This window comes from Magnolia sinica, chromosome 5 (genome assembly GCF_029962835.1).
Source record: "Magnolia sinica isolate HGM2019 chromosome 5, MsV1, whole genome shotgun sequence".
Lineage (NCBI taxonomy): Eukaryota > Viridiplantae > Streptophyta > Magnoliopsida > Magnoliales > Magnoliaceae > Magnolia > Magnolia sinica.
In genome coordinates this window covers 17,117,540-17,341,182 of record NC_080577.1, presented here as the reverse complement: position 1 = coordinate 17,341,182, position 223,643 = coordinate 17,117,540, and the positions used below count along the sequence as shown (strand labels likewise).

The window sequence follows — 223,643 nt, the reverse complement described above, 5'->3', positions numbered from 1 at the left end:
AATGGGTATTTATAAAGAAATATCACACTGATGGGACTATCCAAACCTTTAAAGATCGATTAGTAGCTAAGGGTTTTAGACAAAAAGAAGGGATAAATTACTTTGACGCATACTCTCCTGTAGCTAGGATAACATCCATTAGGATATTATTTACGCTAGCTTCCAGACATCATCTTCACATTCACCAAATGGATGTAAAGACTGCATTCCTGAATGGTGACCTCAATGAGGAGGTATACATAAAACAACCTTAAGAATTCGTTCTAACAGGAAATGAAAATAAAGTATATAGATTAATTAAATCTCTGTATGGATTAAAACAAGCACCAAAACAATGGCATGAGAAGTTTGATTCTAAAATACTATCTCATGGTTTCATGCATAATGTAGCTGATAAATGCATATATTCTAAAGTAGATGGTGGCTGCATGATTATTATTTGTTTGTATGTTAATGACATGTTAATAATAAATAATAAAATAGAAGGTTTGACTGAAACGAAGAGGTTTTTGTCTTCCGTATTCAAAATGAAGGATCTTGGATAAGTTGATACCATCGTAGGTATCAAACTTAAAAAACAAGAAAAACGGGCAAAGGTTACTACAAAAAACCGTAGCAAAAGCCCTTTGCCTATGAATATGATCCGTAGCATGTCCGTCGCTATTGGTGGGGTAGCTAAAGATATAACTACGAATTATATCCGTAGCAATAGATACCAATAGCTATAGATATAATCCGTAGCAATATCTACCAATAGCTATGGATTATACCATAGCAATAGATACCAATAGCTACAGATTATATTCGTAACAATATCTTTACCTACCCCACCAATAGCGACGGACATGCTACGGATCATATCCGTAGCAAAAGAAATTTTATCTGTAGTAATAGATACCAATAACACCAATAATATTCGTAGCCATAGATACCAATAGCTACGGACAAAAGCCGTAGCTATGGCTATGTATTATTTTGTAGCTATTTTTTTTTTAAAAAATTATAATAATACGACCTATTTCCATTGTAAGAACCTGCTGTGATTGATAGCAATTTCAGAAAATCGTAGCCGTCAGTCCCCAACAACGGCGCCAAAAACTTTTTCACTCCCCAAGTATAGGGTTGTGATGTAGTAATAAACTCGGTAAGACCGAGGTCGAATCCACAGGGACTGATACCTATACGTTATCTGAAACCAAGTAGAACTAGAACTAGATTTAAGATGTGATCTAAACCAAATAGAATTTAAGAAATAATTGTGGAATAATTATCTAAAACTTTAAGGAATTCAGAGGAAGAAACTAGGGATTCAGAGGATCCACTTGTAGAGATCAGGGAGATCTTATGCCTGCATTAAGATTTATGGAAATCAAACTGAACCTACTTGATCTGGTTTTTAAGAAATGAAAAGTATATGAATTAGAATGGATTCCATCATCTAACCATGCCCAGGAGACAAAGCAAACAACATGATTAAACTAATTACCAACTAATCAACAATGTATGAAGATCAGGAAGGGTACTGTCATCCTACCATACCCATGGGACAATGATGAACAATAGGGCTTCCTGACTTCATAAACATAAAAAGGGAAAGAAAATACTCAAAGCCATTGCAAACCCATTGTAATTTCAGTCACAACAGGCCATAAAAGATTAAAAAATATTCCTTTAATAATCATCTAAATCAAATTCAGTTTATGAATTAAAGGCACAAAGTAGAATCTCCCATCTCACTACAGGCTTCACCTCTTAGCCCTAGCTAAGAGGTTTAGCCACACATAGGCATGATGCGGCTGAACTTAAAAATAAAAAGAAATATAAAGGAAAAGAAGAAAGGAAACCAAGCTTAGAGCACGTGCCACCTGCCTTTTCCAATCCTCCACATGCTGCCAGCAGCTTGAATCCCTCCCTGACGTGCAGCAGCAACCAAAACCCGTTTCTCTTTCTCTCTCCCTGACGTGCAGCAGCAACCAAAACCGAGCACGCAGAAAAACCTACACCTGTCTCCAGCCACGTCTCCCTGTTTTCCTCCCCTTGCAATCGTCCAAGCCCTGCTCCTCACGTCCCCGTTCCAGCCTCCCTGAATGCCCTTTTCTTCTCCTTCTTTCCTTGCTTATATAGTCAACTAGCAGTCGGAGAGGCCTGGCTGGAGTCGGTGTGCAAGCTCGCATGTGCATGCCCGCTTCTTTTACGCAGCAACCGTAAGAGCGTTGCGTTTGGCCCATGGATGCCTCATACGCTAGATCCAAGCCATCCAGGCTTCTTGAACTTGATCAGTGGTCCCCTGGGTTGGATTTGGACAGTAAAAGTAGTCGGACCAATCCTGTCGATGGTCCTTGAATGGCCCGGATCAACCGGGTCTCGGACTATGTTTACGCAGTTGTTGCCAATTGCTTGTGCTGATGCTTTGTGTGGCCTAGGACCGATCATCAGGCAATGAATCCATTCCGACCATTGGATTGCTCTCGCAAAAATGGTCGGAATTGATGTTGTTCGGGTCGCATTTAGTGTGGCCCATCAGGAATATTGTTCTACCGTCCGAACTGCGTTTGACCATGACTTTTCTGAGTGTGCGTGCATGGGTTTGGAGGAACTCCTTTTGTACGGTCGGTTCGCCCTTATGGAACGAATGGACGGCTTGGATCGTCCTGATCAATTCAGAGGGTGGCCCATTATGATTTTCCGCAAGCTCCGTTGCGAAACAGAGCTTCTGGAACTCTGTTTTGATGATCGGTGGGCCTATGATCAAGGTTTTCAGGACAATCCAATCCATTCATTGGAATGCCCTCGAAAAACCATTCGAAAAGGACTATTTTTGAACTGGAATCGGTGTGGCCCATACGATCTTCTGTGCTACCGTTCATCTTGCGTGCGGTTAAGATCTTCACCCGTATGCTTGCATGAAGGAGAAAGGAAACCTAGGCGGGGGTTTTGGCTAACCCGTGGAACGAATGGACGGCTCTGATCATCACTCCAGGCGTCTGATGAGGCCCACTGGCCAAAACCGCAGCTGCAGTGTGAAGACGCTGGAGCTGTTTTTGAAGTTTTGAGAAGATATCGGTCAGCGTAACGCTGACCGATTGGGACAATCACGGTGCATGGCGAGTTCGTGCACCTTGTGCACATGCACTCTCTTGAGTGGGGTCCACTGGGATTTTTGTGAGAAATCCGTTCCGTCCATCCTTTCCCTCATCCACTTTAAGGCGTCGATAATGAAATTTAAGTATATCCAGATATCAGGCGGGTCCCAAATCCAAATTTTAGGGGCTGATCTGTCCGTTGGGCCACTTCTGGAGGGATCTGAGGGTTGAAATTCGACATGTACGGTTAACTTGTGGGCCCTTGGCCATGTATGAAGTTTTGAGCTGAACGGATGGTGGGAACCTCGTGATCTTGCATTCTAGCTGACTTTCAGGCCGCTTGAGCTTCAGTTTCTCGATTTTCGTGGATCCCTGGCGTGAAATCCCATTGATCTTGGTCCCATGGAGTCCGTCCCTTGCCTTGGTGGATTCTGAGCATTAAATCCATGCTTTTAGTACCCTTTTCAGTCCAGGCTTGTAAATACGCCCTGCAACACAAACACGATTTAAATCGGGCCGTTAAACAGTATCATGTTTGAAAAACCAGGCAATACAGGGTCTGATATGCAATATTTGAACCTCAACACAACCCCCAACCAGCATCTTGCTAGTCCCGAGCAAGGTATGCGAAAAATAAATTGAGAATTACAGGATAATTTCTATAAACTCGAGAGATTTATGAAAAACAATTCAGATATTCGTATTCTAAGATTCATGAATGTTGGCATTACTTTCTCCTAGAATCAAACTCACGGTACTTCATAATCAAGCTTAAATATTAATCCATTAATTAGAACGATTCTAAATATTGAATTCCATGGATGTATAGTCTAATCTCGATTTAAGATTCACCTCGATATTTAAGGATATCATTGGTAACAACTAAGAGAATTCACGATAACCCAACTTGGCTTACACATTATCTTTTTATTCTTTTAATTTTTGATTTTTTCATTAGAAGTAACGCTAAGAAGAGGGATCCGATCCTCACTCATAGGGAGCAAACCTAAGGTAAAGACTGTGCACCCAACTTTTTCACATATCATTCATGGGGAATCGAATCCTCACCTATAAGGAGCAAACCTATGGTAAAGACTATTCGCCCAATCCATTCGATTTCTCAAGTTGGTTCCTTTCATGTTTAGTGATTACCAAGTTAATCCTTTAATATCGAACTGAAACCTTAATATGCAAGCGAGGTGTGTCCTGCGAATTCATGACTCAATCAATGTTTACAAATTCTAATAATGGATTAACAATTCAAACTTAGCTGTGAAATTTAATAGATAACTGAATCCAAGAGTCATGAAGTACCAACATCACGCATCTTGAAATTCTAAGTGCCCTAGATGGCCTGTCAAAATCACTTCGACTTCATTAGAAATCCTGAAAAATTAAAAATTTTCACAACTCTTGCTCAAGACCAAGAACACACTGATTAGGAAACCTAATCTCCCACCCCCAACCAAAAATCTACATTATCCTCAATGTAAAAAGAAATAGACATGCAATGCACATGAGACAACGAAAAAATAGGAGTGATGGAAAGATAATACCTAGATGATGAGTCGAGAGGCACTTTCCAAGAGATCGCAGCATGGGCGTCGGTCAGCACGAGAGAGAAGGCAACACAAAAATAACAAAAATAAAATCTTACCTATACCACTTTTGTAAGTGCTCTCGATTGCATTTAACGTATACAACAAGCCTTTAAACCCCTAGGTTGCCCCTAGTGGACGAGTTGTAGTCTCGTGAGGGTTTGTAGTAATGTTACCCACAAACATTGAACTAACTAATGATATAAACGAAATGAAATGAAGAGCTGGGCTGCCTCCCAGGAGCGCTAAGTTTACTGTCTTCAGCCAGACAAATAAAGCAACTACCCTAGTCCTATGAAAACAGGAAACCTACCTATACCTCCATCAGACTAGGAGATCAATCCTGGTAAACAGGATCAGTCAGAGGTATGGACATGTCCTCTGAATCAAATTTCTCGACAAATGGTTTCAATCGATGTCCATTGACTTTAAACTCCTTGCCATTGTCGGGATCTCTAATTTCAACGGCCCCATGAGGAAAAATAGTAACAACAATGTAAGGGCCGGTCCAACGAGATCGAAGCTTACCCGGAAAGAGATGTAATCGAGAATTGTACAAAAGGACCTTCTGACCAGGTGTGAATGATTTTCACAAAATGTGTTGGTCATGAAATGCTTTCATCTTGTCTTTGTAAATTCTCAAATTATCATACGCATCATTCCGGATTTCCTCCAGTTCATTTAATTGAAGTTTGTGTAGCGAGCCAGTGTTGTCCAGATTGAAATTAAGATTTTTGATCGCCCAGTACACTTTATGTTCCAGCTCCACAGGCAAGTGACAAGCTTTTCCATAGACAAGTCTAAAGGGAGACATTCCAATAGGGGTTTTAAAGGCAGTACGGTATGCCCATAAGGCATCGGTCAATCGGATTGACCAATCCTTACGATCTGGGTTAACCATTTTCTCTAAAATGTGTTTGATCTCCCTATTGGAAATCTCAGCTTGTCCACTTGTCTGTGGATGGTATGGGGTGCTCACCTTATGAGAGATACCGTATTTCTTCATTAAGCTCTCAAATGGTTTATTACAAAAGTGTGAGCCCCCATCACTAATGATGGCTCGAGGCGTTCCGAATCGAGAAAGGATGTTTTCTTTTAGGAATTTAATGACCGTGCGATGGTCATTAGTTCGACACGGAATCGCTTCGACCCATTTAGTGACATAATCCACGGCGAGCAAAATGTACAGATTTTCAAACGATTGGGGGAATGGTCCCATGAAATCGATGCCCCAGCAATTAAATGCTTCAATGATAAGGATGAGATTTAAAGGCATCATATTTCGATGGGACAATGCTCCCAATTTCTGACAACGCTCATAAGCTTTGCAAAACTCATGAGTGTCCCTAAACATAGTGGGCCAGTAAAAGCCACACTGCAGAATCTTGGCCGTGGTCTTTTTAGCAGAAAAGTGACCACCACAGGCCTGTGAGTGACAGAAGGAGATGACGCTCTGATGCTCATCGTCTGGTACACATCTCCTTAGGATTTGGTATGGGCAATATTTAAATAAATAAGGATCATCCCAGAAAAAGTTGCGCACCTCGGTGAAGAATTTCTTCTTATCTTGCGCAGTCCACTGTGTCGGTATGGCACCTGTAGCAAGATAATTAGCAATATCAGCGAACCAAGGTGAATGGGAGACTCTGAACAATTGTTCATCAGGGAACATATCATTGATATGGGTCGCCTCAAGGGAATCAGAGGTATTAAGGCGAGAAAGGTGATCGGCCACTACGTTCTCTACTCCCTTTTTATCTTTAATTTCCAAATCAAATTCTTGGAGTAGAAGGATCCATTGTATCAAACGGGGCTTAGAATCATTCTTAGAAAGAAGATATTTAAGTGCCGCATGATCTGTGTAGATAATGATTTTGGATCCGATCAAGTAGGACCTAAATTTGTCCAAGGCGAACATTACAGCTAAGAGTTCCTTTTCCGTAGTCGAGTAGTTCACCTGGGCAGAATTTAAAGTTCTACTTGTGTAATGAATGACGTAGGGCCTCTTATCTTTTCTCTGGCCTAGGACCGCCCCAAGAGCATAATCAGAAGCGTCGTACATAAGCTCAAAAGGAAGGCTCCAGTCGGGTGGCTGCATGATAGGTGCAGTGGTTAACGTGTCCTTAAGCTTGGTGAAAGCTTCCTGACATTGCTCAGTCCACTCGTACGGAGCATCCTTTTGAAGAAAATTACATAAAGGACGAGAGAGGAGATTAAAGTTCTTTATGAATCGCCTGTAAAATCCTGCGTGTCCTAAGAAGGATCGCACATCTCTGATGTTTTTGGGTGGAGGTAGGTTAGAGATAAGATTGATTTTTGCCTTATTTACCTCGATTCCTTTGGACGAGATGATATGCCCAAGGACAATTTCTTTCTGAACCATGAAATGACACTTCTCCCAATTAAGTACCAAGTTCTTTTCTTCACATCTTTTCAGCACACATTTAAGACTTTCTAAGTACTTGCTGAAAGATGGACCGTAAACAGAGAAATCGTCCATGAAGACCTCTAGATATTGCCCTACCATATCAGAAAAGATACTAAGCATACATCGCTGAAAGGTGGCAGGGGCATTACATAGTCCGAATGGCATCCTTCGATAGGCAAAGGTGCCGTAGGGACATGTAAATGTGGTCTTTTCCTGGTCTTCAGGGGCTATCTCTATCTGGTTGTAGCCCGAATACCCGTCAAGGAAATTGTAATAGGAATGACCAGCTAACCTTTTCAGGATCTGATCAATGAATGGTAAAGGAAAGTAGTCTTTCCTCGTGATGGTATTCAACTTCCTGTAGTCAATGCACATTCTCCAACCAGTAGTGACTCTAGTTGGCACGAGTTCATTATTAGCATTGGCTACGATGGTGATTCCGGACTTCTTAGGGACCACTTGAGTTGGGCTCACCCATTGACTATCAGATATAGGGTATATGATACCTACATCCAATAGTTTAAGAACCTCGGCCTTAACCACCTCCTTTATGTTTGGATTTAGTCTACGTTGTGGTTGCCGAGCGATTTTTACATTATCCTCAAGATATATGTGGTGAGTACAAATTGAGGGATCGATTCCCTTGAGGTCCACTATCATCCATCCCAGGGCTCCTTTATGCTCAATGAGAGTAGATATGAGCATACTCTCCTGTTCTTTCTCTAGGTGGGCAGAGATCACCACCGGGTATGTCTCATATTGACCTAAATAGGCATATTTCAAATCAGAGGACAAAGGTTTTAGGTCAAGCTTCGGCGGCTTGAGGTTAGACGGTAGAGGCACTACATCGGTTTGTGGTAATTCTTCAAATTGTGGCCTCCACCGGTTAACTTCAAGTACTGGTGCAGTATCAAGCACGGCTCATGTCTCCCTAAGCATGTCATCATCAAAATCATGGGAGTGGCCAGGCATGTCTCTAGATGGTCGGAGGATAAGGTCAGAGGTGTCGTATCTTCCACGAAAGAGTCAATCATGTTAATGTCGTGGAAATCGTCATCATCATCTGCGTTGCTGCCGTTATTAAAAAAAATGTTTGACTCCAATGTTAAATTTTTAAAAGACATAGTCATGACACCATTCCTGCAATTGATAATTGCATTTGACGTGGCAAGGAATGAGCGACCAAGAATGACAGGAATCTGAGTGCTCATGTTATTGATGGGTTCGGTGTCCAGGATGATAAAATCTACAGGGTAGTAAAATCTATCAACTTGGACCAACACATCCTCAATTATCCCTCTTGGTACACGAACAGAGCGATCAACAAGTTGTAGTGTGGTTAGGGTGGGTTTTAATTCGCCCAAACCTAACTGTTTGTATACCGAGTATGGAATCAGATTTACGCTCGCTCCTAAGTCAAGAAGTGCGTGATCAATTTGATGGTTCCCGATTACACATGATATGGTTGGGCTACTGGGATCCTTGAATTTCTGCGGCACATCTTGCTTCAGGATGGCACTCACTTTCTCAGTTAAGAAGATTTTCTTTTGAATAATTTTCTGTCTTTTGGTCGTGCATAAGTCTTTCAGGAATTTGGCATATGAAGGTATCTGTTTAACGACATCAAGTAGAGGAATGTTGACTTTCACCTGTTTCAACACCTCTAGGATATCCTGAGAGTTAGAGAGAGGTTTTGGTGAAACTAACCGTTGGGGGAATGGAGCAACTGGCTTCTCTAGAAGTTCCGGTTCTAATTTTTGTGGGGCATCACTAGCTCCATCATTGTTGTCCTCTTCTGGTTCTTGAGGTTTTTCGGGTCTAACCGGAAGAGTTTTATCAATGATCTTCCCACTCTTAAGAGTGGTGATGGATTTAACATGCCCCATCTGATTTGAAGAGCTGGGATCATTAATCTCGTACTGCGGTTTAGGATTGGGGAGAGGTTGTGCAGGAAGCATCCCATTTTCTATAACCGTTATATGAGAATATATCTTTTGTATAAGATCTGTAATTCCCCGCATTGCCTGAGCCAGCTCTTGTATGGGATTTTGAACCGGTTCCTCTTGAGGTTTCACTTGATTTAGATTTTGATTGAAGAAACCTGGAGGAGTCGCCGTTTGTCCATTCCTCCAACTAAAGTTTGGATGATTTTTCCAGCCAGGATTGTATGTATTGGAGTTAGGTCCAGTAAAAGGTCTTTGATAGTTGTTTACGGCATTGGCTTGTTCATTCAACACTCCTCGAAAGGTGGGTATTGTAGGACAGTTTTCAGTTGTGTGAATGTTGCAATCACAGATGCCGCAAACAATTTCATTGACCTTATCCTTCTTTCCTTCCATGGCCTCAACTTTCCTTATGAGCGTAGTCACTTTACACTTGAGATCATCCTCTTCTTTCAAGAGATATAATCCACCTTTCTCCTTTAATTGAGTCGGCCTAGACGTGGTGTTCGACTTTGGGTAATAGTCCCAAGATTGTGTTTTTGCAGCCAGACTGTCGAGGTAGTCCCATACCTCGTCGACATCTTTATTAATGAATTCTCCATTACACATTGTCTCGACCATTTGGCGCATGGAAGATGTCAGTCCATCGTAGAAAAAATTTGTAATGCGCCACGTTTCAAATCCGTGTTGTGGGCATGAACTGACCAAATCTTTGAACCTTTCCCAACATTGGAAGAATGTTTCATCTTCCTTTTGGACAAAGTTCATGATTGCTTTTCTGAGGGTAATCGTTTTATGATGTGGGAAGAATTTTTTTATGAATTTCCTCTGCATGTCGTTCCATGTGCCAATGGATCTAGGACGCAATTAATGTAACCACGTCTTAGCTTTCTCTTTTAAGGAAAAAGGAAAGAGTTTCAGCCTAATTGTATCCTCAGATACATTAGGAAAACATAATGTAGCTATAATCTCATCGAACTCTTTCAAATGTAAATATGGACTCTCTGATTCAAGTCCATGGAATTTGGGAAGGAGTTGGATAACTCCTGGCTTGATGTCCATTTGTCCTGTGTTTTCAGGGAAAATCATGCATGAGGGCGTACTCACTCCCGCCGGTTGTAGATAATCTCGTAGAGTACGAGGCGGGGGTGCCTGTTGCACCTCATTCTCATCTTGGGTATCCTCCACCCTTGGTGGAAGTAGAGGAGGTTGGTCTTCAGCCATAACTTCAGTTAACTCAGGGGATTTCGAGCGGTATCTAGTCCTGCGATGGATAGTCAACCCCTCAACCAATCCTCCTTCAGTCAAGAGACGTCGAGTGTTGTCACGGGCCCACTTGGGCATGAAACACTCGCAGCCCTCAATCAAATTCAAAGCCTAATCCTAAGAAAGGAAAAGAAAATCTAAAAAGAAAGAGAGAGAGAGTTGGAAAGGAATTACCAAATTGAAGCTCCTAAGTTAAGGACCTGCAAAATAAAACAAAATATGTTAGATTTTTTTAAAAAAGAGGAACAATCCTTTTAAACGAAAGGTAGCAGTAAACTGATTTCTAAAAGAAAGTGAAAACTTCTAAAATAAATTAGGAAAGTCCCAAACTAGAACGTAAATTACTAAAAGAGAACTGAAAAATAGAAAGTAGAGAAGGAGTGTACCGAATTAGAGATTTCTATCTTAAAGGCCTACAAAATAGGAAGGTTAGTTTCTAAACAAAAATTCTAAAAATAAATTAGGAAACAAATTAGATTTTAAAAGAGTTAAAATTAGAAAGTTACTAAAATAGAAAGTTAATTTCTAAAAAGGGAAAGAAATAACCTAATTTCTAAAAATAAACTATTTCCTACAGAAGGGAGGATACTAAAATTAGAAAATTTCTAAAGTTTAAACCCTAATTCTAAAAATAGGAAAAAGTAGAGAGATTAGGAAGGAATTACCAATTGAGAAACTTATGTCAAGATCCTATAAAACAGGAAACAAGTTAGTTTTGAACTCAAATAAAAAAAAAAAAAAAAAACTAAGGTTAGTAAAATCCTAATCTTAAACTAATCTTAAAACCAATTAATTTCAGAGAATTGTAACCGTCAGTCCCCGGCAACGGCGCCAAAAACTTGTTCACTCCCCAAGTATAGGGTTGTGATGTAGTAATAAACTCGGTAAGATTGAGGTCGAATCCACAGGGACTGATACCTATACGTTATCTGAAACCAAGTAGAAATAGAACAAGATTTAAGATGTGATCTAAACCAAATAGAATTTAAGGAATAATTGTGGAATAATTATCTAAAACTTTAAGGAATTCAGAGGAAGAAACTAGGGATTCAGAGGATCCACTTGTAGAGATCAGGGAGATCTTATGCCTGCATTAAGATTTATGGAAATCAAACTGAACCTACTTGATCTGGTTTTTAAGAAATGAAAAGTATATGAATTAGAATGGATTCCATCATCTAACCATGCCCAGGAGACAAAGCAAACAACATGATTAAACTAATTACCAACTAATCAACAATGTATGAAGATCAGGAAGGGTACTGTCATCCTACCATGCCCATGGGACAATGATGAACAATAGGGCTTCCTGACTTCATAAACATAAAAAGGGGAAGAAAATACTCAAAGCCATTGCAAACCCATTGTAATTTCAGTCACAACAGGCCATAAAAGATTAAAAAATATTCCTTTAATAATCAACTAAATCAAATTCAGTTTATGAATTAAAGGCACAAAGTAGAATCTCCCATTTCACTACAGGCTTCACCTCTTAGCCCTAACTAAGAGGTTTAGCCACACATAGGCATGATGCGGCTGAACTTAAAAATAAAAAGAAATATAAAGGAAAAGAAGAAAGGAAACCAAGCTTAGAGCACATGCCACCTGCCTTTTCCAATCCTCCACATGCTGCCAGCAGCTTGAATCCCTCCCTGACGTGCAGTAGCAACCAAAACCCGTTTCTCTTTCTCTCTCCCTGACGTGCAGCAGCAACCAAAACCGAGCACGCAGAAAAACCCACACCTGTCTCCAGCCACGTCTCCCTGTTTTCCTCCCCCTGCAATTGTCCAAGCCCTGCTCCTCACGTCCCTGTTCCAGCCTCCCTGAATGCCCTTTTCTTCTCCTTCTTTCCTTGCTTATATAGTCAACTAGCAGTCGGAGAGGCCTGGCTGGAGTTGGTGTGCAAGCTCGCATGTGTATGCCCGCTTCTTTTACGCAGCAACCGTAAGAGCGTTGCGTTTGGCCCATGGATGCCTCATACGCTAGATCCAAGCCATCCAGGCTTCTTGAACTTGATCGGTGGTCCCCTGGGTTGGATTTGGACAGTAAAAGTAGTCGGACCGATCCTGTCGATGGTCCTTGAATGGCCCGGATCAACCGGGTCTCAGACTATGTTTACGCAGTCGTTGCCAATTGCTTGCGCTGATGCTTTGTGTGGCCTAGGACCGATCATCAGGCAATGAATCCATTCCGACCATTGGATTGCTCTCACAAAAACGGTCGGAATTGATGTTGTTCGGGTCGCATTTAGTGTGGCCCATCAGGAATATTGTTCTACCGTCCGAACTGCGTTTGACCATGACTTTTCTGAGTGTGCGTGCATGGGTTTGGAGGAACTCCTTTTGTACGGTCGGTTCGCCCTTATGGAACGAATAGACGGCTTGGATCGTCCTGATCAATTCAGAGGGTGGCCCATCATGATTTTCCGTAAGCTCCGCTGCGAAACAGAGCTTCCGGAACTCTGTTTTGATGATCGGTGGGCCTATGATTAAGGTTTTCAGGACAATCCAATCCATTCATTGGAATGCCCTCGAAAAACCATTCGAAAAGGACTATTTTTGAACTGGAATCGGTGTGGCCCATACGATCTTCTGTGCTACCGTTCATCTTGCGTGCGGTTAAGATCTTCACCCGTATGCTTGCATGAAGGAGAAAGGAAACCTAGGCAGGGGTTTTGGCTAACCCATGGAACGAATGGACGGCTCTGATCATCACTCCAGGCGTCTGATGAGGCCCACTGGCCAAAACCGCAGCTACAGTGTGAAGACGCTGGAGCTGTTTTTGAAGTTTTGAGAAGATATCGGTCAGCGTAACGCTGACCGATTGGGACAATCGCGGTGCATGGTGAGTACGTGCACCTTGTGCACATGCACTCTCTTGAGTGGGGTCCACTGGGATTTTTGTGAGAAATCCGTTCCGTCCATCCTTTCCCTCATCCACTTTAAGGCGTCGATAATGAAATTTAAGTATATCCAGATATCAGGCGGGTCCCAAATCAAAATTTTAGGGGCTGATCTGTCCGTTGGGCCACTTCCGGAGGGATCTGAGGGTTGAAATTCGACATGTACAGTTAACTTGTGGGCCCTTGGCCATGTATGAAGTTTTGAGCTGAACGGATGGTGGGAACCTCGTGATCTTGCATTCTGGCTGACTTTCAGGCCGCTTGAGCTTCAGTTTCTTGATTTTCGTGGATCCCTGGCGTGAAATCCCATTGATCTTGGTCCCATGGAGTCCGTCCCTTGCCTTGGTGGATTCTGAGCATTAAATCCATGCTTTTAGTACCCTTTTCAGTCCAGGCTTGTAAATACGCCCTGCAACACAAACACGATTTAAATCGGGCCGTTAAACAGTATCATGTTTGAAAAACCAGGCAATACATGGTCTGATATGCAATATTTGACCCTCAACAGATGCATTTATTACAAATAGTAATCAAATCATACAATGCATCCTACATTCACATTTCTAAATAAACAATACTTCACTTTACTCAACCTATCATAAGAATTACAACTAAAGCGTGCCCTCATGTACAAGAAACAAATATACTCTAACACAGTAAACACTTTTCATATGCATTCAATAATGCTCACGTTTTTACAGAATTTTCTTCCTTCAGACGGTCAATTTCAGCAAATGCAGAAGATAAAGCTTCTTCTTTCCTTGAAACTGCAGATGTAACTTCTGTGGACTTCGACACAAGATCACTTTCAAGTTCTGAAACCCTTTCCTTGAGAAAATGAATTTCATTCTGCACTGACTTCTTTAGCTTGTCAGCCTATATAAAACAGTATTTGTAGACACAATCAAACAAGCATACCTTTGTACACATCTCAAAAGGAAGAAAGACAAAAAAAATCACTTATATATGAAGAACTAAAAAATGTACCTACAAATCTTCTAAACTATGGCAAAATCCAACATGAGTAATGTGTTCAAACCTAGGATAGAGTTTTAAACTCAAAACCTAGGTTTAGGTTAAGGTTATAGGTTTAGGTTTAGGTTTTAGGTTTATGTTAAGATTATAGGTTTAGATTAGGTTTAGGTTATAGGTTATAGGTTATAGCTTTAGGGAATTGAGAAAAGGTTAAGGTTTAGGTTTAGGAAATCAGGTTTGGGTTTAGGTTTGGGTTTTCAAGTTTAGGTTTAGGTTTAGATTAGGGAGTTGAAATTAGGATTATGTATAGGTTTAGGTTTAAGGATTTGAGAATACATTTAGGTTTTAGGTTTAGGATTAGGTTTTAGGTTATAGGTTTAGTTTATAGGTTTAGGTTAAGGTTAGGTTGTAGGTTATAAGTTTAGGTTATAGGTTATAGGTTTTGGTTTAGGTTAAGGTTATAGGTTTAGGTTTAGGTTAAAGTTTAGGTTTAGGTTTAGGTTATAGGTTATAGGTTATAGGTTAAAGCTTTAGGGAATTGACAATAGGTTAAGGTTTAGGTTTAAGAAATCGAGTTCGGGTTTGAGATTGGGTTTAGTTTGGGTTTTCAAGTTTAGGTTTAGGTTAAGGAGTTGAGATTAGGATTATGTATAAGTTTAGGTTTAAGGATTTGAGAATACATTTAGGTTTTAGGTTTAGGTTTAGATTAAGGTTATAGGTTTAGGTTAGGTATAGGTGTAGGTTATAGGTTATAGCTTTAGGGAATTGAGAATAGGTTAAGGCTTAGGTTTAGAAAATCAGGTTCGGGTTTGGGATTGGGTCTAGGTTTTAGTTTTCAAGTTTAGGTTTAGGTTTAGGTTAGGGAGTTGAGATTAGGATTAGGTGTAAGTTTAGGTTTAGGGATTTGAGAATACATTTAGGTTTTAGGTTTAGGTTTAGGTTATAGGTTATAGGTTTAGGTTTAGGTTAGGTTATCGGTTATAAGTTTAGGTTATAGGTTATAGGTTGTGGGTTAAGGTTTCTTTTATATGTTTTGGTTTATGTTAAGGTTATTGGTTTAGGTTTAGGTTATAGGTTTAGGTTAAGGTTTAGGTTTAGGTTATATGTTATAAGTTATAGCTTTAAAGAATTGAGAATAGGTTAAGGTTTAGGTTTAGGAAATCGGGTTTGGGTTCGGGATCGGGTTTAGGTTTGGGTTTTCAAGTTTAGGTTTAGGTTTAGGTTAGGGAGTTGAGATTAGGATTAGGTGTAGGTTTAGGTTTAGGTTAGGGAGTTGAGATTAGGATTAGGTGTAGGTTTAGGTTTAGGGATTTGAGAATACATTTAGGTTTTAGGTTTAGGTTTAGGTTTTAGCTTATAGGTTTAGGTTATAGGTTAAGGTTTAGGTTTAGGTTAAGGTTTAGGTTTAGGTTATAGGTTTTGGAATTTGAGAATAGGTTTAGGTTAAGGTTATAAGTTTAGGTTTAGGAAATCGTATTTAGGTTCGGGATCGGGTTTAGGTTTGGGTTTTCAAGTTTAGGTTTAGGTTTAGGTTAGGGAGTTGAGATTAGGATTAGGTGTAGTTTTAAGTTTAGGGATTTGAGAATACGTTAAGGTTTAGGTATATGAAATCAGGTTCGGGTTCGAGAACGGGTTTACGTTTGGGTTTTAGGTTTAGGCTAAGGATTTAGGGATTCAGATTCGGGTTCGGGATAGGGTTTAGGTTTAGGTTTAGGTTTTACGTTTAGGTTAAGGTTACAGGTCTAGGTTTAGGTTTAGGTTATAAGTGTAGGTTATAGGTTTAGGTTTGGTTTAGGTTTTAGGTTACAGTTTAGGAAATTGAGAATAGGTTAAGGTTTAGGTTTAGGAAATCGGGTTCGTATTCGGGTTTAGGTTTGGGTTTTCAAGTTTAGGTTCAGGTTAAGGAGTTGAGATTAGGATTAGGTGTAGGTTTAGGTTTAGGGATTTGAGAATACATTTAGGTTTTAGGTTTAGGTTTAGGTTATAGGTTATAGCTTTAGGGAATTGAGAATAGGTTAAGGTTTAGGTTTAGGAAATCGGGATCGGGTTTAGGTTTGGGTTTTCAAGTTTAGGTTTAGGTTAAGGAGTTGAAATTAAGATTAGGTGTAGGTTTAAGTTTAAGGATTTGAGAATACATTTAGGTTTTAGGTTTAAGTTTAGGTTTTAGGTTAGAGGCTTAGGTTTAGGTTATAAGTGTAGGTTATAGGTTTAGGTTTAGGTTAGGTTATAGGTTAAGGTTTAGGGAATTGAGTTTAGGTTATAGGTTTAGGTTATAGATTAAGGTTTAGTTTTAGGTTTAGGTTTAGGTTTAGGTTATAGGTTTTGGGATTTGAGAATAGGTTTAGGTTAAGATTATAAGTTTAGGTTTAGGAAATCGGGTTCGGGTTTAAGTTTGGGTATAGGTTTGGGTTTTCAAGTTTAGGTTTATGTTTAGGTTAGGGAGTTGAGATTATTATTAGGTGTAGGTTTAGGTTTAGGGATTTGAGAATATGTTAAGGTTTATGTTTAGGAAATCGGATTCGGGTTTGAGATCGAGTTTACGTTTGGGTTTTAGGTTAAGAGTGTGGTCCCTGCAAATACAGATATAAACACGGCTTGTCCAAATGGCCAGGCCCCTCCAATGTTTTTCATAGAAAATGGACAGCTTCATCATGGTCATAATAATAATTCCCACGTTCCAGGGACCCTCACTCATCCGGATAGCTCCGACGCACATCTGGGTTTGCTCCATTAATTTTGAGCAAATACATAAACACGGCCTGTCCAAATGGCCAGGTCCCTCTAATGCTGTCCATAGAAAATGGACAGCTTCATTATAGTCATAACAACGGTTCCCACCTTCCAGGGACCCCCGCTCATCCGGATAGCTCCGACGCACATTCGGGTCTGCTCCATTAATTTCTAGCAAATACATAAACACGGCCTGTCCCCGGGATCCACTGAATTCATCTGATCCAGGGATCCAAGGAAGCCAGATACTATAATTTGGGCCATAGTTTTAGCCATCTAAAATGCTGAAATCACGCACATTAACATAATTCGAAAAGGAAATTTCTTTCGCTGAAATATACCAATAAAAGTAAATGGCTTTCTTGATTTTCAACTAGAAAGCACAAAATATGAACTGGAACATGAGAGTAGAGAAGTATTGACTCACTTGTTCACTTTAACCCAAGTAACTTTTAGTGTTTCCTTCTTCTTTTCATCAAGCTCTTCAATCACCTTCTTGATTTTTGACTTATCATTCTAAGCAAGAGAAGAATACAGTAAACAAACAACTTCAGACATAAACAAATTCAATTTAAAAAAATAAAAATAAAAATAAACATGAGATCCTTTACAGTTTGAGAAATACAACAATATACCTCAATGATGTTTTTCTTGGATAATAAGTCATTATATTCATCTTCAGCTTTCTTGAACATTGCCATAACTTTTTTGTTGACCCTCTTCTCAAGGCTGAAAACAATCAATCAGATTAACTGAGATGCATGTCCATTAACCTTCTTCTTTAAAAAAAAAAATGCAAAACCAAACATCAATTAGGTGTCATGGAAAAGAAAACAAAGAAGCACAGGAAACAACACAACAAGTAATCTAATCACACACCCAGATTGTTCAGCTTGAAGTTTCTCAAGCTCCTCCCTTGATTTACGAGGATCACGAGATAAGTCATAATTTGTCCCACTTTTTCCAAATAATTGTTTCTCAGGTGTAATCCAACTATGCCTTCTAGTAGTTTATCTACCTTCAGGGAGCAATCTTTCTGTTCCATCTCCATTCGCTTAATCTGTGTGAATGGGAAAGAGTGGGTTTCTATCAAGAACACATACACAATTTCATAGATCAAGCAAGTTAAATAAAATAGGAACAAAATAACCACTACAAGTACCTCATTTTCCAATTTTTTCCTCTCAACATTTGCATCACTAATTTTATGTTGAAGCTCTTGAATGACTACGTCCTTCTCCATAATGAGCCTCTCTCTTTCATTTTCAAAGTCATAAATCCTTTCACAATTGAATGCATCGAAATTTAAAAATAAAAATGTGCAAGAATGCATCAATTACAATAAGAAGTGTGTGCAAGAATGCACCTTGTTGTCTATTGAAGATGGAATTGAATCAGTCTTGTTTTTGCCTACGTTGATACTCAAATGCGAGACACATCCCATGGAAATATCTGCAGTTCCAGATCAAACCTATAAATTAACAGCAAAATAGAAGTGCAGTTTGGGTAGTATTGCACAAGTGAACAATGTACATACCAGTTGATTTATCGATGAATTCAGGCTCCACTGTAGAAAAACAAGATAAAGCCAAAAAACTACCAACTAATCAATGTACATACCGGCTGATTTATCTAGTTATTCAATGTTTTAAGTGGAAATGAACTAACCATGAGAGCTTTTTACCTCATAAGTTATTCGATGTTTTAAGTGGAAATAAAAACTACCAACTGATCAATGTACATACCGGCTGATATAAATCACCATGACTTGAGGAAATTTAGGGAATGATCGAGAAAAGAAGATAGTATAGTCCTTGAACCATGTAATGCTTATTAAAGAGAAACAGGAAAAGGCTTTCTCACGGCCATATCTCCCAAGGATTTGTTGCATATTCGACAGGTGTAGTGACTACATGTGTGCACCTGAACACAATGCAAAAGGAGAACATGAGTTGAGTTCACGCATCATACTCCACTTCCCAATAAATGGGAAAAAGGAAAGAACAAGGTGGAAACTCACACATAATGCAATTTGAAATCAAAGCAAAGAAGAGATGGGCAAACTTGAAAACAAGTTGAATGCATGAAATGGCCACATGGAAGGGCTCTAACTGATGCACTTGAAGTACTGAACAAGAAATCACAACATATGGGGCAGTTAGTCTCCAGACCTTTCTCCCGGCAAATGTGCTTGACTAACTTCATCTTAGGCAACAATTACATGTCATGCAATGAAAGAAGTCAGCACCAAGTCCCTTTCCAAGGCGACATAAGTTGCAGAATGGGTAATGGTACATTGTCCTGAAGAAATAAAGAAAAAGGAGGGAATGCATTTAGACAACCACTTCAAAATCATTCCATTAAAAAACAAATCACGGCATCAATCTGCCATATTCTTTGCCATAAAATATAACTTAGGTTTATACCATGTTCATAACTAAGAGATATGCTGATATCATTATTTCAAAGTAGCATCAAGTTTTTGAGGGAGGGACCATTATTACCTAAACCATTTACACATGTCAGCAACAAGGGAAATGAAAAGATCAAATAGAATTTCAAGATGATGTAAACAATATTTCATCCCAATTACACAACTAGAATACAAGACCAATAAGCAAACCTTTACAAGCCCATTCTTGTGATAAACATTGAATCCTTGAATGTGAGACCCGTATCCTAAACCGTACCGCTCCATAGGTTTCCACAGTCCTCTCGGTCGAATTCTGACAACCTGCGACCTATAATCGGTATTTGCACATGACCCTGAGTTACATCATGTCAATCTGAGTCGGCTCGACTTAATACTTGTATTATTGCGACCGCGCCGTCACTGCGGTTCTGATGCCGCGTCTCATGCGCCAAGACGATACCAGAGCCAGGAGATGTAGGCCCGCGTTCGGTTTGAGGAAAACGTCGCATGTTGTAAATCCATAGAGAATCCATCACATCAATCACTTCACTTGTCAAAGTAAACCCATCAAGTCAAGTACCTTATCCCATCCCCAAAGTACACTACATCCCCAAAGTCAACCTTTCCATCCCATCTCTTACACACCCCATCACTCCTCTCCCATCATCTCTCTCTCTTTCATTCTCTCTCTCATTTTTTCCTCCCAAGCAACCCACGTCCAAGCTCCCCATGAGAGAGCTAGTGTGGCCCACCTTCCTACCTCCCATCTCCACCATTCAAAGTCCATCTCAAATGTCAGGATCGTTTCCTTGGAGCTCTAAATCGTGTTGGCGGAAGAAGGAAGAGAAGATCCTACGGTGGGTGTTTTTCTAAGGTTGAGTTGTGTGATTATGATGGTTTAAGGACCCATTTGTGGTGGGACCCATCTCGATGTATGCATTGTATAGGGAGGGTGGCGGGGTCCCTCCCTCTACCTCACCAATCTCTCTCTCTCTCTCTCTCTCTCTCTCTATCTCTCTTTTCCATAGTTGCAGCCCACCATGATGGATGTATTTTATCCACGGTCCAGATGGTGGGACGTGGGACCCACCTGGATGGATGTATACCCATCGTCTATTGCTTGGGCGGTGGGAACACCACCCATACATGGAGCCTACCCTGAGGTGGAGGGGATTGGCGAGTGTACATGACACCAACATAACTGATGCAGTGATGTCAGCAAATTTCATGGGACCCATCAGATACGTGGGTTTCATCCACGCCATGCATCTACTTTTGGCAGCGGCAGCAACAGCTGTTACTGACGTCAGCGGTTGGTGGGGACCACCATGATATATGTATTTTGTATCCAAGCCGTCCGTGCTTGCACGATTCTAAGGGTCTCACTGCTGTATACGTCAGCAGCCCTGAGGGTCTGATGTATGTGTTATAACCCAGACCGTCCACTCTCGTGGACCCACGCTGATGTGTGTATCCATGATCCACCTCGTCCAGGCACAGCTATGTGGGACCCACCTTGTGGCTGCCACATGTGGCCTGCCATGATGCATATCCAGCCGTCCATCCTAAGGGGCCCCACGTGATGTACATATTTTGTATCCAGACCGTCCAGCGTCCCTGCTGCTGGACGGTGGCTAGATGATATAATACATATTATATATATATATATATATATATATATATATATATATATAATGTATTAATATTATGTTAATATCATAATACATGATGTGAGGTGGGCCACACGTGTGGACCCACCATGTGAGTGTGTATGAAATCTCCGTCGTCCAGAACATCCAGGGTCTGGACGGTGGCTATTTGTAATTTATATATATATTATATTATATTATAATATGATATATTTTATATATATATATATATATATATATATATATATATATATATATATATATATATATGATATATTTTATATATATATATATATATATGTAAGGTGGGCCATGTGCATGGGACCCACCACTGATGTATGTTTGTATCCACGCGGTCCAGCGATCTAGGCGGGTGGGGCCCACCGTGATGTATGTTTATATCCACTCCATCCATTCATCTGGCGAGCTCGTCTTTGGCTCAAGATGAAAATGAAGCAGATTTAATCCCCTAGCGGGCCACGTACGTGGACCTCACCCCTGATGTTTGTATTACATCCAAACCGTCCATTTATTTTGGGCCACCTCGTCTCACGGCTTGAGACTAAATAAATAAATAAATAAATAAGGTAGATCTAATATCAAGTGGACCACCCTACAGAAAACAGTGGTGTTGAACGCTACCCTTGAAACCCCTTTAGGTTATAGAAGTTTTGATTCAATATAATATTTGTTTCCCTTCCCTATTCAGGTCCTTTTGACCTTATGAATAGTATGAATGGAAAATAAATACTATGGTGGACTCACTAGAAATTTAACTATGGATATCATTACCACGACTGTCATTTGTGGTATGGTCCAGATGATCTTTTGATATGATTCATTGTTTGGATAATGCTCTAAAATGATCTCTAAAAATATATGTATGGTGTAAGTTTCTCACCTAGAATGGTGGGCCCGATTTGACGATAATGAGGCCCACCTCGATGTATTCTATGGCCCATGACCTATGTGATAGGGCCCACTTGCCTTGTATTTAAGGCCCATATGATGGGACCCAATGTGATGTTTATATGGCCCATGGGTTGTGGCCGGTGTGATATATCTGAGGCCTATGTGCAGGGCCCACCTGTTGTGTATATGAGGCCTTAAGATGTGGCCCAATGTGATGCACATGTAGCCCTTGTATGAGGCCCATTGCGATGCATATTAGGCCTTTGTGTGAGGCCACGGGCCCACTGTATGTTCGGTCCTATGTGGGCGACTCCTTGGGAGCGATGTTGGTTGGATGTCCACATTGATGGGCAATGATGGTTTAATGTCCACATTGTGACCTTCCCTTAAGCCTTGATCGATCGATCATACAGGCCGATTCCGATTGTCGTGACCGATTGCCGACTCTGATTGACATGACCGATTTGTCGATTCTGATTATTGATCGATTTCGATTATCGTGACCGATTTGCTGATTTTGACTATCGATCAATCCTGATTGTCGTGACCGATTGCCGACTCTAATTGACGTGATCGATTTGGCGATTCTAATTATCGATCGATTTAGATTGTCATGACCGATTTGCCGATTCTGACTATCGATCGATCCCGATTGTCTTGACCGATTGCCGACTCTGATTGACATGATCGATTTGCCGATTCTGATTATCAATCGATTTTGATAGTCGTGACCGATTTGCCGATTCTGATTATCGATTAATCCCGATTGTCATGACCGATTGCTGACTCTGATTGACATGACCGATTTGCCGATTCTGATCATTGACCGTACCTGATAACTGACAACCCTATTGCTACAGATCCAGTACTACTTTAGTTGTAGGTACTTTTGGCTACAGAAATAGTTGCTACGGATTATATCTGTAGCTATTTCCATCTATGGCTATGGATTTAATCCGTAGCTTTTGCACAATTTTCTGGTATGCTAATGTGTTCATTAATATCTAGCCATTCTGCCATCTTCAGATTATAGAATTATTTTTTATTTTTATTTTTCCAGATACAGACAATTTAATAGGGAATTCATTATGTACAAACTTTCTAACTTCGTCCAAAGCCCTGCGATGATCTTCTGATCAAGGACATTATAAAGGATGTCATCTGCTAAACATAATTTGATTGAGATTTTTGCCCTCTCATCTAGTTCTTCCCACTCTTCATCGCTCATAGTCGCTTAACGCTTCGTTATACCAAGGAGTGTATGTTGCAATCCTTACTGAACTAGACCTCTTATCTTCACTTTTCATAGTTCAAATTTATTTGTTCTAGGTGAACTTTTCTGTCTCATACTTCATGTTAGATCCCTTCATCGTCATGTTTCATATTCAAACTCAAGTCCGAATGTATAGCTTTAGTACCACTTGTTGGGGAATCATGAAAGTAAACCCTAAATTCGAATCACACAATGAGAAATAAACACAAACAAAGTATGCACAGGAATACATGATTTTACGTGGAAAACCCTTAAAAGAAAAAAAAATCATGCCACAAAGTGACAAAAAAATCCACTATGAAAATAAATTACAAGAGATATATCATGTTACAAATGCAAGAACACTTCTCAAAACCCTAATCTCTCTTTAGAATAAGCCCTACGATACCCTAAGCTTGTTTTACACTGATATACATACATACATACTTACATACATACATACACACACACACACACACACACACACACACACACTGATATACATACATACATACTTACACACACACACACACACACACACACACACACACACACACACATATATATGTATATATATGATGTTACACCCGAAATAAGAAATAAAATGCGCAACTATACAAAACTGTGCGCGCCATTGATCTAAGCATCGATCAATCAATATTGATCAAACAACACTCGATCGATCGGCAAACATGCTCAAAAGTGTCTAGAACATGATTTTAAAAAAATAAAAATAAAAATTTTGTCAATCGCTCAAACGTCCAAGGTTAATCGATCAAACTTGTCTAAAACTGTCTAGAGACCAATCTATCTAATTTGGGGTTCACTCAATCAATCAACTCTGTCCATCGATCATTCGAAACCTCTTTTTCTTTATATATTGAAGACATCTAATCAACAATCATGATTTTATTTGTTATTGTGCTAAAGAATTTAGACTTTTTGGGCCCAAAGATGGCAATTATACCAGTATATGAATGATAAAAAGAGCATGCCATGCATGTCGTATTTTGTATTGGAAGTGCTACATTCACATGGCCTTTAAAGAGGTGGTCGTTCTCTCAACTATTAAAGCCAAGTACATTGTAGCTACATCTTATGCAAGTTAAGTAGTTTGATTAAGAAGAATGCTTTAGAGTGATTTATTATCCTTAAGATGGTTCCATGATTATCTATTGTGATAATAATTTGACTCTCTTATAAAGAATGTGATATTCCATAGATGTAGTAAGCACATTAATATTCGTTTCCACTTTATATGAGAATTTGATGTTGGGAATAGCATAAAACAATAAAAAGAAGATCATCATCTTCCTCAAGTGATTAAAACTTTGAATACACAAGGAGAGTTCTTGAGTCTATAAGAAAATAAGAAAGAAAATTTGGGTATTTTATTGAATAATGTGTATGATTTCTGATTATACTTGGTAAAGAAAACCCAAACTCTGATTCGAAATGATTCAAACTAGTAAAACTCTTAGTTACTCGAAATAGAAAAATTCTTTTGAAGCCTAATTTTCTAAAAATAGAAAATCCAAATAAACCTTATCGAAGGATTCCTACTATGGTTACAAGCAATTTCTAAAAAGCCAGAAATCCAAAAACTCTAAAACTAAGGAGAGATGACAAAAAATAGAAATGACTAAAAATAATAAAAAATTTTCAAAATCATAATTTTGAACCAAAAGGGCACGCTTTCTCGCGAAATGTACATATGCGACCTGCATAGTAGGTTGGTTGACCCTGGAACTATCATTACATAAAGATAGATGGGTTGTGTCGTGACGATACCTGGATCAAAAGTTATGTTTGATTTATAGTCTACACTTTGAATGATAATTTCTCCCTATCTAGTGATCCAGGATTGGAATCTTCTCATTTGGAGACCATTTGATATTTTAAAAAGTAGGTCTATAGTCTTCGATGGTATAACTCACGCTGCTTAAACGGTTAGCACCACGCAACTTGTGTCAACAAATCGAATCTTCCTCATTATACCTTAGATTTAAATATTTTTAGGCTTGTTGAAAAGTTAATTTTATAAGCTTTTCAATGAATTATAAAATGCCTCTGTTGAGAACCATTTGGTATGTCATCGTTTGCATTAAAAGTCATGGAGAAGTGAGTTATACCATCAGTGAAATAGGCTTCACTTTTAAAAGGTCAAAAGGTCTCTACATGAGATGATTCTAGTGCTAACCGAAAGCTCGTTGAATTATTTTTCCAGCAAGCTTAAAATCACCTTGATCTAACTTGTAACAAGGGAGAGCATTTTCATAAAATTGCATGATACTGGAAAATATTATAAGGGCTTTATAAAGTACATTGGCATTTTGGTCCTGGGAAAATATAATCCCCTCAATCCTGCACCTGAAAGTTTAGAAAAATAATTTTTGAAAAATGGGATATGTTTTGGAGCTCCAACAATACCCTAGGTATATTTAGAGAAAACTCCCAAAGATTAAACACCAAAAAGAATGAGAATCCCTACAAAAGAGTACAAGACTACAACACCTAAAACACTCGAGCTCTATAGGGCTAACCATGCTATATATGTAAATCGACTATGTCCATCAGTTTCTACCCTGGAGTCTAGGCTTTGCATATAAAAGTCAGCCATATTACAACTTAGGGCCTGTTTGTTAACGCTGATTTTTTGCACTTAATGTGGAATTGGGAAAATATTCCATGTCTAGTGGAGTTTCTTAATGCATTGTTAACGCAGAAAAAGGAAAGCGCCAAGTGGTTTTTCACTAAATTCTTTCTGCGATAGGAGTCTGGCTTAATGGTGAACGCGGAATGCGCTTCATAAGTTTTTCTATTAAAATTTTTTTTTTTTGCCAACCATAAGAACAGGATGCCAACCATAGGTCGGTGTGGGATTACCATGGAGTGCATCATTCATCAAACCCAATAATCAGTTGTGTATGTCATCCAATTCATCAACAAGGTGTGCCCCATCAAGGTGCTGGACACCCCAAGAACCAGCCAGTCTAGCCATCATGTGGGCCAACACAAGAATTTGGAGTTTTTTAGGTGGTTGTCCATTATTTTCTAATAGTATGACCCACCTAATTAATGGATAGACCTGCTTTTAGGGGATGTGGACTAGGTAATTCCCCCATTAGACAGTTCATGCTGCAGTAAAAAATGGAGCCCACGCAAAACACGTTTCTGTCAGCCCATCTATGATAGCAGCCTGTCCTCCATTCAAATCCCACCACATTGGGGGTGAGGAGAGTTCGGTCCAGGCGGGTGCAGTACCCAATTCAGGTATGCTTTCGGGTACTCATCCACCACATATGTAGAGAGTCATGGTCTAATATGGCATCTTGCCAAAATGGCTCATCACTAGTCACGTCTAACCATTTAATAAGTGGGGTCCACGGTTTTATGATTAATATATAACATCCCTATTTGTGTAATCCAAACAATAGAGAGCGCTACATAGGTTAATAACAACAGTAATCACTATAAAATAACCATATCCAGATGACTGTCCACATAGCTCTATGACAAGGACCAGATGGACCTTCAAAGTTTATGTAAGATGAGTTGAGCACCATGCTGAGGACGGAGAGTTATAACAGTGTAAGGAGCATGGACATAGGAAGGTGATAGCTCGAACGAGAAACGTTGTAGGATCATGGCCAAAGCTAACTTAGATTCTACCAAGGCGAAGTTCTGCCCAATGCATATCCGCGGACCCCACCCGAATGGGAAGAACGAGACTTGATTGTTTGTTGCCTTGGAGACTCCTCTGGAAAATCTCTCTGGGTTAAATTCATCTGCATCCTCGCCCCAGAGCTTGGGATCATGATGGATGAGGAGAATCGGTAGCGTAAGTTCCACACCGGCTGGGAGGGTTATTCCACCTAGTTGCATTCTTTTATAAGTTCGCCGAGTAAGGAGAATTGCAGGTGGGTACAGTCGGAGAACCTCATGCAGGATCATGGTTACCTGCCATCGATTTCAACAATTCCAGAGATCATGTGTCTGGCCAATGATTAAATGCAGTACTTTCATGTGAAATCAGTGAAAAATCTAAGAAATAATTCACATATGCATGCAATTCACAAAGAGTTGTGCGGTTCATCAGGACCCTTTGGTGAGTGCAACCACCCCAAAGATCACATCACCCTACCCATTAGATGGGCCACATTGTACGAAAATGGACAGTTAGAAATGACAACCAACTTCCACATTTGATGTAACATGCGTGGCCCACCTGGAGCGCGACCAGTCTGATTTTTGGACTATGATCTGATCACCATTGGCCCTGTGTCATTTGTATATTGGCATTACTTGAAAGGAAAACACTCACAATTTTGAGGTGGCTTAAGCCATCAAAGTCTGGTTTGTTCTTCCCAAAGACTTGCAACACCTCTTCCCTCGCTCGCTCTTGCCAGCTTGGATGCATACTCAACACGATCATTGTCCATGTCAGCAAGCTATATGTGGTCTCCTGCCCTGCAAGGTAGAATAGCCTGCACTCCTCTATCACATCTTCAATACTCATGCTCTTGGAATTCCCTTGATCTTGGGATTCTTTGGAATTGGATTCCATTAGCAAGCTCAACAAATCATCGTTGCTGGCTTCCCCCGTTTTCATAGCCTTCTCCCTCTTTTCAATCATACTCCTCATAATAGCTCGTATTTCTCTATCGATTTCCTTTCTCCTCAGGTTGTCTTTCGTGGGAAAAAACCTGCAATGTGATAGTGCACATGATATGGAATTTATATAAATTATCATTCGGAATTTGTGATAAAATATCATTTGGTTTTCTGATTTCATTTCCTTTATATCACTTCCCTCTTCTCACTTATGGAATTTATTGGAAAATTTTAAAGCTGCGTTTGGATGCACAGTTGAAATGAATTGAAATAATTAGATCAGGACTGAAAGACTGACCAATTTGTAATAATCAGAAGCAGCAGCCAAATTGTGGTTATGTTCTTTTCAAGGCTACCTTCAAAGTAACTAAATTGCACTGTGGAACCCAGTCCATGTGAATACCAAGCAAGATAATTTCATTTTCCACTTTATGGAACTGATCATTGCAATGCAATTCCTTAGTGCATCCAAATGCAGATTTCAATTGATGGTGGAATTAACAATTGGAACCGTACATAGAGTCAGAAGTAGGTTCATGGGCATCACCCAGTCTAATGGGATAAATGGTAACTGAAAAACAACGCTCCTCAGCCATCCCAAATAGGATTTTGAGTTGTACTAATACCTAAATAGCTAGAAATCAAGCAGAAATGTCATTTAAAAAGGCATACAATCTAGATGTTCACTTGCAGATCACTCTTTCAAGAATTGATTTAAGTTCTGTTTGGGTGCACTATTGAATTGAAATGCAATGATTAGTTTAACAAAGAGGAACTGGCCAAATTGAGATGCCCTTCCTCATTTTGCATCTTGAGGTGCTTGGCTCGAAATCACAATCATGTAACATTCAAGTTGGACTTGAAAGGAATGCAATGGCTATTTGAGGGCTACTTCCTCACAATGAGTACTAGGAAACACCGGCTTTTCCACTTGATTGAGCTTAATCATTGTGATTCAATTCAGTTTCCAAACACCTATTTGTTTCATTGTGTTTCAATTTAGTATATAACCTCAATCATGAGATGGCTTCTTCTGTTTGAGTCACCAAAAAAGAGGGGGAAATCGATTTCTTTTTCCTAACTTTTCCTTACAAAATGAGGGAAACCGTTCTGCACTGCCCCAACCGAGAGACAGGTCTCACTGTTCAACTGTTGACCTTTTAACATATACATAGAAAACAACACTCATAACCAAACGACGGAATTCCTGTTGATTGGAATTTGCGGTTTTCCATTCCCTGAGGGTTCTTTAGGGATTTCCCACTTCCATATTTTGGATTCTTCCTAATCAAATACTAAAGAGAAACAATGTAGCGAAAAGAAAAAAAGAAAAAAAGAAATAGAAGAAGAAGAAGAAGAAGGAAATGAATGCAAGCAAGAGGAGACGTGAGAACACACCGATAGCAAGGGATGTATGCCCTTTGAATAGCCTGCATTACAAGCTCTCCCTGTTCTGTTAGGAGTTGGAAAATCCGCCTCCCTTCTTTGTAGCTGCTACCAAACCCTGTCCGTGAGATAACATCTCCCGTTAAAGCTTGGAGTTCTGGCGACAGATCTAATTCACGGGACTCTTCAGAACCAACCCACTGCTCCCATTTGCTGATCAATTCACTGCAACTTGCAGAGAATGCTGGTAACATCCGCTATAGCCAACAAGAAACAGAAAGCAGCTTACAGATAGGCATCACTTTATATAATGATAAATGACCAATATTGTGTCATTTAAAGAGAAAAAAGAGCTGTGCCATGATTAAGTGCGAGATCAGAGCCATCCATCAGGTGTGTATGCTTGTGAAATGAGCCACACTTGTGTTCTGATCATTCACTTCTTTCTTACATGTTCAGTCAATCCATCCAAGATTCAAACCATAGCACAAACATAGTGGGGTCCACTTGATGAACAGCTTAGGTCTCACATTTGCATGTCATGGGTGGGAATTCATGAGTAGCCTTTGATTTTCTGAGAAAGAAGTCAAGGGTGCTTACTTTCAACTTCTCTACATGGAAGGCGGGGTTGATGATTCTCCTATGTTTTGCCCATTTTTCGCCTTCGTGACTCACGAGCCCGGATACTAACTGCTTCCCAAATGCAGTTGGCTTTTGCTTTGCAAAGTGTCCAAACTTATTCGAAAGGACTTCCCTTATCAGTTCTGGATCCATGATGTTCACTCTAGGAGTTGTTCCAAACCATGTGACGGATGTTTTTCCTATGTTTTTCCCACTTTCAATCGTCAGTAATTTCGTTGCTTATAAGGATTGATAGAGAAAATAAACAGCCAAAGTAAAATAAAAGATTTTGACTAAACATATTTGTGCGAGCCTGCCTGTTGTATATAAACAAAATTCAAATATAAAACTTCAACTGAAACGGTTAAATTCTCACCCGCATAACTATAGTGGGGTCCAGTTCCACAATTCAGTGGTACACAAGACTCTGTTTCAAAGACTATGGGATTGAGTGCCCATGTGGTGTATGTGTGGGGTGTGTAAAAAGAAAGAAAAAAAATAAAAAACACTACAGTGGAAGAATGCGAGAGTTATTCGTTTCAGGCCAATGTTGGGTGCCTATGAAGTTTTAAGCTGTAAGTACTTCATACTTGAAAAGAGTTTCATACTGTTTGCAAGTTACTCTATTTGTCTTTAAGTACTAATTTGTTTATAGGCAAATAGATTATGTGTTTGGTTAACTTGTAAAGTATTTTCAATTTATAAAGTAGGTAATCACACCATAGAGCTTAAGGCGGTATATCCCTCCAAAATGGGCCCAAAAAAAGGACTTGCTTTTTTTGGGCCTAAGAAAGCATCAAATCATGCATTTACTGGACGGATCGGATGTCCTCTACCCATCATCGTCGGCCCCAAATGCAATATATATGGAAGTTTTTAATGGTGGACATCCTATCCTTCCCTCTCATGTTGTCCATTCAATAATCAACCAAGCTATTTTCTTGGTACATATACAATGGGCCCTACACATCACAAGTATATATCAACCATTGTGTTCAATAATCTCAAATATTGCTTTTTGCTTAGTTTGATATTATTACAACTAAAAGCTATAATACGTTTAGGCATTAGGCATATAAAGTCTTTACAGGCAAATGTAAGTCTCCAAATTGCCCTGCAATCCAATTACCTATAATCCAAAAAATGAAGCAAATCCTAAGCTCAAGTGGACCACACTACAGGAAATAATGGTGATTGAACACCCATCATTAAAAACTTCTTGGGGGCTATAAAAGTCGTGGATCAAGCTGATATTTTCCGCGACCTTATCAAAGGGTTGGATGGCAAATAAACATCAGAGTCGGTGTCATTATCTCCACTGTTTAATGTGGGGTGGTCCACTTGAGCTTCGGATCCGCTTCCTTTTTGGATTTATGCCCTAAAATGATCTGAAAAAAATGAATGGATGGTGTGGATATAAGAAACATATATCATGGTGCGTCCCATGACGCCCAACGCATCACCACACCACCTATTCCGAGTCCAAATTCTAAGTGGCCATTTCATTCCTAAGAACAGGAATTAGAGGATGTTTTTTTCACCTCCAAATATTCATTTGAAACTTGTAATTGATTGTAGGGCCTCCATGGCCATCATTCCAACAAAGATCACCTGGCACAAAAATGAGAACCGTCTGATCATCAGGTAGGCCATGCTGTTGGAATGGATGGACAACCGGCAATATGACTCAACGTACTGAGGTGGCCAACCTAGGGAGCGGATCGGACTTATTTTTGAGAAGCTGGTTTTCACGTTGGAGACCACCTTTTTCATTGTACGGATGGACTACATAAGTGGCATATGGTCCGAAGCTGTGGTAGCCTGTAGGCCATCAGTTTTCAGTACATGCACCTAATCGGCAGTGGAAGCGGCTGTATGTGACCCCGGTCACAGAGATATACCTGTGCCCGGGGCTGTGTGGGGTCCAAAGATATGTCCTTGACAAATCCACTCCGTCCATCTGTTTTGAAAGACCACAATAATACAATTATATAAAAATAATACAGATCCAACACTCATGTGCGTCACACTAAATCAAACAGGGGGAACGGAACCGTCCACCGTTGAAACCTTCCTGGAAATGAACATGATGTTTATTTGCCATCCAAACCGTTCATATGGTTATTATCACTCAGATAAACAGTATGAACACATATAATCTTGATATAAAACTTCTGTCAACCCCATCCATTCAATCTCCACTGTTTCGTATGGTATGGCCCACAAGAGTTTTGGATCTGCCTTTTTTATATCCGTCATATCGTGTTCTTTCAAAAAGATGGACGGAGTGGATTTGTCACGGACACCTCTGTGGATTCCACACAGCCCCGGACACAGGTATATCTATGCGCGCGAGGTCACAGGCAATGCACTTCTATTGGCAGTGTGCCGCGGGAGACATGTCCTCCATCCATTCGAATCGCTTTACAAAATGAGAACTGATCACATATACGCAAGGCACTACAGCTTGTTGTACCGCACCATCTTTCCCGCTGACATGCCACTTTGTATACATCCGTACCGTGAAAAGGAGATGCTCTGTCGTGAGGATTGCCTGGAACAAAAATCCGGCCGTTGTGATCGTTAGGTGGGCCACGCACCAATGGTCTGACTCAACATACACACTTAGCGGCCCATCTGATTAGCCTAATTAATTTTCAGGGTGATGTCGACCGTTTTAATGGCTCCGATTTCTTACAGAAGTGTCACGTTGGCGGGAATGATGGTACGGCACCACAACTTGTGGGACCGTTTGCATGTACGTGATCGAGGAGCAGGCCCACCTTCACGGAACTGAAACTAATAAACGGGGACGCGGATTGCGTATTGAGTAAACTCTGTGGGGTCCACCATGATTAAAATATTTTATCCACTCCGTCCATCCATTTTAAAAGATAATTTGAGGGGTTTAGACTAAAAACAAAGTATATCCAAATCTCAAGTGGACCTCACCACGGGAAACAGTGTAAATTGAAATTATACCGTTGAAAATTTCTTGGGGGCCACAGAAGTTTTGGGTCAATCTGTTATTTCTGTTTTCCTTTCATCCATGTCTTTGTGATCTTATGAACAGGTTGGATGACAAATAAACATCACTGTGGGGCCTACCAAGGTTTCAGTGGTGGAAGTCATTATTTCCACTGTTTCCTGTGGTGTGGTCCACTTGAGCTTTATGCATGCTTCAATTTTCGGCTCAACCACTAAAATTAGCTGGAAAAACGGATGTACGACGTGGATAACCCACACACATTCATGGTAGGCCCAACTGAGTTTTCTCAGTACGATAAAAGCGTACTGAGTAACTCAGTACGCAATCCGATTTCATAAACGAGGCAGGAAAAAAAGAAAAAAAAAGAAAAAGAAAAGAAAAAGAAACAAATACCGTAATTCTTCACCGTCTGAAGATGGAAGGGGGCGACACGTGGCACGATCTGGTGAGATAGGCTCATGGGCTTAGTGCGTGCTTCCTTCGTTGCCCTGAAGTTTTCGATGATATTCCCAGAGAGGAGTTTGTAGGGTGGGCCATGGATGCCTTGCTTCTTCAGAGCCCTCTCCAACCTTTTGGGTCTCCACCAAACGAAGTTGAATACCTTCCAAACCCATGGTAGGATCAAAACACCAGCTATTACAAGCAAATTCGGCAGATATACTTCCATCTCTCTCTCCCTCTCTCTCTCTCTCTCTCTCTTATAAAGCCCTTCAACCTTCGAATTGCGGAAGACTATCAGATTGGGAGGGAGGGAAAGCGAGTCACAGCTTAAAAAGTTATAGCGTGGGTTCGAGGTAATTTCTTCTGGTCTTCGGTTTGACGCGACTTGTGTGTGACCTCGGGTTACCTGGCTTCCGTGTCCCACAAAGCTTCCCCCACGATGTTTGCGTTGTTTCCACTCGGTCTACCCATCCGATTCATCAGCTCGTCTTAGGACACGAGTCTGAACATGAGGAATATCCAAGACTCAAGTGGCCGAAGATCTCGTTAGGTCGAAGATTATGATGTGAGTGTTTATCGAATGAATTTAATGATCTGATGCTTGTACAGTTGGGCTGACCAAAGTACGATGTTAAGTTTCCTGTCCATCAATGTTTATTCGGTTGATCGATAGGCCCGTTAAAATTTCAGCGGACCGTAAAAATGTACAAGTGCACACAAGTTGCATAACTATAAGGGCCTGTTTAGGAGCGTGGATTTGGAACCCCCAGGATTGGAAACCCCTGGATTGGCAATCCTCTCGGTGTGTTTGGTACCCTTGAGTGTGAATCAACTTTAATTCAAAAATACCTATACATGGTATATTCACGGGGGTTTGAATTTAATTACTAAATCAACTTTAATATCCCCAATTAGTGAGATATATAATTTTTGACACTATGGTTGTGCTAAGCCCGCTAAAATATATGTTTTGCCTAAAAGTGATGAAATTCCAAGTCTCAGATAGACCGCAAGCACAAGATCATATCTGAGTGACTAACCAACGATTTTTAATCGTTGATTGATATAGACAATGTTTGGATGGTGCTGGACAATATTTGGATGGTGCTGATCTACATGAACAATGTTTGGACGGTGCTGATCATCGTTAGTGGGCCATGTGCCAGTAGAATGATAGTGTCTGCAACTATTCAAATGATTTTAGGTGTAATCCAAGCTCCCACCTTGGATTACAAACCCCCTCAAAGAGGGGATTGGAAACCCCCTGGATTGGCAATCCCCAGTTGCTTTATGCTGCCAAACAACCGTGGGGGTTTGAAACCCCCTCTAATCCTCTCCAATCCCCTCCAATCCAAGGTGCCAAACGACCCCTAAGTCTAGTTTTTAATTATCCACGAAACTTGTATAAATTTTTGTAACATGGGATTAGGGTAAAAAAGAAACGTTGTGTAGGGAGAAAATTTTAAGAGGAAAAAAGATAGGGTTTTCAAACTGGTAGTTATTCCATCTCTTATAATTTTTTTGATAATAGTGAATTGTTCATCGCTTTGTACCATGGTTTTTTGCCACAAGAATTTTTCGCTTAAAATTCATGTGTTCTTTGTGGTTGCTTAAATTTTCGTTCTCTATTGCATTGTTTAATTATATTTGAGGTTGCTTTCGCGCCCGACAAGTCATATTAAGGCTTGTTGCGTCCTCAACAAGTGGTATCAGAGTGAACATTGGATTTTCAAATTAATTCTTAGACGTGACATCGAAGGGATTGAATATGAAGTTGGAGATAGAGAAGTTTATAGGTAAAACCAATTTCGAATTATGAAGGTTGAATATGAAAGTCTTCCTAATTCAGAAAGGGCTAAAGTATGCACTCGTTGGGAAAACGAAACGTTATGAATCAATGAAAGAAGATGATTGAGAGGAACTTAATTAGAGAAAAATTAGCACAATCAAATTGTACTTTGGTAATGAAGTCATTTACAATGTCATCAATGAGATGACTACCACGGGCTTATAGGTAAAGTTGGAGAGCATGTACATGATGAAGTCACTCTCCAATCGTTTATATATGAAGAGATAACTTTACAATATAAAAATAACAGAAGTGTCAGATTTCTTTGATCACATTAATGTCTTTAACAAGCTGATTGCAAGTTAACAAGTGTGGAGGCGAAGATTGATTTAGAAGACAAAGCCTTAATTTTATTGACATATCTCTCAGAGTCTTACGATTATTTGGTTAATACTCTTTATCATGGTAAGGATACCTTGAATGTCGATACCGTTATCTCAGTCCTTCAATTGAAGCAGTCGAGAATGAATAACCGAGGGGAAAGTACCTCTACGAGTGCACTGGTTGCTTAGGTAGATCATATGAGCGAGAGAAGGGAAAGTTGCGATTGATGTCCAAGCTGAAGGGCAAAGGAAAGTTAAAGTGTGGTAGAATGTGACATGTGAAAAAGGACTATACAAATCCCAAAATTCAGAAGGAGTAGAAATCGGATGATTCATTGAAGGAGAGCAATTCAACGAAATCCAGCAAAGGGACGAGTGGTTGTGACGTATTGTCTGTGTCCAAGGTTTGACACTTATATAATGAGTGAATTTTGGATAGGGACAAAATACCACATGTGTCCTTACCAGAGTTAGTTCACCACATATAACGAGTATGATGGTGGCCTGGTTCTTATGAGCAATGATATTGTCTGTGAGATTATATATATAAATTGGTTTGGTTCTATGGACACTGGAAATTGGTGCCCACACGGATTTTAAAATGTTTTTGAATTTCGTTTGATAGGTGGGAGTTAGTTGGTTGATTTGTGAATGTTGGAGTCGCCACTAGCTAATTAATCTCAGAATCTCGTAGTCGGCTAGAACCTACGAAATATATATAAGGTTGGAGAAATCCGAAAACTATCCTTTCTTAAATTGACTCCTGGTCTATGATCCGAGATTCTGGGTAAGGGACCTCAGTTACGAAGAGGGAAGGTGTTAGGCACCCTCTTCGCCCGTACAAATGTATGGACTCTACTTGGTGTGGTAAAATAATCTTAAGGGATGATGTATGTGGTGGTTGAGATGGGACTAGGCACACATACAGATTTTTGATGCAGCAAGATCCGAGATTTTGGCAAGTCACAGAGCATACGTCCAACGGTTTGTCTAGAGGGCAGCTGTGATGATACTTATGAAAGGAGATAAAGAAAATCGAACTAGATCGTTAGGAATTTCTAATGTGACAGGTGTGGTACACAACAAGTCACAGAGCATACATTCACTAGAAATCTAGAGGAGCAGGGGGGTTAAGAAGGGAATAAATGTCATGTTGAATGCTTGTGTATAAGATGAATGGATCTTTGGCTTAAACTTGAATTGTTAAGACATGGACCGAGCTATGACCACTTTGGGTTGGGTCTAAGGGTTGAGATGGTTAAGATGAGGCTAGAAGGTGGCTAGAAAAAATCTGGAATTTAAGGCTTGGGAGCTCCTCCTCACCCTCACTCCCACTCTCTTCTCTTCTCTCCCTCTCTTTCTCTCACACTTGAAAAGTGAAGTGGTTTTTATGAAAATGTGAGGAGGAGAGGGCTATTTATAGCCTTCTCCAATGGTCTTTTAGTAAATGTGGGGTTTAGGAAGGGTAAAAGCTGATGTGGCAAGTTATGAGTGGTTGAGGGAGAGAAACGCCACATGGCGCACTCCCATTGGCTCTTGGTGTTGGTAAAAGGGTAAATAGGGTTGGTTTGAGAGGTAATTCTGAAAGAAAGTTGACTTTCGGATGTTATGACAACTGTTGCTTGGAGGACACACGCGCCCCGCGAGCGGAGGTAATCGGAGTACCACTGGTGGTAGTCCAATTATCGCTCAGGTCGGGTCCAAGCATGTGGTCCTCGTGTGGTGCACTAGTTCATCCGATGGTCCCTTTTCGGGTTTTTGGCTCAGCTGGGTGCATTCCCATGCTGACCTAGCTCTGATGGGTTTTAAGTTTGGGGTTCAGGTTGGATTGTAAGGTTTTAAGGGTTCGGATTTGGGTTTTTGGGTTTAGGTTAGAGTTTGGATTAGGGTTTTGGGTTCGGTTTATTGCTCATGGTTTGGATCGTCTTAACTTTCTCAAGATATTAGCCTGGGTGGGGTGTCTACAGATGCCCCTCTTTGGCCGAGGTTGCAAGCAACCGAAGGTCAAAGTGAGTGGACACCCCACCCCACTGGTCAGAAAGGATAATGATTCTAATCTGTTGCCTGCCGTTGTATCAGTGTCAGGTGACTGTTTGGAAAAGAGATGACTTGCACATATCATAAGGGTTGAGGAAAACATTGTGATTGTCCCTATGCATTGGTGAGGCATTACGGGTCACCAATCACAACTTTTTCATGTTAGATTGTTAATAACATTGGAGGGTAAGTTTAAAAGTAGGGCCTCTATGCGTTCCTTGCGGCTTTACGAGGATTCCCGTACTGTTTGATCTGTCATTTCCTTTGCTACGTAATCACCCTAAGAGTATTCGTTCCATTTGATCATCAAAGTGGTTAGCTATCCTACGCATTCGTGTGGCCTTACAGGGAACTCACTACGCCGACTTGGACTCGATCAAATATTTCGAACATCTCGGACTAGGTATGTACAGGTGATCTTTTGCCATGCAGTCCGCTGATTCTGATACTTTGGTTATAATGGATTGTTGTCACTTCGAGTTTGATTATTCTTTCCAGAGATAGATCCACTCATTTCTACTAGCATTCGTACAACTGTCTAGATATAGAGATCGGGCCAATCGTACATGTATCATATACGAATTCGACCATTGTCCAGGGAGACCGGAAGAGATCGAATCTTATTTAGCTGTTTGCACTGACCACAACTGGAGAATATGGAAGATTCCTCAGTATACTACGCACCGCATGCGTTTTTTTTAAAAACTATCCTCCTTAGAACTAGAGTCCTTGGAAATTTTATTTGAAAATATTTTTGAATTTTTTAGAAAATATCCGTTTAATCTCATGGGTGGGCATCATCGTTCCTTTTTTATTGGTCAAAAAGTTAGATGGCCTCCACTAATAAATTAATGGGGCTAATGGTTTGAAATATTTTTTGAATTTTTGAAAGATCCGTTTGATCTTGCCGGTGAGCGCAATCGTCCGGTTTTTATTATATGGTTCAGATTAAATAGTCAGATGGCCTCCACTAATGGAATAATGGGGCATCCAGTAATTATTTATTGGATTTCTTGAAATTTTCCTCTTTTTCCCTTTTTTTCTTTAGATTTTCCAACAATATATCTTTTCATTTTATCAAGATTCCCAATTTCTTACGAGATTTTGAAATGAGAAACCACTTTTCATGGGGAATTTTCTCTTTTCCTCTTTTTTCTTTTCTTAGGTTGTTATCCAATGGACCAAGGAAAGATCCGAACATCCTATCTCATCATGGGGGACAAGCCCGTTGTCCCATGCAATTCTAGTCAGGGGCAACAGTCCAATTACCGCCGGAGCGTTTGTCCGCTGGTTCGAGCTAAACACCGGTCCGATGGGTGTGGCCTCCTTCCCTATTTATTTTCACTTCCTGTACATCTAGGGACACTATTGTTGTCCCTGGAAGCTCTCTTTGGCCTTTAATCTTGGCAATTTTTCTTGATATCTCTCCTTCTTTGTTATACAGGTGGATGATCCATGGATTTTATCATGTTTTGCTTTGGTTGGATCCTATCTATAGGATATTTTTGAAGGAGTTCATCTGTGACCTTGAATCTTCTTTTTGGTCCTAAGTGAACTATGATCGGGACCATTGGATCATTTTGACTAGATCTTAACCATTGGATATTGCTAGATTTTCTGTTTTGCAACCCATTCCACAAGTGATGTTAGAAGAAAGGGAGCCTCACTCTTTTATCTGGTTTTGTCTTTTGTCTTTTTTTTTTGTTTTTTTTTGTGGTGATCTGGACCATAGGATGGATGATTTAGGGCCTACTTGAACACCTTAATGGTATGGATTTTTTACAGCAGGCCACCACTTGTGGAATGGGTTGCACATCTTAGCTTGATTTTTTTTTTCCATGGATGAAGTCTTTCAAATGGGCCTCAAATCATGATCCTGATTTGGTCAAATTGGAATGTACCTTGATTTGGATATGTGGTCTTAGGAGATAATCTTGTGAGAATATAAACTTATGGAAGTGGGCCTGAACTATGGACATGTGGGCTGAGAGAATGGGCCTTTGGAGAAGTAGACTTGAGCCTTAGAAACATGGGCTTTCAAAAAATGGGCCTTGATGGGCTTTGAGCATTTGGGCTTTGATGGGCCTTGAAAGTGGGCTCTGAAAAGTGGGCCTTTGAAAGTGGGCTCTGATGGGCTTTGAACATTTAGGCCTTGACTATTGACTTAAGCTTTGACTTGGTAGCGAGACGGATACTTACCTGTAAATCTTGCTTGTGCAGTATGCCTCGCCGTAGTAGAAATGAGGCTGGCCCTTCCCATCAGTCTGCTGATCCGTGTTACGTTCCTTGTGAGGGCTGTCACTTATTTAATGTGGCTAGGGAAGGCAGTGCTCCTGCGATCTTGAGGGGTCGTGGAGTCAGGACGCATTGACCCGACTAGTTTCATGATCCTCAGCCTCTGTTCTTTGACGTACTGGAGCGTACACCTTTTGCTGGTCTATTCCAGGTTCGTCTTAGCAAGACGAACATGTCCCTCTTGTCCGTTTTGACAGAACGATGGCACGTAGAGAACCACACCTTCCATTTGCCTTTCGGGGAATGGGGGATTACCCCATACGACATTTAGGGCCCGTTTGGACGGGTGGATTGAAAGGGATTCAAATGGCTTTGGATGGATTGCACACCGTCTAAGGCTCTTTAAGGTTGGTCAATGGATTATCCCTAATCCCATCAACTTCCTTGATCCAGCGCCCAATGGCTGTGGGTGTTTGGACGGTTAGGGTAGTCCAGGGATTTCAACAATCCATCCTGTTTGGATAGGCATGGGATTAGGGTTCAATCCCATTCATTCCGTTTGAAGGATAATACATCACGTTTGGAAGTGGCAAACATGCATCCACGTTAAGATTGGGCTCGTGCCTTGTTGTTGCACGAAGGGGATTCCGTACGGCATCATCACTGTGGGGTCCACCACGTTGCATGCATTGTATCCACTCCGTCCATCCTTTGTAGCAGATAATTTCGATTTTTCTGAACCGTCATTTGCAGAAAAACCATTACCTTACAAGGACATCTTTGAAGTTAAGAAATGGAAATGAACGTAGACCATTGAAAATTTGTGTTGGTTCGTAGAAGTATCCGATGAAGTTTGATATTTTTTTCTTTTTCTTTATCCATGGTAATTTTATCCTACGAATAGTTGGCAGACAAATAATTATCAGAATAGTCCTAATTAATGGTTTCAGCGGTGGAGATCATTATTCCGTGTAGTGGACTATGTTATGGTCCACATGATCATAATTCCAGTGGTGTAGATCATTATTCCAGTGGTATGCCTAATTGCTGGTTCCAATCCAAATAATTAGATGCAAAAAATCTGCTAAATAGTCTAAACAGAGTTAACTCAGTAGGGTAGCATACTGAGTAACTCAGTACACTAAAAATAAAAAAGCCGAACCCAAAGAATTCATAAACTGCGATCCTTAATATTACAATACTAATAATTTCTAAAATTTGAAAATTGTAAGTAATGAAAAAAAAACAACCAACATGCCAACCAAAAGGGCCACGAGTCTCTCGCTGTCCGATAGCCCAAGATCGTCAATCGACGTTGCCCTCTCCACCACAACCGTGCTTGGTTGTGTCGTCTGTCAGATAGAGGAGGTGGTAGCATGATGGATGTCCACCTTAGCAGATACAGTAGCAACCTGACGATATGGAGACTCTTTGAGAGGTCTGGACGGTTCCCTGGCCTTTCCGAAATAATTTTCCCAGCATGCCACAGCCTCCTTCCAATTCTCGAAGGCTCTATGTCTGCCCCAACTGAATCCCTCCACTTCTACTTAAGCATCATCCCATGTGACATATATTCCTAGATGACGTCCAACGAGGATAACATAATACTTATCTTTACCCATTTGCATTAACATGCAGGGGTTAGGGATAACATGTATCAATAACGGATTATGGTGGTAACTTGATGCTATGAAGAAACATAAGAAATCTAAGTACCCCTTAATAACCCTGAACAAGAATATAAAAGTTCATTGTACGTACCCTTCCTCCAGTAAATCAAGTGTGTGGTCCGTTCCGGCTTAACGTGCGTAATGCAAGCATGTGAGTACATATACGGAAAGATAAGTAACAAATAATCTGATATAGTTATAATCACAAAAGTCATAGTGGTAATGATGATCCCAGAAAATTAGCACATCAAAGTTCAAAAAAGCAGAAAAAAATTAAAAAACACACCAACAGTAGAAAGTTATTACATGCCCAGTTTAAAAAACAGCTTAAGACAACCATTCATTGATGGACAGACAGATCCAACACCTCCATCCCCAAAGTGATCATGAAGTGTTTTCTTTAACCACTCTACTCGGCATTCTGGTCAGAGATTGACAAAGAACGACGCCAGCGACTTGTCTTTACTCAAGATCTGACCAACTTTGAAAAATTCTGCATTGGTCAGTCCTTTCACCTCTTCTAGCACATCAAGTACCTTGCCAATGCGATTTTGCCGAGCCCAAATTTCATCATTGAGTCCGCAACGGTTTGCAAAGAGGTCCCAAGTACATCACATGGATGAGGAGGGCGCGATCGTTTCCTTGTTACAGTCCCTCCTCGGGTACCATCGGAATTAGGAGTGCGAGTGGGAGTGAATTGTCTGATGGTAAGGGAATGGTCCCTGTGGAGTTTGTTACATAATCCTCTGATAAGTCAATCGTATCATCCATGTCATCCTCAACCTCTCTCCATGCTTCATTAAGATCTCATCGAAGATGAGAAGATGATGCTGATGCGGCCATACTTCGACTACCTTGCACGTAGCGACCTGTGGCCTAGTCGGATCCGCATATGACCGCAAGGTCATCCATTCTTTCGATGCGTTTCCCGCGCAGCCTCTCAGCACGTGGGTGAGACTACCAGAGGAATAACACCGTGGCATTTAAGGGATAAAAATACATAGAATTGTATGATTTGCTAACTGAAAAGCAGTAAAACTTACCCTAAGATATTGATCCCAGACTTCATCAGGAGCAGTGACCACCAGTCTCTCATTGTCCCAACCAAACCCACTTGCCCCCAGTATGTCCTTCACAACATTGTACTCTCTCTTATAATATCTCAACCGATTCGACACGTTTTGCCATCTGACGGCCACGTCAGTATGCTTCGTAACTTCTTCAGTAGCAATTTGGTACGCCTCTCGCTTGAAACTGTTATCAGCTTTATGCCCTAGTGTAACCTGTTCAATAAATGTGTCGAATAGAATCTGATCCATAGTAGGTGTCCATTTGATCTTCGCGGCTCTACATGAAGGCTCCGCTAGAGATTGTACCTTTTTGGCATGTGGAGAACATCGAGTGGGCACCGATGGTGTTTTCACTGGTGATTGGGTCGGTGTCGATGTGTCATTAAAGGCGGAGTTTGTATTTCACCTGAATATGAATTGTAAATGATTTTTTTACCAATATCAACCATAATCGTGAAAATGAAATAAATATTAATATACACAACACAATCTGAAAGCAATTGGTCATTATAGGTTACCAACATACCACCCAGTGTGTAACTAGGTGATTATAAATCTGTCGTATCGAATATAAATAAACTTGATATATAGTATCACCAAGTAATGAAAGGAAAATTAACAAGTAAGTATCGACTATATACTCCTACTATTCTGCAGCGCATCTGCCCACATTCTGTACACTATGTCATCGCGCAATCGATTCTAAGCATCTTTTTCACCCTGAGTTACCTGAAACAACCATTGACGGTTATCATTAGTTGAAACCTCGTTTGGCGTTGGGATACACTCCAAATCAGTAACAGATATATCAGCGAAATCGCTGTCCTGTGGAGACACATTCGTGGTACGTATGTAGTTATGTAGGACACAAAAGGCCATCACGATCTAGACTTGTGTATGAAATTCGTACTGTGAAGCGCTCTTTAAGATGGGAAATCTACCTTTCAAAACACCGAAACAATGCTCGATTGCATTGCGCAATTGTGCATGTCGGTAATTAAACAACTCCTTCAAGTTAGCAGGCGATCTCCCGGTTTGATACTCTTGTAAATGATATTGAACACCCCGGTATGGAGCCATAGAACCAGGTGAATGAGCGTATCCAGCGTCGACAACATAATATTTTCCTACACATTCCAATCATCGTTCTATTTAGTGAGAAAACGAATGGTTATTTCGAGTAGGGAATTGGATCGATAATGTTTTAACAGATTTCCTGCCATTTGGGACAAGCAAGGGATCATCTGATTAGGTCAATGCGTTGTGTAATACCCTCACATCTGAAGCAGAACCCTCCCAATTAGCCAGTACATATGTAAATTTCATATCGAATGAACAAGCTGCCAGTACATTTTGGGAAAGGACCGCTTTGCGGTTACGAAAGCTTGCCTGATCAATTGCCGGAACATGAGTTAGAATGTGAGTACCGTCGATTGCGCCAACGCAATCATAAATTAAAAGAACCAATTATCGTAAGAGGACTGCACATATTGGGGAAGTGAAAATTACAGTTTGGAAAAATACCTATGGGAAAAAATACCTGAAAGTAAGCAGACCAATTTATATTATTTTGAATCTCTGATGGCGTCTCTGTTCTCGCTGGTATAACTAAATCAGGGTACAGTGATGCAATTGCCTTTAGCACACGATAAAAGTGCTGACTGACGGTCTCACCCGATCGAATAAATTTGTGGCCTATGACCCGGTTGCTAACATTGTGCCCCAATGTATGAAGGAAAATAACTACTTGTTCTTCAAGAATAACATTACGAGTATCACGGAGCCACGTCTTCTCGCGTAGCAGCATACATAGTTCGAAGAATGTATGTCGATCCATCCTAAGTTGATCTACACAATCTCCGTCGCAAGCCCGAATGATAGAATTGATGAATCTCACTCGCTCATCATCCCCATGACGCGCCGGTTGTTTGAACATGTATGAGCGACAATATTCCCCCACAGCCTGTACACAAGATGCAACTGTTTGAAAGACAAGTACCCTCTCCATCTCTTCGTCATCTGAAGAATCCATCGCTAGCTGATAACCTACACTCTCATGTGCAGATTTCTCATAAATATAAAATGCAAATATCTGAAGATACGCGCGCGCGCGCGCACACACACACAGATATACAAAAATATGTCTGAGGATATAGATATATATATATATATATAGGCCAACTCGAATGATATATCTGAGGATACAGATATATATAATTGGCCAACTATATAGGCCAACTAAATATCTGACAATACAAAAATATATATTCATGATCAACTATAATGACATTTTGGCCAATGTAGTACAAACACACTCTCTATTTCTCTCTCTATCTCTCTCTTTCTCTCAAAGAAATCTTGTATTTGTAATTGTAACCCTTCCCATCATGTTTATATGTTATCCAACCTATCTATGAGATCAGGTAGAATTGAAAAAATAAATATTAGATTGCTCCAAACCCGTTACCAAATGATGTTATGGAATTGCAATTATTACCAGAGAGCAATCAGACGATCTTAAACATCTGTGAACCAACCTATGCTTATCAATGTCAACATATCCTCTGTTATCAATTTGTAACAAGAAGATGGTTAGGGCGTTACCTGATGTTCAAAGACTATAATCTGCACTGCAACAAATTCCAATAAATACCTGTCATTTGGTGAAAAAAATAAGCAAATTAAATAAATATCAGATCATATATGGAGAACCAAATAAGCAAACAGTTTGATTCTAAATGTTCATCATGTGGGCCCTGCTATATGCATGCCCTGGTCGAAGAGTCAGTTGAGGCTACTCATCTGGTGTGTCCGTGCATGTGCATTGAATGTGACTACATTTTCTCCATTTTGGGCATGTTTGCAGTGTTATTGGTTTTTCAGAATGTATGAGGTCTGTGGTCGAGAGATCTAGACTTCGGGTCTGTTGGGTCCCATCATGGATGGACCATTCCCCAAATTGTCATCGATTTAAGGATCCTAGCAACCAATCTGGGGCCATTTTCAGTTGAATGTGGAGCCACTAATCAGCGTTAAAATTGGTCCATGTAGGAGCCTTTTTTAGTATGGCAGATCCATGGTGGGGCCCAAAAGACCAATCTTTTGAATCACATAAACTAGGGCTGAAATGCTCAAGCCTGAGCTTATGATGCATGACATCCTCGTGATATCGGTTTGTATAAGTGGTTCCATGGTTCAGCGATCCACACTCTTAATCTGATGGGGCCCACCATAGATGCACCATGATCACTAAACACCCTAAGTGAATGGTCCTACCCATTCATTCTCTGTTGTTTATTCAGTTGAGTGTGTGCGTCTCATCCGTCCATTTCCAAATCATTGGTGGAAGTTCTGAACTTTTAAATATCAGTTTCGCACTCTTTCTTCTCCTTCTTGTTTGAATGATATAATGGGGCTACCATAGATGCACCATGACCACTAAACACCCTATGTGAAATAGAATTATCAAGTCATTCCCCTCTTCAAAGCAAACCATCTCCCATCAGTCTGTCCATGCAGATTTCTAAAAGAATCCGATCAATTGCAATACCCATATATACCGTTTGGACTAAATAGTAGCAACTATGCAATCCATGTAAAAATAAACCATTTTAAAGATAGCAGTAGCACCAAAAAACATGAAAGTAAGCGTAAACTAACCAAACCACCTCCCGTCAGTCTGTCCATGTAGATTAATATCAGAATCCGATCAATTGCGACACCCAAATATACCAATCAATCTGAATAGTAGCAACTATGCAATCCATGCCAATATAAACCATTTTAAAGATAGTAATAGCACCCAAAATCATGAAAGTAAATGTAACCTAACCACACCACACATAGAAAATAGAAAAACCAGAAGGACCAAAAAAAAAAAAAACCAAGAACACAATGTGGCTCACTGTCTAAGCCAGGGTAATACAAAAACCTGGTGGCTGAATCAACTTACTTTCAGTACAAGGTAATACATGATTGGGTCCACCTGATCGGGTAGCCTTTATCTTCAACTTACATTGCAGGATGGCATGTGTCTGAAGGGTAGGGTAAACATCAACTAACAGTCCACATTCAAGATATACATGTGGCTCACTGTCTAAACCAAGTTACATAATTATATATTATACATGTGGCTCAAATTGATCGGACCTGCTTTTTTGTAAATTTATCTTAACATCCATATTAAAAAAATTTTGAACAAATGGTTCATATCTGTCAGATCGCTATGATGTTTGCATGGTAGACCATGAGCTGTGTATTAAACCTAATGAACATTCGAGATCAATGGGTTGATTGTCTAAGTGTGCCAAAGCAACTAGGAGCACTATGAGCATTGCAGAAACTCTCTACTATGTTTACCATTCAAAATAAATGAAACATATACTCCACTACTAAATTACAATCAAAGATGATAAAAGAAGTTCAGAGAAAGCATCCAAAATATTACTACAGTACCCCACTACTAACAAACAATCAAAGATGATAAAAGCAACACTTCACAAAAAGAGTTGATTAGACTAAACTAAATATTTTGCAAGGAAAGATACTACTAATCATCATAGTCAGAGAATTACCTAACAATTAGCAGTAGAAGCAGCGGATGTGGTCCCCGAGAAAGAGCCTACAGCTACAGCCTGGTATAGTTATTACATTAAACATGATTTGCTTGAAGTTTCCATTCAAAGCAATCATGGAACAAACACGGTGAAAATGGCCAGACACATCAAATCTCACAGGCAATTCCACTTTTCAACTCTGCCCGAATTTAACACAAACATACAAACAAGAAGTGAATTGAAGTAGATAGGTCTTTTTGTAAGTGCTATAGTTTCTATCCCTCTTTGTTGTCAAATTTGTAGTGCCAAAATCACTATTATACTCTGTTATATATAACTTGCATAAGTGAAGCTCTCTCAAGGATCAACATTCATAAACAAGCTAAGCTCACAACAAACAAAGCTCTCAAGTACAAGACTCAAGATCTTGAATGAAAGAACTGCGCACAAGACAAGACTCTGGAATGAAAGAACTGCTCACAAGACAAGACTCTGGAATGAAAGAACTGCTCACAAGACAAGACTCAAGCTGAACTCAAGACTCAAGCTGAAACTCAAGCCACTTTCAAGATTGAGTTACATGAAGAGTTCAACTACATCAAGACTTCAAGACTGATACTTCAAGGTCACTTGTTCCTAATGCTTCAATGTCCATACTTCATGATTGAGGTTTGTTTAACCATAGGTTGACCTTAGAAGTAGGTCATTTCGGATACATAAGTCGAATGTTATTTTTCATGTGATTGGTCTACTCTTCGACTAGTCCTAGGCCTTCTTCGACTAGTCCTAGACTTGCTTCGACCAGTCTAAGAAATTCCTCGACCAGTCGTAAGTTTGTTACAAATTCCAGATAAAATCTGTTAGCCTTCGACTAGTCCTGGAATCTGTTCGACCAGTCGTAGGAACAGTGTCGACTGATCTTCGACCAGTCGTACATTCTTCGACTCGAAGTCCAGCGAAGATATTCAGGACCTACGACCAGTCGTAGGTGACCTACGACCAGTCGTAGGAAAGCTTCGACCAGTCGTAGAACGGTCAGAGCATATCCCGCCGGATTTTTCAAATATCTGTTGTTGCTTCGACTAGTCGAAGAGCACTCTAGACCAGTCGAAGACCCGATCTTCTCACCTATAAATAGTGCACGAATCTCAGAAGAAATTATCAATTTTATCAATTCATTCAAGCCAATCTTCGTCGAACTTCTGAGAGATAATTCTGTGCTCCATCTAAGCTAAGTGTGCTTATTTAATATTCTCTTTCCTTAGCTTTATTTTAATTGATTTTGTTTCTTATATTCCAATCTGATTTGATAAAGAGGAATTATTATTCCCTTTCTTTGGAATCAAAATCAATTAAGGCAAGCCCTATTTGGTTTAATTTAAAATCTATTAGAATTAGAACCATTGTAATCGAGTACTGGACATTGAACTTGGGACATTCAATCATCTACTTTGATTTGGTTTTAGGCGGCTACAACGAAGGAGATATTCGTATTTTACATATTGTAAATTCCTTTCTATTATTTTGGTTTCTTTCAAGATTTGCGGAAAAATCTTGTTGTATTGGTTATCGAGGAGAGCCAGAAAACTCGATGAGGTTTTTTTTAATTGTGTAAGCCCACGTACAAAGACACAATTGTAAGGGTTTTGGGTGAACCTGGGAAAACCTATTTTTAGTGAACGCTAATATCCCCTGTGTGAGGATATTAGGAGTGGAGTAGCTTTTTGTGTGGCTGTTGTATAACAGTTGGTGAACACACAGGCGAACCACTATAATCCCTTGAGTTGTGGTTGATTGATTTATTCTTTTAATCTTTTAATTAATTTTTGTGGGATGTATGTATGGTGGTGAATGTTGTAATTATTTCAAGCTTTGTGAGAATGTTGTAATAGCTTAGAATTTACTTTCTACTATTCCTTTATAAGCTTGATTTTCAATTTCATTTGAAAGTTGTTCCAGCAAGGTTGCCCTGCCATTTTTATGGTGTATGGCTGTCCCTAGAACAATACATTTTTAATTACAAGTTATTTCATTTTAGTTTGTATTTAATTCTGTATTCCTCTTCGATTTGAGACTTGATACAAAGACCTTTCTAGAAATAAGGTTGTCCTACCATAAACTCTGTTTTTGGTGTAAGGTTGTCCTTAGAACAACGTGTGTATCAACCTCTCAAGATCTGAATTTTGAGGTTATTTTAATTTACTGCATTGCGATTTACTTTGGCTATCATTTTCTTTTATTTCCGCTGTTATTAGTTTTATTTGGCATTGTCCTATTCACCCCCCCTCTAGGACATATAACTTGGCCTTTTCAAGTGGTATCAGAGCCTAATAGCTCGTTTTTTTTTATTTAATTCCTGAGCTAACGATTTAAGCTATTTAAGATGTCAAATTTTGATAGCCTTTCAGTCACTAGGCCTCCACCCTTTGATGGCTCCAACTATGCTTATTGGAAAGCCAGAATGAGGATCTTACTCAAATCAATGGATGAAAATGTGTGGCAAGCCACAGTGACTGAATGGAATCCTCCTATCATGGAAGTTACTAGGGTTGATGGTTCAAAATCTATGAAAACCACACCATATTACCAATGGACCACCCTTCAGAAAAGTGAGAGTAGTGCAAATGCTAAAGCACTAAATGCAATTACTTGCGCACTATCACCGGATGAGTTCAAAAGAATCATCTCTTGTGATACTGCAAAGCAAGCTTGGGATGTATTAGAAATGACACACGAGGGTACTACAATTGTCAAAAAATCTAAAGTCCAATCCTCATAACCAGATTTGAAGAAATTCATATGGAGGAAAATGAAATGTTTATGGACTTCTACACTAGATTGAATGACATTGTAAACTCAATGTGGGGTCTTGGCGATAAAATCCCAGAAAGTAAAGTGTGTGCAAAAATACTACGCTCACTTCCTGAACGGTTCAATTCTAAAGTAACTGCAATTCAGGAACTTCGTGATACGGATAATATGAGGGTTGAAGAACTAGTTGGTTCTCTACAAACCTACGAGTTAAACTTTAAAGCTCCTAAAGGTAAATCTATCGCGCTAAAATCTTCTAAATGTAATTCAGAAGAAAAGATTCAGAAGATGATATGGCTCTTTTAGGTAAAAAATTTTACAAAATTTTCAAAAGCAAGAAAAGAGTTGATTTTCAAAATCAAATGATAAAAAGAAGTTTAGACCCAAATCTAGAAAATCTTTGAAAGATAGTCAATGTTACAATGACAAGAATATGGGCACTTAGCAAATAGATGTCCTAAAAGGGACAAACCCAAGAAGAAGGGTATGTTGGCTACATGGGATGAATCATCTGATTCTGAAGGTTCTTCTGAATCAGAAGATTCTGAAACTGAGTCGGGCAATGAGGTCAAAGCTCTTATGACTCTAGCCAAATTCACATTTTCAGATAATGACTCTACAAGTGAAGAAAATCTGAATAGTGAATGTGAAAATGAAGATGATCTTCAAGACGCTTACAATGCCCTATATAAGGAAAGTTGTAAAATTGCTGTCAAACTTAAACTTCAAAAAGAAAAGTTTTCTAAACTCAAAAATTGTTTTGATTCACTTGTCTTAGAAAAATCACAAATTTCAAATAGTTTTGAAAAATCAAAATGTGATTTGGAATTCAAAAACTCACTAATTGTTGATTTAAAATCTGAAATTGAGAATCTTAAAACTGAAGTATCTTCTCTTCTAAGTTTAAAGGACACATGGAAATATGCCCAAGGTGATCCAAAGTTAGAAAAACTTTTATCCGGATCAAGAAAATGTGGCGATCGATCCGGGTTGGGCTATGATAAAGATCTACCTCCTAAACAAAAGTATACTCCTCCTATGTTTGTTAAAGGAGAGTCCTCAAACTCAAAAGGGAAAAGTACTTATCATGATTTTTTTTAAAATTCAAAAACTTTTCAAAAACCTAGAAACAGCCATGTCAACTTTAATCAGAATCGAAATCCACTAGCTGAAAAGATAGTTGATTTACTCAAGGAGCTATTAAAATCTAACTCTATAGGTCATCCCTACAAGTATACACAAAAGAAGACCAACTATGTTCCTAAACCCAAAACAGTTATGAAATGGGTTCCTAAAGTCACCTGCTTGGTTGCTCACACTGCTTTCAAAGCAACAAGTCATTCAAAGTGGTACCTAGACAGTGGATGCTCCAGGCATATGACAGGTGACAAAGCCTTATTCACCGATCTGAAAGATATGACTGATGGTTCAGTCACATTTGGTGATGGTAGCAACTGCAAGATTATAGGCCAAGGTACGGTTCAACTTTTTAATCTTCCGGTGTTTAAAAATGTTTTATACGTTGAAGGTTTAAAACATAACTTGCTTAGTATATCACAAATATGTGATAATAACCATAATGTTCGGTTTTCTAATCAAAGTTGTGAAATACTAAACAATAAGGGTTCTGTAATATTAACTGGACATAGAACGTCTGAAAATTGCTATATTATTAGTGAATCTAGCTCATCTAATCAAACATGTTACATGGTCCATACAGACGAGACCGACTTATGGCACAAACGTCTTGGACATGTACATTATCGAAATCTATATCGATTGAGCAAACGAGAACTTGTAAGAGGTTTATCCAAACTTAAATTAGATAAAATATGTGGTGAGTGCCGGATAGGCAAACAAACAAAGAACTCACACAAAAAGGTGAATTCAAATACCACATCAAGACCACTCGAACTTCTCCACATGGACTGGATAGGACCTACCAGAACGGAAAGTCGTGGTGGTAAAAAGTATATCTTGGTAATAGTTGATGACTTTACCAGATTCACTTGGGTAGTCTTCTTAAGGGATAAATCAAACCCTTGAAGAAGTAAGAAAAGTTCTCAAAAGGATTCAAACTGAAAAATCTTCTCAAATCAGTAAAATTCGTAGTGATCATGGATCTGAATTTGAGAATAGCAATTTCGAGAAGTTCTGTACCGACCAAGGAATATTACATGAATTCTCTGCTCCCAAAACTCCATAACAAAATGGAATTGTAGAAAGAAAGAATAGGGTGCTTCAAGAAATGGCTAACGTCATGTTGAATAGCATGAAGCTCTCTAAAAATCTTTGGGCTGAAGCAACACAACTTGCTATATTATTAACCGAGTCTACACTAGAAAAGATAATAATAAAATGGCTTACGAATTGTGGTTCAATAAAAAGCCTACTGTTAAATACTTTTGAGTTTTTGGCAGCAAGTGCTATATTTTACGTGATCGTGAAAATTTGGGAAAGTTCGATACGAAGAGTGATGAAGGTATTTTTCTAGGATACTCTTTAAACAGTCGAGCTTATAGAGTTCTGAACAAAAGGACTGGTGTGATTCAAGAATCCATTAATGTTGTCATTGATGATCACTTAAACACACCAATCTCTAATTCAGATAATGATGAAGTACTAATCATTGATAAACCCGATACTTCATCGAATCAGACTGATTCTGAGTTAAGGACTGTTAAAGATCATCCAACCACACAAATTTTTGGAAACCCTCTCACCGATGTTCGCACCCGTAGACAACTTGAGGATATATGTAATTATATATATTTTACATCCCAAATTGAACCATCTAACGTAAAAGAAGCTCTGGCTGATGAAAACTGGATTGTTGCGATGCAAGATGAACTCAACCAATTCGTAAGAAATGATGTTTGGTATCTCGTACCAAGACCTAAAGATAAACACATCATTGGAACAAAATAGATTTTCAAAAATAAGTCTGACGAATGTGGAAATATAATTAGGAACAAGGCTAGACTGGTGGTACAAGGTTATACTCAAATTGAAGGGATTGATTTCGATGAAACCTTTGCACCAGTAGCACGTCTTGAATCTATCAGACTATTTATATCCATTGCATGTTTTAGAAAGATAAAGATCTATCAGATGGATGTGAAAAGTGCTTTTCTAAATGGCGATTTACATGAAGAAGTCTATGTTGAACAGCCAATGGGATTTGAAGATTCCAAAAATATTGATCATGTATATCGGCTTAAAAAGGCACTTTATGGATTAAAACAAGCACCTAGGGCATGGTATGAGAAACTAACAAAATTTCTTTTAACTCATAATTTTCAAATGGGATCTGTTGATAAAACTCTGTTTGTTAAGAAACATAATGATCATATCTTAATGGTACAAATTTATGTTGATGATATCATTTATGGATCAACTTGTACTGACTTGACTACTGAGTTTGCAGATTTGATGAAATCATAGTTCGAAATGAGCATGGTTGGGGAATTGACTTATTTCCTTGGATTGCAAGTAAAGCAACAACCTGAAGGAATATTCATTTCTCAATCTAAGTATGCCTTGAATCTAATCAAAAGATTTGGATTTGGGAATGGCAAGAATTTTGATACTCCTATGAGTACTACCCTGAAACTATCAAAAGACTCTAATGGTAAAAATGTTGACTCAAAACTTTATCGGAGTATGATTGGTAGTTTGTTATATTTAACTGCTAGTAGACCTGATATTTCTCTAAGTGTTGGTATTTGCGCAAGATATCAATCTGATCCAAAAGAATCTCACTTCATTGCTGTCAAGCGAATTATTAGATATGTCACAAGTACTGTAAATCTTGGTCTCTGGTATCCTCATGAAACCAATGTCCAATTAGCTGGGTACTCGGATGCTGACTGGGTTGGTAATCTAGATGATAGAAAATCAACCAGTGGTGGTTGTTTTTTCATTGGAAATTGTCTAGTTTCCTGGTTTAGTAAGAAACAAAATTCTATATCACTTTCAACAGCTGAAGTTGAGTATATTGCAGCTGGTAATGCATGTACACAGCTTGTTTGGATGCAACGAATGCTAAGTGATTATGGAATTAAACAGGATTCTATGTTATTACATTGTGATAATTCCAGTGCGATAAATATTTCAAAAAATCCTATTCAGCATTCTCGTACTAAGCATATTGACATTAGATTTCATTATATAAGGGAATTAGTAGAAGAAAATGTTATATCTCTAGAATATATTCCTACTGAAGATCAACGTGCTGATATTTTCACAAAACCTCTTGATAAAAGCAAGTTCAAAAAGATGAAATTTGATCTTGGCATGTGCATTTTAAATTGATAATTTATGCCTTCTTGTATAATATTGTATATATTTGCTAGATTGTATTTCAATTTTTGTAAAATTTGCAAGTAAATTGAATTTTTGGGGTTTATACGACCAGTCGTGAGTATACACGACCAGTCGTACTACGACCGGTCGTAGATACCCACGACCAGTCGTGGAGCACGGGTTTCACTTCAAATTGGGGATTTTTCACTTTCTTCCTCATTTCTTCTTTCTTCTCCTTGGAGCCGAACTTCGACTCGTCGAACCCATCCTTCAAGTTCTTCAAGGTTAGTGTTCCAAATCCGTTTTTCTTGCATATTTGTGTCAAGATTGCTTCCTTTTCTCTCTTGAAGCTTTCTATCTTGAAAATCATTGAGATTTGGGGTTTGGGTTGTGAAAAATCTGTTTTGAGCAAACCCTCTTCTCAATCCTTTGCAACTTCTTTATTCCTTTAATTCCTTGTTGCAAATGGCTTCTAGAGGAAGAAAAACTACTTCACGTGGTCCTTCTTCTTCCTCCAGATCAACCCCTATCTCTAAACGTCATCTTCTTGTTCCCAATGATGATCCATCATTTGTTAGGGACATTAGATCTCGTAAGGTTATCGTTGAACAGCCTGTTGATGTCAATCACATTGCTCCATTTGACATCCTTCCTATGCTTGAAGCTATAAGTTGGACTAACTTATTGCATTGGGGTGGGCCTGCATACCGGTCCATTGCCCAATCCATGTTTTCATGTATTAGTGCATTTTCACATGATAATTTAACTTTCCAAATTTCTACTAGAGAAGGGCCATTTGACGTTGATCGTCATTTAATTTCAGCCCTTATGGAAATTCCTGTGAATGATGAGGGTATTCCATTTCATAACTTAACTGATAAACTCTCAATGGCTGAAAAACGTATGCTAACTAAAGACTTGTGCAATATGGATGTTCAATAGACTCAAAAAGGGAATGCGCTCCCCGCAAGGTATTTGTTACCCAAATACAGAATTCTTCACAGAATCTTTGTGTCTAATCTGTATCCTCGTTCGAGTAATAAATCTGACCTGACTTCATTTATGGTTCGTGTTATCCATGCTATTTCTAATGGTACTCAGATTTGTTTGCCTTCCTTAATCTGTCATTTCATTCTTCAGTTTCGACTCCATCCTGGTCATAGTGACATTCCATTTGCATACTTTATGACTGTATTGGCTACTCATATGTTAGTCGATATACTTGTTGATGAAGCACTAATCCATCATCTGATCTTCAACAATACAAATATTAATAAGATGAAGTTGGATCTGCTTCCTGAACAAGGTGGTGGTGGTGGTGGTGGTCCTGAAGAAGCTGGTTTTGATATTAATATGGATGACATTTTTGAGGAACTGGATTCTGACTCAGCTAATGATCCAGATTTTGTACCATCTGATGTTGATGCACGTCTGAGTGCATTAGAGGGTAAAGTTGAGGATATAAATGTTAAGTTGGAAAACATGTCTGTTGCTCATGATTTGCAATTCAAGTATATGCGCAAATATCTTAGGCGCTTGAACAAAGGCATGCACCAACTTGATCCTTCTATTCCTGCTCCATCTTCAAGTTCTAGTTCTGACTAGTTTCTATGAGACTTTTTGTATGTAATAACTTTCTTACTTAGCACTTGGTTGATTTTGATTTGGATTCTATCTATGTTTAATGTTGGATATTTGTTCTTGATGTAATATTTATGCTGGATATATGTGATGCTATCTTGAGTATCTCTATGACTCTTTTGCTATACTCTATTTCCTCCTTCTGTTTACTCTCATTCCTTTATTTAGTTCTTCTTTGTCATATTGTGACAAAAAGGGGGAGAATGGTTTGTTGTTAATATGATTGTGAGAGGAGTAGCTTTGGTTATGTTACTCAGGGAGAGTGGGGTGTCAAGGGGAATATATGTTTGATCTTGAATATATGTTTGATCTTGTTGAATGATAATGGTTGAATGTTGAAACTGGTTGAATGTTGAATGTTGAATATTGATTTACAGGTATTAACCAGTTGTTTTACTCTTGTTTATCTTGATTATGTGTTTTGTCACTAATTTGACAAAGGGGGAGATTGTAAGTGTTATAGTTTCTATCCCTCTTTGTTGTCAAATTTGTAGTGCCAAAATCACTATTATACTCTGTTATATATAACTTGTATAAGTGAAGCTCTCTCAAGGATCAACATTTATAAACAAGCTAAGCTCACAACAAGCAAAGCTCTCAAGTACAAGACTCAAGATCTTGAATGAAAGAACTGCGCACAAGACAAGACTCTGGAATGAAAGAACTGCTCACAAGACAAGACTCAAGCTGAACTCAAGACTCAAGCTGAAACTCAAGCCACTTTCAAGATTGAGTTACATGAAGAGTTCAACTACATCAAGACTTCAAGACTGATACTTCAAGGTCACTTGTTCCTAATGCTTCAATGTCCATACTTCATGATTGAGGTTTGTTTGACCATAGGTTGACCTTAGAAGTAGGTCATTTCGGATACATAAGTCGAATGTTATTTTTCATGTGATTGGTCTGTTCTTCGACTAGTCCTAGGCCTTCTTCGACTAGTCCTAGACTTGCTTCGACCGGTCTAAGAAAATCCTCGATCAGTCGTAAGTTTGTTATAAATTCCGGATAAAATCTGTTAGCCTTCGACTAGTCCTGCAATCTGTTCGACCAGTCGTAAGAACAGTGTCGACTGACCTTCGACCGTCGTACATTCTTCGACTCGAAGTCCAGAAGATATTCAGGACCTACGACCGATCGAAGGAAACCTACGACCGATCGTAGGTAGGTGACCTCGTAGAACGGTCTGAACATATCCCGCCGGATTTTTCAAATATTCGTTGTTGCTTCGACTAGTCGAAGAGCACTCTAGACCGATCGAAGACCCGATCTTCTCACCTATAAATAGTGCACGAATCTCGAAGAAATTATCGATTTAATTAAAGTATTCAAGCCAATCTTCGTCGAACTTAGAGATAATTCTATGCTCCATCTAAGCTAAGTGTGCTTATTTAATATTCTCTTTCCTTAGCTTTATTTTAATTGATTTTGTTTCTTATATTCCAATCTGATTTGATAAAGAGGAATTATTATTCCCTTTCTTTGGAATCAAAATCAATTAAGGCAAGCCCTATTTGGTTTAATTTAAAATCTATTAGAATTAGAACCATTGTAATCGAGTACTGGACATTGAACTTGGGACATTCAATCATCTACTTTGATTTGGTTCTACCGGGCTGCTACAACGAAGGAGATATTCAGGTATTTTACATATTGTAAATTCCTTTCTATTATTTTGGTTTCTTTCAAGATTTGCCAGAAAAATCTTGTTGTATTGGTTATCTGAGGAGAGCCAGGAAAACTCAGAAGTGGGGTTTTTTTTAATTGTGTAAGCCCACGTACAAAGACACAATTGTAAGGGTTTTGGGTGAACCTGGGAAAACCTATTTTTAGTGAACGCTAATATCCCCTGTGTGAGAATATTAGGAGTGGAGTAGCTTTTTGTGTGGCTGTTGTATAACAGTTGGTGAACACACAGGCGAACCACTATAATCCCTTGAGTTGTGGTTGATTGATTTATTCTTTTAATCTTTTAATTAATTTTTGTGGGATGTATGTATGGTGGTGAATGTTGTAATTATTTCAAGCTTTGTGAGAATGTTGTAATAGCTTAGAATTTACTTTCTGCTATTCCTTTATAAGCTTGATTTTCAATTTCATTTGAAAGTTGTTCCAGCAAGGTTGCCCTGCCATTTTTATGGTGTATGGCTGTCCCTAGAACAATACATTTTTAATTACAAGTTATTTCATTTCAGTTTGTATTTAATTCTGTATTCCTCTTCGATTTGAGACTTGATACAAAGACCTTTCTAGAAATAAGGTTGTCCTACCATAAACTCTGTTTTTAGTGTAAGGTTGTCCTTAGAACAACGTTTGTATCAACCTCTCAAGATCTGAATTTTGAGGTTATTTTAATTTACTGCATTGTGATTTACTTTGGCTATCATTTCCTTTTATTTCCGCTGTTATTAGTTTTATTTGGCATTGTCCTATTCACCCCCCCCCCCCCGTCTAGGACATATAGCTTGGCCTTTTCACTTTTAACTACTAATTTAATACAATTAGAGAATAGTAAACTGATTCAAGTGTTACTTAGAAAGTAAAAACATATACAGTTGAATCCTTGGTATTTTATAAACCTTTTTAACTTACAAATATGTTGTAATTTATCAGATAGAGTGACAGTTGTTCTTCGGCCAATGTTCAGTAAAAAAAAGACAGTTGAGATATACATGTGGCTCACTGTCTAAACATCAACTGTATACATTCAAGATATACATGAAATATATATATCCTAGATTAGACAATCCTAGCAAGAGAATCTCTAAACAACAACAACAACAACAACAATAGAAAAAAGAAAGCAAGGAAGAACAAGCCAAATAAAGAAGACCCAGTTGAGGAAACAACACATTCTCGCCACCTAGATGCCAGAAACCAACTTCACAGCATTAAATACAACATACAAAGCGATCCAAAATCAAACAAACCAACTAAAAAGAATCTTTAAACAATAAAAAGGGAAGAAAAAAAGCAAAATCAAGAGTTCCACTTAAGGCAAAAAAAAAAGAAGAAGAAAAACCACATTTTTGCAACCCAGATGCTAGAACCCATAACCCATGAAAACCCACTTGAGAACAAAAAAAAAAAACCCACATTCTTGCAACCCAGATGGCAGAAATCAAACACACCCAAATGCATAAATGAAGGGGAAAATAGAAACAACAAGAAGAGAAAATGCACTTGAAAAAACATAGCCTCTGAAACACAAGAAACCTCTGTCTTGGTATCATTCAAAATGTTCATATCAGGCTTTTGGGAGCTAAAAACAATTACACGCCACTGTGTAATGTTCCATAATAAGAAAATGAGAAAAATGTGTCATGTTATGTTTATTCAAACCAGTGAGAAACCAGTGAGTATATCTAAACCAGTGAGGAAACTGTGTCATGTTCCATAGAAATTAAAAACAAATACACGCCACTGTGTCATGTTCCATAACAAGAAGACATTTAAGAAAATGGTGTGAGCCTAATTAACACCAAATTGAAACTTCTAACAGTGAGAAATGGGTGACAGGAAATCCATATGAATGATATTTGCAAAACAGGAAAATGAGAGGACCATACCAGCGATCTTTAACTAATCCATGGCCTGCAGTTCAATGACCTCGCTGCGAGTAACCAATAGTTTTCTCAAAAATTATTTCTACTAATAGTAGACCAATATTAGTGTATAGTTCTGTAGTAATCCACGTATACAACTGTTTATATCTATTGGTTGAACACTCTCAGGTGAACTATATATAGATATTGACATCCAACAATCATAGTGGACCGTATAGTTCGAAATGAGAGCAATATATCAAAGAGAAATGAACAGTGTCAAATTAGAGATTAAATGTAAATACAAGAACATCCAGTTTTAACCCAAGTTGTAACTAACAACTACAATCGGGTGGTGTGATGCCAAAATCGAGCAGGTGATTAAGCCAGAAACGTTGAAAATCTAGAATATTTGGGATTTCCACGGAGAAAATGAACAGTGCGATTGATATTTCGCAAAACCCCCAAAATTCAGATATCATTTCCCAGATTAATTAGGAAAATCGAAACTATCTACTACAACGATGTCTTTGAAGTCCAAACATATTATGAGGATGTCAAAATCCATTTGAAAATTAACAGAGAAGCATAAAAATCCAGAAACCCCCAATTTCTATATTAAAAAATAAGCAGAAATTAGATATCACAAAACCCCCAAAATTCAGTTATCATTTCCCAAATTAATTAGGAAAATCAAAACCATCTTTCCCAACAGCGTCTTTGAAGTCCAAACATATTATAAGAATGTCAAAATCCATTTGTAAATAAACAGAGAAGCATAAAAGTTCACAAACTCCCAGTTTCTGTATTCAACAAAAGCAGAAATTAGAAATGGTAAAAACCCCAAAATCCAAAAACCACCACCTTTGTGACATCCCATAATCGTATTTTTTTCACATCGATTTTGAGCTCAAACAGTGGTAATGGAAGTCATGGCAGAACCGTGTCAAACCGGACATGCATGACGGAAGACTTAGGCCCTGCCACATTTAGGTGAGATGACATGCATGTAGGATTTCATGGCGTCGAAGAGCATTGCATGCCGGAGGAAGGAACAAGTCGTACCTTTGCTACGAGCGTTATCTTCGTTGATGGATGTAATGGCCAGGATGATTCGCGAAGAAGAGATTATATAACAACGAAGAAAGGGTGCAAAAAATACCTCTCGCCACCACTCCCGCGTCAGAACCCTCTTCAATCCCATCTTTATCAGGCCATATGGATGATTGCGGAAGGGATTAGGATTGGGCTCGAGACGCAATCCAGAGAGAGGGAGAGATGAGATGGCAATCCAACTGCCAAATCCAACAGGAGATCTGGTGAATCCCATTGACCTTATCTCCTTGCCAGGCCAAACACCTCAACGGTCGTACAATGTGGGAGTGGACGGGCGAATCCCATCCACTACAATATAATACCCCTCAATCCATCCATCCAAATGACCCCTTATATGCAGTTGGGTCTGAGGTATAAAGGGGGATCTATTCCATTTAAGGATGATCTCCCGATACATTCTCCTGATGATTGGGTGAGCCTGCTGGGGATGATGTCAAATCCTTCTGAATTTTTTGGTCATCGGTTCAAATTATTTTGGTTGTCTGCCAATTTTGCCCAGCACATCCCTGAGACCGAGGCTGCGGCCATTATGAAGGCTCATGCCTTAATACTGTACACCATGGGGTCGATGATTTTCTGTCACGGGAACGAGTTGGTGAGTTCCCGTTTGTTGACGCTTATGGTTGACATCACCTTCCTTACGCTGTACAATTGGAATGCGGCTCTCCTTGCTCATTTGTACAAGGGGTTGGATAAGGCTAGTCGCTGCCTCAGTAGGTCTTTGACTGGTTTTTATCCGGTCATCGAGGTACGATCAATCCCTTTTATCTGTATACTCCCCTTAAGATGATTGTCCATAGTTTCTAATTGAGGCCCCGTGCAGGTCTACTTTTTTGACCATTTTCTGCATCTAGCGCCCACTCTGATCAACCGCTCTCCTCCTTTATGCATGATGTTGTGGTATAAAGATAACTGCCGCCGCATGCGTAGCTTCCCCGACCTTGCATGGAGGTCGAACATTGATGCCCTCATCCCTGATGATGTAAGTGATTGTTCCATCCCCTTATTAGTTGCTCCTGCTTGTTTTGCTTTTTTATTTTTGACTTTTCAGTTTTCTACAGTTTCATACCAGGCCGTACCTTTGGTCAAATGCAACGCTTACTCCTACAGCTTAGGAGGCTTTTCAGGCCTCACGACGGCGTCACATCCTGAAAGATCCTAGCGTGAAAAAATGGTATCTTGGGGAGAGGCTCTTCTAGTAGTTAATAGGAAGTCCCTTAGTTCCGCTTAGCCCTCCGATGGGTACGTTGGATTGGAAAGCGGTGCCTGAACGGGAGTTGACTGCTGCTTTGGAGGGGTTTGATGCTAGTGCCTTTGTCGATCCGATAAGGGAGTACAGCTCATGGTGTGAGCAATACGTTATTGGCTCGATCTTGTAGCCTGCCTATGCTCCGGGCGATGGTGCGCGTTTTATGTTGAGGGTCAAATATTGCATATCAGACCCATTTATTGCATAGATTTACACGCATGATACTGCTTAATGGCCTGATTAATCGTGTTTATAATGCAGAGTGTATGTACGAGCCTGGACCGAAATGGGTGCTTAAAGCATGGACTTAACGCTCTGATGACACCAAAGCGTGGGACGGACTCCAGAGACCCAAGATCAACAGAATTACACATCAGGGACCCAAGAAAATCAAGGAATTGAAGCTCAAGTGGCCTGAAAAGTGTCTAGAATGCAAGATCATAGGGTTCTCACCATCTGATCAGTTCGAAACTTCATACGTGGCCTGAGGACCATAAACTAACCGTACACGTCAAATTTCAGCCATTGGATCGCTGTGGAAGTGGCTCAACGAATAGATCAGTCCATAAAATCCTGATTTGGGGCCCACCCGCTGTCCAGATACGCTTTAACTTTGGTCCCCACGGTTCAAATGAAATGGAGAACAAGATGAATGGTGTGGATTTCTCATAATCATTATACAGTGTATATACTACACTTTTTGCACTAAGAGTGCATGGCAACACAGGGACGTGAACTCTGTTTAGTGAACTCCGTTTCTGTCATGAAACAGAGACTGAAGATGATCTCAGTGGGCCATCATCATGGTCCAAATGCTCAATCTGAGCCGTCCATCATGCAGAGGGGCTCGATTTAGCCAAACCCATGTTGACTTTATGCACTCATGCATGCACACTTGTTGGTTTCAATGGTCACAAATGGACTGCCCTACAACTATTGCAGCTGATTTCTTTCGTGGGTCACGCCGAATCTGATCCAAAACCGTCCCTTCCCAACTGAAATTCCGAGAGGAATTCAATGGACGGCTTGGATCTCTCATTTGAAATAGACAGTGAGCCCCACCATGTCACAGCGAAAGCCTTTCGCAGGCCCTGTTTTAGCGCCGGACGCTGGCCGATTTTTTGCGAGTTGTGGTGTGTGTTCGGCGATGATCATGTGGCTAATCTGAACCGTCCATCATGAAAATGGTTTGCCGAAGATTAAAATCATGAAAGTATCAAAGGTTGGGGTGCACGTACGAACTCACAGTTCTCAGCCAAAGGAGAGCCCCTGCGTTACGAGATTAAAGGACAACATCGGTTTAGAGGGGTTGTGGGCCACTATGAGTGGATGTCCAAACAATCCACAACATCCATCTGTTAGGTCATTCAGAACCGTCCGTAGGGACGTTCCCCTTTTTTTGGAAATACACCGTTGTGCACAAACCAAGCCAACGGGATTCCAGCCGTTCCGGTTACGCAAGACAGCTAAGCTGCGTAATCTTGGCAGCTGCGAAATCTCTGGAGCTGCGCAATCTCTGCAGGTGCATAAACAAGCTTCCCAACCTATTCCTTTTGGGACTCAAGACTACCAGAGGGGTTTTCTATAAAGGAGAATAAAAAAAAGCTGGGAGGATTATTAAAATTTGGAAGGGACGGTGGAGCAGACAGAGGAAGAGAGAGAGTATTATTTTATTTGAATTTGTTTATTTCGGATTACTGTTTTTTTTATTTTAAGATAATGTTTATTCTTGGCTAAACCTCTTAGCTAGGGCTAAGAGGTGAAGCCTGTAGCGAGATGGGAGATTTTACTGTGTGCCTTTAAAAACTAAATTTGATATAGTTGATTATTAAAGGAATATTTTTCTTAGTCTTTAATGGTCTGTTGTGACTGAAATTACAATGGGTTTGCAATGGCTTTGAATATTTCTTTTCTCTTTTGATGTTTATGACGTCAGGAGGCCCTGTTGTTCACCATCGTCTCATGGGCATGGTAGGATGACAGTACCTTCCTGATCTTCATACATTGTTGATTGGTTGGTAATTAGTTTAATTCTATTATTTACTTTGTCTCCTGGGCATGGTTTGGTGATGGAATCCATTCTAATTCATATACCTTTCATCTCTTGAAAATCAAATCAAGTAAGTTCAGTTGAATTCCATAATCCTTGATGCAGGCATAAGATCTCCCTGATCTCTACAAGTGGATCCTCTGAATCCCTAGTTCCTTTCCTCTGAATTCCTTAAAGTTTTAGATAATTCTTCCACAATTATTTCTTAAATTCTATTTGATTTAGATAGCATCTTAGTCTAGTTCTATTTCTACCTAGTTTCAGGACACGTACAAGTTTCAGTCCCTGTGGATTCGACCTCGGTCTTACCGAGTTTATTACTACATCACAACCCTATACTTGGGGAGTGAACATTTTACTGGAGGGAGACTTTTGGGGCCACATGTTCATCGAAAGGATACAGACGACTATGTACCTGATGATGATTAGTTCATTGTATCATGTGTTCACGTATCACCAGCTCTATTATCTTTTGTATATATAAAATCTTGGTCACTTGACGCTGCTTATAGATTGTCCTTAATCATTTTTGTAATCTCGCTTTGCTTTTTGGACAAATGTTTCATAATTTAAGACCCCTGAAGTGGAGCTCACCCTGATTTTGCTGAAAAGTGGGTCCGGGTGGTAGTCGGACTACCACCGCTGACTTTGTTTTTCTCTCCGTTCAGTCTGTCAACAATGCAGAGATGTCAGGGTCCGACGACGGTACACAGATTACTGCCGACGGTAATTGGATTACCGCCTCCTTCTATCTTTTCTTCCAACAAACTCCCTTCTTCTCTGTCTACTTCCAGCCCTTTTCCTGTAATTTATTCTCTCACTGTTTAGACCGTCCGATCATTCTCCCTTTTGTCTCCTTCCCTTCTTTTTGTGTCCTCGTCTTTGTCTTTTACTCTCTTTTATCCTTTATCCATTGTCTTTATTGATGGCTGGTTTAGTAGAGAATGTTGGTGGGTCCACCATTAATGATGGAATGGTGGGTGAAGAGGTTGTTGAAAGATCATTTATGGGAGATGGATTGATGGAGATTGATGGTAGAGTAATGGGTCTCTTGGAAGAAGTTAATGCTATTGATGATCTTGCCTCTACCACCATTAATGGTGGGGATGGAAGATGGATGGGTGGATCGGATGGTTTTAATGGTTTGATTGGTTTTGATGGTGTGGATGGGTTTGATGGCTCCATGCTAGGTGGGTTGTTGGAAGTTGATAGGATGGGCATGGTTGGACCATTGGATGGTATGGATAATGTTAGAAGGATGATAGATGGTCTCGATCTTGGCGGGACGCACTGGAGTGGTAGAGATATTGGATTGATGGGTTTGGATGGTGTGGATGGTGAGGGTCAAGTTTGGATGGGTGGTGGCCCCCATTTTGATGGTTTGGATGAGATTTTTAGCATGAATTTCGAGGCAGTGATGGGACAGGCTGCTGTTGTCCAGGATCAGGGTATCGGTCCAGACAGCTACTGGGGCGCTTTAAGTGTTGCGGTTCCCAGGGCATGTACTTTTTCGACTGCTCCTGATGTGGGTCGTTGGAGGCTTGAGCCCTCTTGTTGCAGCTTTTCAGGATATGTTTCGGGATGCATTGGGCGAGTCAGGCTTCTTTCGGCACCATGAGATAAATTTGCTAGATGAGGGCATGCCCATTTTTGAAGATTCACCTGTGGATCCAGGGTTCTAGATTGTAGAGGGCTTACTCGTTTGGACTTCTCGGTTGTAGCTGCGCAACACTTGTTCTGAGCGGTTGCATATCTAAATTGAGAGTCTGACCGAGTCTGAGATTTTTGAGTTGGGTTCCCTGAGCTTCCAAGAGGTTCTTCATTTCCACCGAGTTCGCCTAAATTGGCGACTGTTAAGTGCGGCTTCGTATGATTGGGTTCCAGCATTGAACCTGTTTTTCTTCAATGACTTGGAGTTGGACCCATCTTTAGATGAGTTCGTGCGCTTGTCTGGTCTTCCTCTTGCCTAGGAGCCTTACATTCCTTTGTCTGAGTTGGTTCATCCAGCTGATCTGATCCCTTGGTTTGAATTTTCAGCCGCTTTTCCTACTGCAGAGGGTAGAGCTGGTGAGCTTTCGCTCGAGCTTCTATATGATCGCTGTTCTATGGCTCGAGGAGGCCCTGGATCTGATCGCTAGCTTCAATGCTTGAGTGCACTGATATTCTATGTCCTGGCTGAGTTGCTCTTCTCAGGCTGGCGGCAGTCCTCATTGGTGGTTTTACTGGACGTGTTCCACCGCATTCTGGGCCGTAGGAGTATCGTTTCAGCAATGCTGGCGGAGCTCTTTTTGGGCCTGACCGAGTGCTCTCTTGGTCAGACTCGTCTCCTCCGGGGTTGCTGCTCATTTCTCTAGGTATTTTACTTTTGCCCTATTTCCTTTCATTTGCTTTGTTATTTACTTGCAACTTGAGCTTAACTCGTACCTTTCTTCAGGTATAGCTGTGGGAGCACCTTTATATAACCCCCCTGCTTATGTGGCCTATCTCCTGTCATGACGACGTGCTATCTCTATTGCTTGATGGCCTTCCTCTTGGTGTGGAGGCCATTGAGTCATTGTACCGTCGTATGCTTTCTCAGCTCCAAGGATGGGAGATTAGCTGGGAGGTTCCATGGCTCTACCGTACTCCTTTAATCTACAGCGCAACTCGCACTCCTCTGTTGTTACTAGACCTTTGAGGGTACTGCTCTTATCATCCCATACGCTTTCTCCGGCAGTTCGGCTTTTGGTAGGATGTTCCTGACTTCGACTTTTCTAGATTTGGACATGCTCCTCTTCCTTCTGGCTTGATCTCTCTATATCAATGAGTCTAAACTTCCTGGCAGGGCTCTTTGGATGTGGTGGCTCTGGAGCTCAACTCTTAGGCTCCACCCTTGGCGATAGTACCGTACCAGCGATGGGTGGCAGAATAATCACTTTATTGTCAGGTCCCCGGTTGGCACTTGGCAGATGAGGCCAATGATCGAGACATGGCTGGCGATACTACTTCATCCTCCTCATGTGTCGATGATTCGTTAGAGGAGTTCGAGGAGCGTCCGTCCATTGATCTATCATTTCTGCTCATGACACATGGCCATCTCATATCTAAGATTATTGTCCTTCACCATTCTTGTGAGGATATGGCCCGTCGGCTGGCAATAGGGAGGCTGTATGATGAGGGTATGCTTGTTGTACATCGTCTGGAGAGGGATGAGGTCTTCTACCTACGCATGGAGGTAGAGCGACTTAGGCGAAGATTGTTGATGTATGAGAGATAGGAGCTTACCTGGAATCCCTGATTTTGACCAGCTGCCTGTCCTGTATGGATGGATACATATTTTATTTTCTTGTTGTTTTTGTAAGTAAAGAAAAGACAAGTGATGTAAAAGGCTTTTTATAAGAAAGAATATTTTTGTGTGTGCCAAAACTTGTGAATGCTGCTCAGGTTTGAATTTGTGCTTTGGATGATTGGGATCAGAATATTGAGATTAGCCCACGTTGTGTTCAGTAGTCTGGGTTGTGTACAAGAGATCTTGGTTCCCTGAGGGTGTGTCCAGGATCATGTCCTTTGGATTTGAGTAGAGTCTGATGAAATATTGATCCGAATTTAGTCCTTTCCTTGTATCTCATTGTTGTGCTTGTTACCTCAGCTTCTTCTGTTCCTGCACTTTTATTTATTTTTTTTTTGTTCTTATTTGTTAGCCATTTTTGCCTGTAGTGCCCTTTCAGGTTTTCGCTATGACTGGCTTTCCCATCATTTTTTCCCGTAGTGTCCTTTTAAATTTTCACCACATCCCAGGTTTTTGATCTTACCTGCCCCTTGGCAACTGTGCTATTCTTACCCTTGGCGCCCTTTCGGGTTTTCACCAAGTCCGCTACACGCCCACTGTTTTTACTCCAGCTGCCCTTTCGGATTTTCAACTCGCCCTTTTGCTTAGGCATGTTTTCTCTCTTTTTTTTTTGAAGTGCCGGAAGAGACGGAGAGGTTTCCCTCATAGTCGACTGAATGGTTACCCTCCTGTCCTTGTCTTTGATCACAATTGTAAGCTGTTTTATATCGGTTGGAGAATTCGAGGATAGGGATGACCTTATTTTCTTCTCTCTTTTGTCTTCTTTTTGGGATTTCCTGTCTTTTCCCTTTTCTTTATTTCCTTCTGTTTTTGTGTTTTTGTGTTTTTTTTTTAAGTACCGGAAGAGACGGAAAGGTTTCCCTCATACCCGACCAAATGGTTACCTTCCTGTCCTTGTCTTTGATCATAATCGTAAGTTGTTTTATGTTGGTTGGAGAATTCGAGGATGGGGATGACATTATTTTCTTCTCCCTTTTTGACTTCTTTTTGGGATTTCCTATCTTTTCCCTTTTCTTTGTTTCCTTTTGTTTTTCTGTTGTTGTATTTTTTTTAGAGAAATGATAGATATATATTTATTTTTTTGGTCTGGGAGAGGTGATGGATACTCTTTAGTAGGAGAGGTAGTGGGTATATATATAATTTTTTGACGGACGAAAGGTGCTTTTCTCTTCTTTTTTTTTTTTTGTTTTGGTTGGGGGAAGTGATGGGTATAGCTTTTCGATTGTAATCATTGACAAGGTTAGGTATGGTTACCCGTAATAGATCTTCACGTTATCGGTGTTGATGGGCTCGGGAAGATCTTCTCCTCTTAGACTGGTGAGCCGAAGAGCGCCTCCTGGAAGTACCTCTCGAATGATCAGCGGTTCATCCCGCGAGGGTTTGAACTTTCCTCTGGGATCTGGCAAGTACGGCGGTAGGATACACTTCATGACCATATCACCGACTTTGAAATTCATTTTCAGACCCTCTTATTGTAGGCCCGGGCGATCCTTCTTTGGTAGCATTGTGAGTGACTTAGCGCACGCATGTGCTTTTCATCTGACAGATGTAGTTGATCGTATCTTGCTTGTTGCCACCCGCCTTCCTCGACATCACTCTCCAGCAATACTCAGAGTGATGGGATTTTGATTTTGACTGGTAACACTGCTTCCATTTCGTATGTGAGTACGTATGGAGTTGCGCCTGTAACAGACCGTATGGACGTCCGATAAGCCCAGAGTGCGTATGGGAGCATTTCCGACTAGTCATGATATGTTTTGACCATTTTCTCCAGTATGCGGATGATAGTTTTGTTTGCAGCTTCGACCCCACCATTCATTTGAGGAAGGTAAGGGCTTGATCGATGACATTGAATTTTGAATTTGTCAAGGAAATCACCCATCATTTTATTGACGAACGAAGTCCCATTGTCTGTAATAATGACATGAGGAATCCCGTATCGGCTAATGATGTTGTTCTTTATAAACTTGATCACATGCAATACTGCGATGATAGTGTAGGACGTTACCTCTATCCATTTCGTGAAGTAATCTACCACCATCAGGATGTATTCATGCCTGTTTGAAGCTTTGGAGTTGACCTTGCCGATGATGTCAAGTCCCCATATAGAGAACGACCATGGTGTCGTCAGGTTGTAGAGTTCAGAAGCAGGCGCATGGATCTGATTCGCATGTTCCTGACACTTGAAGCATTTTCTGACGTGTTTGCAGTAATCTGTCTCCATCGTTAGCCAATAATAACTGAGTCGTAGGATCTTTTTTTCCATCATATGTCCGTTCATGTGTGGGCCGCATAGTCCTTCATGGATTTCTTACATGATCTATGCGGCTTCTGTTTCATGCACGCAACGGAGAAGGACTTAATTGAAGGATCGCTTGTAGAGAATGCCCCCGGTGATCGTGAACTGGGCCGCTAGCCATTAGATAGTGCAACGATCGGTTGACATCGCTCCTTCTGGGTACTTTTGATGCTCGAGATATTTTTTGTATCTATGTACCACAGCTGATCGTTCAGAGAGGTTTCGGCTTCGTCAATCTGTAGGTAGAACGCGGGTTCTTCCTGGAGTTCGACGGTGAGTTCCCATTCAGCTACTCCTTTGGGAACCTCCAGCGTTGAGGCAAGGGTAGCCAGAGCATCCGTAAATTGGTTCTTGGCTCGAGGCATATAAGAGTGTGATCTTTTCAAATTCCTCGGTCAGATTCTCCAGATAGATGTGATATGGGATCAGCTTTTCATCCTTGGTGTTCCAATCGCCATATGTCTAATTGATGATGAGTTGTAAGTCTCCGAAGACTCGCAGCTTCTTCATGTTGAGGACTATGGCTTCTCTTATACCAGCAATACATGCTTCATATTCAGCCAACGTTGTTGGTGCATTGGAACGCCAATCGCCTGGAGATGGGAATTGGAACGTCATCGGGAGAGTAGAGTATTGCTCCTATCCCACTCTCTGTTGAGTTCACAACTCCGTCGAAAAAGAGTGTCCACTCTCCTATCTTTCTTTCTTCTTCTTCCTCAATTAGGAGAATATCCTCGTCGGGGAGGAAGGTCTTTAGAGGTTGGTAATCTAGCAGAGAGTGCGCTACTAAATGGTCAGCCAATGCTTGCCCCTTGATTGCTTTCGGAGTGACATAGGTGATGTCGAACTCGGAAAGCAACAGTTGTCATTTTGCTATCCTGCCTGTTAGTGCCAGTTTTTCGAACAAGTACTTTAATGGGTCCATGCGAGCGAGCAGAAGGATTGGGTGAGCGATCATGTATTGTCGTAACCGTTGCATTGCCCAGGCTAGAGTGAGGCATGTTTTTTCTAAGCTAGAGTATTTGGCTTCATAGCCTGTGAATCGTCGGCTTAGATAGTAGATCGCTTGCTCCTTTCTTCCTGTATCCATCGCAGATCTACTGTAATGTAGTCACAATAAACCATTAAAAACTAAAGCATTCTTTCATCTAATTAGAATCAAATATAGTTCATCACATGCATCCAAGCCGTAGGATCGACCCTATCACGCCACAAGCTTCACCTCTTAGCCCTAGCTAAGAGGTTTTAGCCCAACATGAGTGGGATAATTCTCTCAAAAATCATGAAAGCAAACAAATAACAAAAACTCGTAACAATTCTCTCTCTTTCTCACGTCAAAAGCCTCCTCCGATTCCCTCCCCCACTCTCTCTGTCTTCTTTTTCTTTTATAGCTGTGAAAGACAGTAGAGAAACGCTGGCTAGAGTCGCTTTGCTGAGGTCAGTCATTGCGTAAGGAGTTACGCACTCCTTTCGCAAAACGTGCGTAGCTACACGTGAGAGCCCGGAATTTCTGCCCCTTTGCTGGTATTTGTGACATCCACAAACGACGTAAATGAAGGCGTCCCTACGGACGGTTTTGGCCCCTCTACACGATAGATGGTCTGGATCAAGTACCTGATGTACGATAGTGGCCCACCTGGATCAACCGCAGCTCTGTTGTGAAACAGAGCTTGCGCAGTCTTGCGCTGTGAAAGTCGGTGGGCCCATTATCGGTGTCTTCATGGAAATCCACTCGGTCCATTTGATTCACGTCGAAAAACCAGTCGGACGTGGTCCGTTTTGGATTGGATTCGATGTGACCCACAGAGTTTTTCATACTACTGTCCGTCCCCCGTTTGGATGGCTGAAATTTGATACGAGTTGTCTCTTAAAATTTCGTCAGCTAGGATTTGGTTAGAGGGCCCGTGGAATTCCAATAGACGGTCCAGATCATCCGAATGGATGATAGGTGGGGCCCACAATCAACATCCGGTGGTCCAGCGGTGAAGACGCTGTCTCCTTGCATGAGACGGATCGGGTCAAGGCAGTCAAAGCTGCCTTGATGTTTTGGTGCGGCGCGGGAGTGCACAGCACCGTGCACTTGCAAAAAATAGATGGGGTCCATTATTATGTATATGTAAGATCCGATCCATCCATTTGTTTTGTCAGCTCATTTAATGAGTTGAGCCCAAGATTGTAACATCCTGAATTTTCACTGTTTTGGATTTCCAAAATTCCTTTAATTTTTTTAAAAAAATTAATTAACTTATAATATTACTTATTAACCATTAGCACTCAGTGTTAGTGTATACAGGGGTGGTACCAATAAAGAACCACACCAGTCCGAATAATCAGCCGTAGGAAGCCAATGAATCTGCCCGATCACTTGAACATTAGGTGTAGTGTAACGTCCCGCCCAACCAGAACAGTGTCCTGGGGCGTCCACGTAGGATTTGCCACAAGACCATTCGTTTAAGCTACTCATAGTGAGGTATCACAAATAAATTAGACCAAGATTTGCCCAATTGATTAGGTCAGACAGGTCCTGATAGAACCTGGTGCGGGCCTCCAAGCCAGATGGCCGTTTACACCTAGCGACAGCCCGTGCGGGCTGTACCGCGACGCGGGAAGGTCAGAAAAATTTAAAATTTTAGGGAACCATAGAGCTCACTGGGCTTGTAGACCATCGCGGACCACAGACCTAGTGGACACCCAGAAGTGGGATCTGGCACTGACTAAATGCACCCCACTTATGCTAGGACCGAAATCTGGCGCTCACAAATGAAGTTGAGATACAAGGCTATCTAGCCGTCGGATCTCTTCTACATTTTCAGAGGAGGTCTAATGAATTTTTCTACACCCGTCCACAAACTCTGGGACCCGATCGTGGAACGGTGACCGTTGATCGCAAATCGGGCCAGTGCGACCAAACTCGAGATCCGATCATCCCCAAATTTTACGTGGCCCTTCATCAGGCCATGGAGCAACTATCCTATGAATTTCATAACCAGAGGGCCACTAGAACCACTCCAATCACCAAAATAGACCCCATAGGACCATTTGAAGATCGGAACTGTTTACTCAAACCCCATAACCGTTCATCCGCTTGTTCCCAAATTTTATGTGGCCCCTCATTGGGCCATAAGGCACCTACACACCAAATTTGGTGGCCAAGGGGATGTTGGGTCCGCCCTAAAGCCAATGAGGAATCCTAGAGGGCCATTGTGGGAATTCATTGAAACTTAAGGCCAGAGGGCCCAAATCTAACCGACCCTTCGCTAACTAATCAAGAAAATCATGACTAAATTAAAGATCTAACCGGGGCAAAGTCAGATAAGGCCCGGATCTTGAATAATAGATCAAATCAACTCCATTACTCTTTTAGTCTAAAACCGACCGTTTAGAGTAATCATGACCAAATATCCACTTTCACTAGTTATAAATAGGCCACCCTATAAATATAATTAATCCAAACCCTGATCATTGCCCATGAGAAATCTCAATACCCAATTCATTCTAGAAACGCCCCGATTTTCCGAGCAAGCTCTAGACCGCTCGTTGGTGGGCCATTAGTTCCAAAATTATAGAGTAATGTTCATCTTACTGGGCTCGACGTCCATCACGAGAGTCGGACCTTGGTAGTGTCCATAACCGCTGAACTTGAGCCGAAGGACGAGTGCATGAGAAATGCAAATACCCTAAAAAAAGGAGCTGGAACTTAAGTGAATTGAGTCATCCACTCTTATACAAAGTTGAGGATTGTAGACCGTCAGTTTGTGACCAAACTTCACATGCGGAGTAAGGAGATTTTCCTGCTCATATCCATATAGTCGTGGCCCCGATCGACCATCGGTGACCGTTGAACGGACTTCTAATCGTATCTGTCGATCGGAGCATCCAAATGGCGGGCCGATCATGTTCATACGTAGATCATCATTAGGGCTAACTATCCTACGGTGTATATCAATATGTACACCCTATAGTGGGCCCTAGATCTTGAAAAGACCCTCCCATAGGTCTAGTATAGTAAAAACCCAACACTTGGGGCCATTTCCACCAAATCTGGCATTATAAAAGGGCCTCATTTGGGCACCCTCTCTCCCCATACGATTTTGCCCTAGAGAAGGAAAGAGAGAAGAGAGAAAAAAGAGGAGAAAGGAGGAGAAAGAGAGAGGAAGAAGAGAGTGAAGGAGGGTGTTGTTGATGGTGGGGCCCTAGGAAGCTCAACCTTGCAACTCTCCACATTTCTCCAAGAAAACCCTCCACCACAACCATAAGAACCGCTTCCGTTGATTATGTAGGTAAATCCCTCACCCCTTTTTCCTTAAAACCCTTGTGATGAGGAGGGATTTCATGGATTTCTAACATGCAAATGGTTATTTTAGGGAATCCGGCCGTCCGACCCTAAAAGCCTCATTCCTAGGTCGTTTTTCAAGTCTCCAACAATCCATAGGTGCAGACTATTGTTCTTAGGTGGCCTAGCACCAATTTTAATACAAGATTAATGATTTTGGTTGCTTGGATTTCATATTTGGAGAATCTAGAGAAGCTTAGAAATTTTAGGTTTGTTGAAATAATATGAAATTGTTGGATTGACTCTTGTGATGATTGTTCTTGCCTCTCACATGATTTGGTGTATGGATGATTACATGTTCATGCCTTGTTTAATTTTCCCATGTGATGTTGCTTCATTGGATGCATGATTTATCACTCTTATATATATGATTTCTCAAGATGGAGGAAGTGCTTAGCTTCCTCACAAACCCACACTATCACATGCACTTTGTTCTTGATAATATTCGCTTGCTCATAGGAATATTCATTCTTGTATGGTTGAGATGCTTGTGAATATGATATTATTATGCTTGTTGATAAGTTAGTTAGTTGACATGTTATGGGTCCCCTCACCCTCCTTGGGTTGGTTAGAACTTTGAGAAGTGATGGTAGTCCCATCGGTTGGACTATGCTATGGCTAGACCCATGCGTTTGGGCGAGTGTGTGCGGGTGGCTGTAGTTCGACTACATGAGTCCTTTGTGCCAGATACCACTCGCCTCATGCTCGCCCGACTCGGGTGGTCTAGCCTACTGTCTGACCAACCTTGATTGTTAACCCTGCTTGTTCACACTTGTATGGAACCTGGAATACCCTACAACTGTTGTAGCTCATTAATAACCCACTTAAATTTGGTCCACAGCCTCCTGAGCTGGGCATGGTGGAATGGGACACTGTGTCCGAGCTGTCGGCGTATGCTGGGGTACTGCGCCTCCCCATAGTGACCGCGAGCGATCCCTTTCTCATGACACTCCTCATGTGCTTGAAGTCGGGGATGAGTAACCCGATGGGATCACGGACCGCGGGGTCTCGGCCTCACGCATTGGGGGGTCTTGGCCTCGCAACCCGTTTAGGGCATTGATATGTGGGGTGTATCAGATTCCCAAATCTGCTGGATGAATAGACCTAACTAATCACACGGCTAACACGATCATTGCATCGCACTAGTTAGGGTGGCGACTCGGCAGTCGAGGTCAAACTGAGGGAGTGTTAGCATTGGCGATCGTTAGATAGTGTCGCACGAGGGAGCGTTGTAGTGAGGGCATGCATCATGTCATGCTGCATACATGCGCATTAATAAGATTACTTAGACGTATGTGATTGTCTGCTTTTCATTAAGATCATATTATAATTGATGCCTGTGATAACTTGAGGTTAATAGCACCCACTGAGTTGATCACTCACTCCCACTCTGGGATGGTGTTTTAAAACACCAACCAGACCCGTTCATAGATGCAGGTGACTCAAGGCTTGAAGAGCCGGGTGAGGCGAGCTTCGAGGAGGAGGATGAGCTGTCCTACTTCCAGTTGATGGTCGGTTCTCCGCCAGCTTGAGAGGCGGGATTAGATCACTGAGCAAGGGGGCTCAGTTTTATTCCTTTTTGGACTTACTATTCTTTTGCGATTTTATTGGGTAGCATCTTATGCGACCCATGTATTCTTTTGAACATGTATATATATATATTTGTATTCAGTCTCTTTCATTTTAGTGGACTTGTGTGGATGTACTTCATGTTCCAGGAGATTCCAGGCTGCGCATTTAGAATGGATCGCATATTAATGAAAATTGGCTATAAGTGACCCTGGGAACTCGGGAGTCGAGTATATGCACGACCCCCAATTTCCAGGGCATTACAAAGATTGAGGCATATCCAGATATCAGGTGGGCCCTAAATCAGAGTTTTATGGGCTGATCTGTCCATTGGGCCACTTCCAAAAGGATCCAATGACTGAAATTCGACGTGTACGATTAATTTGGGTTCCTCAGGGCAGATATAAAGTTTCGAGCTAAATGGATGGTGGGAACCCTGTGATCTTTCATTCTGGACCAATTTCGGGCCACTTGAGCTTCAGTTTCTCGATTTCTCGGATCTCTGGCGTGTAAATCCGTTGATCTTGCTCCCATGGGGTCCGTCCCTTGCCTTTAATGCCATCAGAGCATTAAATCCATGCTTTAAGCTTCCTTTTCAGTCCATGCTCGTAAATACACTCTGTATCACAAACATGATTAAAGCGGGCCATTAAACGGTATCATGTTCGTAAATCCAAGCAATAACTGGGGTCTAATATACAATATTTGACCCTCAACAATCATCGTGTTGGCTGAGGACGCATCTGATTGCTTCTGCTGCGACGGAGATGTACAGTAGTAGTGGCCTACCTAGAGTAGGTGGCATGAGCATTGGACGATTTAACAAGTACTTCTTAATCTTCTCGAAAGCCACTTGACAATCGTCATTCCATTCCTTTGGCGAATTCTTCCTTAGAAGCTTGAATATGGGTTCACATATGAGCGTGAGCTGTGTGATGAATCGGCTGATGTACTGGATCCTTCCGAGGAAACCCCGAATCTCTTTTTCGGTACTGGGTGGCGTCATCTCGATGATTGCTTTGGTCTTAGTTTCATCCACTTGAATGCCATCTTCACTGACAATGAAGCCTAATAGCTTGCCTCCGATTGTGTCGAAGACGCATTTTTACGCGTTGAGGCGGAGCTGAACTTTTCTAACCTATTGAAGAGATTTTTGAGGTCTTCAAAATGTCCTTCGATCGTGCGAGATTTGACGATCATGTCCTCCACATAGACTTCCATTGCTTTGTTTATCATGTCGTGGAACAAGGCAGTCATGGCTCGCTGATATGTAGCTCCTGCCTTCTTCAACCCGAAGGGCATAACCCGATAGCAGAAAGTTCCCCATGGTGTGATGAAAGAAGTCTTTTCACGATCTTTAACGGCCATCTTGCTCTGATTGTAGCCGGAGAAGCAGTCCATGAAAGAGAAGATCTTGTGTCCGGTAGTATTATCTACCAGTGTATCGATGTGAGGCAGAGGGAAATCGTCTTTAGAACTTGCTTTGTTGAGGTCCCTATAGTCGATGCACATCCTGACTTTGCCGTCCTTTTTTGGAACTGGTACGATATTTGTGAGTCATTCTGGATAGTTGGAGACTACCAGGAATCCCGCATTGTATTGCTTGATAACTTCATCACGAACTTTTAGGGCCCATTCTGGCTTCATTCTCCGTAGCTTCTGTTTAATAGGCTTCATGTTTGGCTTTGTTGGCAGGTGGTGTACCACCAAATCTTCATCGAGCCCTGGCATATCATCATAGGAGAAGGCAAAGTTGGACAACCTCGGTTTCAAGAATTCCATCATCCTCTGCTTGTATTAAGAAGATAGTGATCTATTGATGCGCACTTCTCTAGCGAGTTCTTCTGATCCCAAGTTCACAACTTTGAAATTGTCTGCCAGAATGTTGGCCTTTATTTTGAACTTTTCGAGGGAATTCTCGAGTTCGAGAGCTGTATCATCACTTTCTTCATCCTGGGCTTTATCCAAACCCATGAGCTCGAAATCTAAATCTAGATCGAAATCATATGAGTCAACCTCGAACTCTAGTGTTACATGTGAAGTGTTTGGCACAGTGATTTTTAAAAATTTTTCCAATGTTTTTTATTTTTGAAGGTTCTCTGATGTTTTGTGATTTTGAGAAATATTTGATGTTTTTGTGGTTTTTGAAATATCTGTTGTTTTTGTGTTTTGATTTTTTTCTTCTTTTTTTTTTGTTGCCAAGGGATCCCGAACAGGATAGTGTTGCAAACCATGATTGATCCTGTCCTGATTCGAGGTACTTACTATTATTTACATTGGCATTTTTTAAGGCCAGCATCCATGGGTGGTTCACTGGCCGATTCGATCGTCAAAGAGATGATTGTCCAGTCTAGTTCTTTCCCCCTTTCGATCCTGTTGCCCTGCTCTGTTTGTATCTGTAGGTCATTCATCTTGATGATCATGATGTCTGCTGGGCTGGGCTCAGAGTCGGAGTCTGATTCAATCTCTTCACTCATAAGTTGGAGCTCCTCAAGTCCACCTTACGATGGGACCTTGATGTCTGTCCAATCAAGGGAAGGCCATTTCCCTTTCTTAATCTAATGAATGGGCTGCTTCTGCCCCTTCTACTGCTGAGTTGTCGGTGGGGGTGTTTCCCCTTGACTGTTGGTGGGGATGGGTGCCTCCCCGCTTTTACCTGGGTGACTTGTGACGGGTGCTCTTGGTCCTGGGTCCTCTGTGGGTGGTCCTGTTTCCATGCCCCTAGCTACATGTGATAGGTCCGGGGGTTCTACCCCTGTCATTGAGTGTGCCTTTGATGCCCTGAGGATCTTATCCCACCGTATTGGCGGCCAAATGGATTCCTGGCTGGAATGTTCTGTTAGTTTGAGCCACTGGAGGTGATCCTCAAGAGAGATCATTGTGTTACCACAGATTGTTCCGGCTTTAACAAACTTGATAGGTGTGCATTCGAATGGTTGCCTCTTTGTCGACCTTGTGGTTTGATCTTCCGGTGTCGGTTGATATCCCAGTCCCTGTCTTTGCACGTTGGCACGAGCTGGCCTTACTACCATACATTTCTCATGTAACTCAGTATGGTAGTTCAGGATTAGCCGTTCAGCAGGAGGGATGACATATTCAACTGCAAGTGGGTAGGGGTTGGCAATGGAATTCACAATTTCAAATTCGAAACTGTGATATGATATGTCACCCTCCATGTGTTGGACGTCAATCACTAGAATGTCAGTTTTGAGGTATTGACCGCCACTAGTAGGGTGATTTCTGGTTCAGCTAGCACTGAGATGATCCAATTTCCTGAAGGGAATTTAAGCCTTTGATGGAGAATAGATGTGATGGCTCCCATAGAGTGGAGCCATGGCCGTCCTAACAGAAGGTTAAATGAGGCAGGAATGTCAATGATCTAAAATGTGACAAGAGTCATGTCTGGTCAGATTTGAAACTCAATGTCTATTTCTACCTCTACTTGCCTTTGGGAGTTATCGAAGGCTCTGACACTCATGATGCTGGGGCTGAAAGAAGATGGTTCAATCTTCAAACGTTCGGCAGTCCTCAGAGGGCAAACGTTAATGCTTGATCCATTATTAATGGTAATGGACAACTATATTTAGTGTGCGCCCATGTTTACGACCTTCAGGTGACAATTCATCATCAGAGAGTGATGGCTCGTGGTGTGAGGAGTTGTCTGATCATATTTGCCACCATTTCAGGAGGTATGTCGAGAGAGATATGGGCATCGTTTAAAGTTTTCGCAAAGATTTCTCGATGCGATCTGTACGTACACAAGAGTTCCCAGATGGAAATTTATGTGGGAATGGATTTGAGTTGAGCTGTTATGTCATAGGCAGCATCAGTTTTGTAAGTTGTTCCCGATAAGGTTCCCTGAATTTCTTTTGAGTTTTGATTGTCTCTCTTGAAATACCTACCATTGTTGCCCACTTCAGTGCACTTTGGATAGTGCCATGGGACTGCTTTCATGTTGTAGGAGGGAATCATCCTCCCTTCCAAGTATATTACTGGATCCTGAGGCTATGGATTTGTTATCGGAACTGTTTGTGGTGGACTCGATGATTTCTCTTGGAGTATGACTGAATCCTTATGGGATTTGGCAGTGGGATTTTCCTTCTCCTCTTGAAGTGTGTTTTGTGAAGGAGGGATCCTCTGGGCATGTGCCAGCTGGTGAGGCATTAGGAAGCTTGGGGATTGGGCTGGGGGTGCCCCTTGCAAGGTTAGCGGAGCTAGATCAGGGAGGCTTATCGAAAGGACGAGGGGTTCAGAATTTGACCTATTTGAATACGCCGGGTATGGGACTGGACATGCCCCGTGGAGAGAGAGAGGCTGATAATGTGATTTGATGGGCATTGTTGATGCTCTTTGGAGGATGAGAAGTGACGCTGTTGGTGCTGCCTCGAGGAATACCTGTGGCTCAGGCGGAGGCGCCTGTCGGTATCCCCTTGTTCGATTTTCTGTATCAGGCATGATTGCATGTATGGAGTGATGTGGGGAGAAGTATGTGGGATGCTCTTTCTCAATGCTGTTGACGGTATCTGTGTTAGATGTTGAAAATGCCAAGCTATATGTCCTAGAGGGGGGGTGAATAGGACAATGTCAAATAAAACTTAAAACAGCGGAATTAAAAAGAATATAATAGCCAAAGTAGATCACAATGCAGGAAAGTAAAACAGCCTCAAAATTCAGATCTTGAGAGGTTGATACAAATGTTGTTCTAAGGACAACCTTACACCAAAAACCAGAGTTTATGGTAGGACAACCTTATTTCTAGAAAGATCTTTGTATCAAATCTCAAATCGAAGAGGAATACAGAAACAAATACAAACTGAATTGAAATAAATTGTAATAAAAAATGTATTGTTCTAGGGACAGCCATACACCATAAAAATGGCAGGGCAACCTTGCTGGAACAACTTTCAAAAGAAATTAAATATCAAGCTGATAAAGGAATAGCAGAAAATAAATTCTAAACTATTACAACATTCTCACAATGCTTGAATTAAATGATTACAACATTCACCACCATACATACATCCCACAAAGGAATAATTAAAGATTAGAAGAATAAATCAATCAACTACAACACAAGGGTTTATAGTGGTTCGCCTGTGTGTTCACCAACTGTTAAACAACAGCCACACAAAATGCTACTCCACTCCTAATATCCTCACACAGGGATATTAGCGTTCACTAAAAATAGGTTTTCCCAGTTCACCCAAAACCTTTACAATTGTGTCTTTGTATGTGGGCTTACACAATTAAAAACCCCACTTCGAGTTTTCCTGGCTCTCCTCGGATAACCAATACAACAAGATTTTTCCGCAAATCTTGAAAGAAACCAAAACAAAAAGGAAGTTACAATTAAATGTAAACGACCTGATTCTCTCCTTCGTTATAGCAGCCGGGTAGAACTAAGTCGAGTAGATGATTGAATGTCCAAGTTCAATGTCCAAGACTCAATTACAATGGTTCTAATTCTAATAGATTTTAAATTAAACCTAATAGGGCTTGCCTTAATTGATTTTGATTCCAAAGAAAGGGAATAATAATTCCTCTTATCAAATCGATTGGAATAGCACGAAACAAAATCAATTAAAATAAAGCTAAGGAAAGAGAATATTAAATAAGCACACTTAGCTTAGATGGAGCACAAAATTATCTCTCGAAGTTCGACGAAGATTGGCTTAAATAGATTAATTAAATCGATGATTTCTTCGAGATTCGTGCACTATTTATAGGTGAGCGGATCGTGTCTTCGACTCTCAGGAGCTCTTCGACTAGTCGAAGCAATAATGATATTTGAAAAATCCGGCGGGATATGCTCGACCGTATCTACGATCGGTCGAAGGTCAATTGGTCGAGTATACTCACCTACGACTGGTCGTAGGTTTCCTTCGACTGGTTGAAGAAACTATTAACCATCGCTGGATTTCGAGTCGAAGATGTTCGACTGGTCGAAGATGCAGTCGACACTGTTCCTACGACTGGTCGAACAAATTCCTGGACTAGTCGAAGCCTAACAGATTTTATCCGGAATTTGTAACAAACTCACGACTGATCGAGGAATTTCTTAGACTGGTCGAAGCAAGTCTAGGACTAGTCAAAGAAGGCCTAGGACTAGTCGAAGAACAGACCAATCACATGTAAAATAAACATTCGGTTTATGTATCCGAAATGACCTACTTCTAAGGTCAACCTATGGTTAGTCAAACCTCAACCATGAAGTAAGGACATTGAAACATTCGGAACTAGTGACCTTGAAGAATGAGCCTTGAAGTCTTGATGTAGATCAATCTTGAAATCCTGATGTAGCTCAATCTTGAAAGGGTCTTGAGTTCTTTACAAACTGCCTTGTACTCTTCTTGAAGTCTTGCAGCTTGAGTCTTATTTTGTGAGCTTTGCTTGTTTATGAATGTTGATCCTTGAGAGAGCTTCACTTATGCAAGTTATATATAACATAACAGTGATTTTGGCACCACAAATTTGACAACAGACAGGGATATAAACTATAGCACTTACAGATGTGCTGGGTCCTGCTTGATGCGCTGGCAAGGGATTTTGAAGAATGTTGTCCTGAGTGGTACTATCAGCCTGTGGGGTGATTGCAATCTTTTGGCTTTCGATCAAATCTTGGATCGCATGTTTCAAGGCAAAATAGCAGTATATTAGATGACCAGGAGCCTGGTGATACGCGCAATATTGGTTTTCATTATAACCTGTTGGCAGGGGATTTGGCGGAATTCGAGGTTGGAGTGGTGTCAGAAGTTGCTTTTGCAACAACATTGTTAAGACTTAACTGTAGCTAACGGGGTGAATTTCTTGCCTAGCATTGCCTGTTTATATGGGTTTTACACATTTTCCCTAGGCTGTTGTTGTTGTTGTTGAGGCGGTTGTGCCTGATATCCCTATTGGGCTTGCTATGGTTGGTATTGTCTATGTGTTTTTGGCTGGTACTGCTTGTCTTGTTGTGGCTCCAGTTGCGGAGCATACTAGTTGCCTTGAGTGCTGGTGACGATGTTGTTGACCTCTATAGTGTGCTGCGCAGGAGCGACGCTGTTTCTATTCCCATATCCGACAAGTTTCCCCTCGACTTTGTTTCTTTTGATTGAGGGGGCCTGATGAGGCCATGAGAAAATGGTCTTGGCTCTGATCCTGACTTCCACCTGTTCTCCAGCTCGAATGAGCTGGGAGAAATTCACATATGGTTACGAGATCAGATATCCTGAAATGTTTGGATTTGCTGAATGGACAATCATGGATATCTGCTCTTCATTGTCGATGGGGTTTCTCATTCGAGCTGTTATAGCCCGCCATCGTCCCACGTATGATGATAATGATTCGTCACTTTTTTGTCTCAAAGCAGCCAGATCTGCTTTTCTTAGAGCCATGTTTAGATTGTAGGAAAATTTGTCGATGAATGCATGGGAGAGTCTCTCCCAGGTCATAATCTGATGGCTATCCAACGATGTATACCAATCCAAAGCATCGCCCTTAAGGGATTTCTGAAAGAGCCGTATCAAAGCTCCATCGTTCCCTGCTATCGCATTGAGTTCCCCACAAAATTCTTTTAGATGTGCTGTGGGGCACCTACTACTGTCATATCTTTTGAATTTAGGTACCTCAAAGTTTGGATGCACCCGAACATCAGGAAAGGGACAGAGGTCCCTGAATTTGGTGGATGGATGATTCACTCCTTGTTGCCTTTGCAATTAATTTTGTACCATCTGCAGCTGTTCTCATAGTTCCTCAATTTCTGACTTGCTATATTACGGATACCTTGCCTCTTGTTGTAAGGCTCGCGCTGCTTCTTCCTCATAAGGATCGACTTCTTCGACCCTTTGGTTTCCAAGAATATGGGGTTCCTGGAAAGAGGATGAACTTCCTGTGGCGGGAGTAGCTGGAATTGAATGTCTCTCCCTTTCGAAGGAGGGTGTGATGTTCGAAAATGGCTCTCGCCTGGCGTATCTTCCAATTCCGGAACGTTGCTCCCGTTAGGGGGAATGAGCTGGACTCAAAACTGACCCCCTTCATAGGCATTCGCCAGTTCTTGTCTGTGACTCCCGTTAAGGGGAGCCTGTGTTGTTAGTTGATTATTGTGATGTGCTGAGTAATGATGTGTGGGAGGGTTGCTCCCGTTTGTTGGTTGCTATTACTCTTGTGCTGACTCTTCTGGGAGAGGGAGGACAGGATTTGCTGGAGGGATGAGGAAGAAAGTGAAAGGCGTTTGAGGGAGTGTTGCATGTGTATTTGGTGTAGCACTTGTCATAAGGCGAAGTAATATCTCTTGCAATGCTTGGAAACTTTGGGCCATCTTGCTCAAGGTTACATTGTCTGGAGGATTTGTTGGAAATGCCGGAGGGGTTGGCACTGGTACTGGAGTTGGTGCTGGTGTTAATGTTTCAGGAGCTGGTTGAGCTGCCGACTCTTCTTCATGGGTGACTTGAGAAGTCATGGCTGCCCGAGATCGAGTGGTCATGATTTGAATTTATGCCTAGACAAGTGTAAGCTAAAGACTGGTGGATTTTTTTCCCTTATATGTGAATGCAGTGATGAATGTCCCTTGAGATTGAAATTCCACACGTTTTTGAGTTGGGTCACTGCAAGTGTGTTCTAGCAAGTCCTCAGTGGAGTCACCATTCTGTGAACATTGGAAATTGGTGCTCACGCGGATTTTAAAATATTTTTGAATTTGGTTTGATAGGTGGGAGTTAGTTGGCTGATTTGTAAATGTTGGAGTCACCACTAGCCAATTAATCTCAGAATCCCACAGTCGGCTAGAACTTGCGAAATATATATAAGGTTGGAGAAATCCGAAGACTCTCCTTACTTGGATTGACTCCTGGTCTGAGATCCGGGATTCTAGGTAAGGGACCTTGGTTACGAAGAGGGAAGGTGTTAGGCACCCTCTTCGCCCGTACAAATGTACGGACTCTACTTAGTGTGGTAAAATAATCTCAAGGGATAATGTATGCAGTGGTTGAGATAAGACTAGGCACACATATAGATTTTTGATGAAGCAAGATCCGAGATTTTAGCAAGCTATAGAGCAAACGTCCAACGGTGTGTCTAGAGGGCGGATGTGATGATACTTATGTAAGGAGATAAAGAAAATCGGACTAGATCGTTAGGAATTTCTGATGTGACAGGATCCGGTACACGGCAAGTCATAGAGCATACGTTCACTAGAAATTTAAAGGAGCAAGAGGGTTGAAAAGGGAATAAATGTCATGATGAATGCTTGTGTATAAGATGAATGGATCTTTGGCTTGAACTTGAATAGGTTAAGACATGGATCGAGTCATGACCACTTTGGGCCAGGTCTAACGGTTGAGATGGTTAAGATGAGGCTAGGAGGTGGCTGGGAAAAATCTGAAATTTAAGGCTTGAGAGCTCCTCCTCACCCTTACTCTCACTCTCTTCTCTTCTCTCCCTCTCTTTCTCTCACAGTTGGAAAGTGAAGTAGTTGTTATGAAATTATGAAGAGGAGATGACTATTTATAGCCTTCTCCAATGATCTTTTGGTAAATGTGGGGTTTATGAAGGGTAAAAGCTGATGTGGCAAGTTATGAGTGGTTGAGGGGAGGGAAATGTCACATAGCGCACTCCCATTGGCTCTTGGTGTTGGTAAAAGGGTAAATAGGGTTGGTTGGAGGGGTAATTATGAAAGAAAATTGACTTTCAGACATAGTGACAGCTGTTGCTCGAAGGACACACACGCCCCGTGCGCGGAAGTAATTGGAGTACCGCTGGCGGTAGTCCCAGGCTGAGCTCGGGCCAGGCCCAAGCGTTTAGTCCTCGTTTGGCGTGTTGGTTCGTCTGATGGTCCTTTTTTTTAGGTTTTTAGCTCAGCTGGGTGCATTTCCCTGTTGACTTAGCTCTAATGGGTTTTAAGTTTGGGCTTTCGGGTTGGATTGTGAGGTTTTAAGGGTTCGGATTTAGGTTTTTGGGTTCGGGTTAAAGTTTGGATTAGGGTTTTGGGTTCGGGTTAGGGTTTGGATTAGGGTTTTGGGTTCGGGCTACTGATCATGGTCTGGATTGTCTTAACTTTCTCACGATATTAGTCTGGGTGAGGTGTCTACAGGTTCACATAATATTGTATGATAGAGTGGTACGTACTTCGACCGATGTGAGGCACGATCCGAATTTAAAAAAGAATCTGATATCTCTAGGAGCTCTTGAGGCATTTAAATGTAAATTCGCCAGTTACAATTATGTCTTGAAAATTTCTAAAGTGACACTCATTGTTATTAAGGCACAATGGAGTAAAAGCCTTTACAGGTTGATCAAGAATACTATATCGAGTGGAGCTATAACATCTATAATGGATTTTACATCGGCACGTTTGTGGCATGTGCACCTAAGCCACATGAGTGAGTGCGTCTGAAGGTACTTCTTGATTGTGGTTTGATTTCTAGTTTTTTTTTTAAAAAATTAATTTAGATATATGTAAGCACTCCATATACAAAAAACAATCAAGGTCTAGCTTTAAAACCAATAAATATGTTAATAAATGATAGCTAAATTATGTGCATTTGGATGTGTGGGAGCCATTACCTGTTATTTATGGAGGAGGGTCATCATTTTTTGTCACATTCATTTATGACTTCTTTAGGAAGGTATGTATTTATTTTATAAAACATAAATCAAATCTTTTCATTACTTTCAAGGCAATGAAGACAATTGTCGAAAAGCAAACATGGTGAAAATTTAAAAGTCTGAGGACAGATAATGACTGAGAGTTTACTTTTAGGGAATTTAATTAGTATTGCAATGGTGAGGGGATCGGGAGGCATGACACATTGAGACATACACCAGAGTAGAATGGTGTGGTTAAACGTATGAATCAGACTATTTTAGAAAGAGCCCAAAGTGAGTAATATTGGGTTGGATAAACAGCTATAAGGTGAGGCCGTAAACACAACTTGCTATTTAGTGAATCAATATGCTTCTATATTGATTGATTGTAAAATTCTAGAGGAAGTATGAAGTAGTTAGGAAATTGATTACTCGGTATTGTTTGTTGACACTCCGTGTTAAGTGTTGTTTGTTGGCACTAAACCTAGAAAGCGTTCTGTAATTTGTCCTAAATTTTTTCAACAAAGGAGGCTTGGCTTAATGGTGAATCCACAATGTGGTTCGCAGACTCTTTTTAAGAAAACCAAAATTTCCCTCCATTGATAGAGATTTTCTCCCTTTACTACACAACCCAACTTTTAATGTGTGGCACTTCTCTTAGCCCACCATGATTTATGTGTTAGATCCACACCATCCATCAACTTTTCTCGATCATTCCAGAGCATGATCCTAAAAAATGAGGCACATCTAAAGCTCAAGTTGACGACACCACAGAAAGTAGAGGTAATGGAATGACTACCGTTTAAACCTTCATGGGTCCACTTTGAAGTTTATTTGCCATCTAACCTCTTCATGAGGTCACAAAAACTTGGATGAAAGGAAAACACAAAAAATCAGCTTGATCAGATCTTTCTGTGGCCCCAAGATGTTTTCAATGGTAAGCATCAAATTCTCGTTGTTTCCCACAGTGTGGCCAACTTGAGCCTTAGATCTGCCTGGTTTTTCGTCTTATTCCTTAGAATGATACGGAAAAGTGGATGGAAGGTATGGAAAAATGGATGAACGGTGTGGATAAAACATATACACCATGGTAGGCCCCACAGAGCCCCTGATAAGGCAGCCCATCTCCATCTAGATCCTAGCGGGGGTAGTACCTAATCCCCGCCTAGATTTACAGGGGAAGCAGATTGCATGGTGTGCCACACGCATCAACGTTCGTTTGGTGTTGACGTCACCAAGTTTTGTGGGCCTCACTATAATGTATGTGTTATATCCACGTCATTTGTCTATTTGGTGAGAACGGTATAGAGCATGAGCCCAAAAATGAGTCATGTTAAAAGCTTAAGTGGACTGTGCCGCAAAAAGTAGTGGGAAAAATGATTCCCACTGTTGAAACATTTATAGGGTCCACCGTGATGTTTATTTGCCATCCAAACTATTCATCAGGTCATATAGACTTGAATGAAGGGAAAAACCAAATATCAGATGGGTCCAAAACTTCTGTGATCCCAAGAAGCTTTCAATGGCAGATGTTGAGTCCCCATTGTTTTCTAAAGTGTGGTCTACTTGAGCTTTGGATTCGTCTCATTTTTGCAAACAAGCCTGAAAACATTCTCACCAAATGGACAAACGGTTTATAACACATACATCATGGTGGGTTCACTGAACTTGGTGTCATCAACACACAATAGGCTTGGATTTCCTACTAATGTTGCCAATAGGGAGGTGGCTATTGGACAAGGCCCCACCATGATATATGTTTTTTTATCCATGTATTTCATCTATTTTTCTAGATCATTTTATGGCATGAAACCAAAAAAGAGACATCCAAATTTCAAGTGGACCACATCACAAGAAAACAGTGGTGATTGAATGCCTACCATTAAAAACTTTCCAGGGTTCACTGTAATGTTTATTTACCATCCAACCTGTTTATTAGGTCACCCAGACATGGATGACGGAAAAATACAAATATCAACTTCATCCAAAACTTTTGCAGTCCCTAAGAAGCTTTTAATGGTGGGCATTCAATCACCACTCCACATGAGATTTGGATCTTCCTCATTTTTAGGACCATTCCTTAAAATGATCCGAAAAAATGAATAGACAACATAGATAAAACACATATATTATAATGGGGGCCGCACAACATCGTCCAATAGCTAGGGGCAACTGATATCGTCTGTACGCAATCTGGATCCACCGAGGTGGGTGGGACCCCTAATTGTGGGGCACACCATGATGTATGTGACTACATCCATGCTATCCATATGTATTGAAAGCTCATTTTTGGGCCTGATCCAAAAATGAAGCATATCCAAATCTCAAATGGACCATAGTACAAGATACAGTGGTAAATGATCATTAAAATCTTGTGGCCACAAAATTCTTTAGATTAAGACGATATTTGTGTGGTCTCTTCATCTAGGTCATTTTGACCTTATCAATAGGTTGGATGGCAAATAAACATTCCCATGGAATCCATGAAGTTTTCAATGGTAAGGATTCAATCATAAGTTTCCTGTGTGGGTGGGCAAATGTGTTAAATTAACATATTTTAGACATTTCAAACATTAGATAACAAACAAATTATTCTAAATTCAATATTTAGTTTTCGGACTTTAGATTCAGATTTTCCATTCAAGCTTCAAACTTTGTATTTAATAAACATGCCCCGTGTGGGTGACTTGACACTTGTCAAGTCACCGGGTTCAAGGCATACATGGCCACAAATTTTTTGATAATTCATGCAGTCCATTCAATTGCACGGATTTATTTGTGACAAGTATAAAAAATTAGAAATATATAATGATCAGGTGGACCGTAACAGCATGATTTAGTATCGTTTCGTTTAATGGTTAAAAAATTATCCACCACTAGGACTAATCTACTACTCATATCAACTCAATTTTGCTCCTGTGACCAAAAATAACATGAATAAACGAATGGATGGTGTTGATCCATGAGGTTGATGAAGGTGGGCCCGTGAAGGTAGTGTCACGAGAGGCTTTTAATGGTCACTAACAACAGTTTCTAACGGTGTGGCCCACCAAATATTTGGATCTACTTAATCTTTGGGATGGGGTTTTAAAATAAGATGGAAAAACGGACTGGCGATTTCGACATACAAAAAATACATCAGGGAGGACCACACAACGGTGAGGGTCACGCCAACTAGGGTGTTACCCGGTAACACTGGACTAAATCCCAAACTTATCAAGTCACTGGGTGTAGGGCATGTATGGCCCACAGTTTTTAATCTGATGATCCGTACAGTCCATTCAACTGCACACATTTATTTGCAACGTGGATAAAAAAATTGGACATATATAATGATCAGGTAGACCACAAAAGCATGATTTCATATCCTTTCGTTTAATGGTAAAAAATTATCCACTGCTGGGCCAACCTACTACTCATATCAACCTCATTTTTTCTTTAATGACAAAAAGGACATGAGATTTAAGATGGACGGTGTTGATCGATGATGTTGTGGAAGGTGGGCCCATGAAGGTGTTGTCAGGAGAAGATTTTAATGGTCACTAACAACTTTTTCCAACGGTGTGGTCCACCAAAAATTTGGATCTACTTAATCTCTGGGATTGGGTTCTAAAATATGACGGAGAAGCGGACGGGAAATTTCGACATACAAAAAATGTATTAGGGAGAACCCCACACAGTGAGGGTCACACCAACTAGAGTGTTACCCGGGTAACACTGGACTAAGTACCTAACTTGTCAAGTTACTGTGCCTAAGGCATGTATGGCTCAGTTTTTTGTTTTTTTCCTGATGATCCGTGCGGTCCATTCAACTACACGGATTTAGCTGTGGTGTGTGTGTATATTTATATCATGATTAGGTGGACCGCAACAGCATGATTTCCTGTCATTTCGTTTAATGGTCCAAAAAGAATCTACTGTTGGGAGTAACCTACTTCTCATTTCTACCTCATTTTTTCTACCGTGGTAAAAAAATAAAAATAAAAATAAATGGATACGAAAATTAGGATGGACAGTTTTCATCGATGAAGTTGATGAAGTTGATGAAGGTGGATCTCATTTCACATGAAAAATCTCAATCTACATCTTTAGTATTTTATTAGATATCGTGATTTTAAAAAATGAAGTTCGAAAAAAAATTGAGATTTGTTAAATAATTGACATTTTGAAAAATAAAATTTAGTTTTTTTAAAAAATTGATTTTGAAAAAGATAGTTGAGAAGTTTAAAGAAACAATTATCAATGTGAGAAAAATTGATATTTTGAAAAAAACTGTTATTTAATAAAACCCTAGATTTTGGAAAACTAATGCAATGTCTCTCAATGTTCAGGACCATGGTAGCATTCACGATGCAATATCAATGGAAGCAACTAATACGTTTATCATCTTTACCATTTCTCTTTTGTTTCAATCGTGTTATGTTTCATTTGGATGTTTGTAGAAATATTGAGAATAAAAGTATCTCCTATATTTGTATTTTAATTGATGGGATATAATTATGATAATTTGTTTAGTTATCAAGGTAGATGATATTATTTACATTACCTTATTTCATTAGTTGCTGACCCAATTTTGGCTATTTATTATATATTTAGTTTAGTTTGCTATTTAGGCTAATTGAGCATCCAAACACACTAAAAAAGATATTTAGCCTAGCTTAATATTTAGTCCAATCTTTTGAATTTTGTGGATGAGATTTTTATTAAACAAATTTGTGAAAATTTTTTAAATGACTCGGGTGTAATAAATTCCAAAATTAAATAATTTATTTATTTATTTATTTATTTACAGAAAATTTAGTGATGGACCAAATACGTCGCTAATTTTTAAAGTCGCAAATCAACAACGGATTGGAGGTGACGAATAATGCAGCTGGGTTTTTCTAGTATAGCAACGGATTTTTAATTTTCTCCGATGGATCCATCGCTAATTTCTGAAGTCGAAAATCCAGGATGGATTTGAGGTGACGAATAATGCACTTGGGCTTTTCCAGTCCAGCAATGGATTTTTAATTCTCTGACAAATAGGATCTGTCGCAAATATGTGACGGATGAAATCCGTCGCACATTGGCGACCAATCTCGTCAGGTTAAATTTTGCGATGCAGCAAACAACGATGGACCATGCGATGGACCAAGTCCGTCATTAATTTCATGATTTTGCTTATAAGGTGTAAATATTAAATAGATTTCACACTAATTCTCATTTGGGCAGTTCTCGTGAGAACTGCAAAACTCATCTCTTGTGATTTGAGTTTAAAATCTGAATTGTTCATGTGATGCGGCATCCTATAAACTTACAGGGCCCAACTTTTATTCTAATCCAAAACTCAATGGATCGTGGTTGACAGGGACAGTCTATGTCCGAAGTGGATGTGAACCACGATCTATTGTATATGACTACACCGATATGTATAGCATGACAATCACGATCGTGGTGAGTTGTGATCGTGGTTAATATGCCCAATGGATCGTGTTGACACGATCGCCGGTGGGTGGTTAGTTTGCCTATTGGATCGTGGTTGACAGCATGGTGGATCGTAGATCACATTGTGGGTGGGTAGTCTTGACCGTCGACCTCGACCCAGAGTAGATGACAACAACGAACTGTGCTGCATGACAACCTCGATCCTTTAAAACACGTGTTGGCACCAATAAAAGCTCAAGGCTACATTATCTGGAGGATTTGTTGGAAATATCGGAGGGGTTGGCACCAGTATCAGTGTTTGTGCTAGTGTTAATGTTTCAGGAGCTGGCTGAGCTGTCGATTCTTCTTCATAGGTAGTTTGAGAAGTCATGGCTACCTGGGATTGAGTGGTCATAATTCGAATTTATGCCTAGACAAGTGTAAGCCAAAGACTGGTGGATTTTTTTTCCATATATGTGAATGCAGTGATGAATGTCCCCTGAGATTGGAATTCCACACGTTTTCAAGTTGGGTCACTACAAGTGTGTTCTAGCAAGTCCCCAATGGAGTCGCCATTATGTGGACACTGGAAATTGGAGCTCACGTGAATTTTAAAATATTTTTGAATTTGATTTGATAGGTGGGAGTTAGTTGGCTGATTTGTGAATGTTGGAGTCGCCACTAGCCAATTAATCTCAGAATCCCGCAGTCAATTAGAACCTATGAAATATATATAAGGTTGGAGAAATCTGAAGACTCTCCTTCCCAAGATTGATTCCTGATATGCTATTTGGGATTCTAGATAAAGGACCTCGGTTACGAAGAGGGAAGGTGTTAGGTACCCACTTCGCCCATACAAATGTATAGACTCTACTTGATGTGGTAAAACAATCTCAAGGGATGATGTATGCGGTGGTTGAGATGGTACTAGGCACACATACCGATTTCTGATGTAGAAAGATCCAAGATTTCGGCAAGCCATAGAGCATACGTCCAATGGTGTGTCTAGAGAGCGGATGTGATGATACTTATGTAAGGAGGTAAAGAAAATCGGACAAATCACTAGAAATTTCTGATGTGACAGGATTCAGTATACGACAAGTCACAGAGTATACGTTCACTAGAAATCTAGAGGAGCAGGAGGGTTAATAAGGGAATAAATGTAATGATGAATGCTTGAGCATAAGATGAATGGATCTTTGGCTTGAACTTGAATAAGCTAACATATGGAACGAGCTATGACCACTTTGGGCTGGGTCTAAGGGTTGAGATGGTTGAGATAAGGCTAGGAGGTGGCTGGGAAAAATCTGGAATTTAAGGCTTGGGAGCTCCTCCTCACCCTCACTCCCACTCTCTTCTCTTCTCTCCCTCTCTTTCTCTCACACTTGGAAAGTGAAGTGGTTGTTATGAAAATGTGAAGAAGAGAGGGCTATTTATAGCCTTCTCCAATGGTCTTTTGGTAAATGTGGGGTTTAGGAAGGGTAAAAGCTGATGTGGCAAGTTATGAGTGGTTGAGGGGAGAGAAACGCCACGTGGCATACTCCCATTAGCTCTTGGTGTTGGTAAAAGGGTAAATAGGGTTGGTTGGAGGGGTAATTCTGAAAGAAAGTTGACTTTCGGACGTTGTAACAGCTGTTGCTCGGAGGACACACGCGCCCCGTGAGTGGAGGTAATCGGAGTACCGTCGGCGATAATCAAACTACCACTAGCAGTAGTCCAACTACCACCTGGGCCGGGCCCAAGCGTGTGGTCCTTGTGTGGCACGTTGGTTCGTCCAATGGTCCTTTTTTTGAGTTTTTGGCTCAGCTGGGTGCATTCCCGTGCTGACCTAGCTCTGATGGGTTTTAAGTTCAGGCTTTTGGGTTGGATTGTGAGATTTTAAGGGTTCGGATTTAGGTTTTTTGGTTCAGGCTAGAGTTTGGATTAAGGTTTTGGGTTCGGGTTAGGGTTTGGATTAGGGTTTTGGGTTCGGGCTATTGATCATGGTCTGGATCGTCTTAACTTTCTCAAGATATTAGCCTGAGTGGGGTGTCTACAGGTTCACATAATAATGAATGATAGGGTGGAACGTGCTCTGACTGATGTAAGGCACGTTCCGAATTTGAAGAAGAATCTGATATCTCTAGGAGCTCTTGAGGTATTTAGATGTAAATTCGCCAGTTACGAATGTATCTTGAAAGTTTATAAAGTGGCACTCATTGTTATTAAAGCACAATGGAGTAAAAGCCTTTACAGGTTGATCAAGAATATTATATCGAGTGGAGCTGTAACGTTTGTAATGGATTCTACATCGGCACGTTTGTGGCATGTGCACCTAGGTCACATGAGTGAAGCGTATGAAGGTACTTCTTGATCGTGGTTTGATTTCTAGTTTTTTTTTTTTTAATAATTTAGATATATGTGAGCACTCCATATACGAAAAATAATCGAGGTCAAGCTTTAAAACCAAGAAATATGTTAGTAAATGATAGCTTGATTATGAGCATTTAGATGTGTGGGAGCCGTTACCTGTTATTTATGGAAGAGGGTCATCATTCTTTGTCACATTTATTTACGACTTCTCTAGAAAGGTATGTATTTATTTTATAAAACATAAATCCAATGTTTTCATCACTTTCAAGGCAATAAAGACAATTGTCGAAAAGCAAACATGGTGAAAGTTTAAAATTCTAAGGACAGATAATGACTGAGAGTTTACTTTTAGAGAATTTAATTAGTATTGTAATGGTGAGGGGATCGAGAGGCATAACACATTGAGACATACACTAGAGTAGAATGGTGTGGTTAAACGTATGAATCAGGCTATTTTAGAAAGAGCCCGAAGTATATTGAGTAATGTTGGGTTGGATAAACAGCTATAGGGTGAGGCCATAAACACAACTTGCTATTTAGTGAATCAATATCCTTCTATACTGATTGATTGTAAAATTATAGAGGAAGTATGGAGTGGTTAGGAAGTTGATTACTCGATGTTGTTTGTTGACACTCCTTGTCAAGTGTTGTTTGTTGGCACGGAACCTAGAAAGCGTTCCGTAATTTCTCCTAAATTTTTTCGACAAAGGAGGCGTGACTTAATGGTGAATCCAGAATGCGGTTCGCAGACTCTTTTTAAGAAAACCAAAATTTCCCTCCATCGATAGAGATTTTCTCCCTTTGCCTACACAACTCAACTTTTAATGTGTGGCATTCTCTAGGCCCACCATGATTTATGTGTTAGATCTACACCGTCCATCAACTTTTCTCGATCATTCCAGAGGCTAATCATAACAAATGAGACACATCTAAAGCTCAAGTTGACAACACTACAGAAAATAGAGGTAATGGAATGACTACCGTTTAAACCTCCTTAGGTCCACTTTGAAGTTTATTTGCCATTTAACCTCTTCATGAGGTCAGACAAACTTAGATGAAAGGAAAACACAAAAATCAGCTTGATCAGATCTTTCTGTGGGCCCAAGAGGTTTTCAATGGTAAGCACCAAATTCTCGTTGTTTTCGACAATGTGGCCAACTTGAGCCTTAGATCTGCCTGGTTTTTGGTCTTATTCCCTAAAATGATATGGAAAAGTGGATGGACGGTATGGAAATTAAAATGGATGGACGGTGTGGATAAAACATATACACCATGGTAGGCCCCACAGAGCCCCTGATAAGACAGTCCATCTCCATCTAGATCCTGGTAGGGGTAGTACCTAATCCCCGCCCAGATTTAAGTGGATTGCGTGGTGTGCCACACACATCGATGTTCATTTTGTGTTGACGTCACCAAGTTTTGTGGGCATCATTATGATGGATGTGTTATATCCACATCATTCATCTATTTGGTGAGAACACTATAGAGCATGATCCCCAAAATGAGTCATATTAAAAGCTTAAGTGGACTGTGCCACAAAAGTAGTGGGGAAAATGATTCCCACTGTTGAAACATTTATTGGGCCCACCATGATGTTTATTTACCATCCAAACTATTCATAAGGTCATATAGACCTGAATGAAGGGAAAAACCAAATATTAGATGGGTCCAAAACTTTTGTGATCCCAAGAAGGTTTCAATGGCAGATGTTCAGTCCCCTTTGTTTTCTAAAGTGTGGTCTACTTGGGCTTTGGATTTGTCTCATTTTTGAGCTCAAGCCTTAAAACGTTCTCACCAAATGGACAAACGGTTTGTATATAACACACACATCATGGTGGGGTCCACTGAACTTGGTGTCATCAACACACACCAGAGGTCACCTAATTGGCTCCCTGCGCAGATTTCCTACTAATGTTGCCAATAGGGAGGTGGCTATTGGACAAGGCCCCACCATGATATGTGTTTTTTTTTTTTTTTTTTAAATCCATGTATTTCATCTATTTTTTTAGATCAATTTATGGCATGAACCCAAAAATGAGACATCCAAATTTCAAGTGCACCACACCACAAGAAAACAGTGGTGATAGAATGCCTGACATTAATAACTTTCGAGGGTTAATGTTTATTTACCATCCAACCTTCACCCAGACATGGATGAAGGGAAAACACAAATATCAACTTCATCCAAAACTTTCGTGGTCCCTAAGAAGCTTTTAATGGTGGGCATTCAATCACCACTCCACATGAGATTTGGATCTTCCTCATTTTTAGGACCATTCCTTAAAATGATCAAAAAAAAATGAATGGGCAACATAGATAAAATACATATATTATAATGAGGGCCACACAACATCGTCCAATAGCTAGGGGCTACTGACATTGTCTGTACGCAATCTGGATCCACCGAGGTGGGTGGGACCCTGTCTGTGGGGCACACCGTGATGTATGTGACTACATCCATGCTATCCATATGTATTGAAAGCTCATTTTTGGGCCTGATCCAAAAAATGAAGCATATCCAAATCTCAAATGGACCATAGTACAAGAAACAGTGGTAAAGGACCATTAAAATTTTCTTGTGGGCCACAAAATTCTTTAGATTAAGACGATATTTGTGTGGTTTCTTCATCTAGGTCATTTTGACCTTATCAATAGGTTGGATGGCAAATAAACATTCCCGTGGAATCCATGAAGTTTTCAAGGGTAGGGATTCAGTCATGAGTTTCCTGTGTGGGCAGGCAAATGTGTTAAATTAACATATTTTAGACATTTCAAACATTAGTTAACAAACAGGTTATTGTAGATTCAATATTTAGTTTTCGGACTTTAGATTCAGATTTCCAATTCAAGCTTCAAACTTCGTATTTAATAAACATGCCCTGAGTGGGTAACTTGTCAAGTCACCGGGTTCAAGGCAAATATGGCCACAAATTTTTTGATAATTCATGCAGTCCATTCAATTGCACGGATTTATTTGTGACAAGTATAAAACATTAGACATACATAATGATCAGGTGGACCGCAACAGCATGATTTCGTATCGTTTCATTCAATGGTTAAAAAATTATCCACCGCTAGGACTAATCTGCTACTCATATCAACCTCAATTTTGCTCCTGTGACCAAAAATAACACGAATAAATGAATGGATGGTGTTGATCGATGAGGTTGATGAAGGTGGGCCCGTGAAGGTAGTGTCACGAGAGAATCTTTTAATGGTCACTAACAACAGTTTCTAACGGTGTGGCCCACCAAATATTTGGATCTACTTAATCTTTGGGATTGGGTTTTAAAATAAGATGGAAAAACGGACGATGATTTCGACATTCAAAAAATACATCAGGGAGGACCACACAACGGTGAGGGTCACGCCAACTTGGGTGTTACCCGGTAACACTGGACTAAGTCCCAAACTTATCAAGTCACTGGGTTTAAGGCATGTATGGCCCACAGTTTTTAATCTGATGATCCGTACAGTCCATTCAACTGCACACATTTAGTTGTGACGTAAATATAAAAAATTAGACATATATAATGATCAGTTAGACCGCAAAAGCATGATTTCATATCCTTTCGTTTAATGGTCCAAAAATTATCCACTGCTGGGGCCAACCTACTACTCATATCAACCTCATTTTTTTTCTCATGAGAAAAAGGACACGAGAATTAAGATGGACGGTGTTGATCGGTGATTTTGAGGAAGGTGGGCCCCATGAAGGTGTTGTCAGGAGAAGATTTTAATGGTCACTAACAACTTTTGCCAACGGTGTGGTCCACCAAAAATTTGGATATACTTAATCTCTGGGATTTGGGTTCTAAAAAATGTATTAGGGAGGACCCACACAGTGAGGGTCACACCAACTAGCGTGTACCCAGGTAACACTGGGCTAAGTACCTAACTTGTCAAGTTACTATGCCTAAGGCATTTATGGCCCAGTTATTATTATTCTATTATTATTATTATTTTATTTTTTTTCTGATGATCCGTGCGGTCCATTCAACTACACGGATTTAGCTGTGGTGTGTATATATATAGAAAAGGTACTATGCGCTCAAGCTGATGGGAACGGCCCATGAGGTCGAGTTGTGTGGGACCCACCGTGATGCGTTTCAAACATCTACCCCATCAGTCAGATGCAACGTTTCATCATGGGCCTAGGTCTCAAAAATCAAGTCAATTCGTGAATTTTTTGGGCCACACCACATACAGAAGTGGGGAGGGGCCATGCACCATTAAAACATTCATAATCATTTTTTGGGCCCTCCGAGATGTGGTTTACAAATCCAGCCCATCCATTATGTGTGTCCCACTTGGATGAGGGTTCAGACCAAGTTTTAGCAGCATTCAAAACTCAGGTGGGCCCCACCAAGTTCTTTTATATGTTTTTGGCATGTCTTCACATGATTTTAGATGGTATGGCCCACCTGAGTTCCGTATACGGTTGATTTTTGGGATATTCCATAATTAAATGGGACCCATCAAATACACGGTGTTGATGGTCGACATGCATCACGGTGGGCCCCACACAGCTCGACCTCACGGGAGCCTACCGTGACGTCAAACGCATAGTACATTTTCCCATATATATATATATATATGGGAGCATGATTTCCTGTCATTTCGTTTAATGGTCTAAGAAGAATCTACGGTTGGGAGTAACCTACTTCTTATCTCTACCTCATTTTTCCCACCGTGATACCAAAAAATAAAATAAAATAAAAAAAGAAAAAAAAGAAAAATGAAATGAAAATTAGGATGGACAGTGTTCATCCATGAAGTTGACGAAGGTGGATCTCATTTCACATGAAAAATATCAATCTACATCTTAAATATTTTATTAGAAATCGTGATTTTAAAAAATGAAGTTCGAAAAAAATTGAGATTAAAAAAATTTAGAATTGTTAAATAATTGACATTTTGAAAAAAAAAAATAGTTTAAATTTTTTTTTAATTTTGAAAGAAATAGTTGAGAAGTTTAAAGAAACAATTAACAATGTTTGAGAAAAATTGGCATTTTGAAAAAAAAAAAAAAAAATACTGTTATTTAATAAAACTCTAGATTTTGGAAAACTAATGTAATGTCTCTTAATGTCCAGGACCAAGCTAACATTTACAATGCAATATTAATGGAAGCAACTGATACTTTTATCATCTTTACCATTTCTCTTTTGTTTCAATTTGTGTTATGTTTCATTTGGATGTTTGTAGAAATATTGAGAATAAAAATATCTCTTAGTTTTATATTTTAATTGATGGGACATAATTATGATAATTTGTTTAGTTATCAAGGTAGATGATATTCTTTACGTTACCTTATTTCATTAGTAACACCCAATTTTGACCATTTCTTATATATTTAGTTCACTTTGCTATTCAGGCTCATTGAGCATCCAAACACACTCAAAAAGATATTTGGGCCAATTTAATATTCAGTCCAATCTTTTGAATTTTGTGAATGAGATTTTTATTAAACAATTTTGTGAAAATTTTTTAAATGACTTAGTGTAAAAAATTTCAAAAAATAAATAAATAAAATAAATTTATTTATTATTATTTTTTTTGTGAAAATTTTAGCGATGGACCAAATATGTCGCTAATTTCTAAAGTAAAAAATCAACGACAGATTGGAGGTGACGAATAATGCAGCTAGGTTTTTTCAGTCCAGCAACAGATTTTTAATTTTCTCGGACAGATAGGATTCTCTGACAGATAGGATCTGTCGCAAATATGTGATGGATGAAATCTGTCGCACATTAGCAACCAATATCATCCGGTTAAATTTTGCGATGCAGCAAACAACAACGGACCATATGATGGACCAAGTCCATCGTTAATATCACGATTTTGCCCTGAAATTTTTTCTTATTTATAAGGTGCAAATTCCTATGAAACTTATAAAGCCCAACTTTTATTCAAATCCGAAACTTCAGTGAGCCGTGTAGAAAAGGAAACAATTTCCTCTCCTTTGCTATGGTCCACCAAAGTTTTAAACAAGGGCTAAAGATAGGCCTTGGGAGTTTCACGGGGTGTTGCATCACTTGGACCGTTCAAAATTTAAAATCATATCATTAGAAACGAGTTGTGAAAAAGTTCTCACAAAAACTGGTGAGGACATACTCATATATATATATATATATATATATATATATATATATATATATATATATATATAGTCCAGATGAGCGTTGGATCTTACTCATTCCTGGGTTATTACTTTAAAATGATCCGAGTAAAGGGATGTACGGCGTGGATAAACAGATACATCACGGTGGGCCATTAGACAGGATGCAATACGCATTCAACACAGGACTTTGAAGATCAAAGCTTATTCACGTGGCCGAGATTCTAGAAAAATATCGGATGAAAATGGGTCGCGGCGTGGGTGGAAAGTTCGAGCAGCTGCAACGAGTCTTCGATCCGCGATCCCTTTCATACTCTGGTAAACCGAAATCCTGCATTCACTCTATTATTTAAACATTAAATATTTGTAACTCATCCCAGCCGTCGATATAGTGAATCTCAATCCGAATGCATCCTAAACCAAGAGATAAACTCAACAGATATCCTCTGTCGCATTATATATCAATTAATGGACAGTTCAGATGAAATTAGATTAATTTCCTTTGATCAAAGGTTAACATCGTCCAATAAATTCGATTTTGGGATGATATCCTTTACAAAACGGATCGGACTATTGTATACTGTTCAAGATGTGATCCATGTGTGCCACCTGTAAATGTACGGTACATGCATTCGGTCAACCAATTCGACCGACTTATAAATAATCCAGTCTTCCACAACGTCCAAAACTCATGACATCAGTGCTAGCGCATGCGGGATGTGAAAGGTGGGCGATGATGATTGATGAGGCAGATGTAGTATAACTAGTCCATGGTTGAATACGGGAGCGGATTAGGTTGAGTCCACGGTAACAGTTTAGTGGGTGACTCCCTCACCGTGGGGCTACCTGGATGTATGTGTTTTATATCCATGCCGTCCATTCGTTTTTTCAGATCATTTTAGATTATGGGACCAAACATGAACTAGATATAAATCTCAGATGGACCACACCATAAGAAAAAGTGGTAATCAAATGGATACCATTAAAAACTTCCTACGGTCTAACATAATGTTTTTTTGCCATCGAACTTGTTGATAAGGTCACACAGACATGGATGAAAGGAAAACACGAATAGTAGCTTGATCCAAAACTTTTGTGGACCCTAAAATGTTTTAATTAGTGGGTGTTCAATCACCAATGTTTCCTGTAGTGTGGTTCATCTGAGAATTGTTTTTATTTCATTTTTGGTTACTGGCCCTAAATTGAGCTGGAAAAAACGGATGGATGGCGTGGATATAGAACAGATACATCAAGGTAGACCCCACAGTCAGGGACTCACACTATTACCCGCACTCACAACGTCTGTGGGACGTATCATGACTGGCAAAATGGTTCAAGTTTCTCACGTATAAGACAATTCCAGCCATCAATTTTCTTTGATTTCTTGGACAGAAAGTCAGTGAATTTTCTTTGATTACGTTACTCCCACTGCCTCAAATAGATCCTGCCATCCTAGCAATCTGATCCGTGCAGTGGACTTGAAAGTGATGGTTGGAAACAAGAACGGGCTACTACGGCTAAATCTTCATAGGCTCTACAGAAGTGCACTCGCATGAGCAAGCTCTATAATGGATGGCTACGGCTCTGCCTGACCTTATAAAGCTTGGGCCCCTAAACTTGGCTATAGAGCAAGGCCCGGGCTTGAAATCCAGGCTCCGTGTGGGCTGATCCTTGGCGAAAGGAATGGCTAGCCCGTTTTATTGACCAGTTCTAATCATCAAGTGGGCCACCATTACTACAACTAAGGATGGACAGTTAAAAGACACTTGTGAACAGTTCCTGGTCACTAGGCATGGCTATTTAATGACATTCCTTTGGATCTAGGTCACTATATACATCCCCTCAAAATCAATGCCCCTTTATGTATCTGAAGCAAGGCATGATGAGGTCGATCACCATCTTCCTCAAGTATTGGACAGGCATGATGAGGTCGATCACCATCTTCCTCAAGTATAGCTACTCCGAATTCATGGAGCTTCTTCGGACTCCCACATCTACTTCTCAAATCCATGAGGAACGAAGCAAGGAAAATAAAAAGTAAATTCTCTAAAATTCATAATTTCTAACTCTAATAAAAATTCTAATTCTATTAAAACTCTTTCAAGCCTAATTTCTAAAAATAAAAATTTCAAATAGGGCTCTACACAAACCAAGTTAGCTCGGTTAGCTTGCTCGACTCGACTCTACTCGAAAAAGCATGAATCGACTCAGTTCGAGTTGAGTTAAGTTGGTTTTTTGAGCTCGAAAAAAATTTTCAAACTGAGTTCAAGCTTGCCCGAGCTTGACTCCACTCAATCGAACCCCTACTCAAATCGAACTCGGATTAAACCAGTTCGGTAACTCAGTTACTTTGATATTGATGTTGCTCACCAAGTGTTCGTTGAAATGACTCAACAAAGTGTCGGCTGGTGGTAAGGAAGGTATGAATATGAAACAAATACCATTTTTTCTTGATTTTGATGTTGCTTACAAGGTGTTTTACACACAGTAAAAAATTGAAAGTGCACTCTAAGTGTTTGTGAAAATGTTGCACCGGCTCGAACTTGGTTCGAACTTGGCTCGAACTTGCCTGAGCTGCTGACCGAACCGAGCTGAGCTGGCCTCTCAGGCTCAAGTACAGAGTCAAGCTGAGTTCGAGCTAGGGTCAACTAGTGGCTAAGTCGAGTCGAGCTTTGCCAAGCTTGAATCCGTTTCGACTCATGTACACCTCTAATTCCAAATAAACTTCGGCTAGAAGAGTCCTAGTATAATTATAAGTTATTTCTAAAAAGGATAAAAAAAAAAAATCTAAAACTCTAAAATTAGAAAAATATTACAAAATTTAGAATAACTAAAAATACTAATATTTTCTAAAAATTCGTTTTTGAACTAAAAGCATGTATTTTTTGACGAAACAGATAGATGTGACCCACTTTGTGGGTCATTTCACCTCGGATGGCCCGTTTCAATAAAGATTGATAGGTTGTGCGCCCCGTAACAATATTCACGGTCAATTTACGGTCTACCTTCTTTTGGCTCAACCATGCTAAGAACGTATCAGTACCCAAACCATACAAATTGATCATTAGTCAAGCCCTGTCTAACTCATGATGATCTAGTGACTCAATCAATGGGTCCAAATCAATGGCGCTCATACATCGGTACCAAACCATCCCAGCTATCACTAGCCCAACCATATCCAGCTCATCGCAATCCAGCCATCTATCATTAGAAAACCATTAACCATTTCTCATAACTTACTGCGCACAGGCACATTTCTGACAATCAATGTACTGCAATGAGGGACACCATCTTGATGTATTGAACTGTTCGTTTGGGCCTATTAGAAAAATCTGCTTTGTGGGCCCAGGCCAATCCCGGCCCATTGACAGCTCTAAGAACCACTGGTTACAGAACATAAGGTTTCATTAGTCTATCAGTCTTATCTCAGTCAGCCATCAAGAAAGCAATATCCACACGTGCGGTAGATGTATACCATAGATCTGAATCTTTCATGGTTAGGAAAAATCCAAACCAACAATCTTAGTTCACTGATTGTAAATGCTTCCCTTGATGGCTAAGATCCTCTGGTGCAATTTTTAGTTTATGGCCAATCAGTGGAGATTTGATAGATGACCCATCTCAATTTCTTAGAGATGCAGTTTCTTGTCGTGAATAATAATAAAAAAAAATGCCTGGTACAAAAATCTGGTTGCCATTTCTAGATACCATGTGGCAAGACAATCCTGTTTTCCTGATTTAGTTTCTTTAACCCTTGCTTGCTTCTCGTAATAATTAGGTGATGTTGTCATTGCTAGTTATGATTAAAACAAAATAATGATAATGATAATTGATTGGACAACTAAGGTTGCATTTAGATGCCATATTGGATTGAATTAGAGGAAATAACCAAATTGCAAATCCATTAGAATTCGAATCAGTAGCAATGAAGCAAGAAATAAGAAGAAAAGCTAGGGTTTAATCAATCTTTTTATAGTAACATATTTTTGTTACTGCTTAAAAGAAAATATTTAGAAAGTCCAAGAGCAAAGCTATCCCAACGTAAAGGATATAAATACTCTTATGGTTTAACAACAATGCAGAATTACCCCCAAGGGCCTATTTGGGAGTTGGAAAGTACTTGTGTGGAAAATACACTGATTGGGAATTCACCTTTTTATGGAAAGCATTTTAAAAAAATGCGCTTTCATGGAAAAGTGATCAAATAAATTTCCTAGCCTTCTCTTGTTCTTTTGTTTTTTCTGCAAATGCTTTCTTGAAAAATAACTTGGAAAGAAAGTTTACTTTCTCTCATTTTATTTTTCAAACCCTGAAAGATGCCCCAAATAGAAAATGCTCGGACAAGATTTCAGAAGGGAGGAGTTCTGCATTCCTAGCTTATTAAAATTTCCATTAACATGTGTTAAGCTATCCTAAAATCATATAAAATTTACATAAATGGGCCCTTGAATGAGATAAAAAATAAATAAATTGCACCATTTTGAAGTTTCACCCTAGCACTGCATCAAGTAGCCTTGAAATTAAAGTTTGATTAGTTCCAAATCCATCTTCCAAAGTAATATACGTGCAATTTGAGGCCTAGTCTTTCAATATGAAAACTATAAGGCAATTGCAATTTGGTCATTTCACTTTACCATATCAATTCAATTTGGAAGTTTATTCAAACTCAATCATCCCTTAACCCATTGGGATAAATCAATACCTCTTCACTTAACAGTAATGGTTCTTCTTTTTAGGTCTAGTTAGTAAGTGTTTGGATCGGAAGTTAATTTTCATTAACTACTTTTACCTCAAGCAGCTTATCTTGGTTTCTAACTGACATACTCATCAACCCAAAAGTTGAAAAGTATGTTTAGTTTTTAGCATCACATAAATACTTATCCCCTAAGCTTGATTGGTCCACCCATAGGATTTACCATCCATTGTGAAGAGCCAACCTTTGATACCCTGTCCCATTTCACACCCATATATATAGTGTTACACCCAAAATAGGAAATAAAATGCACATCTATGCAAAACTGCGTGCACTGTTCATTTAAGCATCGATCAATCGACATCGATCGACCCACCATGTTTGATCAATCGAACATGCTCAAAAGTGTTTAGAGAGTTAACTTGAATTTTTTGAATTTTGTGAATTACTCAAACCTCTAAGGTTAATCGATCAAACCTGTCTAAAACTATCTAAAGACCAATCTGTCTAGAAACCCCTGTTTCTTCATAAATTGAAGACATCTCATCAATAATCATGATTTTATTTATTATCGTGCTAAAGAATTTGGACTTTTTGGGCCCATAGATGGCAATTATGTAAGTATACGGATGATAGAAAGAGCATGCCGGGTTGTATTCTATATTGGAAGTGTTGCATTCACATGGCTTTTAAAGAGTCGGTCGTTCTCTCAACTATTAAACCCAGAGTACATTGTAGCTACATCTTATGCCAGTAAAGTAGTTTGATTAAGAAGAATGCTTTAGAGAGATTTACTATCCTTAAGATGGTTCCATGATGATCTATTGTGATAATAGTTCAACAATCTCTTATAAAGAATATGGTATTCCATAGATGTAGTAAGCACATTGATATTCATTTCCACTTTATATGGAAACTTGATGTATGAAATGACGTAAAACAATAAGAAGAAGATCACTGTCTTCCTCAAGTGATTAAAACCTTAAATCCACAATGAGAGTTCTTAAATCCACAAGAAAATAAGAAAGAAAATTTGGATATTTTATTGAATAATGTGTGTATGATTTCTGATTGCGCCTGGCAAAGAAAACTCAAACCCTGATTCAAAATTATTCAAAATAGTAAAACTCTTACTTACTCGAAATAGTAAAATTCTTCTCAAATCTAATGTTTTAAAAATAAAAAGTCCAAATAAACCTTACCAGAGGATTCCTAGTGTGATTACAAGCAATTTCTAAAAAGACAAAAATCTTAAAAATTTAAAATAAAGGAGATATGACAAAAATAGAAATGACTAAAAATAATAATTTTTTTTTTCTAAATTTGTAATTTTGAACAAAAAGGGTATGTTTTCTCACAAAATGTATGTACACGGTATGCATAGTAGGTCCGTTGACCCTGGAACCATCATTATATAAAGATAGACATATAGGTTATGTTTGATGACAATCCTTGGATTTAAATTAATGACTGATTTACAGTCCACGTTCGAATGATAATTTCTCCCTATCTAGTCATCTAGGACTGGAATCTTCCCATTAATTTGGAGACCATTTGACATTTAAAAAAGTAGGTCGATAGTCTTTGATGGTGTAACTCACATTTCTTACACGGTTACCATTGTGCAACTTGGATAAACAAATTGAATCTTCCTCATTATACCTTAGATTTAAATATTTTTAGGCTTATTGAAAAATTAATTTGACAAGCTTTCCAATGAGCTATAAAATGCCTCTGTCGAGAACCATTTAGTTTGTTATCATTTGAATCAAAAGTCATAGAGAAGTGACTGTCACCATCAGTGAATTATGCCCCACTTTTAAAAGGTCAAAAGGTTTCTACATGAGATGATTCCAGTGATAACTGAAAGCTCATTGAATTATTTTTCCAGCAAGCTTAGTGTTCACTCCCCAAGTATAGGGTTGTGGTGTAGTAATAAACTCGGTAAGACCAAGGTCGAATCCCAAAGGACTGATACCTGTATGTTATCTGAAACTAAGTAGAACTAGAATTGGACTAAGACGTAATCTAAATCAAATAGAATTTAATGAATAATTGTGGAATAATTATCGAAAACTTAAGGAATTCAGAGGAAGGAAACTAGGGATTCAGAGGATCCACTTGTAGAGATCAGGGAGATCTTATGCCTGCATCAAGAATCATGAAAATCGGACTAAACTTCCTTTGATATATTTATCAAGAGATGAAAGGTATATGAATTAGAATGGATTCCATCACCAAACCATACCCAGGAGACAAAGTAAACAACAGAATTAAACTAATTACCAACCAACCAATAATGTATGAAGATCAGGAAGAGTATTGTCATTCGACCATGCCCATGGAACAATGATGAACAACAGGGCTTCCTGACTTCATAATAAAAAGGAGAAAGAAATACTCAAAGCCATTGCAAACCCATTGTAGTTTCAGTCACAACAGACCATTAAAGACTAAGAAAAGTATTCCTTTAATAATCAACTAAAATCAAATTCAGTTCATGAATTTAAATTAAAGGTACAAAATAGAATCTCCCATCTCGCTATAGGCTTCACCTCTTAGCCCTAGCTAAGAGGTTTAGCCACACATGAATGGGCTGAACCTTTTGAACAAAGCAAATAAAAAGAAGAAAAACATATAAAAGAAAAGAAGAAAACACCCTATTATCTCTTCCTCTCTTTCACGTTCCAGCAGCCAAAATCTTCTTTTTTTCCCTTCTTTTTTTTTCTGTTCTCTCTCTCTCTCTCTCTCTCTCTCTCTCTCTCTTATAATAGTGGTGAGGTCGGCTGCAAGTGCATAAGGGTTACTGGAGTCTTGGTGAAAATCGGACGTCGTGCGAAGCTTTTACGCAGACAGGCCGCGCACACAACACCTTTCGCAGCGAAAGGCAGCGCAGAAGACTCCTTTTCCCTGCTTTCTTTCTAAAAGGAGAACGTCCTCTGGGATCTTTTTGGCAAACCTACATGATGGACGGTTCAGATCATCCGTCCGATCGCCTCCAAGAACACACAACACGCCGCAAAAACCAGACAGCATTCGACTGCGAAACAGGGCCTGTTGCATTTGCACAGCGCTGACGGTGGGGCCCACTACATCGTTTTTCTGTAAAATCCACTCCGTCTATTCGTTGCAGTTCGAAAAACCAGGCAGGAATCACTGTTTTTGAATCAAAATCGGTGTGGTCCATGGATGCTTTCATTCAACCGTCCATTCCTGCGTTTGAACGGCTGGATTTCTCTCCTCGCAATCTTTTGCAATTCCGCCACCTAGGCAGTGATAAGAGGCGTCATGGGGATCTGATGGACCGTCCGGATTGGACCGTTGAAACACGGTGGTGGCCCACAAAACCCAACCGCAGATGACAGCATATTTCGCTGTAACGACAGTTGCTGTTTTGGAGAAGGAAGTCGGTCAAAACCGACTTTGACTGGGTTTCTTAATCCGGTGCACGTTGAGTACACATATACTCTGTACACATGTGATGCTCATGGGCCTTCATCATGATGGTCGTGAGAAATCTGTTCCGTCCATCCATTCTGTCATATCATTTAGACCGTCCAGACCAATTTTGAAGCATATCCAGATATCAAGCGAGCCCCACATAATGATTAATGGGGCTGATCTATCCGTTGGGCCCCTTCCAGATGGATCCAATGGCTGAATTTTGACATGTACAGTTGGTTTTTGGTCCTCGAGCCATGTATAAAGTTTTGAACCGAACAGATGATGGAAACCCAGTGATCTTGCATTCTAGCTGACTTTCAGGCCGCTTGAGCTTCAGTTTCTCGATTTTCGTGGATCCCTGGCGTATAATTCCGTCGATCTTGGTCCCCTGGAGTTCGTCCCTTGCCTTGGTGATTCTGGAGCGCCAAATCCATGCATTTAGCACCCCGATCCAGTCCCAGCTCGCAAATCCATTTTGCAACAGAAACATGATTAAAATGGGCTATTAAACGGTACCATGTTCATAAGTCCAGGTAATAACTGGGTCTGATATGCAATATTTGACCCTCAACACAACCCCCAACCAGCATTTTGCTAGTCCCGAGTAAAATATGCGAAAAGTAAGTTGAGAATTACAAAACAATTTTTATAAACTCGAGTGATTTTTGCAGAATAATCCAGATGTGAGAATTCTCATATTCATGAATGCTGGGTATTACTTTCTCCTAGACTCAAACACACGGTAACTTCATAATTAAGTTCAAAATATTAGTCCGTCAATTAGAACAATTCTAAACATTGAATTCCATGGATGTATAGTGTAATCACGTCTTACCATTAAGGTTCATTTCTTAATTTTATGTTATTATCAGTAAACAAGAAGAAAATTCATAATAACCAAAACTTTCCTAACGGATCATCTTTTCATTAATCGACCTTTGATATATTTTTTTCATTAAAATACCGCCAAGGGGAGGAATCAAATCTTCACCTATAGGGAGCAAACCTATGATGAAGACCATTGCCCACCCCTTTCCAATGGCTACTTTGTGAAATTGAACCTTCACCTATAGGGAGCAAACCTAGGGTGAAGATTATTCACCCAATCCTTTCAATTTTCTCAGGCCGGTTCCTTTCATGCTTAGTGAGTACCAAGTAAATCCTTCAATATCACACTGAAACCTTAATGTGAAAGCGAGATGTGACATGTGAGATCATAACTCAATCAATGTTTATAACTTCTAATTCTGGATTAACAATTCAAACTTAACTCTAAAATCTAACAGATACTGAATCCAAGCGTTTTAAATTACCAACATCACGTATCTTGAAGTTCCAAGCCCTAGATGGCTGTCAAAATCACTTCGAATTCATAAGAAAGTCCAGAAAAATTTTAAAAAAATTCACAATTTTTTTTCAAGACCAAGAAAACACTGATTAGGAAACCTAATCTCCCACCCCCAACCTAAAATCTACACTGTCCTCAATGTAAAAGAAATAAGCATGTAATGCACATGGGACAACGAAAATATAAGAGGAGTGATGGAAAGATAGTACCTGGACGAAAGAATCAAGAGGCTTTCCAAAGATATCTACGTAAGAGCGGGTCAGCACAAGAGAGAAACCAACAGAAGTAAAATAAAATAACAAAAATAAAATCCTACCTATACCACTTTCGTAGGTGCTCTCGATTGCATTTAGCATATGCAACAAGCCTTTAAACCCCTAGGTTGCCCCTAGTGGACGAGTTGTAGTCTCGTGAGGGTTTGCAGTAATGCTACCCACAAATATTGAACTAACTAATGATAAAAATGAAATGAAAATGAAGAGCTAGGTTGCCTCCCAGGAGTGCTAAGTTTACCATCTTCAGCCAGACAAATAAAGCAACTACCCTAGTCCTATGAAAGTGATAAACGTACCTATACCTCCATCAGACTAGGAGATCAATCCTGGTAAACAGGAGCAGTCAGGGGCATGGACATGTCCTCTGAATCAAATTTCTCGACAAATGGTTTCAATCGATGTCCATTGACTTTAAACTCCTTGCCATTGTCGGGATCTCTTATCTCAACAGCCCCATGAGGAAAAACAGTAACAACAATGTAAGGTCCGGTCCAATGAGATCGAAGCTTACCCAGAAAGAGATGTAATCGAGAATTGTACAAAAGGACCTTCTGACCAGGTGTGAATGATTTTCGCAAAATGTGTTGGTCATGAAATGCTTTCATCTTGTCCTTGTAAATTCTCGAATTATCGTACGCATCATTCCGGATTTCCTCAAGTTCATTCAATTGAAGTTTGCGTAGCGAGCCAACGTTGTCCAGATTGAAATTAAGATTTTTGATCACCCAGTATGCTTTATGTTCCAGCTCCACAGGCAAGTGACAAGATAGACAAGTCTAAAGGGAGACATTCCAATAGGGGTTTTAAAAGCAGTACGGTATGCCCATAAGGCATCGGTCAATCGGATTGATCAATCCTTACGATCAGGGTTAACCGTTTTCTCCAAGATGTGTTTAATTTTCCTATTAGAAATCTCGGCTTGCCCACTTATCTGTGGGTGGTACGGGGTGCTCACCTTATGATAGATACTGTATTTCTTCATTAAGTTCTCAAATAGTTTATTACAAAAGTGTGAGCCCCCATCACTAATGATGGCTCGAGGCGTTCCGAATCAAGAAAGGATGTTTTCTTTTAGAAATTTAATGACCGTGCGATGGTCATTAGTTCGATACGGAATTACTTCGACCCATTTAGTGACATAATCCATAGCGAGCAAAATATACAGATTTCCAAATGATTAGGGGAATGGTCCCATGAAATCAATGCCCAAGCAATCAAATGCTTCAATGATAAAGATGGGATTCAAAGGCATCATATTTCGATGGGACAATGCTCTCAATTTCTGACAACGCTCACAAGCTTTGCAAAACTCATGAGTGTCCCTAAACATAGTGGGCCAGTAAAAGCCACACTGCAGAATCTTGGCCGTAGTCTTTTTAGCAGAAAAGTGACCACCACAGGCCTGTGAGTGACAGAAGGAGATGACGCTCTGATGCTCATCGTCTGGTACACATCTCCTTAGGATTTGGTCTGGGCAATATTTAAATAAATAAGGATCATCCCAGAAAAAGTTGCGCACCTTGGTGAAGAATTTCTTCTTATCTTGCGCAGTTCACTGTGTCGGTATGGCACCTGTAGCAAGATAATTAACAATATCAGCGAACTAAGGTGAATGGGAGACTCTGAACAGTTGTTCATCAGGGAACATGTCGTTGATATGGGTCATCTCAAGGGAATCAGAGGTATTAAGGCGAGACAGATGATCGGCCACTACGTTCTCTACTCCCTTTTTATCTTTAATTTTCAAATCGTAGAAGGATCCATCGTATCAGACGGGGCTTAGAATCGTTCTTAGAAAGAAGATACTTAAGTGCTGCATGATCTGTGTAAATAATGATCTTGGATCCGATTAAGTAGGACCTAAATTTATCCAAAGCGAACACTACGACTAGGAGTTCCTTTTCCATAGTCGAGTAGTTCACTTGGGCAGAATTTAAAGTTCTACTTACGTAATGAATGACGTAGGGCCTCTTATCTTTTCTCTGGCCTAGAACCGCCCCAAGAGCATAATCAGAAGCGTCGCACATAAGCTCAAAAGGAAGGCTCCAATCGGGTGGCTGCATGATGGGTGCAGTGGTTAACATGCCCTTAAGCTTGGTGAAAGCTTCCTGGCATTGCTCAGTCCACTCGTATGGTGCATCCTTTTGCAAAAGATTACATAAGGGACGAGAGAGGAGACTAAAGTCCTTTATGAATCGTCTATAAAATCCTGTGTGTCCTAAGAAGGATCGCACATCTCTGATGTTCTTGCGCGGAGGTAGGTTAGAGATAAGATCGATTTTTGCCTTATCCACCTCGATTCCTTTGGACGAGATAATATGTCCAAGGACAATTCCCTTCTGAACCATGAAATGACACTTCTCCCAATTAAGTACCAAGTTCTTTTCTTCACATCTTTTCAGCACACATTTAAGATTTTTCAAGCACTTGCTGAAAGATGGACCGTAAATAGAGAAATCGTCCATGAAGACCTCTAGATATTGTCCCACCATATCAGAAAAGATACTAAGCATACATCGCTGAAAGGTGGCAGGGGCATTACATAGTCCGAATGGCATCCTTTGATAGGCAAAGGTGCCGTAAGGACATGTAAATGTGATCTTTTCCTGGTCTTCAGGAGCTATCTCTATCTGGTTGTAGCCTGAATACCCGTCAAGAAAACTGTAATAGGAATGACCAGCTAATTTTTCCAGGATCTGATCAATAAATGGTAAAGGAAAGTGGTCTTTTCTCGTGATAGTATTCAACTTCCTTTAGTCAATGCACATTCTCCAACTAGTAGTGACTCTAATTGGCACGAGTTCATTATTAGCATTGGCTACGATGGTGATTCTGGACTTCTTAGGGACCACTTGAGTTGGACTCACCCATTGACTATCAGATATAGGGTATATAATACCCACATCCAATAGTTTAAGAACCTCGGCCTTAACCACTTCCTTCATGTTTGGATTTAGTCTATGTTGTGGTTGCCGAGCGGTTTTTGCATTATCCTCAAGATATATGCGGTGAGTACAAATCGAGGGATCGATTCCCTTGAAGTCCGCTATCATCCATCCCAGGGCTCCTTTATGCTCAATGAGAGTAGATATAAGCATACTCTCCTGTTCTTTCTCCAGGTGGGCAGAGATCACCACCGGGTATGTCTCATCTTGACCTAAATAGAAATATTTCAAATCAGAGGGCAAAGGTTTTAAGTCAAGCTTCGGCGGCTTGAGGTTAGACGGTAGAGGCACTACATCGGTTTGTGGCAATTCTTCAAATTGTGGCCTCCACCGTTAACTTCAAGTACCGGTGCAGTATTAAGCAAGGCGCACGTCTCCCTAATCATGTCATCATCAAAATCATGGGAGTGGACCAGGCACGTCTCTAGATGGTCGGAGGATAAGGTTAGAGGTGTCGTATCTTCCACTAAAGAGTCAATCATGTTAATGTCGTGAAAATCGTCATTCTCCTCTAAGTTTCTGTCGTTATTGAAAAAGATGTTTAACTCCAATGTCATATTCCCAAAAGACATAGTCATGACACCATTCTTGCAATTGATAATTGCATTTGAAGTGGCAAGGAATGGGCGGCCAAGAATGACGGGGAACTAAGTGCTTATGTTATTGATGGGTTCGGTGTCCAGGATGATAAAATCTATAGGGTAGTAAAATCTATCAACTTGGACCAACACATCCTCAATTATCTCTTTTGGTACATGAACAGAGCGATCAGCAAGTTGTAGTGTGGTTAGGGTGGGTTTTAATTCACCTAAACCTAACTGTTTGTATACCGCGTAGGGAATCAGATTGACGCTCGCTCCTAAGTCAAGAAGTGCATGATCAATTCGATGGTCCCCGATTACACATGATATGGTTGGGCTACCGGGATCCTTAAATTTTTGTGGCACGTCTTGGTTTAGGATGGCACTCACTTTCTCGGTCAAGAAGATCTTCTTTTGAATACTCTGCTGTCATTTGGTCGTGCATAAGTCTTTCAGGAATTTGGCATATGAAGGTATTTGTTTCACGACATCAAGTAGAGGAATGTTGACTTTCACTTGTTTCAACACCTCTAGGATATCCTGAGAGTTAGAGAGAGGTTTTGGTGAAACCAATCGTTGGGGGAACAGAGCAACTGGCTTCTCTAGAAGTTCCAGTTCTAATTTTTGTGGGGCATCACTAGATCCATCATTGTTGTCCTCTTCTGGTTCTTGAGGCTTTTCCGGTCTAACCGGAAGAGTTTTATTAATGATCTTTCCACTTCTAAGAGTGGTGATGGATTTAGCGTGCCCCATCTGATTTGAAGAGCTGGGATCATTAATCTCGTACTGCAGTTTAGGATTGGGGAGATGTTGTGCAGGAAGCATCCCCTTTTCTATAACCGTCATACGAGAATCTATCTTTTGCATAAAATTTGTAATTCCCCGCATTGCCTGAGCCAGCTCTTATATGGAATTTTGAACCGGTTCCTCTTGAGGTTTCACTTGATTTGGATTTTGATTGAAGAAACCTTGAGGAGTAGCTGTTTGTCCATTCCTCCAACTGAAGTTTGGATGATTTTTCCATCCAGGATTATACGTATTGGAGTTAGGTCTAGTAAAAGGTCTTTGATAGTTGTTTATGGCATTAGCTTGTTCATTCAACACTCCTCGAAAGACGGGTATTGTAGGACAATTTTCAGTTGTATGAATGTTGCAATCACAGATGCCGCAAACAATTTCATTAACCTTATCCTTCTTTCCTTCCATGGCCTCAACTTTCCTTATGAGCGTAGTCACTTTACACTTGAGATTATCCTCTTCTTTCAAGAGATATAATCCACCTTTCTCCTTTAATTGAGTCGGCCTAGACGTGGTGTTCGACTTTGGGTAATAGTCCCATGATTGTGTTTTTTCAGCAAGACTATCGAGGTAATCCCATACCTCGTCAACATTTTTATTAATGAATTCTCCATTACACATTGTCTCGACCATTTGGCGCATGGAAGATGTCAGTCCATCATAGAAAAAATTTGTAATGCGTCCCGTTTCAAATCCGTGTTGTGGGCATGAACTGACCAAATCTTTGAACATTTCCCAACATTGGAAGAATGTTTCATCTTTCTTTTGGGCAAAGTTCATGATCACTTTTCTGAGAGTAATCGTTTTATGATGTGAGAAGAATTTTTTTATGAATTCGCTCTACATGTCGTTCCATGTGCCAATGGATCTAGGACGTAGTGAATGTAACCACGTCTTAGCTTTCTCTTTTAAGGAAAAAGGAAAGAGTTTCAGCCTGATTGTATCCTCAAATATATTAGGAAAATATAATGTAGTTATAATCTCATCGAACTCTTTCAAATGTAAATATGGACTTTCTGATTCAAGTCCATGAAATTTGGGAAGGAGTTCGATAACTCCTGGCTTGATGTCCATTTGTTTTGTGTTTTCAGGAAAAATCATGCATGAGGGCGTACTCACTCCCGCCGGTTGTAGATAATCTCGTAAAGTACGAGGCGGGGGTGCCTGATGCACCTCATTCTCATCTTGGGTATCCTCCACCCTGGGTGGAAGTAGAGGAGGTTGGTCTTCAGCCATAACTTCAATTAACTCAAGGGATTTCGAGTGGTGTCTAGTCCTGCGATGGATAGTCAACCCCTCAACCAATCCTCCTTCAGTCAAGAGACGTCGAGTGTTGTCACGAGTCCACTTGGGCATGAAACACTCGGAGCCCTCAATCAAATTCGAACGAAAAGAAAATCTAGAAAGAAAGAGAGAGTTGGAAAGAAATTACCAACTTGAAGTCCCTAAATTAAAGACCTGCAAAAGAAAATAAACAAGTCAGTTTCTAAAAAAAGAAGAAAAGTCTAAACTAGAAAGTAAATTACTAAAAGAGAACTAAAAAATAGAAAGTAGAGAGAAAGCTTACCGAATTAGAAATTTCTACCTTAAAAGCCTACACAGTAAGAAAGTTAGTTTCTAAAAAGGAAAGAATCTCTAAAGAGGGAAATAACTAACCTAGTTTCTAGAAACAAAAGAGGAAAGTTTCTAAAAATAAACTAGTTCCTAAAAATAGAGAAAATACTAAAAAATAGAAATTTTCCAAAATTAAAAGAAAGTTTAGAATAAGAAAATTTCTAAAACTCAAACAATAGTTCTAAAAATAGAAAAAGTAGAGGATTTAGAAAGGAGTTACCAATTTAGAGACTTATGTCAGAATCCTACAAAACAGGAAACACGTTAGTTTCTAAAAATAAAATAAAATAAAAACCTTTAACCTAAAGTTAGTGAAATCCTAATCTTAACCTAATTCTAAAACTAATTAATTTCAAAAAAACGTAGCCGTCAGTCCCCGGCAACGGCGCCAAAAACTTGTTCACTCCCCAAGTATAGGGTTGTGGTGTAGTAATAAACTCGGTAAGACCGAGGTCGAATCCCAAAGGACTGATACTTGTACGTTATCTGAAACTAAGTAGAACTAGAATTGGACTAAGACGTAATCTAAATTAAATATAATTTAATGAATAATTGTGGAATAATTATCGAAAACTTAAGGAATTCAGAGGAAGAAAACTAGGGATTCAGAGGATCCACTTGTAGAGATCAGGGAGATCTTATGCCTGCATCAAGAATCATGGAAATCGGACTGAACTTCCTTTGATATAGTTTTCAAAAGATGAAAGGTATATGAATTAGAATGGATTCCATCACCAAACCATGCCCAGGAGACAAAGTAAACAACAGAATTAAACTAATTACCAACCAACCAATAATGTATGAAGATCAGGAAGGGTACTGTCATCCGACCATGCCCATGGAACAATGATGAACAACAGGGCTTCCTGACTTCATAATAAAAAAGAGAAAGAAATACTCAAAGCCATTGCAAACCCATTGTAGTTTCAGTCACAACAGACCATTAAATCAACTAAAATCAAATTCAGTTCATGAATTTAAATTAAAGGCACAAAATAGAATCTCCCATCTCGCTACAGGCTTCACCTCTTAGCCCTAGCTAAGAGGTTTAGCCACACATGAATGGGCTGAACCTTTTGAACAAAGCAAATAAAAAGAAGAAAAACATATAAAAGAAAAGAAGAAAACACCCTATTATCTCTTCCTCTCTTTCACGTTCCAGCAGCCAAAATCTTCTTTTTTTCCCTTCTTTTTTTTCTGTTCTCTCTCTCTCTCTCTCTCTCTCTCTCTCTCTCTCTCTCTCTCTCTCTCTCTCTCTCTCTCTTATAATAGTGGTGAGGTCGGTTGCAAGTGCATAAGGGTTACTGGAGTCCTGGTGAAAATCGGACGTCGTGCGAAGCTTTTACGCAGACAGGCCGCGCACACAACACCTTTCGCAGCGAAAGGCAGCGCAGAAGACTCCTTTTCCCTGCTTTCTTTCTAAAAGGAGAACGTCCTCTGGGATCTTTTTGGCAAACCTACATGATGGACGGTTCAGATCATCCGTTCGATCGCCTCCAAGAACACACAACACGCCGCAAAAACCGGACAGCATTCGACTGCGAAACAGGGCCTGTTGCATTTGCACAGTGCTGACGGTGGGGCCCACGACATCATTTTTCTGTAAAATCCACTCGGTCTATTCGTTGCAGCTCGAAAAGTCAGGCGGGAATCACTGTTTTTGGATCAAAATCAATGTGGTTCATGGATGCTTTCATTCAACCGTCTATTCCTGCGTTTGAACGGCTAGATTTCTCTCCTCGCGATCTTTTGCAATTCCGCCACCTAGGCAGTGATAAGAGGTGTCATGGGGATCTGATGGACCGTCCGAATTGGACCGTTGAAACACAGTGGTGGCCCACAAAACCCAACCGCAGATGATAGCGTATTTCGCTGTAACGGCAGTTGCCGTTTTGGAGAACGAAGTCGGTCAAAACCGACTTTGACCGGGTTTCTTAATCCGGTGCACGTTGAGTGCACATATACTCTGTACACATGTGATGCTCATGGGCCTTCATCATGATGGTCGTGAGAAATCCGTTCCGTCCATCCATTCTGTCATATCATTTAGACCGTCCAGACCAATTTTGAAGCATATCCAGATATCAGGCGGGCCCCACATAATGATTAACGGGGCTGATCTGTCCGTTGGGCCACTTCTAGAGGGATCCAATGGCTGAATTTTGATGTGTACGATTGGTTTTTGGTCCTCGAGCCATGTATAAAGTTTTGAGCCGAACAGATGATGGAAACCCAGTGATCTTGCATTCTGGCTGACTTTCAGGCGGCTTGAGCTTCAGTTTCTCGATTTTCGCAGATCTCTGGCGTATAATTCTGTCGATCTTGGTCCCCTGGAGTTCGTCCCTTGCCTTGGTGATTCTGGAGCGCCAAATCCATGCATTTAGCACCCCGATCCAGTCCCAGCTCGCAAATCCACCTTGCAACAGAAACATGATTAAAATGGGCTATTAAACGGTACCATGTTCATAAGTCCAGGCAATAACTGGGTCTGATATGCAATATTTGACCCTCAACACTTAGAATCACCCTGATCTAACTTGTAACAAGGGAATTACGAGTGTTTTCATAAAATCACGTGATACTGAAAAATATTTTAAGAGCTTTATAGAGTACAATGGCATTTTGGTATGGGGAAAATATATATAATCCCCTCAATCCTGAAAATTTAGAAAAGTAAGTTTTAAAGAATGGGATGTTTTGGAGCTCCAACAATACCCCAGGTATATTTAGACAAAACTCCCAAAGATTAAACACCAAAAAGGATGAGAATCGCTGCAAAAGAGTACAAGACTACAGCACCTAAAACACCCTAGCTCGATGGTGCTCACCATGCTATATATGTGAATCCACCGTGTCCATCAGGTTCTACCCTGGAATCTAGGCTTTGCATATAAAAATCAGCCATATCACAACTTAGGTGGAACTCAGGTGAGCTCCACCCAGGGGACAATAGGAATCCGATGCCAACCATGGGCTTGTGTGGGATCACCATGGAGCGCATCATTCATCAAACCCAATAATTAGGTTGTGTATGTCATCCAATTCATCCACAAGGTTTGCCCCATCAAGGAGCTGGACACCCCAAGAATCAGCCAGTCTAGCCATCATGTGGGCCAACATAAGAATTTGGAGTTTTTTGGGTGGTTGTCCATTATTTCCTATAGTATGACCCACCTAATTATTGGATAGACCTGCTTTTAGGGGATGCGGACTAGGTAATTGCCCCATTAGACATAGCTCATGCTGCAGTAAAAAATGGAGCCCAAGCAAAACATGTTTAAAAGTTATTTAGTCAAATAGGTACTTGATCGGCCCATCTAGGATTGCAGCCTGTCCTCCAATCAAATCCCACCACATTGGGAGTGAAGAGAGTTCGGTCCAGGCGGGTTCAGTACCCAATTCATGTATGCTTTTGGGGCATCCCATCAGCAGTGTGGGCCGGGGCTCACTTTATACACAGGTCCGATGGCAAATATACAACATAATGAGCCCTACAAAGTAGATACTCAGATGAACAGGTGAACAAACAAGGTAAATAAACATGCATAGCTTTCATAAGGAGGTGAACATGTTTTTACACAGAATTTCTGCATTTGTTGTCACTTATGGCTACTCATCCACGACATATGTAGCGAGTCATGGTCTTATATGGCATCTTGCCAAAACGACTCATCACTAGTCACGTCTAACCATTTAATAAGTGGGGTTCATAGTTTTATGATTAATATATAACATCCCTATTTGTTTTATCCAAATAATAGAGAGCGCTACATAGGTTAATGACAACAGTAATCACTATAAAATAACCATATCTAGATGACTCTATCCACATAGTTCTATGACAAGGCCCAGATGAACGCTTAAAGTTTATGTAGGATGAGTTGAGCACCATGCTGAGGACGGAGAGTTATAACAGTGTAAGGAGCATGGACATAGGACGGCGATAGCTCGAACGAGAAATGCTGTAGGATCATGGCCAAAGCTAACTTATATTCTATCATGGCGAAGTTCTGCCCAATGCATATCCGAGGGCCCCATCCAAATGGAAAGAATGATACTTGATTGTTCGTCGCCTTGGAGACTCCCCCGGAGAATCTCTCTGGCTTGAATTCATCTGCATCTTCACCCCAGAGCTCGGGATCATGATGGATGAGGAGAATTGGCAGCGAAAGTTCTACACCAGCTGGGAGGGTTATTCCTCCTAGTTGCATTCTTTTGTAAGTGCGTCGAATGAGGAGAATCGCAGGCGGGTACAGTCGGAGAATCTCATACAGGATCATGGTTACCTATCATTGATTTCAACAATTTCAGAGATCATGTGTCGCACCAAAGATTAAATGCAGTACTTTCTTATCAAATCAGTGAAAAATCTAAGAAATAATTCACATATGCATGTAATTCACAAAGAGTTGTGCTGCTCATCAGAAGAGCCCTTTAGTGAGTGCACCCGTGCCAAAGATCATGTCCCCCTACCCATTAGATGGGTCACATTGTACTAAAATGGACAGAAATGAAAGCCAACTTCTACCTTCTATGTAACATGTGTGGCCCACCTGGAGTGAGACCAGTCCAATTTTTGGACTATGACCTCCTCACCACCTGCTCTATGTAGCCTATGTAGTGGCATTACTTGAAAGGAAAACACTCACAATTTTGAGGTGGGTTAAGCCATCAATGTCTGGTTTGTTCTTCCCAAAGACTTGCAACACCTCTTCCCTCGCTCGCTCTTGCCAACTCGGATGCATACTCAACACGATCATTGTCCATGTCAGCAAGCTTGATGTGGTCTCCTGCCCTCCAAGGTAGAATAGCCTGCACTCCCCTATCACATCTTCAATACTTATGCTCTTGGAATTCCCTTGTTCTTGGGATCCTTTGGAATTGGATTCCATTAGCAAGCTCAATAAATCATCGTTGCTGGCTTCCCCTGTTTTCATAGCCTTCTCCCTCTTTTCAATCATACTCCTCATAATAGCTCGTATTTCTCTATCGATTTCCTTTCTCCTCAGGTTGTCTTTCGTGGGAAAAAACCTGCAATGTGATAGTGCACATGATGTGGAATTTATATAAATTATCATTTGGAATTCGTGGTAAAATATCATTTGGGTTTCTGATTTCATTTCCTTTATATCACTTCCCTCTTCTCACTCATGGAATTTATTGGAAAATTTTAAAGCTGCGTTTGGATGCACAGTTGAAATGAATTGAAATAATTAGTTCAGGACTGAAAGACTGACCAATTTGTAATAATCAGAAGCAGCAGCCAAATTGTAGTTATGTTCTTTTCAAGGCTACCTTCAAAGTAACTAAATTGACTGTGGAGCCCAGTCCATGTGAATACCAAGCATGATAATTTCATTTTCCACTTTATGGAACTGATCATTGCAATGCAATTCCTTAGTGCATCCAAACACAGGTTTCAATTGATGGTGGAATTAACAATTGGAACCCTACATAGAGTCAGAAGTAGGTTCATGGGCATCACCCAGTCTAATGGGATAAATGGTAACTGAAAAACAACGCTCCTCAGCCATCCCAAATAGGATTTTGAGTTGTACTAATACCTAAATATCTAGAAATCAAGCAGAAATGTCGTTTTAAAAAGGCATACAATCTAGATGTTGACTTGCAGATCGCTCTTTCAAGAATTGATTTAAGTTCTGTTTGGGTGCACTATTGAATTGAAATGCAATGATTAGTTTAGCAAAGAGGAACTGGCCAAATTGAGATGCCCTTCCTCATTTTGCATCTTGAGGTGCTTGGCTTGAAATCACAATCATGTAACATTCAAGTTGGACTTGAAAGGAATGCAATGGCTATTTGAGGGCTACTTCCTCACAATGAGTACTAGGAAACACGAGCTTTTCCACTTGATTGAGCTTAATCATTGTGATTCAATTCAGTTTCCAAACACCTATTTGTTTCATTGTGTTTCAATTTAGTATATGACCTCAATCATGAGATGGCTTCTTCTGTTTGAGTCACCAAAAAAGATGGGAAAATCGATTTCCTTTTCCTAACTTTTCCTTACAAAATGAGGGAAACCGTTCTGCATGCCCCAAGCGAGAGACAGGTCTCACTGTTCAACTCTTGACCTTTTAACATTTACATAGAAAACAACACTCATAACCAAGCAACGGAATTCCTGTTGATTGGATTTTGTGGTTTTCTATTCCCTGAGGGTTCTTTAGGGATTTCCCACTTCCATATTTTGGATTCTTCCTATTCAAATACTAAAGAGAAACAATGCAGCAAAAAGAAAAAAGAAATAGAAGAAGAAGCAGAAGAAGGAAATGAATGCAAGCAAGAGGAGAAGTGAGAACACACCGATAGCAAGGGATGTATGCCCTTTGAATAGCCTGCATTACAAGCTCTCCCTGTTCTGTTAGGAGTTGGAAAATCCGCCTCCCTTCTTTGTAGCTGCTACCAAACCCTGTCCGTGAGATAACATCTCCTGTTAAAGCCTCGAGGTCGGGACACACATCTAATTCACGGGACTCTTCAGAACCAACCCACTGCTCCCATTTGCTGGTCAATTCACTGCAACTTGCAGAGAATGCTGGTAACATCCTCTATAGCCAACAAGAAACAGAAAGCAGCTTACAGATAGGCATCACATTATATAATGATAAATGACCAGCATTGTGTCATTTAAAGAGAGAAAAAAAAAGAGCTGTGCCATGATTAAGTGCGAGATCAGAGCCATCCATCAGGTGTGTATGCATGTGAAATGAGCCACCCTAGTCTTCCAGTCATCCACTTATTTCTTACATGTTCAGTCAATCCATCCAAGATTCAAACCATAGCACAAGCATAGTGAGGTCCACTTGATGAACAGCTTAGGTCTCACATTTGCACGTCATGGGTGGGAATTCATGAGTAGCCTTTGATTTTCTGAGAAAGAAGTCAAGGGTGCTTACTTTCAACTTCTCTACATGGAAGGCGGGGTTGATGATTCTCCTATGTTTTGCCCATTTTTCGCCTTCGTGAGTCAGAAGCCCAGATGCTAACTGCTTCTCAAATGCAGTTAGCTTTTGCTTTGCAAAGTGTCCAAACTTATTCGAAAGGACTTCCCTTATCAGTTCTGGATCCATGATGTTCACTCTAGGAGTTGTTCCAAACCATGTGACAGATGTTTTTCCTATGTTTTTCCCATTCAATCATCAGTAATTTCATTGCTTATAAGGATTGATAGAGAAAATAAACAGCTGAAGTAAAATAAAAGATTTTGACTAAACATATTTGTGCGAGCATGCCTGTTATATATAAATAAGATTCAAATATAAAACTTCAACTGAAACGGTTAAATTCTCACCCGCATAACTATAGTGGGGTCCAGTTCTATAATTCAGTGGTACACAAGACTGTTTCGAAGATTATGGGATCGAGTGCCCATGTGGTGTGTGTAAAAAGATTTTTTTTATTTTTTTTAAAAAAAAACACTACAGTGGAAGAATGTAAGAGTTATTCGTTTCAGGCCATTCATAGATTACAGAGTTAGGTGTTGTTGGGTGCCTATGAAGTTTTAAGTTTAGCAAGTACTTTATATTTGAAAAGAGTTTCATACTATTTGCAAGCTACTCTATTTGTCTTTTAAGTAGTAATTTGTTTATATGTAAATAGATTATGTGTTTGGTTAGCTTGTTAAGTGTTTTCAATGAATAAAGTAGGTAATCACACCACATAGAGATTAAGGCGGTAAATCCCTCCAAAATGGGCCCAAAAAAAGGAGTTGATTTTTTTGGGCCTTAGAAAGCATCAAATGATGCATTTACTGGACAGATTAGATGTCCTCTACCCATCACCCATCATTGTGGGCCCCAAATGCAATATATATGGAAGTTTTTAATGGTGGGCATCCCATCCTTCCCTCTCATGTGGTCCATTTAATAATCAACTAAGCTATTTTTTCACAATTATATAAGAGCATCAAGGATAGCACATGATGGACAGATTGGATGTACCATACACATACAATGGGCCCCACACATCACAAGTATATATCAACCATTGTGTTCTATTGTATATCATGTTTTTTGTCTTTAGCTAAAAGACTTAATCTCAAATATTGCTCGAGAATATTACAACTAAAAGATATAATGCGTTTACCGCCTGTAAAGTCTTTACAGGCAAATGTAAGTACCTAAATTACCCTGCAATCCAATTACCCGTAATCCAAAAAATGAAGCAAATCCTAAACCCAAGTGGACCACAGTATTACAGGAAATAATGGTGATTGAACACCCATCATTAAAAACTTCTTAGGGGCTATAAAAGTCTACATCGTGTGACGTTATCAACAGATGGCAAATAAACATCACAGTCGGCGTCATTATCCCCACTGTTTAATGTAGGGTGGTCCACTTGAGCTTCGGATCTGCTTCCTTTTTGGGTTTATGCCCTAAAATGATCTGAATAAAAATGGATGGATGGTGTGGGTATAAGAAACATCTACCACGGTGGGCCCCATAACGTCCAACGCATCAACACACCACCTAATCCGAGTCCAAATTCTAACTGGCCATTACATTCTTTCAATAGGAATTAGAGGATGTTTATTTCACCTCCAAGTATTCATTTGAAACTTGCAATTGATTGTAGGGCCTTCATTCCAACAAAGATCACCAGGCACAAAAATGAGTACCGTCTGATCATCAGGTGAGCCATGCTGTTGGAATGGATGGACAACCGGCGATATGACTCAACGTACTGATGTGGCCAACCTAGGGAGCGGATCAGATTTATTTGTGAGAAGCTGGTTTTCATGTTGGAGCCCACCTTTTTCATGGTACGGATGGACTGCATAAGTGGCACATGGTCCGAAGCTGTGGTAGCTTGTAGGCCATCAGTTTTAAGTACATGCACCTAATCGGCAGTGTAAGCGGTTCTGTGACCCCGGGCACAGAGATATACCTGTGCCAGGGGCTGTGTGGGGTCTGAAGATATGTACTTGACAAATCTACTCCGTCCATCTGTTTTTAAATACCACAATAGGACAATGGTGTAAAAATAATATAGATCCAACACTCATGTGGGTCAAACTAAACGAAACAAGGGGAACGGAACCGTCCACTGTTGAAACCTTCCTGGAGATGAAAATGATGTTTATATTCCATCCAAACCGTTCATAGGGATATTATCACTCAGATAAACAGTAGGAACACATATCATCCTGATATAAAACTTCTGTCAACCCCATCCATTCAATCTCCACTGTTTCGTGTGGTATATGGTCCACAAGAGTTTTTGATCTGGATATTTTTATATCCGTCATATTTTGTTCTTTCAAAACAGATGGACGGAGTGGATTTGTCACGGACACCTCTGTGGATTCCACACAGCCCCGGGCTCAGGTATATCTATGTGCGCGGGGTAACAGGCAATCCTCTTCCATCGGCAGTGTGCCGCGGGTGACATGTCTTCCATCCATTCGAATCGCCTTTACCATTGAGAACTGATCACATATACGCATAGCACTACAGCTTACCGCACCATCTTTCCAGCTAACATGCCACTTTGTAGAGATCCGTACCGTGAAAAGGATAGGCTCTGTCGTAAGGTTTGCCTGGAAAAAAAATCAGGCCGTTTTGCTGGTTAGGTGGGCCACGCTGTTGGAATCAGTGAAAAACCAATGGTCTGACTCAACATACATTTTTGTCCCACCTAGCGGCCCATCTGATCAGCCTAATTATTTTTCAGGGTATGCCTACCGTTTTAATGGCTCTGATTTCTTACAAAAGTGTCACGTTGGCGGGAATGATGGTACATTACCACAACTTGTGGGACCGTTTGCATGTACGTGATCGAAGAGCAGGCCCACCTTCACAGAACTGAAACAAATAAACCAAGCCAGGAAGAAAAGAAAAAAAGAAGAAGAAACAAATACCGTAATTCTTCACCGTCTGAAAATGGAAGGGGACGACACGTGGTAGGATCTGGTGAGACAGGTCCATGGGCTTAGAGCGTGCTTCCTTCAACGCCCTGGAGTTATCGATCACATTCCCGGAGAGGAGTTTGTAGGGTGGGCCATGGATGCCTTGCTTCTTCAGAGTCCTCTCCAGCATTTTGGGTCTCCACCAAACGTAGTTGAATGCCTTCCAAACCCATGGTAGGATCAAAACACCAGCTATTACAAGCAAATTCGACAGATATACTTCCATCTCTCTCTCTCTCTCTCTCTCTCTCTCTCTCTCTCTCTCTCTTAAAGCCCTTCAACCTTCGAATTGTGGAAGACTATCAGATTGGGAGGGAGGGAAAGAGAGTCACAACTTAAAAAGATTTAGCGTGGGTTCGAGGTAATTTCTTGTGGTCTTCGGTTTGGCGCGACTTGTGTGTATCAATGTTTGTTCTGTTGACCAATATCCCTCTTAATATTTCGGTCCACCGACAAAATGTACAGGTGCACACAAGTTTTGCGTAAATATTAGCCTTGTTTTTAATTAGATATGAAACTATATATAAGTTTTTGTAATATGAGATTGGGGTTAAAAAAGAATTTGATATAGAGCGGGTTGTGAACAATTTCATGGCCAAGATGGATCAGAAAAGGTCTGGTCAACAAGAGAAGTGCTCCGGACTTATCTTAGATCAAGTTTATCTCACAATCCGAAATGAGTTATCGGGCATAAAATATATAATTTTGGGGTAGAACGAGCTACTTTAGCCACCCAATCCTGCTATATCAGATTGCGCAAGCCGGATTTGCAAAATACCCTTAGATCGACGGTCGTTTCCCTATTTTAATTCCATTTTTATTATAAATAGTAAGTTTTAGTTTGATTATAACTCTTCATCCATTAGGCTTTAGGAGTTGCGACCAACGTGAAAAGAGCTTAGAATAATTAGGAGACCAACTTGATAAAGCCAAATATGACACTTATTATTTTTGGCCAAAAACCTTGCGCACTAGTAGACATCACAACCGTATATAAATAGTAAGTTTACTATTTATAGTAAGTTGCGAATTGTAAGAGTTTTAGTTGTAGTTTGCTTCTAATTTCTCTCTCATTACTTGGTATGCCTATTTAAAGGGTTGTGAACTCGTTTATTTCATTCATTAATCAATTTCAAATTTTATATAATTTATTTTCTATTTTACTTGCTTTTTTTCTCATGGATTCTAGAGGCCTCTGTGAGGAGTCCAGAGAAGTTCCGTGGATTCGGAACAATTATCCTCTTGAGGAAGACGATGCTTAATCTCATCATGTTCATCTTTATATCAATTGATATCAAAGCGAGGATTCCCCTCGTGCCGATGACAAACAACGAAGGTATGAGCCAAAATCTTGTGGTCGACAATTTAGGAAATCGTGATCTTGAGGAAAGAATGAAAGCTTTCCACCAAGAGAGTCAGTTGACTATGTAAGGGTTGTAGAAAACTCTCGACCGTCTTGCAGATGCGTTACTTTCACCCCGAGTCCTACGCGATGCTCCACCGCATATGGTTGCTCCATCGCCCATGGTTGTTATATGGCACAACCCCGATTTCCGTAGAACACCACTAGTAAAAATCGTAAGGCTACATAGTTGATTTAAGTTCTAGCGGCGATGACCTTAATAAATGTTTTGCCCGATGACCAATCCATGGAGGCAATCATCTAGATCATGCTGAAAGAGACTATCGAGGTAAGGCTGAATTTTCTAGTTTTAATGGTTTATTATGCATAGAAATCGATTGACTAGCCGAAGTAGAGAGATATTTTGATTATATGGGTGTGTCAGATCATAAAAAGGTAAAATTGATAGCATTTAAATTAAAATCTGGTACTTTTGCATGGTGGGAGCAATTACAACTCTCACGAGCCTACCAGAACAAGGCGCATTTCTCATCATGGCCATGGATGAGATGGTTTATTCGATCACGATTTCTCCCTAGTCATTATGAGCAGATATTATTCCAGCAATACCAAAATTACCGATAAGAAAATCAAACTGTCACAGATTACAATGAAGAATTCCAGTGGTTGGTAACACGAAACGACTTGTCAGAATCTGAGTCACAAAAGATGTCACGATTTATAGGAGGGTTACAATCGACAATTCAAGATCGAGTTCAGATGCACCCAGTTAGGACAGTGGATTAAGCAGTTTAGTTGGTAGGTAGGGCAGAAATGCAGCTTGCAAGAGTTTCGAATCAACCTTATCCTTCAATTCAACCCCTCATAATAGCCCCTATGTTGGATCCAATGCTGGCACGAGAAAAAAAAACCAATAGGAGAACGTCTTCAACCTCCTACAACCGTAAACTGTGATAAGGATAGCGGCTCATTTAGGCCTCAACATGTAGCACCTGCAACAGCAGGCCCGAGTAGAATTCCAAATCCTTACGTTTGACTAAGGTCGAACAATTGTTACCACTCTAGCCAACCGGGTCACTTATTAAACACATGTCCTCAACGTCCCGCAGCACACTTGAACATAAATGAATAAGACAGTGAATGTGAGGCTGTAGAAGAAGACCCTGACTTTGATGAATATGAACATGCCACTAAGCAAATAACAGATGACGATGAATTGACGGGCAAGGATTGTCACGCCCCAAACTCGGAAACCGGGCTCACAAAATTCCCGATCGCCGAATCTGACGCCGACAGCCTCCGTAGAACCCCATTCTCGGCTCCCAGCGCCCATTCGCCAGGTTCCGATCCTGGGATGCTACAAGGAGGATTTTCAACATCAGTTTGATTCGTAATAAGCATAACCAAAGGCATAACCCACAAACAACAACCAAAAACTCCATCACATTTCCACTATAATCAAAAACTTTACAAGTACAATGAGCATAAGGGAAATACAATGAAGATAGACCAAAACTCCAAAAGAAGATCAGCCACGCGTCCAAGCCTCAGCGCTGCTGCGATCCAACGTCACCTGCACGCAACGGTCGTGCATAAGCTTATAGAAAGCTTAGAGGGTGGTGAAAGTGTATGCTCAAGGTGATAATGTAGTCATGCAGTATCAGAGTAATGCGGAACATGCTGATGAATGCTAAGAATCCCATTAGCCGTATTCAAGGCCATGCGGTGCAAAGAATGATGTCGGCCATACCAAGGCCATGCAATGCAAAATGCAAGTCAAGCATACAAATCCTCATCTAAGTCCACATGTCAATACGGCTCAAATCGGGAATATCACCGGGTCTAGTACACTCCAAGCCGATTGCCGCCCCATCGCGCGCAATAAGGTGAGTGGAAAAGACCTCACTATCCGCCCGCCAATATCGGGCTCGGCTCGTCAATAGCGGACCCATTCCTCGAGCCGGTCGAACTACACTAGCATTGCCCCCTACTCTCAAGGGGTGTAAGGCCACACCCCCTTCCAACCGACCACGACACGTGGAAAGCGCAACCGTCCGGTAATCGACACCCGGCGCTCATGCACCCACTCGGCCTAGACGTTGGAGCAACCTCCGGTACCATAAGGGTTTAGGGACTTTCACCCGGGATATCTATCGCACCCCATGTAGAACAAGATTTCGGTATCCAATCCTGCCAACTACGATACGTCTGTGGAGGCTATGGCCCCGATGTCGCTAGGGCGTACAAGAACTATACCACACAATGCGAATGCATGAATCACACTATTCACCATGCAAATGCAATCTCGCGCATATCGTGCGCTCATGTAGGGCAACACTGCACGGAGCCCCTAAACAATCCGCCCAAAAGCATATCGAAGGCACATCATTTCTCATATCAAGCATACGTATGATGCATATGATCATGAATCATGGAATTAAATATGTTATATGGGGTGGATGATGTTCATAATGAAGATGGGCCTAGACGGCCTACACACTACACATATGGGCCTAACAGTGGGCCCAAGGGAAAGTCATAATGCGGACATTTAACCACACTACACTTACAATGTGGACGTCAAACCGACATTGCTCCCAAGGCACGACTGCCACAAATCTCATATCATAAGTTATTTTGGGATCACACATTGCAATGGACCTTAGGTACATCCATTGGGCCCTTAAATACATCAAATTAGCCAAGTCACATGGGCCTTATATTCATTAAGTGAGCCACACCAATGGGCCTTATGTACATTGTAATGGGCTATAACCCGGGGGCTTCAGAACATATCAAATAGGCCTAAGCTTATGGGCCTTACACGTGTCAAATGGGCCTCGACAGTTGGGCTCCATATGTACATCAAATGGGTCTACTCACCTGGGCCTTATATGTATCAAATGGGCCTCACCAATTGGGCCCCATGTGCACATCAAATGGGCCTCAACTCATTGGCCCCATTACATCAAATGGGCCTCGACCCATGGGCCTTTATATACATCAGAGTGGGCCTCAACCATGGGTCACAAGTACTGAGGTGGGCCTCAATCACGGGCCTCAACATTAGTAAAAATATATACATATAATATAGTATATAATATGTATATAGTATATAATATATATACATAATACATATATATAATATTATATGAAATATAATATTATATATATATATATATATATATACACACACACGCACACATCACAGTGGGCCCACACACTCATCACAGTGGGCCCACACACTCATCACAGTGGCTCCACGTCCACCGTCCAGGCGGACGGTGAGACTAAAACACTTACATCACTGTGGGCTCCATGTGGGGCCCACCATAATGTTTATATTCCATCCAGGCCGTTGATAAGGTCACCTGGGCCCAGGTGAAGGGTGGAAACAAATTTCACCTTGATCCCAAACTTCTGTGGGCCCAGAAAAGGCTTCTAGGGTGGAGTTCAATTCACACTGTTTCCTACGGTGTGGGCCACCTGAGTCTTGGATCGAGCTGATTTTTGGGGTGGGCCCACGTCAGGTAGGGGCCCACCATATGAACGGTTTAGAAAGCATATAGACATCAAGGTGGGGCCCTACGTCCAAGATCTGGACAAACAGATGGACGGCGGTCCGCCGGGACGCGGCAGCGCTGCTGCACCACTGACGCAGCAGCAGCAGCAGCTGCTGCGGTTTTGTGTTTTTTTTTTTTTTATTGTCGTTTTTCCATGGATGTTGCAGGTGGGGTGCACAGCTTTCAGAACTGCACCGTCCAATGGCTCCCCATGCCTCGCATACAAAACAAGCCCAATATTGGGCCTGCTTTCGTATAAAAGGGTTAGGAAAGGTTTCAATGGTGCAAACCTCCATTTGCCATGGTATGGCCCGCCTGAAGGTCTGATGGATCCCATCTTTTAGGTCAACGCCTAAAAAGGGCTTAGGGAAGGAATGGATGGTGTGGATTTAATACATACATCAAGGTGGGGCCTACATGAGTGGACAACCCCATTGGCAAGCTGTTTTTCCCAAAACGTCTAGCGTCCCTGGACGCTGGACCCTTGTAAATATATTAGGGGTGGGCCCTGCTTAGGTGGGCCACCTCATGGAAAATGGTGTGGATACTACACACAAAGTGGGCCCCACTTGTAGGTGATTTGGATGGAATACATACCCTATGGTGGGGTCCATTTAAGTGGGCCACACAACCTCATCATCATACAACAAAATAAAATAAAATGAAATAAAAATAAAATAAAAATGGAGAGAGATAGAGAGTGAGACCGTGTGATGGAGGGACCCCGGCACTATGGTCCCTCCCTTGCACTAAATCATACATCAAGTGGGTCCCATTACACGTGGGCCCAATAAATTAAAATTCAACGGTAGAGATCCCTTCTCCACTAAATCGGACGGTCTAGATGACCCTAAATATGCAAGAAGGTAAACATCATGATGGGGTCCATGGGGAATGGCCCCATCATAGAATGATCATGATGATCCAAGTGGGCCTTTGGCCACATCATAGGGTCCAAAGTGAGATCCGAACCATTGATCGGTTGGCCTCACTTGGCCCATCTTAAAAACATCAAAAACTATCCTATCCAAACACCCACCGCTAGATCTTCTTGCTCCCTTGGCTTCCTTAGCTCCTTGTGCTACCCTTTGATGGAGGAAGATGAAAAATGGATGGTTGAGATGAGAGATGAAGGGGTGGGAAAGGTGGACCTCACAAATGAAGTTTTCTCACCATGGGGGACTCATACGTATGGTGCTCTCTCTTGGATTGGATTTTTAAAAAAATGAATAAGAGAAATAGTTGTAAAGGGAGAGAGAGAGAGAGAGAAAGAGATGGGTGATGGAGTGATGGGGGATGGTTTGGGTTGAAAATTGTAAAAGGAGGTATGGTTGATGTTGAAAATGGGAAAAAGAGGAGTGGTGAGGTGGAAAGAGGGTAGACTTTTGTAAAAGGTGGAGATGGGTTGTTGTACTTGAGGTATGGGATGCTTTAATGGTTGATTGATGGGACTAATTGTAGAGATTCTCTCGAAATCCGCAACGCGCGGTGTTTCTTCGGAATAAACGCTGATCGGCATCTTCTTGCCTGGGTATCGGTTCGGTGCGCAAGTCACGGCGTTGGAACCGCGGCGACGACGCGGTCGCTATGATATAACTTTCGGACCAAGCCGACGTCGGTGCGCGGGACCTGGCTTAGGATCGTGCGCAAACACCGAATACGGTGCGAAGGTTGCCGAAATTTGACCGGAAGGACCGCGGAAGCTAACGGAACAGTACGGATTAGGACACGGGTCTTACAAGGATCATGGGGAATCTCTAGTCGTGAGACGATTATGGTATACCCCAGGGAAGGAATTACATCCACAACGACACAATATATTCCGTATGCGGTGTACTGTTAACGAAAATATCTGTAATATGATCATAGACAGTGGTAGTAGTAGAACATTGTCTCAAGAGTGATGGTGGACAAGTTCCAGCTACCAACGACAAAACATCCTTCCCCGTACTCAATTGGCTGGATAAAAAAAGGTGAACGAGACCAAGGTAACTGAATAATGCATATCTTATTTTCAATTGGTAAAAATTATAAGGATCAAATACTTTTTAACGTGGTTGACATGTAAGCATGTCATATGTTATATATATATATATATATATATATATATATATAACTAGTCATGTCATCACTTACTGACCCTTGACGCTTGAAGTGAGCTTATACGCGGCTGGTACCAATAAAGATCATACAAATAAAATTAATCAACTGTAGAAAACCAATGAATCCAACTGATCACTTAAACATCGAGTTTAGCCCCATGATTTATTCACATAAGGCCTAAATCTAATCAACCTACTACTGACTAATCAAACAACCGTAACTAAATTGAAGATCTACCCAAAGCCGAGTCAGCTATGACCCAGATCTTGACTAATAAATCAAATCAACCCAGTTACTTTTTTAGCATAAAATCGATGGTTTAAAGTGATCATGACCGAATCACCTTATGCTCACAAAATAAATAGGTTATTTGGATATCTCAGCTTCTCGTACCCCAAAATCATATATTACATGTCGAATAACTCATTTCGGTTTGCAAGATACACTCATTTTAAGAATCGAGTTGCAGAATTAGTACCAGATATCACAGCGAGCAGGTGGCGCGCCGCTGGTGCACCGAAATGCGGTGGACCCTCGCTGCAATTTTTTTTACTTTTCAACTGACTTCAAAAAGTCATATCTCCCTCGTTATAACTCCGAATTAGGTGATTCAAAAGTCAGATTGAAGCTTTATAAGTCTAGTTTCATATAAAAATAAGTGAAAATATAATAAAAATTTTAATATATATAAATCTAAGTTGATATGACAGCTATCCAAAAATTATTAGTTCGGACAACTGCTACTTCTAGAATTTTTAGAATTTTTCTATAACACGAAATATAATGAAATTTGGTAGACATAAAGTAGACTTGATGATAAACTACTAAAAAAATAATTAAAATAATATACTAACTAAAAGTGCCAAAAAGGGGCATAGAACTACCCTAAGACCTTATTCTGTCGTAATTAGGGCAAAATTTAACTAAGTACTAAACTAAACAATCGATGGATTTAGCTTGAACCACTTTTTATACAAACTATAAGACCTAAAATCATTAATACTATTGACTCAACGTCTCTTACAAACCTAGGAGAAATTCCAAAACCCAGTTACTCTCGGGAGCACATTGAAACTCCGTATTGGACCTGGACTGTGTGTCGAAAGTCCGATTACCGCGAAACTATAAGGTTATGACCGCGTTATTGGGCTTCACAACCATTGCGAGAATCGAGCCCAAATAGTATCCAGAAACGTACAACTTGAGCCTTGAGCGGAGTGTGTAAGAAACGCGAATATCTTTAGAAAATGAGCTAAAACTTAAGTGAATTGGGTCGTTCGCTTGCAGGCTAAATTTAAGGTTTCAAATCATCAGATTCTAACCCAACTATGGATCAGGAAAATTTCCATGTACCCATTAGTATACTTGTGGCCTTGATCAAGTAACAATGACCGTTAAACTATACGGGTCCTTTACAATCGATCCATTTGTCAGATCACATTATAAACACAGCTCTAGCGTAGATCCATCATCAGGGAACTTACTCCATAACTTAGGTGAGAAATGGACATTCCTAGGGGTCCTGTTTGCCCGAAACGGGCACCCTTTGGCTATAACCTAAGTATGTCATGGCATTGGGGCCATTGACATCAGTTCTGGGCCTATATAAGGACCTTAAACCCACCTCTCTCTCTCTCTCCCATACAAATTTCTCCAAACCCTAAGAGAGAGGAGAGAAAATGAGAGAAAAGAGTGAGGAGAAGAGAGTGAGATTGGGAGATCGTTGCTGGGATTCACTCCCACGCCTCCATACGCCGAATTGCCACCTCACCATCGCTACACTGTCAATTCCAACTTCGATTTGGGTAAGAAATCCTAACCCTAATCTTGATTTAGGAATCCAAATAGAGTAATCGACGTAATAGCTAACTTGTTTCTTTTGGTACTCGTTGTTTTGTATACGAGAACGTAGGATTCGAACCACGTTCCAAACGTGTTAACCGATGAAAGGTGCGGACTATAAACATTAAGGTTATGATTTTCAAGGCTTTCAATGTCAGCTAATGATTTATGTCTGACTTGTTTGCCACCATATGATCTTAGTTACGATGTATTCGATAAATAATACATGTGTGTGAACTATGTGAATAAATAACGCATTGCATGTGTTTGTTGAAATGTTTGAATGAAATTGCTATCATGATTTGTGCTTGCCATGACTATTAACTTAGAATATATGATTGTTGTATGTATGACAACTCCTTTATAAAAGGATTTGCCATAATATGTGCCGTAACTAATTTAATTTATATATAAAGTAATGTGTAGTCTAAGTGTTCGTTAAAATGTCTGAATGAGATTTTGTTGATGGATTGTACTTATTAAGTGTATTAAGACAGAATTCTTAGTCTTCTTGGTTATATGAGTAGTTTTCTTCGTATAGTGTAAATTACTACTATATGATTTATGGGTGAAATGCATATGTATAACAACATGTTCCGTGATTTTGATAAAGTGGTCAAATGAGATTTAATTTTGAATTGATTGTTAAATGATTTTATGAATATTATATGTATCCACATGCTGCATTTGAGTATGATTGGGACTATAATGTAGTCCAGGCAATCAGTAACAGTTTCCGTTTGAGTGGCCAAACTAGTTTCACCACATTTGATGCGTTCGATGAATCCGAGTCATATGATCATCGTCGACAGTGGTACCATGTCAATTAATTCAGCGTACGCTCATACCAGTCGAACTTGTCTAATAAACCAATTGGTCTATTGTGTGTTTACTATGTATGAACGCTACTACTTAAATTTAAGGTACCACTTACCAATGTAAAAGCCCGTTTCAACCATGGTACCACGATCTGCTAAGACTCATGAGCTGGGCATGGTGGTATGGGACACCGTGGTCCAGCTGCCGGCCTACGTTGGGGTGACGAGCCTCCTTGTAGTGACCAGTGAGCAACCAAACTCATGAGCCGAATACAGTGGTATGGGACACTGTATTCGAGCTGTTGCCTACCCTGGTGCAGCCTGGCTGCGGTCCCAATGTGGGTTGGGGTGAACCATCTAATCCAGACCCCCTTCGAAAATAGTGATACGGTTGGTAGTGCGTTGGTGGGGTAACCTCGAGTATAAACTCATGAAATTGCCTATCCACTGCTTTTAAATCAGGAGTGATGTTGCCTAATAACTTTCCTATCGTAGGTGATTAACTAGGATTGACGACCCTAGATGGATCATCGTTTGGGTAAATGATATAAAGCGAGGTACCTTAGCTTCCCGAATCTGTTGTATCAATAAACCTAATTAAGAACTTGGCTGACACGACCATGCACCGCATTGCATGTGTCTTTGGCGAGGAAGAACACAGTGGGAGTAGCATGTACGACCGTGAGATGGTGTCGTTGAGGGAGTGCAGGCGAGGGCATGCATCATTATAGCATATCATTCCTGCATTAACAAGAGTACTTAGGACATGAGTGTTGTACTACTTTATCATTACCGCTTGACTGAATTGATAACATGTTAACCTTTGCGTTATAGTTCCACTGAATTAGCTACTCATTCCCACTTGGAATGGTATTTTAAAACACCAATCAGACTCTGATTTAGATGTAAGTCCTGGCGAGGCTTACGTGATGGAGCGAAATTTCATAGACGAGGAGGAGGAGTTCTCCTAATTTCAATTATCAAGCGGGTCGATGTAGACCTTGTGTTGCTTCAACGGGACCACAAGGATATATGATTTAGTTGAACAATTTACATTTTGACCTTTTGTATAATTTGGAACAAATTATGTATATATTCAACCCGGTAGCATGATCATACTCTGGAGATTGTGAAACACGTATATACTCTATATATTCACCTCAGTCTTCTGCTTGCTTAATTACATTAACTTTAGAGTATGATATGCTGATTTGATATAATCTCACTCATGTTTAAATGCACTAATATGGACAACATTTAATCATTAATTATTATCTATATTACATAAGTGATGCATTGGAACTCGGGAGTTGAGCTTTGCTCAACTCCCGATTTTCAGGGTGTTACATCGAGTGTTACCAGGATGACTAAATAAGTCATTTTAAATGGGATATTACTCTGTGTGTGTGTGTGTGTGTGTATTATAATACAAAATAATTTTATAATTATTAGTAACAATACATATGTTACTTAAATTATTTAAATTATGTATATTATTTAAGCTATATATAAAACAAATTGTATACCAACACATTATTATATAATCAATGTATATTAATTAACATTTACATTTTATAATATACTATATTATATATAAAATATATATCACTACAACAAAAGTTGGCTTAGCCGACGATGTGCGTCACTGGTTTACCAGTGCTAATTAAAATTAGGCGTCGGTCTGTGATCGAGTATAAATACCGTACGTACCAAAACCGTACGTACCAAAAACCTAATCCTTTTTTCTCCCCTCCCGACGCTCTCTCTCTCTCTCTCTCTCTCTCTCTCCCTCTCTCCCTCTCTCAGCGACAACCATCGCCATCTCCACCTCTACTATACCTTTCTCAATCGACCCTCTCTCTCTATTTCCCCTTTTCCCTATCTCAATCGACCATCTCTCTTCGTTTCCCCTTTCTCAATCCACTTCTACTCCTCTAGGGTCTCTCTCTCTCTCTCTCTCTCTCTCTCTCTCTCTCTCTCTCTCTCTTTCTTAGGGGTTTTTAATCTCTCTCTCTTTTAACATGTCTAAAGATGAGATACGAGGATCTCTGCAATCCGATGTATGATATGGACATCAAGGAAGCCTTAGCCACTTGCATCTCAAGCATTCAATGGATCTCTCCATAAAGCACGAATATCTCCCCGAAGATCTACAGGTCATCTCTCTGTATATATCTGTCATCCATCTGTTAGATCGATTTTTTCCGGATTTTCTCTATGACTGTAGGTTATAAAACGAGATGCAAATGATTGAATCTGTGAAGTTTTCATCAATCTTTTTCTTAAAAAAAATTTTGGTTATGTTATGCTTTGGCACCTTACATGCTCGATTAAATGCCAAACGGCCCAAACTTGCTGTATTGTCAAGAACTCTGCTGTAATCGTGCAATTGATCTGGGTTTCTTGTTTCCTGAGGAAAACATTTTAGCACTGAAATTCGCTCCTATGTGATCCATTCACTGAAGATGGGGTTAAATGATCTGTTTGCTAAATCTCAATGTCCACTTCCCATTTCAACTTTCTTAAAGAGATTTGTATGGTTTTCTTACCTGAATGTGCATGGCAAGTCGGTGGATAGTAACATTCTTATGCTGATATAATTGAATCTTGTTTGGCTTCCATTCATCAAGTAAGCTTATGATTGTTACAAAATTGCAAATAACCTTGTTTGGATGCACACTTGAATTGAATGGTGAATGTTCAGTACAACCAAGACACAATGACAAAAGCTAATGGAACTTCAAACTGATAGGGATCTTGGCCGAAACTGGTCTGCTTCAATGATCTGCTCATTTGGTGAAGCCTCTCCTTCACCTATGGTGAAACTGAACTGCAGATTGAACTGATGAGAGTGAAAGGTGGCAAATGACAGGTTGAACTAGACGGTCTATATTAAGGTAGTTTAGACATCTGTTCATTAGCATTTAAAAAGTACATCTGTTGATATATATGATAAAGATCACCAATCTTCTATCAGGGTTTAACTTTGTTTCACGAAAGAACCATATTTATAAGATAGATTTATATATCTATATCATGTTCTCTTATGCTAGATCATGTTGTCTTGGTCAACCATGCCATGCTATAAATAACCAACCCAACATCATACGATCTACAGCCATGCCATCGGCAGCGTTAAATTTGAAGCACTTGTGGTGCAGTCAAATTATTCATGGGTGTGCCACTGAACATCATATACACATTATGCATTCGCATGCTTTCAAATCACTTATATGATGTGACAAGTGCCATTAGCTTCTGAGTGTGGATGTTAAATAGGCATTAAAGGAATTAGATGTTGTCCAAACATTTGAAATAACATCTATGCAGTCATTTGATGAATGATGTGGAAAACTGGAACTCTGTCATCCGGCAGCTGCTGCATATAGCCATGAACTTGCTCTATATTGAATCATTGATAAGACACTTAAGAAGCGAAGAACTGCCTCATGAAGGTACACATGTCATGAGCATCTTTCTAGTTGATGATGGTTGTGTCTAATAAAAGAAAGTGGGCTCTGAGAAGGAATTTGACATCTGCAGAAGAGTATTTTGAATTGTGGATGAAAAATAAATTACACCGAGTGATAGTGACTACTTAAAAAAATATACACCGGTGAAAAGTAGTCGTATTTGAATGGTTTTCCATTCTCTTTATTGAAATTGATAGTTCATTAGAACACAAGAAAGGCCTAGAATGGCAGAGAAAATACAGCCCACAATGGAAACCACAGACCCTTACACCCCCATCACATTAGAACACCTGCTCAATTTTTAAAAAGTCATCCCTACTATGCCTAGAGATCTCTTATAAGGACGTGGCCCAGGAAGTAATTAGGTCCACTATCACCAATTAGAAGTCCTGTTATTTCTTTCTTTCCAAGCTGGCCACAAAATTGCTAGGAGAGTAGGTTCTAGAGCACATGTTTCAATGGTTCCTCTTGGATGTGCTAAATGCTGATCCGTTGACATGACGAACATGATGCCTTCCCAAACATGGCTTGGTAAATGGCAGTGAACATAATATGCTTGAGTCTAGCTGCTGAAATTTCAATTTGCATTGCATGGATGTAGCCTTGCACGCATAGTGGTTACCTTTCGGTATTGTGTTGTTTTATATGTTACTATGAGCAACTGTTTTTTTTTTTTTTTTTTTTTATGTTGTTGTTGTTATTGGCTCATTAAAATGAAAAATATCCAACAGTCCTATTTCAACGAACAAGTCTCTACAAATCAAATGTTATGATTGTTCAAACAGCCTGATTTTCAGATTGTGATTTAGCGACAGTGGATTCCACAGTCTAGTCGGTCTAATTTTAGTTAGTTTATGCCTGACTTTCATACAACCCCCAAGAACACACCGTGTAATAGCAAAAAACAGCAAATCTAAAAAGACCCACATCAGAAATCTGCATGAAAAGAGGCTAAAACAGAAAAAATAAAAAAAAAAAAAATAAAAAATAAAAAATTAAAAAGAACAGAGGCTAAAACAGAATTAAAAAAAATAATAATAATAAAAATGTCAAGACCATCTAGACCGCAAACACAAAGAGACTGCTAATGTTTATCTTAAACTTAAACTGACTGCTAAAACAGAAAACATTTTTGTCGCTTCATTTATATGCTTTCCTAGAGGCCCCACTTGTAACTGAGTGCTTATGTTTATCCTGCCTCTCTATGGTTACTCAGTGCTTTGTGATGCAACATGTTACTGCTGAAGGAACCACCCTGGTTAAACAAGCAGAAGATGCAGCAAGTAACAAGAAAGTGAGTCATTTTCTTAGTCTGAAACATTTTGCATCCTGTCTCCTGTCATGGCCACAGGCTGCTAAAAGAACATGTAAATCTCATAATAGGTGCCTTGTTTCAAGTCTAATAGAATATTCTGGGACTCATATCTCTAGAAGAAATAAATTTGTTTTTTTCCAAGCTGGCATGTTTTCACTGGTGAAAGATATATGTGATTTTTTTTCCCCTTAAAAGACTTGACTAATGATAGTCCGTTTGGTTTAAAAAATTATGGCCCACCGAATAGAAGTGGCGTTGTACTTAAGATCATGTCTCCCATTCTTTTATAATCTTCCCTGTTTATTGATTTTTTATTTTTAATTTTTTGAAACTCATGAATTGTTTATTGGTCGGCATAAAACTCGTGGCATTATCATGTAAATCCGCTCCATTTTATTTTAATTTCATGATGCTGTCAGATAATGGTTTTCATGGGAGACTTTCTTGTTGAGAACTATTCAACAGGTGAGGAAACATCTCTTAAATCCATGTTTGTTTTCTATATTCCATCGCATTCACCACGTGGTGGAATTTTAAGACATTGTCATGTTTCTTTCAGGTTTTTGTGCTGATGGTTGTGCTGCCATGCTGATTCTGGAACTTCCTTACTCACAGGCCCAACGGTATGTGTTGTACCTTTTATTAACTAGTTAAATGAACATCTCAGGGTGCGTTTGGGTTCTCAAGGTAGACAAAATGTAGTAGCATCAGGACATGGTTTGAATTCTCATTGCTCCTGTTTCTATTATTTCTATATTTTCTTTCTTTCTTGATTTTTGTAGGCATTTTTTTTAGTTTTCTCATAAAGTTGCTTTCTATTATGCACAACTCCAATAATAACTTTGTGCTCGAGCTGGACTTTTCGCCCTTCACTGATTCTCTTTTCCTCAGCCTACTCTATCAAAATCCATTGGCAATGGTGTAGAGTTCCTAAATCAGCACATTTCTTTGAAAATGTTTCATGACAAAGAGAGCTTCTGTTGTTTGTGTTGTTTTCTATGACATATATACAAGGAATAGATTATAAATTGGTAAAATGGGAGCCCTCATATCAAGATTGACACTCTTTATTCATTTGCTAGCCTTTTTATTATGTCCTCATTTTTATTTTTATTTTTGTTTGTTGTTGTTGTCTTAACTCTCTCTTAGTATTGGAAAAAAATGCATAGGAGTTGTTTTTTAAGACCTCAAAGAAATGTGATTTTGTGGAGAATAGTATGCTTTTAGTTTGGTTCTACTCTCTCTCTAACTTCTTGAAATGCGGAAAAAGCAATGGATGATGATCTGTCTTGGTTGAATGGTTTAAGCCATGAAACCAATAAATGATGTTCAGGAACCCATAAATAGTTGGTTATGGACATTGATTCTGTTTTTCATTAGGCAAGAATACTTGCTAATGTTTCAGAGGCTTGTAAGCAAGATCTTGACTTTATGTGTCCCAACCATTGCAGTAATTCGATGAATTTCTACATAGGAGATAAATTACAATTGTTATCTCTAGCTAACTCCAATTCTAACATGTTTGAGAGTATACTGAATGAGAAACTTCTTCCAAGCATAGCAAAGCAGCTGGAAACATCTGAACCCCTGTTCTCTATTTGATACTTATCTTCTTTATAAAGTAACTACCTTTTTTTATTATTGATGTGCTCTAACATTTGACATTTGTGTATTTAAGATAAAGATGGTCTGTACAAGGTTTCTAAGTCTCTTACCTGGATACACTCAGATATTATGGATGATCATGTACACATGGAGCCATGTGTGCCAACTCATTGCTTGGATGAGAATGGCTTAGATGCTAGCTTGACAACTAATGCTACAGTGAATGGCTGTAATGGTGATGAAAACAAAGGAAGTGGAATCCTAGCATCCATTGCGCATGCATTTCCATTTTGAAAACGTGTTAAACAGAACAGCTGGTGCTTTTGTTCCACCACTGAAATTTTGCCCTTTGTTTTGGCTATAACCTTTCAGTTCCAACAATCCTCTTATTTTGCAAACTTCAACCATCCTAGAAATTTTCTAGGTTCTCAACCCATACCTTGAAGATTCCTTCACTTGTAAGGAGGGACTAGATAGGTTGTGTGGCTAGCGTCGTTGCTCTAGTTCTTTTACTACCTTTGATTTGATGACTAGATGCTTGCGGAATATACATGCATGCATACAATGTATGTATGTATGTATGAATGAATGAATGTGTGTGTGTGTGTGTGTTAAAAAACAATCGGAGGTAGTCTCATGGACAGTTTTACCTGGACACTTCTGCCTTTTGGGTGTTTTTCCCTTGCTGACACACTACTGGTTGCTACATGACACTTTAAAGATTGGTACTAATAGATGTCTTAATGATGTCATTGGAAAGTGTTGATCCAAGCCATGTTGTGGTTATGATATTCTCAGTGTATTTAGTAGATGCAACTCCAAGCCATGAGTTTTAGTGGTTCATCTTTGCTTGCTTGAATCGTTGCCTTTGAATTTCTACTGTTCCCTCAATTTTTTTCTTCGGCGCTTCTTAATAGTGTTGTCTGCAGTGTGCTTTGATGCACGAACTTGTCTGCGCTTTTTAGAATGCAATTGTTTATGCATGGATTTGTTCACATTTGTATAGAAGAAGGATGTGTTTATCCCCCCAAAAAAAGGGATGTGTATCTACTTTCTGTGGTGTGGGAGTGTCTTAATTTGCATCTAAATGCGTGTGCATGGCATCTTGGTTATGGATAAACATAGGCAAACAGTCCATACACGACAGGAAGAGTCAACTAATTGACGGATGGGATTCTTGGATGAAGATTTTTGGGTCCCCAGTATGTGCTAGGCAACAGTGAGCATAGCCCTGGCCATTTGGAATGTAGGTGAAAGTGGGAAGCACCATTAATCCAAGCATCCTTTATTATTATATTATTATTATTAATTTTTTTTACCCTTTCTATCCTATCTTTTGATTTCTCATTGAAAGTAAAAGAATTACCTGCCAGCTCTAGGAAGAAGCTTCTTCAGAGATTATATGGTGGAGATGATTTTAGTGCCCTGCGTTTATAATTTTCTAATTAGTGCTGCATTTTCTTAAAATTGGAGGGTGTTTAACCAAAATAATCAGCATCAACTTGGTCTCCTCTACAAAATTGTTGTTTGGAGGCTTTACATCTCAGTTGTAATAACAAAGACTGAAGTAGCATTTCGTGCTTGGAGTGTGTTTCCACTCTACTATTTAAATATCTTTTTAGTTGTATGTGAAATCTGTCTTGTAAGGTTTAACAATCTGTTTTAGTGTATCATATCGTTCACCACCAATACCTCATTCTAGCATTATCTTTCAGAGATCCTTCTTGTTCATCACATACTTATTACATTTCCCTATAAATTGAGTAGGTAGTCTGGTAGTTGCCGGGAGTCTTGGTACTTGAACATAAAAGGTTGTGCTTTCATAGCATACATCACTCAGAAAACTGCTCCATTTGATTACAGAGTGTGACGGTACTAGTGAACCCAACGTGGAACCATAGGTTAGATTGGGTTTTACTGCTTCAAATTATGCGTGTATTGATCACTTGTTATGCTCTTTTCCATTTGTTTTTATTCCTAAACCTCATCTTGCAGTTTTGGAATGGGTTGATGAAGTAGCAAACTGTCCTTACTCTGAAGGCATGGGCTGAATGCATATGATGTAGGGGAACTGATAATAAATGTGAGTCACATTAGAGCTGAAATTCAACCAGCTTCTTAACAGACTGCGAATGGGACACTACGTTTTCTATTGCAATCAGTTGAAGCTATAGGTAGAATTTGTATGTCAGAATCCATGGAAATAGGGGAATTGTTAGGGCAAAATTCAAGTATAACTTGCCACCCAAATCAATGGTACTTGTGTAATTTCTGCTTGCATATTTAATTCAATTTTTCACTTTTTCATTGGTTTGTCTAGAGTTTCAGTTTTTGAACCTTGTTTCTTTGTCTATGCAGAGAAATAAGGCGTGGGTTTTCATTTACCCCAACAATATATGAGGTAATGCTTCGATCTTTTGGAATGGTTTTCTTTGATTTTTATTTATTTATTTATTTATTTTCAAATATTAGAGTGTAATTAAATTGAGAGTTGTTGTAAATGCTAATAGATTCTCAACTTTCTAAATCTATTCCTTTACTACTATTATTGTGATCATTATGTAGATACTTCCTATTAGTTTATTTGTGATGGGTGTACTGCTAAACTTTAATTTTATGAATTTGATCTTTGTATACAAAGGTGCATGTGAGTCCCGTTGATCTGTTATTTTTTCTAACAATGCCACCATCTTTTACGGGTGCCCAGCATGCTTGGCTAAGGGATGATTTACTTCCAGTGGACCGCAAAGTGACCCCATGGCTGGTGGCTGCATGGCATCCTCCTTGGTACAATAGCTATTCATCACACTATCAGGAATTTGAATGCATGAGGTAGGAAATGGAAGCACTCTTGTATCAATATGGTGTCGATATTGCCTTCTCGGGTCATGTAAGTGCCTTTTCAGATTTGTTCTTGTGGACCAAAGAAAGCTTTTATCCTAATGAAACAAATGATATTGTTTTCTTCTTTCTTTCCTCTTCACTTGTACATGTGCATAAGTTTGCATGTGTGGATAATATTATAAAGGACTCTGGAGGCCTCTTGGGTGGGGAGAGGAAGGGTAGAAGGAGCAGATCAGTGTATGGTCTAAGAGGGGGGTTGTGGTGGAGTGAGACTCTAATGTTTGGGTGAAGGAGGATTGGTGGGGAGGGAAGTTGTCTCAGTGGAGTAAAAGGATACGCTGACGGGATTCCAGTGGATGTTTACAACAGCATATGGGCCAAACCATGTAGTGTAGAGACGACATGTTTGGAACATTGTTGGGATAGAATAAAATGGTGGGACAGATTCATGTAGGCGACCCCAATTAATTGTTATCCCCTGCTACCAAGCAAATTGTTAATTCTAATGTTTTGTTTCTCAATTCAAGTGCTTCAAATGTGAGGAAATCGCTTCTTGCATTTCTGGACACTAGTATATGAATAAAAATGGCAGTAGTTAGCGTGTTGGTACACACACAACCCACTGTTAGCCACACCCCACTTGGGAATTGATAGCTATGTGCATGCACACTTATCCTAGTTAATAAAATTTCCTTTTTAGTTTTGACCAAGAAAAAAGAGATGTCTAGATGAGTGGAATTCACCCAACTATGGTTCTTGTGAAAGTAGATGATCACTAGAAATGTGCATTGTTTATGGGTTAGATTTTTTCTCTGGAAATTGGGAGTTTTTGTTCTGTTTTTACTTGGTTTCATTCCAAATGCTATTGCTTTTTCTTTCCAATTTATTGTGCACGGCGATGAACTCATTGTCACCACAACAAGCCCCTATGAGCAAGCAGCATTTGGTTCTAAAACTGATTGGCGTGTGACAGCAATCTCAGTGACAAATCTATATCTTAGAGTCAATCATATTTATGTGAACACTGAGGACATTAAGGTAAATAATTATGGCTATTTTCCATTGTATGCACTTTTTGACTTTCAAGGTTCTGGAAACTGAACTTATGTGAGTAATTCCTGATTACAGGAGACAGGCTACACATACATCATGCCCAAGAACATTTTGAAGAAGTTTATTTGCATAGCAGATCTTCGGACTCAAATTACAGGATATTTGTATGGCATAAGGCCCTCAGATAACCCTCAAGTGAAGGAAATTCACTGTATTAGTTATCAATTAACATTAATATTTTTTAGCCAACTCATCAAATTGAAGATGTGTATTGTAATAAATACTATATTTTTAAAAATTGTCTAGTAATATAAAATTTGTTTAATATTAAGTTTTATTTGTATGGCATCATTTTTATGTTTCAAATATTTTAAAAATACAGGTTTCCTGGCATGCCAGGGCCTCTCAAATCTATACAAAAGCTTTTAGCGGCGCTTGTGTAGAAATTTTAAAGCGTTTTCCCATGAGAAAAAGTGTTCAGAAACCACTTATACCGGCACTCGGAGCGATTTTTACTGGCACTTATTCGCGTCGGGAAAAACTACAATTATTGGCGCTCTGACAAGTGCCGCTAAAACTCATCTAACTCCGCCAATACTTTTTCCGACATACCCATTTACCGGCGGTTGTTTAGCGCCACTGAAACAATTGCCAGCGCTTTTAGGGGTTTTAGCCGCTAAAGCGCCGATAAAAGTCCCACTTGTTGTAGTCTTCTCATAATAAAAATTTTGTTATATTAAATATTAATGATTTTAAATAAATACTTATCTATAACTATCACTTTATTATACTAAACAAATATGTATATATATGATCATAAAAATACATTATAAATATTAATGATTTTAAATAAATACTTATCTATAACTATCACTTTATTATACTAAACAAATATGTATATATATTATTATTATAGAATCTAAAGTAGATACCAACCCTGATAGGCTCGCCAGTTAGATGAACGACCCTGATTATGAGTGTGGATCCCGGATCTCCATTGGATCAATGATAAATGACACTAAATGGTCATATTTCAGTTGATAGGGCCTACTTAAGCATGGGATCTGCCTCATTCTTAGGCCTCGGCCCTAATAGGGGCTGAAAAAACAGATGAACGGAGAGGATCGGGTCAAAAACTATTGTGGACCCCACACGAAGAGTGTGTGTACACAATTGAAGTGCAGCCGAGGTGCACCAAGATTGGTCTCGTGATCAAACCGCGTTTGACACAAAAAATCCCAAAAACAGGAGATTTCTCTGTAGCGTTCCCGCCCGGACGAATTCAAAAAGGGGTTGCGGCTGTGATCGATCGTGGCCCACCATCATGGGTTCATCGGATGATCCAATCCGTCCATCTTGTAGGTAAATAGAAACCTTCTAGAATCACAATCGATCCCTCGTTGAATCACACTCGTACGTCCACAAACATGATCTCAATGAGGCTGAGCAAAATCGCATATCCAAAAATGGAAATCCTTCTGCAACATCTCTGCTCTCCATTTGGCGAAATCGGAACCCTCCAAACCAGGGTTTTTTCAACGATGGATTGAAAACCTTCTTCCGCCGCTTCCACATGTTGCGCCCGAACTCTCTAAGTGGAAATACCCATCACAATCCGTTTAGTGGGTCCTACTGTGTTCTCTGATCATATCCATGCCGTCCACGAGTGATGGATAGGAAGATTAGCCATCCATCAGTGGGTTACCATTACCGATGGAGTCATCTCCTCCATTGTAGCAGAAAACCCATCAGTGCAGGGTGGGACCCATTTGTTGATCTGGGTCGTTCGGAAGACGGCCGGGATTACCAGAAGCCAGTCCACGTGATCGGATCATGACCATACAAGCTTAGGTGGCCGAAATCAGCATAGTTAGCAACAGGAATCTCAAGCTGGGCGCGGATTAACTCCCAACTCCGTGTGCTAATCTCTGATTAGTTTTTGATTTAAACCCACCTACAATAACGGAAATAAAACCTATAAAGCTCCCTTTATACGAAGGAAAAAAAAAAAAAAAGGAAGAAAAGAAGAAAACAGGGGGAGACGCCGCTTCTGCCAACTCGCTGCCGCACCTGCGTCTCTCGGACCGAGTTCGGGCTGAATACACAGCCCATCTGGCCGTCAGAGAAGCAACAAGAAGGGAAGAAGAATAACCGAAAGAAAAGAAAGGAGGAGGAACGAGAAAGAAAAAGAGAGAGGGAGAGGCGCCGTTTCCTTCTTCCCTGCAGTCAGCACGCTGCCGTGCCCTGTTTCGCAGCGACTCGCTTGCTGCAAGTTTGCTGGCAAGGCAGAGAAGAAATCAGAGATAGAGAAGAGAGGAAGGAAAAAGAGAGAAGGAAGCAGGAAGAATAGAGAGGAGTGGGGTGGCAATGGTGCAGCATTGCTGCACCTGTCGTGCCACACCGAGCGGCGAAACTCAGTCTGTCTGAGTTTGTTAGCTGGCTCATTCAAGCATCAAAGAAAGGAGAAGACGAAGGAAGGAAAGAAAAAGGGAAGAGTGTTGCTGGACGTTCCAGCCGTAGGAGGTAGAGAAGAGATAGGGAAGAGGGAAAGGAGAAAGGAAGAAGAGAGGGAGTTGGGTTTTTGGTGGCTGCCGAGTTGACTCGGTTGAAACCGAGTCCGACCGAGTCAACTCAGTCGTGACTCACTGAGACCTTGTAATGTCTCACTCAGGTACTATTTCCAACTATTCACCTTCGAGGACACTTCCCTTCAATCACTTCCAAGGTCAAGTAAGTGATTCATTAAAGTTATGTAATTAATAACTCTTGTACAACTTCTAACTAGGAACCTAAACTTATACTTATCTAAATTCTAGGACTCTTGAACTCGTCTTATAAGAACTCCAAGTCAAGGGGAACATCCACCCAAGGTGAGGACTCACCCTTTGGGCTTCCCATTTAAATTTACTAACCTAGATATAAATGATACTTTAATTCTATGTAGTTAGCAACTCTTAATTATTTAATTTACTTATTTATTTCATGAATATGCTAATATGGTGCATGATTGCTCATGTACGTATGAATGTTGTGTCTCTTTAATGCTAGTAACATGAATGATTCGGTTGCCACATGTTGTAAAGTTTACTAATTAACCGAATGTGGTTGTTCGTGACTATCTTATGGATTGAATATAACATGTTAAAGACTTATCATCTTACAGGCTCTATTTGACTTATACAGGCATGATCACACACCTGCCTTATATAACTTGGACCACACTTTACCTTACATGGATTGAACCGCATAATCACTCCATGTGACTTGGACTGTTAATTTGCCTTTGGTGGCCTTGATGGAACATTTGTGCCTTTTGTGGCTAGTTGATTCTCTCTTCATTTTGCGGTATTTAGTCATACCATGATTTTCGGGTGGAGCGGGTATTCTCTTAGTAATTTTCTAGCCATCTTACGGTGTTCATGTATGATATGATTTCCGGATGGAGTAGAGTTTTGTATGTTGATTTTCTAGCCATCTCGTGGTGTTCAGTCGTACCATGATTTCTAGGTGGAACGGGTGTTCGCTTAGCAATTTCCTAGCCATCTTACGTGTTCATGAATGATATGATTTCCGGGTGGTCTAGAGTTTGTATGTTGTTTGTCTCTTCATCTTGTGGTGTTCAGTCGTACCATGATTTCCAGATGGAGCAGGTATTCGCTTAGCGATTTCCTAGCCATCTTGCGATGTTCACGTACGATGTAATTTCCAGGTGAAGCAAACGTTTGAAGGTAGAATTTTTAGACATTTTATAGAGTTTGTAAGATTTCTTATTCGACTACTTGGATATGGTCACTTGTATTGCGATTGCTATTATGGTTTGCTAATGATGAAATTGTGTTGATTGGCTTAATTTTGAGTATGTGATTATAATCATGCATTATAATGTTTAATATATTCATTCTTATGACTTGCAATCTATTCTATATTATGAATTATGAGTGCATAATCTTAGAAGGTACTCCTCACTGCGATAGCCATTAACGCTATCAAACCGTAATAGTTAATGCAGGTATAGAGCGAGCCGATGTTGTTCACTGAGTTGCTAGAGCACATTGGACAGCTGAGGAGCTAGGCGGGGTCCTCACGGCTCATATTGAGCCCCACCACTAGCTAATAGATTTTTATTTCTGCTTATATGTACTTTGTTATTTGGGATTGTATAAGTCTTGTATGGGTGCTACGTTTGGATTTTTATTATAGTTGGAACATTTTTACTTCAATGCATGATTTACTTTAGCTTCGTCGCTGTCGACTCTGATTAATGATAAATGGTTCAAATTTGCATTGGATGTTATAAGCTAACACTCAGGTTTTTGGAAAACGGGTTATATACCTGGGTCCTGAAAACACGGGGCATTACAATTGGTATCAGAGCGAATCTAGATAAACCAGGCCTTGGGAAAAAACAAGACTTATGTGATTTCAAATAACCTAAAGTTTCATTAATGAAATTTGAGACTTGAAGCTAGGTTTTATTCCCTTAGCATTAGGGTGTTTCATGAATTTAGAAACACAAATTTTAGGATCCCTTGTGATTTTTAGGTTTAGTCACTTGAACTTAGAAATAAAAAACTAGGTTCCCTTATAAACCATAAGTTGTTTGAAATTAGTAAGTAAACTTAGGTACTGTAAGGGAACAAGTACCCACCATGTTGTGCATTAAATCAAACATAAGCGCTCTATAAGCTTAAGGAATCAGATTAGGATCTTGTAATTTAAATCTCCTAATACATCTCTTTGTTTAGAAACAACATCTCTTGTATGTTCCAACAAATGGAAATAACTAATAGTAAGAATTTAGAATTTTAGGCGAAATTCTAGCCCTAGGCTAGGCTTGTTGAGACTAGCTTTGAAAATTTAGGCAAGTTTGACGTATTTTAAACCCAAATCCTCATGTAGGAATTTTAGACTCCCATGAGAATTCCTAGGATAATCATTGAACTTAGAAACAAATTTTAGATGTTATGGAAAGTTTGGTTAAATTCAAGAACTCATATGTTTAGACCCCCTGTAATCCATCCCAGGACACATATAAGTATAGGCTTATCGTAGGACCTTACCCTTAGGACAAAGACTAGAAGACGTGGGTATACGGATGCTTAGATGGTCATCTTAGGATCTTTGTAGTCTTGTTGCACCTAACTGCAAAAGTTAGGGAGTTGTCGAACACACAACGATTTGAACGATATTCCAGTTATACGATCCACATGAATTGACTTGCGAACTTAGGTTAAGACATGTTAAGCTTATGAGGATAGGACAATGATAAATGTAACGCCCTAAAATTCGGAGGTTGAGCATAACTCAGCTCCCGAGTTTCAAAACATCCCTTATGTAACATATTTAATGATGGATGTATGTAGTCTGTATGAGTGCATAAAATATGGAATGGATTAAGCCAAACTGCAACCATAATTCAAGGATAAGTGAAAGGCGCAAGCAGAAGACTTAAAGAAATATATGTGTACATATGCAAGTCTCTGAAATACGTATACATGCCAGGTCATAATAACAAGTATTGCTTCAAAACATAAGTATCAAAATGACATCATCTAGTACAATTACAAAGAAAACCCAGAATCTCCGCATATCAGGACATGGCTCACATGAACCCGCCTGAGAACTGCATAAAAGAAAACGCGTCCTCATCATCCTCGTAATCCTGCTCTGCCTCAGGGATCGCGTCAACATCTGCATCTAAGACAGGGTCTGGTTGGTGTTGAAACACCGTGCCAGAATGTGAGAGTGAGTGATCAACTCAGTGGAACTATACAGTAAAAGTTAACATGCTATCAAATCAATCAAGCAGTAATGATAAAGCAATATAATCAAACACGTCCTAACTATTCTTGTTAATGCAAGGATGTATGTAGGAATGATGCATGCTCTCACCTGCACTCCCTCAGTGTCTTCATCTTACGGTATGCATGACAACCTCCCACAATGCCAACGACTCCTACGCACATGCAATGCGGTGCATGAACATGATTACCAAGTTATTATTAGTCGTTTTCATACAGCAGGATTGGGAAGCTAAGGTACCTTCCTCATATTACTTTCTAAACAGTAATCCATTCTAGGGTTGTCAGTCCTAGACAATCTCATACGATCATATGGTTTTAGGTCGCTGCAAAGGGCTCGTCACCAATCAATGCATGCCTATCATACCTTAGTTACTACCCTAAGGCTCGTCGCTTCAATGCAGTAGCAAGGTATGCTCGAGGTCAATCAATGTAGGCCGACAGCACGAATATAGTGTCCCATACCACCATAATCGGATCACGAGTCTAGTGTGCTCACTGGTCACTACGGGGAAGCTCGTCACCCCAGCGTAGGCTGACATCTCGACCACGGTGTCCCATACCACCATGCCCGCCTCATGAGTCTTAGCGGATCAAGGTACAACAGTTAACGGGATTACATCGATAAGTTTGGTACCCTAGATTCAAACAATAGCGTCCATACATGGTGAACATACATCAGGACAATCGGGTTACTTGATGAACTCGACTAGCACGAGCTCACGTTGAGTTGAACGACATAGAGTGCGCAAACACTCCATGTGGCCCAACCACTGCCGACAACCCTAATACGACTCGGTTTCGTCAAACACGTCCTACGTAGCGAAATCAAGCTCGACCAAGAACTTAAGGATTGTTACCGATTTCCTGGATTATTCCATAGTCCCAAACATGTTCAATTATAACAGAGATTCATAATAACAATTTAGAACAGTAATGGAACAACAATTCTAATCATACAATATGGAAGCATGTGATGAATATCAACTTAGCATGAATTACACCTAAGTAATGCTTAAAGTTAAACAACAAGGAATGTAAATTGCATATAAGAAGTCATACACACCAATAGGATAGTTGAGAATCTCTTCTCAACGCCCATAATAGGTTAATATATTACACACTTAACCATTCAGACATTTCTACAAACACTTAGACTACATAGTCCCACATACATGACGTATGTTGGCGATAACGCACATTTGGACAATTCCTTTCGCCAAGGACTTGACACACATACAACTAGTACAAGTACACGACAATTAATCATGGCAAACACATGTTCATATTTTATACGTATACGATACTTCCTTCATATACATAGAATACACAAATCTCAATGTAACACATATATATCAGGAACGCAAAATAAACATCACAGTTGGCATGTGAAATTGCATCCATAACAATAATAAATCATTACCCAACATTGAAAGCCTTGAAAACCATAACCTATACGAACATAGTCCGCACCTTAAACCAGAAAAAGCACAATAGATCTGATTCAGACGATGAGTCTTCGTCAACGGCGACTAGATAACCTAAGGCAAGAATAGAAATGAGCTACATCAACACTTAGACAAGTCTAAGCTTCAAAACATACTAAGGTTTGATTAACTTACCCAAGAAAGAACTTAGAATCGCCGGAATAACGATTCAAAAGTGATGGTTTAGGTATGCAGAATAGCAGGAAAGAATCTCAAGATGATTCACCAACTTCTCTCTCACTTTCTCTCTCTTTTCTTCTCTCTTTCTTAGCTAGGGTTAGAAAATTCGTATGGAATAGAGAGTGAGGGTTTTAAGGTCTTTATATAGGCCTAAGATTGATGAAAATAGCCCCAGGGCGAAGGTATACTTAGGTTATAACCAAATCAGGCCTATTCCGATCCAACAGAACACTTCTGGTGGTCCTTTCTCCATGTGCGGTCAGACTTAAGCTCACTGACCATGGATCTAGGTCAGGCTGAGTTTTCGTACCAATCGAATTTACAGATCAGCCGTGGCGGACCACTCTCAATTCAACGGTCATCGAAACTCGATCAGGTCCACCGGCACTAGGACATGGCAGGGCCATCTTCCCTGATCCGATGGTGAAATTGGGTCAGAATCCAATGGTCAGAAAGCTTAGAATCGGCGCGTAAGCGACACGACTCAGATTTCATAAATTAAATTTAATTTCTCAGCTTTCTCACACTCTTTACTCCGGACTCAAGCAAATCGACCCAAGACATCATCTGGACTTGATTTTTGAGGTGATGGTTAAGCCTAACAAGATGACCAAAATTGTCTAAGATCGACGCTATCGGACTTTCGACGCACGGTCCAGGTCCGATACAAAGTTTCTAAGTACTCCCGAGAGCAACTAGATTTAGCGTTGAATCCTAGAATTCAGGGTAACATAGCGTTAACGATTCTAAAGGTTTTGAGTCCTGCAGATCAAATTTAAAGTGATTGAGACAAATTTTACAAGCAATTGAGTTAAACACTAATTAACCCACACATAACTTCTAAGGAAACATAGAGGTAGCACTCGGGTCTTGGCATGAAATTTTTTGGGTCATTACAATAAATCCTTTCTTTCAACAGGATTATGGCCTCAAATTTCGATCATTCAAGATCGCGGACTTTCCAATTGCTTACTTCGCCGACAGACGAGTTGGTTAGAGAAGGGAGTCCTGAGTGCTCTCCTGCACCTCCAGTTAGGCCAAGTGGCCCTGAAAGAGAGCCTACATCAGGAGCTATCACATCTTAGTTGCCTGTGAGTCATGTGGGTACACCTCCACTACATGCGCAACTTAAAACCCCACTTGGCGATGTTATTATTCAGCTGACTACCGTCATAATACGACAACAGGCCTCGATCGCCACACTGTTAAAAGCTCTCCAACATAATATGGATGCATAGGCCTCGAAGACCAAAGGAGTTAGTGAGGTAGATATGTTTGAATGGTTTCAGAGGTTGAGGCTACCGTCCTTCTCTGGGGCACCAGATCCAGTTCTAGCAGAACACTGGCTGAATAGAATGGTCAAGATGATGAGATCGCTGGGTTGTTCGGACGCCCAAAATGTTATTCTCGCCACTTATGCCTTGGAAGGTGAGGTTGATATATGGTGGGAAGGCGTGCTACGAAGAGTCTCATCTGATTATGGGTAGACCTGGAATGAGTTTAAGAAAAGGTTCAATGAAAAATACTTTCCTCCGTGCTATCGTCACAAGAAAATATTCGAGTTTCTCAAGTTGGAACAAGGGAATATGACAGTGCCACAATATGAAGCGCGCTTCGATGAATTGTCACAATATGTACCAAAGGTTGTTGAGGATGAAGAATATAAATTGGAGAAGTTTAAGGAAGGTCTCCGACCTGAAATCCAGTCGAGATTGTGCACCTTCAACTTTACTGACTTCGCTGATCTCGTGGACAAAGCCATGTGAGTAGAGAAGGACTTCGAGCATATGGCCAAAACACATGCTCTTATTTGAGGCTCGGCGAGCAAAGCTGAGACAACGCCAATTGCATCTCCTATGGCCGAGAAGAGCATGGGATTAGTGCCTCACCTAACTCATTCCTCGGGTCAGGATAAGCTTTGCGACTATTGTGGAAGGCCAGGTCACTTCTTGAAGCAGTGTTTTAAGAAATGACGAGATGAGAGGATCTTCCCTCCAATACAACGACTTCAACCACCAAGGTACGACCGTTAAAGATCTTCCTTAGTAGTTATAAGGTAGTTCGCAAGGATTATAAAATTTTGAGAATGCCTAGTAATATAATTAAAACAATTAGAAATAGTTAAAATTACAGATTCTAGAATAGCACCCCAGATAGCTAAATTGCGGTGTTATAGCGTAATGAACCATTTAGGCCTATTCCTTAGGAAAATAGGAAATTAAATAACATATCTCAAATTAAATAACACGAATCGATGGAACCATGTTTAAGCAAAATTCATGCGGTCTGACTCAAATTCTAAATCCTGGTGGTTACAATGATCTCAATGCCCTGATCAAGTAGAAGATCGATACTCACTAGGATTAAGAAAGATACTAGTAAGCTCACTGCCCGGCCAAGCAGAAGTTTGGCGTATCAGGCTCGGGCCAACCATAACTATCTATTCATGTTAACTCGAACATTGATCATAAACTACTATCCTTACTCTAGATGACTTGGGATGCGTTATTGTGAATTTTAAGCACTCACATAAACATAAAACCCTTCTTTAAGTCGTTTGAACCAACCCTTGACCATAATTGGTACCGAAAGAAGTTGGGATGAGTATGATTGAATCTCGTGGGCGAGATTCTTCTTTAAGGGGGGTAGATTGTAACAACCCCAGTCTTAGTAGTCAATCACGAGCCCTTGAGCATATAGACATACATCACGAGGAAGGTAGTGAATGATAAGAGACATGGTAAAATCGATTGTCCTCGTCCTATTTAACGTAAAAATATTGAATTTTAAGGGCGAAATTCTCTTTAAGGGGGGTAGATTGTAACATCCTGTACTTTTCAATAATCGGGTGTTACCAAGATGACCAAATAATTCATTTTAAATGAGATATAACTGTGTATATATATATATATATATATATATTATAATACAAAATAATTTTATAATTGTGTATATAACTGTGTATATATATATATATATATATATATTATAATACAAAATAATTTTATAATTATTAGTAACAATACGTATGTTACTTAAACTATTTAAATTATGTATATTATTTAAGCTATATATAAAACAAATTGTATACCAACACATTATTGTATAATCAATGTATATTAATTAACATTTACATTTTATAATATACTATATTATATATACAATATATATATCTCTTAATAAAAAATTTTCTATACTAATTTATACATATATAATCATGAAAATACATTATAAAAATTAATGATTTTAAATAAATATTTATCTATAACTATCAATTTATTATACTAAACAAATATATATATATATTGTTAGTATATAATCTAAAGTAGATAACAGCCCTGATAGGCTCGCCAGTTAGATGAACGACCCTGATTATGAGTGTGGATCTTGGATCTCCATCGGATCAATGATAAATGACACTAAATGGCCATATTTCAGTTGATAGGGCCTACTTAAGCATGGGATCTGCCTCATTCTTTGGGCTGGTCCCTAATAGGGGCTGAAAAACAGATGAACGGAGGAGATCGGGTCACAAACTATTGTGGACCCCACACGAGGAGTGTGTGTACATATTTGAGGTGCAGCGGCGGTGCACCGAGATTGGTCTCGTGGCAAACCGCGTTTGACACAAAAAATCCCCGAAACAGGAGATTTCTCTCTAGCGTTCCCGCCCGGACGAATTCAAAAAGGGGTTGCGGGTGCGATCGATCGTGGCCCACCATCATGGGTCCATCGGATGATCCAATCCGTCCATCTTGTAGGTAAATAGAAACCTATTAGAATTATAGATTGCTCGTTGAATCACACTCGTACGTCCACAAACATGGTCTCAATGAGGCTGAGCAAAATCGCATTTCCAAAAATGGAAATCCTTCTGCTTTCCACGCTGGCGATACGCGTGCGAGGGATCCTGCAACATCTCTGCCCTCCATTTGGCGAAATCGGAGCCCTCCAAACCAGGGTTTTCCCAACGATGGATTGAAAACCTTCTTCCGCCGCTTCCACATGTTGCGCCCGAACTCTCTAAGTGGAAATACCCATCACAATCCGTTTAATGGCTCCTACTGTGTTCTCTGATCATATCCATACCGTCCACGAGTGATGGATAGGAAGATTAGCCATCCATCAGTGGGTTACCATTACCGATGGAGTCATCTCCTCCATTGTAGCAGAAAACCCATCAGTGCAGGGTGGGACCCATTTGTTGATCCTGGCCGTTCGGACAACGGCTGAGATTACCAGAAGCCAGTCCACGTGATCGGATCATGACCATACAAGCTTAGGTGGCCGAAATCAGCATAGTTAGCAACAGGAATCTCAAGCTGGGAGCGGATTAACTCTCGACTCCGTGAGCTAATCTCTGATTAGCTTTTGATTTAAACCCACCTACAATAACGGAAATAAAAACCTATAAATCTCCCTTTTAGGGCAGCTATCCGAAGGAAAAAAAAAAGAAAAAAGAAAAGAAGAAAAGAAGAAAACGGAGGGAGACGCCGCTTCTGCCAACTCGCTGCCGCACCTGCGTCTCTCGGACCGAGTTCGGGCTGAATACACAGCCCATCTGGCCATCAGAGAAGCAACAAGAAGGGAAGAAGAAAAACAGAAAGAAAAGAAAGAAGAAGGAGGAGCGAGAAAGAGAAAGAGAGAGGGAGAGGCGTCGTTTCCTTCTTCCTTGCAGTCAGCACACTGCCGTGCCCTGTTTCGCAGCGACTTGCTGGCTGCAAGTTTACTGGCAAGGCAGAGAAGAAATCAGAGATAGAGAAGAGAGGAAGGAAAAGGAGAGAAGGAAGCAGGAAGAATAGAGAGGAGTGGGGTGGCAACGGTACTGCATTGCTGCACCCGTCGTGCCACACCAAGCAGCGAAACTCAGTCTGTCTGAGTTTGGTTGCTAGCTCATTCGAGCATCAAAGAAAGGAGAAGAACAAGGAAGGAAAGAAAAAGGGAAGAGTGTTGCTGGACGTTCCAGCCGTAGGAGGTAGAGAAGAGATAGGGAAGAGGGAAAGGAGAAAGGAAGAAGAGAGGGAGTTGGGTTTTTGGTGGCTGCCGAGTTGACTCGGTTGAAACCGAGTCCGACCGAGTCAACTCAGTCGTGACTCACTGAGACATTGTAATATCTCACTCAGGTGCTATTTCCAACTATTCACCTTGGAGGACACTTTCCTTCAATCACTTCCAAGGACAAGTAAGCGATTCATTAAAGTTATGTGATTAATGACTCTTGTACAACTTCTAACTAGGAACCTAAACTTATACTTATCTAAATTCGAGGACTCTTGAACTCGTCTTATAAGAACTCCAAGTCAAGGGGAACATCCAGCCAAGGTGAGGACTCAGCCTTTGAGATTTCTACTTAAATTCACTAGCCTGAACATAAATGATACTTTAATTCTATGTAGTTAGTAACTCTAAATTATTTAGTTTACTTATTTCATTTCATGAATATGTTAATATGGTGCATGATTGGCTCATGTAACGTTTGAATGTTGTGTCTCTTTAATGCTAGTAACATGAATGATTCAGATGCCATATGTTGTAGAGTTTGCTAATTAACCAAATGTGGTTGTTTGTGACTATCTTATGGATTGAATATAACATTTTAACGACTAACCATTTTGCGGGCCCTATTTGACTTATACGGGCATGATCACACATCTGCCTTATATAACTTGGACCACACTTTGCCTTACATGGATTGGACCACATAATCACTCCGTGTGGCTTGGACCATTAATTTGCCCTTGGTGGCCTTAATGGGACATTTGTGTCTTTTGTGGCTAGTTGATTCTCTCTTCATTTTGCGATGTTCAGTCATAGCATAATTTTCGAGTGGAGCGGGTGTTCGCTTAGGGATTTCCTAGCCATCTTGCGGTGTTCACGTACGATATGATTTTTGGATGGAGTAGAGTTTTGTATGTTGATTTCTAGCCATCTCGCGGTGTTCAGTCATACCATGATTTCTGAGTGGAGCGGATGTTCGCTTAGCGATTTCCTAGCCATCTTCCGATGTTCATGTAAGTCCTGTATGGGCGCTACGTTTGGATTTTTATTATAGTTGTAACATTTTTACTTCAATGCATGGTTTACTCTAGCTTCGTTGCTGTCGACTCTGATTAATGATAAACGGTTCAAATTTGCATTGGATATATGTTATAAGCTAACACTCGGGTTTTTGGGAAATGGGTTATATACTCGGGTCCTGAAAACACGAGGTGTTACAAGAAATCTCTCTACCTAATTTATTCCAGAAATGTCCTAATTACCCGAACAAGCTCTAGACCGCTTGTTAGTGGGCCACTAGCTCCGAAATAATAGAGTAATTTCATTGGGCTTGTGGTCCATCGCGGACAATGGACTCAAACGACGCCTTGAAATGGACAGTTTGCACTGTCAAGCCGGCACTTGTTGACTCGACTCTTTAAGTTAATGGCCTAAAAATTAGAAATTTAAAACAATTTCCCCGCCACTTAGGATAATAAATTTGACATTCCGACCATTAGATTTTACTCAAATTTGCACCGTAGGTTGAAGATATTTCCCTGCACTCGTCCGCTAAATCTGACCCTTGATCGAGGAACGGTGACCTTTGATCGCAAATTGGACCCTTGCGATAAATTCCCGCATCCGTTTGCCGTTAAAATTTGGACAACCCCTCATCGGATCATGGGGCACCCATCCCATAATTCATATGGGACAGGGGACCATCAGGTCAGCCCCGAAAGCTATAAGTGGGCCCCAAAGGGTCACTTGATGGAATAAATGGGCACCTACGACCATTTGAACAAAATTGTAGGGTATAAAACTCTCTAAGCCATCTCTTCCTCACTCCCACAGCAAAATTCCAGTAGCTGAGAGAGAGAGGAGAGAGAGAAGAGAGAGAAAGAGAGAGAGGGAGAGTGTGAGGGTTAGGGAGCTAGGAAATTGAAATTTCCACTCCTACCTCCAACATTCGCCGGAAACCACGTTCCTACCGTTGTAGAGGCGAGGTGTGGCTGATTTAAGGTAACAAATTCGAGCTCTCCTCCATTTTTCTTAGCTAGGGCCGCATACATGTGTCCTGACATGCAAATTCCTTGGCATAAGGCCCCAACACATCAAATCTACGGACCCAATGCCGCTAGAGTAACCTCAAGAACTTCCGGTCGACAATAGGTGCGGACCATTACCTCTAAGTGGCCTATTATCATGCCTAGTGTGAATCTTAGTGATTTAGTATGGAAATTTGTTTGCATGTTGCTGTTTTGGTATGGATTTGCTGATTTGGAACTCATACCTAGAATTTCCCTAAATTGGGAAAGGAATTCAAATCCTAAGTTCCCTGATATATGAATTGCTGAATTGTCTGTCAATTTATGGAATTGCATGTGTATTATCTCTAATGGTGCTGATTTCGTAAGCTAAATTCCGTCACATGCAATTGATATGTGTAAATTGGGTGTATTGCTGTCCGTACTATTGAATTGCCGAAATATGTTGAACCTTTAGGTGGAATTGTCCCTGAAATTTGCTAAATGTACACTATGAACTAATGTACATGCCTCTCATAGACCCGAAATGGGGGAAATTACTACCCACACCCCACCATGTAAGATAAATTCTCCCTATAGCTAGCTGCAGTGTCCATTCCCATACCGCGATCCCTTGAAACTTAGATCCACATACATGTGTCGCTAGGAATTCCCCAATTTAGGTACAGCTATGCCTTGTACCCTGATTTCGAATGTAGACTACAATTACACTCGCCTAATTCCCCTTACAACTATAAGTAGATCGACTTTACTTGTTGGTCTTGTATTTACACATTGTGCCCTTTTCAAATCAGCCATCCAACCAAAATTTTCTTGGACAACCCTTCCGTTGGGTTAGCCCACGGGTAAGTTTCACCCGACTAGCCAAACCGCGAGCTATTGGCTGTAGTTGGACTACATGAGACTTTTCTCTCAGGTTATACAGCCTGTGGTTTGTCTTGTGGGGGCAGATTGGTCCACTGGTTGGCCATTCTTGTACGTTAACTATGTTTGTACACACCTGCTGGAACCTGAGATACCCTATAACCTTTGCGCCCACTAACAACCACAAGTTGCGGCCCACAAGACTCATGAGCTAGAGATGGTGGTATGAGACACTATGCCCAAGCTGTCGGCCTATGCTGGGGTGACGAGTCTCCCCATAGTGATAGCGAGCAAGACTTTATATGTCTTAAGCGCCTTCATATGATATTAAATTATGGGAATGACGAACCCACATGGGCCAAGGGTCGCGAGAACCATGTGACCACGACCATTAAAGCCGTGCGATTGGATTAGGGCATTAATCTGTTGAGCTATCTCGATTTCCCCAAACTGCTGGACGAATGAACATAATTAATCAACTTCGCTAACATTTACATTATATTGCATTGGTTACTTTGGCAATTTGGTAGTTATAGTCGCACTGAGGGAGTGTTGGTCATTCGCAATCATTAGATGTTGTCGCTCGAGGGAGTGTTGTGGTGAGAAGCATTCATCATATCATTGAATCATGCATTTGCATTAACTAGAGTATTTAGAGTTCTGTGGATGTATGTCTTTTACTAAATTTACTCTTGTGTATGATAATCTGTATAACTTATAGTTAATGGTACCATTGTGTTGATCACTCACTCCCACTCTTGGACGGTGTTTTAAAACATCAACCAGAACTTGTTATAAATACAGGAATGGGGGAATTGGATGCGCTGGTGGACACCAGTGTGGACGACGAGGAGGAGCAAGAGTATTACCAAACTTTCGGCGGCTCCTTCTAGCCTGTGTATGGGCGATTGCGGGGTATGGGCCAGGGCCTTAGTCATTTTGGGACACTTGTATGGGTGGGACTATTTCCCTATTCTGGATTCTCTTAGAATTGTATTTTGAATATTTTACATGTTTAGTGGCACTTGATACTGTTTTATGACTTACTTATGCTTCCCGGCTTGCTAGACTCTCCATTGCTTATGAGATCATCCAAATGTAATTGAAATCTAAAGCCCATTAGGGTACACGTGGTACCTAGGAATTCGGGAGCTGAGTTCCTACCCGGCCCTTGAAATTCGGGACGTTACATAGTTAAAAAATAATCCTTGCCCCTATGTCACCAAAGAACCACCCTAAAGCATCTAAAGTGAAGGGGAGTTCCCTCTTGACCATTCAGGATTTCATGGAGGAATCCAAGGAAACCGGTGAGGTATATGCCGTAATGGTAAAGGGCAAGGAATTGGAACCCTCAAATATTCCTACAAGTTTAATACTATTGCTAAACGAATTCAAAGAAGTCTGCCCTGAAGGTGTACCTGATAGATTGCTCCAATAAGGGATATCCAACATCACATAGATCTCGTTCCTAGGGCTAGCCTGCCTAACTACCCTCACTATTAGATGAGTCTGAAGGAATGTGAGATGCTTCAGGGGTAAGTGGAGGAATTGATTTGTAAGGGTCTTTTGAAAGAGAGCATGAGCCCATGTGCCGTACCAGCATAATTAACACAAAAAAGATGGAAGCTAGAGTATGTGTGTCGACAGCCAGGCAATCAATAAAATTACCATCAAATATTGATTCCCAATACCACGGTTAGACGACATGCTTGATATGCTAGAAGGAGCTAAGTTGTTCTCTAAACTAGACCCAAGGAGCGGGTACCATTAGATTCGTATCTGACTTGGTGATGAGTGAAAAACGACATTTAAGACCAATGAAGGGTTGTATGAGTGGCTGGTCATGCCCTTCGGCCTATCGAACACACCAAGTACTTTTATTCATTTGATGAATCAAGTTCTAAAACCGTTCACTGGCCGATTTGTAGTAGTATATTTTGATAACATCATGATATATAGCCAGGATAAGACGGAGCACATGAAACATCTCAAGCAACTGTTGTAGGTCATACAAATTAACACGTTATACCTTAACGTGAAGAAGTTTAGTGTTTTAACGAACAGCCTATTGTTCCTACGATTTGTTATAACGTCCACAGACATCCGTGTAGACGATGAAAATGTGTGAGCCATTAGGGAATGGATGATCCCAACAAACATTCATAAGTTGAGGAGTTTTTATGGGTTGGCGACCTTCTATCATCGATTCGTGCAAAATTTTAGCACAATAATACGCCTATTAAAGATTGCATGAAAAAGGGACCGTTTCAGTTGATCGATGAAGTTGACAAGAGCTTTCATGAGATCAAGTATCATTTGTCCACAACACTAGTCTTGGTGCTTCCTAATTTCGACAAGCTATTTGAAGTTGAGTGTGATACTTCATATGTCGAAATTGGAGGAGTATTATCACGGGAAGGTAGGCTGGTAGCCTTCTACAATGAGAATCTCAGCAAAGCCCAAAAGAAGTGGTGGATGTATGAGCTTGAGTTGTACACAGTTATTCAGGCGTTGCGACATTGCAACATTATCTGATTTAAAGAGAGTTTATTCTGGACACTGATCATCAAGCATTAATGTTTATTAATAGTTAGACTAACGTGAATTATATACATGCTGGGTTGCATTTTTATAGGAACTCACATTCGTTCTGAAGCACAAGTCAGGGCAGTAAAACAAAGTGACTGATGCACTTAGCCGTCGTGCATCACTACTTGTTACGATGAACAACGAGGTGGTCGGCTTCGATTGTTTTAAGGAGCTGTATGCTGAGGACGAGGACTTTAAAAATTATTGGGTGAAGTGCCAAGAAGGTCACCCTAGTGACCTTCATATATAGGACGATTTTCTCTTCAAAGAGAATCGATTGTGCATCCTCTAAAGTTCTCTAAGAGAGAAGATTATTCAGGAGCTACATGGAGGTGACCTTGGTGAACACCTTGGGCGAGACAAGATGCGAGCTCTTGTGGAAGAGCGATATTATTGGCCGCAACTGGTACATGATGTGGGAAAAGTCGTACAACATTGTCATGTTTGTCAGACCTTTAAGAGGCAATCTCAAAATATGGGCCTCTATATCTCGTTACCTGTGTCTGACAATCCTTGGGAGGATTTATCTATGTACTTCATGCTTAGTCTCTCACGAACACAGTGCAGCATGGATTCAGTATTTGTGGTGATAGATCGTTTCTCCAAGATGACATACTTTATCCCATGCAAGAAGACCCTCGATGTAACACACATGGCGAATCTATTCTTTAGAGAGTTCGTAAACTACATGGGGTCCCCAAGACCATTACTTCTGATTGTGAAACGAAGTTCATTAGCCACTTTTGGTAGACTTTATGGATTAGATTCGATACACGACTTCAATTCAGCAGCGCCTATAACATCCCGAACTTTTCACGGCCAGAGTTTATACTCATGCCCGAGAAAATCGGGTGTTAATAATATATAAACTTGGATGCTTTGATAAAATCATACCTTATTTTTTCATTTGTTTACATCCAGATACATTCATGAAGGTAACATTCACAAGAACAAAATCAACTGCATTGATTATATTTCATCAGAGTAAAAGAATAATCAAACGACCTCATAATGAGAGGTTTATTACAACATCAGAGTTCACAGTGGAAGTATAAAACTAAATAGCAAATCTGTCTTTTTAGTCTTTTAAGATAATCTTCTATAGGGAAGTAGTCATCTAGGTCGTCAATCTGTAGGCCATCTGCATCATCTGCACGGTTGGGAGAGGGTCAATGCCCTACTCATAGTGAAGGTTATCCTTTAAGATTAACATTAATTCAAGAGATTCATACAAGTAATGTAAAGTGTTCTGATATGTCCCGTAGTCCACTTATACGAGGATATCAGAATGCGCAAACAACCTACATGAGATGCATGACTAGCAAAGTATGTGGGGCTTATCATATGTAGTGATCATCACATTGTGGAATACGATTTAAAATAACCGGCTCGACTTGCACCCTCACTATACGGATATTCACCGGCATAGCCAACGCTACCATGGATTTACGAGAACTCTTCAGAGCGCACAACACATGGGCTCGGTGATTTACGTGACACGACTTGTTCATGGAGCGACTATTTGCGACATCCAATCCCGAGGGATGTGACACTGTTGCAACTTACACACATCGATTTGTGCACCACTACCCAAAGGCTCAAGGACTTATGTGCCCCAAGAGAGTATCTACCCAGAGCGCATTACGTCCATGATAGAATATTTGAATCACTAGTTGTGATACATCTTACACATCACTTGCACTTACAGAGATAAATTGAATCTTAAACATATAACTGTATCTGAATAATGAAGGATATAAACTAAATTATGGAGGTCTTGGAATAGCAAGACACATGCTCAAGCCATAAAGATAGACGGCACAATGCCAATATAATAAAGAGAAGAGTGAAAATGGTCAACTCAACAAAAGTAACAATGGCCAACATAATAAAAAGAAGAGTGGCAAGGGCCAAGTCAAATAAAGAGACGAGTGGCGGGGCCACCTTAATAAATTTTGATAAGGCAGGGCGAGGCTTGTATCCATGACCTCACGTAAATTCATAGAAATCCATTATAATTGACATGATGTCATAATCCCCGCAGGGCCAATAATTGTAATGATAATAATTGAATCAATTGATAGGATAATTCTCAGAAAAATATAAACATGAGAGGTAGGAGGCTTCACATCATTAAAAGTATAGAAAGACAAGAGAAGTCATATCATTAAAGGAATGAAAATGCATGATAACTCTCATCATCAAAAGTATGAAAAGGCAAGATAAATCATATCATAAAAGGTATGGAATGGCAAGTAACTTAAATTAGTGTAAGCTTAAAGGATAAAACCCTCACCTTTGGTTGTTTAATCGACTATTACCAGAAGTTAAATGCCTAAAGACACACCTGGTGGTCAAACTTTATCCTAACTCACATGTTGTAAACAGTTAGGATTAAACTAAGTCTAGGTTTATGATAACGTTAGATTTAAGCAACTTTCACACCATTGTTGCTAAAATAGGAAAGATAGAAGGGAAAGAAGAAGAAAAGATCTACCAGTTTGTTGAATCACTCGATCCTAGATTTGGAATAGGCACTTGACAATTGGCTTCACGTGTGGCAGCTTCTCTTTCTTTCCTTTTTCTGTTCTTTTCTTTCTTTTACTTTTCTTAACTTTTCTTTTCTTCTCTCTCTCTCTCTCTCTCTCTCTCTCTCTCTCTCTCTCTCTCTCTCTCTCTCTCTCTCTCCCCTCCTCTCCCGCTGTCTGATGGAAGGTCTTTGTAGGTGTGAGGGCTTCTAGGCTCTTCCACGACTCCTCTTACGCAGGTCTGCTTTCGCAGCAGGAAAAACAGAGTATTCTCTTGGTTATACTCTGTTTCCGTAATAAGGAGGAACGACATCCCTGTCGTGATAGGAATTTGAATCTGATCTTTCTGGCATTCACGGTTGGGATCGAATTTGTCTTCCGTGGACTTGTAAGTGGTTCAGATCTGATGGAGTTATCGTGATGGTGGGCCGCACTGATTTTCGAACAGACGCAGTCCGTCCGTCTGTTTCGGTGGAAAGAAGGAAGGAGTTTCCTTCTGATTTTCGGGCGCGAGGAGTCTCACGGTTTGTGAGATCCGTTCGCGCAGCGGTTCAGCTTGCGAATTTGGGGGGCCCATTCACGGTGTCCTCCTGGGAATCCATCCAGTTCATTGTTTTCCCAAGGTCTTGATCGGTTATGGCCTCAAGTATGGGCCTGATCTAAGTTCTAGGTGGGCCACATGTTGTAAGGACGCAGGAGGGGAAAGCCACCGTCAAGTTCGATTTCGTCGCTGTAACAACAGAAAGGTGCTGATGTTAATTGTTAGCTGGTTTAGGTGGCGTCCACTAGTGATGTTCTTTGTGAGATCCACTCCGTTCATTGGTTTAGAAGGATTATGTTAGGCCAGGGGCTAGAATATGGGGTGGATCTGATGTTTGGGTGGGTAACACCAATAGTCCACGTGGGACTGCATTCACCGTTGAACTAATAAGCTAGTTAGGACATGAACTTCTTGGTTTCATTTGCATGTGGTAGGTGGGATCCATTATGACGATCTTTCCGGAAATCCACTCCCTTCACTGACTTAAGCTTGCTGTGTGGGCCCATGGGCCCAAGTTTGAAGTAGATCCGAGCTATAGGTGGACTGCGTGATCAAGTAATACTTAGAACGATGTTCACCGTTAATCCTTATATTTGAACAGTGCCATGCATTTGGCATCTCTTAATTACCAATTTGTCATCTATTACTCAGACTATCTTCTAACGTTTGTTATGTCAAAGTGTACCATCCAAATGCCCTGAGATTTGGCGAGTACCCTTTATTTTTCATGCTCTTTTTATGGTTCAAGTTTGGGTCCCGATCTCCCAAGGATGTCCAAGATGCTCCTATAATAGTTAACATATTCCGTAATTCAAAATAACATTTGTACATCTCTGTTTGACAAATCACCAGGTTGTTTGGACCTAAACCCTAAGATCTTCATGGTGATCGATTTATCATGATATTCATATGGCCCGTTTGGCGGATCCAAACATGATGGACGATCAGATGACTTACTAAAAATAAAAGAACTTAATGGTTAGTAATCCAACCAGGTATGTATGTAGATGTACGGTCAATTTCATAGATGGGTGGTCATAAAGTGAGTTTCTGGAGTGATTAGGGGTAAGACATGTATATCATTAGATTCGAGTGACTTTTTCGCACATGTAAGTTCTTCAGATTGTAATTGTAATGATGGGTTAAGCATATTCGTATGAGGTGAACAAGATGAATGGATCAGCTGATAAGTGTACGGACGGATGTGGAGGTCAAGTAGCTACTTTACTATGATCTAAGGGATGAAATTAGACGTGTATGGTTAATTTACGATAATTAGGCCTGGTATAAAATTTCACATGAAAAGGATTGTAGGAACCATGTGATCAAGAATTTAGGGGTCTAGGTCAATGGTGTTTTTGTAATTATTGCTGATATGTGAGTTTTGGGAAATCCAATGGCTCCACATGGTTATAGGCATGTTTCTAAGAAGTTCTTACAAAAGAATATATATCTAAATCATTACAGATATGGAGTTATTCGTCGTGTCATTCATGAGAAAGTACTTATGTCAAATCACATGATGGATTGTCTCGTCTTAAAATCAACTGTCAGATGATTGAATCTATTGAATGGAGGTAACTCCCAATGGTTAAGTTTATGTCAGGGCAAGGATGTGAGGCCAGAATAGTTGGATTAGTATCGTACACGTGTACATACTAAGTAAATTACTTGGTAACGCTCGAGAACTTTCAATACTCTGATATTGAAAAGTTTGAGGCGTTACAGCGCCTACCACCCACAGATTGATGGGCAGACCGAGGTTGTGAATCGCATGTTGGGAAACCTCCTTCGCTGTATTTCAGGAGAAAACTGAAGAGGTGATATTTGACCTTGTCTCAAGAAGAGTTTGCATTTCACAACATGGTGAACTGCTCGATAGGGAAATCACCCTTGTAGATTATCTACGGATGAGTGCCTTATCATACGCTTAATGTAAAGCCCATATCTTAGATCGTACTGTTTTGTAAGCCTCTGCAGTCCTCCTAGTCGAATTCCGGTAACCCTCAACCTGTATCTGACGTTTGCGCGCGATTTTAAGCCGAGTTCTACATATCGGAGTTGACTCGACTCGAAACTTGTACCCTCGTAACCGCGCTGTCGCAGCAGTCCTAACGCCGTGACTCGTGCATCGATCTAATACCCGGGCCAAGAGATGTGTGCCCGCGTTCATTCTGAAGAAACATCCCGCAAGAGAATCTCTACCACATGTCCCATCAATCACCTCACATGTCAAGTACAACATCCCATCCCCAAGTACCAACACCCATCCCTAAAGTTAACTCTCTCCCTTACATGTCATGTACACATCACTCCATCGCTCATCATCCCTCTCTTCCATCACCTTTCTCTCTCTCATTCTCTCTCCATTTTTCAAGCAACACTCATGAGAGGTGGACGTCAATGGCTTCCATGAGAGAAACTAGGTGTGGCCCACTCCCTACCACCCAATCCTACCTTCTAAAATTGATCCGTACCTTTAGAGCTCCAGATCTCATTGGCGGAAACAGGAAGAGGAGATCGATGGTGGGTGATCTTTATTTTACCTTTTTGTGATTTAAGGGCCCAATATAGTGGGACCCATCTTGATGTATGCATTATTTAGGGAGGGCCCATAGTGGCGGGGTCCATCCCTTCTCACCGATCTCATTCTCTCTCTCTCTTCCATTTTGTGGCCCACCTTAATGTTGATCCACATTGTCCACCCGTGTGGACCGCCGTGATGTATTTGTTTGACCCACACCGTCCAGACAGTCTAGGTGGTGCTGGATTATTTGGATGGTGATGTTGTGGGCCACCCTGATGTATCTGTTAGTCCAGACTGTCCATCTATATGGACCCCACCTCCTAGCTGATATGTTGATGTTAGTACATGGGGTCTGATCATCCAGACGTGGTGTGCGGAGTGGATCCCACCTTAATGAATTTATTTTACATCCCAGCCATCCAGCAGCTGCTGGACGGTGGGTACCCACCGTTTGATGTATGTGTTACAACCTAACCGTCCATTTAATGGATGTGGACCCCACCATGGCAGCGTGTGGGGCCCACCTTGTATGATGTGTTGCATCCACGCCATCCAGATCTGCTGGCATACCAACAACGTGGCTGCTGGGAGCACGTCAGCAAGCCTGGATCCCCATCGTGTGGGATGCATATTATTCATGCCGTCCATCTATTTAAGAGGGTGGACCCACCCCACACGTGTGACACATGTGGCAGGTGGGACCCACCTTGATTTATGTATTGTATAATTCATGTCGTCCTTAGTGAATGACGTGGATACCCACCATGATGCATTTTTTATTATTTTATCCAAACCATCCATCCCTGGACGGGATTTGGGTGGCCACCTTAATGATGTGTTGTATGTCCACCATCCACATGGGGGACGTGTGGACCCCACCATGATGAATGGGTTCTCATCCACACCGTCCAGATGGCTGGACGATGGGACCCACCTCAATATATGTGCTTTATCCAAGCTATCCACTTCTTTTACCAGCGTGGACACCACCATGATATGTTTATTTCTTCCACACTATCCAGATTAATTTGGACGGTGCTGGACAATGGTTGGATGGTGTTGATTCACATGGATAATGTTTGGATGGTGCTGATTTACGTGGACAATGTTTGGACAGTGCCGATCATAATTAGTGGGCCATGTGCCCCGTGGAATGATAGTGTACAGTGACACACATGTTACACCTACAATTAGTGAGATGATTTTAGATGTAATCCAAGCTCCCCCTTGAGGTCTGCCTTGATGTATTTTGTGGCTCATTCGTCAGGGCCCACTTTGATGTATTTTGTAGCCCATCCGTCAGGCCCACTTTGATGCATTTTGTGGCCCATTTGAGAGGCTCACTTTGATATACTTGTGGCCCATCTGTAAGGCCCGCCTTGATATATTTGTAGCCCATCTATGAGGCCCATTAGTGCGGCCTGCTCAACTTATATGATGCCCATTGGTGTGGCCCATTGATGCGGCCCACGTATTATATTTAAGGCCCATGGGTCGTGGCCCATTAAGATGTATTAATGACCCATGTGCAGGGCCCGCCTGTTACGTATTTAGGCCCATGTGCAGGGCCCACATGTTGTGTATTTATGGCCTTTTTTGGCATGGCCCATTGAGTTGTATATAAGGCCCAATATGATGTATAACCGGCCCATTTGTTGGGGCCCGATGTAATGTATTTATGGCTCATATGTCGAGGCCCGATGTGATGTATATGTGGCCCTTGTGTGAGGCCCGATGTGATGTATATGTGGCCCTTGTGTGAGGTCATGGGCCCACTATATGTTTGACTCTATATAGGCCACTGCTTGGGAATAATGTTGATTAAATAGCCACATTGATGGGCAATGATGGTTTAATGTCCACATTGTGACCTTCCTTTAGGCCTTGTTCGTCCAATTGTCGAGGCTGATTTCGTTTATCGAGGCCGATTTTGATTGTCGAGGCAGATTGTTAAGGCCGATTTCGATTTCAATTATCGATTCCGATTATCGAGGGCCGATTCCGATTGTCGAGGCCGATTCTGATTTTGATTATCGATTCCGATTCCGATTATTGAGGCCAATTCTGATTGTCGAGGCCGATTCCAAGTGTCGAGGCCGATTGTTAACGTCGATTCCGATTGTCGAGGCTAGATATCGAGGTCGATTGTTGAAGCCCAATGTGATGTATATGTAGCCCATATTTAAGGCCCATTGTGATGTGCATTCGACCCATGTTCAAGGCCCAATGTGATGTATATGAGGCCTATGTGATGAAGCCCATTATGGCGCATTTTGAGGGCCAGGCGATAGAGCCCATTGTGATGTATATTAGGCCCATGTGAGAGGCCCATCGTGATGTGTATTAAGCTCTTGAGTGAGGCCCATGGTGTTGTATATTTGACCCTTGTATGAGGCCATGGGTCCACTATATGTTAGGCTCTATATGGGTCATTCCTTGGGGGCAATGTTGGTTAAATGTCCACATTGTCGAGGTCGATTGTCAATGACGGTTATTGATACCGATTATGAGTATGTGATAGCATAACATCATGATACATGCCCATACGCATCATCTGCATGTTTGTTATGAGATATGATTGACCATTGCATATGTCATAGTGCCGGTTGTTATGAGACTCCCTGATGGGCGGAGATTGTCTCACATGAGCGCATGTATGCGCAGGATTGATGTATGACTAGATTGTATGACTCATGCATTGTGTGTTGTGATTACTGTACGCCCTAGCGACATCAGGGCCGTAGCCTCCACAAGCATATTGTGGATGGCCAAATGGGACACCGAAAATTTGTTAATAGCATTTGGCTGTCATAGATGGCCCTAGGTGAAAATTTCTAAACCCTCTTGGTACTAGAGGACATCTCAACATCGAGACCGAGAGGATATATATGAGCGCATGATGGCCATATACCAGTAGGTCGTGTCTCCCACTGTGTCGTGGTCGGTTGGGAGGGGGTGTGACCTTACCCGCCTAAGTAAGGGGGCAATGTCTAGGTTGAGTTTGACCAACTTGAGGAATGGGTCCGCTATTGACGAGCCGGGCCCGTTCTTGGCAGGCGGATAGTGATGACTCTTCCACTCACCCAGTTGTGCGTTTGGATAGAGGCGGCAAGTTGGCGTAGATTGTAATAGACCTCGGTGACGATCTCAGAGATAAACAGTACTGATATGTGGACTTATTGAGCAGGAGTTGTATACTCATTCATTCATTTATTCACTATCCACTTGGGCTGGTGGTGCGCAACTATTTTTTACGTATACATTCACAATGGCCAAGATTTCAGTTGGGGCGCGCGACTAACCTGAGATCAGGAGTTTATTTGACTATCCAAATTTAGGTATGGGACTGGTTTGGATAGAAGTCCCTTGTGGTGGACCCCATAGCTTGCGATACTACGTACCATCATCCCGACTTCACACTCCTGCATGGTTATTCGCACTGCATATTGCATTGCATCCTCGATATCTGATACTTGACTCTTTATGACTCCTCACTTGCATAGCTGATCTATATTGTGTACTTTGATATTGTATGGCTCATGGACTTGACAGTATTTTCGCTTACTCTGATATCGTATGATTTATGATTTTGCTAATGTTTTCGATATTGTATGATTATGACATTATATTTGTGTGCTTGGCACTTACCTTGTACACATACTTTCACCACCCTCTAAGCTTTCTATAAGTTTATACACGATAGATGTGTGCAGGTGGCATTAGGTTGCAGTAGCGTCAAGCTTGGAGCATGCAGCCGTCTTCTAGAGCTTTGATTTTTTATATATGTATTTCCCTTTTAGCACTGTATTTAAATGTTTATATTAGTGGATATGTGATGATGATGTTGCCTTTGTAATTTGGGTAAACTTATAGTTATGATTCTTACGAGATAAATGTACGTTGAAAAATCCTCCTTGTAGGATCTCAGGATCGGAACCTGGCATATAGGCGTTGGGAGCCAAGAATGGGGTACTACGGAGGCTGTCGGCACCAGGTTCAGCGATCGAGATTCCTATAAATCCAATTTCTGGGTTTGGGCGTGACACTTGACTTGGTCCCTCTGCCTAAGCTCCAAGAACAAGCATTGCAACAGAACATATGACAGACAGGATCATGGGCTTCCATGCAGAAGTGTAGATCAAGCTACATGTATCGAACGAGAAATACAAGGAATAAACGGACAAGTATCAGCGACAAAAAAGTTTTCGAGGTGGGCGACCACGTTATGGTCCATCTGCGCAAAGAGAGATTTTCGACTAGGACGTACAATAAGTTAAATAATAAGAAGATTGGACCTGTCCCAATCATCCGAAAGATCAATGACAATAGTTATGTTGTTAATCTTTCAGATGACATTGCGATTTCACTAACTTTCAACGTTGCAGACCTGACCGAGTATCATGAACCAGAGTAGGATGAGAACTCGACGACGAGTTCTTTTGAAGTGGAGGGGATTGACGTAGAGTGGGTCGTGGACAGTTTCATGGCCAAGATGGATCAGAAAAGGCCCGGTCGACGACAGAAGTGATCCAGACCGTCGGACATTAAATCGAGCATATCTCACAATTCAAATTGAGTTATCGGATGTAAAATATATGATTTTGGGGGTAAAAGGAGTTACTTTAGCCACCCAACCCTGCTATGTCGAGTTCCACAAGCTGAATTTATGAAATACCCCTGGATCGATGGTCGTTTCCCTATTTTAATTCCGTTTTTACTATAAATAGTAAGTTTTAGTTTAATTATAAATCTTCATCCGTTGGGCTTTAGAAGTTGCGCCCAACGTAAAAAGAGCTTAAAATAATTAAGAGAACAGCTTGGTGAAGCCAAATAGGACACTTACTATTTTTGGCCGAAAACCTTGCGCACTAGTAGACATCACAACCGTTTATAAATAATAAGTTTATTATTTATAGTAAGTTACGAATTCTAGGAGTTTTAGTTGTAGTTTGCTTCTAATTTCTCTCCCATTACTTGATATCCCTATTTAAAGGGTTGTAAACTCGTTTATTTCATTCATTAATCAATTTCGAATTTTATAGAAATTTTTTATTTTGCTTACTTTCTTTCTCGTGGATTCAAGAAGCCTCTGTGAGGAGTCCTGAGAAGTTTCGTGGATTCAGAACAGTTATCCTCTTGAGGAAGACGGTGCTCAACCTCATCACGTTCATCCCTACGTCAGAAATGTTATGCGGGGAGAAAATTTTTAGAGGGAGAAACCTAGGGTTTTCAAATTGTAAGTTATTCCATCTCTTATAATTTTTTGATAATAGTGAATTGTTCGTCGCTTTGTACTGTGGTTTTTTCCCACAAGGATTTTCCCCGTAAAATTCATGTGTTCTCCATGGTTGCTTAAATTTTCATTCTCTATTATACTGTTTAATTATTTTTGAGGTTGCTTCCGCGCCCGACAAGTCGTATTAAGGCTTGTTGCATCCTCAACAAGTGGTATCAGAGTGAACATTGGGTTTTCAAATTGAATCTTAGACATGGCATCAAGGTGATCAAATATGAAGTTCGAGGTAAAGAAGTTCATGGGTAAAACCAATTTCGAATTATAGAGGTTGAATATGAAAGCTCTCCTAATTTAGCAAGGGTTAAAGTATGCATTCCTTGGGAAAGCAAAGCATTCTGAATCGATGAAAGAAGATGATTGAGAAGAACTTAATCAGAGGAAAATTAGCACAATCAAATTGTACTTTGTTGGCACTCCGTGTTAAGTGTTGTTTGTTGGCACCAAACCTAGAAAGCGTTCCGTAATTTGTCTTAAATTTTTTCGGTAAAGGAGGCTTGGCTTAATGGTGAATCCAGAATGCAGTTCACAGACTCTTTTTAAGAAAACCAAAATTTCCCTGCACCAATAGAGATTTTCTCCCTTTGCGTAATACACAACCCGACTTTTAACATATGGCACTTCTCTAGGCCCACCATGATTTATGTGTTAGATCCACATCGTCCATCAACTTTTCTAGATCATTCCAAAGCATGATCATAAAAGAATGAGGCACATCTAAAGCTTCAGTTGACGACACCACACAAAGTAGTGGTAATGGAACGACTACCGTTAAAACCTTCCTGGGTCCACTTTGAAGTTTATTTGCCATCTAACCTCTTCATGAGGTAACAAAAACTTGGATGAAAGAAAAACACAAAAATCAGCTTGATCGTATCTTTCTGTGGCCCGAAGAGGTTTTCAATGGTAAACACCAAATTCTCACTATTTCCGGCAGTGTGGCCAATTAGAGCCTTAGATTTGCCTGGTTTTTAGTCTTATTCCCTAAAATGATATGGAAAAGTGGATGGACGAGTATGGAAAATGGATGGACAGTGGGGATAAAACATATACATCATGGTAGGTCCCATAGAGCCTCTGATAGGACAGTCCATCTCCATCTAGATCCTGGCGGGGGTAGTACCTAGTCCCTGCCCAGATTTGCAGGGGAAGTGGATTGCGTGGTGTGCCATAGACATTGACTTTTGTCTTGTGTTGACATCACCAAGTTTGTGGGCCTCACTATGATGTATGTGTTATATCCATGTCGTTCGTTTATTGGTGAGAATGTTATAGAGCATGAGCCCAAAAATGAGTCATATTAAAAGCTTAACTAGACCGTGCCACAAAAAGCAGTGGGGAAAATGATTCCCATTGTTGAAACATTTATAGAGCCCACTATGATGTTTATTTTCTGTCAAAACTATTCATAAGGTCATGTAGACCTGAATGAAGGGAAAAAACCAAATATCAGATGGGTCCAAAACTTTGTGATCTCAAGAAGGTTTCAATGGTAGATTTTCAGTCCCCACTTTTTTCTAAAGTGTGGTCCACTTAAGCTTTGGATCCGTCTCATTTTTGAGCTCAAGCCTTAAAACGTTCTTACCAAATGGACAAATGGTTTGTATATAACACATAAATCATGGTGGGGCCCATTGAACTTGGTGTCATCAACACAACAGAGGTCACCTAATTGGCTCCCCGCGGATTTCCTACTAATGCTGCCAACAGGGAGGTGGCTATTGGACAAGGCCCTACCATTTTTACGGATCATTTTATGGCATGAACCCAAAAATGAGACATCCAAATTTCAAGGACCACACCACAAGAAAACAGTGGTGATTGAATGCCCACCATTAACAACCTTCTAGGGCTCGTTGTAATGTTTATTTACCATCCAACTTGTTCATTAGGTCAGCCAGACTTGGATGAAGGGAAAACACAAATATCAACTTCATCCAAAACTTTTGTGGTCCCTAAGAAGCTTTGGATCTTTCTCATTTTTAGGACCATTCCTTAAAATGATCAGAAAAAATGAATGGACAACATAGATAAAACACATTATAATGGGGGCCACACAACATTGTCCAATAGCTAGGGGCTACTGGCATCATCCATACGGATCCACCGAGGTGGGTGGGACCCCTGTGGGGCCCACCATGATGTATGTGACTATATCCATGCTATCCATTTGTATTGAAAGCTCATTTTTAGGCATGATTCAGAAAATGAAGCATATCCATATCTCAAATGTACCATAGTACAAGAAACAGTGGTAAATGACCATTAACAATTTCTTGTGGGCCACAAAAGCTTTGGATTAAGATGATATTTGTGTGGTTTCTTCATCTAGGTCATTTTGACCTTATCAATAGTTGGATGGAAAAGAAACATTCTAGTGGAATCCATGAGGTTTTTAATGGTAGGGATTCAATCACGAATTTCTTGTATAGGGGTGCAAATATGTTAAATTACATTTCAAACATTAGTCAACAAACGGACTGTTCTAGATTCAATATTTAGTTTTCCAACTTTGAATGGATATGCTTCATTTTTTTGGAAAATATAAATATCATGTTGATCAAAACTTCCTCCCATACCAAAATTTTTTAATGGTAAGCATTCAATCCCCACTTTATAGTTCCCTTGAGCCTTGGATCCGCCTTATTTTTGGGGTCATGCCCTAAAATGATCCATAAAAATGGTTGTACGGTGTGGATAAAACCCATACATCACGGTGAATCCCACGGATCCCCTGCACGGACTGAGTTCAACCAGGCGGGGGCAGGACGCAATCCGCTGCCCAATTTCTAAAGTCGAGGAAGTATGAATTACTGCACTAGTCATCACACCCTAAAAGGTATTCTGATGAACGATTCTACACAAATGTGAGCCATTCTTCAGTCATCCAGGCCGTTGGTATTATGATATCCACTTTGGATTGTAGATTCTTCAAATTATACCTTTGATTAGGCCTGGAAATAGATCTCTCTCAAAGAAATGCATTAAGAGCCTAAGATTTGATAGCCATGATTTTCAAACCTCGGCGAACTGTCGGTCAATCCATATCTTCAATGCTTCGCACAAGATCAACGGTCTAGATAAACGAAGCTTGCGCCAACTCGTACAAAATGGAAGCAGGCGTCTCTATCATGCGCCATGAAACCACGCTCGCAAGTCGCGCTTCGCGATTTGCGATTGGATCCGATTGTCGGATTCGTGCCACGCTCCGCAGTGTGAACATTTTGACTTAATTTGATGATCCGTACAGTCCATTCAACTGCACAGATTTAGTTGTGACCTGCTTAAAAAAATTGGACATATATACTGATCAGGTGGACCGCAAAAGCATGATTTTGTATCCTTTTGTTTAATGGTCCAAAAATTATCCAGTACTGGGGCCAACCTACTAATATCAGCCTCATGATTTTTTCTCTAATGACAAAAAAGGACACGAGAATTAAGATGGACAGTGTTGATCGATGATGTTGAGGAAGGTGGGCCCTACGAAGGTGGTGTCAGGAGAAGATTTTAAGGGTCACTAACAACTTTTTCCAACGGTGTGGTCCACCAAAAATTTGGATCTACTTAATCTTTGGGATTGGGCTCTATAATAAGTCCGAGAAACGGACTGGCAATTTTGACATACAAAAAATCTATTGGGGAGGACCACACACAGTGACGGTCAGACCAACTAGCTAGGGTGTTACTCGGGTAACACTGGACTAAGTACCTAACTTAAGTCACTGTGATCAAGGCATGCATAGCTTAGTTTTTTTTTCTTTTTTCTCCCCCTCTCTAATGATCTGTGCGGTCCATTCAACTACACGAATTTAGTTGTGGTGTGTGGAAGATATATATATGTATATATATATATATATATATATATATATATATATATATATATATAGGTGGACCGCAACAACATGATTTCCCGTCATTTTGTTTAATGTTCCAAAAACAATCTACTGTTGGGACTAACCTACTTCTCATCTCTGCCTATTTTTTTCTACCGTGACAAAAAAAAAAGGATACAAAAATTAGGATGGATAGTGTTCATCGATGAAGTTGATGAAGGCGGACCTCATTTCACATGAAAAATCCTAATCTACATCTTTAGTATTTTATTAGAAATTGAGATTTTAAAAAAATCAAGTTGGAAAAAAATTGAGATTAGAAAAATCCAGATTTTGTTAAATAATTAACATTTTGAAAAAGAAAATTTAGTTTTAAAAAATAGTTAAGAAGTTTAAAGAAACAATTAACAATGTTTGAGAAAAAAATTAAATTTTGAAAAAAAAAAACTATTATTTAATAAAAATCTAGATTTTGAAAAACTAATGCAATCTCTCAATGTTTACGAGGATTATCATGCTAGCATTCAGATGCAATATCAATGGAAGGAACTAATATGTCTATCATCTTTACCATTTCTCTTTTGCTTCAATTGTATTATGTTTTCTTTTAGATGTTTGTAGAAATATTGAGAATACAAGTATCTCTTGAATTTGTATTTTAATTGATTGGACATAATTATGATCATTTGTTTAGTTTTCAGGGCAAATAATATTCTTTATATTACCTTATTTCATCAGTAGTTGACCTAATTTTGGCTATTTACTATATATTTAGGTCAGTTTGCTATTCAGGCTAATTGAGCATCCAAACAGACCCAAAATGATATTTACTCTAATTTCATATTTAGCCCAATCTTTTAAATTTTGTGAATGTGATTCTTATTAAACAACCATGCAAAATTTTTTTGGATGACCATCAAGTGTAACAGATTAAAAAAAATAAAAATAATAAAAAATAAATAAAATCTAATGTTGGTTTTTTTTTTTTTTTAAAAAAAATTTAAATAAAAAATTTTAGCAATGGACCAAATCCTTCTCTAATTTCTAAACAAGTCGGAAATCAACGACAAATTTGAGGTCCGTGGCTTCTCCTAATATCCTCGACAGATAATATCCGTCGCCAAAATTTATAATGGTGAATAATAATGTTGGGTCTTTCAGTTTAGCAATAGATTACTAATTTTTGCGATGGACTAAATCAGTCGCAGGTTAGTGACGTATCTCATCGTTTAATTTTTGCAACACAGCAAAGAGCGATGGACCATGCAATCGAGAAAGTTCATCGTTAATTATGTTTTGCGACGGTTATGATCTGTTGTAAATTCACGATTTTGACAATGATGTGACTAATCTGAATCTTTTCTTATTTACAAGGTTCAAATTTGATAATTGCCATTAAAATAAGAGTTATCAACCGTTGGATTAGAATAAATTTCAGACACTCTTAGACGCTTGGATTCTCATTTGGGCTGTTCTCAAAGTTCTCTCGTGAGAACTTTTACCGATCTCATCTGTTTAAAATCTGAATTATTCATGTGATACGACACCCTATAAAACTCATAGAGCCTAACTTTTATTATAATCCAAAACTTTGGTTGGCCCTGAAAAAAGGAAACAATTTCTACCCTCTTTTGGTATGGCCCACCAAAGCTTTAAACAAGGGCAAAAGATAGACCTTGGGAGTTTCATAGGGTGTTGCATCGATTCACGTGAGCCATTCAAATTTTTTGATCATATAACTGAAAACAAGTTTGGAAAAGTTCTCACGAGAATTGGTGAGGTGGGTATGTGAGTTATATATATATATATATATATCTGAAAATGTTCTATGATGTGTGGGCTCCACCATGATGCATGTTGAATATCAATACTGTGCATTTGATCGGTCTCCTTTAATTATAGGTTCTTCCAAAAATCAGCCGTAAGGTGGGCTATACCATTTAAAATCATGTGAAGACGTGCCTAAAACATATAAAAGTATGTAGTGAGGCCCACATGAAATTTGGATGCGTATGAAACTTAGTCTGACCCCTCATCCAAGTGGGACACACACAATGGATTGGATGGATTTGTGAATCACATATCTACGGGCCCAACAAATGATTATGAATGTTTTAATGGAAGGTAACCCCTCTTAACTTTTATACGTGGTGTGTCCCACATAAGTCACGGGTTGACTTGATTTGTAAGCCCTAGGCCTACCATGGAATGTTGCATCTGACTGATAGGGTAGATGTTCTACACACATCACGGTGGGCCCACACAACTCGACCTCATGGCAAGTTGCCATGAGCTCGACCGCATAGAACCATTTCCACACACACACACATATAGGAGCGTTAGATTTTCCTCGTTCTTGGGTTAAGACCTTAAAATGATCTGAGTAAAGGGATGTACGGCGTGGATAAACAGATACATCACGGTGGACCCCTCCACGGATCTCCTTGGACAGTAATCCGTCCAGGCGTAGACAGGATGCAATCCGCATTCAACACAGCGAGAATATTGTCCTTTTGCAGGGACGGGTAAGGACTTTGAAGATCGAATATATCGGATACAAGGACTTTGAAAATAAGTCCTTATTCACGTGGCCGAGATTCAGAAAAATATCGGATGAAAAGCGGTCGCGGCGTGGGTGGAAAGTTCGAGCAGCTGCAACGAGTCTTCGATCCGCGATCCCTTTCATACTCTGATAAACCGAAATCCTACATTCACTCCATTATTTAAACATTAAATATTTGTAATTCATCCCAGCCGTCGACATAGTGAATCTCAATCCGAATGGAGATAAACTCAATGGATATCCTTTCCGTCGCATTATAATTCAATTAATGGACAGTTCAGATGAAATTAGATTAATTTCTTTTGATAAAAGGTAACATCGTCCAATACATTCGATTTTGGGATGATATCCTTTACAAAACGGATCGGACTATTGTATACTATTCAACATGTGATATATGTGTGCCACCTGTAAGTGTACGGTACATGCATTCCTCAACAAATTCGACTGACTTAAAAATAATCCAGTCTTCCACAACGTGCAAAACTCATGACATCAGTGCTAACGCATGCGGGATGTGAAAGGTGGGCGATGATGATTGATGAGGCAGATGTAGTAGAACTTGTCCATGGTTGAATACGGGAGCCGATTAGGTTGAGTCCCGGTAACAGCTTAGTGGGTGACTCCCTCACCGTGGGGCTAACTGGATGTATGTGTTTTATATCCATGCCGTCCATTCGTTTTTTTCAGATCATTTTAGGTTATAGGACCAAACATGAAGTAGATATAATTCTAGGTAGACCACACCATAAGAAAAAGTGGTAATCAAACAGATACCATTAAAATTTTCCTACAGTCCACCATAATGTTTTTTTGCCATCCAACCTGTTGATAAGGTCACACAGAAATGGGTGAAGGGAAAACACAAATAGTAGCTTGATCCAAAACTTTTGTGGACCTTAAAAAGTTTTAATTGGTGGGTGTTCAATCACTAATGTTTCCTGTAGTGTGGTTCATCTGAGATTTGTTTTTATTTCATTTTTGGTTACAGGCCCTAAAATGAGCTGGAAAAACAGATGGATGGCGTGGATATATAACAGATACATCAAGGTAGACCCCACAGTTAGGGATTCACACTGTTGCTCGCACTCGCAACGATGTCGGACGTATCATGACTGGCAAAATGGTTCAAGTTTCTCACGTATAAGACAATTCCAGCCATCAGTTTTCTTTGATTTATTGGACAGAAAGTCAGTGAATTATCCGGGCAGGTAAAATAAATGAAATGTGAAATAATTACGTTACTCCTATGCCTCAAATAGATACTGCCATCCTAGCCATCTGATCAGTGCGGTGGACTTGAAATTGACGGTTGGAAACAAGAGCTGGCTAGTATGCATGGCAAAATCTTCAGAGGCTTTACAGAAATGCACTCGTATGGCTACGGCTCTGTCCAACCTTATAAGGCTTGGCCCCTAAACTTGGCTACAGAGCAAGGCCCGGGCTTGAAATCCAGGCTCTGTGTGGGCTGAGCCTTGGCTGAAGGAATGGCCAGCCCGTCTTGACCAGTTCTAATAATCAAGTGGGCCACCATTACTACAACTAAGTATGGACAGTTAAAAGACACTTGTGAACAGTTCCTATTCACTAGGCATGGCAATTTAATGACATTCATTTGGATCTAAGTCACTATATACGTCCCCTCAAAATGTCCATTTTTGTATGTATGATCTAACGCATGGATGGGTGTGATGAGGTCGATCACCATCTTCCTCAAATATAACTACACCGAATCGAAGGCACTTCTCTGGTCACTTCACGGAGACTTCTCGAATCCACTTGTAAAAAGCAATGAAATAGAAAATAAATTCTCTAAAATTCGTAATTATCAAAAATAGTAAATTTTTAACCCTAATAAAAATCCTAATTATATTAAAACTCTTTTAAAGCTTAATTTTTAAAAACAAAAATTTCAAATAAACTTTTGCTAGAAGAGTTCTAGCATAATTACAAGTTATTTCTAAAAAGTAAGAAAATCTAAAATTCTAAAAATAGAAAAATATTTAAAAAATTCAGAATGATTAAAAATAGTAAAATTTCTTTAAAAATCGTTTCTGAACTGACAGTGCATGTTTTCTGACGAAACAAACAGATGCGACCTACTTTGTGGGTCAATTCACCTCAGATGGCCCGTTTTAGTAAAGATCGATATGTTGTGCGTCCCGTGACAATACCTGAATCAAAAGTTATGGTCAATTTAGAGTTCACCTTCTTTTGGCACAACCATGCTAAGAAGTATCAGTATTCAAACCATCCAATTGATCATTAGTCAAGCCCTATCTAACTCATGATGATCTAGTGACTCAGTCAATGGGTCCAAATCAATGGCCCTCATACATCGGTACCAAACCATCCAAACTATCACTAGCCCAACAATATCCAGCTCATCGCAATCCAGCCATCTATCATTAGAAACCATTAACCATTCTCATAACTTACTGTGCACAGGCACATTTCTGACAATCAATGTACTGTGATGAAGGACACCATCTTGATGAATTGAACTGTTCGTTTGGGCCTATTAGAAAATTCTGCTTTCTAGGCCCAGGCCGAGGCCCGACCATTGTCAGCTCAAAGGAACACTGGTTACAGAACATAAGGTTTCATTAGTTTATTAGTCTTATCTCAGTCAGCCATCAAGAAAGCAATATCACACGTGCGGTAGATGTATACCATAGATCTGATCTTTCATCCATCAGGCCCTACCGTGGACAGGGCATATCCCAAAATCATGGTTAGGAAAATCCAAACCAGCAATCTTGGTTCACTGATTGTAAATTCTTCCCTTGATGGCTAAGATCCTCTGGTGCAATTTTTAGTTTATGAACAATCAGTGGTGGGGTTTGATAGATGACCCATCTCAATTTCTTAGAGATGCAGTCTCTTGTCATGAATAATAATAAAAAATGTCTGGTACAAAAATCAGGTTGCCATTGCTAGATACCATGTGGCAAGGCAGTCCTGTTCTCCTGAATTTTAACCCTTGCTTGCTTCTCATAATAACCACGTGATGTTGTCATTGCTAGTTATAATTTTTTTTAAAAATAATGATAATGATGATTGATTGGACAACTAAGGTTGCATTTAGATGCCATATTGGATTGAACTAGAGGAAATAACCAGATTGCAAATCCATTAGAATTCAAATTAATGAGTAGCAATGAAGCAAGAAATAAGAAGAATCCAAGAGCAAACCAATCCCAACATAAGGGATATAAATACTCTTAGGGCTGGTTTGGCCAGGTGGATTGGAAGGGATTGAATGGTATTAGGGTGGATGGCATGGATTTCTAGGTAATGATGGTGTTGTCAGTGGATTGTCTTGAGATCCATGGGATTGCTCAATCCCTGGATTGCTAGTCTGTTTGGCACGCCTGGCCAATCCTGGGATTAAACCTTCCCATCCCTTCCAATCCCACGAACCAAACACGTCCCAGGCAAATTTGAACGGATTAGGGTGGATCAGATGGATTTAAAGGTAATGATGGTGTTGTCAGTGGATTGTCTTAAGATCCATGGGATTGGGATCAGATCACCGACTCTGTTTGGCACGCCTAACCAATCCCGAGATTTAACTTCCAATCCCTTCCAATCTGACCGGCCAAATGGGCCCTTATGGTTTAACAGCTGTTATGGGAAAAACGGATCGACTTATAAAAGCAGGTCAGGTCAAGGCTTGGCACGTCTCGATAGCTAAAAGAGGCGAGAAACTCAATACCTGTCTAAGGAAAGAAACCCGATGCCTGTATAAGGAGAGAGGTTGGGAAGACCAAGGTCATCTCAAAGGTAGGCACGAGCAAGGTTGTCCCAAAGGTTGGCACGAGCAAGGTTGTCCCAAATGTTGGCACGACTCATAATGGATTCTCTGGGGAAGACAATAAAGAAGTTAAAAACTACAAAAACTGGAGATCACAAAGACATCACAAGGACCTTTGATCGGTTTAGTCAGTGAATGATGCCAACCTTCTTATAACTCGGTCGGCATGTCCTTCGGCATTGTGACTTCCACCAGCCGACCTTAATCGAAACTCAGATGACTATGCCCCGGTCTCTAGACGAAGACCGACCTAATATGAAGGAAGACTTGTCCGATTGTTCCTCCAAGGATCGCGGAAGCTAACTCGCGATCAGTTTGGGATTCTGATATCCCCGCCGAGGATCTCGAGAGATTTTCTATACGTTATGAGTTCTAATCCAACTACAATACACACCTACTAAACAAGCCAAGATGATCTCTTTACGATATGATCTCCCCTCTACTATAAATAGGGAGACCCCTAATGGCGAAAGGTACATGTATACCATCTCTATCCTTATACAACTTCTACAAAGACTTGGCTTCCTGACTTTGGCATCGGAGGGTCCCCTGCGTTAGCCAAGGTCTTCTTTGTTTGCTCTCTATGCAAGTACTCAAGGGTTCAAGAAGGGTTAATCAAAAAACAACATCAACAACAACAATGCTAAAATTACCCCCAAGGGCCTATTTGGGAGTTGGAAAGTACTTGTGTGGAAAATATACTGACTGGGATTTCACCTTTTTTTATGGAAAGCATTTATCAAAAAAGCACTTTCATTCTCTACAAATGCTTTCTTGAAAAACAACTCGTTTTATTTTTCAAACCCTAAAAGATGCCATAAATAGAAAATGCTCGGACAAGATTTCAGAAGGGAGGAGTTCTTCATTCCTAGCTTATTAAAATTTCCATTAACATGTGTTAAGCTATCCTAAAATCATATAAATTTTGCATAAATGGGCCCTGAATGAGATAAAATAAAAAATTGAACCATTTTGAAGCTTCACCCTAGCATTGCATCAGGTAGCCTTGAAATTAAAATATGATTAGTTCCAAATCCACCTTCCAAAGTAATATAAGTGCAATTTGAGGCCTAGTCTTTCAATATGAAATCTAAGGCAACAGCAATTTAGTCATTTCACTTTTACCATATCAATTCAATTTGGAAGTTTATTCAGACACAATCATCCCCTAACCAATTGGGATAAATCAACACCTTTCCACTTAACAGTAATGGTTCTTCTTTTTTGGGTCTAGTTAGTAAGCCAGCGTTTGGATGGAAGTTAACTAACATACTCATCAACCTCGGGTTGAAAAGTATGTTTGGTTTCCAATATCATATAAATACTTATCCCTTAAGCTTGATTGATCCCCCCTTTGGATCTACCGTCCATCATTTGGAGGCAACCTTTGTTTTTTTCCGTGGATTGATCATTATTGTTCAATCCACCTTTGCCTTGTCTTCAATTTGAACCAACCTTTGTTGTGGATTGATCATTATTGTTCAATCCACCTTTGCCCTGTCTTCAATTTGAACCAGCCATAGGGCCTACCTTCAATGTAGACCATCCACCTTACAAGGGCCACCTTGGATGTGGGTAGTCCATCATGTCGGACAATGGATGAGGTAGTCCATCATAGGGGGCCCACCTTTAATGTGGACTGTTCATCATGCAGGGCCCAACTTCAAAGTGGGCCATCCATTATACGGGCCACCTTGAATGTGGGTCATTCATCAGTAGGGCCGACCTTCTATGTGAATTTTGGGGCCCACCTTGATATGGGCCATCCATCATGTGGAGCCACCATCAATATTATTATCCATCACATGGGGCCCACCTTAATATCCACAGCCTATCCTTGGAGCCCACCTTTGATGCAGACGGTCCATCCTGTGGTCCCACCTTTGATGTGGGCCGTCTATCATGTGGGCTGTCCATCCAACGGAGGTTGGACTCAGGCCTTTCCTCTCGTGGGTTCTAAAATTCAAAATTATCACCTTGTAAGGTGGACCATATCTATATAACAGATGTTGCATGAGATAAAAGATGAACATCTATATTCGACAACTGCGTGTGGCCCACCTCATGTGTGCATCTTCTTGATTATCGGGCTAGGGATTGTTCACGGTTTTCCCACTTGATTAGTGGCCCAAGTCCATCACATGCTTGCAGCGTTTATGCAAGGCAACCTAGTAGCTCCAATATGGTAGAGAACCATCTCCACTGCACACGTTGCTTGTGTATGTACGTAGTAGGGTCTCTCCACCGTTGGCGCTTTCATCATTGTTCCCCTGCTTTTCGTCATGCAGATGAACGACGTACCATGATAACTTGAAAAGAGTACGGATTTTTATGTCAAACTCATGATAGTGTCCAACCATTTTAAATATGGTGGTGGCCCACGTCCTCATATGTGGTACTCATGCCATGCAGACCGTTCAAAATGTGGGATCCATTGTGGATCAAGCATATGTCTCAAATCACATAGAAAAGGCTATCCCAACCATCCGATCCATGGGCATCAATTGGATGGTTGACAGCATAATAGTGAGTTGATCAAGTGGGTAATTGGTTCTTCAATTTGGACGGTCCGGATCACCATACAACTGTGTTAAGTGTACTATTGGAGGGTCTCCATCGTTAGAGGAAGAAACGGATCATCCACACCTGGGTCCATTGCATGAACGGTTCTGATTGATCCTTACCCCTGCCACTTGTATAGTGGAGAGGGAACTACCATGATGAATACCCATCAATGACTTGGGTTGTTGATTCTCCACTCCGGTATAAAAAGCCATCAAAATTGCGGTGATTGTCATACATCACGAGGGCCCTCCAGGGTTCCTACTCCTGCCTCGGTGGTAGACTCACAAGAGTTTCAATCCGGGTCATGGGTTCGAGTACCTAATGGTGGTGAAATTCCAGTATGTGGTGTGAGTGCGTGGGTGTGTGGAGTGTGAGTCGTGTGTTCAAAAAAAAACAAGGGTCCCACCATCAATTTTATTGTCCATCATGTAGGCGCGCCTTCAATGTCCATCGCCCATCATTTAGGGCCCACGTTTCATGTGGACTGGCCATCGCATGGGCACAGTCCATCATACAGGGCCCACCTTGGATGTGGGCCATACATTATGTGGGGCTCACATTGATGTAGTCAATCTATCATATGGGGTCCACCTTCAAAGTTCACTATCCATCATGTGGAGCCCACCTTTGATGTGGATCATCCATCGTGACCTTTGAAGTGGATCATCCATCATACAAGTCACTTTAGATGTGGGCCATTTTGATGTGGACCCTCCATTATGTGGCTCATATTAATATGGGTCATCCATCATACAGGATTACCTTTGATGTGGACCGTCCATCATTTGAGCGCAACCTTTGATGTGAACTGCCCATCACATTACGTGAAAAATGGAAAAAAAGGACGGATTTAGAGACGGTTCTGGACCGTCTCTAAAATTGCTTGGTTTAAAGACGCTTTAGAGACGGCCATAAACCGTCGCTAAAATTTTAGATGGCCCCTGCCCGTCCTTAATATTGTCTTCAAAATTTAAACGTCCTCAAATCATTTAAGACGGTCATTGACCGTCTTATATGGTTCATCTGAGACGGTCATTGGTCGTCCACATTAGAGACGGTCTTTGACCGTCTTATATGCGGTCATCTAAGACGGTCATTGGCCGTCTCTATTAGAGACGGTCATAGGCCGTCTTTTACTTGTAATCTGAGACTGTCAAAGACCGTCTCTATTAGAGACGGTCCTTAGCCGTCTTATAGCCCTGTCAAAGACCTGCCTTCAATGTCCATCGCCCATCATTTAGGGCCCACGTTTCATGTGGACTGGCCATCGCATGGGCACAGTCCATCATACAGGGCCCACCTTGGATGTGGGCCATACATTATGTGGGGCTCACATTGATGTAGTCAATCTATCATATGGGGTCCACCTTCAAAGTTCACTATCCATCATGTGGAGCCCACCTTTGATGTGGATCATCCATCGTGACCTTTGAAGTGGATCATCCATCATACAAGTCACTTTAGATGTGGGCCATTTTGATGTGGACCCTCCATTATGTGGCTCATATTAATATGGGTCATCCATCATACAGGATTACCTTTGATGTGGACCGTCCATCATTTGAGCGCAACCTTTGATGTGAACTGCCCATCACATTACGTGAAAAATGGAAAAAAAGGACGGATTTAGAGACGGTTCTGGACCGTCTCTAAAATTGCTTGGTTTAAAGACGCTTTAGAGACGGCCATAAACCGTCGCTAAAATTTTAGATGGCCCCTGCCCGTCCTTAATATTGTCTTCAAAATTTAAACGTCCTCAAATCATTTAAGACGGTCATTGACCGTCTTATATGGTTCATCTGAGACGGTCATTGGTCGTCCACATTAGAGACGGTCTTTGACCGTCTTATATGCGGTCATCTAAGACGGTCATTGGCCGTCTCTATTAGAGACGGTCATAGGCCGTCTTTTACTTGTAATCTGAGACTGTCAAAGACCGTCTCTATTAGAGACGGTCCTTAGCCGTCTTATAGCCCTGTCAAAGACCGTCTCTAATGCTGAGGTAAAAAATTAAGAAGCTTAAAAAAATTATGAATTTCGAAAAAAAAAATAGTTAAGAAGAGAAAAATAATTAACAATGTTTGAGAAAATTTTAAATTTTGAAAAAAAAAAACTGTAATTTTATAAAAATTTAGATTTTGAAAAAAATAATTAAGAACTTTGAAAAATTTAAAATTTATATAACAAAAGTGAGATTTAAAAAATGATATTTTAAAAAGAAAATTTAAAAAATTAAACAAAATTGTGAAAAAATTGACAAATTGTAAAAAAAAAATATATTTTAAAAAAGAAAACTAAATTTTGTAAAAAAAAATGTTAAATTTATTTATAATAAAAATGATATTTAATTAAAAGAGTAAAAAAAATATATACACTTTGAAAAAAAAGAAGTTAAATTTATATGTGAAAAATAAAATTACTAAATTATTAGGCACATCCACTAATTGAACCTTTAATCGTTTTTGGACAATCTAATTAGTTCAAATTGAAGAGTAAATAACTTCAGATGTTTAAATCAAATTTCACTGAAATTGTTGATCAATCTTGCATGCCCAGTATCTTTCTCATATGTAGCTTGATTGAGGCGAGTAACTAGTCAAATTGAGAGTATTAATAGTAAAATAGAGTGAATGGACTATACATGTAAAATGGGCCAAATATTCTGGTTAAAATTGTGACCCAACTTACGGACCTCGTGAGAACCTAAGAATTGATGTTAGTAAGTTTTGTGGGCCCCATCATGATGTGTGTCGAACATCAACACCGTGGATTTGATGTGTCCCCTTTAGGTTATGAGATATCTCAAAAATCATCGGTAAACGAAAATCAAGTGGGCCATACCATTTAAAACTATGTGAAGACATCCTAAAAAATATAAAAGCACTTGGTAGGGCCCACATGAGTTTCAGATGCGGTTGAAACTTGGTCTGACCCCTCATCCAAGTGGGACACACATAATGAGTGGGTTGGATATGTGAATCACATTTAGGCAAGCCCAATATATGATTATGAATGTTTAAGGAATCCTTTCTCTACTACATTTAAGTGAGTTACTCGTTACCTTTACCAGAGTAAACTGTGGGGTACCCCGTTATTTATTTATTTTATCCACTCCATTCATCCATGTTAACAGATAATTTGAGGTCTAAAGAACAAAAAGGAAGCATATCCAAAGCTTAAGTGGACCGCACCACAGGAAATAGTGTGATTGAACCTCTACCATTTAAAATTTCTTGGAGGCCATAGAAGTTTTGGATCAAGCTGATGTTTGTATTTTCTATTCATTTATATATTTTTGATATTATGAACAACCTTTAACTGTTTTTGGACAATCTGATTAGTCCGAACATGAAGAGTAAATAACTTCATATGTTTAAATCAAAATTCACTCAAATTGTTGATCAATCTTGTTTGCCCAATATCTTTCTCATGTGTAGTATGATCGAGGTGAGTAACTAGTCAAATTAAGGGTAATGATCAGTAAAATAGAGTGAATGGACAGAGTCGATATATATAAAATATATCAAGGTGGGCCCTACACGGTTAGAGTAACACCCACGAAGGAGTTACCTAAATAATGAAATGGTACTATAAAAGGTCACCTCATGGGAACTTCCCATGAGGTTAATCTGTGCGCCCAGCCATGATGTGTGTAGAACATCAACACCATGCATTTGATGTGTTAAGTCCAAAAATCAGTTGTATATAAAACTCAGGTGGGCCATAGCATGTAAAATTATGCGAAGACATCCCTAAAACATATAAAAGCATTTGGTGGGACACACATAATGAGTGGGTTGGATATGTGAATCACATTTAGTCAAGCCCAATATATGATTATGAATGTTTTAAGGAAACCCCTCCCCACTCCATTTAGGTGAGTTACAAATTACCCTTAGCATACTGAGTAAATTCTGTGCGGTCCACCATTATTTATTTATTTTATCCACTCCGTTCATCCATGTTAACAGATAATTTGAGGTCTAAAGAACAAAAACAAAGCATATCCAAAGCTCAAGTGGACCACACCACAGGAAATAGTGTGATTGAACCTCTACCATTGAAAATTTTTTGGAGGCCATAGAAGTTTTGGATCAAGCTGATGTTTGTGTTTTCTCTTCATTCATATCTTTTTGATATTATGAACAGGTTGGATGACAAATAAACATTATTGTGGGCCCAAGGAAGGTATTAACGGTGGAAATCATTATTTCACATTGTTTCGTGCGGCATGGTTCACTTAAGTTTTGGATTTACCAAAAATTTGGGATCAACCCACATCGTTCATACATTTTTCGAGATCATTTTAGAGAATTATCCAAAAAATGAATCATATCCAAAGATTAAATGGACCGCACCACAAATAAGGGGAACGGATTGGCTACTCCTTCGGACACCGGCCAATGGCTGGTGGTTGGTGCTCTATGGGCCCCACCATGATGTATGTGTTTAATCCATGTCGTCCATCTATTTTTAAAAATCATCTTACAGCATGAGACCAAAAATGAGGTATATCCCAATCTGAAATGGACCACATTACAGGAAACAATGTTGAATGAGCGTGAACCATTAAAAATATTCTGGAGGCCATAAAAGTTTTGGATTGAGATGATTTTCGTTTTTCCCCTTCATCTAGGCCTGTATGACCTAATAAACAAATTGGATGTCAAATAAACGGTACAGTGGGCCTTAGGAGGATTTTAGTGATGGATATCCAATCACTATTATTTTCATGTGGTGTGGTCCACCTGAGATTTATATCAAGCCCATTGTTAGGGATCAACCCTAAAATGACGTTAAGAAATGGATGGATGGCGGGGATAAAACATATACATCATGGTGGGACCCATAGAGCCTACCAGATTCAAAGCTCAACGCTACCAGATCCAAAGCTCAACCGGTTGTTTTTTTATTGTATAGTGACAACGTGTGAGTTTTGTATTTGAAGTAAAATGGTGGTGACTCATTCAGAACAATGGTGGCAATGAGATGGTGTTATCCAGACCATCTAAATAATGGGTCTAGTTGTAAATGGCTAATATTTATACTTTTTCCTATATAAGACTATCTTAATCATCTGTAAATGGTCCATTATATGTATGGTTTTTAATATAGTTTATTTTATAAATGATGAAAAACTCACAACTATAGGATTTGAAAGTTACATTCATTTTAGAAGAGGATTTCCGAATCCATCTTCCAAGTGGAGGAGGCCGCGCCTTCATTCAAACAAAATTCGCTGGAATTCTTGTTTAGAGATTCATTTATGTTGCCAGGAATTTGCGATCGGGAGATTTTCAGGTACCTCGTTTCGATTTCCTCCTCTTTTTCTTTCTATGATTTATCATAATAGAAGAAAATCTCTGCATTTTGGTGTAAATTTTCCGAAGCAGCGATTTTTGGGGTTTCATATACGCCATTTGATTTTTCCACGGTTTTTGCATTTTCTTTCTTCCAAATTTTTTGGTTTTCATGAGTTTTTTTTCGTTTGAATGTCTCAAGGTCAAGCCCCTAGCAGGTTTGGCTATGATTGATGAGGGGGAGCTTGATTGGAAAATAGTTGCAATATCATTGGACGATCCGAGAGCTTCGCTCGTGAACGATGTTGCTGATGTTGAGAAACATTTTCCGGTATGAAATATTATCGTTATTTTCTCCTTTGATAGTAGGTATTTTACAGATGTTGGATTAGTTATAATGTTGTCCTTTCTGGATTTTGGAGACAATATTGGATTTGTAATCATTTCCAGATATCTGTGAGCATAGCCCACATGGGATGTATGCCAAATGTGGACGGGAGCTTGTTTACCGGCAGATGAGAAATGATTGAGATTGGACCCAGCACTTTATCATTGCATTCTTATGGAGCAGATTTTGAGGATTGGGGTGTTTAGCCCATCTTATCATGTCAATTTTGTGGAATACATAGGCTCTGCTTCTGCGAAATGTAGATGTCCTCGTTGGATGATAGCAGTGAGACCACTCTGGGTCTCCTGTTGGGTGGTCAGATGGTCCTGCATCATTAATGCTTTTTAATTTTTGAGGATGGAGATTGAAGTGGCATAATCCATATATCGTATTTGCAAATGTTTGATCATTGTGCGCTAATGCATAAGACTCCTTCACTTTGATTATATGGATAGATATTTTATTTCGATGAATGTTGACTTCATTTTCTTCTCATATGATTTTTTCAGCTTTCCTGCTATGTAGAAATTGTACTGATGCCACCATCATATGATAAAATGAAGATTCAACTTTGTATTGTCATTTGTCATCTCTAGTGATGCACTAAATCAGTACTCACATGGAATGTATCATCTAATACACGCTGACATGTCTCATTTTGGAGTTTGTTGATACATGTCTGGAGACTGTTGCTTATTTCTTATGATGTGGTTTGAACCATGAAAAACTTTGTTCAAAGTAGGTGAGATACATTCAATGGTCATTTTCATTCACAACTTGGAATTATCCTCCGGCCCTTGATTTCATCTATTAGTTTGCTTTGATGCAGGGAACTCTCACTGCAATTTGGGATTGGTTTAGAGATTACAAGATTCCGGATGGAAAGCCTGCTAATAAATTTGGTCTTGGCAATAAGGCGGCCAATAAGGTATATCTACATTTGGTTCTGTTGTAGCTTTTGACCTTTTCAATATTTGGGAAGTCAACTTACCATGTCAGCGGAACAATTACATTCACAAAATGATGATTACTTGGTTTGAACTTTAGGCCAATCCATGTCGGCGGGACAATTACATTTAGTCATGTGATTAGCTAGATGTCCATTAGCTGGCCATTAATTTTGACTTATGGCCTACCCAATGAGTAGATTGGCCCAATTTCTATAACAAGTTTCATGGTATGTGACTCACCTTTTGCATGTATTGAATATTTTGCAAATGCAACTCTGGTGGGAAAAAATGCAGAATGTGAAAGTTCATATATAGTTGTTGTATGTGATGATTTTGCGAACGCAACTCTGCCCTTCAATCATGTGCAAGGTATGTGCTACCCTCCAAACATCTAGATGGTCTTGACTGACATACATGAATGCTAAATGCACCATTTAAGAAACAGTGGATAGCATATGTACAACTATGCTATTTTGAAGGATTGCAAAAGTCACATCCTTTTTTTTTTTTTTTTTAAATGCAATAGTTGTGATTTTTTACATTCACTAGATTGAATCTAAAATGGTTTTTTATGCTTTAATTTTATTGTGATTTTCATTTGTTCTTGCATTAATGAATGGAATGTTGCTTTTCAGATTCTTTTCATTGAATCCGGATTGTTTTTTTTTTTTTTTAAATTTTAATTTGTTGAATTTATTTATTTTGGGTTAAATGAGAGAATAGCAACATTCTTCTTTTTCTTTTTCTTTTTCTTTTTGATGAGTAGACCAACCTATAAGGTAAGAGTCCAACATCATGGCCCCAACACCCATCCACCCCTTCCAACAGGTGCACCCGGCCCCATCAATTCTTTTAGATGTACAAAATATCAATTTCTCTCAAATCATCAGGTGGGCCACACACGAATTCTTATTTTTTTGGGTGGCATATAATTGGATCTTTACAATGGATTGCCAATCTAATGATCCCATCAGCCTCAATTTTGAGCCATGAAATCTACCAAGTGGGGTTTAACTGATGAGTGATTCTAATCTTAAATAAGTATTCTTAGCTTACGAGTGTAAGCTTAGGGCACTTTTAAATTATATTCCTGGGAGTCATTCTCATTCTATAGTTTGAAAAGAAGAAAGACAGTTGGGTCCGCATTAGCATTCCCCAGTGCAACGGCAATCACTTTCTTTTTCTCTAATTTGTTCCAATCTACTATGATGTAAAACCCAGTCTACCTAGGTATGAAACATCATAGGGTAATAAAAATATCTTAAATGTATATTTGTATGATGGATAACATGTGTTGGCTTGATTGATTTAAATTAAACATATATAGGAAATAAATATATTTTTGCCTCTTTTTTATTTTATATATATATATATATATATATATATATATATATATATATATATATATATATATATATATATATATATATATATATATATGGGTGGAGGTAGCAAGAAACCAAGAACTGTGACAATTAGGAGTGGGTCAGTTCAAGTTGAAGGCTCCAAGGGAGAGGCCCCAAAGGATATGGGTGGAGGTAGTAAGAAAAGACTTGAGGAACTATGGTTTAACTGAGGATATGGTCGCTGATAGGTTGGAATGCGTAACAGGATTTGTGTAGGTGGCCTCAGTTATTCAGGATAAGGCTTAGATGATGATGATCTAATCTAAACCCGACCCTGAACCCGAACCCGATTTCATAAACCTATACCTTAACCTATAACCTAACCTAAATCTATACTTATAACCTAAACTTATTCCATCAGACAACATAGCCCACTGGATTATTCAAAGCACCCTTTGGTGATATTCCTTCTAAAGCATCCGGCCTCTATCATTATAGAAGCCAATTTTGAATAACAACTATGGTTTTTGGCTAGGACAAGCTGATGCAAAAGAGTTTTAGGGTCCTCCAAATTGCAAAATCAAATGAGTAGAAAAAGAGTTGGTTCAATGACCTCCACTCTTAAACACTTGATTCACATGTTCATCATTATTTTTCATTATTTTTCTTTTTCTTTTTAATTTTTTGATGAGTTGGGTATGCTGGAGTTTTCTTCCATTACAGTATGTTGATTGAATGGCTTTTCATTGACATATTCTTTTTGGAATCCGTAGTGTATGCTGCTGTATTTTATTTTACAATGCACCCTTCTTGATGAACGACCTGGATCTTTGACAAGTGTTGTTCACCTAGATCTGTTTTCCTTTCAGATCTCATTGTTTGGAGTTTTGATTTTATTTATTTATTTTCTTTCTTTTTTATTTCAACCGTCTCCACTGTATTGAAAGGCAAAGGAAAGGCCCTATTGAGGCACTCTAGCTTGATAAAAGTAGTTGAAAACATCTTTTTCTTAATGTCTTTAATCTTTTTCATTCCTCTTTGAATCCTTTGATTAGAAATAATATTAGTTGACAGTTGTTGGTATGGGTAGCTAACATTAGCTGGTACTCATACCAGTAGCAAAAGGGTACAAAAACCAAGAAGGTTATTACAAGGATGGTTTTATATAGCACACTTTACCTAGCCAAGGGTTTGTGACAACAAGCAACTCTAATAAGATTTTTGTAGATATTGCTGCATAAGGAATATAATATTCATTCATTAAGCATGAGCTACCATCTTTGAATGGATGGATCATCACGCATGTGTGTGTATGTGTGTATGCATGCATGGATAGATGGATGGATTATTAGATCATGGATGGATGGATCATCATGCATGTGTTTATGTATGTATGCATGCATGGATGAATGGATGTATCATCATGCATGTTTGTATGCATGTATGTATGTATGCATGATCCCAAACCTAAACCTGACCCCAAACCCGAACCCGATTTCCTAAACCTAAACCTTAACTTATCCTCAATTCCCTAAAGCTATAGCCTATAACCTATAACCTAAAACCTACACCTAATCATGTGCATATATTTGCGGATATATATGGATCCATGTATCGGTTGCGTGGATCTATATATAGGTTGCATTATAGGGAAACATTTAATGATGTGTCATACAGGTTATGGCTATCAAAGATATAATATCACCTCCTTATAGGGAAACATTTAATGATGTGTACAGGTAAATTCATTTTTTTTATTCCTTATATTGTTTCCTAGTTATATTTGTGTTGGTTTCAGAGTACAGGTAACAATAGAAAGTGTTGGTCGATTGTGGCTTATAGACAAAGGGATGAGTAACCAACAATACGAATATGGGAGGCCTTCTCCAGGTATCTAAATGCTTTTAGATACAATTATGTTGTTTTTAAATGTATTAGATCGAAATTAATGGAGCAGACCCGGATGTTGAGCGGGGGTCCTTGGAAGGTGGGAACTGCTGTTATGACCATGATGAAGCTGTCCATTTCCTATGGACAACATTGGAGTGGCCTAACCATTTGGACAGGCCATGTTTATGTATTAACTCGAAATTGATGGAGCATACCCGGATGTGCGTCGGAGCTATCCGGATGTTGAGCGGGGGTCCCTGGAAGGTGGGAACCGCTGTTATGACCATGATGAAGCTGTCCATTTCCTATGGACAGCATTGGAGGGGCCTGGCCATTTGGACATGCCGTGTTTATGTATTTAATCGAAATTAATGGAGCAGACCCGGATGTGCGTCGGAGCTATTCGGAAGAGCGGGGTTCCCTGGAAAGAGGGAACCACTATTATGACCATGATGAAGCTGTCCATTTTTTATGGACAGCATTGGAAGGGCCTGGCCATTTGCGCCGGATGGCTGTGTTTATATCTGTATTTGCAGGGACCATACCCTTAACCTAAACCAAAACCTATGACCTAAAACCTTAACCTATAACCTAAACCTCAACCTTAACCTAAACCTAAACCTTAACTTAAAACCTAAACATAAACCTACATTTAATCCTAATCTTAACTCCCTAACCTAAACCTGTACCTAAACTTGAAAAACTAAACATAAACCCAATCCCGAACCCAAACCTAAACCTTAACCTTAACCTTAACCTATTCTCAATTCCCTAAACCTATATCTTATAACTTAAACGTAAATGTAAACATAAACCTAAACCTAAACCTAAACCTTAACCTATACCTATAACCTTAACCTAAACCTAAACCTAAACCTTAACCTAAACCTATAACCTTAACCTAAAACCTAAACCTATAACCTAAACCTAAATCAAAACATATAACCAAAACCAAAACCAAAATCAAAACTTATATCCTAAACCCAAATGCATTCTCAAATTCTACAACCCATAATCTAAACCTAAACCTAAACCTAAACCTATAACCTAAACCAAAGCCAAAACCTATAGCCTAAACCCAAACCCATTCTTAAATCCAAAAACCTATAACCTAAACCGTTAACCTATAACCTAAATCAAAACCTATAACCTAAACCAAACCTAAACCTAAAACCAAAAGCTAAAACCTAAACCTATAATCTATAACCTAAATCAAAACATATAATCAAAACCAAATCTCAAAACCCAAACCTAAATCTAAACCTAAAACCTAAACCTAAACCTATAACCTAAACTCAAATCCCTAAACCTAAACCTAAACCTAATCCTATAACCTAAACTCAAATCCCTAAACCTTAACTTATAACCTAACCTAAACCTATACTTATAACCTAAAACTATTCTCAAATCCCAAAACCTATAACCTAAACCTAACCTTTCCCTAAACCTATAACCTAAACTCAATTCCCTAAACCTAAACCTAGACCTAAACCTAAACCTATAGCCTAAACTCAAATCCCTAAACCTTAACCTATAACCTAACCTAAACCTATACTTATAACTTAAAACTATTCCCAAATCCCAAAACCTATAACCTAAACCTAAGCTTTCCCTAAACCTATAAGCTAAACTCAATTCCCTAAAGCTAAACCTACACCTAATCCTAATCTCAACTCCCTAACCTAAACCTAAACATAAACTTGAAAACTCAAACTTAAACCCAATCCTGAACTCGAACCCGATTTCCTAAACCTAAACCATAACCCATTCTCAAATCCAAAAACCTATAACCTAAATCAAAACCAAAACCAAAACTTATAACCTAAACCCGAACCCATTCTCAAATCCCAAAACCTATAACCTAAACCAAAACCAAAACCTTTAACCTAAACTCGAACCTATTCTCAAATCCCAAAACCTATAACCCAAACATAAACCTTAACCTAAACCTATAACCTATAACCTAAACCTAAACCTATAACCTATAACATAAATCAAAACCTAAACCTAAACCTAAAACCTAAATCAAAACCTATTACCTTTCCCTAAACCTTAACCTAAACCTATAACCTATAACCTAAATCAAAACCAAAACCAAACCTAAACCTAAACCTATAACCTATAACCTAAACCTAAACCGAAAACCTAATGTATTCTCAAATCTCTAAACCTAAACCTACACCTAATCCTAATCTCAACTCCCTAACCTAAACTTAAACCTAAACTTGAAAACCCAAACCTAAACCCGATCCTGAACCCGAACCCGATTTCTTAAGCCTAAACGTTAACCTATAACCTAACCTAAACCTATACTTATAACCTAAACCTATTCTCAAATCCCAAAACCTATAACTATAACCTAAACCTTAACCAAAAACCTATAACCTAACCTATACCTAAACCTAAACCTAAACCTATAACCTATAACCTAAACATAAACCTAAAACCTAAATGTATTCTCAAATCCTTAAACTTAAACCTACACCTAATCCTAATCTCAACTCCCTAACCTAAACCTAAACCTAAACTTGATAACACAAACCTAAACCCGATCCTGAACCCAAACTCGATTTCCTAAACCTAAACCTTAACCTATTCTCAATTCTCTACACCTTAACCTATAACCTAACCTAAACCTAAATCTATAACCTAAACCTAAACCTAAAACCTAAGAGTATTCTCAAATCCTTAAACCTAAACCTACACCTAATCCTAATCTCAACTCCTTAATCTAAACTTAAACCTAAATTTGAAAACCCAAACCTAAACTCGATCCCGAACCCGAACCCGATTTCCTAAACCTAAACATTAACTTATTCTCAATTCCCTAAACCTATACCTTATAACCTATACCTAAACCTATAACCTATAACCTTGACCTAAACCTAAACCTAAACCTGTAACCTATAACCTAAACCTAAACCTAAAACCTAAATGTATTCTCAAATCCCTAAACCTAAACCTACACCTAATCCTAATCTCAACTCCCTGACCTAAACCTAAACCTAAACTTGAAAACCAAAACCTAAACCCAATCCCGACCCCGAACCCGATTTCCTAAACCTAAACATTAACCTATTCTCAATTCCCTAAACCTATATCTTATAACCTAAACCTACACCTAAACCATCACCTAAACCTAAACCCATAACCTATAACCTTGACCTAAACCTAAACCTAAACCTAAACCTGTAACCTATAACCTAAACCTAAACCTAAAACCTAAATGTATTCTCAAATCCCTAAACCTAAACTTACACCTAATCCTAATTTCAACTCCCTAACGTAAACCTAAACCTAAACTTGAAAACCAAAACCTAAACCCGATCCCGAACCCAAACCCGATTTCCTAAACCTAAACCTTAACCTGTTCTCAATTCCCTAAACCTATAGCTTATAACCTAAACCGAAACCTATACCCATACTTAAACCTAAACCTAAACCTAAACCTATAACCTATAACCTAAACATAAACCTGAAACCTAAATGTATTCTCAAATCCCTAAACCTAAACCTACAACTAATCCTAATTTCAACTCCCTAACCTAAACCTAAACCTAAACTTGATAACCCAAACCTAAACCCGATCCTGAACCCGAACACGATTTCTTAAACCTAAACCTTAACCTATAACCTAACCTATACCTAAATCTATAACCTAAACCTAAACCTAAAACCTAAGTGTATTCTCAAATCCTTAAACCTAAACCTACACCTAATCATAATCTCAACTCCCTAACCTAAACCTAAACCTAAACTTGAAAACCCAAACTTAAACCCGATCCCGAACCCAAACCCGATTTTCTAAACCTAAACATTAACCTATTCTCAATTCCCTAAACCTATATCTTATAACCTAAACCTTAACCTAAACCTAAACCTATAACCTATAACTTTAACCTAAACCTAAACCTAAACCTAAAACCTAAATGTATTCTCAAATCTTTAAACCTAAACCTACACCTAATCCTAATCTCAACTCCCTAACGTAAACCTAAACTTAAACTTGAAAACCTAAACCTAAACCCGATCCCGAACCCGAACCCGATTTCCTAAACTTAAATCTTAACCTTTTCTCAATTCCCTAACCTATATCTTATAACCTAAACCTAAGCCTAAACCTAAACCTTAACCTAAACCTAAACCTAAACCTGCAACCTATAACCTAAACCTAAGCCTAAACTTGAAAACCAAAACCTAAACCCGATCCCGAACCCCAACCCGATTTCCTAAACCTAAACCTTAACCTATTCTCAATTCCCTAAACCTATAGCTTATAACCTAAACCTAAACCTTAACCTAAACCTAAACCTGTAACCTAAACCTAAAACCTAAATGTATTCTTAAATCCCTAAACCTAAACCTACACCTAATCCTAATCTCAACTCCCTAACCTAAACCTAAACCCGATCCCGAACCCGAACCCGATTTCCTAAACTTAAACCTTAACCTATTCTCAATTCCCTAAACCGAAACCTAAACCTATACCTTAACCTATAACATATAACTTAAACATAAACCCAAAACTTAAATGTATTCTCAAATCCCTAAACCTAAACCTACACATAATCTTAATCTCAACTCCCTAACCTAAACCTAAATCTAAACTTGAAAACCCAAACCTAAACCCGATCCCGAACTCGAACCCGATTTCTTAAACGTAAACCTAAATGTATTCTCAAATCCCTATACCTAAACCAACACCTAATCTTAATCTCAACTCCCTAACCTAAACCTAAACTTAAACTTGAAAACCCAAACCAAAACCCGATCCCGAACCCGAACCCGATTTCCTAATCCTAAACCTTAACCTATTCTCAATTCCCTAAATCTATAGCTTATAACCTAAGCCTAAACCTAAACCTAAACCTAAACCTAAACCTATAACCTATAACCTTAACCTAAACCTAAACCTAAACCTGTAACCTATAATATAAACCTAAACCTAAAATCTGAATGTATTCTCAAATCCCTAAACCTAAACCTACACCTAATCCTAATCTCAACTCCCTAACCTAAACCTAAACTTGAAAACCCAAACCTAAACCCGATCTCGAACCCGAACCCGATTTCCTAAACTTAAACCTTAACCTATTCTCAATTCCCTAAACCTATAGCTTAGAACCTATACCTAAACCTAAACCTATACCTATAACATATAACCTAAACCTAAACCTAAATCTAAAACCCAATATATTCTCAAATCCCTGAACCTAAACCTACACCTAATCCTAATCTCAACTCCCTAACTTAAACCTAAACCTAAACTTGAAAATCCAAACCTAAACCCGATCCCGAACCTGAACCCAAACCCGAACCCGATTTCCTAAACCTAAATCTTAACCTATTCTCAATTCCCTAAACCTATAGCTTATAACTTAAACCTAAATCTAAACCTAAACTTAAACTTTAACCTAAACCAATAACCTATAACCTAAACCTAAACCTAAAACCTAAATGTATTCTTAAATCCCTAAACTTAAAACTACACCTAATCCTAATCTCAACTCCTTAACCTAAACCTAAACCTAAACTTGAAAACCCAAACCTAAACCCGATCCCGAATCCGTACCCAATTTTCTAAACCTAAACATTAACATATTCTCAATTCCCTAAACCTATAGCTTATGACCTAAACCTAAACCTATAACCTAAACCTAAACCTATAACCTAAATGTATTCTCAAATCCCTAAACCTAAACCTACACCTAATCTTAATCTCAACTCCCTAACCTAAACCTAAACCTAAGCTTGAAAATCCAAACCTAAACCCGATCCCGAACCCGAACCCAATTTCCTAAACCTTAACCTATAACCTAACCTAAATATAAACCTATAATCTAAACCTATAACCTAAACATAAGCCTAAAACATAAACCCAAACCTAAAATCGGAATGTATTCTCAAATCCCTAAACCTAAACCTACACCTAATCCTAATCTCAACTCCCTAACCTAAACCTAAACCTAAACTTGAAAACACAAACCTAAACCCGATCCCGAACCCGAACCTGATTTCCTAAACCTAAACCTTAACCTATAACCTAACATAAACCTAAACCCATTACCTGCACTTTTAACCTAAACCTATAACCTAAACATAAGCCTAAAACCTAAACCTAAACCTAAAATCGAAATGTATTCTCAAATCCTTGAACCTAAACATACACCTAATCCTAATCTCAACTCCCTAACCTAAGCTTAAACCTAAGCTTGATAACCCAAACCTAAACCTGATCCCGAACTCCGACCCGATTTCCTAAACCTTAACCTATTCTCAATTCTCTAAAGCTATGACCTATATACTATAACCTATAACTAAAACCTAAACCTTAACTTAAAACCTATAACCTAACCCTAAACCTTAACCTAAACCTAAATCAAAACCTATAACCTAAACCTTAACATATAACCTATAACCTAAACTTATAACCAAAAACCTAATCCTAAACTTAAACCTAAACCTAAAATCTAAAACCTAAACGTAAACCTATTTTAATGATCAGTTTTATTTTTAGAAAGTGCCCACTTTTTTGGAAGAAGTCTTTGCAATTCTTCATGATTCTAAATTATAATGTTTTGTTGGTTTAATATTTTTTTTCAGGTGAAAGACACGAAAAGAAAATTGTTGCTGATTTTTTTTTATTATTATTTATGATGTTAAACCTATATGTATTTATGTGTGGATGAATGTAATGTGGATAAGATTGCTTGTGTTTGGATGGATGTAGTTTATGTTTGGATAAATGTAGTTTATGTTGGATTTACGTAGTTTGGGTTATTTAGATGGATGTGAATGTGAATATGATGAAATATATTATATAACAGGTGTATATCAGGAAGAATACGATGAAATATATTGTAACAGGTGTATAGTGACCCTCTTATAAAGGACGGTCCATAACAGTCCTTTTTAAGGACGGTCTATGGCCATCCTTTGAAGGCCCGTAAGAGACGGCCCATGACAGTCCTTTTTAAGGACGGCCCATGACCGTCCTTTTAAAAGGCTTATTAGAGACGGTCTAGGACAGTCTTTTTTAAGGACGGTCCATGACCGTCCTTTTAAAGGACGGTCAATGGCCGTCCTTTAAAGGCTTATAAGAGACGGTCCGAGACCGTCCTTTTTAAGGACGGTTCAGGACGGTCCATGACCGTCTTTTTTTCGTCAAAAAAAAATGACGGTTTTTTATCGTCCTTTAAGTAATACGACACGTCAAAATTTGACGGCCCATATGACGGTCCATGACCGTCCTTTTTTGTCATTTGAGACGGTTTTGGACCGTCCTTTTTTCACAGTTTTGGCGTAGTGTCATTTGGGGCTTCGTTTGATGTGGGCAGTTCCCAGTAACGAGAGAAGTAAAAAAATTAATAAGTTAAAAATGTAAAGAAACAAATTTATAGATATAAGCACATGAGCTACTGATATAACAACACTCACCAAACTAACTTAGGTTAAAATAGCAGTTTATTGCTTATTAGCTTACATTAAGCGTCCATTTGGATATCACCAAATTAGTTACTTTTCTACTTTAAAAAAAAAAAAAAAGAAAGATAAACTTGATTTCATTTAAGGCAACTATGCTTTACAGCCTTGGCAAGCGAAGGCCCCACAACAGCATAACGCTGGAGGCTCCGAACTAAAACAAAACCACAAAAAGAAAGAGGACCTCTCTATACAGGGAAAAACAACCGGAGGCGGCCGCTTAGGAGGACCTGATGGAGCCCAACCCCACTTTGTCAAGGAATACCAGGCCCCAAATATGGGTGGGGAGATCTCTCACTTGATCAAAAACCTGCAGAGATTGGGAATGGCTCCCCATCTAGGCTAAACCGTCCGCTGGCCCGTTCCCCTCTCTTTTGATAAGCTTGAAAGAAGTGACCGCTTTGCTAGAGAGAACGACAATCCCGGCCAACCAATGCTTCCATTGCCAGGAAACAGATGATCTCCTTAAGAGCATGTCGATGACGAATTTCGAATCCGATTCTATCTCAATGCGAGCGTACCCCTTGCTAAGGCACAAGAAAAGCTCATCATGCACCACTCTCAACTCCGCTAAGTTATTTGAGCCCTTGCCGTACCCAGCCATAAAACCAAACAGGAACGACCCTCTGGCATCCCGAACAATCCCACCACCTCCATTCAGGCCTGGGTTATCTCTGGCCGAGCCATTTATGTTGAGTTTCACCCAAGCCGTAGCAGGCCTAACCCACCGAATAACTTCCTAAGAATGCTGCTTCCTAGGAGCAACAGGAAGGCCAAGAACAGCCCATAAACTTTGCCACGCTAGTGAGGGAGAACAGTTCCCGCCCGTAAGCTCAATGACAGACCTCAACATGTTGCGCAGCACGCCAACAACGCAGTTAACCTAGATCCAATCTCCAGTCTCACCCACAAACAATAAACATGAAGAAATATAGACTAGAAAAGAATCAAAACAAAGCAAACAAACCACAAGACAAAATATACGTGGAAAAATCCCAAACTATGGTAAAAAAACCATGGATGTTGACTTCTACTATGAAGAAAATGAAGATTATAAGGCAATATAATAAACTCTCCCTTGGAAGTACAGAGAAACTTCCTTTCCCACACCTTAGAAATACTTTCCAATATTCACCTTAACCCTAGAATAGCCCTAGGGACCCCAATTATAGCTTTGGCAACTTCCCTTTCGCACCCTTGCGAAAGGCGATACAGAAATCCGCAGTCCGCAGCAGATTCGGAAATGAATCTGCGTAACCATGACTGGTCGAGCGGACCCTACGACCGGCCGTGCATGGCCCACGATCGGTCGAGCACCTCGGACTAAAAACTGATGCTCGCTGGAGTTTGAGTCGTGCCAGTCCACAACTGGTCACGACCGGTCGAGCGGGCTCCACGACCTGTCAAGAAGGGGCTACGACTAGTCATGCGCGGCCCCAGATGTAGCTCCACTTCTCAACAATCTTCCACTTGGAGACACATCGTCATAAACCTTCGTTTTCTATATCCGGAGTGCACCACCTCCCCATCTTCAAGCCTGAAGATCAATTAAAGCTAAACAGAGCTTCAGCTTCTCCTGTGTGACCGCCTTGGTCAGCATATCCGCAGGATTCTCACTTGTATGAATCTTCTCCAAAACAATCGATCCATCTTCCAGTAACGAACGTATGAAGCGATATCTGATAGAAATATGTTTGGTCCTTGAATGAAAGGCTGAATTCTTAACCAAGTGTATTGCACTCTTACTGTCATTGTACAACTTGCAATCTGCTTGCTTCTTGCCTAACTCTTCCATGAAACCTTGCATCCACACCATCTCCTTGTATGCTTCTATAGCCGCAACAAATTCTGCTTCCGTCGTACTGATAGATACTATCTTCTGTAACTAAAAGACCCAACTGACTGCAGCACTACCCAGAGTAAAGACATAACCTGTAATGCTTCTTCTGCTGTCGATATCTTCTGCCAAATTTGAATCCACGTAGCCTTGTAGCTTGATTTTTGATCCACTATAGTATAGTCCTACATCCGTAATACCTACCAAGTATCTAAGGATCCACTTCACAGCTTCCCAATGTTCCTTCCCGGGGTTGTTCATGAACCTGCTAACAACTCCCACTGCTTGAGCAATGTCTGGTCTCGTGCTCACCATAACATACATGAGACTCCCAATAGCTGATGCGTATGGGACTTTAGCCATGTAGTCTCATTCCTCCTGCATCTTTGCACCTTGCTCCCTAGATAGCTTGAAGTGGTTGGCTAATGGAGTGCTAACCGGCTTAGCACCTCCTATATTGAATTGATCAAGTACCTTGGGTATATACTCTGCCTGTGAAAAAATCAGTTTCTTGTTTTCTCTATCACGCTTTATCCTCATGCCTAGGATTTGTTTTGCAGCTCCTAAATCCTTCATGGAAAATTCTCTAGATAGTTGTCTTTTGAGATCTGAGATGTCCTTCATGCTTGAACCAGCCACAAGCATATCATTAATGTACAGAAGAAGGACGATGTACGACGTATCAAATTTCTTCAAGTAACAACAGTGGTTTGCATGATATCTCCTAAAACCGTTTCCCGACATGAAACTGTCGAACTTCTTGTACCAACTGCCTCGAGGCCTGCTTCAGGCCATATAAACTCTTCCTCAATCTGCACACTTTGTTCTCCTTTCTTGGTGCCACGTATCCTATCGGCTGATGCATGTATATCTCTTCTTCAAGGTCCTCATGAAGAAAAGTTGTCTTAACATCTAGCTACTCTAGATGTAAGTTCTCTGTAGCCACTATACTTAAGACCATGCGAATCGTAGACATTTTCATCACAGGTGAAAATATTTCAGTGAAATTGATACCTGCCTTTTGTTGAAACCCTTTTACAACCAATCTACCCTTGTACCGTTTCGAACCATCGTGTTCCTCCTTCAGTCTGTAAACTCACTTGTTATGAAGAGCTTTCTTACCCTTAGGTAAAGTGACTAGCTCCCATGTACGATTAGACTCAAGAGAGTCCATCTCATCATCCATGGCCTGCTCTCACTTAACCCGTATATCTGACTGTAATGCCTCTTCAAAACACTCTGGTTCACCATTATCTGTCAGCAGTAGATAATGTAAGGAGGGTGAGTATCGGACCGTGGGTCTCCTCTCCCGAGTAGACCTCCTCACAACTGGTGTATGCGATTCTGCCTCATAATGCTCATGTGCATGATTATCCTGTGGCGCTGTAACACCCGTGTCTAGTAACTCTTCCAACTCTACAAATTCTTTCTCATCAGCCTTATTTTCTTGCACACTGTCCTTATGCATCACTTTTTCATTGAACACTACTCCTTGCTTCTGATGATTTTCCTGTTTTCTGCATCCCAAAACCTGTAGCAAAAATCATGCTGCCCGTAGCCTATGAACGTGCACCTCCTGGACTTCCAGCTTGTTTCTGTGCTCTGCATCAATGTGAACATATGAAGTGCAACCGAATACTCTGAGATGTGGGAGGTTCACTTCTTTCCCAGTCCATGTTTCTTCTGGTAGCCCACCATCCAATGGTGTTGAGGGACTTCTATTGATGAGATATGCGACAGTATTCATAGCATCTGCCAAAAGGTCTTGGGCAACCCTGCATGTAACCTCATGCTCCTGGCGTGCTTAAGGATGGTCCTGTTAATGCGCTCAACCACACCATTCTGCTGCGGTATCCCTGGAAGCGTTTTCTAATGTTTGATTCCATTTGCTGCACAATACTCCTCAAACCTCTTATCACAGTACTCTCCCCCATTATCAGATCTGAGACATTTTACTGTTTTACCTGTCTCATTTTCTACCATAACTTTCCACTTCTTAAATACATCAAATACATCAAATTTATGCTTTAAGAAATAGACCCACAATTTTCTACTAGCATCATCAATAAAATAAACAAAATAACGTGAGCCATCAAGAGATAATACCTGTACCAGTCCCCACACATCAGTGTGTATAAGCTCCAACAGATGCGTCTTTGGAGCGCGTCCCGTCTTCTTGAAACTTACCCTCTTCTGCTTTCCATACACACAGTCCTCGCAGAATTCTAAGTTAATAGACTTCAGCCCTGGTAGCTTTCCTTTTGACAATAGTACTTTCATCCCTTTTCTCACTCATGTCTTAACCTCTAATGCCATAACTGTCCATTCTCTCCAGTTAGTGCGACTGCGAGTGAATTATACGATCCTAAAATCACGTACAAAGTACCTTCCTTTTTGCCTCGAGATATCACCAAGGCACCTTTTGTGATCTTCCAAGAATCACTAGTGAATGTCGTCACATAACTAGTATCGGCCAACTGCCCCACTGAGATCAGATTCCTTCTCAAACTCGGTACATATCTGACATCCTTCAATTTCAACAACGTTCCACTTTCTGATTTATATGAATGTCTCCCTTTCCAACAATACTGCACAGCTCATCATCACCCAGGTAAACTTTTCTAAAGTTACCTGATACATAATCATGCAGAACTTCCTTACACGAAGTGGCATGAAACGAAGCACCCGAGTCTATAACTCAAGACTCATTCCTCGCATCAAGAGACAAGATCAACGCCTTTGTATTACTCTCCTCAGATAGATTCATTGAATCCTTCCCACCTTGAGAGCTTCCTTCTTGTTTCTTGAGCGCCCTGCAATCACGTTTCATGTGCCCCTTCTTGCCGCAATGCCAACACCCGTCTTTATCTTTCAGTCCCTTGGACTTCTTCCTCGACTTAGAATGCCCGTGTTTATTGCCTACTTTATTCAACAATCTTCCTCTTCCTTCAACGTTTAGAGCATTCCCTGAATCCCCTGAAACTCCCGATGCCTTTCTTCTAGATTCTTCACTGAGAATTAGACCGGCCACATCATCAAATTTCAGCTTTGTCAACCCTGAAGAATTGCTCACAGCAATCACCAAACCATCCCAACTGTCTGGCAAACTGGATAAGATCAATAACGCCTTGTCCTCATCCTCAAAAATAATGCTAACGGATTCTAACTGGCTCGTGACTATATTGAACTCGTTTAAATGTTCAACCACGCTCCCACCATCTGATATCTTCATGTTGAATAGTTGTTTCATAAGATGAACTTTGTTGGATGCTGAGGGTTTTTCATACATGGTGGCTAGGGCTTTCATTAATTCTTTTATAGTTTTCATCTTGTATATGTTAAAGGCGATGCTCTTAGACAAAGAGAGTCGGATCGTTCCTAAAGCCTTCTTATCCAGTAAAAACCATTCATTATCTATTATCTTTTTAAGTTTCTTCTCTTTTCCTCCTAGAGGAATATAGAGATCCTTTTGATACAGATAATCTTCCATCTGCATCTTTCAGAAGGCAAAGTTTGAACCATCAAACTTCTCAATTCTAGTTTTTCCTTCTTCCGTCATCGCTTCCAATAGAACTAAACCAATAGCTTTGATACCAGTTTTTGCACAGCACGCCAACAACGCAGTGAGCCTAGATCCAATCTCCGGTCTCACCCACAAACGATAAACATGAAGAAATATAGACTAGAAAAGAATCAAAACAAAGCAAACAAACCACAAGACAAGATATACGTGGAAAAACCCCAAACTAGGGTAAAAAACCACGGATGCAAACTTCCACTATGAAGAAAATGAAGATTACAAGGCAATATACTAACCTCTCCCTTGGAAGTATAGAGAAAATCCCTTGCCCACACCTTAGAAATATTTTCCAATATTCACCTTAACCCTAGAATAGCCCTAGGGACCCCAATTTATAGTTTTGGCAACTTTCCTTTCGCACTCTTGGGAAAGGCGACACAGAAATCCGCAGTCCGCATCAAATTCAAAAACGAATCTGCGTAATCACGACCGGTCGAGCAGACTATATGACCGGTCGAGCGGACTCCACAACTGGTCGAGTACCTCGGACCCAAAAACTGATGCTCGCTGGAGTTCGAGTTGTGTCAGTCCACGACTGGTCACGACCGGTCAAGCGGGCTCCACAACCGGTCGAGCAGGGGCCACGACCGGTCGGCGCAGCCCCAGATGTGGCTCCACTTCTTGACACAACCTCCATCTAATATTGGACAGACAGGTCACTAGCGACATCGACTTCTGGTCAAATTTTTCTGTGTTCCTGGACGGCCAAACTTCCCAGCAGATCACACTTAGGAGAGATTTGTGAAAGGCGGGAGGAAGACTGCAGATGGCCGACGCCCTCTACCATTGATTGAGCCACTCTCCAACTGACTGATCTTCCATGAAGGAGAGCCCGAGCAAAGAACCGAAATAACACCAAATCTGCCGCACTAACTACCCATATAGGAAAAGGTGCTTGATGGATTCCGCCTAGGGTCGGATAAGAGGACTGAGGGCGTAGCAAACGCATCGGGAAGCCAAGGCAATACCTTTCTCTTGAACCCGGACGTCTACTGCCATAGCGTCCTGGAGCAATCTCCACATAAAAATCACTATTTTAGGGGGAAGATTTCCACGCCAAACCCAGACTGACCAGCTTCTAGGCGGATGCTGCTCCCTTCTGATTCTCTACCCCAACTTCAGCGAGAAGTTGCCGGACGAATCATGAGGCCAAACACAGCCGTCATTTTATGGGGAAACGGCAAATCCCCCTTGAAAGATGGTATCCAGCACTTCCTGGGGGAGATAGGAGAACACGGATGACGGCAGAAGTAAACCCACAGGGCCCAAGAAGTCCTTGATAGGCTGGTTAGCAATAGAGGTAGGGACAGGGCTGGTGGTAAGGTGCATTAGCGGGCCTAGCCCTTACCAATTGGCCTTCCAGAGGCTCCTCTTACCATTACCAACCAACCACTAAACAGAATCTTCAAGGGCTAGCAGCATTGCTCTAACTTTTTTCCACAATGAGGAGGCCACCAAATGCGCTGGAATAGACTAGGGCTGAACGAAGTCAAGCGAGTACTTGGCTCGCATAAGCTCGGCCTAGGGGCCCCTAAAAGAACCAAATGTTATCGCCCAGGCCATCTTCATTCTCATAGCGTCTAATACCTCTTGCAGCTTCCTTATGCTCAGGCCGCCCTCCTCCACTGGCTTAGAGACTTTTTTTCAGGCTAACCAGGGGAGCTTGCGCGTCCCCTCGTTCCAACCCCAGAGAAAACGAGCGAAACCTTTTTCCAACTTTGCTAGAACCTGCTTTGGGACCACTGCTACCACCAACACGTGAAGGGGGTGCTCCCAAGCACGTGCCTAATCAGCGTAGTTCTACCTACTTGCGAGAGGTGACGCGCTTTCCATCTACTGATTTTCTTCTCCATTCTATCTAACAGAAACTAGAAATCAACAACCTTGGCTTTTCCCCTGACCAATGACACACCGAGATAATGGACTCCTGCAATGCCCCGTCTCATACCCAGCAGGAGCTCTATGGACCTGATTTTACTAGCTGGGAACTTTTCAGAACATAGGAAACAGCTCTTTTGGTGGCTGATGCGCTGGCCCGAGGCTGCTTGGAACGCGAGGAGAAAATCATTTACCTTCTGAATCGACCCTCTACTATCATTTAGAAACAAAAGTGTGTCGTCGGCGTATAGGAGGTGAGAAGGGAGAGGGCAACCTCTTCGAATCCGAAAGGGCTGGCTCCTACCACTGACTATCAACTGTCTGTAGCTCCTGGAGAACACCTCAGAGGCCAACAGGAAAAGAGCAGGGGATAGAGGGTCTCCCTAGCAGAGCCCTTTAGAGGATTTAAAATAGCCGGCTGCCTCTCCGTTTATTAAGACCGAGAACCAATTGTTGGCTCAACAACGTTCCAATAAGGAAATCCACGCAGAGGAGAAGCCAAATATGATAAGGACCGACTTGAGGAAACCTAGTCCACTCTATCGTAGGCTTCTCCAAATCCAGCTTGATCACCAAATTCCCTCCTCTAGTCTTCCTACTCATTTCTCTGAACACCTCTTGAGCATAAGCTATGCTTTCTGAGATCTGCCGGCCTTACACGAAGGCGCCTTGTTCCGGGGAGATCAGCCTGGGGAGCAGCCTACCAAGCCTCGAAGCTAGGATCTTTGCGAAGATCTTATATACAACATTGCAAAGATTGATGCGCGAAAATCTGAAAACGCCATCGCTAAGTGCGTTTTAAGGACTAGACAGATTAAGGAGGAGGAAAACGCTTTAGGAAATTCATCACTGTTGAACAGGGCAATCGCAACTTTATGCAAGTCATCACCAACTATCAGCCAGCACCGCGCAAAAAAGGCCCCTGAAAAGCTATCCAGACTTGCAGCCCCATCTTGGGGAATCGCCATCACTGCCTGGTGGACTTCCTCTTTGGAAGGAGGAATTGTTAGATTTGAGTTGTCCTGGACAGAGAGCAGCGATGGAATGGTCTACAGGAGGGCTAAATCTGGCGTAGTAGACTCCGCCTTGAAGAGGTTGGCGAAATAGACTATCGTCGCTGATTTAATAGCCGCTTGGTCAGTGTGCACCTGCCCCTCTTCATCTAAAATAGACGAGATCTCTGATCTCCTGATTCTTTCCATGGCGGAGGCATGGAAAAACCTGGTGTTTTTATCTCCCTCTTGTAGCCAGTGGGCTCTAGCTTTTTATTTCCAGAACATTTCCTCCACAAGATGCAGCTCGACTAGCTTTTGGCTGGCGGTTCCAACACCAGAGCGGAGATTCGAGTGGTTATGGTGTGGGTTCCAACACCAGAGAGGAGATTCGAGTGGTTATGGTGTGGGTTCCAACACCAGAGCGGAGATTCGAGTGGTTATGGTGTGGGTTCCAACACCAGAGCGGAGATTCGAGTGGTTCGTGATAGTCTAGCCAACTGTTTCAAATTGGGTCGCTCCAAAGTGGTAGTGGAGTCTGATTCCCAGCTGGCGGTAGCTTTTCTGAATGGTTCTTCCAACCCAGGTTGAAAGTGGAAGTATTGGCTATCCAGGATCAAAAGGTAATTTAGGCTCAAAGGCCAGGTCCAACTCATGCATGTTCTAAGGGAAGGGAATGCACCAGCTGACGGGATGGCCCAAATGGGGAGTGACCGGCAAGGCTCCTCTCTGGCTCTACATCTTTCAGATCTCCCCATTCAAGTGAGGGGCCTCCTCTTCCTAGATAAAGTGGGCTTGGGGTTCATCCAGTTTTCCCCCATTCCAGCCAGCTAGTGAGCTTTGCCGGAGAGGTTATATGGCCTCTCTCCTCGCATTTTCTCAGTTTTTTTCTTTTTTCATTTTGTTTGTGTAGTTATGATAGGCTTTCGCTCATGCAATTTTATCTTGGGGAAGCCTGAATGTATCCGGCACTGTACAACTTTTGCCCCTTGAAATGATAATAGTTTTTTTTTTCAAATGTTGAGAATGTCCGCTGGTACTTTTTCACAAATAAAGTGACAATTTATTCCTACATGTTTGACGTCTTCACGAAAAAATTAGATTATTTGTAATGTGAAGAGAAACTTGATTGTCACTGTGACGGAAGTTGCGTGGGTACGGAATTCTGAACTCCAAAGTTGTAAAGAAGAGTTCTAAGCTAAACAAGTTCATAAAGTCGCTTTGCCATGCATGGCACAATGTTCAACCTCAGCAAATGATCACGGGGTGTGTTTTTTTTTTTTTTTTTTTCCGGTCTTTCAAAAGATAAAGCTTTAACCAAGCAAGGTGAAATAATCCATGATAGATTGTCATATTCTCGGGCAACTGGCCTAATTAGAATCATATGCCTGCAGCGAGCTATTAGTTGTTAACCATAAGTTTTGTGTGTTGGGCCACCCTGGGTGTTTCATTTATCAGCTTGAATCATGACATTTAAGGAATGAAAATCACCTTGATACAAAACTCAAGTGGGCCCAACACGTGAACTTACAATTTTACATTATTCTCATTGGTGTGACCCATTGAGTTTTTTTTTTTTTTTCTTGTTTAATATCAAGTTAAGATTTAGTATTTATCCTAAAACAACATGATAAACTGATACAGAGCAGGTTGCGGATAATTTCATGGCCAAGATGGATCAGAAGCTCATCCCTGTGAGGAGTCCAAAGAAACATCGTGGATTCGAAGTGGTTGTCCTTGAGGAAGACGGTGATCGACCTCTTCATGTTCAGTGTCACAAACTATAGCCAGATGAGCAACATGTTTCCATTTTTATGTGATTTTTATTATTATTTAGTTATTAATTATTAAAATCATATATGGGAAACATATTTTACTAATTAATCTATTTCAAATACCTTATTATATCTATATCGTGTCCTGATCTGATCGACAAGCATTAATACTACCCAGGAGCTAATGAGAATATTTTATTGGTAGTCAACTAAAAAGTAACATGTACTTAGTACCATGTTCTCCCTCCTTTCATGGACGCGGATGCATACGAAGAGGTGGTGTGTTTTCCACACAAGGACTGTAGATGTTGACATTTTAACCGGGAAATTACTTGATACTCAGGCAGAATCCCATTGCTTGATGCGCAGGCACTCAAAGGTTCATAGAACGTACACTCAACTCAAATCAAACTTTCCAAACTTTGTACGTACCTTACCCTTGATAGATGATCACCTTAAAATAGAAAGGAATAGAAGAACCTAAAATCAAATTAAGGGACATTTAATTGTTGAATCTGGACGGTTGGTATTTTTCATTACAACCGTCTGGTGGATACCCACCCATCATCCAACTAGAAACCCAATCAGTGTATATTTCGGTTCCCAAATTAGTCCCACAATTTAAACGCGTTAATTTGAGTTTTTTGTTGCCACATTTACAATCTTGGCATTGACTATTTATAAAACACTAAGAGTAACGATTCCTGTACTCTCCGAATAGCAATGTGGATGGGATCCTAACAGTAGGGCCAACCTCGATGTATGAATTGTATATCTACGCTGTCCAACTGTTTTTTTCATATTATTTTAGGGCATGGTCCCAAAAATGATACAGATATAAATTTCAGGTGGACCACACAACAGGAAACAGTGGTCATTGAACACCCAACATTAAAAACTTCCTACGTCCACTGTAATTTTTATTGACCATCCAACCTGTTGATAAGGTCACAAAAACCAGGATGAAAGGAAAAAAAATGAATATCAGCTTGATCCAAAAATTTTGTGGGCCACAAAAGGATTTTAATGGTCAATAATCACTGTTTCCTATGGTGTGATCCAAGCTGAAAAAACATATGAACGGCGTGGACATACAATGCATACATGGAAGTTGTCTCTGCTGTCCGGATCCTATCTACGTTGCTGGTTGGGAGGTAGCAGCCAAGTCGCCCTACTTTTGGAAGGGACCGTGAAGGCCGGGCGCGGCTTCGCTAGATCCATTACTCTAGAGCCTACCGTGATGTATACATGTACCTTATGTTCTTCTGTTTTTACAGCTCATTTTAAGACGAGTTGCCGAGAAGGAAACAGATACCTATCTCAAGTTAACTACACAGCAAACAGTGTTTATTGAATATCCACAGGTAAAAACTTCTGGGGGATGATTGGTTGCTATCTAAGCTGTTAATAAGGTCAAAAAGATTCGGATGAAGAGACCCCACAAATATCAGCTTAATCCAAAAAAAATTGTGGCCCACAGTTTTTAATGATCAATCTCCAGTACTGTTTCCTGTAGTATAAATGGTCCACTTCTTCCTCCTTATTTTGGCCTTTATAGTTGTATTGTCAATTTATAATATTATCTCTCAAATATATATGTTTTATTATTATTATTATTATTATTATTATTAAAGGAGGAAAAAAGAGGCCGCAGACCCCAAAATAAGCCAGACCAACCATATTCACGTAGTCCACTGTAAGAACACGAAGATTTTTGGATAGTTGTCCATTGTTTTTTATACAGTGACGCATCTAATGATTGGATAGGCCGGCTTTTTGGGGCATCCCATGATCCTATAATCTTTATAAGGCTCACTTTATACATAGGTTATATAGCACATACACTACATGGTGGTCCTACACAGTCAACATTGAATAAGCAGGTGAATGAGAAAGATAAATACAGATGCGAATAGGGAGTTGAGCATCTTTTTACACAGAGGAACTTTCATTTTAGGGCAAAAGTTCTGCATTTGTTGTCACTGATGACTACTCATCCACAACATATGTGGGTCTAGCATTGCATCTCGCCAACAAAATCGTTCACCACTGGTCACGTCTTAGCAATCAAACGGGGTCCATGGTTGTGATTGAAGCCTACACGTGAACTTTTTTTTTTTTTTTTTTAAGAAAAGCGACTTCCATTAATATATGATCAAGCAAAAGGTACATCATCCATTCGGGCAGGCCCTAGCAAAAAGTGAAGGGCCGCACCTATCATATGCCTACACGTGAACTTAATATTACTTATATATTTATTTTAAAAAAAAAAAAAAAAAAAAAAAGACTAACGCTCTGATTAATATATGGCATTCCAATTTGCGTCATCCAAACAATAGATAGCACTGTCTACATAGGTTAACACGGATATTCAATACTGTGAAACATTAGAAATTTATTATAATCACGGGAGTAATCATCATAGAATAACCACATTAAGACTACTCTATCCTCATAGCTCAATGTCAAGCGCTAGATGGACTATTAAAGTTTATGAAGGATGAGTGGAGCACCATACTCCGGACGGAGAGTTAGAACAGTGTAAGGAGCATGGACATAGGAGGGTGATAGCTCGAATGAGAAACGTTGTAGGATCATGGCCAAAGATAACTTATATTCTATCATGGCGAAGTTCTGCCCAATGCATGTCCGGGGCCCCCAAGCGAATGGAAAGAAGGAGAGTTGATTTTTCGTCGCCTTGGAGATTCCTTCAGAGAATCTCTCTGGCTTGAATTCATCTGCGTCCTCACCCCACAGCTCGGGATCATGATGGAGGAGGAGAACTGGCAGCACAAGTTGTACACCGGCTGGGAGGGTCATTCCTCCTAGTTGGACTCTTTCGTTAGTGCACCGAGTGAGGAGAACCACAGGCGAGTACAGCCGGAGAACCTCATACAGGATCATGGTTACCTGCAATTGATTTCAACAATTTCAGAGACGATGTGTCCCACCAACGATTAAATGCAGTTCATGTACTAAATCAGTGAAAAATCTAAGAAACAATCCATATATGCATGCAATTCACAAAGAGCTGTACAGTTCATCACAAGCGCCCCTCGGTGAGTGCACCAATCCAAAAGATCAGGTCACCCTACATTTTAGATGGGCCACATCGAACGAAAATGGATGGTTAGAAACAACAACCAACTTCCACATTCGATGTAACATGTATGGCCACCTGAAGTTCAACCAGTCTGATTTTTGGACCATGACGCGCTCACCAGGGGCACCATGTTGGTCTCACTTGTCTAGGGGCATTACTTGAAACGAAAACACTCACAATCTTGAGGTAGCTTAAGCCATCGAAGTCTGGTTTGTTCTTCCCAAAGACTCGCAACACCTCATCCCTTGCTTGTGCTTGCCAGCTCGGATGCATACTCAGCACGATCATCGTCCATGTCAGTAAGTCGGACGTGGTCTCCTGCCCTGCCAAGTAGAATAGCCTGCACTCATCTATCACATCTTCAATAGTCATCCTCTTGGAGTTCCCTTGATCTTGTGATTCTTTGAAATTAGATTCCATTAGCGAACCCAACAAATCATCATTATGGGCTTCTCCCATTTTCATAGCCATCTCCCTCTTCTCAATCATACGCCTTATAATAGCTCGCACTTCTCTATCAATTTCCTTTCTCCTCAGGTTATCTTTTGTGGGCAAAAACCTGCAGTTTGATATTGCACACAACATGGAATTTATGATAAACAAACAATTGGATCTCTAGTTTTGGAATTTATGGTAAATATCATTTGGGTGTCTGATTTCAAGTCAATTTTATTACTTCCTTAACTTGCTTATGAAATGAATTGAGTAATTTATAAGGCTGAGTTTGAATGCACAGATGAACTGTATTGCAATAATTAGTACTGAAGGAGTGACCAAATTGTAATAATGAGAAGCAGTGGTCGCATTGTAGTTACATTCCTATCAAGGCTACCTTCAAAGTAACTAAATTGCACTGTAGAGCCCAGTCCCTTGATATGAATACCAAGCAAGATAATTGCATTTTCCACTTTATGGAACTGATTATTGCAATGCAATTCCTTAGTGCATCCAAACACAGTGGAATTAACAATTGAATTCTTACATAGAGTCAGAAGAAGGGCCACCCACGTCCCCTAGCTTAATGGGATAAATGAGTAGTGCTCGTCAGCCATCCCAAATAGGATTTTGAGCTGTACTAATACTTAAATCAACTGATGTCGAGCATAAATGTCTTAAAAAAGGCGTACATCTAGATGCTATTGTGCAGCTCACTCTTTCAATAATTGATTTACGTTCTGTTTGGATGACTATTGAATTGAATTGCAATGATTAGTTTAACAAAGTGTAACTGGCTAAATGGAGATGCCATTCCTCATTTGCATCTTGAGTTGCTTGGCTCGAAATCGCAATCATGTAACATTCAAGTTGGACTTGAAAGGAATGCAATGGCTATTTGAAGCTATTTCCACGCAGTGAGTAAGAGGAAACACTATTGCAATTTGGAGCTTAATCATTGTGATTCAATCCAGTTGAGCTTCCAACAAATCTGTTTGTTTTAGTAGAAATCCCTGGAGAAGCATACGACCTCAATCATTAGATGGCTTCTTCTATTTGAGAAACCCAAAAAGATGCGGAAATTGATTTCCTTCTCCTAATTTTTCCTCACAAAATGAGGAAAAATCTGCACTCCCACACTCAAGAGACAAGTCTTACCAACCTCTTAACATTTACATGGAAAACAATGTTGGGGATTTGCTCCACGGAATCACACAAATCTAGATCTAGGATAGCAATTCAATAGTAACAAGCAATTACAAAAGAACAAAAAGTTTTAACATGGAAAACCCTTGTAGGAAAAAACTACGGCACAAAGCGACGGAAATCTAATATGAAAAGAAAGTTACAAGAGAGAGGACTTACCCGATTTAAACAACCTTGAATCTTACCCTTGCTACACCCTTTGATAACCCTACAACCCCTTTAGAAAGCTTTAGAATAATTTTCCATCCTCATAGAAAAAACCCTAGGGACCCCTATTTATAGTTTAGGCAACTTCCTTTCGCACCTTGCGAAAGACTGACTCAAATTTTCGCAGTCCGCATCAGATTCGGAAACGAATCTACGTAACTACGACTAGTCGAGCCGAGGCTACAACTGGTCGTAGGACCCCTACGACCAGTCGTGAATCTCGGACACCAAAGAAGAGAGCTCCCTGGACTTTGAGTCGAGCGGGCTACGACCGGTTGAGACGACCCCTACGACCGATCGAGCAATCCCTATGACCGGTCGTGAATCTCAAACAGCAAAGAAGAGAGCTCCCTGGACTTTGAGTCGAGCGGGTTATGACCGGTCGAGATGACCCCTATGACTGGTCGAGCAATCCCTACGACCAGTCGTAGGCGTTGAAGATTTTCTAACAACAATCTCCACTAAGTCTTCAACCTTCAACCGTGTAGCACCTTGACCTCTCTTTTTATCTCTTCATCGCATCATAGCTTCAATCAACGCTTCTCGTGCATACTCCGTCCTTCTTTTACGCCATCGCCAAGCCCAAAGAAGTTGCATAGAACTTGAACTTCTCTGTAGGAATGACCTTAGTGAGTATGTCTGCTGGATTCACGCTGTTGTGTATCTTTTCCAATGTGATGCCTCCTTCCTCAAGCACCTGTTGGATAAAGTAGTGACGAACATCAATGTGCTTAGTACGTGAGTGATAAACAGAATTTTTAGCCAAATTAATAGCGCTCTCGCTATCACAGTTAACCAGCACGGCCTCCTGCTGAAGTCCCAACTGATTTATCATGCCTCTGAGCCAAACACCTTCTTTAAAAGCTTCCGTCGCTGCCATATATTCTGCTTTGGTTGTGGAAAGAGCTACCACAGACTGAAGTTTCGACATCCAACTAATTACTCCACCCGATAATACAAACGAGTATCCTGAAGTAGACTTCCTAGAATCTATACTGCCTGCGTAGTCATAATCCACATACCCTACCAACTTTGTCCCTGTTTTCTCAAAAGTTAAGACATAATCTTTCGTACCTTGAATATATCGAAGTAGCCATTTCACCGCTTCCCAATATTGCTTGCCGAGGTTTAACATGTATCTACTCACAACACCGACTGCCTGTGAAATATCCGGTCTCATACAGACCATGGCATACATTAAACTGCCAACCGCATTCGAATAAGGCACATAAGATATAACCTTCTTTTCCTTATTGGATTTATGACATCGTTCTAAGGAAAGCTTGAAGTGAGTCACGTGTGGAACGCTTACTGACTTTACATGATCCATCCCATACTTGATCAATACCTTTTCAAGATATTCTGCCTGTGATAACCAAAGCCTGCTCCTCTTCCCGTCTCTATGAATATCTATGCCGAGAACCCTCTTTGTAGCCCCCCGATCTTTCATCTCGAATGTCCCTGATAACTGAGTCTTTAGTACGTTGATTTCAGACATATCATGACAGACGATCAACATATCATCAACATACAATACTAGGATAATGAATTTTCCAACACTCAGTGTCTTGTAATAGACACAGTGATCGTATTCACTCCGAGTAAATTTCTGACTCACCATGAAAGAATCAAATTTTTTATACCACTACCTAGGCAACTGTTTCAGGCCGTATAATGACCTCATTAACTTATAAACCTTTTTCTCTGCCCCTTTAACTTCGTAGGCCTTTGCTTGCTTCATGTAGATCTGCTCTTCCAATTCCCTATGCAGGAATACAGTCTTCACATCTATCTGTTCTAGCTCAAGATCATATTGGGCAACCAGCGCTAACACGAATCTGATAAATACCTAATTAACTACCAGCGTGAATATCTCTGTGAAGTCGATTCCTTCTCTCTGAGCATAACCCTTCGCTACCAACCTTACTTTATATCTATCCTGTTTCCTTTTCAATAATCACTTGCATCCAATCGCTTTTCGGCCCACAGGAAGCTCCACTAACTCCCATGTGTGATTTTTGTGTAACGAGTCCATCTCATCATCCATCGCTACCTTCCACTTTTCTATATCAGGCTCATCAAGAGCCTCCTGAATAATAGATGGGTCCCCCTCATATGTAATGAGGGCATATGCAATATTAGAGTAGTCTCTGTATCTTGCCGGTAACATGCGATCACGCGGTGGGTTCCTTTTCACAGGTGGCTACTCCACATGACCATGTACCTCTGTCTTTGCATCTGTCTCTGCCTGTGTATCATCTGTATCAATCTAGATGTCTACGATCACCCTTTCCAGTTCCCCTTGCTCCTTTTGATCATTCTTATGAAATAGGGAGCTTTCATCGAATCTGACGTCACGACTAGTGATGACCTTGCGTGTGACCTTATCGAATAACTTGTAACCTTTCACACTAATGTCATAGCCAACAAAGATATATTTTTTGGCTCTATGGTCTAGCTTATTTCTCTCAACTGACGGTACATGAGAGTAAGCCTCATAACCAAATATGTGTAAACCTGAGTAGTTGATTTTCTGATAACTCCATACTTCCTCTAGAATTTTACATTCAATTTTTTTTAAGAAGACCGGTTCACCAAATCGCAAGCCGTGTTAACAGCCTCAGTCCATAGGTCCTTGCCCAACGCAGCCTTACTTAACATGCATCTAGCCCTCTCCAGGAGAGTTTCATTCATTCGCTCAGCCACACCATTTTGCTCGAGCGTGTGGCGCACTGTGTTATGCCTGATGATCCATTCATCCTTGCAATAATCATTAAATTCAGTGAAAGTAAATTCTCCACCAATGTCAGTCCTTAAAACCTTTATTTTTCGTCCTGACTATTTTTCCACTATTGCCTTCTATTGCTTGAATATGGTGAAAACTTCGTATTTACGTTTCATGAAGTAAACCGAAACTTTCCTGGAGTAGTCGTTAATGAATGAAACAAACCATGACGACCTCCCAATGGAAACTTCTGGCGATGGCCCCCATACGTTAAAGTGCACGTAATCAAGCACTCCCTTACAAACATGTTTTTCAGATTTAAAAGATAATCTAAATTGTTTACCATATATACAATGCTCGCATATATCTAAATCAGAATTTTTAAAAGCTGGAATCAAATATCGATCAGAAAGTACCTTCATGCCTCGCTCACTCATGTGGCCTAGACGAGCATGTCACATACGTAGAGACATGGAGTCTGCAATAGTTGCTACAGCTCCACCTGACGAAGTGCTCCCAATCAGCCTGTAAAGGTTTCCATGCATCTGCGCTTCATAACCACGAGTGCCCCTTTTGAAACTTTAAGGACACCATCAATAACAGTGAACTTGCACCCTATCGTCTCGAGTGCATCGAGAGAAATCAGACTTTTCTTCATATCAGGAACGTGCCTGACGTCAGTCAAGGTACGCTCCATCCCATCAAATATCTTGATACTCATTGTGCCAATAGCCACAACATTACAGGCATTGTCATTGCCCATAAAAACCTATCCACCATCGCATTCCTTGTAACTGGCGAACCAACTTCGATGAGGAATCATGTGATAAGATGCTCCTGTGTCAAGTATCCACTCGTCTTTATGATTGTCGTGTAAGTGACCAATCATGAAAACAGACAGAACATCACCACCACTTGATTCTTCATCAGATGTGACCACATTGGCCTCCTTAGAAGAAGCCGCTGAATTTTCTTTCTTCGTTTTAGGATTTCTACAATTCTTCTTCATGTGTCCAGGCAACCCACAATTCCAACACTTTAATTTTCCTTTACTCTTGCCCTTAGATTTGGATCTAGGTCTTGAGGACCCTGTACCTCGCTCAGAATCTCTGCCCCTCGTAATCAGTGCATCGGAAGATGCCCACATGTCACCTTTTAACTTTCTCATATCCTTCCCTTGAAGGGCTGAGATAACGGTGTCAATACTTAGGATTTTATTTTCTAATGCACATCGTGTCCCTAAAAGACTCATATGATGCAGGAAGAGAATTCAACAATATACATGACTGTTCCTCGTCTTTGACCACTTCCTCCATATCCAGCAATTTGCACATCAATTTATTAAAGTTGCTGATATGGGCTTCTAGATCTCCACCATCTGCCATCTTGAAGGAATAACACTGTAGCTTCAAGTGTAGGTGATTTTCAGAGGACTTCTTTGCATAGATGTTTTCTAACTTCACCCACAAACCAACCGCAGTTTTCTCCCTCAAAACATTATAGAAAACCTCATTCGTGAGACATAAACGGATAGAGGCTAAAGCATTACTATCAAGGTTTTTCCATTCATCATCTTTTATGGTAGATTTCTGCTCCTCAAGAGTCTTAATCTCGCCTTGCTTGGTCAACAGGTTAATCATCTTAACCTTCCATAACTCAAAATTATTTTTGCCCGAGTACTTCTCAATATTA

The 223,643-nt window shown here is 40.2% G+C and overlaps 4 protein-coding genes, 1 long non-coding RNA gene and 2 other non-coding genes across 12 annotated transcripts in view; 3 read left to right on the top strand and 4 right to left on the bottom strand.

Annotated features, from left to right (window-relative positions):
• The first annotated feature begins 9,731 nt into the window (after window positions 1–9,731).
• LOC131247774 (small nucleolar RNA R71) lies at window positions 9,732–9,838 on the top strand. Its single transcript, XR_009172044.1, has one exon. It is a non-coding gene; the product is annotated as a small nucleolar RNA R71 (small nucleolar RNA).
• A 3,920-nt stretch (window positions 9,839–13,758) lies between these two features.
• Window positions 13,759–18,147, bottom strand: LOC131245599 (structural maintenance of chromosomes protein 2-2-like). 3 transcript variants are annotated; one of them, XR_009170921.1, is made up of 5 exons: window positions 18,088–18,147; window positions 17,944–17,985; window positions 17,561–17,654; window positions 17,353–17,441; window positions 13,759–14,096 (listed from the first exon to the last, which is right to left on the bottom strand). XR_009170921.1 is itself a non-coding variant. In XM_058245168.1 (4 exons), the coding sequence occupies exons 1-4, from the start codon at window positions 18,120–18,122 to the stop codon at window positions 14,084–14,086; spliced, it is 231 nt and encodes a 76-aa protein (XP_058101151.1). In that variant the 5' UTR covers window positions 18,123–18,137; the 3' UTR covers window positions 13,759–14,083. The 3 variants fall into 3 exon arrangements, 1 of the variants encoding a protein (XP_058101151.1); XR_009170920.1 differs by lacking the exons at window positions 17,944–17,985; window positions 18,088–18,147 and adding an exon at window positions 17,805–17,919; XM_058245168.1 differs by lacking the exon at window positions 17,944–17,985 and having other exon boundaries at window positions 18,088–18,137.
• An 8,456-nt stretch (window positions 18,148–26,603) lies between these two features.
• LOC131245594 (cytochrome P450 CYP72A616-like) lies at window positions 26,604–125,647 on the bottom strand. 4 transcript variants are annotated; one of them, XM_058245155.1, is made up of 5 exons: window positions 125,215–125,593; window positions 29,752–29,972; window positions 29,164–29,408; window positions 27,476–27,857; window positions 26,604–27,111 (listed from the first exon to the last, which is right to left on the bottom strand). In XM_058245155.1, the coding sequence occupies exons 1-5, from the start codon at window positions 125,486–125,488 to the stop codon at window positions 26,686–26,688; spliced, it is 1,548 nt and encodes a 515-aa protein (XP_058101138.1). In that variant the 5' UTR covers window positions 125,489–125,593; the 3' UTR covers window positions 26,604–26,685. The 4 variants fall into 4 exon arrangements, with proteins under 4 accessions (XP_058101138.1, XP_058101137.1, XP_058101139.1 ...); XM_058245154.1 differs by lacking the exon at window positions 125,215–125,593 and adding an exon at window positions 33,155–33,669; XM_058245156.1 differs by lacking the exons at window positions 26,604–27,111; window positions 27,476–27,857; window positions 29,164–29,408; window positions 29,752–29,972 and adding exons at window positions 118,861–119,614; window positions 119,978–120,359; window positions 121,656–121,900; window positions 122,249–122,469 and having other exon boundaries at window positions 125,215–125,647.
• Window positions 42,017–43,866, bottom strand: LOC131245598 (L10-interacting MYB domain-containing protein-like). Its single transcript, XM_058245167.1, has 2 exons — window positions 42,360–43,866; window positions 42,017–42,273 (listed from the first exon to the last, which is right to left on the bottom strand). The coding sequence occupies exons 1-2, from the start codon at window positions 42,633–42,635 to the stop codon at window positions 42,193–42,195; spliced, it is 357 nt and encodes a 118-aa protein (XP_058101150.1). The 5' UTR covers window positions 42,636–43,866; the 3' UTR covers window positions 42,017–42,192.
• LOC131247769 (small nucleolar RNA R71) lies at window positions 114,406–114,512 on the top strand. The gene has a single exon (XR_009172039.1). It is a non-coding gene; the product is annotated as a small nucleolar RNA R71 (small nucleolar RNA).
• Window positions 125,648–145,087: 19,440 nt separating the features above from the next.
• On the top strand, window positions 145,088–145,392 carry LOC131247240 (uncharacterized). Its single transcript, XR_009171577.1, has 2 exons — window positions 145,088–145,226; window positions 145,317–145,392. It is a non-coding gene; the product is annotated as an uncharacterized LOC131247240 (long non-coding RNA).
• Window positions 145,393–216,576: 71,184 nt separating this feature from the next.
• LOC131245593 (cytochrome P450 CYP72A616-like) overlaps window positions 216,577–223,643 on the bottom strand; it is an 11,772-nt gene continuing 4,705 nt past the window's right edge. Inside the window, exons 4-5 of the mRNA XM_058245153.1 lie at window positions 217,556–217,937; window positions 216,577–217,185 (exon numbers count right to left, since the gene is read on the bottom strand). Coding sequence (XP_058101136.1) covers window positions 216,760–217,185; window positions 217,556–217,937 — 808 coding nt within the window. The 3' untranslated portion in view covers window positions 216,577–216,759. The remainder of the gene's footprint in view (window positions 217,186–217,555; window positions 217,938–223,643) is intronic.

Bases quoted from the DNA above. Each gene is read 5' to 3' on its own strand.
- LOC131245599 (XM_058245168.1), bottom strand. From the start codon at position 18,122: ATGCAAATGTTGAGAGGAAAAAATTGGAAAATGAG. The intron at 17,655-18,087 runs GTACTTGTAGTG...GATTGTTTTCAG, and splicing joins GGAAAAAATTGGAAAATGAG to CCTTGAGAAGAGGGTCAACA. The intron at 17,442-17,560 runs GTATATTGTTGT...TCTCTTGCTTAG, and splicing joins CCAAGAAAAACATCATTGAG to AATGATAAGTCAAAAATCAA.
- LOC131245598 (XM_058245167.1), bottom strand. From the start codon at position 42,635: ATGGATCAGATTCTATTCGACACATTTATTGAACAGGTTACACTAGGG. The intron at 42,274-42,359 runs GTAAGTTTTACT...TTCCTCTGGTAG, and splicing joins TCTGGGATCAATATCTTAGG to TCTCACCCACGTGCTGAGAG.
- LOC131245594 (XM_058245156.1), bottom strand. From the start codon at position 125,488: ATGGAAGTATATCTGTCGAATTTGCTTGTAATAGCTGGTGTTTTGATC. The intron at 120,360-121,655 runs GTGTGTTCTCAC...ATCACATTGCAG, and splicing joins GCATACATCCCTTGCTATCG to GTTTTTTCCCACGAAAGACA. The intron at 119,615-119,977 runs GTGAGTGTTTTC...AATCAATGATAG, and splicing joins GCTTAACCCACCTCAAAATT to GTAACCATGATCCTGTATGA.